We start from the raw sequence: 224,682 nt of genomic DNA, 5'->3' as shown, positions 1-224,682 counted from the left end.
ACCTGTTCAAGCGTGACGGTAAACGAGAATTCATATATTTTCACATTTTCACATGAGATCGCCTGGATGATCTCACGACAGGCCGGGATCCTGTGTCTTTGGTGTAGGAGAGCCGGACGGGAGCATGACAATACACTACTGTAATGAGCCCCTGGTCGAGAAATAATCACCTGAGAATTATATGCCTCTGTGGTCATAGACAGGACTGTTGCTGACTGTTGTGCACTAATGGACAGGGAACTTGACACATAAAGCCTACACATATCCTTTTATTCCCGTCACATTCAATGCACTGAAGTGTGTTTTATTTAGGTTTCATTGTTTCAATAAATATAGGCCACACTTGTTTGCAGCTATCTTGGTGTTTGTGTGACGGGGACAACAAACAAAAAATGTTGTTAGAGTATAAATTGGCATATTAAGATTGTCATCAGTTCAGTCCCATCCCACAGCTTTTCCTACAGATGCCTCACATTTCACACCCTGCATTACATAATGTTGTAATGGAGTCAATTACTAAGAAGCAATTATGAAGGAGATATCAGAGGATACAAGTGTTCAGTCAAGCATATTTAACAGCGTCTCCACCAGTGAAACCCAGAGAGCGACATTAAGGAATGAAAAAGAAAATGCCTTTCTGCGTATGTTTATTAAGAAGACTATGATTGTGTCACAGCATCTTCTTTGACATTTCAACCCATCAAAAGCCCAAAAGGGAATATTCATTTTTTTTCATGTGTATTTTGCAGGATTTGCTTAAACACTGGTCTAGAGGCACTTCCGGTTTCTCTTTTAATCTCACATATATAATTAAACCTTAAAGATAGTCTTTTAACTTTTTGATCCAGTTCTAAATGTTCTGTTGGCTGTGATTTGTTCAAACGTTTGTGTAGTGTTAAAAAACTGAAACAGGAAGTTCTTCTGGACCAGCGTTGTTTTTATGTTTTCCGAAGTGGCCTATCCTATTTTATCCTATGTAACACATTATGATCTACGTTCAACACACACACAGATGTTTACATGTTGTTTTTAGCTCAACTGTTCTTAAAGTGTGCTGAAGATTTTTTTATTTTTGACCAACCAACAAATTTTACCAGTCAAAATAAAACAGACTGTTTGGGGGGGGGGTGAAGGAGCGGGTGACAAACAGTTAAATATACAGAATACAATATAATACATTTGCGGCTGAAATAATGTCGGCAAAATAAGGCCTACATACATAAATGAAAGAAACATAATATTTTTTTTCAAACACAAGTTGCATGAACTTGGAGTTACTTCATAAATACAATTTCAAAAATTGTGAAGCCTTTGTCATGCTTGATTTTTTGTAAATTGATAACAAAATAGTAAAATTTTAATGCTAAAGCAGAAGAGAAATGTGAAGATTGTGAAATCTGAAGTTTTGATTCGCCCCCTGGCACATACAGGTAACATCAGGTGCCGAGATCAAGCCAGACGGTCTGACCTTCTTCCTCCACCGTGTGGTCTTCATCACCTTTGGTACTTTCTTCGTCCACCTTGCCAAAGCCCATTCCAGAGAGCTTTAGCACAACTGATCTGCCTTTTGACCCAAGGAGCCTTAAGCCACATGACATTTTGGAAATGTCTGTTTGTATTTCCCTCTCTGATTCCAAATTTTTTGCATGGTGTTTCGGATGGGGGTGTAGAAATTTCGTCTCGCCTCCATCTCGTAACGACAACACCAGGAGTAGGTGCTGAGATTTCAATCTGACCTTTTTCTCTCTCCTTTATAGCCTGAAGCAACATGTCTGCTGTCCTTAACCATTAAAAATGATGCCCTTTCCAGATTCATCACTCTGGACTTCATTTCTGCTCCTCTGTCCATCACTGTCATCAGATAAGTGCAGGTTACACAGGTCGGTACTTTATGAAATACCCGACCAGTCCAAGTAAAAACTGGCTAACTGAAACCGTATGGAAATTATAGATTTTATAAGTAATAATCCATAATCCAATAATCCAGTAATGCATAAAAGTTATATTTAAGTATCCATTAGACCAGAATCAGACACAATTGTCAGTTAAAGGCCCCGTTTTTAACCAGACCTATTATATTACTAATAACAGAGTTGGATTATAAAATCAAGCAGATTGACAAGGAGACTGCAAGCAGGACTTTGGAGGACGTTTCATAGAAGTTTTTTAGACAGAGGTATGCGCACAAACACAATATCAGTGTATTACAAAGAACAGCTTTCACAGCAGATATTAAAGTCATGGAAGCTGTTATTTGACCGTTGGTTATCTTAGAAAGTGTGTTCCTGAATTCCTATTACCAACTGTAGGACTGTGATGAAAGTGAAACTAGTTCAGTGCGTAGCTCAGTCAAATGTTTACAATCTTTGATAACCAAACACTACTCCAGCGGCTCTTCCTCTTCTCTAAGGTGGGCTCTCCCTCTTCCTCGTGGATATTTGCTGGGTGGCTTTTGGTCGGGGTCACTGAGTGCAGCTTTGACACGTCAGAGGGGATCTGGCCCTCCCGGCTGAGCCTGGTTTCTCCATTAATCAATCATTGGAGTTTGGGTTCCTCGCCACAGCAGGGCACAGCAGTGTTGGCTTGCTCATCGGGAGACTGTATTTATTTATTTATTAGATATTATTTATTAGAATGATCTTGCTTGTTCTATAAACACCATGGTCTGTGCTGTGTTTTACCTTTTCTGTTTTTCCTGTTTGCCCCTGGAAAGCTGCTTTGGAACAATGCACATTGTGAAAAGCGCTATAAATATTTTTTTAAATTGAATTGAATCTAAGGAAGACCTCGCTCCTTTTTTGGCGAATTCCTTTGGGAGGAGGTTGTTAAAAGCACTCGAAATGGTTACATCATGTACTAGGGAAGTATAGGGCTGTATTCCAATCGAGCCGTTCTCTATAGTCCTTGAAAATCGAATTCTGTTAAAGACAATATCTCACTTGGCAGTGAACTTTGAATTTTATCATTTTGGAGTTTATTCTGGATTATTTATGCTCTAACAGCAACATTACACACCAACTGATGGTTGAAAAATGGGATTGTGGGGAACGTGGTCTTTAAATTTTAGTTCAAGCCTCACAAGCAAAACCTAATTATTCATCCCAGAATTCCAAAGCACCTTAACCCTTTTTCTTCGCCCTCTCATGTCGTCTGTCTTGCAGTTATTGTAGGTTTTGAGGTGCTCTCCATCATTGGCGTCAGCGTGTAATGTCAAATGTGTCGTCTCGCATAACCGGGCTGAGCTCTGAGGGGATGCCGTTGCGCTCTGTTGCAGACGGAATAGGTTCTCACTGCTCTCTGGCACTTATCAGTTAGAGTCTTTGTGTCCTGAGGGAGAGAGATTACTGTCATGATGCCGCTACCTTTCTGCACATCACCAACAACAGCCCTCGGGCCTTTTACTGAGGTGCGAGGGATCTTTCTTTACTCGTAGTTGTGAATATATAGTGAACTTCCGAAAATGTCTTCATGTGAAATAAAGTTGAGGCACTTTTTTTATTAACTGTAAGCAAATAAAAACTAAATGGAACTAAATTAAAAATAAAACTTAAATATAAAGAATAGCAGGTAAATAATAAAATGACAAAGCAGGTTTCAAAACAGCTAAAAATAAAATGAAGTGAACATGAAAACTACAAATATAAATATATCGTTGCTGAACCTCGGATGTTCAAATCTCAAATGTTAAATTTTTTTAGGAAATGAAAAAACACTGTATTTTTAAATAATAATAAATACTTTGTTGTCAGAGTTGAAAAGCACTTTTTAATACTTTCCATTGTTTATATTTGCAAAACCCCTGCAGTGACAGCTACGAATGTTGACTTTTAATAATGATTAAAAATTAAAAATCACAAGAAATGGAGATGCAAGACAACAGCAATACTAAAAAAACAACAAAAAACTGAAAACATAACTATACATTTATTTATTTATTTTAGGCATAATAATTTGTACCTTGCTTACAGAGATGGAAAAAATAATTTTTAGTCTCCGGTACACTATCAAGTATCTGTATTTTGTCCTTTTACTTTGGAAAATGTTTACTTTAAAACATATATCATCCCTTCTACTCCACATTTTATAAATACAAGTTCATTTTATGCATTTATTACTTACTGTAAGTACAATACAATTCAAATATTCTTGAATAAAAAAGAAAGTCGATTTTTAACTTAAAGGGACACTTCACCCAAAAATGTTAATTCTGTCATCATTTACTCACCTTCAAGTTGTTCCAAATGTGATGTTTGACAAAGTTATTCTGATGAACACAGTAATAGATATGTGGAATAAAGCTTATAACCAAATAGAGCTCAACACCCATTGACTACCATAGTAGGAAAAAAACAATAGTGGTCAAAAGTGCCCCAGAACTGTTTGCTGTCCTACATTCTTACAAATATCTTCTTTTGTGTTCAACAGAAAAAAAAGATAAAGAAATTTTGAGTAAATGAAGACAGAATAAAACTTTTAGAGAGTATAAATCATTGTCCTGACTAAAAGTATTTTTTTGCCAACATGTATGCTAACAGATGTGCTTTATATTAAATGTCAGTGCAGACAGTCGGTCCCAAAAATCTGATTTTTATGTGAAGTGTGAACAAATGTCTCCTTTCTGCTGCGATATGTCAAATGTCATGCATTAATCTTCACCATTTCTTGTACCCCTCTCTCTGTATGTCCCTCAGCCTTCCGTCCCCACATCCTCATATCGCTCTCGTGGCCAGAATCTCATTAGATTCAGGGCCAGGGCTGACTTTGTTGATCCAAACTGTCAGGGCCTCTCTCTCACTCCATCTCTTCCTCAACCTCTCCTAAGGGAGGTCTCAAACCTTATCAGCCCTCATCTTTTTCATTCCATCCATCTGTACTCTTATATTTGTCACAAAGATCTCTTGACCCCTGAGTTGAGTGACTTGGCCACGACAGCGGACAGCTGTCTGCTAAGCCACCTGCCCTTTGGTGCTCTGTCTGCTTCTGTACGTGTCTGTGCACTGGCCTCTGGTTCATTCGGCCGCTCAGCCATCCATTCTTCTCAGGACTTCTCTATTTACGTAGCCTCTGGCTAGCTGGATGAGCGGGGCGCGGGTTTATGACAGGCGGCTGTCAGTCAGGGGAGGGAGGGGGTGTTGGGGAAGCCATCACGGGCTTTCAGGATCGTATGCTGGGTGTCACCTTCTCTTTGTCTTTGAGCAACACAAAATTTTCAGTCACAGCCCCACAAACACACAAGTAGGTTTGAAAGAGCGGAGCTTTAAAGAGTTCATAACGAGTATTTGACAGTTACAATGTAGCATGCATGCCACATGATAGTCATCACCCAAGTCATATACAGCTTTCGAATAACATGAGGGGGTAAAAGTATGACAGAAAAAGTATGATAAAGTATGACAGAGTTGTAATTTTTGGATGAACTCTTTAATGCCATTAGAATTGTTCATTGTTTGTTCATTCTCTATTACTTATATGAGCTATGTGTAGATTTTAGCGGCATCTAGTGGTGGGGTTGTGAGTTGCAACCAACGGCTTACTCCTCCCCTCCCTTTTGAAGCACTACGGTGGCCACAGGTGTAATTTGTGGGTGGGAAATGTCCCCACCACTTTTTTGAAGAAATTAAGAAATGTTTGCGTGGAAAACGCAGGATGAGCATCTTTCTCACCATCTCGAAAAGCAGAGTAGCCAATAGATGGACCGTCCACTTTATATGATAAATATTCACAAAAAGAGTTATTACAGAAACAATTTATTATAGCATTGTTTTTGCAGTTATTGTCCCCACCAGTTTTCAAAACAAAGTTAAGCCACTGATGGTGTTCGACTGTTTTCACTTCTTTGTCTGTTTATCTTTATCTTCATTTGATGTACTTCACCCAGGCACATTGAATTGAATATAGTACTTTTTAGTCGTCTGGACTAAAACAGCACGCACAAATATTGACTGGGCATGTCTTGCTCTCAATACATTCATTCTGAGCATCTTAGGGGACAGACAACATCCTTGCATGAGATGTCTGGGGACAGAGGGTCACTGCTGAATATCCATCTCACACACCAGCAATCATGGCATCGATTTCTCAGCCACCCTTTGACCTTGAACACCGTCTCATGAGTACCATACCCTATGCTTGCCTCTTGCTGTATACAGGCTGTACAATAAAAGACCGTAATATATAAATGGGCCATACTTGACAAGCATGCCTTACTCTAATCGATCGTCTTGGAGATGCTTGAGGATCATATTTTGAAGTGTGTGAGTGGGTTCAACAGCTGTGAATTCTGGGTCGGATTCCTCAGAGACTGAAGGGAGATGGAGATGCATAGCTGTCCACTCATGTTAGCAGTTGTGAGCTCCTAACTAGATAAATAAGTCAAGAGACGGGAGGCTGACCTCATGTTAAATGTAAAAGGGCTAACAGATCAAGCCGTTGTTTATCCAGTTTATCGGTGAGTCTCTAGTTCAGGTGCACATTTGTTTATGTTGACATTGGTAGAGGCACTGCTTGAAAAACAATGTATGCAGTATAATAATGGATACAATTTTGCAGACTTGCACATGCAGAAAACTTTATAAAGGGCAGAATAATTTTCTTAATGATTTGTCTTGTTTTTCAGAAATATACTGAAAAATGATTTATATTGGCACAGATTTTTTTTTATATATTTTCTGAAAACAATGTTAAGATTTCTTTATATCTAAATATTTATTTATTTTGCACTACATGCATAATTTGAAATGCAAATATAAATTGGATTATACACTTTTGGCCCACATAACTCGGGTATGTGCTAATTGTTAGCTCAGTGGGGTATGGGAGAGTTGTGTTGTATGTGGTGTAGAGAGCTTCCAGTCTAAAGACCCCAGAGAGTGCCCTCCAACCTCCCTGTCAGCTACTGTTAGATCACACATCCATGGTCACAGACTGAGACAGTGAGCACACACTAACCCAAACACTGTCGCAGACATACACATGCACCCACACCCACACACAACATTCACTCAATATTGCAACCAAATGAACAATTCATAATGTTTTAGTGCTATTAAACTGGATAATAATGTCTGAAAGCACAAACTACCACTGCTGTAGCTGCATCCATGTTTAGACTGTACAGCTGTATTTCATAATGAAGAGTTTAACAGTTTAATAGGCTATAATAATTTAATGCTATAATTAAGATTGGATCAAAAAATAAGACGAAGTTACGCTCTTTCTACAATATATACTGTCGTAGAGTTACAGTACAGTACATGTTTAGGTACCAAACCTGTTTTGTCCCTCTACATATTTAAATGACATCGTCAATAATAGACAGCATCTCTCATTGACAGTTCCACATGGACCAGGGAAAACATTTCAAGTATGTCCCAGTACACACCCACTTTACAGGTTGATCTGTGATTTGCATCATACGTTTAAAGACGAATCTCATCAACCCAGTTTGCCTCATTAGCTTCATCAATCGCTTTACATGCTAAGCTAAAGTTTTACACATCTCTTTAAAGGATTAACAATGATTGCACTTATTTCATTAGACTTCTTATTGCTTCTATAAAATAAAAAATATATAAAAAAACACATACATCAGTGCTCTCACTCAGAACTATACACACTGCAATTCTAAGTAAAACTGTGTTCATCCAAATAAACAAATCTGGTCTGTATTTGTGCAAAAAAAATCAATGAGCATTATATGTCATGTTGTTGAATGCTCTTGAAAGAGACATGGCTTTATTAAATGATTTCTTCCAGCTGAACGGCATCTGAGAAATACTCTGAGGAGTGCGAAGGTTTTGTGATGTTCTGTTCCTAGGGGTCACTTTGAAGTCACTTATAATATTATATATTCATTGTATATACACACAATATAGTGTGTGTGTGTGTGTGTGTGTGTGTGTGTGTGTGTGTGTGTGTGTGTGTGTGTGTGTGTGTGTGTGTGTGTGTGTGTGTGTGTCATAGGAACATTGGAAAGTAAACTTCACTCAGAATATGAAACAGTTTTACTATCAACCACTAGATGTCGATATAAGCTTCTCAAATACAAAACCTGCAAGTCTGCACTTGTTTGTTCTTTATTCTTTAAAAAAAACTCGGACTTACTCATATCTATTTGAAAATAAGATACTGTGGTAAAATGCTAACCTTTAAAATGTAGATAATGTAGTTTAACCCATATTGTGATAGTTCAACCCAAATAAATTCCACCATCATTCACTCACCCTCTTGTCATTTCAAATCTGTATGACTGTCTTTCCGCAGAACAGAAAAGAGGATATTTTGAAGAATGTTGGTAACCAGTACACATTCAATTGCATTGGTTTTGTATACAACAGAATGGAATAGGTGCTGGCGCAGTTTAAAGACGAAGTATAAAATGTGGAGTGCTTATCTTAGGCAAATATATAACAAACATCACTTAGACTGAAAGTGCTCATCGTAGTTTAAAATGGAGTTCAAATAGATTCATGAAATCATGAACACAAACACACTGGTCCTCAAAAAAAACCCGATTCTTCTCTGTATTTTATTGACGTGTTGTCCAAATTTTGTTGGAATATATCACATGAACTACATTTCTTATCTGATATGCTTTATGAAAAGAAGGTATTTTCATTTACTGTCTTATAAACAAAACGTTGAGAGTCCCAGTGAAATAAAAAATTACAATTCTTATTTTTTTATGAAATATTTCAGTGTTTATAGTAAATAGCTTATCAATATGGGTCATTTTCTTTCATGTAAATTCATGTACCCTCGTAATCTTTATTTAAAATCTGAAAATACACTACCGCTCTGAAATGATCCATCTCAAATGATAAAAATTAGTTTCATTTCAAACGCAATTCGCAGTGAAAAACAGAAGCCACGCCCACTCATTTCCTCCTTTGAAATTCCTTTTCACTCGGATATCTGTCAGAATATGGAAGTAATATGGAAAACGATCGCAACTTTCGATTCACAGGGATTTAAAAAATGTAAAAAGGCTGCTTTTGCAAATGATCTTTAATAGGGCCTGTGTTTATCAGATTAATGGCCAGCTGACGATACAGCGTATTAAAGGGGTCATATGACACGGCTAAAACGGATAGTATCGTTTGTTTTAGATGTAATGTAATGTGTATACACGATTTAAGGTTTAAAACGCTGTATTTTCCACACACCGTGCATGTTTGTATCTACTCTTTGCCCAGCCTCTTTGAAACGCGCTGATTTTTTCAAAGCTCATCGCTCTGAAAAGCGAGGTGTGCTATGATTGGCCAGTTAACCAGTGCGTAGTGATTGGTCGAATACTGCAAGAGTGTGAGTGTCATTGTGACACAAATGTCATTGTGATTTCCTTATGTCAATTCGAGCCCGAATCTCATACGGAAAATGAAGATGATCAAGCCGATATATCAACTTTGCCAGCTCGACTTCAGCAGGATGTAAAATATGTTAAAAAGTTAAAAACTATAGCTAACTATTTTACCTTTTATATACGACGTTATTAACACTCTAAACGAACAACCATATACATCATACAGAGTTTGTGTGAGATTGAAACAAGCTAGCATTACAGAAGGGAATGGTAACAATAAATAACGCGAGCGCTTTTACCCTTCTTGATCAACCAGTTATACGCCACGTCTCGTCGCGACTCAACAAAGACAATTAACCCCATTATAAACACGACAGTTGTTCCCTGTAGTTGGAACATTATCACTGATTTTTGGGACTTATGTTGTCTTTTTTCACTTTGCGCACGTGTCTGCATTTGCAGATCGCAAACACGACAAACTCAACCTGCGTTAGTCCGTAACAAAGTCTTTTACAATGAAAATATACTTACAGGCTGCGAATCTGAAGCACCAGCGATTTTGTAATGGTTGGAATGGCCTCACTATTAACCAAAGCTTTCGGTCTTAACCTCTCTCCGTATGTTCGTGAAGCAATCGTCGGTGAGATGCGCTGCACAAACTTGAACATTCGGGTTGTACTTTTCTGGAACAGTGTTGTTAATAAAATATAACCGTTCGTTTTTAGTTGTCTCATCTTTTGACATGGCAAACAAAGAGTCTTTCTTTTCGCAACATTTGGGCAGTCTTAGTCAAATGCTACCACGAAGTGACGTAGATTTGTGGGGGAGGTTTCAGGCAGGTCTGGGTTCACATTCAATTTTAGATATAATGCATCTTTTGTTTCGACACTTTAATTTTAGCAATTTTACGTATCTAATACATGCATGGGCAACTTATAACGCACAAAGACACCGAAAAATACATATTTGCGTCATATTTACTATAGTAAATATTAAAGTATACTATATTGTTTATTATAGTTTATAAATTTAGTAGAAGTAATTTTTTTTTCATCTTGTTCAAATTAAGCTGAGTTTTATTTCGGGGGGTCGTTGCGAAGATGCTTCAAAGTGTGTTTGAGGCAGCATCCCTCAAACAGTCGGTGCGTTCCAAACGGGATATATCGCCTTCTGAAGGACACTTCGGGACTATTCTTCTGCTAGCTTGCTGACAATTCTGGAATATTGGTGAAATACATGCTATTCTTTTCGACAACAAAGCACCTGAAAACAACCAGCTTGAATCATGACGTCAGAAGAGGGAATTATCAAGTTTCCAAAAGCACGGGAAGGCTGCATTATTTCCCAACTTTACAGTGGGAAACGCAACATCAGAAGGCGTTTCTGTGCAATTTTTTTATCATAAAATGTATAATTTAAATGTTTAATTTAAACTGAAAGACAAAAAAACATTAAACTGTCAGTTTCAGTAAAACCAAATAAAGTATCATATTAAATTCACATTTTGATTCACATATAAATATTCCTTTACCTTAAGTAACCAATCGCTCTGGAACCGTCTAGCTGTCAATTTTTTTTAACACGCACATGCGGAGTGTTTTTTACTAACCAAATGCTTTATTAACTTATTAAAATAAAGCATGATAAATGTAGTTTACTCAAGAAAGCTAAGCATACAAAAACACATCAATAATAATCTAAATGTGGAGACACAAATATTACATATTTTCATGGGCAAACGAAATACAGTGGATTGCAGTGGTGTTCATTAAAGATGAGACTCATGTGAACACTGTACATTTTTATTACTGTAAGTCATTCCCTGTAAATCATAGTGAGCTTTAATGGTATATTTGTGTATGAAACCATACAGTAGTGAAATAACAATGTTCACATTTGATTTAAAAGTTTATTGTAATAAATATCAAACATCTAAAAAAGATATATTAATGTGTAACTTTAAAGACGGACCCTAAATTCACTACTATAGAACGTCCATACTAAGCCCTTTAAAAGGAAAGTCTGCAGCCATTCAAAAAAAGCGGCTAATCCTGACACCCTGGCTTCGGCTGAACGTATATAAAGAGACTGGATGCTAGTATCTCTGGTCCAACATCAAACTAACTGTATGCCTGTATTGTACTAACTGTCTCAATATACTAACTGTATTGAGAAATAATGAATTTTTAAATCTGTACGTGCATTTGACAAAACTAGATAAGAACGAAGACTTAATAAGAAGGCTTTGAAATAGGACTTCTTGTTCTTTTCCTTCCCATTGTTATAAAAAGTTATTTAAAAACATAGCGTCTTGTTATAGCATTATAGTGTTTTTGATTCAGTAGGCTACTAAAGGGGGCCCCTTGGTGGTGCAGGGGCCCTACGTAACTTCCGTGGGTTGGAATATAAGAAGGATCGGCTCTGTTTACAGCATTAATGCTACTAAAGATTGAATTAAAACATTACAAGTATCTGCTAAAATTAAAAGTGCATAAATTATTTCCGTGTTCAATTGGGAATTGTCGAATTTCCGAGAGCACGTGAAGGCAGCGACGTTCCGTTTTTTTGACTGATGGTTTCAGGCTTTCCTTTTTTAAGAGCTTTGAGACAACAGCAACAGAGGAGTAAGCCCCTCCCATAGCCTATGGTCCCTCCTACCACACCGAACTCGGGCGCGCGGCCGTCGATGGTACTGAGTAGTGCACGTCACCTGTCTCTATCATGTAGCTGGAAACGCTAGCACGACTCAAAATTCTTCAGCGATTCGGCCTTTACGACCAACATTGAGGTCGCACTCAAAGTTTCCTTCAGCCAAGGTGAAACAAATTGTCAAAGATGTTTGCTAAAACTATGGAGCCCAACCGAGAGCCGCTGAGGGCAGAACTGACCGTGTAAATTGAACCGCATTAGCTAGCCAGCTAGCTGGGTTTACCTTCATCTACGCTAGTCGAGTCGAGCTAATATCATTCACGGCCAAAGTCTTTAGATGTTAAGGGAGACTGTTTACGATAAGGCAAACTCGACAGCAGCCTGGAACGTGGCGTCTTCTGGACGGGATATTTCGACCTGAGAAACGTAAGTTACGTCGCGTTTATCGGAATAAGCAGCAAGCTAGCGTTATCTACCGGATTGGACGTGTTTTGTAACTACTGCACTGAGGCCAGTCTCTTACCATAGACTGTGCTGCACTCCTACCTTTCCCAGTGTGACAAAACCTGCTGCCTGTCAAGCAAGACAGCATTTTTGGGCTTCGATTTGATCATCCAGACAGACCTGTAATGCTGTAAAAGCCTGTGTCGGATGGTTATCAAGTAGGGTTTGACACACTACCAGGAATTTTCGCAGTAAACACTCTTGAGCTGCGTTTACCAAAAGCATCATTAGATGCTTTTGGGAAACGCTGCCCTGGCTGGTGGCACACCTCTGTCATTAAGTGACTTGAAAGGAATACTTGTTGTTTTTATGGCTGTTGTGTCATGTAAGTTCCATGTAATTCCACCCACGTAGGAAGCAGTAAATAAAACAAGGTGTGATTAAAGTTACATATTCATGTCACAAATATTCAAAAGAGAGAAATTAAAGGGGTCATATGGCGCGAATGCATGCAAGTAAAATTGCTAAAATTAAAGCGTCGGACTGGGAACAAAAGATGCATTTTATCTAGAAACAAATGCTCACCCAGACCTACCTGATAGCCTCTTGTAACCACACCCCCACAATTCTACGTCAGTTCGTGGTATGATTTGATAAGGCCGCCAAAATGTATATTCATGTAAGGGACCTGTTGCTACATGCCTGCAGTATAAGACCAATCATTACGCACTGGTTAACTGGCCAATCATAGCACACCTTGCTTTTCAGAGCGATGAGCTTTGTAAAAAATCCAGAAAGTTTCATAGAGGCTGGACAAAGATAAGATACAAATATGGATGGTTTGTGGAAAATACAGCGTTTTTAAACCTTAAATTGTGTATACACATTGCATTGCATCTAAAACATAATATTCGTTGTATTCGTGTCATATGACCCATTTAATATGTTCACACAGCTAGTTGTAACTGTAAGCCTTATTTGTCTGCTCTTTTCATCTGGCCATTTAAGATGTTTTGAATTGTTGAGGTTCTAGGCGCTTTTTGGTTTATCTTGTATCCTAAGGTTTGTTTTTATGGGCATTGTTACATGCAGCAAATGGTATAAAGAGTGGAGTTAGTGGTTCTTCTCTAGATTCTACACAGTGATCAACTGCAAACATTTTCACAACAAAGTAGTATTATAGGATACTTGACTTAATTATGTGGTATCTCAGTGTAAGTTAAGCCATCGCATGAGAGTCTGTTGTAGTTAACAAATGTTACAATTTTGGCCTATTACAATAAAAGTGAAAGCTGATAAAATGTATCTGCTGAAAAGACTTTGTACATCGACACATTGTGTAATTATTCAAGTCTCTCAAATAATATGGAAAGATAGTTTGGACCAAAATGATATTACAAAAAAAGCTGAAGATTTGCCGTTTTGCTCATTGTATCCAATTGTTAACTTATTTTTTGAAGGTTGTCTGAATAATTTGTTCAATAATTCTGTTTTCAGTTTGATTTGTCATCCAAAAGTTTCAAACATGTCCGTTTTGCTCTTTGGGATGAAAAGGAGAGATAAAGACATTCAAAATTAGCTGAAAAGGAGGGCATTATCTGTGTCAAGGAGGCATAATTATTATTATTAGAAAGCTGGGCTAACGTGAGGTATAGAACATTCCTTTATGTTAATTAAACATGTATTGTACAAATATGTGCCCCTGCAATTTTTGTTGTACAGTACAAAATGTGTACAACAGCTGTTTCACGTCTAAATAATTGCACAATATTGTCAAGCTTCGAGTCCGAGTTGTAGAATGCACTCAAAATAGAAGTGTGTACACTATTTTATGAGGAATTTGAAATCGTGGTCTCATTTAGGTCATCCTTTACTGAGCTAGAAAAATACCAATTAATTAAAACATCTTAAACATCTAATAGCCTTGTTAATGTTAAATTTCTTTAACTTCAAATTCTGTGGTGTGATTTGCTCCATCATCACAGGCACATTTGTTCTGCTCTTAGAGTGAGATATGGCTACAAGCTTTGCTTGTTCTTTACTGCATTTTTAAATGAGCTGCCTGGGACCATTGTTTGCAGGATCTCTAATGTCTTGAAGCTTTTGGTCAGTAGCTAATCAGGAACTGCATGCATCTCATGAGTGGATTATTAAATTGATAGCCTGTTAACCCCACTATCTTGAATCCCTTGAAAACGTTGATTAACAATAGGAAGATCGCACAAAGTCATGTTTTACACCTTGAATCCATCTCTCTCATGACCCAGTTAAAAAAAAGACACTGGTGGTTTATATTTTGCTGTTTCACTTGCCAAGTGAATGATGACTGAGACTAGGGCTGCACGATATTGAAAAAAACGTACATTGCGATATTTTTTTCTCCTGCGATATATATTGCGATGTGTAGAAATACAGAACTGCTTGGAACCCTTCGCATATGGTGTAACACTGGCAAACGCATCCGAAATAGTTTTTTGCTTTGGACGGCAATCAGATCTGGCTTTGCACTCGTCATACAGAGCTCTGTGGTGCCGACTTAAATGATCAAACAAATTAGTTGTGTTTCCGTGTGTTGTGCACGGCACTCCCGACAAAGTACCTGTTTTTGGTCAACATCATCCTTTCTGTAGCCAAAATATTTCCAAATAATTGACGATGCGCTTCTTTTTGCGACTAAGTCATCCATTTCGGTGCTTTTCTCCCGTTCCTCGCTCATTTCGTCATGCGCACGCATGCAAAGGCTGCGTGTCAAAAACGTGAAGCAACAACATGTGCTTTGTAAAAAAAAAAAAAGTACCCATAAATCAGAATTCATTACTTTATATAAGGCAAATATAGAAAAAAAACTTTCCCTGCATCGCACCTCGTGCGATGTGACTATTGCGCATGCGTACATCGCGATATCGATGCTAAAACGATATATCGTGCAGCCTTAACTGAGACTGACAGTCATTGACATTCTGCATTAGGGATGAGCACGAGGACCCCAAGTACTCGGATGCATCCATCGATGATGAAAACGATGATCGTTTGGGTCTATAAATACATTTTTTTAATAATACAATTATTTTCTTTCCTTCTGATTGATTATGCTGGCATTTCGGGTGGTGCTACCCAGAGATTTGATTGGTTGCGTTGGGAGAGGTAGCTGTCCAAGTGCGGAGCACAGAAGAGCATATTGAAAGCGCACAGCGATGCCTGCTTTCACTTCGATAAATTTGACGAAAGCAAAAAAAACTGAACAAGGTGTTTGTTGCGTCTCTTCGCGCTGCATCTAGTGCGCAAAGATTTTCTGTTTATAATGGGAGCGCCACGTGAATATTTGTGCAAGTTCATAAGAATGGTTTAAAAATGTTCGTCCTGCTCCACACCAGTGTATTTGGATACAAAGTGTTAGGTGAGACCACTACTACCAACGGACAAGTCAGATGAGTAAATGAGCATAGCTTTCTTGTAGCTCAATTGTTAGAGCATGGCTCTAACAACACCAAGGTCATGGGTTCGATCCCAGGCATTGCACATAATTAGAAACAAATATATATTATAATGCAATGTAAATTGTATTATAGGGTAGGGCTGGGCGGAATGACAGAATATACCATTGCCGTATATAATGTCATCCATTAGAGATTGTCTATTCCGTGTATTCTACAGAATGTAAATAAGTAGGCGTGGTTATCGCGGCGCCCTGCAAGTTGGGCGTTATGATGAAAAACACATGAATCCGGCGCTTTCGCTCTCACACGCAGTGCTCATGCATGGGTGCAGGGATCTGCCGTGCATATAATACATTTGTAAAGCGATTAATAGTTTTAATAAAGTTTAGGCGAGCCAAGGTGAAACTGGCTTTGTAAAGTGCAATGATGCTCGCCACGTTAGCGCTGCTACTGGAAGAAACGTGTGGAGTCATGAGAGACTCACAGTGTAAAGACAAGCTCCAGTATAATCAAACCCAAAGACAGAGAGCCGCATGACACTTAAAGTGCGCATCCAATAGAAAGTGATAAAGACGTACAGTACAGGCCCCATGAACTCCAGTTTATAACACCAGTCGTATACTGTACTTCATTTTTTTGTGCATATATATTCATTCTTCATTGATATACTTGTTGTCTATCTTCCTACTGTGTATATATATGGTGTAGCCAGAATATAAATATAAATAACTAATAAATCTGATTATCAGAACTTAATTTGATATCTTCATAAGTTTCCTACATTTGAACTACATGGTAATTATGCAACTGTTATACATAAAGGAGAAGAAAAATGAGGTATAAGATATAGAATTAAAATAGGAGATTGTTACCGTGAAATATACCATTACCGTGAAATAAAACTCTTCATTCCGTGAAATAGATTTTTGGTCATTCCGCCCACCCATACGACAGACCAGAGATGATGCTTCACCTCACCCTGAAATTTCTTTTAAATGTTTACTGTATTTTTAAAAACAATAATAGTAACTTTTTTGTAATCTAACCTTGTTGATTTAATTATTTACTCATTCTTGTCATCAACATACATTTCAAATCAGTGTTGTAAATAAAATCTTCTCACTGTCACCCTGAGGGACACGCTGTGCCCCCAATTAATCGAGTACTCTTTCTTTTTTTTTAGTCTGTCCAGTTCTCGAAATGAAATATGAACAAAAATGCCCATCCCTATTCTGCATCATGATGATTTTAGTGTGATTGTACAGTCTAAACTTCCAAGAAGTGATTCTGTAACCTTCATTTCCCTTCAAGCCACTTTATTTGTAGTCTCTTTGTGTTACTCTTTCTGCTCAAACTGCTTCACGAGATTTCAGACCATTATTAGCATGTAGTCAAATGCTAAAGCCCTATACATCTAAAGTTCAGTCATTGTGTAGTACATTTAACCTGTCCTCATTTGACCTGCACAGGAAAGCAGCTAAGGACAGTTACTTGTTTATGAAATGTAGAACTGCATGGCAGAGGTTGAGCTAGACTTTTTCATTGTCCTTCGTTTCTACAGACGGGCATCTATTTTTACCCATCACTATGGTGGAAGATGATATTCCGTGCCAAAAATTAGCATGTTTGTGATGTCATCGCGACATACAAGCGTTCTTTGGACTTACTGTATTTTAATACCTAATAGAGCCGAAGTCGTTTACATATTTAATGTTTCTGTTGTCAGACATTACACTTACTTTAGTGTAAGAATCAGATCCAGAAACACCACCACAAACAACGTTAGAGATCTCTGTGTTGTTATAAAAAGTGCAAGATTTTCAGTTCGTTTTGAAACAATGGCGAAACAATTTAGACTGTGGTGGGCCGTCATAATCACCTTGTTTATACACACCCCTGGCTTCGCACCACGATTCTCCACTGGTTCCGTGTGGGTTTTGAATTGACGAGGCGTTTTGAGTAATGAATGGGAAACATACGCTTCCTTTTGTGTCCCTATGATCACGTTCTGATGAAAGGAAATTATTGGAATTTACCAACTAGACAAAATGGGGAATTACAAACTGCCTTCATTGTAATCCGTCAAAATTGCAGACAGCTTTCAGATTTTTCTGTCACTGATATAAAAAATCTGTCAATGACGGAGAATTTTCGGTTAACCGACCTCTGCTGCATGGTTTATTAAGAGGTTCTTCCTGCATTTTGTATAGGGTTTGGCATATCACATGAATCTGTGTGGCATGTGTCATGGATCATACTTACATTTTGTCATGGCACTCTTTCAGTGTCAATTTAGGTCTTGTCTGAAGAATTATGGATATTTGACAACGTAGTACATGAAAGGGCCTGTTTAGGACTCGTGTCTCCTGTCTGTAAATCTCGTCTAATACTACAGCTGCTTTTGTATTGACATAATGCTGTTTTTTTCTCATTCGGGTCCAATAGACACGACAACACAACAAGGCCACAACTCCGTGCCAGTTTAGTGGCTCTGACACTTTATACACTTGCATAAATTTTGATATGCATGGTGCACTTGGTGTGCGTGGAAGCTTTTAGCTCATATTTTTGTGTGTTATTTGTTTGACAATTTGTTTAATAATGAACGATATTGTGTAAAACCACTTTTTTTGATAAATGTGCTTTGTAATGCTAGTTTTGTTTGTCAGATATCTTTCTGCACTTGTAAATCCAAGGGGCTGGTCAGAAAAAAAGATGTACTGAAGTGCCCTGTTGAAGCGCTCTTTTACCATAGAAACCACTCTCTTAGCTGCCACTCCAGGCACTGTAGGCATGGAAACGGAACATATGACAGAGGTCCAATGGTTACATCATTGCAGTACCATAGATCTCAGGAGTGTGTTGAACTCCTCTCTTCACTTCATTGGAATGTGGAGATCTTGTATGAGCAACCTGTCGTCTAGATGTGTAACTGTTAAATGCAGGCCAACCTTAGGTCAGGTAAGGATAATTTTATGGTCACAAAATGACTCGCCATGATAGTGAACTGAGCTGGTAATGCAGGTTATTAATAGAATTCCTGGAGTTAGCATAGGAAATATCTTGTCAGGTTTTAGACCGGTGTCTGCTAGATAAGGGAGAGTTGTTATGAAAGTGCACTCCGGGTGATTGCTTGATCTGCAACAGACTTTCACAGGCACACTGCAAGAGAAGTTTCTGGTGAATGCTGACCTTTTAAAATTCATTGGGAGTCTGTCTTTAATGAAGATTTTATGATTCTAATGATGAGGAGTTGTGTGGGTGATCGTGGTTGAAAGTCAGTGTTTGTCACAGGTGGCCTGAAGTGCTGGGTCGATAGGACCAGGCTGAATAAATCCCTAATGTTTTTTCTTTTGATGGGTCCTAGTGTTGAAACGCTCTTCAAAGGTCTAGCCCACTTCCTGCATCTACTGGATGCGTATTATTTGTTTATTTTAGTGCTTTGGCACAGCGTGCCCTCTGGATCCTCGGACATTCATAGGCAATGAGTTATTATCATCAGGCCTTTTTTAGTTTACTGTGATGCTAAACCGAGCGCATGATCAAAGCATGGCAGATCCGGAGTCAAAGCACAGGTGCTGAATGTTGTTTCCAACAAAAATGGGAGATGATAGAAAATTGGTCTCCAAGAAGGTATAATTCACAGCATGGATGAATACATTACTGTATGTATGTATTACACATGCATGTGCTTTGTCGTGTTAAAGATAGCTGTTTGCAGAGGAGGTTTAAGGATATGCTGCTTCCCTTTGATGAAAACAGAGAAGTGAACTCAAAGCTGAAGGTTGAAGGTTTAGATAAATGGATGGGGGTTTGCGTGCAATTCTATCTGGGTTTATTTATAGTTCAATAGACGTGAGGTGTGGCAAGCTCAGACGCCTAGACATGAGGTTCTGTGACATCATGGCATACCACATTGCTGAGCAATAGCAGGGTCTCCATGGTACAAACCAGGATCCCTCTGTGTGTCATTTAAACCTATTTGCAGCTTGTCAAGACCACATGACCATTTAATACGTCCCATGGTTGGACATGGTTAAAATTACATGGGGGTCATTTTGTGTCAACTCACCCAGAGGTCTTCGGCTGTTCGATTTTTACAGAAGCAAGACCAACATCTGGAGTGATGTTAAAAAACAAATATGAAATGCCACGATGAATAGTTATTAAGTAATAAATTAATTTGTAGAGGGAGGTAAAAATGTCAAAGATTCACCAGAAATTTGGAGCATATTAGAGGGGGTAAAAATGAGATGAGAAATATGTAATTAAATATGCTATTTAAAACTAAATGGCGGTCATTCTAAATATAATAACGATGAACGGTTCTGGATATAATAACAATGCAAACAGACAGACAGTCACAGAGATTCCTGCCTTTATTAGAGAGAAGAATATGTTCAGCCCCCTCCCTCCGAAGCTTCGAATATTCATTGGAGCTCCAAAAATGGTATTCGAATTAGCCCTACAGAGTACAGTTCTGTTCACTTAAACAATATGATGTTGATGATGTATTTCATTTAGAAAACACTTCTTTCATTGTGCGGTTAGATGGCAACTTCTGGTTCACGCAGTCTTTAAATCATTAATAATCTGTTGTAAATGTAGCTTGAGCCTATTTTCCAAATATTACATTTATTTTACACATACAAAGCTACAAACTAGGGCTGCAACTAACGATTATTTTAATAGTCGATTAATCTGTCGAACACGTTTTCGATGAATCTGAATAAAAACAAAAACCAAGAAAAGCATTCATTTCCAACCTTTTATTCAAAAACAGAACTTAAATCTTTAGAAACTGCACAAACATGTTGCTCCTTGAACATCCCTGAGCTGTTATAATAATAATAAAATAAAAACGCACTAACACAAAAAACATACACATGTATGCTTTACATCTGCCAAAAATGTAGACTTTTTTTTTAAATAAAGATTTTAAATAATTTATAAAAAATAAAGAACAATACAAATTAGAAAATTGAACTGTATTTGTTTGAATGTCAGGACTTGTTCTCTACACTACAATGCAGACAGACACTCGCAGATGCACACACTCGCATATACACACACTTTTGCAGTTTCACACACTCAAAAACTCTCACACTGACACACACACACTCTCTCTCAAGTTCACTTGAAGCGTATTTATTAAATTATTACCATCATTATAGTAAGTGTTCATTTATACACCACATTTAAACACAGCTTAAGGTGACTAAGTGCTGTAAAATAACTTTAAAATTAAATTAAAAAGTACAACACACACAAATATATTTGTCAATAATAACCTATATGGGACAAAGCACAGAATATACACTGCAAAAATCGCTTTAACTTAGTAGTTTTGTCCTGTTGTCAGTCCAAATATCAAAAAAATCTTAAATCAAGATACATTTACTAGACACATGAAATAGCATAAGAAATTATGTCTTGTTTTCTGAAAAACACCTCAAAATTAAGTGATTGTTTGCTTAAAGCAAGCAAAATTATCTGCCAATAGGTTACGAAAAATAATCTAAATGAGATATAATTTCAAACAGATTTTTCTTGTCTAGTAATCTTGATTTAGATATTTGGACTGGAAACGAGAAATAAGTAAGAAAGGCTTTTTTTGCAGTATAGCTATACATGACAACAGATTGATAAATGAATGGTTCAAAAAAGGCTAGTGAATAAAAACGTGTCTTTATTCTTGCAATGCAAAGTGCAAAGTAACTATACCACCCCTGCTTTACTACTGTTATTAACCAGCTAACGCTAACTTGTCATGCTTGTCAAGCTGGATAACGAGTAAACACCAGCACCGGGGACATTACGTTCTTCACTTCAAAACGGAACAAAAGTAGGATTCTGTAATGACTTAACCTGCTGTTGAACTCGCTTCCTCCTCATCAAAGACTCCAACATGTTTGCGTGGATCATTGCCGTGGTGGTCCGTGCCATGCCATGTCGTTTTTGCATATTTTGAAGTTAACACACTTTTTCTGTTTATTTAGTGTAAAATGCTCCCGCACCTTGGATGAAAATTCGTTGCCAACTCTTTTAGTAATCGATTTGATGTTGCAGCCCTATTACAAACACACAAAAAATAAAATAAAACAGGTAATAATGAGGTTGATTTTATTGTTAAGTAATCATTATTATGCTATATTGCTTTAAGGAAATACGCTGGTCTTGTAAAGTTATTGAATTGACCATCTTAACTTGCTGCTCCTGGTAGATGAGAACTACATCAATGGGACCTTTCTGGCTAAACAAATACTACTAGTTTGTATGTCGGCTCTTCTTGGGTCTGAATCGGCTTTCTTTGTTCTATGAGGCAACATGAGTCCTCTGTAATATATTGATCATCTAATTGATTTAGTGCTGCAACTATTGTTTTATGAGACTAAATTTAGATCTGGTTTGTCATTCTTTCTCGGCAAGCCACTGGCTTTGGTAAAACTACACAAGACTTCTATTCCTGGGTGTTTGTTATGTTCTTACTGGAACATGTTTGCCAAAGCTGCTTATAGCTGCTCTGAGGTCTGTAATCTTTCAATGTTTACTGGGCAGATCTAGTGACCATTACAGAGTCACTGTTTCTTGCACTTATGAGTTATGGGCTTGCACTTGTAGTGTGAACAAATTGAATGTGATTAATGGAACAGTTCTCCCTAAAATGAAAATTCTTATTTATTTACTCACCTTCATGCAGTTTGTCATATTAAAAGTTCTAATAAGATTAGATAAAAATGACCATTAGTAAGTTATATAAAACATTACTTTTATTCAATCAAACAGAGATGTTTTCTTTTAATCAAATAAAACTATTTTATCATTTTCAACTAAGTTTTCAGTCCACAATAGCAAACTGAATTAACCAGTCTTTCTAAATGAGCAGAGCTCATTCAGAAATTTTGCATTCTCTGTGGTTCACTGGAATGATTCAATGATCTCTTGTATTCGCTAGTGACTGAAAAGTTCAATAGTTAAAATGAATCGGTTCAAATGAATCATTCGTGTGCGAGTCGATCTGAACACAATTTGCGTTCATACTGGCAATCTCGTTGTGTATAGTATACGCTGATTCAACGATCCAACTGCACAACTAAAGACATTACAATGATGTATGTCATGTTAATTTAAGAAAATTAAGAAATTAAACGTACTTTGATGCAAAACAAACAGCCTTGGAACACGGCTATCACTAAATCCTTGGTGTTTCGAGTCAGACCAGTGGGCGTGGCTTGTTGGTTTTGACTAAATCTTTGGTGTTTCAAGTCTTATGAATCCTTTACTCTTACCCACACCCTAAACTTACTCTAACTATCTAACCTACCTATGATTGTTAAAATTGAGGAAAAAACATTCGGGTGATGACGTCAGACTCAAAACACCATGGATTTAGTGAGAGCCAATGAACACAGGCTGGCTCTTGTTCTGTAACTCTTTACTTAGCGCCTCAGTGTGCTGTTAACGAAAAAGCGCCTCCATTGTAGCGTGATGACGCAACTGCACTTACAAATTACAGTCTGTTAAATGCATGCAGCATTTCTTGTGAAGACTCCCCCTATCATTTTGGCGAGAGCCTGAGGCGGCACGCCATCTGACGGAGACGGCCGCCTCCAATTTCTCTATGCAGGAAAAACCCTGCCTTCAGGTTGTTCCAATCCTAACCTGTATTACATTTCTTTGTTCTGCTGTACACAAAGTAAAATATTTGGAAGAATGTCAGTAACCAAACAGTCAGATCCCGTCCTCCATTGACTCCCATAGTAGGGAAAATAAATATGCTGTTTTGGTTACTGATATTCCTCTAAATTTCACATTACTCTGTCATGCCCTGCTCACAACATAAGCTTAACGTGTTTGTGTTTTATTACTGATTGACAGCTAAAGACAGCTAAAGATGCAAATAAGAGTTTTTTGTAATAAGTGGCATGAATAAAGATACAATGGTATATTGTCCTGCTTTGCATGTGCGGGGGATACTGGACGAGCAACATCACAGTATTTGTAAGCAAGTCACACCATGGTGACGAAAGCCGTTTCATCTCATCAGCAGACAAGCTTGATGGGAAATACATTTACAATTGTTTTTCCAAATATGATTCACCTAGAAATTAGGAATAGTCTAGACAGGTACATGTCACAGCTTGACTCTAGTTTTAATAGGCATGTTATCTGAGGAGAGCAAATCTAATTTTCCTACTGATAGAGAAGTGTACTCTCTACAATCACATCAATTGTGATTACACTACTGATGGATGGATGAATAAATAAAACACTTACTGAGGAGAGTAGCAGCACAGTGAGAGCAGGATCTTGTGGTTAAAACAATTTTTGAGCAATATGTATTTTTGGGAGATCAACTAGTAAAAATGTATATTCACTTGTTTTAACTAAGATATGGTGCTGCATTGATTCTTGGTTTGTATAGTGAGCACTATGTAACCTGGCTGCTCTAAAAGACACCAAATCAGTAAATCAGGGAATTGGAATATCTATCTGGGCTGCAGTTTGTTGCTTTTTGAGAAGCTACACCCACTCGGAGACTAATGGGCCAAACATCTCAAAATGTTTATTTCACTTAAAGTTTGCTGTTAATAGAAATCCGTCTGTTGAGCAATAAGAATTAACCTTCCAGATTTACATTCACTTTGAAGTGGGCGTTTTTGGACCATATGTGGTAGTTTGTTAAAATGGCTGCCATATTTTCTCTCTATTTTTAACTCGATATGTGAAGGTACAAGATTATTGTGGTGCTAGGTCAATGATGTAGGGTGAAGGATTTTTTTATTTTAACTTCTAGGCTGCAACATGTTTTCAATTCTGCCACAACTCACTTTCCACATTTGATTCCAACTCTTAAAAAACATTTTTGCTTTCTTCATAGACGGAGGCCTGAGCCATGGGGGCATTTTTGGACAAGCCCAAAACGGAGAAGCACAATGCTCACGGAGAAGGAAACGGCCTGCGTTTTGGCCTGAGCAGTATGCAGGGATGGAGAGTTGAGATGGAAGATGCACACACTGCAGCTGTGGGCCTGCCGCACGGTCTGGACGACTGGTCCTTCTTTGCGGTCTACGACGGCCACGCAGGCTCCCGTGTCGCTAATTACTGCTCCAAGCATCTGTTGGAACACATTGTTGCCGTGGGGTCGGCAGATGAACTGCGGAGGGCCGGAGCTCCAGCGCCCGAGACGCCGGCCATAGATGCGGTGAAGAGAGGGATCCATGCCGGCTTCTTGAAGATCGACGAGCACATGCGCAGCTTCACAGACCTGCGGAATGGGATGGACCGAAGCGGCTCAACCACGGTCGGTGTACTGCTCTCTCCAGAACACCTGTATTTCATCAACTGTGGGGATTCGCGTGCCCTTCTCTGTCGCAACGCTCACGTCTGCTTCTCTACACTGGACCATAAACCCTGCGACCCAAGGGAGAAAGAACGCATTCAAAATGCAGGTGGCTCGGTGATGATCCAGAGGGTCAATGGATCGTTGGCTGTTTCTCGTGCACTTGGTGATTATGACTACAAGTGTGTAGAGGGCAAGGGCCCAACGGAGCAGCTTGTGTCGCCAGAGCCAGAAATCTTCGAGATCGCCCGGTCAGATGCGGAGGATGAGTTTGTGGTGCTGGCGTGTGATGGTATCTGGGATGTGATGAGCAACGAGGAGCTGTGTGCTTTTGTGCGTTCGAGGCTGGAGCTGACGAATGACTTGGAGAGAGTTTGCAACCAGGTGGTAGATACCTGTCTACACAAGGTATGGTTCACTGTGTATACCTAAAGGTTGCGTTTAATGCAATGGAGATTTGTTGCCTTCAATTTTAGTTTAAATGATGCTCATGTTTGTTACTGATGTGAATGCTTACCTGGTGTTTATGTGCTAGAGCGTGTAAAGGCTTTACTTATTTGACTTGTGTGACACTTGTTCTAAAATGTATTTTTCTCAGATATTTAGATCTTCTTTCTCTTTTTCACCTTTCAGGGAAGTCGAGATAACATGAGTATTGTATTAGTCTGTTTGCCAAATGCACCCCAGGTGTCAGAGGAGGCGGTGAAGAAAGACGCTGAGTTGGACAAGTACATTGAGTCACGCTTGGAAGGTGAGAACTAGACACACACATTTACATACAGTATTATATGCCTAGATTGTTCACTGCGAGTCTAGGAGCATCCGTACAATATAAATAGTCGATGTTTGGCTCAGTTGATTTAGAGTGGACCACAAAAGCATTTGGATTCCTACAGCACACTTAATGTGTGTATGTCATTGCATTTTGTAACATTGTTAAGGCAAGTGGCCTTTTTGAAAGAAGGAAATTACAGTTTTCAAACAAAATCACAGCACAAAAATAGTTTTGTTAGGATTTAATTAATTTTTTGTAGGTATGTAATTCATAGGTCTTTGGACACTCTCTGGCTGTCAGTGGCTGTCTTGTTGTCATTAGGATAATGTGTCTATAGTGATGTCTATATGATGTCTATATAGTGTTTATGTAAAATTATCATTTTTGTTTAATCCTGCGAACTACTAACACTTTTTTTGACCAAATTTCAAATTAAAATATTGTTTCTATATGCATTTATTTGCAGAAAATGAAAACTAGAGAGACAGCTCAAAACAGAAAAGATGTTGTGTATTTTTTCAGACCTCAAATACTGTAAAAAAATACAAGTTCATATTCACTTTTGAGCAATACAACTGTAATATTTGTACATGTATAAAGTTATAAAAGATACATATGATAAACTTGATTTAATGTCTTAAATTCTGTCAGTCTTTCACATTGCTATTGGATGACTGTAGGTCACTCTTGAGGTTTGATTCTGTTGAAAGTCACACTACTAGAACACCTGTGCTAACAGACTAGCTAAAAATCATCTGTTAGTTATGAGTCGTTCTAAAACTGACTATAAAAAGTCAAATTAATTCTGAGAAAAGGTCTAACATTCTTTTGCAGATGACCCTTGATATTTTATTAATGCAATGCCATTCATTTTCAGTGTCTAAAAGTGTCAGAATACCTTTTGGGGTCGCTGTAAAACACACATTAGTTTCAGAATAAATGCCATGTTCCCTCCCCCACATTTTGTAATTCTCTGCTTATGTTGTTCAATGCACTATCCTATCTCCCTTCCTCTATAATCTCCCTCTCTTCCCAGTTTGATATCTTTCAATAGCCTGACACATTTCACTTTCTTCCCCCTTTCCTCCATTGGCCTTCTTTTTCCGCAATGGACGTGGTGGTACTCTGGCAAGTGCTTGTTAGTTTTGGGGGTTATGTAAACTCTTGGCTCTGGGCATTGGGCAAAGGTTGGGGTAATGTTGTTGTAATGTTTGGCTGGGTGCTAATAGGGCCTTAGTGAGTCGTCGACACTGCTGCTCTGGTGAGGAATGCGCTGGCTGAACATCTAACTGGCAACAGCCCCAGAGCAGACCAATTGGATCACAGGGTTTCCTTCTAAAGTATGCCTCGCGTTTTTCTTGCTTGTCTCTTAATGTCTCTGTTTCTTTATTTCTATCTCTTTACCATCTCTTGGCATTTCTTTTCTCCTCAGAAACTCTTCACTATTTACCCGAATTCTTTCTTTAATAATACCAAATATTGGCAATAGTGCACAAGTATCCACTGATATGAACTAATTTCTCTGTTGGCTCCCCTGAAACAAACCAGGTCACATATTCGATAGTTCTGCTATATTTGTGTTCCATTGGCTGCGTGACTTTGTAAATATTTAGCAACATTTAACCTGTAGTTGATCTTTTGTCCTCGTCAGAGCTCATAGAGAAAGCAGGGGAAGGAGGCGTGCCGGAGCTAGCACATGTCATGAGCAGCCTTTCCCAAGAGAATATCACTAACCTCCCACCAGGGGGCGGACTTGCCAGCAAGTAAGTAAAAATTACCCTTGCAAGCATAGATTGACACCTGCATAAGGACATTCACTGGGTGTGTGGTGTTTGCAGCTTGAAAAGTTTGTAGGTTCACTATCAAGCAAACTTGAACCAGAATCTTGCTTGACCCAGGATTTTTCTAGGTTTCTTAGACGTTGTTCATTGTGATAGTTTACCCCAAAGTTAAAAATTCGGTCATCATTTACTCACCCTCTTGTCATTTCAAACTTGTATGACGTTCTTTCTTCCGCAGAACACAAAAAGAAGATATTTTGAAGAATGTTGTTAAGCATCACACGTTGACTTGCATTGTTTTTGTGTCCATACAATAAAAGTGAAGGGGTTCATTGTTGTTTGGTTACCAACTTTCTTCAAAATATCTTCTTTTGTGATCTGCAGAAGATAGAAAGGTTTGAAATGACAGGAGTGTGAATGAATGATGAGAGAATTTTCATTTTTGGGTGAACTATCCCTTTAAGTTAAGTGTCCATTTTGTATCATACACCTAATATTTTAATAATTTAATAATAATATAAAAGCAAATACTGTTCAAAATCACATCCCTTGTACGTGAATACAGAACACAGACTACTAGAGCAAATAGGCGAATCCCCAATGATATCTGTTTACAAAGCAGAACTCACACAGATGCCAGATGCCCATGTTGTATGTTCTGCACAGTGTCAGCATTTTGCGCACCACCAAAACGAATCAGACGAATGTTAATCATTTCCAAATTGATTTATCTGTACATTCCTTTAGCACGGCGATAGCAATACCTTGACATTCCTTTATATTTTTATACAAGAGCCACAAAGGCGAAAAAATAACTTCTCTTCTGTAAGCATGAGTTAGAAATGTAATCACATTTTCTGTAACAGTGTGTCCGTTTTTTGTCACTGCAGGCACAGTGTTATTGAAGCAGCGTACAAGCGGTTGATCCCCCAAAGAGAAGAGGACAGTGTAAGTATGCACAGCCTAGTTTTTTAGAGGTCTCTAATCTCCCAGTATGGTTGCAGCTTTGCCTCAGGGTTTACCATAAAAGGATAGACATGTCGAGATCCCACCTTCCCCTTTGAACTGTTTGAGTCATCTCATCATGAGACGTTACCTTGAATCCCACGTCACTCAAACTAAGCTCTCAATCACAGGGGTCCCAAACTTTCAGCTTGCGACCCCCAAAATAACAGTGCCACTGACTTGTGTCCCCGTCTACTGTCGGAGGTGCATCTGCGCATATTCACTAATAAGGGCTATCCAAACACGCGCATAATGACAACACAAAAGAACACAGTCTAACATTAAATTATTTTATAGTTATTTACTCATTATTTTACTTGTTGTTATACATAAACCATGATTTCATCAAACTGATTGGAGTGCCGATGGATGTCCTCTTTATGCAAACGCCAGCCACTTTTGGAAGCCGAACTTTCTGACTGCAGCGCTTCTCCACCCTCCTCCTCTGGCTCCCCTGCGTTGTCTTTGGTCGATATTAACCAACGTTTCATTTCGCCAAAGAAAAATAAATCTGAAAAATAAAATGCATGCACATATGGGAATGTTTAACGTGGTGCTGTAAATTGACACTTATTGATTAAATATAAAATATATACAAAAATTTGATCTGTATACTGTGGTAGGCTATATGAGACCAGTTTTTTTTTTATTGCTCTTATGGTTTTTGTTGTAGTCATGTTGTTCGAATTGCTTGCATCTGTAAGTCGCTTTGGATAAAAGCATCTGCAAAATGACTAAATGTAAACATGAAATTCCTAGTAATAAAAAGATGATTTATGGAAATCAACATGCGACCCTACCCTCACGGCCTTGTGACCCCCTGGGGGTCCCGGCCCCTACTTTGGGAACACCTACTCTATCAAACACTGCGCTCAATGCATTAACTTATAGCATTTAGAGTTAAACATCTAGATCAGATCACCGCAGCTGTAATGACCTCAGAAAACGAGCATCTGCCTTAAAGCACAGCGGATGACATCACCACATCAAACAAACACTTCTAACACACCCCATCAAGAGGTGACAAGAGATTTATTGGCATATAAAAAGATTGCGAACAGCAAGTGATTAGTTACAAAGTCTGTTATTTGAATAGCTTGTAAATAGCTGTTTACTTTGTACTCTTTAGCCTTGTCTCATGATGATGATGATGATGATGATGATGATGATGATGATGATGATGATGTGATGATGATGTCACCGCTTAATGTGTGGTTTGAACAAATTACACTGAGTTGCATGCTGGAATGGATACCTGCCCTAAAAATCTGCCCTTAAGTGTCTGTTGGTGTAGAGGAATTTCATTCCTCATCTATATGTTCTTTTCTCTCCTACTGGACATCAAAGAGATGTGTCTGTGTGTGCCCGCATGTTTGAAAGAGAGAGAGAGGTGACGTTGTCTGGACTCTTGGATTGTTCTCATAGTTTAAGATGTTTTGTTGGTTTGTTGTGAGAAGTAGACTAGGTCTGTGTGTTTCTCTGTGATAGCCTGTGGCAAGCTTTATATTCCGCAGCCTCCTCTTTTGTTGGAAGGGATGCCCGATAATTATCAGCCATATCGGCAGATAAATGGTCAATTAAAATAATAAATAATAAAATATAGGCCGATAAATTATAGCCGATAAATCATAAATCTTGTTAAACCACTTTAGCTGCATGCTGTTCAAAGTTAAAATACATTGCAGTACTGTCTTTCTGTCGTGACCATTCACTTACTGCTATTAGCAAAACACTGTTGACGCAGATACAGTATTCATGAATATGTAAATTATAGAAACAAAAGCATTTTTTTGAATCCGACTGCTGTCTGAATGCTTTCTGTCTTGAGACCTATTAGACGTGTTACTCTGGAAGAACATCTTTAATATGTTTATTAAATAAAAAATATACCAAAAAATGTAAAGGTTAAAGAATCGTCAACTATTGTAAAGTAGGCTTGGTACTTGATTTTCAGGGGAAAAAAGAGAACTAATGGTGACCTTGTTTTATGCAGTAAATGTTTTCAAATTAAAGCAGTTACCCACTTTTTACCTTTTGCTTCAGTCTTAGTGAATTTAATATTAATATTTAGATACTGTATATCGGCCAATATCGACTTCCAATACTAAAGAATTATCGGTTATCGGTATCGGGCTAAATTTACATATCGGTTCATCCCTATTTGTTAGTTAATCGGTTTTATACAGGCAGTTTGTATAACCGTGTAGCTGCTGTTATGGCTACAGTATTCTTGATAAACATACGACACAAAGAAAAACCTTTATGAAGTTAAATGCATGAATCATAAAAGGATGATATACTGTAAAACACACAATCCAAGGTTCATTACTATACAATAATAGAATTAATGATGTATGTGTGTTCACCCTTTATGCAGCCCACCTGTTTCATTTGGTAAGTTGATACTAATGTTTTTTTTGTAGCACAGGCCGTTCATTTTTAAAATCACTTCATCTTGCTAGAATGCACCGGTTGTATTAAGGGTTGACGGATTTTGCAATTGTTAGTTCATTGAATCTCAATCATCAGACCAGTTGTCAGTTTGTAGTGCAGTTAAACTGTCCAAAAGTGCAATATTATACTGTACAAGTTAAATATCTTTTAAGTCCAGTGGATTATTCACTACTTTATTTTCAGAGCAAAGGTGTGGCTGTCAATGAATGCAGATGGTCTGTTTAAATTGGATTAGAATTGATGTTTTCCTGAGTGTCAGTGGTTGAGCAGTGTACAGACAAGGCCAATAAATAATTAAAAATCTTATGTAACCTCTTATGTCTTTTAAAGATTTAGATTCACAAACTTTGCAACGTGCAAAAATTCAGCGATTAGATGCACATTGTTATAGTCAGGAATAAAGTATTTGTGACTCATGAATGTTACATGATGGTCCAGCTGTGAGACTAAAAGCATCAGATCCAGGCTGTATGAAGTGCAGGCAGTCTTGCTGATCTGCTCAATGTGTGAGAAAGTAACTCAGCTTGACTGCGCTCATCAAGTAACTGCGCTCATCATTCAGTTAACTACTGCGTGTTTGGTTGTTTACATACTGTTATAATGTTTTATCAGTGTCTGTATTTGTAACTAAAGGTACACGACTGCATTCTCATTCACATGGGTATGACAAAATTGACCAAAAATGATATGTTATGCATGCCAGGCCAGTAGTTGGCAATGTCAGTTTGTATGTCAGCTAGAACTCTCAATAGATTATACTTTTTTATGACAAATAATCGCACCCTTTTCATATGATTAACTCTGATTAATCGCCCACGTATAGTGAAATTAAACATACACTATTTATTTTGTTTAAAACATTATTTAGTGCTGTCAATCGGTTATAAAAATGAACTGACTAATCATACACATCATTTATGATTTTAAATACACTTTTACGTTCTAATAATTTCACATTTTATTTCCAAATGAATCTAGAAACACATTACTTTAACAGTATCATTTTATGAATGAAAGCCAGCATTCGAATATTATTGGTTTTGGAACCGATCTACTGATCAAACGCATTATAATAAGTGTGCCCTTCCAACCTGTCTGAACAGGTGGGAAATATACAGAAAATAAAGTTTTCAAACACTTTACAGTCTTTACTGCTAAATACATGAAATCAGGAAAAACCTCATAAAGCTACAAAATCAATAGACAGGAATCACAGCTGCACGTTCAAGAACGAGACTCCTTTAAGATATGCCGCTCATATCCATAAGTTACCTGCCAACACTGTTGTTTAGGCCGAGAGTCTCCCGTTTGTTTATTTATCATGGTGTCTCTCATAACATCCAATCATATTAGTGGGCATTTACTTCCAAGTCTTCAATGCGGCACTATGCCGATTAAAACTGAGCATTTGTCGAACCGGCCTCAAAACCAGGGTAGAAAATAGCCTATTATTGATTTTGATGTTTTTGAATGTAAAAACCATGTGAACGTCATAAGTAGGCCTCATACAACCTTATTAAATGTGCTTTCTGGCATAATCTTGTATGTTTCTGTTCATTCAAGCACGAAAGAGAAGTCAAAACTGGTGCACTGTCTGACAGATTCTGATGAAGTCTTGAGCCCATGTGTACATTAGGTGGGACCGCTGTCGCGTTGCGTTGAGCCGTGTTCCACAGCCAGAAGCTGTCAATCTATACTGGAAGTGTCAATACAACCATTTTAAATCGCGCCTAAATAGTTTAAAAGCCTTTAAATGAATAGGAATGTGATATATGGTATAATGTAAAGCTAGAAAATGCATGACATAAAATACAGATTGTTGCGTTAATGCCATTACAATTTTAACATTAATCTGTGTTTTCAGGGACCAAAAAGTTTTGTAGTGTATATGAATGGCCAAAACACAGAAAGTTTTCTATTTGTAGTTAAGGGTTTTGGAGTGAGTAATAATGTGACCTGGGACAACAAAACTTATGGGTCAATTTTTCTAAATATTTGGTCCAGATACAACTATTTCAAAAACTGGAATCTAGGGGTGACCCCAAATAGTCGAAGATTAGATGCTTCGATAGGAGGATCCTGATTCGACTAACAATCTCACAGTTGAATCTTGAACTTTATGCTTCATGATACCAAGCAGTCCCAGCAAAAAGTAGGCGGGGACTATGTCTAGTGATGTAGATACGCAGCGGTTAGAGACACATCTCGTTTGCGTGATTCAGAGTCGACTCCCTTTTTAACAAGCCAATAACTTTATTTATTCACCTTCAGGCTTACAACTTGGCAGACTGCTCACTTTCAAACACTGCAACATAACACACTGGATGAAATGAAATTTTCATGATCTAATGCTACTTACTCTTTAAAAAAATTCCAGTTTGGTAAATGTATTTTACCAATATGTTATCTTTATATATATATATATATATGTATATATATACATATATATATATATATATATATATATATATATATATATATATATATATATATATATATATATATATATATATATATATATATATATATATATATATATATATATATATATATATACTGTATATGTGTATGTATAGATATTAATACTGAGATATTGTCCATATCTATATATCATTAAATTTATGATTTTTTGCACAAACATTTTAGAAGGCAGGAAATAGCTCACCTTCTGTAGATGTGTTTTTGAAAAGTGATTCCCTTAGGTTCTGGATATGATGAATTTTCCCCTCCGTCTGAATCAGTTATGGTTTTCTGAATAGTTCTCCTGAATCTTATATGTCATAATGGTGTCATTAGGAAGAACATCAAATCTATATTGCAAGCAAACTTTTAACTTCATATATGTTTTTTTTCACTGTTATTGTGAGTGAGTTATTGGAAATGTTGATTCCTTGAGAATTCTGCCATTGTTTGTTGCTCCTTTTAATCCTTTGTCTTTTTTTAATATGATAATGATTAAATCACTGGTGCTAATAGTACATACAATATTAGACAAAGAAGTGGAAAAATTTTTTTTTTTACAATCTAGCTACAATAAAATACCAAATGTGATTATAAGTGCTTACTGATCTTTTACTCTCTTTGGACTCTTTGCAGAGTGCTGCTGACCTTGAGGACCCCTGTTAGTCGTCCCTGGTAGAACTCTTCTTCTCTACACAGACATCAGTCATGTTCCTTTTTCCCGAAATCAAGAGATTCAACGGACAGTCTTTCAAGAGTCACAACACAATGGAAACCGTTCAACCAAAAGCATTACAAACACTTTTTCTAATAGAAGAGGGAAAGTTCCTGTTTGAAAAATCTCAACTAAATTACAAAATACACATAGAATTAAAACTGTTTTCTTGCTTTATTTGTGGTGGCTGTGGGTGTTCATTTTGAAACTAAGGATGTTTTTGTGGGTTGGACCCATGAACGTGCTGTGGTGCCTTTTTCTGTTGGCTACAAAGATGCCCTGAGCCCAGGATACAATGGAGAAACTCGGCTATGCGATACCACTGCAGCCCCTGGTACGGCTCACTGAGTTGAAGCGAGGATGTATTTGACTGATGAATGTGTGTGGAACATGTTTTCAAGAATCGCTTCATTTACTACATAACCTGTGTGGAAAGGTTTGAAGCTTGTTGGCTTTATGCAGCTTCCTTCCTTCCCCTCTCAACGTGTGCTGATTGACCTTTCGTTTCGCAGGTTATCACTTCATTGGTTGTCGAAAGCTTTTTAATCCTGCTGTTTCAGAGAATATAGAATATAGAGAGAGAAATATATATATAAATTCATATATATTTTTTATTTTTCCGAAGTTTGATGTTCTTTGTGGCTTAACGTTTGAGAAGCAATAGAGCTGTGTTGGTGGAGACTGACGTCATGCAAATTGTGTTTTTTGACAAATTTGAGATTTTAAAGTAATGTACTTGTGTATCCCATGAACTGTGGGTGTTGACGGCTAAAAGGGATTGTTACTGCCTACCAAAGCCACGCAGCTTTTCTCAGCTCCCCTCTGTGTTTATATATCTAGGTCTTCTTTTCCTATCTGGCCTCACTTACACAACGCAGATGTGAACTTGCAGCAACCTGCCTTTGTTTTTCCTTTTTCTGGTTTTCCCAGAATATATTGTAAAGTGGTGTTTTGGTAATCTGAACATGGAAATACTAGCTTTATGATGAATTCACAGATTGTTTTCCGATTCATTATACAAGTGTAATGTTGGTTTTACTCAAGTATATTTTCCTGCAGTCAACGATTGACAGTACTTATTGGCCTCAAAACCTGAAAGGTGACATTGAACAGAACAATAAAGATAAAGGAAAAGGAAGTCTTGGGTCTTTTGTTCAGTTACAGTGGGAATGGGTTATATATGGGAAACAAATTCTGGTCTAGATTACAGCTTACATTCTTAAAAATAAGGGTGCTTTACATTGATCATTTTTCATTCCATAAAGAACTTTTAAAGTGGTACTCTGCCCAACATTTTTTATTCTAACAGAAATTGCTCATCCTCAAGTTATTCCAAATCTGTATAGATTTCTTTTTTTCCTTTTAATTCTGGGGGACCATTGACTACCATAGTAGCTACCTGCTATTTCTCTTTAAGATTGCGTTGACTCCGTTGCAATCCCATATGATATTGAATAATATTTCTGGAAAATTCAGATTTAAGGTCTAAACACAGCACTGAAACTGCACTTTTTAGAGTTGTAAATGATATTCTATTAGAAAAATCTTTGGGGTTCTTGTCGATTACAACCTTGGTTTTGAGAAACAAATACTGTAAGTGCATTGGTCAAATCAAGCTTCGTCCACTTACGCTGTTCATCACAAATTAAATATCTTCTTTCAAACAAACAGTTTGAACAGATCATTCACCTGTTTGTTTTATCTTGTTTAGATAACTGTAATTCAATCTACTAAGGTATAACTCAGTCTTCTAAAATGCGCTATCTGTTTCACCAGAATGCTGCTGCTAGGGTGCTGACAGGCAGACGGAGGTTTGATCATATCTTGCCTACTCTTCCTTCATTAAACTGGTTACAAATCAAATCTAGAAATGTTTTCAGAATTTTAAGTTTGTTTTAAATAGTTGCATAATCAAGCACCATTATATCTCTCTGAAGCAATCTCTTGTCACAGACCAAATAGGCCTCTGAGATCTAGTAATCTTGGTCTCCTCTCTGTTCCTAGATCAAGGTTCCACTGTAGAGGTGATCGAGCCTTCACTGTTGCTGGTACTAGTTTATGGAACAAATTACCAATTTCTGTTAGAGCTGCGCCCGACCTACCAGTTATTACATGCCTGCTTAAAAAACACGTACTGTCTGTTGATTTTAACTAGCCAAGATCATCTGTGTCTATGATTTTTCTATGGTATATTGTGTTTTTAATTGTCTTTATTTTTAGCTGTATTGTACAGCACTTTAGATCAACTGAGTGTTGTGTGAAAATTCTTTACAAATAAAGAAAGAAAGAATAGTAAAATTAGTTATTTTGAGGAATTCTAGGGCACATTTGACCATTATTTTTTTCTACTATTGTAGTCAATGATGCCCAGAACTGTCATTTGCTAACAATCTTACAAATATATTTCCTTGTGTTCATCCGAACAAAGAAATCCATACAGATTTGGAACAAGTAGTAATTCATGACAAATTTTTGTGTGTGATATCCCTTTAACATCTGTTTCACAAAGGGGCTTCTGTTGGAAAAACTGTTCTTTAGAATATAAAATAGTATTAAAAGAATGTTGGACTAAGTCTTTCACAGTTCCTTTTGTAAAATACTTTGGTAGCACCTTTTTAAGAGAGTGTGTTTCAGCCAAGAACTGTGTATATACGTTAAAAAAATGTAGATATGACAAATGTAAGCAAAATATGGATACATTAATACAATTGATACTACTACAGCCAAGTGCTTTGTTTTCCATGTGAACTTTTGTTCCTTTGCTAGCAGAGGTTGTGTTAAGAGCCAATCAGATTACAGCTTGCCAGATCAATCAACTGTTTTGTGTGGAGCCGCTCGTGATATTTATTTATCGTATAAGTAGCACTATGCTATTTTTCTGTACAGATACATCTAGAGTATGAAAAATGTGCTGTATCTATAACAACAAATGAATTGTGTAAAGCAATGAAATTCTCCCGAAGGACCACACAGGGATGTACTGAATTGTAGTCTACAATCTACCAAATAGTTGAATCAAAGAGACGAAGCGTTACCTTAAAAAGATTTTTTTGTTTGTAAAGAAATGTAGTTAATTAATTTTCCTTTTAAAAATGATTGATTTGGTTACATAGACAGAGAAAGATATTCAGACAGGTGTTCAAATCCTGTATTAACCCTTGTTAATTCATTTGGTCACATTGTAGTCGGAGTTATTTACTTTTCAATAATATGTAGCAAAGGTACTGTGTGATTGAGCCTTGTAATCTCTTCTCTCAGAGCTGCCGCATTCCTCTGGGAGGGGTTTTATTGTGTGTGTCAAAGATGGAGAGTGAACGACTTTTGTGTACTATGAACTTGTGAATGCCTCTTAACAGGACTCCTGCTGTTTGCCTCTCACATTTCATCCTGTGCCCTGGGTGACCACCAGCAGTCTATAACTGCAAAATGAGTTTAACCAAAATCACGAACATTGACGCACTGGAGCTAGAAGACGGTGTCCAGAACGCAGCCTTTCAAGAGGATGAAGATAGATCACAGCATGAGCCCGCTGTCGTCTCCGTCACTGGGCAAGAGGAGGTTGCGTACACTCAGATCAAGCCTTATGCTGGAATGCCCAAAGAGGTTCTGATGCTATACTCCAAACAAGCTTGCTACAGAGTTCCTCGAGAGATTCTGTTCTGGCTGATCATCGTATGCACTCTGGTCCTTATCGCTGTGACCATTGCGATCGTGGCGCTGTCACCTCGATGCTTGAGCTGGTGGCAGGTGTCTCCAGTCTATCAGGTCTATCCAAGATCATTCAAAGATTCAAATGCTGATGGTGTTGGAGATCTGAAAGGTAAGATTCGACCTGCTTTGTGAAGAAACTGCAGGTGAAAAATGAGAGGAATTGCAGAATCTTTGCATTGTTCTTTTTTGTATTATGAATTACCGTAAACATGTTAGTGTGCTCACTAATTTATGTTTGCTTATTTTGTATGCAAACATGTTTGATTGTAGACTAACAATATTTAAAAAAAACATTTCATTTTATTAGCATATAAATATTTATAAAAAAATAATATTTATAACATAAATATAAATACATATTAAATATTAAGTAAAAAAATTTGCATTGCTGTCATGTGTAAAATTTGGTGCTAACGCACATGTACCAAACAAGTTATCTGGCACTGTATTAAAGGATAGTTCACCAAAATGAAAATTAATTTAAAACCTGTATGACTTTCTTTCCTCGGCAGGACACAAGAAATGATATTTTGAAGAATGTTGTTAATTCACTTGCATTGGTTTTGTGTCCATACAACAGAAGTGAAAGGGTGCCGCTGCTTTTCGGTTACCGACATTCGACAAAATATTTTTTTTTGCAGAAGAATAAAAGTCATACAGGTTTGAAATGACATGAGGATGAGTAAATGATGACCGAATTTTCATATTTGGGTCAACTAACACTTTAAAGCGGACGTAACATGGGCAGTTTCTGCCAATCTCATATGAATCTTGAGTACCTATAGAGTACTATTCTTTGTATATTCAAAGAGTCTTTAGTTTGATAACATTTACAAAAGACAGATTCAGCTGTACGATTATTTCCGAAACAGGTGAGCCCTGAACGCTTTCAGGGAGTGCGGGACTAAAGCACGAGCACGCAATACATCGTTGCATGATCCCTGCATAACAGTTGATTCACTATAAATTTGTGTTGTTTACATTATGCACGTACACGCCGACTTACCGCGTGCAGTTCATGACTGGCATCTTCTAGCGCTGGGACCGATATCCAAATCCAGCGATATATCCACTGTTTCCACTGTTGCTCATGTTCCTTCTCCCGCTCTCCCTGGTTGACGCGTGGGCATGCTTTTCCGGGAGAATTGTTCAATAAGGGACTGAGAAAGGTTGTTACGTAAGGGAATTTCATGTTTGAAAAAAACCTTTATGAACGCTGGGGGAGTGTATCGAGCACAGCAATAATATGTCACGTCCAACTAGTAAAAGTTGAACATGTCAAGCCAGCAAGTTTAACAGTGTAAAGAAGCCAGAATGCATGAACCACTGTGGCACCCCACCTTTAATCTCTTGGACAGGCACATAAAGACATTTGTCCCTCCTTATGGCTCTATATGGCCCCATTTTCTGTCCATACCAGAGTAAGGAGCTGTTTAACTGCCCTTGTGTAATGCTCACAATTACATCTGCTCATGCCATAAAGTACTAAACAGATGTTACAGCAGTACATTAGAGAGTCATTATCCTGGTGTCTCTTCAAAACATGCTCACAAGAATCATTCACTGGGTGATAAGACACCAGCTTATCTTGCACATGATCCTCTGCATAAAAATCCATTGCATAAAAAAACAAATTTGTGCACATTGAACATGTTTGGATGTCAGTTCTATAATTGAATAAATGCTTAACCTCAGGAATCAAGGAGAAGCTGAGTCATTTCGACTACCTGAACATTAAAGCGGTCTGGATCAGTCCTTTTTACAAATCTCCCATGAGGGACTTTGGGTATGATGTGGAGGACTTCAGGCAAATTGACCCACTCTTTGGAACCATGCAAGACTTTGATGACCTCTTGGCAAGCATGCACGACAAAGGTATATCGGATCATGCAACATCGGTTACGTTGTAGATGAGTGTCAACAAAGTTAAACAGTATCAGGCTCATGTTATGGTCTTCATAAGTAACGCAAGGATTTAACAATTAACTCCCACAAACATGTTTCTTTTGTAAAACTTGGTAACATACAAGGTCAGGTCATCGTGCTCAATCCCGAACGACTTTAACTTTTTTATGTGTTCCAGGTCTTAAGCTGATCATGGACTATATACCAAATCATACCAGTGACAAACACCTCTGGTTCCAACTCAGCCGAAATGCCATTGAGCCCTATAAGGACTACTATATCTGGGTGAACTGCACGGAAGATAAACCTCCTAACAACTGGGTATGAATTATACATCATTAGGTGTTGAACCAGGACTAATGTCAATCGGTTTATTAACTACACATACTTATCATTGATATTGAATAATAATATTTTATATATCACATGGATATTTTTACTCAAACTGAAATACCTGAAATTATAGTAAATGTGCAATAAACCTTAACTGCATGTACTGTGAAGATGTGTTTGACGTTGTTGGATTTGTTAGGTAAGCGTATTTGGGAATTCCTCTTGGGAATATGACGAAATGAGAAAGCAGTGCTATTTCCATCAGTTCCTCAAGGAACAGCCAGATCTCAACTTCCGTAACCCCCTCGTCATACAGGAGATGACGGTAAGAAATGTAAACATTTGCGAGACTGTGAAATTTACAATACAGCATTGATAGAAGCTTTTAGAAATGTAATTTTATGTATCGGCAACATATGACAATAATAATGTTGTGTTTTTAGTCATCTTACAACAGCTTTGAATGCAACGCATCCAATCAGAATCTATTTTTATGTTAAGAATGTTCGAATACTGTTGTGATGGTGGAAATCAACAAAGGATGAGTGGGAAAACGGTGTGGCTAAATGACTCTGATATGTATCCAGGCAGTAAACCACCTGAGCGTGAAGACACCACCCATTAAAACACACTTAGAGACATGGAATAAATAAAAGAGATGTCAACCACTAGTCATATTTACAACTTATAGGGATAGTTCACCCCAAAATTTAGGCTACTCACTCTCTTGTCATGTTTGACTTTCTTCTTCAGAGAAAAATAGAAGATATTTAAAAGAATATTGGCAACCGACAGCGCTGCCCCCCATTTACTACTATTGTTTGGACACAAAACCAATGCAAGTTAATGGGGGCCTGTTAACAACATTCTTCAAAATATCTTCTTTTGTGTTCTGCAGAAAAGACAGTCATACATGTTTGAAATGACAAGAGGATGAGTAGATTTTCATTTCTCTGTGAATTATCACTGATAATTCACTGATAATAATATATACTGATAAAATGTGTTTATTTATTTAAGTATTCATATTATTTTTATAAACAACAAATCAGTTTTAGCCTCTCATTCTGATATTGTTAATAAGATTAACTCTCTAAATAGTTAACAATGTTTACACAAGACATCGTCAAACCAGTGGAATAGTAAAATATCTCTCTTGTTGTGCCATGTTGACTATTGTGTTTGGGTATGTGAAACAATATTGTAGTTGTATTGTACTGTAGCCATCTTTAAGAATCGGCTGAAAACACATCTCTTCTTTCAGCAACTGACCGATCAGTTCTGACTTCTATCTCGGTTCTACTCTTTCTATAAAAAAAGAAAATAAAAACAATTTAGCGCTGTATACTGTAGAAGGCTTTGCGAGACCAGTTTATGCTTTTTGTTGTTCTAATTGGTTCTATTGTTCATCTCATTTGCAAGTCGCTTTGGATAAAAGCGTCTACTAAATGACTAAATGTAAATGAAATGTAAATGTAGTTATTTTGGTCCTATTAATAAGGCAAGAGCTCAAAGATTTTCACCCTCATGTTTGACCTCACAAAGAAATATTAGACGTCAAGCTCTTAAACAAAAAGGCCATTCATCAGACCTTTGAATATATTTGCAATATCATGTTTCACTACAACAAACGTTGACCCTCTTTGATTTCTGTCTCTGTAATAGGACATAATCCATTTCTGGCTACAAAAGGGGGTGGATGGGTTCCGGATGGATGCTGTGAAACACATGCTTGAAGCCAAACATTTAAGAAACGAACCCCAGGTTGATCCTGACCAAGATCCGGTTAGTCAAACAATGTGCTCTGCTTAATCATTGTATTAGCCCAACCTCTGAATATCAAGCAAAAATTTTTACTTTGAATCTCTGCTCACACAATAAATAATGTAGAGGAATTTAAAGTATTACATCTTAATTAAAGAACTTCAGATTTTTAAACAGACAAAAGAATGTGTTCAAAGGCTGCACTATTGTCAAAACTTGTTCTCACAATGTCATTTGAGGATTACTGGTGCATATTTCTCTGGATTTACCGTCATGTCAAGCCAGTTTATACCTTCAGACGATTACAAAGCCACTGAAGAACTACGAGAGGCCTTGGCATGACTTGGCTTTCAATGGCTTTTCTTTCTGTTGTTGTTGAAATTGTTAGCTCCAATTTAGAGGATTTTAAAATAAGTTATTCTTAAAGTAATAGTTCACCCAAATGTGAAAATTCTGTCATCATTTATGCACCCTCTTGTAATTTCAAACCTGTATGACTTTCTTTCTTCCGCAGAACATAAATGAAGATATTTTAAAGATTGTTGTTAACTGGCCCCCATTCACTTGCATTGGTTTTGTGTCCATACAATAGAAGTGAATGAGTGTCACTGCTGTTTGGTTACCAACTTTCTTCAAAATATCTCCTTTTGTATTTTGCAGAAGAAAGAAAGTCATATAGGTTAGAAATGACTAGAGGGTGAGTAAATGATGACAGATTATACATTTTTGGGAGAAATATCACTTTAATGAAACTAAAAACTAAGTACTTTTTAGACCAAGTGTTAGTGGGCTCAACCTTCCAGCTTTGTCCCAGGCCTCATGATTTCTAGCGAAGTGACCATTTTTTGTCTAATGTGACATTATTTCCCCTCCCTCTTTGATGTTCTTCAGTCCACAGTGGACACAGAGTTCGAGTTGTTTCACGACTACACCTACTCACAGCCGGGGCTGCACGAGATCCTGACTAACTGGAGGGTAGAGATGGACATCTACAGCAGAGAGCCGGGTCGCCACAGGTACCCTGAATAAGAGCCTCTACTTCTTCCCAAATATCCCTGCATTGCTTTTTAATAAATTTTAATAAATTTTCTCAGATTTATGGTGATGGAGAGTTATGATTACGAGGAAATCGAAAAAACCATGAGGTACTACGGCACAAGTTATGCCACGGAAAGCGACTTTCCTTTCAATTTCTACTTGCTGTATCTTCCTGACGCCCTGTCGGGAAATAAAGCCAAAGAACTGGTTGACGTTTGGATGAAAAACATGCCAGAGGGAAAATGGCCAAACTGGGTGGTAAGAGGTGTTCTCTGAGTGTTGCATTGCCTACATTTGTATCTGAAGGTTGCAATTTCTGTGCAATAGTCCAAAACCCAAACAAACAAATTGTCGCTGCATATTAAGCTGGAATGTTTTTTGTTCACGCACTTCAGTCATCAGTATAAACCATAAATGAAAAGTTTGTTCCATGCTAAAATGATATCTTGCAATACTGTACAATCCCCTATGGCAAATTGATCCACTTGTCCGTGTACATAGGTGGGAAATCACGACAAGCCACGCATAGGCACAAGTGCAGGTAGGGAATACGTGCCTGCTATAAACATGATGTTGTTAACACTTCCTGGTACTCCTACGACCTACTACGGAGAGGAGATAGGAATGGTGAATGTTAATGTATCCGTCATTCAGGATCCTTTCGGAAAGTTCAATCCAGTAAGTGAAAGTCAATGATGTTTTAACGTGTTAAAAGTAAATGCAACATGCAGGTATTTATACTTATATTTTAACTATTTAGAACAACAGTCGGGACCCACAGCGAACGCCAATGCAGTGGAGCGATAAACTCAACGCTGGCTTTAGCGACAATGAAACCGCCACATGGCTTGATATAGCTCCAGACTATGACACTGTTAACGTGGAGGTATGTATTTTCCAGAATGCTGAGACAAGAAACTACGTGTTGCTTTGTTTTATTCCAAAATCCTCTTTTTATCTCTAGGCTCAGCAATCCGATTCCAATTCCATCATTTCTCAGTATCGAACCCTGAGCCTCCTGAGAGGAGCTGAGCTCGCCCTGAGCCGAGGCTGGTTCTGCTACGTCAGGAGCGATGCTAACGTATTCGCCTATTTGCGCGAAATGGACGGGAAACAGAAAGCCTTCCTGGTGGTACTAAATTTTGGTGAGGATACTGAAACGGATCTGTCTTCAGTTAGTGAGCTTCCAGATGTCCTAACTGTGGATTTGAGTACAACACCAATAAACCAGAGGACTTTCTCTAAATCTAGAATTCCAACATCTAAAGGGCAGGGATTGCTCCTGCAATATTCCACCAATAAGAGATTTCATTCGAATCATGCATCTGAGTGTTATGTTTCAGAGAAAGCCTGCTACTTTCCTGCACTTGATATTTTGTACAAGTGCTGAGGAAACATTCTAGTATGAGGCTTCTAGAAGAAGACAGATTTTTTTATTACTTTCTTTAAATATGTTTAATTTCATTCTATTAAAAAACAAGTGTCTATAACAATATCAATGTTTGGTTTTTTCATGCACACAAAGGCTTTTGGAGTTTATGGGACTTGGTGTTTATTTTAATCTTCTCATTTGTCTCCGTTGAGTTTTTCGCTGACACAAAGACTTTTGGAGTTTATGGGACTTGGTGTTTATTTGTCCTTCTCTTTTGTCTCCGTTGAGTTTTTCGGTAGTCTAGTCCAAGTTCTCTGTACAGGAAAGCCAACTGTCGGGCATTCTGTGAGAATAGTGAAAAAAGAGGGTAACACGTACAATAAGTATTACAGCAAAAATAAACTTTGCATACACAGAAATACACTGCCCGCCAAAAAAAGTTACCACCTGGATTTAACTGACAAATAGGTAAGAGTCCCCCAATGGATTGGAGGTTCAGCAGCGTTATGTGCCCAAAGAATGAGGTCAGCTGACTACCTGAATATACTGAAAGACCAGTTTATTCCTTTAATGAGTTCTTCCCTGATGGCACGGGCATATTCCAAGATGACAATGTCTGGATTCATTGGGCTCAAATTGTGAAAGAGTGGTTCAGGGAGCATGACACATCATTTTCACACATGGATTAGCCACCCCAGCGTCCACACCGTAACCCCATTGAGAATCTTTGGGACGTCCTGGAGAAGGCAGTGGTCCGACTCTCTCATCATCAATACGAAATCTTGGCGAAAAATTAATGCAACTCTGGACGGGAAAAAATTGACATTCTAGACATTGTAGAAGCTTATTGAAAGGATGCCAGAGCGAATGCGCGCCGTGATCAAAGCTTAAGGTGGTCCATTGAAATATTTGATTGTGTGACTTTATTTTGGGAGTGGCAGTGTATATGATTTCTATATAACCCTCTGAAATCCACCATAAAATGGAAAACTTTTTAACTGTTTCCTCTGAACAGCTTTCTAACCAGAGACAACTTCAATAAAAAAAAAAACACAACATTACAAGTTAATATGTAACACCAAACATGATAATAAAAAACTTGATCATATTATCACAAGCTCTACTGTTAATCTAAAGCTTTGTAATATCAAGCAAGTGTTGACTTAAAGTTTAAAAAACACAATCTGATAAAGTGAATATTATGATGCACCTCATTCAAGGACAGGTGAAAATCCTCAGGTCCAAAGTGATCGGCACCTGGTTGAACGTCCAGAATGACAGCTGGGACATGTGCTGGTTGTAAAATAGTACACAAGTTTTTGTTATAAAACAGACCTCTAAAAAAACATGTGTATTTTATGTTTTTATGCTTGAATGAAGAAACAACAAATATTTAAAATCTTTGTGCTGCTTTTTTATTGTCAGAACTGTGATGACAACACAATCTCACTGCAAAAATGTAACTATTTTAAAAAGTGGCTATGAATACGTACAATCTCATTTGTACATTGTAGTAAAATTTGCTGTCAGGACACTGGCGTTAGGTTTAGGGGCGGGACTTCACTATTTCTATATTCACGTAATCGTATGCTTTTTTACGATTTACAAAGTAAGAATTTGTGCAAATTAGCCACCTCGTAAAATAATTACGAATTCCCATGAGATCAGTTGGAAAGTGTCCACAGTTAATGTGTTGGAACAAGACCTGTCATTACTTCAACATAGTGTACACTTTTAAGTTGGTAACTATACTCACGCTCGGGGCGAACAAAGTTAAATAAATATATAAAATACATTTTTTAACAGATTTTTTACTTTTAATAAAAATCTGAATTTCAAAAATGGATCTTGATGACAAATGTGATTTTTGTTGACTTAATCTGGTTCACTGGCTCTCCATCGTAACACTTAAGAATATCCGGCACTCTTGAAACGAACGATGAGAAATTGCCCTGTGCAGTAGGTAGACTTGGCCCACTCTAGTGCCCGACTGGCTTATTTCCCCAAGGTGATGAGATCTCTGAAGTGAAGCGGAGTGCTAAAAAAAAAAAAAAAATCACACGCCTAATCCTTCAAACTCTGTCATATGCTTCTTATCTGCAGCACGGCCGCTGGTGTCTCTGCCTATTCCTCTTCTTCTCCTGTCCGCATGTTTCATAAGCCTGACCTTGGCACAGCCCGGTGTATTGTTCCTTATCTCCCTGCCTGATACACTATGTCATAAACATGTTAATCGTCCGAGCTGGCAGCATGCGTGATCAGCAGTTTATCTCATGGGGAGAAAAGATAGAGATTATAGGCAGTCTTTCTTTTTCATTCTGTTGTATGCGTGTCGTGTGATAGCTGAGGTGTCTCTATGTATGGGTGTATTATAAAGTTATAATTAAGGATGCACAGAAGGAGAGGGATTCTTGACTTAGATGTGCTGACAGCGTATCTCCCAGACAAGCTCGCACACAAGGTGACCTCAGGTTGATATGGAGAGGAATCAAATCACCCGATTCCAGATCAGTGCTTTCCTCTCCTGAGGGGAGAGTATAAGTGCTTCTCTTAATCCAGGGTTTGAGTTGAGAGCTGGGATTTTGACCGGTGACCTTCTAAATTCCTCTCCATTATACTTTAGGCCTACTTCGCACATCTCCCTTCTTAGTTTATTAATAATATTACACAGTTTTATATTTTTGCATTATTGTGTAGTGTGTTACAGTGATTTTGCCAGGGATAAAGTGATAGTTCACCCGAAAAAGAAAATTCTGTCATCATTTACTCACCCTCAAGTGGTAATAAATTTCACAAAAAATATATATTTTAAGGAATGTGGGAAATCAAATGGTTATGGGGCACTATTGACGTCCATGATAGTATTTTGTCCTACTATGGTAGTCAATAGTATCTTATAATAATAGCTTTCCTGTGGCTCAGTGGTTAGAGCATGGCACTAGCAATGCAAAGGTCATGGGTTCGATCCCAGGGGATTACACATAGTCAGAAACAAAACGTATAATACAATGCAATGTAAGTAACTTTGGATAAAAGCGTCTGCCAAATGAATAAATGTAAATGTAAATAGTGTCCCAGAACTGTTTTTTTGCAAACACTCTTCCAAATATCGTTCTCTCTGTTCATCAGAACAAAGAAATGTATACAGTTTTATAACAACTTGAGGGTGAGTAAATGATGGGTGTACTGTTCCTTTTTTGGATGAGGTGTTCCTTTAAATGTATACAAAGAGTAAGGATGCTAAATGAGATACAAATAGACTCACTCTTAGCACAGTTTCCATCATTATACATCTGAATTGCTTTCTTCAATCTTTCCACATAGTTCAGCACCCCCGATAAAGGTACTCTACGGTCTTCCGAGTATGCGGTGATCAGCATGGACGGGTAAAGCTGGAAACAAAACACTATTATTTTACACCCCTTAATTTACAAAACACATAGATTATCTCAATAAAGTCAAAGTGATACCTGAGGTTTAATGTTGTGACAAGGGCAGTAGGAAGCAATGTTGTCCCTGTGTTCGGCGCTCACAAGGGGGTCTCCCCACTCCCCCCTCTCTTCTTTAGTAAGTGGAAGGAATGGGTCTTGCATAGTGCCCAGTACATCTAGAAAAGGCGCCTGCCAAGAATCGCAACTTCATATAATCTCACACACGACGGAGTAGGTTTATGGAGTACTTCATGATGCATTAAAGGTTCACCTGTAGAATAACAGCTCGGAGAAGCTGAGGGTTTTGGTTGCACAGCGCCCCCGTTAGGATGGCTCCAGCACTGCGAGCCGCGATGGCAGTCAGCACAGGCTGAGACACACCCAAGTGATGAAGAGTCTGAATGCAGGAAGCAAGGTCTTCCACTCCTCTCTGTTTCTGCAGCAAAGAACCTGACCTATGCCACGCTAGACCGCGTTCACCGCCGCCCCTAGACAGACAACAAGACTCATCAGGATGCATTCAGAGACTGAAAATGCTGTGTTTTTCCTTCAGCGTAGATAGAAAAGGTGACTGGAGTTGTAGTTTAGCACCTGACGTGGCAGTACGCCAGAGCCCAGCCGTCCTCCAGCAGCAGTCTTTTCTCAGGACTGAAGGCCATGTTGAGATCCATCCCATATGCTCCATATACATGCAAAAGCAATGGAGATTTACTCAGCTGAGGTAATGCAGGCATGTGAAAGAGAGTCAACGGAACCATTGTTCCATCCTGAAAACAGACATTGAGACAATACAGCATATTAAAGAAGTCATAGTAGGACTTTATTATTGATTTACATCACAGAAAGTGTGTTGCATGTTGAAATGTAAAAATATGTTGTTATATGTTATTATGCTCCTGGTAATCTCTGATAAACAAATTTTGCAGTAAATGCCTCACACCTGACTGGCCGCCTGCAGGCGTGTTGTGTGACATTCTGGAAGAGAGTTATACTGGGTGTCTTCTGTTACAGAAAGTTGTCCTGTTCTCAGGGAACAGAGGTGGCGTACTGGTGAGTGCACTGGGGAGGAGAGGAGGAAACCAAATGACCTTCCCTTCTCGCTCCCTACACGCTCTGGTGATAGATCACAAGCCCAGTGGGGTATCTGAAATAAAAATTCCCATTTAGTTTTAGATGTTTCATTATTTTCAAGTTTTAAATGTTATATTTACAGCATATAGTAACGTTCCATTTTACTTCCTTATAAATTATGTAATATATCAAATCCCTAACTTCTAATAATTTCAGTTATAAAAACTGCTATTTTTTTTAAACAACAACATTTAAAATGAGTCACCTGATTTTTTTTGTTTATTTTAATATAAAATAATATTAATATAAAAAGGTGCCACTTGAAACGTTTTTGTAAAATGCACAAGTACATGAATACATAAATGTGAGTTTGGTTTCCTTGACCAAATTCACAATAGTAAGCTTATTATAATAATTTACAATTTGAACTGTTGGGTCAGATTTTGCGGGAAATGTCACGTTTTTTTTTTCCCTTGTAAATGTCACAGTGTCACTACGCAAGAATGAGTAAAAGGAGTAAAAGGAAAATTGATCCAGTTAATTCATTTTAGATGTTTTGAGATCGAATGTGACTGTTGTTCACACCTGCAGTGTTTTTAACTCATAGGGCTCTTTTGAGGTCAGAATCTGAATCTGAAGCCTGCATTGTGAATCCTTCAGTGTAAACACAGAGTGATCCTGAAGCAGCTCCATATCTTTAATGGCTGTTCCTGGAACAGGTGTGAACATTGCGTTCCAGTGTGGAATGGATGGAAAAGCCAAAGGTGTCCATAATAGCTTGGAAAGACAAAATTAGACAGATGGACAGAAATGAACATTCAGTTTGGCTTTGCTGAAGTCACTATATGTACGGAATACTTGACCACTAACATAAAAAGACAGCAAAATGAATGATGTGGTTTTACCTGATACTCCTGGCCTTGTCCAGTGTTGGCAAGAATAAACAGATGGTCCTTCGAGTGCTCCACATGGTACATCAGACCAGGTTGACGGGATTGGATGAGGGTGGGACATGAGAATGGAGCTCTGCTGTCAATAAACCAAACTTCTGAACTGTTCTTACTGTTACAGTTAATTGTGACCAGTCTCTGGTCTTTTGAACGACTGACTTCCACAAAAAACCTGCGGAGAGGACACAATACCACATCAATTTGAGTAAAACACAGCACTTAACCATAATGGTTAGGACCTAAACACACTCTGGTCCTACTCTGGATCTTTTTCTTCGTAAACAAGGTCGGTGTGGACAGCATTATGCCTGAGATGAAGACGGAAAACCCGCAAGCTCTGAAGAGTCTCCTGTGTGCTGTAGAACAGGACATCATCTGTGGCCCATTCTGCAAGAGATGTTTGAACAAAAAATCTGTCAAGACTAGGTTAAGAACCAAACAAGGCATGTCTTTTCCATCTATTACAGTAAAACGAACCAAAGCTGAGGACATTATCTAAAACCAACAGTGCTTTCTGTGAGAGGATGATTCCTTCTAGATGAACCAACACAAATCGGGTCTCCTCATGATGGTCTTTCTTCACAGTGGCTGCCAGCTTGTTCTCTGAGGGAGACAGTCTGACCCTCTGGATAGTTTTATATCCATCTCCTCCCCAATCAGCACAGAACACCTCCACCATCTCCCGTTCATCTGTGTGTATTTACATCACATTACCTTAGAACTCAACCTCTGAAAACTAGCTAAACCATTTTGTGTTTACATGTTTATTCATGTTGTTTTAACGGAGACCATGATGTAAATGTATTCTAAAAACAGCAGTGTTTACCATGTGCCAGGGCTGCTCTGTTGATGCTCTGGCCATCTTCAAGGTATATGTGATTTTGTCCCTGGAACTTGAGACGATGTTAAGAAAATGATTACTCAATATATATGGTTTAAGTGATTTGTAACAGATTTGTATAGACAATTGTATACCAATATATTGGTCTATATAATATATTGTCATATATTTGAAATATTACACTTACAGTTAAATTATCTGGTACATCAGCAAACCTGCTATGAACTGAAAGCAATCTTCTTTTAAAATGCTTCTCTTCACCACTGAATTTACCAAGTTGAGCTTTGGACTGTTCTGTTGTTGTCTTCGAAGTATCCTAAATAATACAATTCCATCAACATGGGTTACCGTGTATTAATCTGGAGGACATGCTGTCTGGTCTAAATTTTTATTTTTAATCTTTGTTATTTATGTGTTGTGTACAATAAACTCCTAAATGTGTGTCACTATTATAACGTTGATCTTACCCCAGTGTAAAGACGAAATGTACACGGAAAACATGGGCTCTTATGGCTCGCTCGATGTATACAGCTTGAGACTGATCGCAGCAGCAGACAAGTGGAGCGGATCAGACTCATTTAATACAGCAGGTATCACTGTCCCACTTATTAATAAAATCTCACTTTGCATTTAGAAATACACATTCACATCATCACTGTGAGTAAATATCCATTTAAATTCACACTTCCAAGCATCCATGTGTTTATTCTAAAAAATATGCGGTGCGTTGTTTACAGTGGCGCAAAAATATGACGTCGCCTCAGGCGAGATCAATCGAGAAAAGACACATCGATCCCAACCGTAGGACGTGAACGTTCGATGACTCTGAAAGCGATTAGATTTCCGTTTCCCTTGAAGAGCAGGAGGAGGTGTACGGAAGTAGCGTGCACTTTTATTAAGCATCATACACCATCTCATACCGGCGAATTGGTAAAACGTCATTAAATTTTATGATCGACTTTGTCCGCGTTCACAAAACAAATGCCAAAACATCCTTAGCGTTGACTCTGCGATTCTTTGTCGTTTATTTATACTGTTATAACTTATCTTTGCATTAAACAGAATCATACCTAACAGGTTGCTGTAGGTATGAATAATTTTAAAGATCCTGCCTCGCCTGCGAACGAAAAGCGGACGAATAATCACCAAGATCACGACTCTCACTGTGGAACCGATGTGGCGCGCGCACGATGGGCTCTTCTACGACATGTGAGGGGTTCCGTATACTGCTTTTCATGTCATCTGGCGCAGACAAACGTTTATACAGTGATAAAACATGCATTGACATATGCATATGGTTTTGTCGTAACAGGTTCTGAAAGAGAAGCAGCTCGACAGCTCTGATGTTCAGCAGGTATCAGTGCGCAGGTTCTCCTCCTTTAACTTGTTCTCCAGGAGCAGGGTCACTACCACAGAGACGGGTGACCCGTCAGATGGCCCGTGGGTGGAATACAGAAGTACAATCTTTCCCCAGTACAGTGCCTTACTCAGGTGGGTTTAGGAAGAGTTATTATTGCTTCACTATTTCTTTTTCTTGAGACCTGTTAGACCTATGGCCATTGTCATACTTTCCTGAGTTGCACTGGAAGAACATCTATAACTTATTTATTGAATAAACATTATACTAGAAAAGTTTAAAAGTTACAGGGGTCATATGACAAAGCTTTGTTTTAGATGTGATGGTATGTGTATACATGATTGAAGGTAAAAAAACCTGTATTTTTCAAATACCATGCATGTTTGTATCTCCTCTTTGCCCCGCCTCTCTGAAACGAGCGGATTCTTTACAAAGCTCATCACTCTTAAAAGCGAGGTGTGCTATAATTGGCCAGTAATCCTGTGCGTAGTGATTGGTCGAAGACCGCAAGCGTGTGACAGAAATGTAACGCCTCTTACCATATTTAGAACATCAGGTTCCAAAGCAACTGTACTGACAGGTACGCCCATCTTACTTGCGTATACATTTGTGCGGTCAAATCATACTCAGAAAATGATGTAGATTTGTGGGAGTGTGGTTACACGAGGCGTTTCAGGCAGGTCTGGATGAGCATTCGCTTTTAGATAGAATGCTTTTTTTTGTTCCTACACTTTAATTGTAGCAATATGAAGTGTCTAATACATGCATGGGCAACACACCAAAGACACAGAAAAACACGTATTCTCGCCACACGACCCCTTTAAACTAAAGCATATTTAACTAGCGTAAAGAATCGGCCTAAGTTTACATATCCGTGCATCCCTAGTTGCACGATAGACAGGTACTAGAAAAGTATCTCGATACACACTGTTAAATCGATACAAATTTCTAATTTATTTGGTACCGGTACTTTCATGACGCGCGTGTTTCAAGGAAAACGCATCCTGAAATGCGTCCATTTGCAGTATCAGTATGTTTGCGCGCATGTGCTCTCAGCGCTCTCTTCGGTCATTGGACGCATACAACTTTCTTTCCACCTATTTGCGATTTATATTTCTGAGTGACGACAAAATGAAAGTCATGGCGGCCAACATAAGTGCCATTTCCGTCTGTTCACGGCTTGTCAGGGAAGTTAATGCGCAAAGGGGCATTATAGCCGAGTTAAAGCGTGCGCAAAGTACAGACGAAGTCCGTTTGTGCAGAATCTGTGGACCAAAAGAGCCAACCTGATCAGCTTGGCCTTGGCAGAGCCTTTCACCAACAGACATCCCGACCGTTTAACGTTAAAGAACTTTAAAAGTGTAACGTATGTGAATGATAACAATAGCCTGAATAATGATTTATTTTGTAACAAGCCAATACTACCAGCATTTACAACTAGGCTCCATTATTATTCTAAACATTAGTTAGCGATCATGAACTAATAAAGGGCATTTATACATCTTAATGGCACAAAACTATTCTAGTTGAGTTAGAGGTTTTCTCTGGATGTGAAAGAGATGTGGATGTTATTAATATTTCCGAACCCATTTTTTACATCGTAACAAAAAGTTGCCTGGACCCCTAGTTGAAGACCCATACTTTAAAAATTAATATGTTAATAATAACTTTCTTTTTTATAAAATAGAGAAACCTGGTACACTGTTAAAAGCGTAATTTACAAAATGTTATAGTTTTGTATAGATATTTATGTAAAATGTGAATGTCCAAAACTGTAATTTTACTGTAAAAAACAGTCAAATTACAGAAAAAGAAATTCATTTATGGTACATTTCTGACCTCCCAACAGCTTGAAATTTTTACCTGATTTTTTAAATCTATTTTTGAAATACGGTAAAAAAAAGACTGCAAATTTTTCAAGAAAAGCAGAGAAAACCTTGTAATTTTACAGGAAAAAAATGTATACTACGGAATATTTCTGGCACCACAGCAACCTGAAAATTTCTGTTTTTATGGGACATTTTACAGTGTATACTTGACATTTGCATGGAATTGGCTTGCCATGTCTTTCATTAGTTTCTTTAAAGTTACTATAACTTGTAGTGAGTTGAAGCGTTGTAGTGATCTAATTGCTTGTTTCGGAAAACATGTTTTAGTCAACATCTTTTCCATGTCTTTGGACTATGTACAGTTCATGTGTAAATCATGCTTATTAATGCATTTCAGAGACAATCTTGGCCCCCTTAGAGTGGATGAGGTGCTCAACAGCTTCGACAACACAGGGAATGTCTGTGAGTACCCTGTCTGTGCATGTTCATGTGTTTATTAACAGCTGATGTCAAATACAAAACACACTTTAAACCCAAGTGCATTCTTTGAGATCATGTAGAGGTCAACATGCTCATTTACTGTCTGATTAGAGATCAACATTGTTTAACTGTCGTCTTAAACAGAACATATCTTCTGTCAGACCAATAAGTGTATAGATCAAGCTGCAGATCCATGAAACACCAGAGGCAGGCACACTTGAGCTTTATAAGCACATCATTGACTTCTGTCTATGAGTTCAAATAAGACTCTGTGAAGAGTATGACAAATTTATCACACAGTGTAGGTTATATATACAATTAATCTAGAATTAACATGGGTCATCACTCTTTCGGCATTGAAATACATTTTTATTCATGGACGTCATTTTTTTCTCTCAGTCCTAATAAGTTTTGCCATTGAGACTTGTGTAAGTCTTGCCAAAGTCACATTTATCCATTTCCTGCCATTTTAAGGAGCCCTGTCATACAGATTTAAAAAAATGTGAGTAAAATAAATACAATTACTTTTAAAAGTTACTTTTCTTTTGTTGCTTTGCATAAAAGAAAAACCCTTTGACTTGAAAACGTTTCTGAAACTTTTGGATACTGTGTACCTGTTTTGTAAATAAAGGAGGCTTTCTCTGTTTCGGATTTTATGTCTTGAAATATTTGCTTCTTTTACTGGATTAGTGAAAGGGGCAGCATGAATGTCCTCTGCAGCGGGGTCATCACTTCTCTTTTCAAAGCTTCCTCTCAACCACTCTTAATTGATCTTACGCATTGGTAAACCCAAACATCTCCCCCATCGTCATTGTCAGCTCAGCCAGGCGGGTTCATTGTCTGAAAAGGGGGGCGCCTCTTGTTTTACCCACCTCATATGCCCAGTTCAAAACCCTCGCCTGAGGATTCACAAGCCGAAAAGTCTCTATGTCCTCTGAGGCGCTGAATGTGGATTAGCTATCCAAATGTATGGATTACGATGATCCAACTTGTCAGGAATGGAAAGGTTGACTGTGCTGTGGGTTTAAGTGCTGTTGTTTCCAGCCGGGATCAAGAGGGACACAAAAAGGTCTTATCTGAACATGCTGGATGAACACGAGGAGGTTTAGAGAGGCTTGTTGACCACCGCTTTGGATTCAAACATCAGCCTTTCTACTGTCATGTGATTGGGTCAGATGTTGATTAAAAACCCCCAAAATATATGGAGACTATCCAACATGATTTGTCAACACATCCTTATACTTATTTTAGAGACTTTAAAGGGATCGTTCACACTAAAATTGTGTTGTCATTTAAAAGCTGTATGACTTTCCTTCTTCTACAAAGCAGAAAAGAAGATGCCATTGACTTCCATTGTATGCACACAAAACCACAGAGACATTTCTCTTTTGTGCTCAACAATGGAGTCATACACATTTCATTTCTAAAAATGATGATGGACAGATTGTGAAGGTTTATGTTCCAAGATGAATTTACCGATGTTGCACATCCTGCATTCGTTTATGTAAAGTTAGACACATGTCTCATCGGGTCACATGACAAATATAGGAACCGATTACCTCGAGACAAATCGAGACAATCATGCTTTCAAACATGCAGCGCTTAGCCTTAGCAGGGTTTCCCAGAATAGCCTACAATCGCTGATCTCATGAATCAAGTGTGATGGTGACTTTTAGAGCATTTTTCAAAGCGTAATGAGCATTATTAGCATGCGTGCCTCTTTCCTTTTTACGCCGTGTGTTTGTTTGTGTCAGTCCAATGCCCTCCACTGGCGTCCCTGGGCTTCCTACCCCCTGCTTGAGCAATTATGCAGATTGAGGGACCCAGTATACTAATTGCTCAGATTGAGGCTGTTCTACGAGACCTGTCAGGGTCAGAGGTCTGCCTCTCCATCTCTGCCTTATTCTCCTCTCCTGTGTCGGTGAGAGTTAATTAACAACTGCTCTCAGACTGTTTACAGAACAGCTCGCTGACCAGACCTGAGCCCTCATTAACGCCCAGCGGCCTGTTGAGCGTGCGCTGGAGGCTTTGTGTCAAAACACAAAAAACCCAACTCATCGGTGAAAGTATCATCAATCAATACCGCTGATGAAAAGGCCAGGAACGGCTTTCGCGACAAAGCAGGCGACAGGAAATATTGCCTGTGTTTGAGCGACCCAAAACCGACCGCGGCTTCGAGCTGAATGACGAAGGTCTGAAACAGTTTAAAGTCATTACGTGAAACAGCGTTACGCGATAACCTACTCGCGAGGTGGCATTATAGAAGGATTTTCTTTTCTATGCAAGCGCGAGTATGAAAGCAAACGTTGTTAATCGCGGCTACAGGGGTCAGCGGTGGGACCAGCTCTATCGGCTGAGGGCTGTGATAAAGAGAAATTACAATGCTAGACTATGCAGGGTCATTGTGCGAGGGGTAATGCCACAGTAATTACCAACATACCTCAGCAACCAGGTAACACTTTTGCTTTTGTTGGAAAGGTCCTTTCTTGAGTGGAGAGTGTGTGAATGAGGAGGACGAAATAACAGTCTGTTAATTCACACTTGTGCATTTATCAGACTTTTGCGTTTCATTGTTTTTGTGTTTTGTAAGGCCGCGACTCCTCATGAAGTGTGCTATTTGCAATCCTTTGTGTGCTAGCTACTATTGCAAAGATTTTTTGGAAATGTGGAGCTGTGCACAAATTATCATTCTATAGACCAAGGTAAAAAGCGCTGGTCCAAGTCTGGTACAGTTTTAGATTGTTAACACTTTACAAACGTTTAAACAGAATACAACCAACAGAACATTTATAACTGAATCAAAATGTTAAACGAATAGCATTACGATTTAATTGTATGTAATAATAAAAAATGAATGTCCTGTTGGAACGGTGTTTACATTTTGCTAAATGGTCTGTATCATTTAACTACTTTAACAAAGTGATTAGCTATGAGTGATTGTGCCATAGTGGTTTCGTCATGAGTAAAAGTGTTGAATGGTTGCATTATTTTATGTATTAATTATTGTGATTATTGTATTAATTTAAACAAAAACATTTTTTTTTATATTTGATAGTTTTATTGTAGATTATTGAATGGGGAAACCGCAGTATCTTTTCAGCCTTTTTATTGTTATGTTGTAAAGAACACCAGTTTGTCTACAGGCCTCTATTTCCCGGTGAAATGGAGTGTATTAGTGTATTTGTGTCTCTGTGTGATACTGTGCTCCCATTGGACGTAAAGTAATTAATGCTGTGTAGTAAATTTGTCTCTCGTTTCCTCGTGTCCATCAGCGCACACTGCTCTGACGTCCCATTGGTGTGTTTGTGGACCCCCCAAAAGGCTTGTATTCACAACCTTGTGTACTGAGCCCCCCTCGTTTGCCTAGCAACCATGCCAGTTCTCCAGCAGCACTAATGTACTTGATGATGTTTTAAAACAAATAGATCATTTATCTGATTAGCGTCTTGGTGGAAAACAAGGCATGTGAATGGCCACCTCTTACTCTGAGCTTGGGCAGTACTCCAAAAACCTGACTCCAGCGAGGGGTGTGTGTATGTGTGTGTCTCTGAATGTATGTTTGTGTGTAAAGCACTTCACGTAATGACTCTCGTACACTTATTTTTGTAAGTGCTGTCTCTCTGGTTTGCATTTATGTCTCCTAATTAACAGAACTAATATGTCTAATCTGTGTGTTTTTAATGGGCTTCAGTTGTATTTATATTATTTTTCATAGATTTTTCTACATGGTAGGATTTTCCTCTCTGTAAATTACATATAAACAGACAAATGATTGATCAAAAAAGGGATTCACAGACTAATTTATATAGCGATAGCAGAGTAATCTTTTTCAGTTTAATTCAATATATTTTTTTCTTAAACTTTAGGCATCCCAGAAGTTTGTTTTGGCAATATGTAATTCTCATAGAAAACATTTTGTCATTTTGATTTATACATTTTGGACTTTTGTTTTATGCCTGTCTTAGACATGACATTTTACTTTTACAGTATATAATTTTTTTTTAAAAAGTGTAAAAATTGTAAAAAAAATTACATATTTACTTATCATAGTATTTTTTGTAATTTCGTTTTTTTTCGTTTTATATATTATTTATTTTTAATGGATAAGGATAGGATAGAATAAATTTAATTTCCACCACAAAAAAATATAAAGCATATATTTTATGTATGTATTTGAAGAGTTCTGAAGTCCTCATGCCCAAAGAAGCCCAAAGTAAAAAAAACACATCCTTCTTGTGTTTTATTAAATAAAACTTGGTTTTGTTACATACATTATGACAACACTGAAGTATTATGATTTCAAATGTGCAGCACTGATAGGATGAATTTCTCAAATCACACAACTTTGTTTAATTGCTGTCAAGGTCAGTTCGGTGAGGTCACAGGCACGGTGAACAGTGTTGAGTTGCTCAGTGTCTGACAGCTGATCGGAGGGTTATGGGTTCCATACCCCCCCCAGCTGGCCACAGTGCAGCCCGCCTTTTGTATTTGACCAGCCAGCCCGAAAGCCGGGGGCCGGTACGCCTCAGAGGGAGAGCCAGTGAGGAGAAAAGGAACGAAGAAAAGGAGAGAAGTAATTACGTCCAGTCATTGAGTTCTGAAGATCCCCCAATGTTCATTACAGGGGCCCTGCGTTGGCGACAAAACGTCGGCCATTTGGAGCGAAAGAAGAAGGAATGTATTGGAGGAATATGACACCTCCAGATCTCAGCGTTGGCAAGAGAAGCAAGATTAAAAAGCTCACACCCCCTGCTTTTGGGTTATGCTATAATTGCCGGGCTTAGTCATTGTCTGCACTTTGTCGTTGTGTCACGAGACAGCGGCCCAACACTTTTGCTTTTTGCCCAGTCCTCGTCTTTCTTTTCTGCATTCTCCTGGTGGTGTTTAACGAAAGTTTATTTCATAAAATGATCAAAGTGTGCACATTAAACGTGTATGCTTGACTTAAATGATGAAGGCCTAGAAAATATCTATGATCTATAGACTCATCACAGCAGAACAGTAAGTTAAAAACAATTGTGCTTCCTCTTAATAATCAAAATCATAATACTTTCATCTTTCTAGCCTAGTTACGAACGAATGCTGTCAATAGATATTTAGAACAGCTTCAGCCGCCGAGTCTTTCTCTAATTTTGACCTTTTTACTCACAGAGCGAGCAGCCCATTTCTTTTCTAGCAGGTTAGTTCCTGTCTCATTGTCTTGGTGGAGCCGTGTGGGGACGTAATCTTCAGCGAAAAGAAGAAGTCATTTATTAGTCCCTGCCCCGGGGTTCATGCTTCACAAAACATATTGAAGTCAGGGGGACCAATCACGAAGCAGAGTTAGGGGAGTGCGGTGGGGGACATCATAGTCCTTCTTTCTCCCAGCTCTCCCTGCCCATCCGGCCCAAAGGATTATGGGGGATTGATGTAGTGCTGGTCCAGGGGCCAGATGATGCCAGGACTTCCAGCTGAGCTTTTTAGGTGTGTGTCTGTAACACACCCACATAACCAAGGCACATCTTATACAGTAAGAAAAGTGTCTAATTGTAAGTACAAAACCTCATGTACATGCAAGTGGGCCGATGAGCGTATCTTCACATATCTGACCATCATTTGAGAGTCACGCAATCGTTTTTCCGTCCACTTGCTTGTAAGTACACCAGTTAAAGAGCTTGCCAACACCCACCCCTTCTCCAGAGCACAATCCCATCACGCTCTGTATAACAGTTTGTACCGCACAAAGATGCACACAATGATACTCATCCACACACACCCACATTCCCTCCAAACAATCCAGTTGATGCTTTTTTGTTGCCTTTCCAAGTGGCTTTTTACAACTGTTCCACAATGGAGTAGCTAATTACTGTAGATTTGGAGAGCTGGTTAATTGATCGTGCTAGCGTCCTAATTGCATCTCTCTTACCTGGGGCCTCTGTGATGGCAGTGAATGCCTCTCATTTGACCTCTGTGTTTTGACACAGTGAGAAAAACACATTGCTGAAACTCTTCACGGGGATACTTGTGGAAAGGAGGCATGTTTATTTAGATGTTTTCAGGATCGGTCGTTTTAAAGCACTCGTGGTGGTCGCTATATTCGAGTCTCTCTCCGCGTCCCGCTGCACTTGTTTGTCATTCTTCGTTTGTGACATGTGTCCAGTTGGGGGCACTCTCATACTTTTTAAAACCCTTGACTCTAATCCGACACAAGTCTCTCATCCCTGTTCTTAATTCTCCCCATAACACTCTAAATGGCGCCCGTGTAAATCCCAGTTTATCAATCTCGCACCCCTCCCCTTAACTGTTCCCATCAAACTGACCGGTGCGGCTAACTTGCTAAATTGATGCTTAATTCCACTTGTGATAAAGATATTAATTGAAAAGTGTCACATTACGCTTCGTGAAGTGGTAATTCAGTCTGTCTGAACTTCGCACCCGTGCTGTCATTCATTCGCTCGCTCACTCTCAATTTAACACACACACGTGCGCACGCACCCTGTTGATGTGATGTTGCCCTCACTGTTAGCGTGAGCCGGGACGCATAGAGCGCTCCAAAGTGGGGCACCGCTGATCAATGAGAATCGTTTAAGTCCATTCTCTCCCAGACCACAAAACCCAGCGTTTTACTAATCAATTCAAAACAAGTGTCATTGGCTTTTCCAGTCCGCCGTGCATGTAACTTCCAAAGCATGTGTAGTAAAAGTGTTTGCATCCCTCCAAGTCTCGGCTCGGCGGGAATGCGTGTGCACATGTCTGGAAGATCTTTCGCATTTTTTGCCCCTCTTCTGTTTAAACGCCCGTACGCGTTTGTGTGTACTCCTGTGTGTACACAAGAGCACTGCATCAGATTAAATTAGCCAGTATTGTCCTGTTCACTAAAAGGGGGCTATGCTATTAGCAACCTTTCTAAGGACCGCCGCATCCCGCACCAGGCAATCAGATCACTCAAGAGCCTCTTTCCCCCGCCGTGACCTGGGCTCCAGGCCGGGCCGTCGCTCCTCTAATGCCCCTCTCCAGCCTCTACTAAGCCCCCACCAGCCAGCGGCAAGCCCCCTGCGTCCTTCACCTCACACAGGGGAAGAAAGACAAGGTCACGCACATGGAGAAATAAAGCCGAAATGATTCCCATTCAATTGAGGTGAAGCATTCCATTTAGCAGCTAGCCCCGGGCTGCCACGGAGAGAGAGCTCTAACCGGTCAGTGCATGCACCATGCACATTGCCCAACTGTGGGTATACGTTATTTAGAGAGAGTGAATGCATGGCTTTGACAGGCTATTACTGTAAATAATGAAGAGATGGGCTGCAGATATGAAGCAATCAGACACAAGCTTGTGGCCATGAGAGAGAAAGTGAGATGCTGTGGGACACTGAGAGTTGTTGTGTTCCATTTACTGCCGATGCTAGATTGATACACTCACGGAAAAAAGGTACAAAAAATGTCACTGGGAACCTTTTAAAAGGTACTTATTTGTACCTAAAGATTGTGGTAACCTTCAGATATGTACACATTTGGTACCAAATTCACTCTTTTGGTGAAAAAGTGTACTTTTTGAAAAGGTAACGCCCCAGTTAGCAGGTTTGTACCCTTTCTCTATGAATGTATAATACACTTTCCAGTGTTTACCTAACTGGTGTGTGTTATAATTGACCTAAAATTCTGAGAGCTCTTTAGGTACACTCTAAAAATGCTGGGTTGTTTTCCACTCGTGGTTGGGGCAGAAAGTGGCGGAACCAAATCATGCGTTCAATTTAGGAAATGTTCATATTTGACCCAACCATGTAATGAAACAACCCAGCATTTCTTTTCAGTGTAATATTATGATATTAAAAGATTGCAAAATCTATATAAGAAATTACTGTGGTATTTCTATGGAACTTCAAAAAATGTTATAGTATAATTGTGGTGCCGTATAAGTCATTTCCCCAATGTATGTCTAAACTTTATATATTTTTTTTACCAATTTATCAATAATATCAAATAATTATATACAAATATTTTTTATTCCATTGCTGTATGATAATGAATTTAAGATATTTCGTAGTAATTTATGCCATTACTTTCTCCATTGTGCCTGATCATTTACATAAAACCACGTGGTTAAAATATGAATTTCACTAATGTCCACTACACTGTAGAAATACTATAATACTTTTTATTTTGAGTGACACATTGTTCACTGTAGTTTGGATTCCAGGGGAATCAGGGGCATATTTCATAAACGTACTAGATCAAAATTGTATTATATTTTATTATATTATATAGTCACTGTAGTAATTTGAGTATTTTATGTTTAGTAATAAACTTAACAGTTCTTAGTGTTAGGGAAAGTTAATCCTAAAATTAAAATTAAAGTTTTGTCACCCTCGAGTTGTTCCAACTCTGCTGAACACAGAAAGATATTTGGAAGAATGCTTGTAACCAAACAGATGTGGGGCACCATATACTTCTATAGTAGGGAAAAATACTACTAGTATATTCTTTTGTGTTCAACAGAACAAAGATATTTGACATATTTGTTTCTTGGGTGAACTTTACCTATAATCCAAAAGTTTCTGTAACATCGCCCCTGATAGACATGTTGAACTGATGGTAATAAAGGTATGCGAGGGGTATATGGGCGAAGTCCTCAGTTCTGTTAATCTGGATACCCACACATTCATTTTATAACAATGATATAGAGATGGTCAGCAAGAGAAAGGACAGTGAGAGGTTGAGAGATTCACTGTATTTGTCTCTCACACACAGACACGGGGTCAGTAATAACAGCGGGAAGGCTCCATTACTCCCACAGTCGGAGTGTTAAGTGCTGTTCTGGTGTCAGTTGAGGATCAATAGCCAGCACTGTGTCACAGTCAACGTAGGCCTGCCAAACAGCCTGGGGGTCAGAGGTCACTCAGCCAGACAGTTCAGAGGGCGTGGCGGCCCTTGGGGGGTTGGCATCACCACAGTGGCCCATCGATACCCAGGCGGGGCAACAGAGTGCTAATGCCCTGCTGATAGAGGACCTCCCTGTCCCCAGAGGACCATTAGATAGAAACACACATACACAACACGTCACAATGCGCACCTCACGGTTTTCTTACAGATACATTCATGTCATTGCACGCGATCTCTTGCACTTTGAAAGCTTCACCTGGGCTGTAGTAGTACATACTCGGCTGAGTCAAGCGTGCGCTGCATTAATCTAGTCTGCAGTTCGTCTTAATGAAAAGTGCATTATAGATACTCACAATTATTGGTCATTCCCTCAACCTCACTGTACGCAGACATTCGGTCAATTATGATGTCCTACGCTTACTTTCTAAAGCAAAGAGGAGCAGTGGGACTTGATTTTAGGCCATTGTACAATATACAGTACGTGTACATACTTTAAATGTGGCCTCAGGTATTTTCGATCCCACTGTGTACTGTACTGTACATCATATCTTATTGTTCCACTGTATAACACAACAAACCTTTATTCAGTGTTTTCTGTGATCTGTGCTGGCGTGGCTTTGAACACGTGCATTTATCTTCCAAGAGGCAAACTGTGTCTTTACATCTTACCAAAAAACCGGCCTACGAGTACAGCACATATGGATCTCATCCCAACCAAAAGAGCGTCCGATTGTCTCCGTGTACGTTTAGATGCTTGAGATGTAACTGGTCAATACAGATCCTCCGGTTGTTCTTTGTGAGGTCATCATTGCTGCTAGAGTTGTAATGGCTCTCTAGTGTTTCCTCTCCACTCTCAGGCTCTATCTGCCCACAATCTAGTCACCCCCACCACTCTAGCTTTTCTCTTTCTATCATCGCTTTCTCTCCATTTCATATTTCGGGTAGCATTTTATTCTTTTACTGCACTTTCCGGCAATGACCTTGGGCTCCGAGCCTTCAAAAGCACTTGGTTTGCTTCCTCTTTACTCTTCACAAACATGGGGACTGTGTGTAACAGGTTATGTACGTGTTTAGGTCTAATGTTGCAGATATTTTGATCGGGTTTGTATGATGTGGTTTTGTATCCGGGTAGATTGTTTGTATGCGTTGTATATTCATGCATTTGATTGATACGGAAATTTGATGTTTTATCCAATCTTTCTGAAACACAAACATCTATTTGCCACAAAAGCTTCATGATGGTAAGAAGAGGTTGTGGGATCAAGTACTGTGATGGTGAAGCGCTGTCTACTGCCAGTTTTGCCTTTTTGTTATTTGATATGTTGTTTTGCCATGAACTGTTTTGTGTGTCCATATTTGAGACCACTGTCTTTTATTGTTATAAGCTTTGGAGAATTGATCACAAGCCTTTGCATCGTTTCTGATTCCTAAACATAAGGCCTCATCATTTTAAATTCCATCAAAATCTCCACTGTATTCTTACCTCGCCAAACATATTCGCAGTTGAGGCTTTTTTTGGTCTGGATCGGTTTTTGGTTTTTCTTTAAGGTGTTGATAAAAGTGTTGTCATGGGGCGATAAACAATGGTGGAGATATGTGGTGCAGCAGTAGCATACGTAGCTTTTAACACATTTATTCTTGTGTAAAGTAGGTTCGAGTCCAGCCTTCAACATACAGTTGCGGAAAAAATTGGACCACAACAAATTTACTATTTATAATATCGTATAGTATAGTACAGAAATATTTACAATTTATATGCAAAATTATCATTTTTGTTTCATATGGTGAACTAGTGACAACGTTCCCAAATTCCAAATGAAAAATTGACATTTATTTTCAGAAAACTGAAATGGGCAAACTGGTCAAAAAAACTAAAATGCGATATTTGCATATCTTGAATACTGCATAGAAAGTTCATAAGAAGTTCAAATTCATGTTTAAACAACACTATACTAATGTTTTTACATGTGTTTTTGCATCAGTTTAAAAATTAAACTTTTTCACAACTTTCTCTCAGTCTTTCACACTTTGTCATTGCTGAGGTTTGTTTCTGTTGAAATTCAACCGACACTAGACTTGAATAGCCACAATAAATGCAGAAATGCTGATTAAAATCTGAACGAAACGGAAATGGTCTCTTATTTATTTCACGGCTGTATATTTAAACGCTTTCCTTTCTCTTTCTATAGTTACTGTACAAGTCAATTGCAGTTTACACTACAATTGTTTTTCTTTGTCACCATGACGAAAAGTCCCAATCTACTATTACTTCCATTGTGAGTATCGATAATAAGCAAAATCTGTGAACATATTTTCTCTACAGCTGTTTGATGGGGACTATTCCTGCTCTTCAGAAACACTTATAGCAAGCTTGCTGATTGTCCTCTTCAGGCCTCCGTACTGAGAGCTCATTCAGTGTAGTACGTAAACAAATCAATCAAAAGATACTCTGTGTGTGTGTGCTTGTTCCTAAATGATTTTGCATATGTTCACACAATCCAAAGCAATAGATTACTTGATATACATGTGCATTTAAAAAATGTATAGACTGTATGCAGCTATTGCATGCGGTATGCACTGTACACTTTACTCAACACTAAATCCCTCAACAAATTTCACAATTTATACACATCTGCTATGAATACTAAGCATCTGTGAATTCCAAGACACAACAAGATATTGAACTTTGTAAACAAGCTCAGTTTTGACCTCTCCTGGAATGTGGGACAAACAGGATGGATTTAGGTTCTCATGAAAGGTTTACGAATTGCATAAGATTTGTTAAATGGGGGCTACTGTGAGACTTTCTTCATGGATCTGCTTGCAGACCCAGTTCGGCTCTTTGTTTTGCCATTTATTTTGAAGTCTGACAGGATTTTGGTGCTGTTGTGAAGCTAAGGTGGGTTTCCTGTGTGAGGTCTGAGTTTAGACAAACAACCTTTTTCCCATCCGGTTCAGCACAAGCCTGATACATCACAAAGCCTCTGTGACCTCTTGTTCTTCATAGCTGCATCTATACACCGACTGGTCCTGCAGACTTATATTACTTATATTAATAGTGTTTAACAGTGTCTATACTTGCATTACATAAGAATGATTACATTTCTTCTGAAACAAATGTCATTGCACCACATCTGAAATGATAACATTTAATGAATTGATACATTTCTATAGTGAAAATAAAAGTGATGGAAATTACAATTTAAACGGAAAAGTAAAATGTAAGACTTGTCTTGCTAAAACTGATTTCATAGCTAACATTTTATCAAGCCACAAAACAGTTTTTACACTTAGGCATAATTTGAGACCAACACTTTTTAACAGTTTAAATAATACATTTTTATTTTGGTTTCTTCGCACAACTTATCTTTTAATAAAAATATTTAATATTACATAAAAACTGTAGTAGTTGCAAAATTGTTGTTGTAAATAAGGCCACACCAGAGGGACATCCGGATTTTGAGTAAATACTAAATATTACTTTGTTTTATGGTTTATTTAATCTTTATTTAGATTGTCACAGTTTTAAAAAGATAACTAATATTTTTAGAATGGTTTTGAATATATATAGATTTTTATTTTAAAACTTTGGCCAATTAAAAATTATAAATTTAATTGAATAATTTAAAGTAAAAAAATATTATAAATACACGATGTTTAAAAGATTGATTGTCACCTTTACAAGAAAAAAGCAGAGTTTCGTCTGTGGTAAAACCTTAATGGCTGTACTTAAAGAAACTCCAAATTTTTTCATAAAAATTTCCATTCCATAAAGTTTCACAGAATAAGGATGGTTTATTATCATTGTTTCCCTCCTCAAATGTTTCTACTTCCGTTATTCTAATATGGTCAGAAAACACCATTTAAAGTCTTTAAAATTCTGATGCTGATTCAAGTTCTCGTTATACAGATATCCTCCACAAAACTGACCGAGTTTCTGTTTCTTCATATAACATTGTTCATGCAGTTCCTCTATTTAACTGTAGGTGGCAGCAGCTGCAACATTTTAATCAAATGAAGAAAAGACCCCAAAATTCATCAGCCTGAGAAAACAGTGTTGCGCCCTTCGCTTGCTTCAGTTTGTCTTTCTTTTTGTGCATTTTTGTGCATTTTTGAGAGACATGATGTCAGAACAGTTAATAAAACCTCTCAGACCAGGGTGAACTTATTTGCTTCTATTCGGAGTGATGGTGTTCTTTATACGAATGAGCATTTTTTTCCCGGAAACCTTCTTAATCGTGCTTTATTTTACAGTTGCCTTCTTATTTAGCCAACCCTAAAATTGACTATTTTTGCTGTTCGTAGTCAGGCTGAGGATTGTTGTGTTTTTGAAGTGAAGCATAGTGATATTTTTCATATCAAATGGAGGAGAAGAGAGGCAGAAATGGAGTGATTGAAGTGAATGGATTACATTAGTCCATTCCAACTAGAATTAACTGGACCGAATGATACACAAGTGGGCCTGTTAACATTACAATCATCAACTGCATTTCTGCATACATGTTGAGTTTATTTGGTGTGTGTGTGGTTGTGTATGTTTGTTTGTGTGTATGTCCGTACAGCCTTAATAGAGCAATTTAACTCATAACAGCCGTTAAGATTCCATTTAGGAATAAACCCTGTAGCCTCTTTCTCTTACACGCACATCACCCTCCTGCTGCTATGTTGTTTTTTCTCCCCTCGTAAATTTCGTGGCAATGTGAGTAAATTATTTTAATTGGAAGTCTGAGTAAGTATTAATCTGGGTAATGAATGGTGGTATTTATTTAGCCCAAACTACCCAGAGCTTTTGTGTCTTGTTGCTCTCTGTTCCTTTTATAATGCAAGTTTTTAATAGAAAATGTATTAATAAGTTAAAGTGTGGGGACAATTTTAGTTAGGAGATTAAATTTATGTAATGTGAGGTGTTTATGTGGAGAGTGTGTTTTTGAATGATCTTTGGAGAGTGTATAATTAGGTTTAATAATTGAAATTGCAATTTCATTTATCATCAAATTAATTACTTTTTTGCGACCAATGACCAAAATGAGGAGAATAGAAAGAAAGGGCAGAAAATATTAAAGGGACGGTTCACCCAAAAATGAAAATTCTGTCATTATTTATTCGCCCTCAGATTGTTTCAAACATGTGTTCTTTTCTTTGCTCTGTTGAACAGAAAGGAAGATATTTGGAAAAATGTCAGTAACCAAACCTCATCCCACATTTACTGCAATAGCAGGAAAAAAATACTATGGGAGTCAAAGCTTCATGTCGAGCTTCAAATAACTCAGGCCAGACAAAAGCTTTTGCCAAATCGGGGGTGCTTTATTTTATTTAAATGTATATAATATGTGTAATAAGAACCACACATGCCGTTATCTGAAAATAGACTTTTGTAAATGATATATATATTTTTTTACATGTGTACATATTAATATTTTGGTTTTAATTTTTTGTACACTGAAACATGCAAGTGCACATAATACCACAAGATTATGCAAATGCATTACGTCATCACTGTTGTAAATTCGCACATGCACGTTTCCGGAGTGACCCTCAGGATAGATGGATAAAAGTAGTGTTATTGTAATTCGATAGATGGCTTGAGCCAAGATAATCCCAAACAGATGATCATTTTGATGGCAAATTTGATTGATAGAGGCAAAGAGAGACAAAGGTGGGCAGGGATTTTCAAAAAGATTTAAAAGCCACATCTGTAGCCGAGAGACAACACACACACCCTCACATCATGTCATCTCTCCGTGGGTTCACTCTCATCTTCTCCACCTCTTTCTTCTTACCTTTGGTACCCCACTTCCTCTCTCTCTCTCTCTCTCTCTCTCTCTCTCTCTCTCTCTCTCTCTCTCTATCTCCCACTCGGCCCTGGTGGCCTTTTAGTTGTTTCATTTTCACTCATTCTCTTGGTTTTTCTCTCTCTCTCTGTCTCTCTCAAGAGTGTTGGCAATATAATCCTCGGCCTCAACCCGTGTTGCCACAGAAACATCAATAATATTCCTGCTCAACAACATCTTAGTGCATTAAAGTGATCATATGGAGTACACCTCTCTTGCCCACCGTCGCTCTCGGTTTTGGACTCCCTGTAATGCATTTCCTGTCCTTTCTAGAGAAAAAATAGCATGGTGTACTTGGAAATGAAGGATTGTTTTATCGTTACGTGGAATATCCTCTGAACCACTGTCCTGTTCACACATGGCTCTGTTTCTGTGTGGGGTTAAGTGTGCGTGTTTCGCACACGCCCAATTGCACTATTTGCACTCTGGAATATATTTGCGGGTCACGCACATTTGTTGCCCTCAACTGCTCGGATCCCAAATCACCGTTCGCACAAACACACACCCACCTCCTGATCATTCAGTGCTCAGAGAGTGAGTGTGTTTGCATACCACTTTTTCTGGAACGCATTCTCACTGTTCCATTCACTGATGATCACACACACACACACACACACTGTTGGGGGTCTGTTCAGGCTGAGGATGTCATCATCACAGCAGACAAATTATTCTGATTGACCGTCTGATTTCCTGATAGAAGGGCTTCAGTCGTTAACGGAGGCAGGGGTCCCGCACTCCTAGTTCAACTTTAATCAAATGATTTGATTTTGCCTTTATTATCTCTCCCGAGTGCAAAAATATCACCGGTGGTGGGCTTTTCAGCCGCTGATGAGTCCAGACTCTGGGTTAGACAGAGGGAAGCAAAGACGAGGGGTTGAGAGCTCACTTCCTGTGACTGCGGCAAGAACTGTACGGAGTCTAAGAACAGTGTTAACCAATTTTGACATCATATGGCAATGAATAATCTTTTTTTGTCTTAACCGGCGTGCGACGACACTTTTGTCACTTTTAATATTGTCACACTGCGCTGGCTGCCTTCGCCGATACCTCAGATACCAGTATATGTTAAGCATGTAATATGTTTTGAATGACTCTGATTTTGTCCCATTGCACAAAACTTTCACTTGCAGTGTGGACAGAAGAAAATACTTGTCTCCGCAAGCAATGTTTTCAATATTTGCTTCTCATTTTAATATTGTATTGTGCACAAAAGAATAATAAATACAGTGAAACGAACACAAACAATTTATGTGAATATTTAAGAAGAGGGAGAAAGAAAATTGCTTTATTAGTGCCGTTTTCATTTGAGTCAAAAGTCAAAAAGAGAATATGACTTTTCATTTAATTTATTTCTGTGTGTATCTTAAAAATATTTGGAAGAATGCTTGTAAACAAACGGTTCTTGGACCCAATTGACTACTATAGTAGGAAAAATGACAATGGTAGTCAAAAGTCCCTGAAATGTTTGCTTTCCTACATTCTTCAACATATATTTTTTTGTGTTCATCTGAACAAAGAAATTTAAATAGGTTTGGAACAACTCGAGGTTGACTAAATGAAGACACAATTTTCATATTTGGGTGAACTGTTCCTTTAAATACATAACACCCTCATCACATAAGACAGCTTTCATTTCTTGCTTGCCAACACTTGAATTGTTTCATTGGCCACATCACTGAGATTTGATTCACAAAATTCCGTGATGATCTGAGATTCACAAGGTTTTCCAGTGTCTCTCCTACTAGCCATTCCTCCTGACATTTCTTTGGTTAAGCACAGAACCAGCTCAGCTTGTAAGAGCTGCCTGCATAACATAACAAAACATGCAGCGAGGAAAGGTTCAATGGACACTCCCACGCTTGCAACAACACACTCGGTCATCTTCTTGCTTTTGTTTTTTGGTGTTGCTGTGTAAAGCAGAGTTCTGCAGCGAGCGTCTTCAAATGCCAAATGCCTTTCCTGCATTCCAATCTTTTCCAGTCCTCTCCAAGCAATTTTCAGTTATTTTCTTGTCTGAGTGCTTTGCGTGAGGGTTGTGTTTGGGACACACACAGATACACAAAAACCTTGCCTTGATGCTCTACCGGCTGCTCTGTGTTTAACTGCCCGGATAGGAAGAACTGCAATGAACTAAACATGCTATGGGTCGTGCAGATGTCACTTCCTATTAACAAGTGCATATTCTTACTCTGTGTCACGCTGGTCGTACATCTCCATGCTCTTGTGTCTGTGCACCTGTGTGAAGCTTCTCTTGCCTTTTGCCTAAAGTAAAATTATGTTTATTGTGGTTTAAGGGATAGTTTACCCCAATATAACAATTCTGTCATCATTTCGTCACCCATGTGTCATCTAAAACATGTGTAACACAAAAGAAGATATTTTGAGAAACTTGTCTGTGGTTTTGTGTCTGTCAATGTGGGATAATGTTGTTTGGCTACCAACATTCTGCAAAATATCTTCTTCTGTGTTCTCTAGAAGGAGGAACGTTGAAAGGTTTGGAATTACATGAAGGTGAATTCATTTTCATTTTTTGGGTGAACTGTCCCTTTAATTGTATAACATGCGCCACTGATGGTGTTTGGTCAAGTGATCATATTATTGTGAATGCGATTATTTGTGTAGAAACACTAAAGTTTGATTAGACAAGGCAACAAATGCTGGCACCCACACCAGCACACCCACACACATTTAAATGTGGAAATACTTTTCTCTCTTTGTGGGCCCACTGTGGCATCAGCACCAGGGATTCATAGATGACCACACAGGGTCTGAGCACTCTTCGGAATCCTAAAATGACTAATCTGATACGCTATGGTCTTAGAGTATAGCTTAAAACAAAGATCCACAGGAAGTGCGTCACTAGAAGCATTTTGTTCAGTCGCGTAGTTCGAAGGTAACATATTTGGTTAGGATCATCCCTTAGGTCCTATCGACTGCTGACTCTGTAGGCAGTAGACAGCAGGGCAGCCAGCTAGGTTTCAGAACAGCCTGTTTCCCCTCTCTTTTTGAAAAACAGATCTCTGATAGCAATAGCAGGGGAGAGCTTTGAATTAGTCATGACTGCGGACTTTTAAAGTGCTACCTGTTTTGGGAATCTGTGTGTGTGGCCTTCACGGTTATCCCTTCTCTCTCTGCTCCCTCTCTCTTTCTGTCCTCCTCGTGGATCATTGTAGCTCGCTCGCTGAACAATTGCAGTGAGGGGACTTTTCAATGCATTCGTGATTGGCTCTCTGGGCGATGTGCGCTTGCACACAGTAGGTTGGTGTAAAAGCATGTTCTCCGCTCGCTGTCCCCGAAGCCAGACTCCTGCAGACATCAACACATGAATGTGGACAGAGCTGCTCGGCTACCCCACGAGCATCTTATGCCAGACTGAAATTCATCTATTCTTGATATTTGATGTTCTTGCACCGATGTGAGAATGGAAAGAGAGATATTAGATGATGTAGCTGGGGTGGTGTGGCTTAGGGGTGGAACGTCTAGAATGGTGACTGAGAATTTGTAAGTCAGAACTGCAGAAGGGGTTGACTTTATTTTTTGTTTAGTAAAGGTTTTGTGACTGTTTTGTTGATGCTGTGCCTTTTATACTGTACTTTTATGTAAACATCTTCCTCACGTGTTTATTGAGTAGCTTAATTTATAGTGGCCTAATGTTATGATGTTTGCTTAAAGGGATCGTTCACCAAAAAAGAAATTCTTTCATCATTTACTCACCGTCAGGTTATTCTACATTGTTTGACTTTCTTTCTTCTTCAGAACACAAAAGAAGATATTTTGAAGAATGTAGGTAACCAAACGGTATTGGGCCCCATTGACTTCCATTGTATGGACACAAAACCATTTCTCTAAATATCTTCTTTCGTGTCACATGAAACAAAGAGTCATATACAGGTTTGAATGACATGAGGGTGGACAAATTGTGAGAGAATTTTCATTTTGGGGTAAAAAACAATGTGGATCAGTTTAGAGACCCACCTGGCTCCAGGGAATTCTTTCTGAATGGTATTGACGTCTGCCACAGTTGGTTACATTTCCTACTCTTTTTCACTGGCTTTGACCCTCAATGAGTCTAAATGAGGTCTTTGACCAGTGATGGCATAAAGTAAGCTGCTTTCCAATGCTTAGCTGATCTGTGTACAAGCCCTCTCTCTCCAGCGGCGCATTATCAGAGTGTTGTGACATAAACACTGATGGGCCTACTTTTAATCAAGTGGGAGGAATCGGTAACATTTTTAAACTGTACCAGATCCTACACATCATTAAAAACACACACTTACATCCATCCACTCACCAGCAACTCACACACTTCAGCCTCCCACAGGGCCACTATGCAAATGTGACCTCATGCAACAAACGTGTTATATTCATATAGTTGTTATATTCATAAGTCGACGGCTCCATCTTAGTACACGACGATCAACATGCTATACAAACATCAGATTCACCTTGTTTGAGTTGTGGTTTGTGATAGCTGTTGAGTTTAGTTTCTAACACAGAAATTGTAGGTTTGTCAAACTGCCAGATTTAGTGACCGTCCCAAAGGTATGTCATTAATCCAACGCCCCACCTTGCCCGGCATCCCGCTAATGTGTGTGAGTGAACCTGAGGGTGTTAGACACCTGCCCAGTGCACCAGCCCACACCAGCTGGTGTCTTTGTTAGTAGTAAGTACAGTCAATTAGATAACAACTGAATGAACACAAATGTGTTTGTGTGTGTTAATAAAGTGAAAGGACGCCATGTTCAATAGAAATCAGCGAAACCAGAATGTCTTTTACAAGCGGCTATGTTTGAAATGTATGCATTTGCCTTAATATGCATAGTGCTTGTGCCTTTCATAAACCGTATTTATGCTTGAGCGGAAAAACTACTCTGTTTTTAATGAAGAAATGTTAAAAGAGATCCAAAAATGAAAATTCTATCATGATTTACTATACTGTTTATCTCATGTCTTTCCAAACCTGTATGATTTTGTTTGAAAACAATGTGAAAGAAATATAATAGAAGTTAATATAACTGCAACGATAACACTATTATGTATCAAAAGATACATTATGTTGATTTTAAGTTTGCACGCAGCAGTTTTAAAGTCATTAAAGTGATGGTTCTAACAAAAATGAAAATACTGTCATCGTTCACTCAGCCTCATGTCATTTCATACCTGTATAAATTATAGATATTTGGAAGAAATGTTAGCATTTTAAATTCTGTGACATCATTGACTGCCATAGTAGGAAAAATTGAATGGTAGTCAAAGGTGCACCAGAAATGATTGTTTTCATTAATTCTTAAAAAAATATCTCACTTTGTGAGAAAAGATACAATATGTCATAGAACATTTTTGTGTTTAACAGAACGAAGAAATGTATATAGGTTTGAAACAACCTGAGGGTGAGTAAATGATGACAGAATTTTCATTTTTGAGTGAACTAGCCCTTTGGATATGGATGCATGAGACTTTTAAGTTCAAATGGATTTTACTTTATTAACCGATTTGAGAATTTATCATTCATGATCTAAAAATCCCCCTCTGATATCCGTAATATCTCTGGTGTTATAGTCAGTGCTTGAATTTAGGGGGGCTAACACCGTGTCTACACCGGATGCAACCGACGCGACACGACAAAATATATTAGAAATGCATTAGAACCCATTATAATTTTAAATCTTGTCCACACTGGATCCGGCACGGTTTGGATGGAACCGTGGATGGGACTCAAAAATATAAACTTTTGAGCTAATTTTTGTGAGTCATTTTCTTTCTCTATCACCCTCTCTCTCTGTACAAGGTGCACATTTTCCACTCAGTTTAGACATTCCAACAATGTATTATCAATGTCCTTACAAAACCTACAGAAGAATGTCCAAATTCATTTTTTTCAAGAAATGGAAAAAACACTACTCTTTAAATTATAGAAAAATTTGACATTAAAGGATTTTCTATTAAAAACTAAAAAAAAAAAAAAAGATTTTTGGTTCCTCAAAATGGTTTGGACCCCATCAGACATGATTCATTTCGAACAGGTTATAGTTTGCTCTCCTTTTTCTTGTAAAACTACTTTAAAAATTGTGTCTCCATTATTATTGTTGTGAACACGCCTTTAGACGTATTACAAGTTTATTAGTCATTCCTTTGCTTTTTGGGACCGGAACAAACCTAAAACAGACAGGTATACAGCCCAAATAGTTAAAAAAGTTATTCACACATGATCTTCCACTGCCATGAGCTGTATACTGATTTGAACCAAGACAACCGGAATAGTTTGATTTGAATCATTCATGATTTGAGACATGAGAGTACATTAACAGAATTTTAGTAAAACGATAAGAATAGCCCCCCCCCCCACTCACAGAAACCTCATACTCTTCTTCTGGATTAAGGTTAGTCTGTAGCTGGCTGGTGTTAGGTGTGTCCAGACAGACTTTCCTCAGTAGGGGGTTAATATCTGACCAGACGCTGCCTCTCTTGGTAGCCCCATTATCTGGGTTACCCAGCATTCAGAAGACAGGTGCTTCCCCTCCCTGTATGCTGTTAGCAGGGAGAACCCACTTCTGTGGAGTAGGACTTCAATAGGTGGGATGCTGGGACAGCAGCAGGCTAAGGAAGTCAGGAGGTTCACTAATAACAGGGATGTGTGTTCGTGTGCTTGAGTGTGTGTGTGTGCAGCACTGACCAGTGCACCAGTGCTATATTGCAGTGTAAACACAGTGAATTATGAGAAATGTTTATATTTCTCAATCATGCAGGGTTTAGTTATTTTTGAACAAACTGCGCCGTTGCCCTTTCAAACCAACATTAAATTAAAGAGGTAGAATGCAGTATGTACCTTTTCAGGGCCATTATTTTTGCAATTAAAGCTATCAGTTGAGTAATGTGTAAATGGTCATGGTCATGCTTCTCGCTTGTGTTTTTTCATTTTCCCTTCAAAGTCATGTCTTTGTATCTGCTTTTCATTTTTTTTTGTCTCACATCAGGGGATGCTAGCATAAAGTTGCAGAAAAATTGAAGAGACCACAATATTTTCTGTTTTTCTGAATTAACTATTTATAAGTATGGGTAAAACGAACATTTTTATTTAATTCTGTGAATTTCAAACAATATTTTTCATGTAGCGTCTATATGCATTTATTTGCAGAACATGAAAACCGCAGAAACCGTTCAAATGCTACAGATGCTGAAACAGATGCTCTGTATTTTTCCAGACCTCAAATACTGCAAATAAAACGAGTTCATATTCACGTTTAAGCAAAACAACAGTAATGTTTGTTCATGTATTAAGGAAACGTTAAAAAATGTTTTTCAATGTAATAACCTGGATTTTTATCACAGATTCATGTGTCTTGTCATGCTGTCAGTCTTTCACTTTACTGTTGTATGATTTTATGTCACTCCTGAGGTTTGATTTTGTTGAAAATTAAAAGACACTGGACTGGAACGGCCACAATATATCTAGAAATACTGATTTAATGAACATTTGGAATGTTCTCGTAAAGTTTTCCGCAGCAGTTAATTTTACTCTGCCAACAATTCGTGCAGTGCATTATGAATGGAGTTGGTTTTTATTCATTCAGGAAGGACAGATAAGTATTTTATTGACAAAGACGATTCACATTTTTAGGCTCAAGTATTTCAATCGTGTGAATTTAAGCATATAATGCATTGTACTGTTTATTACTAACATAATGACGATTGATTTATAAATTCTAAACATATAATTTTCATAGTCAGAAAATTTCAATGCTGATACAAATGTTTCACAGTAGAGACTTTTAATCGTCGCTTAAGGACGCATGCTTTGAGCGTTTGTGTAAAGAACTACAATAAATTCTTCCCTTCTTATCTCCTGATTGGATAATTCAGTTGTTTCATTGGCGTGGTGGTGGGGTGGTAGAGTAAATCCTTGTGCATTAGAGAAGACAAATGAATAAAATAATGTAACTGTGAAGAAATATGAAAATATGATTTGCTTATTCAAAGGCCTCCACAGGTAACTTCTCCCTAAACGTCCCTGACAGAGCTGTAACAATAGCTGGCAGTCACTGGAGACAAAGCATTTCATCAGTGGGTTACATCAGACAAGGCCCATGGGTACAACCACAATAAGCAGCTAATCTCCTAATCCACCCAAATTACGTCCAACACCTTTCAAAGATGATTGCACGGGAGGGGGGGGTGTGGTGTATAATCTCCTGATGAGTTTTGACCGCGGATACAATATATTAACATTTGAGTGCTTTGTACAAGTCAGTTTAAAAAAAAGTTAAATGTGTTTTTAAGAGAAATGCGCATATTCATCTTTTAAAGCACAAAATGCAAAGTACACAGTGTAAAAAATGACCCTTGTAAATTTGTCCGGTACTCTTTCTTTCAGGCAGAATGTGTATTTTACAGTTTTCTCTCAGCATTGAATACAATTGTCGAGGACACTTCCTGCATGTCCACTGAGCACATCCTGTGTCACACACCCTTATTGTTACACAGACATGTTGACAAGGCTCTTCACATGACCTTCCACTGTCTGGATGTGTTTGCTAGCTCAAAGAAGCACATTGTCTCCTCTTCCAATGCCAGACAATAGATACCGTAGGACAAAAGCCCCCCAAAAGACTGATCTGAGCATCCTAACATGAATAAGTGACACAGGCCTGAGAGTCATGGTACAGCTGTGTTTCGGCCATTGTACTTTCCCTCTTCATTTGAAATAGAGTAACAAATAATGTATAGCAACCCGTTCACAAATACATCTAAAGTGTTTGCACAGTTGCCGGTGCCCGAATTCTATTTTATTAACCAGATGATTTTTTCGCTGAAAATTTCTATCTTGAGATCTCATGTTTTTTTAATACAGCATATATAAAACACAGCCCATACTGGCCCCTCATAGCACACATACATCTGGGTGACGTCTGTTTGATGTCTGCATTTACGCATTATTTTATTGTTTACTCATCTCCAATATGTTTCTGCGACCACCATTCAGATGTCCAATAGACATCTAGAAGATGTCAGTAAGATGTTCAAGTTGTAAAACTGCTTTTTTAAGAGGTCAGATGTTTTAACACAGTAGATGTTTGCTAGATCTTTAGCAGACATCTGACAGACATGCATGTGTTTTCTAGTTAGTTTTTTGTAGTCAGTGACTTTGTAAGGATGGAAGAAGACATTTGGGATATTTCGGAGGAGATGTTAGACTGGCAAATGTAGTTTCATAAGATCTTGTGGCTCATGTTTGGGACTGCATCTCTTTGAGGAAGAACCATTAATGTGTGATTGAACTTCATGCCACATTGATCTAAGAATCGGGGTTGAAGTGTGTATAACTGGGGTCTGTCAAAAGTAAGTGCTTGAGCTGAAAGAAGGTTGAAAATGGTACAATTCAGGAGCACATTGTACAGAATAAGATCAAACTCAGCAAATAACTGAGAGAGTTCACAGTGATGTTAATTTGTGGTGTGTGTGTGTCCATAGGAGAAATATGCGTGTCCAGCGCTATTGCTGCCTGCTGTCAGCCTATTTCAGCGCGTACAATAGAGGTCTGAAATGTTTTCAGCGTGTTCTATGTGTGAGCATGACCCAGACCATCCTCGCATCTCAACCTCCATCTCCACTTCTGATTGGACTGCTTTGACAGCCGAATGCTCCTGCATTTGTATGGACTTCTCTCTTTTGGGAGCCTCCGTACGAAGCTTTCTCTGTGCAAAATGAGCAGGGGCAAAGCGAGGGACCCCATCCATTCTGCTGATGCCCTCTGACAGAGCCTGACTTGCCCCCTTGGACCCGCACCTATTTGAAACAACTATGCTTCTATTCATTTGGTCATAATTGACCGATGCTTGTTAGTCTTCATGTGGCACGAGAACAAAAAGGGTTACAAAGGAGTCCAAGGGCCAAATATATTTTTGCTCCACTACGGTCGTTCTTTTTGTCTGACCAGGCACACGCATACACATACTAAATTGTACTTTTTTAGTGGTCTCTCTGTGCCACGCTAGTTACTCTGACCACACTTTGCTATTTTGAAGTCGACGATGTTATGAACTCCTGCGCCCACTAGGGGCATTGAATGATAATATAGTACCGAGGAGGACAGCATCTGTTTGTGTGTGTGAAGTTACTCCCACTTGCTGTAGGGCTCTGTTGCGCCACACTCATAGTTACACACTGTAACTGCGGTAAATGGTGAGGTGCAAAACCCCCAAACTATCTCTTTACCCTCTAGAGGGCCCCTTGCCCTCCTGCCCATCTACTCCGATTCTCGGCCTCCCTCCCCGCGTACTTCCACTGAAACTCACTCCTCTCATTATTGTGTTAATGATGTGTTTACATCCCTGTGTGTTATTAAAGGCTAACCTCAGAGCACTAATAATTGGGCCTCCCCTTCACACGTACTCATCAGGACTTCTGTTTTATGCACACACACACAAATAAACATACCCCTGGTGCTCCCATGGGAGGACGTATTTGTTGAAAATTTAGTTGCATTCAAAAAGTTGCATATGAGATGTATTTATGTTGTAAATGTGTGGAATATCAAAGACAGGGTGGGGAAACAAACCGCTGATTGAAAAAAGAGAAATGGCAACGTTTCAATTATCGTAGTGGCTGTATGGGAAAGGAAGTCCCACCTTTTTAATAAAAGAGCCTTTTGGTTTATAGTATCACATGTCTGTTATTGAAACATAACCTAGAGCTGTTCTGTTTAATACTTGTAAAGTATTTCATTATTTACGTAATTGTTGCACAGTGAGATCGAAAGGTTTAAGAACTATAGTAGTGAACAATTTCTAATTTGCATTTTTGTATCTTAAATGAAAAGTTCACCCAAAAATGAAAATTGTGAATTTTACTCAACCTCAAGTTGTTCCAAATTTGAATAAATGTCTTTGTTCTGATAAACACAGAGAAAGATGTTTGGAAGAATTCATGTAACCAAACAGTTCTTGGCCACCATTGACTACCTCAGTAGGAACACAAACACAAAAGCAGATATTTTGAAGAATGTAATGAAGCGATCAGTTCTGGGGCACTTTTGCCTGCCATTGTTATATATGGTTTTCTACTGTTTGTTTATAAAATTATTCAAAGTATCTTTGTATTCATCAAAACTAAGACATTTATACATTTATACGAAGGTGAGAAAATTATCGCAGAATTTAAATTTTTGGATGAACTGTCCCTTTAATGCCGTTATTCCATTATCTTTTGCCAATATAAATCATATTATCAACAAAAAACGGTTGTTTATTTGTCTGTGTATGGAAAAATTAAATCTTTGAAATGAAGTCACCCATTTCTACCGTAAATGTGTTGTGATGGATCTGGCAGTGTTGTAATACAGTATCAATTATATATGTAGGTTGATATTAAACAACTGAGTGAACTTCCTACAGTCAATTTCTATTCACAATGTTTTCATCTTCCATCAGCATAACTGTAAGCGCTTCATAATGAATCATAAATGGACCACATTGCTTATGAATTACATTTAAAATACATCATTGATCCGTCTATTCATAGTCAGTAAGTGGGTCTTATGAGACAAACACTGAGACCAGTATGACCTAAGCAAATGGACTCTTTTCACACACATCCACACAGAGTGTTTGAGCTTAGATGCTTTATTTGTCTTCAATCCTCGAGACACTGAGAGCTCTGCTTTGTTTACAGTGAGCCTTCGAAAGGTTTTTGCAAGCATATTTTTGGATACTCTCATGGTTTGTATGGAAGGGACCGAATGTGTGTGTGTATGTTTGATTTGTTCCTTGATGGACACGTCTCATTCGCTCTCCTAAACCCCAGATGACTGTACCTTACTGCTATCTCACTCAGTGTATAAAAGCTTTTCAACCATGACTGCTATAAAACCAACCCATCACCCAAGAGCAGTTCAACAAGGGGGTGAATGATTAGCGAGAGAGAGAGAGAGAAATAGAGAGAGAAAGAGAGAGAGGTAGATGCTGGTTGAGTGGGAGAAACATTGCTCTCAGGGTAGAAAGGATGTGTTTGTTTTGGTATATCTCTATTGCTGCATTACACACTTTTTGGTTCTACTCCCTTTACCATTAACAGGTTTTTTTTGCAGTATTTTAGAATTGTAACCAGTGCTAGAAATGGCAGAGGGGACTTTAGTTGAGGACGTAGATGCAGAAAATGCCACCATTTGAAACGTGTAGTGTTTCTGGAGGTCTTTTCATAGATACAATTTCGAAATCCTTTACACTTTTTGAGGTAGACCACCTTGAAATTCACTCCCTCGATTCCACGTATTTCCAGGCGTGGTTGTAACCAATTACAGTCATATCACATAAATGAAGTGCTCTATCAGATCCTTTCAAATTAGCCTTTACAGTGGGTCACAATTGACTACCCTAGTAGTTTTTTCCTACTATGTTAGATTTTTGAGTGAAGTGTCCCTTATTGATTTGAGGTATATGATGTATCTGTGTGAGGAATGAAGAAAGTACTGTGTATGTGAGTTATGGGTATGGCCCGATTCACATTTCGCCTATTTTCCCCTTGCATTTTCGTTACTTTAAATGACTGTGTGCATGTGCTTATTTTGATCTATTGCGGATAGTAGATGTATATGCAAGAGGAAACAAAGTAATTCTGTTTTTGTGTTATTGAATGTCTGGAAGAACGTATTTGAGGTGAATAAGTCAAGGTGTTGGGAAGCTGGTGTCATATATTGTGATAGTCAGGCTGTCTTTAAAGTTAAAGGGCTTTTCTGGGTTTAAAATGCCAAACGACACTCTCTCTTCCTGACCCTTCACCTCCACTCCAGCTCTGGACTGACAGACGCAGCTGCGTAAGGAGAGGAAATCTCGATTAATTTAGCCCAATTAAACATCCATTTTTGTCTCTGTCAGCTCTTCTACTGATAGAGGAATTAGACGATTTAATACGATGACAGCTGTAATTGTCACTTTTTTTCATATGTATGTTGATGAAATGATTTTATGCATATTGTTTTGTCACAATCATGACTATGGCTCAAAAAGGGACACTTTAATTTAACATTTTTGAATAAGACCTTGTGACCTAACTTGACCTTAAGGCCAATTTGAAGAACAGTGCCTGAAATTCCCTTGTTTTTTTCTTTTTAGTTGTCTAATGGCATTACTAGCTATTTAAGTTCTGACCTTGTGCATCCACAGAAAAGAGATGTTCTGTATCTTAAAGGTGCTGTGTATAATTTTTGGGAGGATCTATTGACAGAAATGAAATATAATATACATAACTGTCTTCAGATGTGCAGGGTTTTCCTGAATAAAACAATTGGAGGCTGCCGCCTCTGTAAAATGTCATGCCGCCTCCGCTCTCATCAAAATTATGTTGGTTGTCTTTCTTCACAAAAACACTTCGTTCACTCAATGGACTGTCATTTGTAACTGCAGTTGCGGCATTACGCCACATTGATGGTGCTGTTTCGTTATACGCGCAGTGAGGCGCTGGAGAGTTGTTGTTCATTTTCCTTAGCTATATTAGGAGTTCTATTAGCTGTATTTCGTGGCTGTTCGGGTGAATATTTTTATTTTTGTATATTCAATTTCTTGAAAATGTTTCTTAGATGAGCGAGGTGTTCTTCAGTGTTAAGTTTTAAGTGCAGCTAAATCCGTTTAAACAACGTACACTGGACACATCAGCTGTGTCTGAACTCCCCCATGATCTCCTATATACTGCACTACATCGGGTGTCCACCATTTTGTTGTCTGAATTGTCTGAGTTAACCACTCGTTCTCTACATTTGTTTGCTACTTTTTACCCACAATGCATTCTGATTTTGAGTGTACATCCGACACTCTTGAGTGTACTCATATTTCCCATGATACAAGGCGAATCAACCGTCTGATTAGAATCAGCTGGAGGATAGTGACCGTTAATACCACGAATGTACGTTTATACATGGGTGTTTGTTCTTGTTGACAGATATTTTCTACTTTTTGAGAATAAACAGATTAAAAGAACGTTATATATATCAGTATTTATTTAAGTAATGTTATTAAACGTAGTAACTGTATTAGTAAATAAACGTGGCAAACATTTGTTTTGTTCTCAGAACTAATACAATAAACGTGACAAATAATGTAAAAATGAACTATACCATTTTACAAAACAATCCATTAAGCCACACAGGTGTAATATAAGCGTTATGACGAATGTCCATGAAGTACTGTCAGATGCAGGATATATTACGTCAGTGTCCGAAATTGTTCACTCATTTTCATTCACTTCTTCCCCATATAGTGGACTATTTAGCATTCGCTTTATAGGGAATTTCGAATGAGTAACCAAGTGAGCGAATTCAGACGCAGTCATCCAGTTCGCCTATATACAGTCTACGGTAAGAACCATAGACTGTATAAAATATGGACGTAGTGTCCGTGACGTAGGTTTGTGAGAGTAAAAATGAAGCCTAAAGTAGGCGGAGCCAGTCATCGCCATCTTGGCATCACAGAAAATAGGCAAAGAGGCAGGACGTGAGTGGAGCTTTACATCTTATTCTTGTGGTAAATTACCTGAAACTACACACATGCACAAAAAATGTGCATGTGACAGCTAAATGGACAACTGTCACTCAAGTGGCCACACCCTTAATTATGCAGAATTTTAAGGCTTAAGATAATCTAAACGGATGAGTTATAAAAGATTCACCCACCTTAGAGTTGTCATGAAGGGCAAAATTAACTATATAGACCAAAATAATTTTTTGTACCAGGCTGTTAACATGTTTTTGTGTGCTGTAAAGATTCTGCTATGTTTTGGAGCAAGCCTCTAGCAGCCAGTTGAGGAATTGCAGTTTGAGTCACTTCCTTGTTGGTTTCACGAGAGAGACTGAGAGGGCTCTAGCTGCAGAGTGGAGCTCCATTCTCGAACAGGAAATACGTCACCTCCACTCAATAATAAAGAAGGGGGGAGAAAATGGCGTCGCTGTGCTATCCAAAGTTCAAACTTTAACTCGGGTACTTTTATCTCAGCATCCCTACTCCACTTGCAGACTGAAGCTGATTTAATGGGCAATGCAAGCACAACGCATATGACTTCTGTGAAATTACGCAAACAGGATCATTTAAACACAATGGATTTATAGGTTTTTGGCGATGAATATTGATGTCTCACCAAAGTTAGTTGATGTCGCATCCATTTCTTTAAAATACAGGTTTAGAAAATCAGATTTTTTTATATATTCCACCGAAGTACTGAAAATCCTTATGTAACACACCCAGTACCGTAGGTGCGATATACACCTAAATATGTTGGTTGCGACCCGCCATTAAAAGAAAAGAAGGATATTTGAATTGTTTTTTACTCAAAACAATTCAAACTCAATTTGTGGAAATTATTCAACATTTTACTGTGATGTGTTTTTTGCTTTAAATATAAAATTCCAAATTTATTTGTGTCCACATTTGTAATTTTTATAAAAAATAATTTATTTGATGTTTCATTTATTGTTGTATTATAATGTTTACATTCTAAATACAAACCTGGAAACAATATCTTGATTTAGTAGCATTAAAGGTATCTAATAACATTTAAAAAATAATGTTGTAGCATTAAAACATTAAAAGTATTTATTGACATTATAACAGCAACGTTTCATAAATTACTTCCGGTTGAGGTCAGAATTAGGTGACGTACATCCGCTCGGGCTTTGAGTGGAGGCGACGTATTTCCGCTTTTGAGTGGAGCTCCACTTGCCCCATCGGCTGCAGCAAGACACTATTGGAGAGACTGGTGTCATGGGGTCTCGAGACACCCCTGAAATTCAATCCCCTTTAGGACCCCAATTGGTACAATTTTTTTTTTATTAAAATGTTAGGTAAGTGCTAGGGCTAGGTTTTTTTCGCAACCGCTAGCTAACCACGTAGTTCTAAGCTATGCTATTGAGCACTAAAAGAGTAAGAACAAGATTTGTTTGATTTCACTACCTACAGCCTACTTAATGTAAAAGACGTAAATGGTAATTTTAGCAAGGTAATAATGACATGTAACAGTTATGGTAATGTAATTTTGTAAGAATTAGATAAAGAATACCCAAATAGATGTTCTCCCAGCAAATAGAATCAATCGGGGTCCTAAAGAGGACAGAATTCAAGGGGGGGACACGATTCCTCATGACACCTGAAGATTGTCCCTTGGTAAGAACACACACTGTGATCAGAACGACTCGCAAACGATGACTCTTTTTGACCGATTCGTTTAAACTATTGAAACGAATCATTCAAAGCTCAATGAACCACAAACAAAATGTGTGAATGAGCTTTTATCATTTAGTAAGACTGATAAATTCAGTTGGCTCTTGTGGGCTAAAAATTATAAAAGCTTAAATTTGATTTGAACCAACTTTCCTGTTTGGTTGAATTCATTTAATATTTTCTAAAAAATGTTTTATATAACTTAATAATGGTAATTTTAGATAATAACTATTAGTCAAATTTTAGAACTCTGCCACTTAAAGGTACAGTAGGCCTACATGTGTGTGTGTGTGTGTGTGTGTGTGTGTGTGTGTGTGTGCAAAAGATCAGGATGGCACCACCTCAACCTCATTTTGAGCCTGGAAAAACCCTGACATCTATAAAGACATTTCATAATGAAGCATTATTTCTTTAAAGTAAAAACTATGAACGTGAGCAATGAAAGCACAGTAAATGTCATTGTTACAATACACTGTTTGTCTACTGCACCACAATAGCCAAGTGACTTGGTGGGTCATGACTTGCCAAGCTTACAAACAACATTTGTTTTATGTAACTCATTACTTCTTAACCTATTTTTAAAACCAAAGCACACCCACATGTCAGCTCTGAGAGCTTGAAGCGTTCTTATATTTTCGGCATGCTTGCGTCCACTAACATTTGGCATATGTATATGACATGATTTATTTCTTTTTTTAATAGTAGAGGTATCCCAATCGATACACTATCGAAAAGAAATATTGTGATGGTTACGTGTATCAATATTTATGCACGACCCTTATTTATATCTACATACACTGCGGTCCCGTTTTATGGCATTCGCCATGCTGTTTCCGCTGTAGCCCTAAAGGGACAAACTGCTCTAGAGAGCGCGTTTCTTAAATATGTCATCTCCTTTGGCAAAGAAGTGAAAAAGTGACAACATCTTTGTTCTGTGTCAGCCGCAACGTAGTGCAGTGTACTAGGGTCACAGAGCAGTTTTAGGCTGTCAACTCATGACCCAGGTCTAGCACAGTATAGCTTTCTTATGTCACTGTCATGTTTCTGAGGCCATGCAGAAGGTGGTAATCATGTCAGGAGGGAAGTGAGGAGTTTCGTGTGAGCGGTTGGGATGTCGTTGATTGGTACATGACAGACAAGGTTAAGGGTCAGATATAATCAGGTAGACAGTAATTGAGGCGGAGGTGAATTGTTCTTGGTTGTTTGCTTTTAATATTCCACTATGTCTGAGTAATTCCCCATGAGATTAAAGGACAGAATTTCTATCTTTGTATGTGTGTTTTTGTGTGTGTGTGTGTGTTTTTGTTTGTGTTTACAGTTGTTGTGTATCCTCATTTATACCTTTTTTGACTCATATTTGGTAATTGGCATTTTGTGTGTTTGTATATAAGCTACAAAAGTCTTGAACAGAAATGTCAATGGCTAACTGGCTATTTGTGTACTTATATTTACATGCTATTTTCTATTTGATCTGTCTTCACTCTAGGCCATTTTAGGTCAAAATGTTGTGTTCCCAGATGGAATAGTCTATTCTATAATCATTCTTTATTGTCATTTATGGGCGGAAAGGATGTCTTATTCAACTGTATGTTTCTCTTATTCTCTTACACTCAATCTCTCTCCTTCAGCTCTGACAGACTATAGGAAGGCAGAGCGGACGTTAGGTAAATTACTTTCTTGATAACAGAGCTGAGTTTAATGAAATGCATCGCTGTGTCAGCAGACGTTCCGTTCTGAAGCAGTGGAGCCTGCTGTCAATCATTCATTTCATAGAGAGTGGGCGGCGGCTTCCACAGAGCAGGGATATTCTCCGCCTGTTTCCTTATTATATAAGACATGCCCACATGGATATTTTGCAGAGATGCACCGATATATTGGCCAATATTCGATATCAGCCGATAAAAGCATTTTCACACTATTTGCTGATATAAATTATTAACATTCAGAAAATCATGAAATGTTAACTTAATCTTGAGAATCGGCATCAGCAATCACTTTGAATAATCGTATCGGTGGATAAATTTAGTATATGTGCATCTCACTACATATATATGCTTTGTTGCCTAACATTTTTGCTCAACAAATTTGGGAAATGGTAGCCTTGCCAATACCAAAGCATTGTTTTACTGAACTCAACAGTTTGTGAATGAATTGATGCATGCACCAGTTGTAGTTTTCCGAGACTAGATGTGTCCATATCATATGATCCCTTTTAAGTAGACCGTGACACAGTCCGCAAAGGCTATACGCAATAAAAATAATGAACAAGTTCTTCTATAATGATAATGGCTGGATTTAGCAGATTATCCGATTACCTGTAGTGATCCTAAAGGGCTTGAAATCGTGATACCACAAAAAATAATGCTAACAGCCCTCATCATGTAGACATGGCTCTGAAACCTCTGTATTTTCATTTATATAAGTAATACCATTTACATAGAGGCAAAGAACAGACCAGATGGTTTAGAGTATGATGAATTGTATTTGTGGAGCTACGATAGCTCTCTATGCTAATGTGCTAAAAAATAAAATTCGATAGCTATTGTCATTACAGAAAAAGCAGAAATGGTTAAAATTCTATAACTGGATATCTCCAAATGAAAAGGCGGTGGATGTTGATCCCCTGCTGTCCCCCCAAGACCTCGTCCCATGTGCGATGAGATGTTTGAGCTCTGAGCATCCAATGCAAGTAACTGCCCAGGACTGTTCAGTCCCCCGAATGACCTCAATTTGTACCTCTTTAGCACCGCAGAACTGTGTATGCAAGAAGACTCCGCCACATCACATCGCCTGACAGCGACAGCGAGGGTGGCGGACGTCCGCAGGGAAGAAGATGAGGTACTGGAGATGTTGTCACAATGCAGCATGGTTTGATAATTGGTCACGTCTTCCTTCTGTCCCCACCGAAGATCTATAAAAATGTAAATGAGCATGGAGTCTGTCGGTGATAGCAGATGAATCTGAAGCAGCAATGAGGGCCGTTTAACAGGCAAGTGCAAGAACTTGTGGAAATGTTGAGGACACCGTTTTGTAAGAGCTGTTCACATAGTGTTCTTGCAATTGCAAATCCACTTGACACCAAACTGACATTACCATCAAAGTCTCTAAATCATATTTCAGAGCAAAAATCGATCCTTCGTTGATGTACCAACATAAGAAGAAATCAACCGAAACTGTCCAATCGAACCAGCCTGGCTAAAATCACAACCAGTTCATTCCTCCGCGCAATCTTCTTCACAACCCAGGATACCCCATCGAGAAAACTTCACCCATTTCCTGTCCAAAACCCAGCCTGGAAACCCATCTATTTTCACTCACGCAGTCAATATTCTCCTCCCTTTATGCCTCTCCCTATACCTTAGGCACAATACCCTGTAATAACAGCGCTGTCTTTAAAAGTGGTAGAGATACGGCAGTGTGTCGACGGCAGGAAAAGGCCTCAATCAGTATCCATAGAGCACCTCCAATTGTGTGATCTATGGGGCAACGGAAAAGGTAATTTGAGCAAAGGAAAATGACACCGGCACAAAAAAACATGGTGATTTACACAAAGTCAAATCACACCATTCTATCGACACCTGGCTGTGTTATTATGTCAGGAGTTGGACCGCCGTTGGGTATCGTGGGGAGATGAGAGAAAGGCGAGGGAAAGCATTTGTACAAAAAAGATCGGGAAAAAAAAGCCAAGATGCTAAACAAACAAAAAAGCTTTCTCTTCTCATCTATGGCTATCAATTCTCCCTCCTCTGGTTTTGAAAGCATAGCTCCTGGCTCGATTGTTCAGGCATTGTTCTCGTGAGGGCAGGCGGAGTCAGAGAAGAGGGTATCAGAAGAAAAGGGACAATTTGTTGTTGTTTGTTGATATCTAGACCACTATAGCTTGATTGCCTAGCATTAAACTGGCAATAACAGCCCCAATCATCACACTTACACCACAAGATGCAGAACAACTGAATTGGATCAAACTAGTCTCTCCAGCTGGCCCGACGATCCTTCGCTCTCTTTCTTTCTCTCTGCCGTGAAATGCTTATTAGCCTGTATCGATCCAACCTGGACAATTGTCAGCTCCTCTCATCCGCAGAGTATCGACGGCATAATCAGTGGACGGAGGCGGTAGACGGATGAAATATGATGTTGGTGGGTAAATTATTGGCTGCTAGCCTGTTGACCTGGGGTGGAGGACTCGCACCTTCACACGTATACACACAGACACAAAAGCCAGCATTTTTCTCGAATGCATTTACACCTACAGCTTCGCTATCAAGTGGATTCTAACCCTGCAAAGTTATTTATAGAAAGCAAACGCTCGTGTATTCATTAGCTTTGAGAGTATTAATTCGCTTTAAATGGTTCTGAATAAGAAACCTAAAACATGTCCCTTTACGCACTTACTTCATACTTCTCATGCTTGTCTTTAGTTTTCACTGAGTGTAAATTAAAAGATGCTTATTTTTCTCTCCCAGCTCAGGAGTCAAGTGTCCATGCATCTCCTCCTGCAGACAAAGGAGATGGCAGTCTATTGAACGCATACTGTTTACATGCACCTAGGGCTCTGTTGATTTGTATCTACTGCAAGGCCAACCTTGAGCTTCTGGCCTCGAGATGAGTCCTGTTCTCCTAGAGATCTGCAAACCACTACAGTCCTCAGAAATGGAATCTGCGTGTAGAGAATAGAAAAGTGTGTAGATAAAGAGAAACGGCAAAAACATTTTTGATTAGACCATATCAATGCACTCGCTGAACATCTAGACACAATAATAGGGCTGAGAATGCTCTAGGTGTAAGAACTTAGCTACGTTGTATGAAATTTACAGGTCTGTTCACAAGAGTACAGACACACTTCGCTTAATGCCGTGTCCCCTGCTGAGCGGACCAGCTCTGGAGACGGTTTGCTGGGTGGAAGACCAGCTGGCAGAGCAAGGGTCTTGATGAAGGATGGGTTGCGTTTTCGTGTGATGATTAACTTTTCATCAGGCACTTAGCCGGGCATCTGTTTCAGTCACTTATCATCGCAAATTGTGAAGTCATGTGTCTTTGCGAATTTCAAAAGAACAGAACCATGATTAAATCACCACACTATTCCATGCATCGCACTTCTCTTTAATATTCTTACTGCGAAATGCTTGTTACATATTTTAAACACGTTTAAATCCTACTTGCAAATGAGTAAGACTCGGCATGAATCCTCCATATTTTTATTGGAGCATTAATCTGCTGTAAAATTGTTTTTTACAAACAATCAGTTCATTTGACTAAATATAACAAATATCTTCCCCTCACTCTGCACCGCCAACACTTTCACATCTGTCACCTTGAAAAATAAGAGGTGCATATTGTAGCATAACTGTGAGCTCTGCAAGACTGAAGTGGAGGCTTTAAAATGATACCAATTCAGAGTGAAATTGTGCAGCTGATTCAAGGATATAAACTCAAAGAGGTGTAACTATAGCCAGTGATCTGACAGTGGGTGGGAGCTAGAGAAACTTGTTCGTAGTTTATTGAGACCATGAGTGTGTGTTGCTCACGTCTGGGCTATTTCCTGCGAAGAAAGAACGGATTGACTATATAAAATGGTGAGAATGATTGTGGAAGATGGTATAATTGATACTGATAGCAGAGGCTTAGTTGTTTATGGATTAGTCCTCAACACAAGACGAAACAAAGAGTTTGTTTATTCTGATTTGGAAGTTGCTTCCATTTGATTTTTGAAGGAATATTGACTGAAAGAGTTGTTGCTGTACTTCTTCACTTTTGGATCTACACAAGGACATCCTGTCAGGAAGATGATGCTCGGGTGCAGACTGCGGAAGAGCAGAGTTTGGTTTGCATGCCATTTTTGCCAATTGTGGCACCAATCAGACCACAAATACTATTGTTCACTGCAAATGCCATGGCAGGGATGCAAAGTATTCTTCTGTTCTGTATTATGTCACATGGTTACTGTAGTGAGACAGTGGAAAATTTGTGTCATCTGTGATTTTATTACAAATACTCCTTAGGAAAATAACCAAAGTTTTATTTAAGTAAACGTGTAGTAAACACGGTTTTGGGACAGATTGGTTATAATTTATTACCACAGTTTTACTACACAATCTGTACACATACTGCCAAAAAAACTATGGTTATTATAGTTAAACCATGGTTAATTTTTTATTAAGTACCATATTACTGCAGTAAAACCATTGTTAATTTTCATAAGTGATGTAATAAAAATGTTAAAGTTAATATTTTAGCAAAAAGAATACTTTATTTTTGGTGACACCACTAGTCGTAAGCAATCATACATCTATACTTTATTATTGTATGGTAGATACGATTGGTCTTTACCATATCGCTGCTGTCCTTCTGAAACCTTGTATCTCCATATTTTGTGATAATTTGTCACCTGTTATGTTTGCCACTGGGTTTGGCAAATATGTAATCAATAAAAAGTATTCAGAAGTGCTTGCCAACTTAGCCAACACAGTATTTCATCATTTTATAAGAACAATGTTTTTTCCATTTCCTGAAAACCAGTGAATTTGGACATCCAAAGTTTGGGATGATATCGAACTTAAACATTCCTGTTGACCAGTTAAACCTCACCTTCTCCTCTCTGCCCCGCGGGGTCTCGTAAAACATTGAACTCTCGTTCTTTTCTTTCTTTCTCTTTCATGAAGACAAGTTAAATTAGCAGTCTGCCGGCAATGCCCCACCGTCTGCCGACTTCCCTGTGTTGCCACAGCGCACAGTGACTGTCAGCGAGAGGCTGACGGCTTAATAGTCTCTCCTGAGTGGATTTGGGCACTTTGCCTGCCTCTGTTTACATGCGCATGTCAGCCCTAAAATATTCAGATGGAGATGTGAAATATTCATATGAGGTCTCAACCAGGCCTGGCAGGATTCCCTCCACCCCTCCGCACACATGCACACACACACCACCAATGTGCTGTCAGTCACCAAGACCCAAAAGAATGCAGGTGAAAGTGTAACGCTTTTTTAAAGGTAGTGAACAGGATGTGACCAGAGTGTGGGAATTTAAAATTGGTTCTTGCTCAGAATATAAAAAAAAGATTTGTTATATTAATGGATTCAAAGTTTGCATATAATATGAAACACTGTACCATTATGTTTCAACAGTGTTTTTAGTATTGCAGAAACTGTACGGCTGTGGCAAAATAAATTAAATTTCAGCTGAGTTCTGAGCTTTCAGTCTGAAATGAATGTGATGAGAGAGAAAGATTAGCCACCTTTATAAATAAGCTGTTTGGATGCAACAAAAACACACAATGATCTTATTTCAGCTCACTCACTGAATTGGCTGCCAGAGATTTAGCATTTAACTCTGTGAACCATACGTCATTAGTTTTGATACTGGGAACCAGTTCTGTGTTGTATAAGGCTTATGAATCTAACTTGTTTGATTTTTTTTATATGATGTGTGTGGATACGTGTGTCTAGTGATACTTCAAAAATATCTTATCAAAAATATTCTATTATATTTTTTTGTCCAATCAATATTTACTGTGTATGTGTTTACAAAGAATCATTACTGTATAAGTATCGTTCGCTACAAATTATTCAATTCCCATTTTTAAGTTTACGAGTTTCATCTTGAAAAACAAAAATGGCAGAGTGAAATGATTTAATTAGATTTATGGCAAATCTGCTTTCCTGGTATTTATCTAATGCCTTAATGTTACAATAGGCCCGAATTGAAATGCGCAAAGCTCAGCTACATTTATCCACCAGATACAGCACTGCTAAGTGGGTGAAAAAACATCTGCTAATCAATTTTTCCCTGCGAATGCAATATTTACAGTTGTTTTTGATTATTTATAATCCGTCCCAATTGATGCCAGTGGTTTTTGCACGTCACAGACGTCAGGCTTGTCTTTCAAAACAGGGCAGTACAAATTGCCTCTGCTACTATACTATATATGAGTCCATTCAATGTGCACCAGTGCAGATGAGAAACTAACATTGTGTGTATGAGAGAGAGAGAGAGAGAGAGAGAGAGCGAGTGAGCGAAAGACAGTGAAAGGGAGGGAGAAGTGGGTACATTAGAGAAAGAAAGAAAAGCGTGTGACATTGGGGATTGTTGGCAGCCCTGGTTTCATTGGGGCTTCCTTGAATGGGTGCCATATGTCCTCGCTTATCTTGACATTCTAATCTCAGTGCTGGCCTAGAGATGGTGGGGGATTTATTTAGTCTGCTCTTCTGTATGAATGCAAACAGTGGAATTGCTAGGCCTGCCGCAGCCCTTACCCGGGTTCAATCACACTGGTTAAAATGACTATGTGATACGGCTCTCTCCCTTTCGCTGTGTCTCTCTCTCATTTTCTCTGTCTTTTTTTTCTCTTACCATCACTTGCAATGCGGCTGCTTATCTCCCGGCTCTTCCCTTTGTGCAATATCAAACCGGTGGAATGCCTCTCCATTATATTCCAGTCTATGGTCTTTTAATTCTCCACTGTGCAGTCAATATAAGTTTGTGTGGGTGCTTGTGAGGCTTGTTGTGGTATTTTTGTGTGTGTGTGTGTGTGTGTTGGAAAGGGTAGATGCAGAAGGGCTACTTCGAAAAGCGTGTGTATATGGATTGCAAAGAATAAAAGTGTGTGTGTGTGTAAAAGGTTTGGGGAAAGTGTCTGGCTGAGTAGACTGTTCTATATATAAATGCCTTGCTAGTTCATAAGTGACGTTAATGATAGAGTCAGGCAGACAATGGCAAGCTGTCAGGGTCAGTAATTGAGTAGGAGGGATGAGCTCTCTTCATTTTAGTCCATCGGTGTCACGGCGACAAGAGCGCCACGGCAACTCATCACCCAGAGATACCAGCCTGCCTGAACAATAGCTCCTGTCCGTCACAGCGCGTGGCCGTCTAGTGCTGGCGGGGTTAGTGAGATGATGCTCTCGCCAGAGAAGAGAGAGCACTCATTACTGCCGTACTTCTCCGTACTGCCACGCACACACATTTGCATACAATAGATCGGCATCGGCCGTGGCGAGAGTTGGGTTGATATGGATAAGTTTGATTACCATTGTGGAGCGGTTTGCCGCCGCTTTTAAAGGTTAAGTTTTCTCCTATAGGGTTTGAATGCGTGTCGAAATTAACTCTCAGGCCTTCCACAAATCCAACCTGCCACTTATCTGAAGCCATTGTTTGCGCCTGTGCCGGGAAAGGCTGTTTTACTTGGCAAGAACATGGCCCTATTACTTAGCCTAATTAAAGCAAGGTACATAATTATGGTTAATTACACACTGACAGCAGCATCCCCCCTCCCCATTTTAATTTTCAATGTGTGCTTTTGTATCATTGCATATCAAATTGGTTTACAGTTGTACTTATATTTACTGTTATAGATATGGAAGTGTGTGTTTGTGTGTATAGATTAGTTAGAGGCATGGAGTGAGATCATAACAGTGCTTTGAGTTTTTTAATTGCATTTAAACCAGCTGGGTCTTCAAAAAGAGATGACAGAAAAGAGGGAGATGGAGGTATGCCTTTGGGGATACATTTGGAAACATGGCTTTTCTAGACATTAATTATTAAAACAAATCAGGATCTCCAATTAGACTGTGTGTGTCTCTTGGTAACTCTGATTAATATCTTATCTGCGTAGAGATTTTATCCGCCTCTTGACAACTGAAAGGGCTGTCTTAGTTTGGAAGTCTTAGGCCGTGTTCAGACTTGACTTATTTTTTGACAAGAAGCAGTTGACAAAGGCCCTGTTTTAGTAAAAAACAAACGCTGCCAGCGTTTGGTTACAAATTCCTAACCAAAATTTGTATGCAGCGTGTGTGCACGAAGGCAGCCCAGAAAAACAGATAGGCAGGATACTGAAGTCTATTTGAATTATAAACAGAGAGCGTCTTTGCAATATGTTTCATGCTTGAAATGCAATCAGAAGTTGTTGAAAGTGAAAATTAAACTTACATTTACACAAAATTATACTCCAACGGGCGTTTCGGTCAACATTTTATTTTTCCGAGCTTGAGCCTCTTCGACCAATCACGTTCCTCACATGTTGTCACGTAAACGACAGGTCTCTGTCATTGGTTAGCTGTGAAAAAGGAGCTTGGGGTAGGGAATTTTATGCAGAAAAGTTTAACTTTTTTCTACCTTTAGAGACGCTCTTAGCTGCAGAAAAAGACGCCGGCGCTGGCGTTTAAAAAACACAGTTTAATCCATAGGATTACAATGTAAAACGGAAGCTAGAAGCTTAAAAAAGGGGTCAAGTCTGAACACGGCCTTAGGCCGTTTCTCAATGTGTGTTTTCAGAGGTCATCTGCCCTCGTGGTCTCGCTCTATGTCATCAATAACTGTCAAAGTCCAGTTCAAATACTCAAGAATGCAAGCACAGAGATTGCATAAAAGTACCCGGACTTGTTCATGAAATTAAGGATGCATCGAATGTAGCCTTGAACGTCCCTAACCCGCCTGAAGTCCCAGCAGTCATTGCGGCGTGTCTTATCTGAGTTTATTCTTCCGATTTATTATTCATATTCTTCCTTCTGTCAAGTTTTTTTGTTTTATCAAAATTTTCATGAACGATAAATGTCCATTAAAAATGGCTGAAAGAAACTGTAAAAAATACCCATAAAATGTTTTTAATTTTGACAGCTGAAGAACAAGAAAATATTTTTCCCTTTAAGTTTCCTTTTATTTTTGCAATTTAACATTTTGTTCATCAAATTTCAAAATGTTTGTGTGCTGTGCATTTTGAGCTTGTTTGAGTCACAGCGTTGGCTTAGAAACATGCTTATGTTAAACTGTAGTTTCCTGCATGCAGTTTTCTAGCCGTTTCTAAATATGTGTTGTTCAACGGTCTTGTGTCCTTGTGTTCTTGCTTCAAAGTCCGGTTCCAGTACTCAAGGACAGAATATGTATGAAAGTACCCAGATGTGTTCTCAATATCAAGCCTTGCGCGTGTACGGAACCTGCTTAAAGTCCCAGAAGTCACTGCGGCACATCCATCCAAGTTCGTTCTTCCGAGGCTGCGTTCTTGGATTTGAGAAACGGCCTGTGATTTTAAAGGTCACCATTGTCTTGAACAAATGACCTAGTCAGATAAACTTGAATTTACCTTAATGTGGGAACTGTCTTCTTTATTGCTGTGGGGTATCGCTAGACACTTGCCTCCCCCATCCTCCTCATTCCTCTAGAAGTGTCTGAACAAGAAACCTCATCGCAGTAACAAGGATGTGTAGTTGGGTTTAGGGCTAATCCAGTGATATGTTCAGGCATATCACTGGTCACCTCTTCTTAAGGTCTCTATTTTCGTCCATGGCTGGCAGCGCAAGGCCTCTCACAACAATACTCCTCAATAGGCCTTGGTTCCTTAAATTGCTTTAATGAACAAGCATAATATCACCTATTAATAAAATTACGCAGCGAGAGAGTTATTTGCTTTCCAGGGTTTACCGGTATGTGGGTACTTACACAAAGGTTAGCTGTTGGATGCCTGCATATTAATTTCCTTTTACCTTCCTTTTTCTATTATTTTTTCATGTTCTTTCTTTTCTGCCATTTTATTGCAATGCTGTATAGTTGCGAGCCTATTATTGCACACAGAGAGGTGGAAATATGGCGGTTTACAAAAGACCACAGAGATCCTTCAATTGTACTCTGCTATGTTCGGAGATTAGTCCTTTCGCAGTGCATGGTAACAGTATGACTTTCAGTGGAAGAAAGTTACATTTCTAGTGTTCATGTGTGTCTCTCTTTTCACATCTATAGTGCTCTCGGTATGCAGCTGTTACATTCTAAGTGTGCCTGTGTCCTTAAGTGTTTGTGAAAATGACTTTGGCAACACACAGGTCCATGCAGGGATGCTGTTAGTTTTATGAAATTCCCTCTTTACCTGGTTGAAATAGCTCATCCACAGTGGCAGGGTCTTTGAAACCTGTGGTTTTATCTGGCCTGTGGCTTTTGTTGCCCAGGGGGAGCTGCAGAAGCCACAGACTAGTGTTTTTCGGGGACAGTCACATGACTGTACCTGTAGAACCCTATTTGACCTCCTTCCATCCTAATATTAAACCCATTACTGTTTGTTTCTTGGTTATACAAGCCTCATCATAATAAAATAGTGTGAGGTAACAAGAGCTCAAACATGACAAGGGTGTCTGATGCATTTATTCAGTCAACTTATAAGATAAAATTGAATCTCACTGTAGGTGTAACTTGCATGATGACATTCGGACAGTCACACCCTCAACAACACGTATCGCAGAAGCTCCCTGACGGCATAATATCGGCCTGCTCTTGGTTCATCTGGAGAGACGTAGATTAAGTGTGTATCTTTGCCCTCAGGCTAGATCTTTAGAACAATAACCCACATTTGCCAGGTGCCTGAAGTGCTTTGATGACGGAGACACACAGAGAAAATGGCGTATTCAATCTCTTCGTTGTAATCGGAATGCTGCGTGTTGTCTAAAGATGGAAAAGCATTTCAACTTGTCTCGATTTACTGTGATGTAACATGAAGTGTTTACTCGCTTAATGTGTTATCGTCTTGGGTGTTTTTTCTGGCGCTATTAGCGTCTGTCTGTAGGAATACTCTGAGCTGTCACACTTTGGTAGTGTTTTTGGCAAAGCCGAAGACTTTTGACTGTGCACCTAACCTAAAACTTTGCCCGTCATTTCCCTCAAACTTCTCTCCCTAAATTGCACATATATCAGAGACATCTATTTGATGTCTGTGTTTACATCTTTAAAGAGTATATACATTTATGAGCTATAACATATGAAAAGAAATCGGGTCAAGTCTACCTAATAAATTACATAACTCATCACTTAATACATTTGGGTAATGTTTACCATTGACAGCACTTAACATTCATCTACTTAGTTATTATTAATAATCAATAAGATTAATTCAACTTTATATATTACTTATTTGGGGAAGGTGGAATTTACCTAAAGATGACCAGACACAGAAGATTGAATCATTTACTTTTTATTAAACAAGTCAAACACATTTCCTTCCATAAATCAAATAATGCTCAGTGTTCTGAAGGTATTTTATCTTGGTCAAAACTGCTAATGTTACGCCAATATTCCTTGTGATGTGTCATATGTGCAGATCTGTTAAAGAAAAGGTCAGAAACACAGACATTAAATTAATAAAGCACTGGAAAACACACATATAACTAAAGTAAATAAGAACAAAAACCAAAAAACTCTACAGACCCTTCCCTTCTAACACTGTGGTCTAACCAGACAATATGAGAAGCCAGAGATTTGAAAAAAGCACTTTTAAAAGTGGTTTCGCCGAAGCATCTATTAATGGCAAATAATAATATTTTGCAGGATATTACCAGTAAATGAGTAAACACTTACATTAATAATGATTTTAGCATGTCAAACAAAATGTACCTGTAGTTCGACACTTTTACGTCCCGACAGTACAACGGACGCCAATAATTTAAATCTTGATTCCCGTCTTGAATGTGCGCACTGATCCAGGGCTAATATTTTAGCGTAAACTTTAATTAATATTTTAATGTTGTCATTACTAATGTTAACAAATAAATCTAAAATACAAATTTTTATAGATATTTGTATAATTAATACCTTTAAGTAAAATCAAACTGCGTGTTTCATGGGTTGTCATATTGGTGTATATTTTACTTTTTTTTTTAAGTTGCCGTTATGACTCTTAATAAATATGTAGTGTGGGTAAAATGTACCCATTCTTATTTATTAAACTAATATAGTTGAGCAAAATATTACCGATTTTATTGCGTTGTGTATACCCCCAGAATAATTTTTCACAGTGTAGAAGATGTCTGTTAGATTTGGAATGTATGTAAAAACAGCTTTTTCTAAGAGGTTTTTACACCGCAGATGTTTTCCAGATCTACTTACTACTTGTGCAATCTGGGCTTATACATAGAAACTTATTATAAACAAAAAAAAATATATTTTTAAACAGTATGCTGGTTGCTTACTTTAGACGTTTAAGTGTACTGAACTATAGATTTGCATGATTGTCGTAAAAGTATTTTGGTCCTCACTTTTGGTCATTTCATGTCTTTCCTAAGACTGTGTTGAAGTCGTGGCTTCACCTTACTTCAAATTTCTTTAGCTCAGAGGTTAGAGCAGTGTGTTAACAACATGAAGGTTGTGGGTTCGATTCCAGGGGATTACATATACTTGGAATCAAATGTAAAGGATAATGCAATGTAAGTCGCTTTGGATAAAAGTGTCTGCCAAATGCATAAATGTAAATACTTTTTTGTGGTTTCTACCAATATTAATCAATTATTATTCAGCATTAACTTATTTGAAATCGATGATTTAAGACCAACCTTTTCTGATACAGAAAGTAGAGAAAAATTTCACGGTCAAGTCTCTAATGAATGCTTAGGCTCTCTCTTCCTTCTGGGTGAGTGGTACTGTGTAAAGGGACTTCATATCATCATGTTCGAAAAATCTTCTGTTAGCACACACTCTACCCTTGAGGAATTTGTGGATGTGTGATTGAATTGTTTCTGGAATATGAGAAAGATTGGAAAATCACAAAGTGGACATAACCTTCCAGTCAACTTTGATAATCTCTAGGACTAAATGTCCCGTCTCATGACTCCAGAAGTGTTTGAGAGCTTTGTGTTCTTGTTTAAGTGATTATCTATTGATAGATCATGATAACTGTCTACGGGTCTTTTACTGTCAATCTCCTACAGTGTAAGCCAGGAATGCCATAAATAAATAGGTGCATGACAGCTGGTGTCAGTTTTGACACTGTACGTATCTATGTAATCTATGGCTTTGCTACAAGAGAGGGAGGGTATTTAGAATAAGTAATGTGAGCCTACACATGCAGGGTGCGTACCGAAGAAGCCGAGAAAATGGAACGACAGTGTATGTTGTGTATGTGCGTGGCCGGCAAGGTGGCTCTAAATGGCTTTGCTCTCCCTTGGTGGGCCGGGGTTTTGCTGTGTCCGAGGCTTTGCTTTGTCCAGGGCTTTCTGTCTGATTAGACCCCGGTGAGGTCTCACTTAAAGGCCGAGCGAGAGCAGCGTTCTACCTGCACTGCCATGCTGTTCCTATCACAGCCACTTCCCCCATAATGCCACTTAATTCCCAGAGAAGTGGCACGTTGCAGCAGTGGCCAGGCGGAGGAAGGGTGTCGTAATGCATCTGGACCCGACATCGCCCCACAGGGATAATAGCCCTGATTGCTCCTGATTCCCCATCTCCACAAAGTACCTCATGTAAAATAAGTGACATTTAAAAGGCATCAAGATGTGAAAGGGAGCCAGGGTGTGCACTGGAGAAAACGAGAGAGAGAGAGAGCAGGGGAAGTAGTAAGCTTTTCACCTGAATGAGATGAAGAAAAAAGGTCCCTTCTACTGCCGGCGGGGCACGACAGAAAAGCGATAAGCCCTCGTGTCGCGAGCTGACCCTCGCTGCTAAGCTTTTTAACTTCCCCCTGTCTCCACTGCTTTTCTCTCCCCACAGGCATCCGCACACACACGGAAAGAGAGAGAAAGAGGCAGGAAAAGAGAGACTGTGGCAGTGGGTTGACATTGCTTCTGGGAAGTGCTCGAGTTGGCGTGCTAAAAATCATTTTAGGTTACATAGAGGCCCCCTGAGCTGGCCCGGGGATATCGCCACGCTCATCTCCGTTTAGAGTGAAAAGCGGCAGCGTGGTGCACAGCCTGGAGGCGCCCTGCTTGTCCGTTCTACGGGAATGAGAGAGACAGAGAGAGAGAGAGTGGAAGCCAGCGAGCGATGTGAAGGGAATGCCAGGGCTCTTGCTGCATGTTACAGTGAGGGTACCGGCAGCATATGTGCCTTATGGAATGCTCTGTGAACTTGACCCAACACAGAGCGTCAAAGTCCGATTATTTGACTTCTTAACACACATTTGTCTATTATCTCAACATTGTTACTTATTTTTGATCAAGTGAATCTATATAATGTAGTGATAATACTACTTGTCTGCTTTGTCTTTTTGTCTAATGGCCGAACATTTCTTCAATGTCATTTTCCACCCTGACATTGCTGGACAGATTGGTCACACTTTATTTAAAGGTCCAATTCTCGCTATTAACAAACCATTACCTAGGACTTTTGCCTCAATAAACTCCTAATTGTTTCCTTATTAGTTGTTAGTGCGGTAGTTGAAGGTATTGGGTAGGATTTGGGATGTAGAATAAGGTCTTGCACAGTATCTGCTTAATAAGTACTAATAAACAGCCAATATGCTTATAATAAACATGCTATAAGAAAGAAGTTATTAAAAGAGCCAGTCTTTGTTGTGTTTGAGGCTTTGATTATGTTTTTTGGGTGTTTAACAATGGATGTTTATGTTTCTAATGTTAAAAAAAACACTTTGTATTTCACATATTTCAAGTCTATGTTCATTGCTGTCCCTCTTTTAACAAAACGACTGGATTTCTTCCGGTCTATATAAGGTCCCTCCTTAAGAAACACCCTGATTGGTAAAGCTGACTCTGTCGTGATTGGTTCCCCACTTAGAGTGTGTTTAGATCAACGAGCTTCCGCTTCTCAGGCTGTAGTGATTGGTCGGTGACCATCTCAGTGCACGTGTATTCATAAACTTTGGCTTTGAGCAATAAACAGTAACAATGGCGTCAACTTCACTTCATCAGTTAAAAACATTTGGATCGATCAAAGTGTAACGGAGGTCTGCTAGGGTATGTGCAAACATCAATCTTTGTTAGAGATAGAATTTTTTTCCCTCCTATGGCGAAGGAAATGACACCGGCCTTTTTGCTTTTTTATATTGGACCCATGTTGGATAATAAAACAAGGAGATTGACCAGGAGACATTTGCAAGCAGGACTTCAAAGCATGTTTCATAGAAGAGTTTAAGTGGTAAGCACACACAGACACAATATCAGTGTATTACACAGAACAGCTTTCACAGCCGATGTTGAAGTCATGGAAGCTAATATTTGACCGTTGGTTATCTTAGAATGTGTGTAGCTGAATTCTTATGACCAGCTGTAGGACTATGATGAAAGTTAAAGTAGCTCAGTTAAATGTTTACAATCTCTGTAAATACAATCTCAATAACCAAACACTACTTCAGCGGCTCTTCCTCTTCTCTAAGGAAGACTTCGCCAATTTTTTGCGTATTCCTTTGGCGGAGGTTATTAAAAACACTCAGAATAGTGACATCATGTACCCGGGAATTAGAGGGCTGTAGTCCTATTCCAGCTCTTCTCTGTAATCCTTGAAAAGCAAATTCTGTTAAAGACAATATCTCGCTTGGCACTGAACTTTGAGATTTATCATTTTGCAGGTATTATTTATGCTCTAACAGCAACATTACACACTAACTTAAGGTTGCGATCACAGGGATCGTGGCCTTTAATGAGAATTGGTCCCTTAACTAAAGTGTTACCGACAGAATGAGACTTAATGTACTTAGAAAGCTAGAGAGAAAGTTTGTGAACAGGTTGTGGTGTTCTTTTCTAGGACCATGGCTATAGTACAAAGTAGCAGAACAAACAAGAAAATAAATGAGCAGTTCACCTTAAAATGCAAATTCTGCCATTATTAAGACAACCAACCGCATGTTGTTCCAAACCCATCATTGAAACGCACTTTATTCATTTTTTGTGCAAAGTGCATTACAGGTAATATCAGTCCAATTGCAGTTACATTAATAAGTTATAACTCAAAAAACACAATAAAGTAGAGATGCACCAATTTCTACAAAATTTCTCCTCCGACACTGCCAATGCAAATATCGATTCTGATGATTAAATATTTCTTCGCTTTCTGAATGTTATTAATTCGATTATTAATAGTCTATTTCAACTGGTAATGTTTGTTAACATTTTCTGTAAACTTACAGCAAATTCATTGCATGTTCCTGATTTTTCCTGAAATTGCTGTTATCGATCGATGCGGCTTTGTATTTGCATCTCAACAATAAGGATTTTTGATTTTATTTTAGTTATCCGTTTTTGCAAATTAACTCTTCAGATATTCATAGAATTTCAAAATGACTGATATTTCACTTTTGAGGTAAACTGTTCCTTTAGGGGTCAGAGTAAGGTTCATGTTGTTTATATGAGTCGAATCTCAATAATAGAGTTTCATATTCAACAGTTCAAACTAGTTTCAGTACCTGTCAAGCAGATGACACCCCGATGGCACGTTGTCATGGTTACAGTTCAAATATGAGTTTGGCCTTTATGATAGACAGTGTCGCCCTTTAGATGCATTTGTGTATTTGTGTGAGTGCGTGTGTCAAGATCTGGCCTGTCCTTTGTTAAAGCTGTTAACACATTCTCACCTGTACATATTAAATCTCACACACACCTGCAGCACTGGATAACTGTTCACACATTATCACCCACTGAGCACACACATTTTCTCACAGCGCTGTTTCATAGCCTACATTACTGCATGGCCCTGTAGGGGATAAGATAGCAGCCAACTCGAGTGCTGTGATGCTATATAAAGAGACAAATGGGCAGCACTGGCACTATCTTTCTGTCGTCTTAACAGGTGTATAGTAGGAACTCATGGTAAAAAATCTCAAGCAATTCAAATTTCACAAAGAAAACGAGGGAGTTTTTGTCAGCGAATGCACTTGTAATATCTCATCACCCGTCTCATCGAATTCTTCCCCTTTTCTCTCTCTCTTTCTCTCTCATGTCATCCCTATCATTTCTTTCTCTCCCTCTCGCTTTAATTGTTTATATGCATTAACATTCCCCAAATAGACGTTGTTCAGGTGACAGGGCTGTAATTTGCCAGGCCCCTGTTCCACGGTGCGGTGGAGAGAGGTAAGCAATTTAGGTTTGCGTGGCGGCTGTAATCTGGGGTTGTCAACGGCCCGCGCCATTCCAGCCTATGCTAATCAATCAGCTGCGGCCTGCACCCGCTCATCTGAACGGCTTAGCCCCGCACCCGCGCGTTGATATATCTATTAGCGTGCCGTCGGCCCCGCGCCGCAGCGAAGATGAGATTCCGCCAGCTTTGGCATTTTCTCTCACAGATAAGTAAGCTATCAGGCCACCGGATAAATAGCAGAGCAAAGAGTCGCCTTGGCCCCCGTGTGCGCCTGTGACAATGCGGCGATGGCTCTCCTCCCCTCATTATACGCCGCCACCCCTAATCCAAAAAAGTTGTTTACCAAGAGAGGAGGCCAGCCTTATCTACCCGAGGCACAGTGTTGCGGCTTTGAAAACACACTTGTGTGCGCAGCTGGGCAAGACGGAGGGGCTTTTTCCTCTCTTTTCTGTGTGGTTGGAGGCTGTATTTTTTGTCAGTCGGTGTGTGCACCGAGCATTACTGAGGGGTGTGAGTGTCCATATGAACGCATGTGGGTTGTAAATGATTAAGCGCCTTGAATGTGAACCGAGTGTTCATCCAATTTCAGAGAAAAATCAGAGGCTGTCTCTGACAGGGCTCTGATTGGTGTTTATATCTGATGCAAAGACTGTGGGGTAGAGTGGGGGTAAGCTGTGCCACTTTTTATTAAGGAGATTTTAAGAAAATGTCTATTACATGTACGTTACATTTACGTTACATCAACATGTATAAAAAAACTGAAACTATTTTATGTTTTACAGTCATTTACAGTCAAATAAAGTCTTTTAGATTTTATTAACCAGGAAAAGGTTTAATATTCAGATTATTCAATGGAGTTCAATATATTTGTAATAGTATTTCTTGCATTGGGGCTACACTCTTAAAAAATTAAGGTGCTTAAAAGGTTTTTGGTTCCACAAAGAACCATTCAGTCAAAGGTTCTTCTTACATTTTATAATATGAAGAACCTTTCTTCGCCACAAAGAACCTTTTGTGAAACAGAAAGCTTTAGCTGACATGTGAAAATCTGCCTTGACATGCAAAAAAAGTAATCGCTTTTTATCATATTATTTTTATCATATCTGTGGATGTTCGTTTGTGCTCCGTAAACCTGAGTGGGAGTAAAGTAGCAGTGTGAGGGAACAGATTGCACTTGATCATGCTGAAATGTGCTCTTATCCAGTATTGGATCTGAAATAGAGGAGGCTTAGGAATTATCTCAGGCCGGGGGTAATGTGGAGATCATCTTGAGAAAGCTGGAGGCCGGCTGGCGTTCCGAACGGGATAGTGAACACCCTGTGTCGCAACTTTCTTTATTTTGTTTCTTATAGGCTCCCTGAGTCCGAGTTGCCTGTCATAGTGTTTACTGAATTTGCTGAACTTGATAAAGTATGTTGTTGAGGAATGTATATATTTCTTAAATGGTATTGCCCTTTAACCTCACAGCATCTAAGCCTATGTAAGCACATACAGTAGTGGTGTTATAAGTTGCATGAAATGAGTGCCCGGCTGCATCTGCACATCTCATCCCAGCTCATATGATTATCATCCGGACTTTACACTGGGATAGGTCAGGCGCTACACTTTTACAAAGTTCAAAAGATCAGTAGTTCATCCACAAGGACTGCTTGTACTGAGGTGCTGTGTACCAAAGTTCTTGTTTAACAGAACTTATACCTTTTGCATTGCGCTTTAGGGAAAGCAGAGAAAGAGAGAGAGTAGCAGACCAGCTCTGCGTCTCATTTTGTAATTGATGGTGAGAAGTGATTGGATTACTCGAGGAAGAGCTTTAATCTGCTATCACCTGATGGCTTCTTCATTTCCTCAAGTGCATCTTGACCCCTGGCATTAGAAAAACACACCTAACATGCACATGTATGTTTTTGGGGAAGAATATGAAACTGGTCGTTTAGATTTAAATTTGGTTGTCTCTCTTAGTGTAATTTTTTTTTACATTTAAACAAAATACTGACGCTGTCAGCTACTAAAAATCCACGTTTTCTTTCAAAATCAAAATTTTACGTTTTTATTTTATTCATTATAAGTTCGATACATTACAAATTTTTAATTCTATGTTAATGTGTCATGTGAATAGGCTGTGCAAAAATGAAGCCTTGTATCAAACTCCCAGGCAAACATTTGACAATCTATGCTACATAATTTGAATGAATGAACAAATGAATTAATGTTTATTTATAGAGCACATTTAAACACAACCTAGGTTGACCAAAGTTGAGAGGGAGCAATAGATCAGTTAAGTATCGGGCAGCCAGGTTATACAGTGCCTTGTCGATAAATGATAAATTGAAAATCAGTCATAACAGACATCCAGTGTAGAGATGTAATTATATTCACTGCATATGAATGCTAATATTGCTTCAAATACATTCAACAAATATTTAATACAAATGAGGAATCATTTTAAAGAAAGCATGAATTTCTTTATGGTCTTCTTCTGCCATGATTTTATCTCACCATATTATTATTGAAAAGACCTCTAAAAGCAGAAAAACTCCTGCCCTTATTAGGCCGCTCCTATGTTATCTCACCATTTTATGCAATTGCTGAATCAATCCATTTCAAATGTCATTTTAAAAACGTCTGACTTATGAGAATGTCATTAGTACGCAAGCAGCGTATTTAAGTACACCGGCACTTTCTCCAGAAATGTTCTTTGATGCATTTTTTCTGTAATACAACAGTGCTGATTTTTTTAAGGAAATACTTGAGGGAGCCGAACTCAAAGCTAAAAAACACGAATCACCAATCTCATAAAACCACAAGCCTGAGTGTTTTATTTCTGCAAAATGCAAGGTGGTGATAATTCAACCTCATAGATATTGAGTTTTTCAATTCTCAGCGTTCTGTCGTAGAGGAGACTAGAACTTTAGAGAATCAAATGAAATAGCCATAAAGCCATAAAGTTGTTGTTATGATGACCGCCAAGTGTCATAAGTTTGTTTTTCTGTCAAACTAAAATCCTTATGTGATAAATCGTCGTCTGGCCTCTGGAAATGTCATGTGGTTCATCAGCAAGTGGAATACCAAGCAGGTGCTGTCTGTTTTTAATGGCAGAGGCATATGTTGACGTTTTATCAATAGACATTATTAAATCTTGCTTGGGTGAGTTAATCTCAAGCTGATGGTGCAGAGAGGTTGAGAGAGACAGGCTTTAACAGGCCTTCCTGAAAGGCAGGTCATAAGCTGCTTATTATATCGACTGTGTCTTACACACGCACACACATTTTTCACTCCCTCTCTCTCTCTAACCCGTATTTCTGTAGTTGTTTATGCAGGCCGATTGAAAACATTAGTGTCTGTGCACCAAAACACGTTTCTTTGTTCTCAGTTCTGAAACAGTAGAATAACACTTCACAAATCTTTAAACATGAAGATGCGTCGACGAACAAGTAAAGTTACAAATCCCAACACGAAGGAGCTCCCATCAAAGGACAGCTCATGGGCCTAAGTTTATTGAAATTACTATTTTCCTCAGCAGTGTGTGTGTGTGTTTATGTACATGTGTGTCTGAGAGACAATAGCAGCTTTATGGCTCTTGCTGGAGCTAGCAGAAGGAGCAGAGGCTGACAGTGGGTGATAAGACCACCAGCCTGCTTCTTGTGATAATCGTTCGCTGGACCCCCACTCACTCTGTGCACGGCTTACAAGTCTAAGTAGCCAGAATCTTGTGTGTGTGTGTTGGAAGCAAGCGAGCAGACGCTGTTCTTTCTGTGAACGGAGGGAAACCACCAGTGTGAATGAGAGCGAGACATTGTCTTTGTTGCATCACATGAAGGTAGCATCCTTGTGCAAGTATGCAGAGTGTAATAAAGCAAACTGTGCTTATTTGGTTTTTAGGACACAGTTTCATTTAACTATTATGTTCTCCATCATGAGTATCCATCAAGATGTCCACTTGATTCATGCAAGGAAATCTGAGATTAAATGGATTCTCCACCCAGAAATGAAAATTCTGTTGTGAATTTCTCAACTTCAAGTTGTTCCAAACCTTTTTACATTCGGTTGTTCTGTTGAACACAAAGAAAGATATTTGGAAGAATGTTAGGTATTGAGATTTCTGGGGCACCATTGACTGCCATTAAAACAGTTATCAGATGTTAACCTCTAACCTCTTCTCTCTTCTCTTTCAGGTGTTTGGCCCTCTGAAGAGGTTATGGCCTACTATTGCCTAAAGAAATGTCACATGTTTACGTGAGCCAACCTTCTCTCTTTCTCTTGCTTTCTCTTTTAGCTCCATATTTCTTCCTCTGCTTTAGCTCCCTCTCTGTCACTTTGGCCATATGACAGAGAAGCAAGGGGCACTTTTTGATTTGCACTCAAGGCGGTACACAATCCTTTGATTTCCTGTTTTTACATTCAAGAGGCAGAGGAGGGAAGAGAAGCTTATCGATCACACAGCAGCAAGCTGAAGGTCAACTGGGCATATAGAGACAGAGCAGGGTTTTGCGCCCTTGGGCCAATGGTTGTGCAGAAGTGTGTGTGAATGTTTAACAATAAGCTGGCAGGTAGTTTTTTTTTATATATATATAAAATCAGTTTCTAAAACGAGCTGTGGAAAAATTTAAGAGACCCTTCCAAATGTTTATTTAATTAGCATTTCTAGATGTCTTGTGGCCATTCCAGTCCACTGTCTGTTGAATACCAATAAAATCAAACCTCAGGAATGACATTAAGTGTCAAATATGTACAAATATTACTGTTGTATTGCTTTAAAATGAAAATAAACTTGTTTACTTAGCAGTATTTGAGGTCTTAAAAACCTTGGAGTTTTCATTTTCTTCAAATAAGTGCAAATAGAAGCAATATTTTTATTTGAAATTCAGGAAAATAATTTGTAGTTCACAGAATAAAACAACAATTATAATTTAACCTAAACACAAACTAAACTAAAAATGGTCTTTGAAATGGAAACTTTTTTCTGTGACTTTTTTATTATTGGTATAGTATACAAATATTTTTTATATTAATTATAATGGAATTTTAGCATTTTAGTCAGGGCAAGCAGTGGTTATATTAATTTGAAACTCTCTCACACTGGCGCCCGGGCCCTTATTTTTGATCTCTGGTGTTGATATATAGTCTGTGTATTACTTGTACACATTTTCAAACCCCTTAATCAAAGGCCAAAATTTCATTTGCATGTGCACAAGCAGCGTGTTTGTGCGCGTGTGTGTGTCTTGGCAACGCATGCTTGCTCCTGTCATCAAGTGCTGTGCACCCACTTGCTATCTTCTAGACCTGTTATCAGCCACTCACAAAAAAAAAGAGAAAAAGAGTAGGATAACAGAGAACAAAAAAAGTCAATTTACGGAGAGCGCCCATCTCTTCTCTTCATCCCTCTGGTTTTCGCTTTTCTTTCCACTAGCCCAATGTACAGCCAAATAGCTACCTGTCACTGAGCCTTTGTCCCCGCTGCAGCTCATACTAGCAGTTTTGTGCGCATTAATTTTTAATTGCACTCCCTCATTCAACAATCGCTCTCACTTCATCCTCCGTTCCGTCTCTATGTCAATGGAAGGTGTCGGATCACGGGCTGAGAGCCGACAAACACATGGAGACATAGAAATGACTGGCGAAATGATGAAGTCTTGCTACCAGTGTGTGTGTGTGTGTCTGTGTGTGATTAAGAGAAAGAGATCGCAGGTGGTTCTGATGAGGGTTTGAGTTGCTTTTGATATGTGTGGACTGTATATTCTGTGTATGACATACACAGACACATTTTATGTAGATTATAGTGTTGCATTTTTATCTCATTCCATTTATTCCAATGTAAATTTTATGAATTGACTTTAGTATGAATTATTTGTGCAGGTCTCTATGTAAAGTATGTGTGTGGTTTTCTACACTTTGGGGTTGTTATATTTTGGGAAGAAATTCATAAATAATGTTTCATGTATTTAAAGAAAATGCTTAGTAAACATACTTATAATATATAACATGGGTAGCATTATAGAAAAAACAAATGTGTGTGTGTGGTTGTAAATGTGTCGTATGGTGTGAAGGCAAAAATTTAGGCAAAAAAAGAATGAAAATAAATCTGTCCTATGGTATTTTATATTATAGGCTTAATATAAACTTTAGGATGATAAAGAATATTACATTATTAGCAGCTTGTTTTCTTATTTGATATCATGGTACATTATATTATACGTTATATTTGTCAACTACCAATGTGTGTATCTGTAAAGGCAGAAATACTAGCTATATATACCACTTCGCAAGATGGAAACACTGATCCTAAATATCCACTGATCCACATCCAGTTCATTTTTTTTTTATTTTTATCTTATAAATATGATAAAATCTTTAAAGGTATTTTTTCAACATTTTGTTTTGATTCAGTCATAAATGTTCTATGGTTTTATTCTGTTCAAACATTTGTGAAGGGTTAAAAAACTGAAACCGAAAGTTCTTCTGGACCAGCATTTTGTACATCTTCCAAAGTGGTCTATAAAGAAAGGATCATAACCATTTTTTTATTGATATCAATGTCATTTGAAGTACCATCCAAATGGTAATCATTCAACACATTATATATCAAAAACATATACAATATATTAACATTTGATGCCGTCACAGTGCCACTGTCACATTCTTTTTGTACAGGAGTGCAGTACAGAAACAAAGTGATCCCCATAAGTTTAATTAAATGCTCCTGCTGCCCACAAATCCACATTTCCAGCAGGAAAAAGGACAATTGTTCTTTTGTGAATGTACATACACCCACATTCTCCCACATGCAGAGAGAAAGAGGGAGAAGGAAGGTTGAGATCAATGAGCCCAGTGGAATTGCATTCCAATCAATGGTATCCCCCTACACAGGCAAGTTAATTAGCGTTATTGTTAAGACACAACAGCCGTCCCTCTCTCTCTCTGCATCTTCCTTTATCTCTCTCTTGTTTTTTCTTAATCTCATTTGTTGTTGTTTTTTCAGCTAGCATGCTTCCTCCATGATGTAATACTGATATTTCACTTAAATGCTAAACGCATCGCTCTCCCTCTGTCTCACAGGGGCTCCTCGGTGTGCGAGTTGGGTGGAGGGATGACATGTCTTGCTGGGCTCATGGTAAGTCAAAAGTGAACAAAAACGATACACTATGCTCGCAAGGACTGACAGTCACAGGCAAATGGGCAATTTCCATCAGCATGGGTAATCTAACATGGGCCGAAAAAATCGGCCAGCACACGTTGACATTTCTACCTCAGTGACCATAAACACATGCAGCCCAGTGGGCTTACTTCATCAAAAACACACGGGCATGCAAATGCAAGCACTTTCTCACTCTTTACTCTCGGTCAAACACAGAAACACACACACCAGTGGCTTAGGCTCTGACTGTGTGTAGTGTATAGTAGTTTGTAGTAGCCTCTCCAGATGGACAGGCTTAACATGTTATCGATTTCGCCTTCACAAGACCAGCTTTCCCGTATCTCCTCACTCAATACCCCCGTGTTGTGACATTACGGACCTCCAGTGGATCGCCCTCTTCGTCCCCCACTCAATCTCTCGCTCTTTTTTCCTCTTGCATTCCTTTCTCTCGTCCTCACTACTGACTTGTTCATGGCAGCTTTGTTACAGGCATCATTCATGCGGGAAACATGCATTTTTTGCATTTCTTATGCGTTCCCCTTCACTCCTCTCTGCTCTTCCCTCCCTTTCTCTTCCACGTCAGGTGCCCTGCAGGGTTTTGGCAGGGCTGCTTAGATTTTTTTGGGATGACTGGTTGGTTTCCTGCAGGTCTTAATGCCCATATGGCTAGCTGGTGCTGTGGCCCCGTGACTTGACACTTGCCCATAGGACAAAAAACAGTGCATGACTCTGGAGAAAAATTACTGCTGTATTGTCTCGGTTTGTCTGTGTCTCCTTCTTGTTTTATTATCTCTGTTCTCACATTTTACCAGGGTGCTAAAATAACATTTGCCAAGTGCCAAATGTGAGCAAATAGAATAGAGTTACTCAGTGTCACATGATGATCAAATCATAAAAGCCATCTACTGAAGACATCATTTCTTAAAGCTTGTGCCTCTTATAAACGTCTTCTTTAATATTAGACAAATATTTTATACGTTTATAAAAGTTTATAATTTGATAACTATTTTGGGGTTACACACAATCAAAATGTGTCGACTTGATAGCAGAACAACCCAATGTCTTGCATTGTTTGCCATTAACATGGTAAGAAAATGCAGCTTTTACCAAGGGTTTCAACATACTGTCAGATGTCATCGTTTGTCTTAGACAAATATGTGAATTGTCACATCCACGATGGTCCATTTTCCTCATAAGTGGGCACACGAATATATAAAAAAAAAATGTGGTCTATGAAGAGCATCCCTTCTCTATTTGGGTATTATTGCTTCTGGTTTGTCTCTCAAAAACGTGTGTCATGTTTTTTCACATCCATAACGCATAAATGTGTCCCTCTTTTATAACAGAAAATTTGTGCATAGACTGATATTTTTCTGATGTCAGGACTCTATCATCAGGGATTTAGTAAAATATAAACAAACATTATGAAATCTGAGAATTTATTTTTCAAGCATTTCCACAATGCTAGAATTGTCCATCAAAATAATCCTACATGACGACAAATTTAAATATTTAATATGCAATAATATACAATGTAATATACAGTTTCATTGTTGGGAAGATTCATAAAAAGTAAAAAAAATCTCGGCCCAAAATGTAAAATCGTATCATTCACAAGCGCAACCTGAAACCTCCGACCACCTTTACGAACGCACACGTGATCCTCCCGTCCCCGCGTGTGCCCACTGCGCCCCTCCAAACAACTGTTACACCGGCTCTGATAAAGACGACTACTTGAATGAAAAGACTGTATATAAAAGAGCAAAGAAAGAGCTGACAGCGGAGCAGCACAAAGGCGGCGGCTTCGCAATGCAAAGTTATATGAAGGGCATCAGGCAGGCCTGACGAGCTGAGTAAGGAGTGACAGCGGAGCGCGATGGCCCCGCCTGATAAACGCCACACTGCAAATGAAAGGCTCTGCGCTCGCCATCATCCCCTGTCACAATGCAATTACCCAACAGAGTGATAGCAAGATAGAGGGCTCCCAGCCACCGGGAATGATAAAAGTATTGACTGATTTGATTGAATGATTAAAATAATGCAGACGTAAAATGGAAAAACGGCCGAGAGACGGAGATGGATGGAAGGGAGCAGAAACGACAGAGAAAGTGAGACAGGGTGGTTGTTTTGGAGTGGGGTATTAAAAAATATCCGATATGACGTGATTGCGTGCGGTGTTGTGAGGATGTCTGGCTTCTGTTTCGTTTATTTTCATTCTATTCTTTTTCCACAGATTGCAGTTTGTGCTGATGTGAAGGAAGTTCTGCTATCTGATGGAAACGAGAAGGCGATTCAAAGTATCCTTGTAGTACGGACCATTGCAGGTGTGCGAGTTCCACACCCGGGCATTTGGAAGGAAACATGCGTTAGTGAAACTCATCTCCACAGACGTAGTGTAGAATGGAAAACCTTGACGTCTATTTAACCCCTATTTACCATATTCCACGTTCCACCTCACACATCCAGCTTTTTTAAAGAATACCCTTACACCCCACCCCCCACACATCTGAATGGGAGTCAAATCATCCAGCTGACACCTGAAACCTGCATTTAGCATGTTTAATACATATTCATACCATTGAAGGCTACCGCTGTGTGTGTTGACTTACCTGCTCCTTGTCTCACCCTCTCCCCCCCGTTTTCTATTCCTCTATTGACTTTCCCTTTTGCCAGTAGCACAGATAAAGCTTAAACAGGTGACAGGGCACAAATCAAACCTTCCTTTCCCTTTTCCTTTCTCCCTTTTTTTATATTCCTCACTTTTTCCACCACAGTTGTTCCAACTAGAAAGTTGTTCGATCTCACAAAGGCGGGAAAACGCGGGAAATTACGGTGCCGCCGTTCATTAGTACAACAGCCGCCGCTGCCACTACAGTGAGCTTTTATTGAACACAGAGACTCAGAACAATAGATGTAGCATAAAAATTGACACAATTCCATATTGAGAGCAGATTGTTTAAAAGAATATTGAGGGAAGGGAAACCGAGCAAGACATATTCACAACATTCAGCGTCTGTCTCTGAAATGTTTCCTGTAATGGGTTGTGAATAGACTGGCAGTAGGCTGATTGGGACTTAATTGGCAGTGCTTTGTTTGAGAGATGTTTCTGCCATAATAGAACACGGAGAGATCTGATGATCGGGCAGGAACAACACATTCTCGTGAAAATCTTGTAGCGTATAGAACCATGTAGTATTTTCTTTTTTTGGTTTGTGTTCAGTCTATAAAGCGACTGAATTTAGGATTTTAGTGAGAGGATTGCCCGAGACCAGTGGTTCTCAACTCTGGCCCGCGAGATCCATCCAACTCTGATAAAACACCTTAAGAGGCTAATCAGTGACTTCGCTTTCAACCTAATGTTGGGCTGCGCAGATTGTTTGTCATATCGCATTAAAGTAACACGAGAGCGATTCAAATGCGTACCGCGCAATCTGCACTTGAATCTCTTTTGCGGTACTTAAATGTCATATGATGACAGATTTGCGCAGCTCCGCATTAAGTTGAACGCATTTATTGTAAAGACGCTGATTAGCTTGTTCAGGTGTTTTATATCAGAGTTGGGGATAAACTCTGCAGGAAAATGGTTCTCGCGGGCCAGAGTTGAGAACCACTGCCCTAGACTCTAGTTTTTTTTTTTTTTTTTTCTACAAAAGACATCAAAAGTTGTAGATATTTACTCATATTATTGCAGTTTAATTTCTACAAACAATAAATTGTTGGGGTGTGACGGGATCTCGTAGCCAGTATTATTTTGGGTTACCATTACAATAAATGTTAGTTGGCTTAACTTAAATGCGACAAAGTTACACGACCCATTTAACAAAACATTTATTTAATAAAATTAATAGTTTAGGGCTGTCAGTGTCAATAGATTTAATCACACCGTTTTCGTGTGATTAACTGTGATTAATCGCACACGTATAGTGAAATTAAACGTACACTATTTATTTTGTTTAACCTGTTTATTTTAGTGCTGTCAATCGATTCAAAATTTTACTAACTAATCACACATCATTTAGGTTTTTCATTTTAAAAATGATTTCACATATTATCTCCAAATGAATCTAGAAATAAGAAAAAAATTTAACAGCATCATTTAGTGAATGAAACCCAACATTCTAATATTGTTGGCTTTGCATCTGATGTCTTTATTATATTTTTCTTTCTTTCTTTATTATATAATATTTTTTTCTACAAATCAAACCCATTATAATAATAGTGTTCCCTTCCTACCTGTCGTATCCATCTTTAATGGCGTTAAATATTTTTTATGCGTTTACACGTTAACGTTGACACCCCAAATTAATATACAATCAAATTCAAGAAATTGTTTATTTAATACATATATTAATATAAATTAAATTATATATATAAATTGTTACATTATTAGCCACTAGCCAGACCGATCAACAAACACAGACCAGAAGTTAACTTCATGCCACTCTAAGTAGCAATATACTACTGTATTTCTGTGTATACTGTATGCTGCCTTATTAAGCAACCGTGTAATTCAATTTGGAAACCTTTAAATACACGCCAACTTTTTGAATTTTACAAAAATTGTATCATTTTTTACACACAAATTAGTAACACACACATCAAAGTAATAATTCATTTCTTGTCACAATGCATTACAGAAATGCTTTGTTTCTAAGGACACATCCCTTTCAAGGATGCTGCAATACAATCTTGCTTAGAAACTATTTTTAGAGGCAAAGTATAATTAAAAAGGTCCTTTATAACATCTTCACGTCAGTAGCACAACCAGTGCCTCCTTCATACAATAAATTGTCAGCCAGGTTTAGAGCACAGGTAGTGATACTGCATGTGGGAATGTTGTATATCTTTAGCTTAAGGCACTTTTAAAATGAGAAAGATACAGCAGGCATTACTGACCTCTCCCCCAGTGGTATTTTTCTGATTGGATTACACTGTAAGCTTCCCACTTTCTCTCTCCTTAGCAGCTGATCGCACCAGTGTAACACGCACACTCTGCTTCCTCCCCTCCTGCCCTCTTTCATCGAGGGATTTACCCTCCATCCCAGCGCTATAGATTGGATTTGCTACGCTTGTTTTCCGTGGAGCGCGAGAGAAAGCGTGAAAAAAGCAGGAAATCGTAATTGAATTAGTTTAAAACTGTCAAGGGGTCCATTCATAGATGTGCTGACATCAATCCCGCAGTAAAACCACAATGGGCAGAGGCACATCTGAGGAGATGGCCGCAGGTTAAAAGCCTCCCTATTGATTATCTATGGCCATTCTTTGCATGATTTGGTTTCCAGCTCTGTTGTAATCTGAGGATGAGGTGTGGAGAGAGAGGCCTGAAGGAGACAGACTATGTAGAATGACTTCATTACATGACAGACTTTATGAAATTAATTAAACTTTAACAGTCTTGCTTTAACTTCTTTGCTGAAGGAGATAACCAATTTATGAAACGCACTCTGGAGAGCAGTTTGTCCATTTAGGGATACTGTAGAAACAACATTGTGAATTCCCACGGTGAATGTAGATAGAAATAGCTCTTCTAAAAACATTACGCTTCATTATAAGGTCCTTATACACCTCTGAACACATATGGGGGTTTCCCGGATAGGCACTTTCTTAAACCATGGCTAGGCCTTAGTTAAATTAGGAAATTTTAATCGTTTTTAAAAAAAAATGCCTTACAAAAAATTATTTATTGTGTGCATTTTGAGACAAAATAGTTCTGTTTTCAGTTTAGATCGGTCTGAAATTTATTTTAGTCTAGGACTTGTCTTAATCCCTGTCTAGGAAACCGCCCCATAGTTATGTATATACTGTATATTATATTGGATTTCTGTAAATAGATCCTCTAATAGATAACACACTGGATAACACACTGTTTTTTTGCAGACATAAAAATGTTTAGTTGTTTTTTGGTAAACGAGTTGGTTAAAAATATTAATATCACCCACCAAATTCTCCGCATACATTTAGCATTTTTGAAAAACTTCTTGGAAGTCTTTTTTTTAAGAGATGATTTTTTTATTGTTTAACCTGAATTGATTTTGGTCACTATATACCCAACCCGATCTTTCAGGAATTCATGACTATTTTACGAGATGGCTAATTCATATGAATTCATACAATATATAAAATCTATTAAAATAAATGATTATTTAAAAAGCTAAACTAACCTCACCTCTAAACTAAACGTTACCGGCGAGAAAGCACCTTAATTAGCCACCTAATTTTCACCTCGTAAAATACCTACGAATTCCTTTGAGATTGTGTTGTAATACCGTTTATGCTACTTCAGACATTTCATGACTTCTTGAATAAATTATTCAAGAATGTGAAAAATAAACAGATATAAAGAAACATGTAACTTTGTTTTAAGACTAAAATTTTAAATCCTTACAAGTGTATCAGTCTTTATATGGGTAGTGTTTTGTTTTTTGCATTTCTTTTCGTTTTTAAGCAATAGTTGGTCTTAACCCATGTGCCAGATGTGCGCAGTGTTATAGAGCGTAACAGGCGAGATGGGCTCCTCCTGTCTTCCAATGTGTCCACCAGGTAAGAACCCTCACACACACACTCCCAAACATCTAATGATAAAATAACTGGTATTGCATTACAGCCATACTAAAAGTCTATCTCTTAAAACAAATACTATCAGAGTATACATAAAGTTTTGTATTATAGAGCGCTCCATGAAGTGTAGGAAAGTGTGTTTGGGTAAAGTGGCATTTACGGCACTTATGTTCAGGACATAATAGTGTCATTAAGTAGGCAAAAATGAGGTCGCATGGCTTCACGTCACTCTCTGAACCCAGTTGGCCTGCTAGCGGTGTATCCGAGGCTGCCGGGCGAGCGCTAGAACCCCTGCATGCCGAGACGTATCCATGCAGAGCGGTGATGAGCCACTCTCCATGATTGAATGCCCTCATCTAGAAAACTCAAACACACACACTAACACCCCTCTCTCACATTTGCCAAAACACAGCTCATCCACTGTGCACACCATCACGCAAATGCATTATCACCTAAAAAGTAATTTTGGCACTCAGTGATCTAACCACCCCCCCACACACTTCTCTCCTCTCGCTTGCTCGGCACATTTCCCCCTCCCTGTGTATTTACACTGGGCTGATGAAGTGAAAGAGTAAACGTATAATTAGCCTGCATTACTTTGATTGTTTTCTTTAGAGATTAGGCTTCCTGTCAGAGCGCGCGGTTTGAGTGGGGTGAAGGTCGCGCGTGATTGGTTGAGGGAGGGGTGGGGGGTGTCTAGATTCGCTTTCTCAAGTCATTGAATAAGCATCGCGGACCCCCGCTGAGAGAGGAGATTGTATTTCCACAAGACATAATTTTTGTTTACTGACTGTTAATAATGGCTAATTAATAATCCGATTTGCTTGGCTGTGAACCGGCCCTAGCATTTATAGAAAAGAGAGAAGACAATTGTCAGCAGACAACGCATCAAATAAAATAGTGTCAGGTGTGTGAAACCCTCACTGGACACTTCATTGAAAGTGTGGGATTATGGGTAAATTGAGTTGGGTTTTTGAATTGGGTTTTTGAGTTCTGTCATTGGTTCTTCATAAGCTCTTGCGGACTCTCTTACCGTGTTGTCCACTTTCAGGGTCGTGAGATGGGACAATGAGGATGATGTGTCTTCTCTGGAGGGTCGCTTTGACGTGGTGATGTGCGCTGACTGGTAGGTTGACTCTTTTGTTGAACTGCCAGCTCTTCAGAGATCCACTGTCAGCTGGTATACAGTCACCCTAAATATGACGCTCTATACAATCTTTGTTACCTTCAAAACCAATCTTTCAGGCCAGACTGCTTTTTCTTTGTGGACAACTTTAATGACACAATTTCTGATGTTGGAGATGCTGTATGTGACAGTCTGTTTTCTGTAAGTCAGGAGCTTCTCTTTAAAGCACCCATTCTTACTGCTATTACAGAATAAATATCATAGCTCGCATATTTCCAGCATCTTCAGCCACAATATGTCTACACCTTCAATAAGAGCATGCACCTTGCTGTCCCAGTGATGTGGCATTAATATTCCTGCGCTGGTTACGCTTATCAGATGGCAGCCATCAGCCCGAGGATGGCACTGCATTATTTCCCCTCGGCTGGCTCCGCCAGGCATCTCCATTTTTCTGAAATTGCCTCTTTTTCATGCTTGGCGTCCCAGCAAATGGATGTCTTAGGCAAATTGCAAATAATTATGCCTGTGCAAGGAGAAAAAGAGTGAGAGAGAGATAGAGAGAGAGAGAGAGAGAGAGATTGTAGAGCAATACAAACATTTCAATTAGCCAGGTCCTGAACATGCGGAACTATTGTTCTTTTTCCTATTGTGTGTCAGTGTGAATGAATTGTTGTGTGTGCATAACACGCGTCTTTTACACTCATTTGGAAGTAAATTTAGCTGCTGGTACATTTAGACTTCATTATGTAATGCAAGAGAATTAGATTTTACTCTGAAAGGCGTCTTGGATTGTTTGGGAAAACCAGAATGCAGAAGAACACTGTGATCAAAGAACACTGAATTTACATTTACATATAGTCATTTAGGAGACGCTTTTATCCAGTGCGACTTGGAGAGAGTTCAGGGAGCAATAAGCGATATGTCATACAGGAGTAATAATACAATAGGTGCTAATACAAAGTTACTAGTGTCAACAAAAGCTAGACCACTACCTGTAGTTTTTTTTCTTCATTTAAATGTTTTAATTTTTATATAATGTGTGTTAAATTGAAGTTTTTAAATAATATGTCTTTACAGTGAATCTCCTTCATTTTCATTCAAAAAAATTGTGCGAGATCTTATCGGTTTGCTTATACTGTACATGCCGGAGAATTAACTGATTCTTTGTAATGAACTCGGCTCTCTATACAGAAGTTATATTACTTTAATTATATACATTCACTAATCACATACATTCTGCGAGTCAAACTTTTCCTAAAATCTATTATAATTTATTACGCTGTTGTTACATTGTTATAAACACAACCAAAGCACAGGATGTTCTTAGGCATTGTCTCTATCCAGCACAAAGTGGTGAGGCTGACGGAGGCGGGGTATAATGATACCTGTGTGTTCTCTGGCGATGATCACTAAAGCCTGGCACAGCCTACTATTATTCTAATGTCAGACAAATGGCAGCTAATGCGCAGGTAAAATGTGAAGCCGAGGGCCAGCATGAGATTGATTCGTGTGTAATAAGGAGATACTTTGTGTGTGCGTGTGACAGAGAGAGAGTGGAGGAACATACGTTAGGATGAATCACGCCGCGTCGGCCATCCCCCCGTTGCTCGAGCTGGCAACTCATCTGTAATTGCCGCGGTGAGGAGAGTGATCGCTTGGCGATTAACAGACATAACTGTGCTGCCGATCACCTGCGAAAAGGTCAACAGCCACACTTCTGCTCCGATTAATTATAGTCTTTCAGACAATTGTAAAGAAAGACAAGACATAATGCAGCAATGTTCACGCTAGGAGAAAGGAGAGAGATAGAGACTCGGCTATGATAGCCAAAGGTTGTTCCGAAAGACGGCCCATTTTTCACCTTGTCTGAAGATTGCAAACTATGTTTTGTAGCTATGCTGAGAAGTTCGAAAAAGCACTCAAGGCTCATAGATTTTCACAGTGCTTGTCTGAATCAATACTTAAATTCATAAATCACAAAAAACAAAGTCTAGTTCTGTTTTGAAATCTCTTAAATATGATTCACATGCAAAGGAAAACATAAAGTCTTACTTTTAAATAATAAATACTGTATATAAGTAAAACCTTTTATAGCATTGTAGCCATTCATTTTTTTGGCTTTATCCAATATGGGTCACAATGAGCTAAAGCAAGAGTTTTCATATGCATTAATACCTAAATGTACATGATCTATTAATGACTTAATAATGGAAGATGTTGCCCGCTTCTGTTTCTAAGCGCATCTGTAGTCACTGCATGTAAACATGCACACAGAGAGGTGGTTTTAAAGTGCTGTCCAATGGCACTCTGTAAAAACATGCCGCATCCCATCACTTAGATCTTTACTTTGAATGGTAACATCACCAGACTGGGATCAAGCATCTGAAGAAGCAGTCAGCCGTGTTCACGATAAGTGAATCATTCATCAGTATCCCCCACTTGATCCCTCTGGCAGTTCCCATGGCAATGGGTGCCTGTGAGATGCAGGTGAATCTCCATATGCGAGTAAGATTCCCTTTGGTCCATGCATGGCTGACTTCGAGTACTTTGGAAGATGCGTTTGCTAGTCTTCAGCATGTACTGTAGCCGACCCTGACCTGGGAACTCTGAACATCACATGGACTTACAACCTGTAAAGTATTGTTACCAAACACAGGTATATACTAAGATGTTTTCATAGAATGCTGTTTGCTGTTGCGTGAGGGCTTTTTGCTTTGTTCTGTAGTGTTGTTCATTACACCGCAATATTGATAAGCTTCAGCAATATAGTTTTGGTTGATTAATATATAATTAATGAATAAATATTCCACTTCTAAGTGTATATATGAAAACAGCATATCACTGCTATCCTTCTGCAACATCGTATCTGCATATTTTAAGATTATTTTTTTTTGCCATATGTGACGACAAAACCAGTCTTAATGGTCAATTTTTGGAAATTGAGATTTTTACATCATATGAAAGCTAAAGAAATAAGCTTTCTATTGATATATCGTTTGTTTGGATAGGACACTATCTGGAACAAGAACAACTGTTTACAAAGCTGGATTTTGAGGGCGCAAAAAAGCTAAATATTGAGAAAATCGCCTATGAAGTTGTTAATCTGAGGCACAGTAGCAGGCCATCCAATCACAAAATGAACGTTTTTATACATTTACGGTACGAAATTTATAAAATATCTTCATGGAACATGATCTTTACTTAATATCCTAATGATTTTGGGCAAAAAGAAATGTATACAATGTGTGTTTACATTTTTGTATTCTTATTCATTTTGTCAGAACAATTTCAATCTTTTTCAAAGTAAATATGATGGTTTATATCAATTCCTTGTCTACATGTAGTTTTTAGCCCTATTAACTATAATGACAGTAAGCAGAAAAAGTAAATATATAAAGGCACATACAGTATAGAAGGTAAAAATGGCACTACTCAGAGACTGGTCACTTGTTTTCACAATGGTTTTGAAAAATGGGATTATTGGCCTTGTCATTCAGTGCATTTCAATTTGGATCCCTGTGCTCCTGCGTGTTTTCATGGTGTGAAACGTTACAAAATGTCTTCACTTGTAAATGTTTTTGTGTAACAAGTAGGGATTTTTGTACTCAAAATCCCTTCCATACCCCAGAAAGCCTCACATGACTGGTAGGCCAACTGAATTCGCATTAAAACAAAAAACAAAAGCAATGTGAATAGCTATATGAATATTTATGCACGCATAAGGAGTATGTATTATGTAGGCTTTCAACGTTTCAGCGTAAGCGTCTTTTTTTGAGTAATTTATCAAATGCCTTCACTGAATCCTTAAGGTTGAAGGATGAAGTTAATGCACACTGGATTACGTCACAAAAGCGGGTCAGAGCCGCTCATATTTTAATCTGAATATGACCACCTTCAGATTAACTCAATTTGAATTATTTCGAAAAATGATCCTTCTCTCAAATTTCTCCAGATTGTGTCTCAACCAATGTTATTTTAAGTTTAGACTGACTGCATATGTTTTTGTTTACAGTTATGTATTTCTGTAATACTACCCCACTTCTATTTAAAGAACTGAAAATGCACTTTTCACACAGACCAGGAAACAGAGAGATCTGAATGTCAGATAATTTATGTCAACCTTCAACGTTAAGAAATGCAAGATATAAATGATAACCTATAAATGTTCTCTTATGTATACTGTATGTTTCCAGAGGCACAAGGTCATTTGCTTGTTAATACAAGATATATATTTCTTATAAAAAACAAAGTAAAAGCATTACATCACTCAGCTTGTTATAAGGAAGTAAAAGAGGAAGGAGCACTAGTATAAAGGAACCAGGATTTTGTTTGACATGCCCTGTCAAGGTCAACATAGCCAGTCGAGCTTTCCTCCACTCTTACCCTAAACTCACCCTCTATTGTCGAGACTGACCTTCTCCACCCAAAACACAGGGTGAAAAGTTGAACTGCTAATGAAACTCTTCAAGCTGTCAAACTTGTGACCGCAAGACGTGCTCAGTGGGATCATACAAATCCCGCTGGTTTTAATCAACATAATTCTGCCCTTTGACCCCCGGGAAAGGAGAGCAGTGTGTACAGCCGGGTCAGAGGTGATAGGAAAAGAGTTTAAGAATTGTGGTCTGAAGACTAAACAGGTGAATCTCATTGGCACGCAGCTTAAATGTTTTTAAAGTTTAAATTCTGAATAAATCATAAGATCAGGTATTATATTTAGAAAGAGTGATTTTACTCTGTATACATTTGCATAAGATAATAAAAGCAATTAAATGTAAAAAAATATATCAATGAATTGTTTTTTAGTAAATGTTTCATTGCATATTATGGACATGTCTCTATGTTCATTTTATATTTACAATCTGTTTATGACAACAAACATTGGTTTTACTCAATCCTGTAAAATTGTGGGTGTGGAGATACTTTTTTGTTGTTTGAGTTTGCATCGTGTGCACATCACCTGACGCTACTTGATTTTTCATCTCTGTCAGCATATGTGTTTTTACCTTTGATGCTTAAACAAGGAAAGATTTGTTCGTTTCTAAGGGGAAATGCATCTACACATCTACATCTACAAATAGTTTTTCGCTGTGCCGCTGAATTTATTCGTAAACAAAGAAAATAAATAGCCTGCTGCTTTATCTTGAACTATTATCGTTGCAATGCATTCTAATCTTTCTGGCTTTCTCTCCCGCTCTCTTATTCTCTCAGCCTGTTTCTTGACCAGTACAGAGGCAGTCTGGTTGATGCACTAAGAAGATTACTGCGACCTGATGTAAGTGACTTTGTGTTTGGACTCTCAGTAATTAGTTGGCATGCAGTGATTGAGAAAGTAATGGAATGGCAGGATTAATATCACGTAATACTTTAATACTTATTATGTGCAACTTAGATTGGGTCATCTCATCTATTTTATGCCCCGCACTAATCATAAGACCCGCGAGTCTTTCGTGGCCTCTTGATAAGACCCTGTAGAGCAAATGAAAAACACTTCAAAGATCACAAAGGATTTGTATTAATCTGTAAGGTTTTTAATGTGTTGACTTTGATATTTGAGGTCTTTATGTGTGCGTGTGGGAAAGAGATGGGTCATTTAATAACACGAGTGCCTTTTGCACTTTGATAATATTAATAAATGTAAATTTAGTGTTCAATTTGACATAATAAGCTTTGTAGTTTTGCGAAGCATTGGTGCGTAAAACTACAAGGTGCGTGTAATAAAGACAGTGTAATGCTGATATTCATACAAATATCCATTTTCAATTGTAAAATCATGTGACAAAAGGCATTCCTGCATCCTTATTGTTTTCTAAATTTTATTCTCTCAGTGTCATTTTATTAACAAACAGCCTTTAAAATTCAGCGTTACGGACCATTTTATTATCAGAAAATTACGCATTGTAGTCTGGACCTAATTGATTGTTAATAGTGAAAACTATTAATAATATGCAGATGCTTTTAGACCTTTAATACCAGAAGTCAAAACAATCACTCATTCAGTTAATGAAAATGTCTGGTTCTGTCCCTCGTGGCTAAGGCGAAAACAGTAAACCCAAATTTATGTCGGTGACTTTCCCCATAGCAGTACTGATCAAATGTTTGAGCAGATTTATCAAAATTAAAAAAATCAATTAATTTTCCACCTAATGATTCTAATTTGTTATTGCAAAATGAAAGTGGATCATCCGAGCAGCATACACAGCTGATTAACACATCTGCAGATGTTTGTGTGCGCTTTTAATGTACCTTATGGCCCTATGTAGAGCTTATGAAAAAAACTAAAACATCTGTTGTACTGAGATGATCCTGTTTTTCTCATATTATTTTGTTTGTGTCGGGTGGCCGTTTAATCAAAGCAGTAATTTGAACGTAACGTATGAAATAATATTTAAAACCAAAGATTTCAAAGAAATTTGGAACCTTTGGGTAATCCTCTTAGTTTGTCTAGTTGGTCTGGGCTTGTTGATCTATAAAGAGAGGGGATGCGCATTCAGCCATTGATTGGATTAGGTGAGCTTTAATCTTTTTGTTTATTATCTAATATAATACCTGGGAGAAATCAAATGGAATGTAATGATGCAAACCACCACATGCGGCAAGTGAGCTTTAATTTTTTGGGGAGGATCTATTGACAGAAATGCAATTTAATATACATAACTACTGCATGTCTATAGAGGTCTTGAATACGCTTTTTATTATAAAGCGTTATGTTTTTTTTTATCTGTCTACATACACTGCGGGTCCCCTTACATGGAATTCATTATGTTGTTTCTACAGTAGCCCTAAAAGGACAAACTGCTTTACAGAGCACGTTTCGTAATTGAGTTAAAAATGTGATGACATCTTAGTCCTGTGTCAGCCTCCGTAGGTAGAGTGAGCCGTTGGTTGCAGTTCGCAACCTCACCACTAGATGCCGCTAAATTTCATACACTGGACATTTAAAGTATGAGGCTGTTTTGACATAAACATTCTTGCAATTCAGTTTAAATGGTGAGATGTGTAGTTTCTGTGCAACCTGTTACTCTTTGGTTTATCATTTAGTATATTACCAGACAAACAACAACCGGTGATGCTAAAAGGAAATGTTTGTAAACTGTGTGTTTGCGATTTTTCTCTTTAGGGGACGGCTCTTGTATTTGCCCCTACCAGAGGGGACACACTTGCAGAATTTTGCAGACTGGCAGAGAGCGCGGGCCTGTGTGTATGTCGCTATGACAACTACGACTCAAACGTGTGGGACCTTCACCTAAAGGTGGGTACTATATTTAAAGACCTATGTCTAAAATGTCAAAGTTGAGAAACTAAGTATTTAGTGCTTTTGCTTTCTCCTTTAAGTGATTCATTGACATACAGCATGCCAAGTCAGCAGGCACAAGAAAAGTATGCACTTTCTGAAAACCAGACTATAAAAAAGTGGAACAGTGTGCAACATCTGTTCCTCTGCATGAAGGCACTAACACTGTGTCCAGGTTCAGGGCAGCAGTGATGTCCAGCTGGTTAACTGGCACCAATAGGACCGCTACGGCTGCCATTTTTGGTTACTGAAGAAGCTGTGAGGACCCATTATGCCCCACAGCCTTGACAGTGCCGGCCCTGCCTATTCCTAAGGAAAATGGGTCTACCAGCAGGGCTCTAGAGCTGAGTGATTGGAACTTTATTTCTCAAGTGATGGACAGTAAAATACCAAGTGGTCATTGTGGTAACCGAGGAAAGAGTGTGCGAATTTAAAGTCATCAATCGAGAAGGGAGAAGGAGTGCGGGTGTTTTTACATTTCTTTTAAATAAAGGTGAACAAATGCAGCAACTAAAGTGAAAAGTTTTTAAGCCCTTAGTTTATAAAAAAGAAAAACACACTGTAGCAAGCCCCTTCATGACAAAGAGAAAGTTCTGCCTTATTAAAATGATCTTTTTTGACAACCATGCATAAAATGTTATATATAAATGTAACAATCCCGATAGATTTGACTAAAATAGGATTCAGTCAATTCAAGTTTATATTGTATTTATATAACACTTCATAATCTATATGTTGCAGAGCAGCTTTACAAAAAAAGCACATGTTTTTTGACATAGCATAAAAATCACGCAAGTAGGTTTCCTGTGATTTCTCAGCCCTTCATAAACGGCGTCTGCCTGTGAGACATTTTGCTAGTTTGCTTACATTGAACTGGTTGTTACGTCTTAACTGGGCAAGTTTTGAGAACGTAAGTTCGTTTTTTACGCCAAATTCATTTCCAGCAGCAGTATTTTCCAGGTGATTTTTATTAGACAAAAGTGTGCCATGCATGCCCATTAAGACCCACACAAGTACCTAATGCTCTCACCCCGTCATTGTGTGCCCTGATGCACCTGAATTCTAGCAGGGTCTTTTTGAGCCGGACCACCTACTGTGTTTCTGTGTGGATAATGACACGAGCAGCGAGGGGCCGAGATAGCTGAGTCAAGAGTCCTACTGTTCGAACGTCTTAACTCCCGGTTTGTCGTCGGGTCATGCAGTCGTGTGTGTGATATGAGGAGCAACCTGAAGTGGCCTCATCATATCTCAAAGTAATTAATTCCTCTTTCTTATCTTCTAATGAACACCATGCATGTGCGTGTTGGGCGTAAAGCTTGTGAGAACGTACAAAGAAACACACACCAGACAATAGATCACATGCCCCACCTCCCAAAACCAAGTCGCTGTCTTCTTTATAATACAGTCTACGGGCCCCTCCCAAACACCCGTGTACGCACTTACGCGTACACCCGTCCGACACTCCTCACCTCCAGCCGGCGTCTGATGTCTTGGAGATTGAAGTGTTTTCTTTAAGACTCTAGATCTCCTCCCTCCTGTGTGTGCAGTCGGCTTGGCGCAGGGGATGAGGCTGGCCTCTCAGTGGTGCGGGGATGTGGTGCGGGGGCCGCGTGTTATCCTCTTATCCCCACTGTTCTGGAATAGAGCACCAGCAGCTGGAGGAGCTGCAAGCCGCCTGATAATGCAGCTATTTCCTGCTCGCCCATCTTAATCTTGTTACTCAAATGGTTGTGAAGAGAGTCATGAATTTTAATTCGGACATCCCCCGTCCGCACCAGCACCCTCATGTGCCCACATATACAAACACATATTAACTTAATCTCTCCGCATCCTCCCAACTTCCAGCTGCCTATCTGCCCGCTTCCCTCTCCATATCGGCTCTCCTCTCGTTTAACACCTGAATCTATCCATTTCTGGGGCCTGTTGTGTCCAGACGTCCAGTTCATTTTGCTATTTGACGTTCTCTCTTTTTCTCTCTCTCTCCTTGGAAAGGGTGATAGAGGTAGGGAAAAGCAGCAATAAAATGAATGACTTGCATCTTGGCAGCCTTGCGATTAAAAGGTAGGAGACGATTTATCCAGCCACCCATGAAGCTGATTAGCAGACTGTGATCAGGAGGAACAGCTTTGCTTGTTAAACTTTTCACCTTTGCAAGCTCACCGCCTTCTCTCCTTCTCTCTCTTGCTCTCTTTATTTAAGCTATTTTGCAATATCACCCTCTAACACTTTTATTGCTCCACCTCTCTCTTTCAAATCGTAAAGTACTTTATTGACATGATTGTTTTACCTACAATATTGGCCAAGCATAATACACAATGTAAGTAAGCAGTATATTTAAAACTGAAATCTGTGATATCTTTTTGATAAAACTAAACAAAAATCAGTTATTGTCTTCAACGGTGATCTTATTATAATTATGTATAATTTGTGGACAATGTTGTTTTTCAGCATGTACATAAGTACATAAAGTAACCTCCAATTTTAATTTTCTGACAGAGATGGCGACAGAGAGGCACATTTTACAGATTGCAGCTTTAAAGGGCTAGTTCCCAAAAATGATATTTCAAACTTGTTTCAAGCCTGTCTTACTTTTTGTTTATGTTTGAACGATGATCTAGAAATCCAAGTAATCAAAGTTTTGATTTTACATTGTTGAGTCTATGCAATACAAGAAATCTCTTTTACTATCACTGTACTCAAATTCAGAGATAATAGTGCACTGCTGCAAATTTGACTATTGTCCAATCACAGGTAAAATATAAATGTCCAAGGTCTTTTTATATCTTTTGTAGTATCGATTCGAGATCACTTTTTTTGTCAAACCACAAGAACATTATTTCAGACAGAATAATGGGGAATATTCCTTATTGTGTTGTACAGTTTCTGCATCTGGGAAATTCTAGTGTATGGATAATGACATTTTTGCTCAAAACTTGAAATATAAATGCTCAGAGAATGTATTTATTGCAGATACATTGAAATATATATTTATATATTCAAAACCCCTGGTGATATAGTCCAGACATCAGAAAAATATGCACAAGTCTTGTATTTCAAAGGAACAAAAATTATCACAGTATGGATGTGTCTTTTGTTTTATTCACATGATTGTGAACTAAAATGCACAAACCAGAAGCAATAATACCAAACAAATGGAGAAGGGATGGATCTTAATAAAACATCAATTAAAATGGTAATTTAAATTTAATGTGCCCATTTTGAGCAATATGGATGTGACAATTCACTTACCTGACAATGGAAAACCGGGTTTAGAAAAATGCTTTGAAACATCTCCCACTTAAAACCATGAGAGACTGACCCTGTTAGTATAGGGAATAACTTTGGTTAAAACCTTTATTTTTCAACTGAAGATTGACATTTACATTTATTTGCCCATCTGATTGTTTAACAATTGATTCCCTATACTATATCCTATATTTGATATAGACAATATGTTTGTTTTTAGCTTAAGATTGATTGCTTTTCAGAGTCAAATATCTCAAATAATCAAATATTCTGGCCTTCTCTATGGCTCAAACTTTCTCTTCAATGTACACACACTCTGTCTCGCTCTTGCACTTTCCGTCTTGTCTGGGTCGGTGCGAGATTTAAATGAGAATGTGTCGATTCTCACAATGGGCTTAGCGTTGGTCGGCTGGCCGCCCCGATTACAGAGGGGTCGCGGGTTCAAACATCGGCTTCTGTGTCGAGGGGTGGAGAGAGAGATAACGCACATCAAGGGCAATAGAGCAGCCTTTTATCTTTTATGTTATCGCAAACCACAGAAAAGATGAGGTGAAGATGAGGTGAATATTAGAGAAAAACACAAGGAGAGAGGAAAAGTGTGCATTTGGGAATATCTTAATAATGGTTATACAGATTTCATATGGATCAGTAATAGGTCATTCTGGGTTTTTAGATAATGTAGAAACATCAGGACTAAAAGATGCGTCATTTCTCTGCTTTTGAGTTCTGTCTGGAAAAGTTTTTCAACTGCACATCGAGGGGATATGACATTTTTAACAAAGACGAGAATGCCCAACAAATTGAGAAGCAATATTTTGTTTATTAAAAATATTTAAAAAAAGAATTTTCCCTATTTTAAATATGACTGCTCAAAACATGTCCACATAAAAATCATTCAAATAAATTGGTGTGAAATTAGTTTATTTGATACAAGTAAGATGAAGTTCATTCATGTTATTTCAATGACAAGCAGGAAAGCTACAAGGCAAAGGAATTCTTCAACATACCTCATGACATCATAAAGATGACTTTGCTAAAGAGGTGCAAACTCAGTGTTGTTTTGACCGTCGATGGCAGCAGTTTCGTTTTTCTCGGAGATCTGACTACACCTTTGAGCACAGAAGATGGCATCCTTTAATATCTGGTGTCCAGTTCCGGTACAGTTGCCTGACGAAGAAACCAATGGAGGTGGATGAGCTGATCGAGGGTGATTTTATGGACGGTAGTCCATCTGCACCTGCTGGACTCCTTCCATCAACACCTTTCTCATCCAGACCCATTCTACAAATGCCTATTCATGCCTGCTGATGAGCCAGAGCCCATGGAAGTAGACGAGCCTGAGAAGGAAGATGACTTCATTGAGTGGATTCCATCGATACCCACTGCCAATGTCTGGGAATCTCCAGCCAGACTACTTTTGAGGCAACCACAATTTGCATATAAGAGCCTGAGCTTCCCTGTGAGCACAACTTACAGATGATTTAGATGGCACCAGAGCTGCACTTCGGAGCAACGGAAACAGATTCCCTGAGCACTAGAAAAAGATCCTCGAGCATTCCTTTTCCTATGTGAAAGAATGTATTAGCTTACATGAGCAGTATAGTTTATCAGCATGTATTAATCTTTATTAATATTAGTTAATGCCAATACAATTATTCATGTTAGTTCATGATGCATTTACTAATGTTAACAGAGACAACGTTTGATATTTCAAATACATCATTAAAACTGAAATGAACACGAGCTAAGATTAATGAATACTGCAGTTTTGATTATTCTTAGTTCATGTTAGGTATGAACTAATTGTAAACAAATACAACCTCATTTTAAAGTATAAAAAATGATGAAAAAGTGTAGTGTGGTCCTCTGAAAACTATGCACATGTCAGCACACACACACATTAGTAGAGAGCTTATTTTCATAAGCGAACGCACGTTTCTCCCTTAGCTTGCTATTTCTGAGTCCTGGCGGAGCGTGTGGGACTTTGAGCGAGCTGATTGGTTAGGACAGGCCTGAGCTCCAGGGCAGAACATGCTGGCAGTGCACTGAGTGTACCGCCGCAACTCAAGAGCTCAGAGAGTGGCAGAAAAGCAGACCCACGTGGCATATTGTACAGCATGCCTGTGTGACATACTCTCTGCAGGCACCTCTAAGTGAGCCATTATGAAGTTGTTAGTGCGGTTCTTGTCGCCTGTCCTTGTTTGTTAGACTTCTTGCACTGGTTTCCTGAAGTGAGGGGCAAGTTTTTTTTTAAACTGGAGAGCAGTAAAACATTTTCTACTTCCTGTGTCTCAGTGCTAAACATAAATGGTCCAAAAGGCGCTAATTCTTGATTATATTCTTTGTTTTTTTTTCAGATGCAGAGAGAATCCAAGGAGGTGTATGACGAGAACATTCACTATCCTCTCCTGCTGACTCTGACTCACGGCTCCACTCCAGCTCTGATCTGAGCTGGGCAAAGCCATCTCATGCCAGGCTGCCTTTCTGCACGGCCCACCCCGGCTTTGCCACTGTGTCCCCAGCCCGGTGTGTGTGTGCGCCAGACCTCAAGCGGGCCGTTCACTCTCCTCAGTTCTGCTAACTTTTTATATCCTCCGAGTGTGTGTGCTTTGAAAATATAGTGTGTTGGTGTTGATCTGATATGGCGAGTGTGCGTGTGCTTGACCCTTTTACTGTGTGATGAATTGCGCTAAATAGGGATGAGATCACATCCCGCCCTCTCATACTACTAAAACCGCAAATGTGTGGCTCAGATGTGTAAGTGTGTGACTTCAGAGATGGTGATTCAGGGGAAAACAATATGAGATTATTTAAATTCAAGATTTAAATGTTGAGGTTGATACACATAATCAGGTTTGCAGGTTGTTTCGATCATCAGGTCAGTTTTATACTAGCATTGGTTCTGTATCTAAAGTTTTATTTTGACACCAAAGGTTGAGGGGTTGACTTGGATTTTGCTGTGCTGAATGTTATTTGCTTCACTGTGAAATGCTTTCACTTGTCATTGCTTAGCCAAAAAACTGACAAGATATGATAAATGAGGTCAGACTAAGACTGAATTGATGTCCTCACAGCATCACATGACCAACGGTATGACCAGCAGCACTGTTCTACACCGTCCTGAGGCCTGCACATTCAGAGAGATGAACCTGAAATTTTATCGTCATTTACTCACCCTTTTTCAACTACTTTTGTTGAATGGTTACGCATTCTTTGTGGGTAAGGGTGAGTAAACTTTTTTGAGTAAACTTCTTTTGTACTGTACAAAATAAAGTAAAAAGGCATATCAGTATACATTTTTGTGTTACCTACTTTGTTCTGATTATTAAAACAGGATAGTTCACCCAAATATAAAATTTATGTCATCATTTACTCACCTGTATGACTTTCTTTCTTTTGCTAAAAGCAAAAGAAGATATTTTGAAGAATGTTGGTAGCCGAACAGTGCTGGTACACTTTTATTTGGTTTTGTGTTCGCACCATTGAAGTCAACGGGTACCACCGGTGTTCGGTTGCCAACCATAAATGATGACAGAATTTTCATTTTTGGGCAACAATTTTTTATTAGTTATAGGAACTTTAAAGGGTAAGTTGAAATTGAATTCGTATTACTAATACAACACAATATTACTAGTATACTGCATGTAACATGATATGTTTGGCGAACTCATGTTCAAGTTCTTCTGGATAGGATGTCAAACATATAAAAGATCCGGTCTCCCGCCATTTAATCTGTAATGCAAATATGGATCAGGTCAGATACCGCGAACACATCGAACAGAGCCGAAAATAACATTTATTTTTGCTGCCGTTTTACTAAAGTAAAAAAAAATTCAGTACTTTCAGATTTAAAATATATTTTATCAAGTGCCCATTTATTAAACTTTCATATGACAGTGTTTTTGTGCCACATTTAAATAAAAAAAATTGAAGTCAGGTTATGTCTTGAGCATAAAGTCAAATTGAGAATAAAGTTTTAGTGTTATAAGATCAAAGTTCAAAATGAAATGATGTGTAAACAAAGTAGATACACTGCCCGTCTCAAAAACAGTCACACACATTAATATTTCCTTGGACCGCATTTAGCTTTGATTACGGCATGCCGTGGCATCGTTTCGATAAGCTTCTGCAATGTCACAACATTTTTTCCCGTCCAGAGTTGCATCAATTTTTCACAAGATCTTATGTTGATGATGATTGAGTCGGACCACTGCGCAAAATCTTCTCCACCACATCCCAAAGCTTCTCAATGGGGTTACGGTTTGGGCTCTGGTGGCCAATCCATGTGTGAAAATGATGTGTCATGCTCCCTGAACCACTCTTTCCAACTTGAGCCCGATGAATCTTGACATGGTCATCTTGGAATATGCCCGTGCCATCAGGGAAGAGAAACCTCATAAATGGAATAACCTGGTCATTCAGTATATTCAGGTAGTCGGCCGACCTCATTCTTTGGGCACATAACGCTGCTGAACCTGACCAACTCCAGCAACCCCTGATCATGCCCAGGTGGTGACTTTTTTCGGGACAGGCAATGTATAAGTAATATGAGATTATCACAGGTTTTAAATCCTAGCCAAATTTGGTACGCAGAACCAAATTATACACTTCACCAAGTTAGGCTATGACTCTAGTCTCATCATTTTGTAACATTAATACTTTAATCTTATATTCGTGTGATTTAGAATTTTGACATTTTAATGTCACTAAAATGCTGTTGTAATTTTTTTGACCCAGTGCTGAACTAAATGATGAACACACTTTCCACTGTTGTTATGTGCTGGCGCTGCCTCATTCAGAGATCTATGGTTTTGTTGTGAATTGTTCAGGGCTGTGCGCTTCTGCACTGTGATTACGTTTGTACAAAACACAGATGAGTCCAAAGTGATTGTTTTACACTGACACTGCAGGTGCTTGTAACGACTGTGATTAAATCATTGTTTTTCAATCCTTCTGTGTCCTGGTCATCTGTTCTTCCTCCATGTGTCACTTTATACCATATGTTATTGATTTGGGACAGCTGGTCCTGATAAATAGCACATACAGCCACAGAAAAATGAAGAGATTTCTAGATGTGTTGTGGTCATTCCAGTCCAGTGTCTGTTGAATTTGAACAAAATCAAACCTCAGGAGCAACAAAGTAATCCAACAGCAATGTGAAAGACCACCAGCATGACAAGAAACGTGAAAACTTTGATAAAAATCGAGGTTATCGCATAAAAAATATTTTTTTAACTTTCCTTAAAAAGAAGTATAAAAATTATTGTTGTATTGAAAGTGCACATGAACTTGTTTTCTTTGCAGTTTTTGAGGTCTGAACAAATACAGCGCATCTTTTCTGTTATTTTGACCTGTTTCTCCAATTTTGCATTTTCTACAAATAAATACAAATACACAGAAACTATATTTTTATTAGAAATTTGGTAAAAAATATTGTAGTAGATCACAGAATGAAACAAGAACGATCATTTTAAGTAAACATCTGCCTATAAATAGTAATATCATTCATTATATGTGATGCATTATTCCTTTTTCAGATACAGCTGGGTCCAAATGTCTGAAGCAATTTTTTTTATTTAAATAAAAAAAAATCTGAAACTTCATTGAAATGTTGACGTTAATAATAAAACTGTAATACAAATGAAGCATGCCCTATGAAAAACTACAACACTTGACTGGTTTTATTCCTAGATTTTAGGACCCCTCTCTATGTTCACTGGCGGATGGCCTCACATGTGCCTCAATTCACAGTTTGACCGTGTCCATGTAGGCCTCTTCATTTCCCATGCTCTGATAGCCAACTTGAAGCTCAGCTGTAGAGAGTCGCTACCCAGCTAATCCTGTCAGTCAGTCAATGGAAAAGAGAGGGGGGTGGGGAGTGGTGTAAAAAGGCACCCAACTCTGTCTTTTGAGATTTGAAAGAGGCCCGTTTTCCCCTCCCTCTGTCCCAGTAGAGGGAGAGAGCTCCCTGTTCACTACAAGGGCTCCATTAACTTGACCACTTGCCCTTTGCACACAAAGCCTGGGCCGGCCCACTGTCCCACCCACCCAATTATGTGCGATTAAGCTCAGTGTGCTGTGTCAAGATGCAGAGAGACAGAGGGAGAGTGTTTAAAAGGAGAGAGAGAGTTATTGAATAGAAGGAATAGAAGAAGAGAACAGTTATTAAAAGACACTGCATGTCTGTTACCTCTACGTTTGTTTATTGTCTACAACTACAGTCAGATTGTGATACCACGGATTGTATGAAGTTGTTTTATTTGTGGTTCAGAGATAAATCTCAGATGTGATTTTTAGGGTATAAGATGCTACTTTGTTTTTTTCGGTTAATTTTCTGAATCTGTGAAAAAATTCTCATTTCTAATTTGCAATGTTGGGGATCAGGTATTTAAAGGGACAGTTCACCCAAAAATCTAAATTCTGTCATCATTTGCTCACCCTCTTGTCATTTCAAATCTGATGAACACAGAGAAAGATATTTGGAAGAATGCTTGTAAACAAACAGTTCTTTGACCCCATTGACTACCATAGTTACTTTTAAATATTTTGTTCTGTTGAACACAAAAGAAGATATTTTGAAGAATGTGGTACAGCAACAGTTCTGGGGCGCTTTTGACTACCCTTGTTATCTTCCTACTATAGTAGTCAATGGTTTCCAAGAACTGTTTTGTTACAAGCATTTGTCCAAATATATTTCTCTGTGTTCAACCAAACATAGAAATGCATATAGGTTTGGAACAAGTGAGTAAATGATTTTTGGGTGAACTATGACAACATGTTTTTCTAAAATGTATTCCACACAAACAAACACAAGATGCCATACTGTTATTATAACAGAGCATGTTGATATGGATCTCTCTTGAGGCAGGTTGGCAGTGTTGGGGTTAAATTTGGTGAACCATCAATGATGGTATGTGCTGAGTTGATTAAGGTGTGCATGTTTCTCCTCTGAACAAGAATGGATTGTTGTCCGGATAATGGTCTACGAGCAAATAGTGCCGGTGCCCTATAAGTGTGTGTCTGAGTTTACTGTTGTCGATGTCAGTGTGCACAATGTCTGAAGGTATACACCACATGTATAAGGATTTCATTTTATAAATTTGCATAACTTAATTTTACAATTATGAGCTGGAATTGTGCAAAATCAAAATATAATGAAGTTACTAAAATGATGGGTAACACTTTACAATAAGGTGCTATTTCTTAACAATTATTTAATGCATTAGCTAACATGAACCAACAATGAACAATACTTCTACAGCATTTATTCTAATTCATGTAAAGTAATTTGAAAAGTTAAAATACATGAATGGCACACTAGGGTCTCACAGGACCCAATCGGTTCTTGTCTGGTATTTGCTGCATCTAGACTTGTGTGCTTCGGCCTTTCCAGGTAGACTCTGCTAACAACAAAATGTCAAATGTACTGGTTGGAATTTGTATTTTGGACATTATATGCTGCTTTCACATCCCAAATTGTGACCAGCATGCACACTTCCGCACTTGACCTTGATATTAAAGCCAATAAAAGCTCCTCTCCTAAACTCCTCTCCTTCAGAAAGATTTCGAAAATGTTGCTTTTACGGAGGAAGTGAGCCTCCGTCCTTAATTTTGCTGTTGGGTTTTAAAAAGGTTTTCCTCTAACGGGCAGAGTAAATCAAGGGAAGTGAGTGCACGGTTCCTGAAAGCATTTTCTCCACTGAGAGCCATTGAGTGTGTTAGCAGCAGGAGCTGGAATACTTTCCCTTCCAACACCTGCTACCGGCCCTGTGGGGCCTGGATTACCTTTTCATTTCCACCCTTTCTACAGAGAGAGAGAGAGAGAGAGAGAGAGAGCTGTAATGCTAAGTGAAGTCAAGATAAACGTGGCCCTTTGGACTGTTTCAGAGCACAGGCATCTCTGCTGTGCGGTGCCACTTTTAAATATTACATCTCTGTGAATATTCATGGGTCATTTTGAGGGGTGCTTGAAACAGTTCAATTTTAGCTTTGTTCTCCTGTGAAAACCTAAATAGATTTTCAGATTAATTTACAGACATGCAGCCTTATATAAATAAAAGGAATCAGTCAGTTATACCTCCTCCACCAGCCCATTGAAGATGAAATTGTGCTGTGCAGAACGACCGGATACTTGTGATTATTTGAAATTATGACTCAGGGAGTTTTGAAAAAAGAAATCAATGAAGGTCCTAGGATTCTACATAAACGAAGCAAATAACTTGGATGCGTCGGGTAATTGTCCACAGACTGCAGTGAACTATAATGTTCAGCTAAATCTGAGCCGGACCTGTGTGGCACAATGAGAGACACGGCTTGGCTGGCTTTATTGGGAAAGTGGCCGTTCGAAAGAGTAGCTGCAGAAACCCAGCTCTCCATCAAACTGACTTATCCAATCCTCCACCTGGATTTGACATTAAGCTTTTTGGAAATGGTCCAAACAGCTCGAGAGGGAGAGACATTGTGAACGTGAATGCGCTCATGGAGTTGATTGGTGGCACATGATGTTGATTAACTATGCAGTTTATGTGAAGAAAAGGATCAAAAATTGCTTTTGTCTTTCGTGGATTGCTGTGTTTGTCTTAAATGGACAATTTTCTTAATTCTGAACTGACTCTGGTGCCAAGAAGTTCTCTGGGCTTCTCTTGGTCGCCAAGGCAACCGTGTGAATGCATCCGAAGATCTCGCATCTCTTTCGACCTCTGTGATTGGTCAACAAGCCTCTTCCTCTCACAAGTACTAAGACGGTCAGTTTTCTTTCTGAAGGTCAAGAATGGGGCACGCACCACTTTACACACAAACATGTAAAATCTGTGCTTTAAAAACAATACGTACAGTTAAAACACTAAAGTCTCATAGAGAGAATACAACACTTTTTGCACTGAGGTCGTATGCAGGCAATATTTGCACTGTGGGTAGCTTTCATTGCATTTTCTTGAGAACAACTGAAGGTAATTCGACATAAGCTTTTGTTCAGGATGGATATTATACTGAAACCCACTCACACTAATGCATTTGTTTCCAGAAACTTGAATTTTTTTAACTGGGCTTTACTAGGATTTGAAGTTATTACTTAATTTAAGTAAATATTCTTTACAGAGCCCTCTTAGTGTAGGCTTAGTTTGCTATGTGAGCTCTTGCCTGTGGCGATGACTTCATGTAATTGTCTGTATAGTTTTTGGGACTGTTTTTTTGGTTGTATATTTTGCCAATAACTACTGTGCTACAAGATATTTTTTGTTTTTTAAATGTTTGTATTTGAATAACATATACATAAAAAAATATTGAATATTATTTATACAAAATCTTCCCAGTTGTGTTCAAGATATTGTCCTGTTTGAATATATTGCAGCCATAATTGCCTACAGAATTCAGAATGCATTAATGTCTCTCTAAATCGAAGCTCTTTGTCTTGCACATGAATTCCTGCCTGGGAATTTTTTTAAGCAGATTATGCCACACTTCGAAGCTTGGATTACAGAAAATGTATCCAGATTTAACTCATAAAATACTGCTAGGTCTCATTGCAGTTTAACTCACACAGCTAATGCTAATTAGATGTTTGATCCTGTTAATTGGGTTCCCACCGCTTTTTAAATTGTTAACGTCAACCCACTCTTAACAAGACTGGAGGTGAATGTTTTTTAGCAAGAAAGCTTCAATCTGCAGAGTTTGAATAACGATTAATATTATTCACAAGCTTATTTTTTTAAGTTTTGTTATCGCATAGTCATTTATTAGATAATTGTATTATTAGCTATATATTATATTATATTATTATAATATATTAATAATATAATATAATATAATATAATATAATATAATATAATATAATATAATATAATATAATATAATATAATATAATATAATATAATATAATATAATGTAATGTAATGTAATGTAATGTAATGTAATGTAATAATGTAATGATATGATATGATATGATATGATATGATATAATATGGAATAATATAATATAATAATATATTATATTACATATTGTATATTATATATTAATAATAAAATACAGCACAACACAACACAATATAATTAATATAATATAATGTATTATTATATTATAATTTATTATTATAATTTATTATATTAAATTAAAATATCAAAGACAAATGTCATCTTGCCCTCTGCATTACAGCCCATACTATTGAAAAGCCATGTATTAATATTTTCTTTGAGAAAAAAGGGGAGATGGAAGTTTAAAAATAATTGATTCTAAGATTCAACTGGTTCATTTTCATTTTTTTAAATATATTATGAAATTGTTAATAAATTGAATGTGTTGCAAAACCAACAGTAATTAATCAATACAATTTTAGAAATAAAAGTTAGTAAATGAATAAATGTATTTTAGTCTTCATCTCACCACAAACAAAAGAGGATTTTTTAGAAATAGCTCTCTCTACTCTATGTCATGCATGATACTCTTTGTAAAGAATATAATACTATACATTTGTATTGTCCCAGGAATAACTTTTGAAAGTGTATTACAGGTTTCGATAACAAAACATTTCAAATATTTGTGATAGGGTTTATCTATTATTATTTCCTATACATTTCCTATACATTTATTAATGGAGTCATTTCTAAATATAAAAGTATATGAAAAAACAACTTTGTGATTTGTGTATTTTTTTCAATGATAATAATCAATAGCATGGTTTGATGCTGTGTATGCCATTATGCAATGCATTCCTTGAATAAGGTCACGATAAAAACAATTCTTCCAAAACAACAAATATATATTCAAAGTCTATATGTGCTTTAGCCACTGTAGTTGCATTTGAATGCACAAGACAGAGATTTTCCACTTTGACCAATCTGTCAACTCCAACCTGCCCTCATACATCAAACATTGCTCATAAGGAAATGTCCAACAACCGGGAAAAACAATCGAGTGGCCTTTGATGACAGACTAGTGTATACATAAAGAACGGGACTGTGGATCGCAGCCAGAAATAGTGCTGGTATTTTTTGATCTCTCAGTCTGTTGCCTGGTTAACTTCCTGCCTGAAGGAGCTTGTGTTTCCTGGGTTGGCTGGCAAAGAGAGTGCAGGTCTATGGATGTGGATATGACCCGACCACTGGGCCACTCTTGCACCTTCCATGTCCTGTGCTAGAAATGTTGTTTGTTGCATGCTTTTATTTAGAGTCGTGTCATCAGTTATGGCTATGCTGCATTAATGGTGACTACCTTAATGTAAAATGTAGATTACGAAGTTCAATGACATACATCTGAGCAAAGAAGTTTGATACATTTGAACATATTGTTAGGTAATGTCTATCTCTGATAATACCAGGATTATTAATCTACATAAATGTATTATATAACACAATTCTACCCATTACAATCAACATCCAAGTAAATCACACTTACACTGAAGACCCACTGAAGTGTATTTCAAGCTTACAAAGATAACCAGTATATTTTGGATTTCAAAATGTTTTTAATGTCTTAAAAACAGCATTGAGCACAACAGTTTTTTGTTGTAACTGAACAGGTAATGAATTATTCTTTCATCCTTCGTGCCACTTAAACCAGCTCTTCAACCTCCAGTCACATCTTAACTTCAGAAACATGTCAGTTTTCAGCCGACTGAAGCCTGCAAATGTCGAAGTCTTTTGTGAGAATCAAGTGAGAAAAGTGAACTCGGGGGAAAGCCGGCTGTCATGGACCTCAATGGTCGCATTATGTAAATCTCTGACGTCCCTTGATGTAAACTTGAATAGAAACACATTAACGTCTCGTATATACTTAAAAGGAGCCCAGACTTTGCCGAGCTGAAACGGCAGATCCAGTAATCATGTTGACAAATTAATGGCAGAGAATTAGTTGTCCATTAAAAGTGTATTATGTGCCACGCTGGCACATAAAATTACTCCCAAATAAGTGTGGGAGCGAGGGAAAGAGCGTGAAGGAAGGAGAGAGCGAGGAGAAGCGCGAGGTGCCTGGCGAGGGGGTGGTCGACTGTCACTTTGAGACCCAGAGCCATCAAAGCACGCTAAGTGTATGCTTTGGGGCACTAACCTCTGTTGAAAGGTTGTAATGAGGTTATATGAGGGTGAGGTGTCAGGCGTAAGGTCTTTCTGTTTTCCTCTGGCATTCGGAGTATGCATGCGCATGTGTGTGTTTAAAAGTATGACTGTCAGCATAGCAGACTCATAACCCCTATTCATTTAGTGGATAATTTGGCCCTGCTGTGCTGTGATACGGTGTCACCAAACCTGCCATTTTATTCAGGGTGGCTCACACTTCCTCATACACACACGTATGAAGAACGTGCACATGGTGAGATATTATCATCATTAAAGAAATATTATTCTTAAACTGTTTTCTGATGAAAAGATGAACAGAAATGGATTCAACAGCCAAAGAAAGCAGTTGTAAAGATGATCAAACTTAAAACGACAGTCCACGAAAGTTCTGTCATCATTTACTTATCCTCAAGTTGTTCTAAAGTTTACTTTTCTTTGTTCTGTTGAACACAAAGAGAGATATTTAGAGCAATGTTAGGAACTGAGATGGGACATCATTGACTACCATAGTAAAAAAATATTTTATATGTTTTGATATTTTGAATAAAAGAATTTGGGAAAACAAACATACCGGGGCACTTTCGACTACCAGTTTTACTCCCCCAGAAATGTCAGTTGCTAACATTCTTCTAAATATCTTCTTGTGTGTTCATCATAACAAATAATTGTGTACAGGTTTGGAACATCTTGAGGGTGAATACTTCATGGCAGAATTTTCATTTTTGGGTGGACTATACCTGTAAGGGTAAAATGTTATTCAAATCTAAAATTTATTTTACTTCCACGCTGCTATTAGAAATGTTAAATAGACAATTTTGTATGGACCATTTTGCAAAACATACCAGTAAACATCACTTCCATAGAAAAACTTGATTTGTAGTCTTTTAACACCACACAAATATTAGAACAAAATACAACACAGAGAAAATTTTAATTTAATTGAAATGTTAAACAAACATCCTGACTACTTAATATGTGAAATTAAAAACTCAAACAAGAAGTGCTTATGGGCCGGTGTTGTTTACGTCTTGCAAAATGGTCTACAGTATATAACACATTTTGGTGGACCAAGAAACAGTGTTACACATTTTGTTTCAAAATAATATCTTTATCTCTGTGGAATGTTTTGGTATGTGTCTCAAATTAGTAATATCTAATAAATTCTAATTTCAAATGTACTACTCCCTAAATGTGTAAATTAGTTTTTACAGCTAAAATGTAATAATTTATTAAATCATACTATTTTTATTTGCTCATTCGTGAAGTAAATCGTTTACTCAGGGACTACAATCTACTATCACTTCAAGAGCGCTGTGTATAATAATACTGTTAATTCTTCAATATTTCACCCAAAAAATTGAATCTCCAAAGTATGAATAAAAATGACTACGGGTCAAGTCAATGGGAGAACTATTTCTTTAAGAGTTTTAAAGATCACTCTGGTTAACAATATTTCCCAGTGAATAATGTTTAATAGAATCAGGGGTATGTGTGGCTTTTTTGGTCTAGTATCACCAGGAGACCTTATATTACGACAGCTTTTACATGGCATTAAAGATAACGGATCTATCCAGATGTACCATCGATACATGAAACATATCCAGTCATATAAAAAGTTAAATATTTGACACCTCGCCATCTAACGAAAAATGACTTGTGTCATGCAAAGATACTGCCTTACATACTGAGAGGAGCAATAGGGTAAAATGTCAGCGAAGTTAAATGATATAAATGTCAGCTGTGCCACTTTTGCATCCAAACCTGCAATATGTACAGATAGTCTGTCAGTTATCAGTGAGCCGGTGAATGTATACATGCCTATTCCAGCCGCGGCTCTGAGCATTGAGTGACAAGACAAAGCCAGAGTTAAATAAACATTTGAGACATGGTTATTTCTCCCTTTCTCTCTCTCTCCACATGTCTAAAATGTAATTCAGATGTCAACGCAGATTGTCTGTCTATAATACAGTATGCTCTCTCTCTTTCTCTCCTCCCTCCCTCTCTCACTCTTCTTATTGTTCCTTTTGTACTGCTTCTTTATTGAGGAAGATGTTGCAAGGCAGAAGAAAAGATGACACACATTCACAGTTGAACGTGTTCTCTTTTGGAGCGCTTGTCATTTCTGTAACGGCGCGGTGACAGTGGTTTGCAGAACAGAACATATCGGCGGTTCACTGTGAAGTAACTCTAATGGAACCGTGACACTGTCCGTCATTCTGTGTGTTGGTCTGTCTCTCACAGCGTAAAATTACAATCATCATATTCTAGTGCTGAACAGAATCATACAGTCATACCAGCCATTTCTAGGATCGACACAATTATTACCATAACATCTCTAACACTTTGTAACCTGTGTCTGTCAAAAAATACAGTTATTATATTTGATTTCACATTGCGTCTCGCATGTAAACACGCAGAAAAGCTTTCAGCTCAACTTTCACAGACATTCATGGATAAGCATTATGGTTCAATTCCTTAAAAGGTACAATAATATGTTTTCAAATGCTCTTCTTTATCAACGGTAGATTCATCTAAATATGGCCCAAATATGATTATTGCTATTTTATTTTGTAACTCCATCTTTACTCAAACTTGCATTTCATATGACAACCAACAGGGAAATTTACATTTAAATTTATAACCAGCATCATTATCAGCTTTCTATACAAACCTAGGAGCTTCTTGTTCCAGAGGTTCTGGCTTTTGTAATCTAAGCAGTCCAATCAGAGCTCTGTTTTCGATGGTATGAAAAAGCATCCAGGACATAATGCTGCCAAGAACCAAAGGCCACCAAGCTCCACAATACAGCTCACATTCGTTTGGGGCCGGGCCACCGAGACACAAAAGCACGACGGAAGAAGGGCTAACTTTTAGGAATGTCTAATGTGCTATAGGCCAGTAGACTGACTCAGGGCAAAGGGGTAGGGGGCTATTGTTTGGCAGAGAGAGAGACAGGGGTAGTTTAAGGCGGTTAAAGAAACAGAAAAGAGACAGAACTCCCTCTCTTAAAGGGATAGGTCACCCGAAAATAAACATTCTGCCGTCATTTATTTACCCTCATGTGGTTCAGTATTTGTATACTATGTGACTTTTTTTCTGTGGAACATATAAGAAGATATTTTGAGAAGTGCTTTTGTGTCCATTCAATGGATGTCAGTGGATGTCAATAAAAGATATAGTATTTAGAAATTTCAAATATCTTCTTTTGTGTTCAGAAAGTTCTTTTGAAGAAAGAAAGTCATGCAAGTTTGCAATGAGATGAGGCACGGCTTTAATTTTTGGGTGAACCTTAACTACTTCGTTCCCTTTCATGAGACAGGAGATATTTGGCCATCGCAACTTCTACAGTTTATTCAATAGCCAATCACAAGCAATCGTCGAGACACAAACGTGTCCTGCATTAAGACTGAAGAGACATTTAGCTCTGTTTCCGCTTGATCTGTCATAGAGTTGGTCAACACGTCTTGTCTCAGACAATGCGAAAGGCCACTGTGGTATTGTAACCTTGCATATGGGATTTAGTACATGAAATCCATAATGGTAAACATTGACAGATGGCGTCAGTTTGTTTCCATTGGGGACTGAGATTGGTACACTTGTCCTAAGTGGCTCATTGGTGCTGAAGACTAAGCACAGTTGAAGAATACCCTTAATAACGTCCTTAAACAAGACCTTTTGTGGCCCCAGCCTTTCTCAGGCCACAGAATTAGGCTTCCTTTTCTGTGGCCTTCCTCTCCTTCTTTTCTCCGCCTGTAAACTACTACGTGAAGTGGTTCATTACGGAGACTCTCCTCCACTCAGGTAGTGGCCCCGGCCATTCCCAGCTCTTCAATCCTGTAACTCCCCGAGGAAGGGAAAAAGGAAAACATATCGGACAAAGGTCCTGTTAGCACTTCCTATGGAAAATTAGCAGCTTTCGCAAAGGTAGAAATCCCAATTACCTCACATTGTGAGGATGCGCCTAAAGGCTCGCTAGCGACTCGTCGCAGTGCCAAAGTGAGTCCTCCCCCCGAACCCCAATTAGAGCGAAGATGCTCTTCTCCCTTCTGAGTGCATCTATTTACCTTGTCCAAAGCTTGCCACTCCTAGAGCCCTCAAAAATCCCCAAAATGTACCTTTGAGATGCAGAAGTGCTCTCTTGCTTCAAGCAGGGTGGTGATGGGCCTTTTGCATCCCGACCGTTACGACCTTCAGGTCCAGTGGGCCTGTTTGGGGTGCATTGTAGCCCCCTGAGAATTCTCTCAGGACAGGAACAACAGTACTGAGACGAATAAGCTGAACTATAGGGAAGGGCAGGAGTGCACACTTGTAAGAAAAATAATGCCAGAGATAAGGATTCTTTGACGTCGCTATGGAGAAATATATAAAGGCTGGTTTCGGATGTCACTGCCTGTGGAATGCTCTTGGCCCTTTAAAGCGAAAGCCAAGAATGTTAGTGTAGTATGCTGTCAAAAGCTCAACGAGGAACCCAAAGCTTCCAGATGACTGGCTGAATTAAACCTCCTCCTCCTCGGCTAAACAAATGCTTGTTTTGGCATACAGTGACTGCAAGCAAAATCCCAACAAGGCAGCCGCGAACGAAAAGAAGGTCTATGTACAGAAAGGAATGTATCTACGATTGCCAATATTTCACAATATCGTGTGCAAAAAATGATTCCAAGACAAAGGTCCTTTCACTGTTTGAGTCACATATTTTCGCATATAAAGAATTTGTGAAAATGGAAGCACATCATGAATGCACAGAGCCTGGTGTCATCTGACAATTATCTGCTCATTCTTAGAAGCAAAATCAATTTCCTTATTTTTTTTAAACATTACAGTAAGGCCAAGTCTTAAATTCCTGCAGTGTTCAAACGATATATTACATGCAGTGTTTATCTGGAACAGGTCATGAGAACAATTGTGGGAGACAGACTACAGACTTGCTTTATTCTCAGGCATTGTAGTTCTTTTCCTCTTGCAAGTCATTCCAGATTTTAACTGCTTGTAGAGAACTCCAACGCAGTATTTTAATCAAAAATTAATTCATGCTAAGTTTAACATATTGCTTGATATGACATATTTTTGCATTTAATTTGGCATAATATAAAATTTTATTATTGTTCTGACTGAAGAAGATTAGTGGATGAAAGGAGAAATTGAACAGATGTTTAATTGTTAGCAGAGGTACATTTTTAAGAAATACATAATTTAATTTAAAATTAAATTAATAAAAACAAAAAGACCTAAAAATAAACTAAACAGGCAGTGAATGTATAGGATGCAAAGTAAAAAACCTCAAACATAAATATCTTTTTAATGGTATTACGCAAAGACGATTTAAACAAATATATATAATAATTTATGTTACTTTTTTTCCCTAAAATTTCATGAAATTATTCATAAAATATAAATCTTTAATGTTATATATTTTTTAAAAATAATTATCAATAACATATTACTGCTATAGCTACTATTGTGTGTCAAAATGATCTACTGAGGTGAACTTTATATTTCAGGTTATAATATACAGTATTTACATGCATATTAAAAGCCAGATTTTTTAATAAGTGAATATGTTTTACAAATATGAGACCCTCATATAAATTTGCATGAATTTCAGATCTTTTTCATAAAAGTGCATGTCTTATAGTCAGTATAAGAAATAAGTGTTATGTCCTCAAAATATTTATAAGACATGGCACATAAAAAAAAACATCTTCTTTGATTGCTTTCAGAAAAATGTATGGGAGAAATGTAACGCATGCTGTTCAGAGTGAACTTGCAAGACAAGAGATTTAGGTTCCTTGGCACATCCATATTCAGTCAAATAAACATTCCAGGTTTCATTGTAGCGTTCTGCTGCCATTCATCAAAAAATCAAATACATACTACATATTCCTTCTTAAGAGAAATAAAAAGAAATAAAATATAATGTTAAGAATTTTAATACATAGTCCATCTGGTTCAAATTTTTGTTTAATCAAAAGATAATAAGAGAAATTATCATCTGGTAACAGTAGAAATTTTACACACATGGACACAAAACACTGAATTGGGGCAGCATTGTGATGTCTATACAATCAGACACAACAACATTATGTTTTACACTACCTACTTTATAAAACCAAACGAGAACACACAAAGAAAAACACACAAAGACAAGTTAATTTTCAAGCCTATTTTTAGTTTAACATCCCTTAACTTTATAACCGATCAAATCAAGAGATAGAGGTCAGAGAGATATCAAAACCTCTGTGACTTTCTCTTAATAACAGACAACCGCTCAGTGCAATGTACTGCCCACAGAAGCTACTTAGTATCCATGTGATCTCTCTTGCTGTCCTATCTACGTTCTACCCTTTGTTTTCAGCTTCTGGCTCTAAGAAAAGGTTTTTCATTAGTGAACACTGTCCACTCTTTTTTCATATCTGTCCATTGTTTATTATTCATTGTCGAATAAATGTAGCTGCATATAGATACTTCAACCCCTGTATTTGCTCTTGTTAAATTGGCTCTGGCCTGCGGCAAACAGCCCTAGCATCTGGAATAGAGAAATAACACCCGGTGACAGTCGCTTAGCACCTCGGCAGTAAATTAAGTCCTCAATGCCACACGCCGCTTAAGTGCACGACGCACGATACCAATCTGCAAGTTTATTATTGCCCGTCCCCATTTGCCATTATCGGAAAACACAGTCATTAAAAAGCATTTGACCTTTTTCAACAAGGATCCAGAAATTACTTTTCTTTTTTTCCCGCCTGCTCTCTCCGTCTCTCGTTCTCCAATCATACTCCTCAGGAAATTGTAATACGACCCCCTTCACAAAGTGAACCAAAGCCAGACAGCCCTGAGGAGATACTGTATTTAGTTAAATGTTATATCTGCCAATTTCAAGACAATGAGGAGAGGAAAAATAGGATGGAGACATGAGGGGTAGAGATAGAGAGAGGAAGAGGATATGGGTCCCTTCTTTCAATGTACAGAGGACACCTTTGGCTCTTGGATGGGACTGCTGACGTTTGCTCAAACATTGACTGTCAGTGCTTTTAGAGCGCGGGGGAGAAAGGCGAGGGTGAGCAGAAACCCCTGCATTCTCTTTGAAATCCCTCCTCATCGCTATCAAGGCCCGTCACATGTACTGGATTCCATGCATTTGTTTTCAGCAGGGTTTGAACCTGAGCCTGGCTCCTGGAACTGTTGTAGGAGAAATGTTTCCAAGGGTCAGTGTTGTGCTGGATGGATGCAGATATGACTTCTTTATAAAGGCCAGTTTCGGATAAGCCAGTTTTATGTGAAGTCACCAAAAAATTATAAGGGGCTGCCCTGTTCCTGAAGGGTAAAAAGCTATTATTCGTCTCCGTATTAAATCGATCTCATATCTGTCACACATAAATGCCACGATGAATGAAAGCTTAGATTAAAAACCAGTGTTATTCCATTATTATTTTTCTTATCCTCTTAAATACAGAGGCTTTCGAAATTATTCAAATCCCTTCATTTTATTCACATTTTGTATAAATATTAACCAAAAAAAACAAAAAATCAAAACAAAACACGTGTTTTGTTTGATTTAGTTTTTTTGTTGTCACAATTGTTTTTTATCAGTATAATGTATTAAATCAGTATATTTTAAATTAACACATTTATTTTACAATAGTTTAACATAAGCTCATAAATTCAACTTCAACAAAATGTGTATAAAAGAAGGGTTTTGAATACTTTTGCAAGCCTCCATACATGCAAGACATTGGTATGCTTTTGTTTAAAAATGAATATGAACTTGTTTTCCTGGCAGATCTAAGTTTTCATTTTCTGCAAATAAATACAATTTTGGAGCACCTTTGCGAACAGTCTTTCAGTGATGATCTATTTGACCTGCTCTGTCAAACTGTGTGTGTCCCTGCAGGGGGTGCTGTGAGCAGTTCTGTGTCGGGAAGGGCTCATCTGTTAATAAAATCAAAATTTTCAAGACTCCACTCTCACAACAAAAATATCTTCACCTTCTAAGTCCCCTGAACAGTATCATACCTCACAAATTTCATTTAAGTTAGCAGTGAATTACGTCCTTGCTCGTGAGTAATTATCAGAAGTAGTCGGTGGTCATAAATAAGGCCTACAGACCAAGTGAAGATATCCGTTGTGAAAAAAATCGAAAGAGCGTGTCTTCAGGCGATATTAACTCCCAGAACCACACCGTAGCGGATGAAGAACAGGATAGGAGGTGTAAAAAGGGGTTTATTCAGCAGGGGTGATGCAAAATTTCCATATGGGCAGAAAATCGGATTTAACGGCGCATCACCACAACAATGGCTGAGTACATTGCTTAACCAACACAAAAGGCACAATGTCACAAACAGACTCATCTTTATAGAGTATGAAATTGATCTGACTTTTATAAGGCACGGTCCTTAATTAATTGATGTAAGACCTCATGTCCAACAATTCTAGCTGGGAGCCTTCTTTAACCATGTTTTGGATGCTGTGTCATGGGCTCACCACTGCTGGAGACCACAGATTTGCTATAGGCAGGAAAAATGATTTGTTTATAACCACTTACATTGTCCTCCTATATTTAGTTTAATTTTTTTTTTAAGATTTTATCCGACTGTTGTGAATGCTGCGTTCAATTTATATTTTGCTGGCATGCTTAAAAATAATTGATTTCAATGAAGGTCACCACTTAAAACAGACATCAGGAAAAATCTTTAATCTAAATGGATAACAATACAAATTTCTCAGCGTTAAAATGCTGGCATAAAGTTTTAATTAAGAGGAGAGGAATTTAATTTTAAAGGGAAAAAAACATTAATTTTGCAGTTCATTTAGATTTTTTTTTAAAGTTTTGAAATATGGTCAAAAACTAGAAAATTACCGAAAAGGACAACAAATTTACAAAAAAAACAGGATTTTTTATATACATCCTGTAATTTTACAGGGGAAAAACTTTTTACAGTTGTGGGTTCGATCCCAGGAGATTGCATAACCTATGTCTAAATGTATATGATATTGCAATGTAAGTTGCTTTGGATAAAAGCGTCTGACAAATGCATAAATGTAAATGTAAATATTTCTGTTATTCCAGTTTACAGATAAGTACAGAATTGTTTTTACAGTGTGGTGCAGAAGCACTTCCTGTCTTAGTTTAGTCACACACATTAAAACCAAATGCAATCAACCAAACATTTCAAACTGAATCACAATTTTAAACGAACAGATTTAATGTACAATTAGAAAACAAACAAACAGAAAGCTATTCTGTATCAGTGTTGTTTACGTTTAGCAAAATGTATACATGTTACAGCAACTTACTTAAAACAGTGAGTTAAGCCATCAAAAAATGGTCAAAATTTTAAATATCAGAAAAACATGTTTGCAAATTTGATTTGAGCAAATTTCAAACACAATGATTCTTCAGATACAATTGAATCCACACACAGTAGCGCACCTGACATCCTTTTTTTAAGCTTAGATATAAAATGTTCCTCCCAAACACCCCCCTCCTCTTTGTAAATGTGTGTTGTCTGTATGAATTTCCCCCCTGCTGTTGAAACTACAGGCGTAAGAATTTAATATACTAATGATAAAATGCAGACACCGGTGTGTATTTAGACAATTCTTCTTTACCTATCTTTTGTTTTTGAGGATGCATTACTTAAACTCATGCATGATGAATCTTTCCTCCCTAAAAACACATGGAAACACACTGGCACACACACAAGGTTCTGAGGCGATACTACTCTCACCTAAAAAATACATAAACAATCAGACTAACATTGAGCCAATTTCCCCTTCACAGCTCTACTAATTTACACATATAGTCAGACACATACACACATGCAGAGCTCTTCTAATTTTCCTTGGGCCTCCACAGGGAGTGTGTTGTAGCGCAAACAGAGATGTGTTTTGGGTAATTGCTCGTGCTGTGTTTGTATGGAAATCTCAGAGTGTGTGACGAGGCCAGATAGCCGTCCAATGTTGTCCTGATCCAAGCTTTAGGCGACCGGGCAAAGTATTTTATCTCTTAATGTATTAGAGTGATCTTCCAATTAGCCCATGCTTATAATACCCCAGGATCTGGTCGGTGTGTGAGCATTTGTGTGTGTGTGTGCGCGTATCTTGCTGATGGTGGGGGGGGCTCTGCGATAGTTCTGCTTGAGAGGTAAACGGATGTGATTATTGTGTGGCGCGAGGGTTGTACGCTTTCCGGGGCTCCTGTTGTAAAGTTTGCTGATAAGGGAACCCGGCCCTTGAGCATCCATTCTGTCTGGTACATTAACACTCCTTATCGGCAGCCCAGATAACAAGCGCATGCCATTTGCCTTCCGAGGAATTAGCCCGTCTTCCTTGGCTAACCAGGCAGTGGTGATTAACCTTTACACTGTCCAATATTCTCTGAAGACTCCCTCTCTCAGATTAGACACTATTAGTTATGACTAACTAAATGAACAGCTCTCGCCTCTCCAGAGAAAGAGATAGAGTGAGAGAGAGTGAGAGAGAGAGAGAGAGAGAGAGAGAGAAGGACATGCATAGAGATGTGTGTGTTGGATTTAGGAGTTGTTTTAGATGGGAAGGCATTATTTGTATTATTTTACATTACATATAGATTTGTTAATACAGACTTATATTTTGATTTGCATATGTCTATATAGATAAACTTAATTTCCTGCCTAGCAACTATAGTCACCATTACAAATCTTAATTTAATCATCATTTTTAGATGTGTTGTGGTCATTCCAGTCCAGTGTCTTTTGAATTTCAACAAAATCAAACCTCAGGAGTGACATAAAGTCATCCAACAGCAATGTGAAAGAGTGACAGCGTGACAAGACACAAGAAAAATCGAGGTTATCACATAAAAATGATCTTTGAACTTTTCCTAAATGCATGTACAAATATTACTGTTGTTTTACTTAAAAGTGGATATGAACTTGTTTTCTTTGCAGTTATTGAGGTCTGAAAAAATATAGATCACCTTTTCTGTCATTGACCCGTTTCTCCAGTTTTCATTTCCTGCAAATAAATGCAGATAGAAACAACAATTGTATTTGAAATTTCGTAGAAATATTGTTAGTTGTTCACAAAATGATGCAAAAATGATAATTTTACCTAAACACATACCTATAAATAGTAAATTCATTTTTTTATTATTATTTTGAAACGGTCTCTTAATTTTCTTCTGCGGCTGTATATTATATGTTTCCATATATAAGAGTAAATTACCCAGAAGATTCACACAACATGTCAGTATTTATAAAAACATCACATAAGTGTTTTCAGCCAACGAACAAAGAGATGAGTTAAATAAAAATAGCTTAATTCATTTAATTTATTCAGTACTACAATAAAATGATTTTGGGGGTTTTGCATAATAATTGGAATATTGCTAAATTGTTAGTAAAGGAAAATATTTTATTAAGAATTGACAAGAAAACATTTCAAGAAATATGACTTACAGACTGATTTTCTTTCAATTCAAATTATCTCTGTGTTATTCATCATTATAAAAATTGACAAATTTGAGTGGCAAAAAATGAGCACGTAAGACAAAATATATTTGTATTGTTAACATAATTGTTAACATAATAACTGTTAACATATAATTGTTAATTGTTAACATAATTCCTGAAGTATACCTTTAGGAATAAAATGTGTAAGAATGATGCAAGTAGATTTGCCAGCAGAGGTTAAATTTACCTGCAGTCTGATCTCCCTGCTCTTGACAGAGGTCAAAGCAATAATGTGATAGAGACAATATGTTGAGCAGGTCCCAGACAGAAAGAGAGCTCAGTGTGTGTGTGTGTGTGTGTGTGTGTGTGTTTGCTTCAGGATGAGATAACGGTGCTCTGGCTGGGGGGTAAAGTGCTGCAGTCCACTGTCTCTCTATCTGAATGCTTCTCCCCAGCATACACACATACACTGTCACCAGAGCTCAACATATTAAGCCATCACATCAGAAACACACTGACATAAGATGTGCTGAGTTGATGATTACAAACCTAAATCTGACTGCACGCTGTGCCTCAGGCTTTTCTCCACTTCCATTCTTCCTCTCCAGTGTTTCTCCTAGTTGATATGATATCAAGATATCCAGACTCGATATATTTGTCTCGAATGCAGCATGTGAAAATTTGCCGTTTTCAATCACACGTTGCATGAGCTGAGACGTTGTCATATCAGTAAATCGAGACAGTAGAGCACGAGATTTCAACCGCAGGCTTTTTTGCTGGACCATTAGTCATGACGACATGTGCCAATGCACATACTTTCAAAGTACTCCAGGCAATCTTCATACACACCGTGGACTAAATAAACATCCGCACTGCCATCAGTTTGAAACCTATCACCCGTAGTCTGCCACTGAGTGCTGTGTTTTAGAAAGATAACTTCACGGACGTGACACGGGATGACACTTGTGCACACACCAGTATTTGGAGCTATCCAAGCTAGTCACATTTTCAACCAGATTAAGTCTTCTTGTTGAAAGTGACGGTGGAATTGGATTACCCCATTGGAAACAAGCCCCTGGATTTCTCGCAATGAGCAAGTGTCTTTGAAAGAACGCCATACTTACACACATACACGTTGATGCGCACACACGGCCAACATTTCCCCAGAACACATTTATCTGCGGACACAATTAAGAGCATGAGATTTGAACATGCTGTGTTAAGTAAGAAAGCGCTTTTGTTCCAAAGGAAACAAAAGCTTGGGGAAAAAAATTAGTTTTTCAACCTTGAGAGAGCAGCGCCAAGGCTCACTGATACCCAGAATAATCACATTCTGTCTGAAATCCCTGTAGCTGGCACAGGTAGAGCTTATTTAAGACCGTCCACCGGCTACTCTGAAAAGGAGGCGCGGAACGTGTTCTTCAACGTCCACCCTCAGAGCATGGAGTCCATCGGCGCTCACTGCACAAAGGGGTGCCAAAGCTAAAGCGAGCAGCTTCTTGAGTGTCCCTATCCTTACCAAAAGCAGAATACCATCATCCTCCGCTCTTCCAAAACAGCTGAATCTCGTCTCCACCTTAAGAAAGTGACTAATCAAACAGCCTGGGCTCCATTTGCAAGCTGTCAATCAAACAGCTTTGCTATCTTCCCACCACGGCTTCTTCCTCTAATACCAATTTAAATCGTTCACAGGCCTTCCGCTGCCATTATTCAAAAGATCATAATAGTTTTCCTCGTGCCCAAAGCACAAAAAATCAATTATTTCCCCACAAAGACTTGAAAGTACTTAGCGTGGGGCTGCGGCGAGTGGAGCTGTGGGTTATATCAAATTGAAACTGCACTCATTACACGCCACACAATTAGTTACCTCTGGTCTGTGCAGCCTTTCATTCCAAATGGCATATCTGTATTATTACAGAAACAAGCATGCAAATGCCATTGTCTAGGATTTAAAGAAATCAATAGGACAGTGGCACTAGCGTTTGGTGGCCCGTCACTCAAATCTGCTGCGGGCCAGAGATAAAGGTCTGAATTTAAATTAGTGCCGGCAGCCTGTGACATCACATGTGACACCCCAAATAAAAGCCTGGCACCATGATATGTGTAATTATTCCCCACGACTTCTCCTCCTTTCTTCGCCCCTCATTGTGCGGACTTGTGTAACTATGTTTTGTATAAAAGGATTAAGAGTATTTTAATGAAAAATTGTAATTGTTTCTTTGTGTGTGCGCGCTCCGTGGACACGCACGTGTGTGTGCGAGTCGTTCTGAATAGCGCGTCTCTAATTTGTTTCCATCTCTCTTTCCCACCTTCGCTCCATTGATTATAAGACATTTCTGCTCAGACCAATTTCACAATCTCCAGTTCACTTAAACAGTCACTTCACCACCTACACGGATATAAGTGCAAGACATTAATTAGTTTTTAGGCTCAAATAGCGTGATCGCGTAAAGGGTGTTTTGCAAACGACTTCAATGAGTGACCTCTCCTGTAGACCTGACCTCAGGCCAGGTGAGGTCAAAGGTCACGATCTTTAAGGCCAGAGGTGGGCTGAAGACCATGGGAGACAGGGGTTAAGCATCTGCAACGGAAGTGCCCACAGTGGCCTGTCACCCAGATGATCCTTTAACAGCTATGAGAGCGATTGAGTGTCCAAAAGAGGAACAACAATTACCAATTACCAGCCTCGTCTCCACCCCCAAAACAAAAGCCAAGAAGGAATGCAACTGCTTAAAAGAAGCAAAGAAGAATTGAAGGGAGGGGTTTCCAGCATTCCTCCCAGCCAAACACCCCTGAGCCACATCTAGACGCTATTTGAACTCACATCTGCTATATCAGTGCGGTGTGTTTATTATCTACATCGCTGCATTCATATTCCCGACAGTGCTGCTCATTTCGAAAATAGAAGACATCCAAAACGTCTCTCATTCAATAGCAAACAAAGACTTGCCCTTCGTACGGCAGGGACGAGTGTCGAGGAAATGGGAGGGAGGACGTGCCCTTTCTGGCCTCTCTTTCTCTCTCCCCGTGTCCTACCCCCTTCCCCTTTAACACGGGGGTTCCTCATTCAACGACGGTTAAACGTTTTCACAGCCTCACAATGCCAGAGCAACGTGGCAGGTGCGAGCGAGACCGAGAGAGGGAGTGAGAAAAGGAGAAGGACAGAAAGAGCAAGCAACAGAGACGAGGTCAGCCCATTTGGCACAGTAATCGCTGTGAGCATATTAACGGAGACCCAGGTGTCTACGCTTGACCCCCGCATGACGGTTCCATTAACCTTCCAGGCTGGCAGGGAGTGTCCGGTAAAAGGGCGTTACATGCGTAGAGTTGGGCTGGGCCTTGCTCGCCGTTATGGCTATCACGAAACAAAAAGAACGATGAACCCGATCATTCATGTAAAAAGCCCCCACTGGACACATGCGCATGTTACGTTGGCCACAGGCCACTCTCGAGATCTGCACGCAAAGGGACGCAATATAATACGCATGCACTAATACGCGCACACATGCTGCTTTTTTCGGTACAAAAACCAAGTGAGATAAAGACTGGCAGGCTAGCCGAGAGGAGGAGGGTGTGGAGGGGAGGGGCAGGCGGGGGCTTTGGAGTTGTCATTCAGCTCCTGCCAAAGCACACAGTGCACAACGCCACATTGTGCAGGGATTGTTAGCTGCGCTGGGTGCATCTGCTAGATGATTTACATTTCGTACACAAGCGTGTTGCATCAAACGTTTGTTTGTACACATTGTTGGATATTATGTTTCCAAGTGATGCACACACTCTCATTGTGAATATGTTAGATGGGTGTGCCAAAACAAAGTTTGATGTTTCAATTATGTTAAACCGGATTTTCCTCGCCCAAGTCATAATTTGTTCTCACGTCTGACAGTATTTAAGGTGTCCTAACATGCCTGCACAAATGTGCACACTCATCATCTGTGAGATTGTGGTCAGACGGACCATTGTTGTATCAATTAGACAACCCTAAGTCAAATAAAGTCTGAACTTGCCCTTGGGGAGCCAATGATATGTCACCTCCTATTTGCATCTATATCACTTGTTTGTAACCTGAGAATCTAATGTTTCCATTGTCTACATAAAATATGTACATGACTTTCCCATGTAGATTTTTAACTTTTGATGAATTCATAAACATTTAAAAACATATTGAAACGAAAAAGCAATGAATAAAAATGATTTACTGAAAGACTGCTTACAAGATTCTCTCCGAGCACTGCTGAACATTTTTCTCAATTAAGTTCGCCCAAGATAACTTCCTCTTTCACAGCCAAATCAAGACACAGCATGACTGGGTTTACTTCTGGATATGCCATACCAACATTTTTGTGGTAAAACTGGGACAGAGATCTGTACAATGAAGCCTGAAGGGAGAACTTGTCTCTATTGACATGGAGACTGTGATGGAGAACGTATTCACAATCCATGAGAGCGGCGCAACACCTTACCTGAATTGCCAGTCAAGTGTCAAAGCACTGTGAATGTCACTCAAAACAGCACCACCCAGACCAAACATACAGCTCGGATGGAGAGAGAACTTGGATCCTTGGTCTCAGGTGTCTCCAGCCAGCCGCTTCAGGCAACATCTGCTCAACTAGTAGCATTCGTCCAATTCAGTGTAATTGGCATGCTTATGTAAGGGCTGCGTCCTTTTTTTACATTTTACACTACTGCATGGGTATTAACTTAAAAGACAAGCAGCTCAATGAAGGAATATGAACTGAATGCTTTGGTAATCACTGTGGGAATTATACCACTCTGTAAAAATTAAACAGAAGTTGAATATTATACACTATAAGAGATCAGATTAAATGAATATGGCTATAGTTTAGTCAAATTTTTTAAGTGTTAAAACAGCCCTAATATTTTTTATGTGCAGCAAAAAGATAAAATGTGGGAAGAGCATGTTCCTCCTGTCAATAACAACACAAACATAAACAACTTATTACATCACTCTTGTGGTGTGTTTTTTAACCTATCTACACAATTTCTACTCCACTTCTACTTCTATTCACTTCTATTATGAATTAAGGAGCGAAGAATTAAGTCATCAATTTTATCACTTGCTTTGGTTATATAAGAGGGAATCGTATTCAAGAGAATATCCTGTAAGCAGCGGACTGAAAACGCCCTTTTTACTGAAATTACAACTGTAATTGACTCCAGGCCCAGCGAACATAGGCCGAACACAGCCTCCACAGAAGAATATCAACGACTACTTCTCCTGCCTCGCACACATGATAGTACTGAAGTAACACAGGTTGCGCGATCGGGCAAGCAATAAACATACTGTTAAAGATCACAAAATATTGTGCTGTCAGTGCCTGGTTGTGGAAGAACATAGACGATGCATAACCTTCCTTCGGATTCTGACATTAGTAATGCGTGGTCGAAGTTTATTTTTAAAGATGTTCCAGCTCATGTGGGAAAAACACTTCCACGGTTACCTTTGTGATCAAGGCTAAGGTCGTTGGTAGATTTGCGAAGAGTTTAAAATTAAAATGCAGTGCTGTACCGTCCATATTCGATCCGACAGGAATGGCACAACAATCTTATGCAGTACAACTTTTTTGTACTATGCGTCACAATTTATTTGTTAGAGATTGCTTGATGTGCCCTGAGCCCTATTTGCATGGGATTACTATAACCAGGGGACCTCTAGTCATTTGTTATTATTGCAGAGGTTGTCTGTGATCTTAATCCCATGCAAATTGGCCATGTCTGTAATTTAAAAAAAGTAAAAATTCCACCACAAATTACTTACCATATTTTGATGAACGTTGAGGTCCTGTGATAATATTAGTCCCGTGCAAATCGGCATCTCTGTGATTTGACAGGCTCATATATCATTTTTCAAGATTTTACCCACTGTTTGCGAATAAAGGAGGGTGTTTTGAAGTGTCTTGCTGGTTCATCACAGACTTCATTTATCCCGTGCGAATGCGGCACATGAAATACAGATGTGGAGAGGTCATTTATAAGTCATACAAGGTCCCCAGATAATACTAATTCCGGACAAATAGGGCGAATGTTTAATCTAACGTTACGTCTCCAACAAAATTCACAGAAGGCTCCAACTAAATTATACGCAAACTGCTATCCAATCATAGCAGTGGGCGTGTACTTCCAAGTCTTTGAGGTGGGACACGCCCATTAAAGCCATGCGTTTTTTTGAACCGGCCTCAAAACAGGGGTAGAAAATAGCCTATTACTTATTGATTTTGATGTTTTTTGATGTAAAAAATACGCAGACGCCATAAGTAGACAATATACAACAGTATAAAACAATAAACAAGTCCAGTCCATGACAACTTTAAATATTCAACTATATTAATTATGAAGTCCAAGGGGAAGAAGTGCTGCTAGAAAACACTGAAAAGACTAAAAACTAAAATGTATTTCCTGAAATAATGTAAAACAAAACATGTTTATATATTTACTGTGAACAAATTCTATGTATGAAAAGCAGAAATTCATTATGTACAGTATTATCCTATAAATTGTAATATATTAACAATATATGTAAAAATAGATGTTATACCGTTTATTTTCAAATATATTTCAAATGTTTGATTCATTTTACATTTCTAGATGTATTATGGGCATTCCAGTTCGAAGACTGTTGAATTTCAACAAAATCAAACCTCAGGAGTGACATAAAGTCATCAACAGTAATGTGAAAGACAGTAAGCATTACAAGACACATGAAAACTCACATAAAAGTCCATCTTATCACATAAAAAGTTTTTGAACTTTTCCTAAATACACATTATTGTTGTATTGCTTAAAAGTGAATATGAAATTGTTTTTTTTTGCAAGTCTGAAAAAATACAGAGCATTTGTACACAGCATCCGTTTCTCCAGTTTTCATTTTCTGCAAATAAATGAAATTAGAAACAATATTTTTATTTGAAATTTGATAACAATATTGTAGTTCACAGATTGGAACAAAGATGATCATTTGACCTAGACACAGACCTTTAAATAGTAAATTCAGAAAAACAAAAAATACTTTTAAAATGGTATCTTAATTTTTTCCATAGTTGTACATATTGCTGAAGGGTCTACATACCAGTGTTATTTACATCTTGCAAAATGGTCTATAAATACTTCAGATCCATCCATATATGAAATCCCCTCACCTTTCCCACCACTTCCTCTGGTCTCTGATCCACTCATTCAATGTCTCTTCCATGTCAGTCCACTGGGTACTTTTATCAGTGTCTCTCTGTACATGAAACTTCCATTAGGACTCGGGTAGAAGGGGAAATCAGTGGGATTGTTCGCTCCGTCTCTGCCTTCTCCCACATGGACACAGGCAAATAAATATTGCAGAGATTTTGCATATTGAGCAGAATATTGGTGTAGCATGTAATGCAATCTGATAAACGGTATCCTGCAGAGGCCCAAATACATTTTCATCTGTGTTGTTATTCAAGTTTCTTAGCCCTATGGGAATCATTGTGAAAGTGACAGTCAGGTTCACCTGGACATCTGGCTATTATTATTCACTTAATAAATGTCATATTACTCCATCATTCCTGCAAATGCATTGAGCAGTTTCATCCAATAAGCAGCTAGATTTTGCCTAAGGGAATTTGCTTTCAATATTTGATGCCAGCAGTCAGGGCACTTAAATGCCGACATCCTCCGTAAAAACCTGAAGGCCAATTTAAGGCTCACATTCAGCGCAAGCTGTCTCTGATTTAGAGCGAGCTGTCTCTGTTAAAGTCACGTGGATGCATGAGTGATGCAGAGATTCAGTAGTCTATCATTAAAAACTCAATTCAGGCCTTTTAAAAAGTAGATCTTGCTTGGTGCTGAATTGTTCTAATCTTTGTCTGATCAGAGGATCTCTGTGCGTGTCTGAGCAGCCGTATGACATTTTGACACTGCATCTACAAGAAGTTCAAATGGTGGTTTGTTGATCAGGGAAAGTACCTCACATACCATCTCAAACTGATCCTGTTCAGGGCAGCTGGGTAATTTTGGGGTTGGCAATAGGGGATTAACAAAACAGGCCAAAACATTCCAGAGTAATTAGCAATGCCATTCATTTCAGTGTCAAAGGTGTCCCAATAAACCTGACCCTATTACTGTTCATTACAACACAATCTCACTGGAATTTGTAATTATTTTATCAATTCAAATGACTTTGTACGATCTTCTTCATACATTTTGTACGATTTGCTTCAGTGCCATAGATGTTTAATTAAGGGGTGTGTTAGGGAGGGGCTTCCGGATAGCTTTTTTAAACAAACGGTCAAATTCATGCAAATTTGGTTACGTTACAATGCACAACTTGAAAGGTAAAAATGTATACAGTCACTTAACATGAATACACAGCCTTGTACTCAATGCACTGATAAACCTTACTGGAAATTAACAGGCAATTTTTTATAATAAAGAAATAAAGTAATCGTTAATTCAAATTAACCCTGTGCCAAAAAAACTCTAATTTGGAATGAACCTAACCTTATGTTGTGAACACAAATGCCTATACACACACTCACACCGTGTCGTGTTGATGTAAATAATGTGGGTCAAAAACGAAGGATGTACTCCCAAAGAAAAATCTGTAGCTTATGTCTCTTGCCGTTTTTCTGTATTTTTGGTGCCAGTAATTAATTGCTTTTTTCATTTAACCAATAACCTAGAAACCATGAAGGAAGTTTCTTAATAATGAAAAACGAACAAAGATTTTTCTCATCTGTTTTACCTTGAGATTTTGAAAACGCTCGCTCACGGGGTCACTCACTGGGAGACCATCAAGCTAAGTCTAAATAATAGCTGTGGAGAAACTCTTTCACAACCTTCATCTCTATCCCTCCTCTCTCTCTCTCAAAAACACAAAAACTCATCTGCTTGGTATCTGTCCACAGTTTTCAAAGAGCAGTTGGAGTGGGCACAATATGCTTCAGTCCTGTGAATGCGTAGTGTGTTTTATTGTTGGAATAAATTAGCATTACTTGCTGTGGTTCAAGGTGATTTGCCTTCTTCAGTCATTAAGACACCCGTATAGATGTTTAAATGTATTTTATCCCTCTTGAAAGACACTTGCTGTATGGAATAAACTCTTTTTGTGTGTGCTTCTACCTTCAATTAAGTGCACTAATTTATTTACCTGCTACCTGAGTAAAGTTGTTTGTATTTGACACCATTCATATAGTCTTTGGTCATCTGATGGAGAACAGGTATTCAAGCCATCTTAAAAAGCCCCACATTCCGATTGATCTCATACATATGCAGCAAACACAAATCAAACGCAAACACAGACATGATTACATAAACCAGCAGAACAGTAGACAGACTGGCAAACATTGGTAAAAAAAAATTGGCATTTGCTAGTACTGCCACAGCTGGATTGACACTCAGTTTTTCTAATATATCTCCTGCAATATGCACACATTTCTTACAGTTACCAAAGAAGTTGGATGTTGTTTGTTTCTGGGCAGGTGGTCTTCAGTCCAACCAAAAGCACTTACAGTAAACTCACACGCATACACACAAATGCTCTGAGATGTGCAAAATGTCTAATACTTGTCATTTGAAAGCACAAATAGGAGTGCTTGGGGTTTTCACATATTGAAAATCACTCAATTTCTGAAAAGGTCAGATGATTCTACTGGTTGCTCACATAAGGCAGAAAGTGTTAATAAACTACATGTATACTCTCTCTCTCTCTCTCTCTCTCTCTCTCTCTCTCTCTCTCTCCCTCTCTCAAATGCAGGTAAATAAATTAATTTGCTTCAAACACTATTCTACCTCGATAATCTAGATTATTTAGAAAATGTAGGCTATTTTTTGTCCACACTCAATCTTTTAGAAAATTTCAACATTTCAATAATATGTTAGGAGCCACAGTGTCAGTGCCATCAGGTGTATTTACAAATTATTGTATTTTGACATATTCATCAGCCATGTCTTATGATTAAACAGCACTATCAAAGGGGATGTGAAATGGTCTTTCATGCATTCTGACTTCTTTACAATGTTAAACGTGCTGGCAGTGTTTGTATAGGTTTCGGAAAGTTTTTTTCAGACATTGAAGGATGCGATATTCTGTAGGTACTCTAGATTAACATGAGATATGCAGAAACTGTCAAAGTTTGATTTCAACTCTTAATTTCACTATGATTTGTATTGTTGACACAGACAATTTTCAAAGGATTTTCATTACGCTATGTAGGATACTGTAACGTAGAGAAAGTGAATCACAAAAAAATGACGTTAGTTTTCACTAAACTATATTTATTGTTTGTGTGAGAGCCTCACTGAATTGTCATCGTGGCAAGGGCTGGGCTCCTGCCAAAGCTAATTAGCATGTACAACTTCATATGGCGCCTGTGGCAGGGGCCCCGATAAGAGGGTCCCGCACACAGCTCCGTACAAATCCTCTTTCTTATCTCCATCTCCTCAGAACAACCAGTTTCAGCCCAATTCTATTCTAATCTTCAGCATAAACAATACTGATATTTCAGCAACACAGAAGACAGAAGAAAACAGTGGGGGAGCGAAAATAAAGGACAAGACATGGGCATGATAAGATCTCTGCATTACAAAATGCTCACCTGCTTTCACACTCACGTTAAAAGATTTTGTATTATGCATGTATGTTTGTGTCTCCTTTTGAGTCAAGCAATTTCACACATTCTGTATTGTTATAATCAAATGAGTTTCAAATGGGCTCGTAAACCTAGCATCAAGATCCTGTCAACTTAAGCGAAATTTGAAGAGATTCCTATTGCATCTCGCCACCAACACCATCTGTGTATTTCTTCACTTCTATATAATATATTCTTTGATTATTATTCAATTAGGCCTAAGTATAGTTACAGTATACAGTATATTTATCTTAAACTCATTATCAGGAAATGAAAACTTTTAAAGCCATTTATTAATCACTTAATTTTGATTATAAAGTATGTGATCAAAAAACGTTCAATCTTTTATGCACATGATACTACAGTACATCTGAGTAAAACTCGTAGGTCTTATTTTCACAAAAATGTCCTGTATGCCTCCTTCATCATGTACTCAGCCTCACTGGTGGCTGAGGATAACCTATGGCTCTTCACTGAATGAGAAATGAAGTTGATTTAATCATTGGTGCTAAGCTGAAGTGCACACACACAAACACCTGAACTCCACTCATCCTGTTAACTCCTTCCATAACCCTGCTTCACTTTTCTGTCGTCCCCTGTAGAGAACACATATAAACTGTATATCATCAGAATTTATAGCTTTATTAACAAGACCTGGTGAATGACGCCTCCGGTACACATACAGCAGTAGACACATATAGTAAGATTGCAGACACAATAAGGCTAAAAATACAATGTACTGCAGTATATGTACATTTAGCTTGACCAGAAACAAAAAAATAGACTGTTATGAATTTATGACAGCATTGCTTCTGGGGATTGAATGAGACTCTGAATTATTTTGATCAATCTACAAGATCAATCTAAACAAGATTACAAAGAAAGGATCATGTTTGATTGTCTTAACATAATCACCACGGTGAAACCAATCTCCACAGCCAGACATCATACAATATGCAGGAGAAAGAAAGAAATCAGGCCAATGCATAATCTCTTCACTCTGAGAATTCAAGTCCCATTTGCTTTTCATATTATGCAATAACATTTTCTACATAGCAATTATTGCGAAAACAACATATCTTTGTCACAAAATATTCAACTTTGTATTTTTGTGTTTGGACTCCTTGAGGTTATTATCTGATTTTTTCACTGTAATTGAACTTCTGTGTAACCACTACCACTCTATATAATACACCTAAATTAAATGACATTGTAAGAATTCATGTAAGAATAGTAGAAAAGTAGGTAAAAGTGGGACACTTCTTGACATAAAGATAACTCGACTGTCCCAATTTACTTCTACTAAACTTTTCTTCGTTTTTTCCCATGTTGCATATAGCTTAGCGACAAAGTAATTTGTTACTTAAACTGTAAAACTTCCACATTAAAAATAATTAAACAATATTATACATTGTATGAAAAGTATTTGTTTGAATCTTCATTTGTTATGAAATGCAAAACAAAGTCTGTCAGCGGTTAAGCAATGTGATCAATTTAAAGTAGTGGTAAGTAGGGGTGACTTTATTACATTCTTATATGGTAAAAAACAGTAATTGTTTTGATGTGACAGGCAAGTTTTACTTATCTGTATGTGTGTGTCAGGTGTGGTGTTCAAAAGTATGCGTGAGTGCTCAAGATAAAGAAAGGGGGTCAGCAAAGTGTATTATCCCAGGACACAGCCAGATGAGCCAGCGATCTGACTTCATGAAAGCGAGATGAAACTCTTACCTGTCCCTCTGTATCACATCAGAGAAAGTTCTACACACACCACTGCCAGTAAAGGTAGAATATCACGTTTTGATACTGAGGCCACAGCGGAAAGCAATGGAGCAAACAGTTCACAAAACACATCAGTGTGAGTCAGGTTCAGAAAAGAGCCAAAGAGCATGTTTTAAACTGGAGATAAACTAAAAACATATATGAATCATTTTTAATCAATTATTAATTTATTTATTATAAATCTAAGAATTTGTTTAAGAGAAAAAGCAGTACAGTTGTAGTAGTGGATAAGAATATGACCTTCTTTACATAAGAAGATATTTTTCCTTCAAAATATATAGTGTAAAATAGGATTACTCTGGAATTCTGGGAAAAATAAATACATAAATATATATGTATTAATGTATAACATTGCTCTTTAAACATTTCTGCTTTTATTTCACCTGTAATTAAAATTATAATGTTAAAATAGTTTTATGCAGTTCAGAGAGTAAAAAGAAAAGCCGCTGTGTGATACCTCCCCCGTCTCCTTTCTGCACTAGCTGAAGAAAATTACAACCTGGCTGCACATTAATATTTCATCCTTAAGCAAGTACGACAAGCTCTTTTTGTGTCACTCTTCCCCCTCCAGCCTCCCCTCCTCTCTCTCGTCTCACTTGCTTAGCATTAGCAAGCGCGCCGTGCTTTGTCATTTGACGATGAATGAACAATCAGAAAAATAAATCCAAACCAAATACTAGGGTGAAAAGATGACATCTTCTAATGAAGAGAATCAGTGTGCTCTCAGTCCTGATGACCTTCCCTCGCATACAGGGAGCAAGAGACGAATCATTAATCCTCAGAGGAAAGGATGGAGGTATCGCCAGAGAGCACCGCACACACTTCAGACAGAGTTGCATCAACGGGTTTGTTATGGCAAATTCTGGGTCCCTAACATGTCATCTCAGATAAATAAACATACTCCTGTGTATCTAACCGTGGGCGAGAGAAATAAACACATATCATTTTAAATCAGCCAAAAGCCCAACACTATCATACAGCATTTCTCAAGTTTGTTCACGCTTAATTTTTACAGTTAAAATGGTCAGACTTGTTGATGTTTTTCTGGGTTAAGGAAGCCAGTAATGGAAAAAAATGAAAACATCACATTGGGGATTCATGTGTAAAACAAATTCTATATATCAGTCTGATCCAACACTTTGAAATGACTTTCATTTGTATAATGTATTCAGGTTGATTCAGGAATATTAAATTATATAGACAGTTTCAAAGCAACAACATAAACAAACGTTATTGCGTATGCACGCTTTTGGCCCAAACTTGACTTCTGGTATACATCCACAAAGAATAGATTCCCTGTAGATTATTTTTAATAACAAGCTAAAAATGACAAATAAATTACATTGTCTAGCAAGTTAAAAGTATGTATAGCCAGTATTATTTTGGGTTACCAGTAGAAGGACCGTTTTACACGACACAAAGTTGGATTCAACAAATTGTTTATTTAATAAAAAATGTATACAATAATTTCCAACAAATTATTTATTTAGTGCAATTAAATATGAATATAAATAAAATAAAATATAAATAGTTTTAAAATCAGCCACAAACACAGACCTGAAGTTAACTTCAGACCAGGTGTGTGCACCCAATAAAACCATCTATATTTGACCACAGTAGGCCTATACATGACCAAATGTTTATCACAGTAAAATCTGTCAAAACGTTTGTATACAAATAGTCTACACACAGCTATACTTTCTAAAGTCTTGAAAAGACCAAAAAGGGATTCCACTGAAAGCCTCATGGATTCCCAAAGAACCTTTTAATGACTGGATATAGAAAGAACCATTTGCCCAGTACCACAAAGAACTCTCCAAAAAAGGTTCTTAAAAGATAAATATCTATCACTGTACAGCACACACAGTTCAGCAGAATTGATCATATAATTTACTCTTCTCTATTAGCCAGCAATGATATTGATCAAATAATTCCTTCTGCAGAATCTGGACGCTGGCAAATTGCTAAAACGTTTCTGCCACATTTAAGCATATCCTGTAATGGCCCGGCCATCGATTGACGCTTCCATTCTCTTTTTGTATGTAAACAGCTCCCTTTCAGGAGCGCCGAGCGCACATAGTGCATAGCATGTCCGTGTGTTCGTCAAATTCAGAAATTAAGTAATTCAAGTGGCCTTCTCATCCCACTACTCAGAATAGAAACAAATTGCCAGCGCTCACTCCTAAGGTAATTTCCCAACGATTTGAAGATTACTTGGCTGAAAGGCAATTTGACCCTATTTTCCTTCTGCTCTGCTTTTTGATTTTTCGCGAGCCCCTAGCCTCCGTCTGACTGAGAGAACACGATACTTAATCTTGGATTACTGTACAGAGGATGTGCAATGGACATTGGAGTGTCAACACTGTACACACTTGCTGTGCACTTTAATGTGTTGTATGGTGGCTATTTGCAATCGCATGTGCAGGATCTAATGTTACAGATCAATAGATACATCAGATGCCTTCTACTGTTATGTTTATGTTTTAGTTTTGAGTGAGTCATGTGACACCTATATACATTAATGCAATAAAAAGCTTTTACGCACACCATTTTAAAGCCCACTGCGCACACGTTATGCGCACAGCTCCAGTCGTGTCTCTGAAAAGTGTGCTCGAGACTGCAGCTGGTGGCACAAAAGGCGGCGATGCAGGGAAGTGACACCTCCTGTCGCCACGGTGACTCCGCTTGACTCACGGCTGACAACCCCATCAACCAGACTTGCTGATAAAGCGCTCTGCGTCTCTCTCTTTTTCTCTCAGCGCCCCCTTCACGCCTGCGACCTGATCCTGTGTGAAGGGCTTAGGGCGAGCGAGGGCAGGAATGAATAGTGTGAGAGACAGAGATATAGCAGGGGGGTTTGGACCGGACTGTGATAGGGAGGAAACAGTTGCAGTGGGAGCGAGCGAAAGAGAGAGACCGCACGCTCGGGTCAGATCTAAATGCGAGTGACATTGCATCAACTCACTTTCGCATCCCTTCCACGCTGGTGTCCATCAGCTGTCCACCCTGCTAACGTCCTTGACACACAAGCACTCCGCAGGCCTGTTACATACATACACATATACACGGCACTGTTTGAAGCTCATGCCTGGCCTGTCATCCATCCTGCAAAAGAGGTGACAAAAAAGGATGTCATCGAAATGTGCAGCGGATTCTTATGCTTGGTCAGTCTGATGATGCAAAGATAATGTTTGGAGAAATTCCCCCCTCCCTACACCCTCGGTAGAAACAAACACCGACACTCACACACATCAATATGTATAGAAAATGAGAGCGCACCTCTAAGAGTGCTTTGATTTGCATGTAATAAATAAATGAAAAGAGATGGTGAGGTTATGCCACCACAATCTACCGAAGATTAGATGTAGGCGCTGAGGTGGGTAAAATCGCATAATAGTCAAAGAGGTCAACAGACCTTGAAAATGAGAATGCATATTGTTTAGGGTGCACAATAGTCACAGAAATGTAAAATAAATATGGAATTCTTCAGAGGTGTATAAAGACCTTACATAATGAAGCGTTATGTTTTTATTATGAGCTATTTCTATCTAGATACTACCGTGGCCGCTAGGTGTCCCTGCGCTGCAACAGAAGAAAACACATACAAACACAAAAGAACACAAGCAAATTCAGAAAGCATCTCCATTAGTTTGGGCGACACATGCCCTGCAAATACTCGAAACACAAACAAACACAGAAACGCGCTGCAAATACTCGCAACACAAGCAAATACTCGCAACACAAAGAAACAAACACAGAAACGCGCTCCAAGCTGCATGGACGACAACGGAAGTGTTTACGGGGACCCCAAAAACTGATGCACCTGAATGGGAAGCGCTTCATTTTGACTGTTCAAATTCGTTAGTGGAGTTGTCAGCCACACTGACTATGTCGACTAGAATAAGTTTTTAATCATTTTTTTAAACCTTTAAACTTTTTTATAGTGACACTTGTTTAAGTAACTCGAGCAGTTACTACGTCTCATCGTTTATGTTAAACTGTTCAAATCGACAGGCTAATAATATCCTACGGACGTACGTTAAGAAAGTTAAAATAAAGTTATAAAGCAACTACCTTCAATGTGGCTGATATCTCCACTAACGAATTTGAACAGTCAAAGTGAAGCCCATCCCAATCAGGTGCATCAGTTTTTGCGGTCCCCCGGAAACACTTCCGTTGTCGTCGGTGCAGTTTGCAGCGCGTTTCTGTGTTTGTTTGTGTTGCGAGTATATGCAGCGCGTTTCTGTGTTTGTTCGTGTTTCGAGTATTTGCAGGGCATGTGTCGTCAAACTAAAGAAGATGCTTTCTGAATTTGCTTGTGTTTTTTGTGTTTGCATGTGTTTTCTTCTGTTCCAGCGCAGTGACACATAGCGGCCACCGTAAGATACAACTCGGGTAACCTTGCATGGAATTGGCAATGTTGTTCTACTGTAGGCCTAGCCATTAAGGACAAACTGCTCTACAGAACACGTTTCAGTAAAGAAGCAAAAACGTGACGACATCTTGTGTCAGCCACCGCAGTGCTTGGGAAGGAGTGAGCCATTGGTTGCAATTCGCGACCTCACCGCTAGGTGTCGCTAAATAAAAAAACTGGACCTTTATATCTCACTATTAAAGGCCCAAAACACACTATAAAGAAATATTTTAATGGTTTCAATGCTAAACAGCTGATTATTAATAATAGTATTTGTCATGAAAACCAATAGAATTTCTCTGTTTTGCAGCGAGGTAGAAGTGAACTGAAAGCATGAAAATAAACAAAAAACAAATTCTTGAGGCTTACGTTCCTCCATGCCGTAATGAATTTCAAATCAGTTATTCACTTCAAGAATAAGTGGCTGGCACGCGGTCCTTACAGCTGGTTTGTTGAGATAATTGATTTTCAAATAGTCTGAAGACGCGCTGACAGCCGCCGCAGAGACAAACACGCCAGTTCCGCAAGTTGTATCGGTTTAATTAGAACAGCAACTGGCCTTCGACACGGCCTCTTTCCTACCTAAATTAAAACAGCCCCGTGATTTACCAGCCTGGGACGATACATTTTTCATATCCCCTCTCTGGAGTACTCAAGGCACCGTTGCTATGTCGCGTTTTCCTTCAGCGGGTCATCGACGTGTCTTTAACAGATAACTATAGAGGGACTGTGCGCCGATGCCATGGATTGGCTGTATTACCTACTTAAATTTGAATTGACAATGTAATTTGTACATTTTCTGTTTCGTTTACGCAATCAGCCCGCGGACATCAATGCATACTCAAGCTACACAACCATCGTTGGGGAGAAAACAATAGCAATGTCGTTGTGTGGCAGTTATACATCAACAGAAATGTTTATCTTGTTACTTGCCAGTAACGTGGAATACAATCTAAACCTTAAACCTTGATCTTAACTATTAGAAGTGTCAAGTGTCAACTCTTTTCTTTTCTTATCCCTAATGTTTTCTTGTGAAGGATTATGACTGTGTGGCTCCAGGCAGGCCCTCAGGCGTTGCTCTAACAGGCCGGGGGTTATGAGGTAGGCTAATCGCAATGACTAATTTCAAGCCCGCTCATTAGTGTCTGTGTAGACTGGGGACAGATGAAACTCAATCTTTAGCCTTTGTGTGTTTAGAGATGCTAAAAGCAAAATTCCTTTGCCCGGGCTTGGTGGCTTCTCATGCAGGGACATTCTCTTGCTGGCAATCACTCTCCTCTAATTTCCTTAAATAAGTCCACCTGTGCAAGTATTAGTGAAACCCTTACTATGACTGGCGCAGGTAAAGGTTTGTACACATGTACAACCTTGCCTTAACTTTGGTTTGTGATTAAGATTGACGTCTCTAACAGGAAATGGTGAGGTCAAGATGCCTTAAGAACTTCACAGCCTGATACAATTTGCATTCCAACTCGGATTAAGTACAACTTGTTTTTCTCTGTCATAAGTTTTCACATGCTGTTTATGATTATAATTCACATGTAGTTTGCATACTACTGCCAACGAGCTGTTGTCAGGGCTGATATTCAAGTAGCCTACTAAAGAAACTCAAGTTATCTATACACAATGACGGTGTACTTTTTTACTCACCTGCCTGCTTCATCTTCGTCGACATCATCATTATCTTTCCAGGCAATAATGAAGAACTCTACTGACTAATGTCATGACAGTGCTTTGATCTTGGTATTGTGTTACATTTGACTGCGTTCCTTTATGTGTCACTGTCTCTACACTATAATTTAACAGCCTACCAGCGGTGCGTGAGAAAGACAGGATCCCAGAAAGGGACTTTCTAACATTTGCCACGTTCTGACATAATCCCACCCATTTTCTTATTTTTCATGCCCAGGTCAATGGATTTCAGAGCAGTTTTTTATGCAAAATTCCACTGATGTTAGGGAAAACATTAATCCTGCAATACTGTTTTATTGCACTCTGAGTAAAAAGTGGGAAAACACATTATCTATTAAATGATTGTGACTAAAGAGTGTTGGACCTCAGCGGAAGATTTCACATTATCTTCCCTGGCTCTTCATGAACTACGTCTTACCTCCAAGTTCAAGATGAGGAATTAATTATGTGCTTCTTGAAGTAAAATGAAAGAGCAATGATTACTGCATGTCCTCTCGCTTAAAACAAGACAGCATTGATGGCCATGAAGTGCTTCAGACACTGACACTATTAGCGCAAATTATTAGCACATAGAAATCTTATCTCATTGCTGTTCTCGCTTCCCGTTGCATGCTTGGTGCCTTTGTGTGTTATTTAATGAATTAATTATGATAAAAAATTATTTTAAACATTTGGAGTTTACTGTGATGATGAAGCAGGATCATTACACTGTTCAGTAGTGATAATAATGTGTTTTTATCAGAGATGTGAACTCAAAAGCAGTGACTGGATGCAGTTTATTTTCATAGCATGATATCATAACTAGGAGAGATTTCTAGGAAAAATCAACACGGAAAAGCTCTTTTCAGAAGGCCTGCATGTGTGGACATACACTGCTGAGAGTAGCTTACACATCCAAATAGCCAGTCCACTCTCTGTGTTACACAGCCTCTGTGACATTGACAACAACCTCTTCATGACTTTGATCCCTCAGTTTGTGTGTCTCTGTTGTGTTGTGTGTCGCTGACAGCCAATCATTACAAAAATCTCTCCAACAATACCTTACATGTGTGTCTGAACTCTCCCTGTCTCAAATCAAGCTCAAACGTTTTGTGTGTATTTACAGTATTCACTTATAGCAGGACCACCGTGCTCCCCACCAGCACCACCTTGAGGTTAAAAATAAAAGACACAAATCCAAGATGTACCCTACAGCCAGACACACAGCCTTGAGGAGAAACTTAATCTGCCATCTTGTACCTGAATGTGCAGGAAATCAAGTTATTACCGTGAAAAGCTTTGAGACACAAAAGGTCAGCTCCATTCAGAAGCTTGTTTTCAATCTACATTCTAATAAAAGCATGGTCTGATTCTTAGTGGAGAGGCTTTTCTCTTTATGAGGCCTAGAAACTTAAACATGCACAAAATAGCTTTTTTATAGCACGCTCAAATTGACGACCTTAAAGGAATATTGAGTTTTCAACGGGTAGGAATACAATGTTCAAAGGAGATAAACACATATTTTATATTGTCAACCAAAATTGCACTTGCAGCCTAAAATATTTCTACATTTTAATCATAATAAATGAATGGTGGTCTGGTGGACAAGCATGCCACTTCCTTCCAGTTCTTCCGACAATGACTTCTCATGTATGTTCAGCGCCTGCCTTGACCTGGCTTTTGTGTGGCACAAAGGAGTCTGAGGACTAGTGGCTCCTCCCGCATTAGCATTTTATTCACCCTCCTACAACAGTAGCGTTTATGCTAATATCATGCTAATGCTAGGCTAGCATTGAAGTGAAGGTATTTTAGAAGAAAAAAAAAGATATAATTGAATTATTTAGATGCTTTAACACTGAAAAACATTAAATTTGCAATAACACTACACTCTAAAAAAAAGGAGCTTCATAAGGTTCTTTGATGCCATAGAAGAACCTTTTGGTTCCATAAAAAAATCTCTGACATCCGAAGATCTTCTCTGTTTCAAAAAAGTATGTTACAATCTAGATGGCATGTCACACAATCATATTTTTGGGGGGTTTCGCAAAAAAAAATCTGATAAAATTCACACAACAACGTTTATTTTTTATTAAAATGTATTTATTATAAATGTATGTGGCAGAAGAATGCATCACAATATAAACGGAAAGATTTTTACAACCTTTTCACATAAAGCCTATTAAAACAGACAATTAAAGAAAAATAATTTGTAAATAAATCAGAAAATTTAAGCGTTTGATAGAGCATAGGGAACAGCTTCAGCGTTAATGTTACTTTAAGGAAGTGTTAACTTAGCACAGTGACGGAAATGTGTACCTATGAGTCATGTGTGGGTCTTCAAGAGTTCCAGTACATTTTCTGAAACAAGTGATGAATACGACAAGCTTCACTGTAGATAATAAATGCATAACCAAGTAGAGATTCATCCTCCAGTGTCTTGACTTTTAAGGCAGTCTATCTGTTTCACTGCGGTGGAGTTTCAAACAGAATAACGTGTAATTAATGTTGGGATGTGGCCCTGTGGAGCTTGGCAATGTGGGAAGAGGAGAGAGGAGGGAAAGGAGTCACAGAGATTTCTGATTACCTGGCAAGTTGGGGCCGGAAAGGCTACACTTAGCCCATTAAAGATTTTCCAGCGTGACATTTGAGAGCAGCTGCCGCACCGTGCACCACCTCGCCATTTCCCCATTCGCTGGGCATCAATTTAGAGAGAGAAAGAGAGAAATAACGGTAGAGAAAGAAAGAGCAAACGAGAGAAAGAGAGGCCACCAGACAGACACTGGCACAAATGGATTTCATTCACCAAGGTGAACTCTACTTGGCTGATAAATGCACTTCCTTGAATGTCAGCAAATGTCACTTGTGAAACCTTTTACGGTTGCTTTAATAGCTTCCCTAAACTTAAAAAGAAATGAAAATAGAATGACAAAGAGAGAGAGAGAGAGAGAGAGAGAGAGAGAGAGAGAGAGAGAGGGTTTGGCTGTTGTCACTTCCACATGATTAAGCAATAAGACATTTGAGAAGTCCCAACAAGAAAGTGGTTAAACTTGCTGGATAATGTCTACCAGATTTAGTGGTATACTGAATTTCTTGCTTCGAGTTCGAGCTTCTAGGAACCATTATAAACATGTTAAATTTAATGTTAGTTAAGTCAATTATAGATCAGCTCTGTAAAAAAAGATGCAGCAGTGTATTTTATGTAAGTTGCTGTCATTTTAGAAGCAGAAAACAGCCCAGAAAGGAATAGATCAGAATACATTTACTCAGATGCAAAAATAAAGGTGCTTCAAAATCCCATAGAATAACCTTTTTTGTCTACATGGTTCCATAAAGAACCTTTAATATCTGAAGATTATAAAAAGGTAAGAAAGAGATGGTTCTTTTAAGAACTGTTCTTTGTGGAACCAAAATTGGTTCTTCTGCGGAATCGCTGTGGAAAACCTTTTAAACACAATTTATGTGTCTATTGTTACTAAAATGTAATTACATTTCCAAAAAAATTTTTTTATAAAATGGTTTGGTAGTACCATCTTAAATTATTATACCTTCATGTATATTTGTGGCTCTTTATGATGATTTCAGGACTCTTGGTTGTAGCCTGGGCAACCTCCCTTTGGCCCAATCCACAAAGACAGCCCACATGGCTGTGATAATCCCCATTTCCAGTAGTTGCTAAGGTTACAAATTACCTTCGGTACTCTTAACCGGCTTCTCTGTGACACTCTAGTAATCCTTTTATGGAATTTCATTTAGGATTAATACCTCAGATACAGGATTACACACCACTACATTTTGTTTTTTCCACATTTGTCCAATGGCACATACCAGCCTCATTTATTTACATGTCAGGTACTGAGAACAAAATGTCAGTGTCAATGGCTGGAATGTTAACATTTTGCTCTCTTTATGCATAGAGACATATCCCCTTCAAGACAACTGTGGGATTTTTCAAAACATAACATTCCACTGCGCTTTACACAAAATATCTACTGGCTATCGTCATAAGCTTATAAACCACATTGCACATAAGGACATGCATGAAAGTAGACTGATTAGATGCAATAGCTCATTTATTTGTCACTGTTTAAAAATACATCACCTGCAACATTAAAAAACAAAGACTGTGTATGACCTAAACGTATATAATGTAAAATTGCAGCCACCCCAATGCAAAGGTTTGATTGTAGATCGATGTATTGACCTTAGAAAAGAGAGTGCTATGTAGTCTTGATGATACAACAAAACAAAAATACACATGATATAATTTTTATTGGTTTAATTAGAGCCTGCATACACATAAGAGAATTTTGAAATAATAAAATGTAATTAAAAAAAGATTTGTACCGGCTACACAATAAAATAAGGATACAAACAGTTGGATAGTATTTAAGTTACTATGGTGTCATCTGTTAAACCATTTGATACATATTAGACAACTCTAATATGGGAAAAAATAGTGAGACAATAGGAAAGAAGCAGAGAGATTGAGAGAGAGAGAGGGAGAGAGAGAGAGAGAGAGAGAGAGAGATATGTGAGCTGTAATGATATTCAGTTTGTTTGTGATGCTTTGCAACTAAACGGATCTAATGAGGCTAATGGAGGCAATATCAACACATGGAAAGACACACAAACACGACTGTAAAGAGCCTCGAGTCATGTTCTGGAATACAGAGGACACAAGTTTTTCAGCCTCTCTTTTTCTACTTTTTCTCTCCATCTCATACTCTCACACATTTACAGTAACACACAGCTAGCAGCTCAGCCATCCGAGTAGTGACAGGCTGACAAACAGTGTTATTGTTCTGATGGGTAAAATACTGTAAGCTATGTAAGTAATGTGAACCACAGCTTTCAAAGTCAACACCAATAACTCAGTGAAGTGTACAGAACATATACCGAGCAAAGAATACATGAAACATCATATGCAGGTATCAGGCACCACTTCATGAGAGACACATAAGATGTTTCTTCTTCTAAATAGTACATTTTAACAACCGATAATTAAATTAAGCTTGTTTATGATTTTTCTCAGAATATGCATCATTATTGTACAATAATAACAAAATGAATTTAGAAGTATTTTAGTCAATTAAACATGCCATTGTACATCTGAATAGATTGTACTTGATCAACAATGTCGTAGGTGGCATGGTGTTTATGAGTGGTTATGTGCAATTGTTTGCTCTCTTGTTTAATTTTATCCCTGCTCAAACAAAATGCGCATGTAATTTTCATGTCATCATGAACACCTTTATTATTTGCATTTGATACATTTTGGAGCTGCCTTCTAGTGAGGTATTCCTGCAGGAAAATGACAGGTTACCCCTCATTTAGATGTTACCACATACATGGAAACAGACAGCTGTGCAGTCGTGGATTTTCTGGCTTACTGAAGACAAAAATAGCCAAAGACAAAAGAATTCCCTTTGAGTCGAGGATGGGTGTTTGCTTTCACAAAGACATGACCATATCGTGCAGTTTGTGACGTTGCAATATTATTTGTGTTCCTGTTTTGGTCAATGTTGTAAACCTATAAAAACAAACATGGGTGCGAGCCGGTGAGCGCAGCGCTGCTGGGCAGGACACATCCTCCTTTAGGAAGGAAAAGGATTTGGCGGAGAGAGCAAACAAAGATATTAACAGTTTCTTTAACCCCGCAGTGAACCACGGGCCTGCGGGACAATCTGGTAGGACAGCCTCCCAATAACTTCCCTTTACCTCCGCGTGACATTTCGCCTTCAGATGCACCTTGTCAGGGTGCAAATGCATAGAACGTGCGGCCTAAACAAGAATTGCACTCATGCAAGCAAATGGATGTTTGCTAAAATTTTATCAAACCAAAACAAGTGCCTTGCAGGTCACAAAATTAGAAAACTAATTTGGTTAATTTTGTGTTTCGTTTACGTTTCAACTGGAGCATTTCACAATCCATATCAACGAATTACAGATCATGAATCAATATAGTAGGCTATTAAAAACAGTGGCCGAGGTCCCCATCAGCCATTGAAAGAGCGGTCTACAGGTTACAGCTGCCAGTCATGAATTTTTCATTTAGGTGTGGGACAATGCGTCGCGCAAATAAACCTTTTAAAGATGTTTTGACATCTGCTATCTCCTTGTAATTCAGTTAAGTGAACTTATTAAAAATACATAATCGTCTGCAAAAAAGAATCAATTAAACCAGCGATATAAATAAAAGCAACAGAAGTGTAGGCCTACGTGTTTCAATTGTTTGCGTTTATTTCGCACAAACAGCAAAATAGTCAAGTGGCGATTTCCTAGTCAACTCATATCGACCAACTGCAAGTTGGTTGCAAGTGGCTGTCCACTAAACACAAAATAAACATTAGCATTTGGATACTATGTACAGCTTTCTAAAGAAAATAATTAATTGTGAATCAAAAACGATAGTCAAGTAGCAGTGTTGGGTAAGTTACTCTGAAAAAATTATTAATTACTAGTTACTAATTGCATATTTAATAGTGTAATTAGTAGAGTTGGGCATAGATTATTTTTTTTAATCTAGATTAATTCCAAGATTAATCTAGATTAATCTAGATTAAAATGGCTCATTTGAATTCTGCCGATGGCATTCAGAATATGTGTGCTACCCAAATAATGACTAAAAGTAAGTCTTTGAGAACGGGTTTCTCAAGCCAGGTGGCGCATTAGACCAGGGGCTCATCTCCTGTTTCCAAAATGCATCACAAACTGCTTGAGAAAGCTGTTCTACTATGATAATTGGTGATGAAAATTAAATTATGTTCAATAAAATGAACTTGTGTTTACTTCCGCATTAGCTAAGGGATGATTTCCGTTTAGGTGGTACTTGAGACTGGAAGAGCTCCTACAGTACATTTACATTTAGTCATTTAGCAGACGCTTTTATCCAAAGCGATTTACAAAGAGTGAGGGAGCAACAAGCGATATGTCATACAGGAACCATAATACATTAGATCTCAATACAAAGTTACTGGTTTCAACTAAAGCTAGACCACTACCTGTTGAGAGAAAGTGTTTTTTTTAAACCAATTCCGCATTGCACAATGTGCAAACAACCTTAGTCTTGTCGATGTTTCTATTGGGAATCTTCTTAAAAATGTATATTCCCTGAAGCAAACCCGGCAGCTTCATAGCATGTTAGCACGTCACGTTTGATGCGGTAATTTCACAGTAACGTTATGTTGTGATCATACCAAACGCGATTGGCGTGTCAAGCGCGAGTGATTTATATGTTAATGCAAAGAGCCAATAGACCTACTTGCTGCGTTAATCGCGCGAATGAAGCCCTGATTATGAGATGATGAGGCTGCTTCTGCTTCCGCGAATGACGCGAATCACGCGAGTTGAAAAATCTCGTTCTCGCCCCGTACAGTGCAGTTAAGCTGGTATACATCCGCGCTAAACTATCAAGGTGAAAGTCATCATAGCTTGCGTAGTATAGACCCAGCTCCCAACCCAACTTTGAGAATAGATTAACGGCGACATTTTTTTTAACGCGCGATAATAGTCTCACTGCGTTAACGGCCCAGCACTAGTAATTAGATTACTATCCAAATTACTCAGTCCAAAAAGTATTTAGTTACTCATTACTAATTACGTTCTATATCCTACATCAAATTTTATTAGTTAAGTGATTCAAGGATAGAGATGAAAGGGCTTATTTAATTCAAATAAATAATATTATTAACTGACCAAAGTATTACAAATGTGAGAATTATACATTAAAGCACAGATTTTAAAGTAAGACTCTGAATTTTGATGTCAATTACACTATTGCACATCCATATATTTCACAAAGTATTTAGTTTAATTACATTAAAAGTAACTGTAATTAAATTACAGAAAACATATGAGTAATCCCTTACTTTACTTTTTCAAGGGAAAAGTAATTAAATTACAGTAACTAATTACTTAGTAACTAGATACACCCAACACTGTCAAGTAGTATGCAGACACTTTTACAGCAGGAACTCCTGACCAAAGTCTTAATTTACAATCTTCATTTAATTAAAATGTGAATCATACATGTTCATGATATCTTCAATTAGCCCAATCAATCATCTATTTAAAGAAATGTTTTAAAAACGTCTATACATTTTTAACAGACAATTATTTGAGAGAGAGAGAGAGAGAGAGAGAGAGAGAGAAAGAGAGAGAGAGAGAGAGAGAGAGGGAGAGAGAGTAAAATAAAACAGTATTAAAACTGTCAAGAGAGTAAAAAAAGCTTTCTTGAGCAGGAGACCTACACCTTAAGGCTAAAATACACTTAAAGACTTTTGCTCAGATTTTGCCCAGATTTTCAGTCTGGACTTGTTGCAGAAAGTCTGTGCCAGTCTCTAGATTTGATCAGTTAGTGTGTTAGTGTGTTAGTTAGTGTATAATGTCTAGTTTTAAAAAAATTGTTCAGATTTTAAAAGTTTTGTAGTGTATTCCAGCCATTAGATAGTCTGGCTTTATTTGTGACTTCCTGTGAATGATCCTTAGTTTGGTTCTGTAAAAAAGTATTCTTAACTGAGATTTAGCTTACCATTTCTAAAATATAACATCAAGTTGAAGTTAAATTATATTTAAAATGATAGTTATAGGCCTATTATATTTTTAAATTGTAGTTACATAGTATCTAGAACTGTGTCACAATATAATCTAATTGGCTTTGTTGTTGTTATTGCATGTGTTTTTATTTTATTTTAATAGTTGTTAATTCGATGGTAATTTTCCATGTTTTCTGCTTGTACTTGTACTTGAGTTTTGCAGCACTAACTTAAGTGAAGTCTTTGTTTCGTGGGAAAAAATATATTTAGCAGCGGCCTGTCTGTGGTGTGGGGTTTTATTCTTTTTGTAAGGTACCTGTTGATGGCTTGTACCCGTCACAGCGATGCAGAGCATCACATCTCCTGCAGCAGTCCAGACGTCCTCTATTGATCTATGTGGTCAAACTCTTCTTTAGACAGAAATCCTAATCGACAGATGCTGTTCAACCATGAATAACAAGTTCTCGATTCTGTGCTTTCACTGTCTTGTAAGCTAAAACCAAGTATGCATAGGCCTAAGTGTATGTCTCGTTAAAAAAGGAAGATGAAGATTTGTTTCAAACCAGCAGCACAGGAACAACAGTATAAATCTACGCAAAATCACTTTTTTGCATCTGTTGTTTTTCTATTTTAACAGTATCTCCACGCTTTGCGTCGTAACTTGTTTAATCGTTTATTGAATTGCATTATACAGAAAGTTGATATCAGAGATATAGAGACTTATAATATGACTTACATAAGGACTTTATGGTAACCTTTATAATAAGATCCTATGTAGGTCAGCACAGGTCACGCAGAAGCACTAAGCCAAAACGTTTTTAATTTAATGCTTAACTATGCTGTGATAGTATAAAATTTTACATTGGAAAAAATGCATTGGATAAAAACTGAAGTTTTAAGACCCCATCAGTAACATACTCATAATTGCATACCCAATAAATAGGCTTAAGGTACAACTTTCAAACGCTCTAGTAAATAAAAAAACTTGATGTAGGGCACATTTTTTATTATTTTTACATTCTCGAACAATATTCACTGTCATACTGTCGATAACAGAAACAAAAACACGCCAAGTCACAATAGCAGGGCTCGTCTCATTTAAATAGGCTATGCTGATGGTTTCACTCATATAATTTCAGTCACTTGACTTCTTGTCAAATTAAGGACGACGAAAAGACTTATGTTAAACACGGCACGTTAGACAGGCAACATTTTGCAACATTACTGTCAACTGAACGCTTGCAAGCAAGTGAGCCAAAACAACTATTGTAATTCATATAAGAGTAAATGGTATCTCTGGATGTATTTCTTATTTCACTAAAAAAATCATCGTTCGTTTTAGGCAAGCTCGAATCCCTTAAATGTTCATGAAGTCTGAAGTGTATTTAAAGACTTGGCGATGGCACATACAGTTTAGTGATAAAGTTCTTAATTAAAAAAGAAGTTACTCTGAAGACTGAGACTCAGACTGAAACAAAAGATCATAACGCATGTATTTAATTTGTCGTTAGGTAAAAATAATTGAAGAAAAACATACCACCAAGATCAGGCTACACCTGAATGAATTTTACTCGAATAAAATAATTATAAATCATGAATGAATGAGGTAAAATGGACTAGTATATTCATGAATGGGCCTGCCCTTTCAACTGTAGCTCAACTGAAGCGCTAATAATTTGCCCTTGTTGACGATTTGCTCCAGATTGGCTTGTTTTACTAAAGGCACAGACTCGTGTCTGCCAATTTAAAAAATCTCCAAAGAGAACTGTATGTAAATTAAATGATTCGAAGACTCACAGATTACAAGAGTTGGAAATATTGTCTGAGTAAAACAACGGGATTTATGTCTAAACACGTCTTATTCATGTAGGCTACTTCTTAAACCAGTTAACATAAGGTCATCATTCGTCTAATTTTTAACCAATTATTTCTAAAATTCTATGAAAAAAGATTAAATATATATTAAATATGTAAAACCAATGTTTATGAACAAACTAATTTAATTGGTAAAGTTAGAGATGCGTATATAATATTGTTGTAATAATCATTATCACCTACAGAAATGTAAAAGAACAGTGTAGTTCTGACTTTTAAAATCATAATTTAACGTAGTATTTTATTGTTCAAAAGTTTACGAATAGTTATATTAACATACTATAGGAGTATATTTAACGGATTTTCATTAGCCTACATTCAATGGTAACTAAAAAACTTTTATAAAGTAAAACTGTTGAATTGGCTATTAATGTAGATCTTTTTTGTCGAGGTCGATTGTAACAATATTTAATTCAACAGTAATTGTTTTCTTTTTAATAATACATTCTTGCAAATTATTATGATAGAACTATATGTTTTACATATAAGTATCAAACAATAAAATACACCAATAATAATCACTATTGTTAAAATAATATTCGTTTATTATAGATTATGTATCATTTTCAGACAGACACAATTGACATACAATTTACGTGCTTAAGTTTGTTGTACAATAAGTTGGACAAATAAAGCAGCAATCAAACAATAGTAATATGTAAATGTTATCGATACGTCCTGGAGATTTGTGGATTTGTTTGTGTAGATCCATGTCGAAGTTGGAAACGTTAGGATATGTTGTTTTCTCACGTCGCAGGTCCTGAAATTAACATTTCAATTAAAGCAAAATAAAATGGATGAAGGTAGCCATCTTTTGCCATACGCATATCTTGGTAACTCCCCCGAGCTGCCCAAATACCATGCACATCCTCCACAAACCACACAGACTATGGTTTTGGGTCAAATCATAGCTGTAAGACAAACCGGAAGAAAGAGGGCCTGCAGTTCCAGGCGTCCGCATCCATTCACAAGCAAAACCTCCAATGGCTTCATTAGAAGTAACGAGTTGACACAAGGTAAATCTAACATTGAAGCTCCATTCACTTGGTTCGCAGAGTACCCTCATTAAATGTCGCTAACAAGCCGTGCAAATGCAGTGATTGGACAGCTCCCGTATAACTCTGCAGACCTAGCAGGATGCCCACTTAATGAGACCACACAAATAAAAGAGGAGGGGGGATCTCTACATTTCTCCTATTGCTCCTTCCCAAATTAAGGAAAAAACTGACTAAATTGTATCTGGGGTGCTGGAACTTAATAACTGGAGCGTCATTTAAAGTACTGAATACAATTTTATTGGTTTATTTTGTTAGCTTTCCTATTATAAATTGTCGCTAATAGCATATAAATAATTCTGTATTATAATTTATCCAAATGATATCTGGCTATACCCAAGTATGTTTGACATAATATTGAAGTAAAATAATAAAGCGCCTTCATTAAGGTACCTTCATTTAACAAGACCAGTCGTATCAAAATACAGCCGAGGTTAAGACCCTGAGCTGGGAGAATAGAAAGGGGCATTTGTGCCCCCGTTACGACGGCCCCACAGCGCTGCAAGCTGCACTTGTCTCGCATGATTCACGGAGAGAAGAAGCATGAAAACTTCACAAGCGAAAAGATGGGAATACGCGTGGTACTGAACGATGCTTGTTTAATCTACGGTCCTTATTGCCTATCGGTGTATTTCACGAAGCTCTAACACGCTTAAGAACCTGCAAAACTCTCTGGTGAGTCTCTCAGAACCATTAGCTATCTTTAAGACAAGTAATGTGATTCAAACTTACAGGATGCCGAGACGTCCGCTTTCGCGCAAGCCAAACATGCCTCATCATCAATTCCGTTTTGGATCCATAACTGTTGAAGTAGAACCAGAACCAGCAATATAATTTCTTAAACAGACCAAGGAAAACTGAATACGACAAGACATATAAAAGTGCTGCGAAAGAGAAAAAGTAAAAAGTGAGCAATGTGTCATAGTCAAAGGAACCAAATAAAGTTTTACTAAGTGACGTAGTTCATTGAAATAAAAGGGAGAATAGGAAAAAAAGACGCAAACCACAGTTCTCCGGCGAGAAGAGGTCTCTTGAAATGAACTAAATTCCGCAGCCGTCACTGGAGACAGTTTTCCGGATCGACAACGTTAAATAGCAAAGTGAATGTGCATCAAATAAAATAAAACATTTCAGCGGAGAAGAGACCGTCCCCTGCCCTTTCCTCCTCGAACACACAATGCCAATGCACGAAATTATTCATGCATGCTGTAAGGTTACTTGCCAGTGTTGGTGAGAGGATGGGAGGACACATTTTCGTGTGATGATAACGAGCAAGTTTGAATAGAGAGCTAAGAAATGGTACACTTGCCTTCCACGGTCGAGCTCTTCCAGTGCTCTCGCGCATGCTGTGACGACTCTTAGGTTTATTTAAGCTATAAGGCAAAGAGCGTAGAAATGACTTGAAGTTTGAAATCCCTGATCACTCCGCTCAAAAGCACTGAAGCAATTATATAAACACACGTTTAAATAATGTATGTGCAATTTAACATGTAATCCTAATGCGTTACTTCAGGGTCTTTCTAAGTAAAAACAAAACAAAGAGGGAGATAAACGTTCATCGGTACTGAGGAGCTTGCTCCCCGCTGTTTTTACATGGAATAGAAAAATGAAAGCTTAGAGATAAACAGGCGATTAGACCAGGTGAATAAACTTGCTTTAGGATGCTAATGACATGCTTAACAAAAACAAAGGCTATGTTAAATAAAGTGATTTTGAGGCACCTTGCACATTTTACTGTTTTTTATTGCATTTCCACTAGTATGTGCGTATTTTGCAAATAATCTCAGAATCCTATTTTATGCCTCCAGAATATAGTTATTTTAAACACGCCGCAAAACAAACCCAGTATATCATTCCGTCATCAAATGCTTTCCAAGCAAACCAGCGTGATTTTTAAAATGAAATAACCTAAGTTGCAGTCCAAAAAGCTTTCAAAGGGACAATTTCAAGTGCCACTTGAAATTACTTTGCAATAGTTTCCTGTGACAGAAGATCAAACAGATTTGATCATGGAGACACAACCTGGCCCAATACATCTATTAGGGTATTTTTCCCGCACCTCATTCTATTAACAACACGAGCATATTAATCAACTGTGAAGGTGGCTAGTGGTAAACCAGCGAAAAGTAAATAACGAAAATAACCTTAAAATATATTCACACAGATTGTTTAATCATATTAACATGCACGTCTTTGAGAGCACTCCTAAAAATATCTGAATAATGGAGTTCATGACCATTTTCATGCATAACCATTGGCAGAGATGAGAACTGGATGGTGTGTGGCTCTCATCACACCTCATATGTGTTTCCACAATATGGTCATTGTTCTTTACCGAGTGGACAAGTCATTTTGAAGCATCTAATACAGCGTAAATCCTTTGATGCAAGTCATGAAACCCATACCAAAAGGCCCTTAAAGCCGAATCTCGTGACATATAGATTACGCCTTTCGTTCTGTTGAAACAGCCAATAGGCATTCAAATTTAAACGACCTCAAGTGGCTCAAAATAATCGGTATTATATAACAAAGCAACATAGCAAAATTAACTTTAAAAGTATTTCAACAATTATGTTCGTTTATGCGGCACTTAGTCTGTGAGCAAAGCGCCACCACAGCCAGGGATGCGCATCCACTATTTACCCCGTGTTGTCACTGTCCGCGTGCGAATAGCGGTTATTTCGTAGCCAAATCGTACCAAAATGCATCAAAAGTGATCCTTCGGGGTTCAGCTTGCGAACAAATATAAGTCAATCTCTTAATGACAAATATAACTGCAACGCTTAAGGGGCTACTGTCGCTTCAGAGAGCAACCGCAGCATCGTCTCTTCTCCACAAAATTCTCTTCATACGAGGCGCAAAAGAATGCAGTAGCGTATCTGCGCATCCTGTGGTAGATTCCGTTTTAACATTTAAATGTGCATTCCCGTTTCCGCGACTGTCTCGGAGACCCCACCCCTGCCTTCTCTCCCTACATATCTTCTTAACTTTAACGAGCCTCGTTAAGATCACAATAATATTCCACCCACTAATTGCTCATTCCATTCAACAAATAGGCGAGCCTCTGCTTCGACTTCACACGAGTCACGGGAGGGAGGGTGCTGTTGAGATTGGAGTTCCTGATAACCCCCCGTGCGCGCAGCAGAAGTGGTGAAAGCCTCTACGTACTGGCTAATGATTGGCACGCTTGACAGTGATTGGCAGGGCTGCCATGACAACCCTACAACGACACCGAGAAGACCAATAGAAAAGCGAAACAAAATATTTCAATGCTACACTCACGGTGGATTTAGGGGGAGATATTATGAGGCTGGTGTCATTAGGCGATAGCTATTGAATCATTCAATCTGAATTCGTCGTTCTTTTTTCCTTGGCAAATTTCATCCTCTCTCAGGTCATTTCCATGGTTTTCAGATCGCCTTTAGAGCTTTATCCCTCTCATTTCTTCCTGCCAAACTTTGCTGATCGCCCTCTGCTCTTGGCGAGCAGCGCGCCCAGCACCAGGTCTCCTGAAGACTTGTCAATGTTTCAGCTACCGACCTTAAACTTCTCTCCAGAGCAAGTGGCGAGCGTCTGCGAGACGCTCGAGGAGACCGGGGACATCGAGCGCTTGGGTCGCTTCCTATGGTCGCTTCCAGTGGCGCCGGGCGCTTGCGAAGCGATCAACAAGCATGAATCCATCCTACGTGCCCGAGCCGTGGTTGCCTTCCACACGGGCAATTTTCGCGATCTCTACCACATTTTGGAGAACCACAAGTTTACCAAGGACTCGCATTGCAAACTACAGGCAATGTGGCTAGAGGCTCACTATCAGGAGGCCGAGAAATTACGCGGACGTCCCCTAGGACCGGTTGATAAGTATAGGGTGCGAAAGAAGTTTCCCCTGCCTAGAACCATCTGGGACGGTGAGCAGAAGACGCACTGTTTCAAAGAGCGGACGCGGAGTCTGTTACGGGAGTGGTACCTTCAAGACCCCTACCCAAACCCCAGCAAGAAAAGGGAACTGGCGCAAGCCACTGGACTCACTCCTACACAGGTCGGAAATTGGTTTAAAAACCGGAGGCAACGAGACAGGGCAGCGGCAGCAAAAAACAGGTAGGCCACGTTGTTTCGTATAAACAAAGTAACATACACAGAAATAAATATAAACGTAGATATACAGAGATAATTTTGAAATGCTAAAATAGATTTTGGAGACATAAACACAAAGGGAAAAGAACGACGACAGTGTTGTAACGTGTATATCATGTAGAAAGTCTCAGCTAGAACATTAATACATGTACGTAGATGAAAATACGTTTATAATATTAACACACTGAAATTAATGAGAACATTAATTTGTCTGAAATATTATATACAGGGAAATACTTTGTCAGAAATATTATATATAGTGAAATATTTTGTCAGAAATATTTATCGATAAGTTTTAAAAAGCTTAAAAGCAACAAAAGCCTTCCATTATTTTCGTCATTCTCAACACAGCATGCTTGATAATTTTACTACTAATAAATGTGTACCTTTTTAGATTAAACCGAAAACAATGCAGTACAAATAATATCTAACTGAAAGATAAACACGGTACGAGTGACATTTCTCGGTCGCAATTAGAAATCCTCAAGTTCAGAATTGTTTTATCACAACGTGCTTAAACGCAGACAAGTTTTACAACATAAGATTGAACATGCAAATTGTTTTAAATTTCTTCTGAAAACCTTGTAGGGAAAATCTCTTTTAAAACATTCAGAAAACTTTGGGGTGTATTTCTTATTCTTGGCCGATTATTAATGGTTTGCCCCATTCGGGAAATTCTAAATTACATAAAATATTTTTTACAAATGAGATGCAACACGGAAGTGTTTTTTCAGATGCTATTAACTTTCTCTTCAAACACTGGGTATTATTGGGTTTCTTGGAAATAGGAAAAGGTACACACTTTCATGACTGATTCATGTTTATGTAATTTAGTTATATTAAGCCTAAACTTAAGTTACGTGACTGAATGATTTTGCTGTATAAAAGATCATGATATTTTGATCATGCAGTATAACCATTATAACCATTCACTGACGTCACACAATTTGATCACATAAATAAGTAAAACACATATTTAGCATAACAAAATAAATATCCCCAGAAGTAAACTAGATCTTGATGATGGGCCAGTGTTTTGGTGTGTAGACTTAATCATTCAAGATCCAGGGCTTTGTGATATTTTGCAATAATAGGTCCTATAATAGTACACTTTACATTATTTCTTTAATTATTTTAGAGCACTGGTGAGCAGAGGTGCTCTGATAATGTTCAAAGAAACTGGGGAATGTTTTACAATGATAAATACTGTTCGTAAAATATTCTAAAAGTGCACCATTTTCTTACTTTGCTAGGCTCCAGCACCAAGGGCAGAATGGCATGCGGTCCCTTTCAGAATCCGGCTGCACCCCACGTAGTTCGGCGGAATCACCATCAACTGCGGCCAGTCCAACCACCAGTGTCTCCAGTATGACAGAACGAGTCGACACGGGCACGTCAATTCTTTCAGTAACATCAAGTGACTCGGAATGCGACGTATGATACGCAAAAAGAGAAATATATACAGGAAATATGGACCTGAATAAACTTTATGAATTATCGGGAAAAAGGACCAATTGATATTACTATTAAAAAAGGAAAAAACAGACTAAACAAAACATAAAAGCACGTCTTTTCAAGCGCTTTCAATGGACCCCACACCTTTCCCCCACCCCATCACTTGCATGATATATATATATCTATATATATTTTTAATTTTTTGTATATGGGGGAAATGCCCCACGTTTGTTGTGTCTGCCAGGACCACCGCAAAGAGGGAATTACAAGAACCCGGTGTCCATCGCCTTTTTTCTGTTTTAGTCCGAGTGACGACGAGCAGCCAGGATGCAATCCTCTTTTCCTTTATGTTCATCAGACAATCATTTAAGTCGTAAGCACCTTTTTACTACACTTCTGTCACTGCCTGTGTGGGGTACTGGTCAATTGTGGAACTGAATCGTTATGACTGTATCAGATTTTTATTTTTATTTCGAGATTTTATATTGAATTATGTATATCTTAAATAATGCGATCATTCTCCCAGTCTGTAATATATGTGTAGAAATACGCCTGTAAATAATACTGCTCTACCGCCTTCATTCTCTTTTCTATCCATGTTCACTTTTCTTGACTTGGTGCCCCTACATAAACTGTTCGTCTAAACGTAACTATTAAGTGCTCCAGGCGTGGTTTCTTTGTTTTTATACCATGAAAGAACGCTGGTGACCATGAATTATCAGTCGGGATTAATGCAAAAGACAAAAACTGGATATCATTATTTAATGACCAAGTCTATTTCATGTTTCTAGTTCAGCGCTTACTATTCAATGTTACTTTCTTGCGTGGTTCTGTTAATGTATACGTTTCTAAATTGAAAATACAGTATTCAATTTTGGTATAAAACTGCATTAAGTGTGTCATTTCCACAAATTTCAGTGAAATATCGTTCAAAAATTTACGATTTGTGTTTTTTCTTGACTTTTTCTATAACTATGTACAATTTGAAAATATTCACGTTGAGGCGAGACCCCTCCCCTAGCCCAGCGCCCCATTGTAACCAGCGAAAAAGCTTTTCATTCAAAACTGCAAGAAAGCTCCCTTTGGGCGAGTCACGCCAGCTCACAGTACAATGGACTTAACTAGGGGTTTAGCTAGTTTGCTATATATTTTAAAAGCTCACCTGAACAGACGTTAATACGTTATAAAATTTAAAAAAAATCATACCAAGTACAAGTTTAACCCATATTCACAGTTTTTGAAATATTTACATATATGTTTTATTTCCATAAATTGGGCTTTTGACAAGGGTAACTGGTCATTTAGTTGCCAAAAAATGAAAGATAACTTGATGTTGTAAAATTCGAATTTGTTATTGATTCGTTATAATGGCAAAACTTACCAATTGAATAGGATATTACAAAACATCCTCGATAATACCGTATAGGTTACCTATACGTCAAAGACGACAAAGTAAAAATATATTCAATATTTAGTTTGTTCGGTAGATTACTTGAAGATTTGGAAGAGGGATATAATTTTTTGCTCCCACACCCAGGATTCATCAATGCTTAAAAGGCTTTGTTTATTATTTCACCTATACGTTCGTAATTATTTAGTACCGTTGTGTTTGCCTTGTTTAGGTCCTTTGAAATATAAATATGTACGATGCGAATACCAATCTATCTTAAAGATACTCAAGTACACTAAAATAAAGATTTACAATACCTCTATAACTCTATAAAATAATAATTTTCACTTTGAGGTCTATCTGCAGTGGGCAAATGGGCTAACACTGGGCGATGGAGCTGTCTAGTAACTTACCAGTGTTGTTTATGATTACACTCTCTCAGACTACATACGCCAATATATGTCATAAACATGTTAAATTGGAAAATTCGAATAAAAAAAGCATTCTACTATATATGACTACGATTATGTGTATTGAATGTAAACAATGGCATCGTATGGTGTGGTAGCCTAGCATTGTATTGACTTTTTGGACCAGAGCTCAGTAATCAATATTTTGACTGTAACACATTTTGATGGCCTGACTTAAAATATTGCGAGTAAAACGTATGCATTTAGGAGACACATGTATCATCACTTCATAATAATTAAAATGCCCTTTAGTGTGAGCTCAAATGTAATTACGTCGTTATTTTTTAATGAAAGTACGCAATGTTTAGACTGAAATAAGTGAGTATCTTGTCAGAGGTGCAACAACGCTTTTCATGCATTTCCAGTTCTGAATCCTGCGTGTAATATCAGTTGCGAGTGTCAAAAAGGCAGAATAGATTTTTGTCCTGTTCCCATAACTTTAACAAATGAATGCAATTGGACCGCAGACGGCACTAAGAAAAGATTGTTCGTCCCTGTTTTTCTCTGATTTCATCGGTTAGCTGAACACAACTTTTCTATTCGTGTTTATTCATGCAGTTCTCAATGAGCGTCAGTTCCCTCTGACCCGGATTGAACGCGTGGAGCTTTAGCATAGCCTGTCAGTGCAACCACTCTTGGCAAGGCTGCCTATTTTCCTACCGAAACAGTGACTTTCTCACAAACAGACACAGAGCAAGGTGCGTGGCCCTAAAATCAGTACTGCAAATTTTAAAACTGCGATTGTGTCAAGCTGTGCAGTGTGCAAGAGTGTGTGGAGGGGAACGCATGGACTCATTAAATCACTGAAAGAAATGCAACGTTTGTGTTGTAAATCCCTGGGTCGACATCAAATGTTTTATACACTTTAAAATAGCCAACTGTTATTTTTAAAAATACATTCACCTTTCGAACATAGTTGATTTAGTTAAAATATTTTAATATTTAACAGATTTTACCCCAGGAATCACATGGTTGTCTGACAAAACATTTTCCACAGTATACATATCTTGACGGTGTCTTGTACTTGATTACAATTTATTTGATGTTTTATGATATCCCACTCATGGATAAGTAATCCAAAAGAAACGGGGTTCCGCAGTTTCGAATGTGTAACAGAAGTCAGTTAATGTCATCCCAAATGCTCAATGCTGAGCTGCGCATTTTAAACATTTTGTTTTCTAGTAAAGTTCTAAATGGCACGATGTAAAAAGCCCGGTGGACATATTTTAAACCTTACTAGCTCATAAATAGCCTATGTTTTACGTAACTAAACAATTGTCCTTTAATAAAAATTCGCAGATAAATTATGCAAGGCAAAGTAAATCATCGCTTATGGCAAGTCAGTTGAGCTCACTGTAGAAAAAAGCGGTTTACAACAGGCTTCTGTTGGGTCTTAAAGCCTTCATATTATGCGGTAAAGTTGTCAAACAATCTATCGTTTATGTCCGAAAAAGTATGGTTGTAAATTTTGACATTTCTAAATTAGTTACATGGTTGTTACGCCCCTTTGAAGGACCAAAAGTCCTCGGGGGGTTTTACATCACTTAATTATGATTTTTTACGCTGGATCATATTTTTTCAACATTCTAATTTGATTTACTTTGACGTATATGTTCAGTTCTGATCAATGCTTTATTTTCTTAATCGTTTTTCGTTACGCCGCTGTAGGAGGAATGACAATGAAAATACTTGATCTGGAAAAAAACTAGGTTTAACAAAGACATGCACAATATTTGTGACAGGCACTAGATATATGTAAAAGCCTTGGCTAATAATTAATATCAATAATTGAAAAATCACTAACATTTTCATTTCATCAACATGTGCTATTCTCGACCCAGTCTGCGATGAGGCGTTCTGGAAAGTGGGATTAAAAACTGTAATTCTATTAAAGAGTAATTTAGGGGTCACAAGAGGCTATGATACAGGATCAGCAGAGTGTAAGCGCATGTAGGAACTTAAATTCGGGTGAGATTCTGTGATTTTAAGAAGGGAGAGTTAACCTGCACACTCACGCTGGTGGATGAGCATATAACAATCATGATCTCATTTTCGCACATGGCAGAATTTAGTATTTCAGATACACTGAAATAGTATATTTACTAAATGACATATTAATTACGTTATAGTTAAAAAAACCTAAGATATTTAGACTCAGTTAGACATATTCAATAAACATTAGGCTATTTATAGCAAGGACAAGTGTAGTGAACGAAAATCATTAGCAGGCTCATAATTCACAACAATAATACCGTGGATAACCTGTTTATTCAATAAGCTATATTTGCAAGCCATGTATAGGCTTTCTATGAACATAAATATAAAATAAGATCAAAATAGATAGATATCCAAAGCAACAGCAGAAAGTGTAGAATAGAATGGCTTTGTAAAATATACATTTCTAAGAAAACGAGAGAGAGGTGTTGGTCTCATATCTTATACATCTAAACAATACGCTCAGTTCGAGGAACCGTGCCCTGCCCCAGCTCTTCGCGCTCCCTTGCTCTTCTGGCCCGCCTCGGCTCGGCCTCCTCAATTAGCGCCGCTCCTACTGGAGCCCCGCTGCGCGCCAGAGCTCGACCTCACAGCCTCCAATAGTCCTAACCGCCTCCTACGGCGATTCCGCTCAACAATCATGAAACCATTTAGCAATTGACTCATTCTGTAAATAATCTTTGACGCACTAACAAAGACGCCATTCGAGAGGAGTATATTAGCATGAAAGCATTTAAACAGATGTCATGTTAGCTGCTGGTGTCTTAGTGGCACATCATTTAGATGAACTACAACTGGCGTTTTTGCCTACAGTCATGCTCCAGTGGATGAAAAACAAAAACACGCACACATTTCTCATTGGCATAAAAAGCTGGAGAGCTTGCATCGTCTCGTGTAGGATGCAAAAATCTTTTGCAGACACTTTTGTCTACTACCTAGTACCCTTAACAACTGGAAAGCTATCCATAAAAATGTAATGGGAGCCAATACGTTGTATAGTTTTAGCAAAGCACACTTTGATCACATATTTGATGGCGCTGTTGTTTACATTTTAGATTTATTACATAATATTCTTGATAAGCAATTTATAATATTGTGTGGTTTTCAATCATTTAATTCATTATTTTATTGATTTGTTGTACTGAAAATGCAGGCCTAACTGTTTATTTGATCAAAATCAGTTTAACATAAAAATCTGTAATTTGACAGAATGTGTTAGCCATAGTCGTACAGCCGGTATCATGGAATCAAAAACGGGAGATCAAGTTTTGCTTGTCTTTATCTATTTAACCCCCGCTAAAAGTACAGTAGCAGAACGTGGTACCAGTAAAAGCTGTGTATGCAGACTCAATAGCGTCACACATCCACTGCGTTCGAGTAGACGGAGGCACTTTTGCTGAAATAATATGCGCGTTTCGCCATCTTGTGGCGTAAATAGGATACATTTCAGGAGTTCAGTGCCAGTGGTTAACTTGACAAAGCAATAAATCAGATCAGAACTATTTTGTAATGTTAAAGTTGGCTCTATATTCTAAAATGGTCTAGAAGCACTTTTTTTCTATCTATCCAGTTAAATGTTCAGTCTTTGCAAACGCTGAACAAGTGCATCAATCTTTCATTTTACACAAATCAAACGTTTGAACACTGCATTACCATTTGTGCTTGAACAAAGTGCCTGACAGCCTTGGCTGTAATAAAATTCCGGTTCTCTTGTTTATTTTTCACCACTTAAACTTCATGATAACTGAAAGCAAAATATACGTCAAGTTCACTTAAACTACAGAAAAAGAAAGATCCAGAGTTGGTTTCGGGGTTGTAAAATTATTTCATAGAAAGAAGATCAGAAGTTTATGATCAATAAGGTCTTTAGGCCTACTGATAGGACTTTATCAACCTGCCACTCTAAGTGGTGATATTGTAAGTAATAAAACGAAGCAAGATTTAAAAGCAATTGTAACAATGCGACACTTTGATCTTCTATTTAGCTAGACTGACACATACAAAATAACATTTTTCAGAGTATCAAATGTCTTTGTGATGTATTGGACTACCTGAAATAGTCTTTCTCATGCGAGAAGCTGCTGAACTCAACGTAAATGCTATCGGTTAGGTAAGTATGACACCTACTGGTGAAACACGTGTAACACACACAACCGCTCACATATTTCGGTAATCAACATCAACCCAATGCAGCCTAACAAATTAAGTTGTTAATAAACAAGCAAATAAATAAATAGTGACCTTTTATTTCCTTATTTATTAGATTATCTCTTATTGTCATCCTTTTGTATTGACCTCTCATAGTTGCATAGTAAATACAACACAATGACGTGGGTTCGCCGCCGCAGACACATTATAGTGTAGCTACTAAACTTTGTCTCCTTTTAGAGAAAATTGGTGCATTCATCGACCATCTGCTTTGAGTTTAATAGTGACGTTTGTAACGTTTTAGATGTTGTATCATACAGGCAGAGTGATGGGAATTTAACAAACGAGGTTTAATTTCCTCATGCTGTTCTGAATTTAAAAAGTCTTCTTCTTGTTTTACTGCGGTTATCATCAAGCGTCTTGGTGCATCACCGCCTCCTTCTGTTCCGGAGTGTGGATCAGAGAATAGGTTCCCAGACTAAATGATCCACATCTCTCACGACACACACACTGCCTACATGTCCTGTTAAATAATAACAATTCATAAACATTAGCAAACCACTAACTATACTATCTTCAGTCCTTAATTCATATCCCTATATAAACCCATGTTTCCCTTCAAAAATCCAGAAGAATTTGAATCTGATTCCTATGTTCTATCCTCAATAACCCTTTTAATGTGAGGACCTGAACCCCTTTCCTCTCTCATCCTGTTCCTCATCACCTCTCTTTGTGCCACATACTTTTTACATCTTAAGATAATATGTTCTACTGATTCCTGTGTTGACATTCCTAACATAGAACAGTATCATGCTTCCCTATCAATCATGTTTTTTATTTAATAAATAGTCTCCCAATCTTAACCAAGTTATCACCCTTTCCTCTCTCCTATTTCCCCATTCAACCATTTTGTGCTGGAAATCCTTTTGAATTTGATAAAAGTGCCTTCCTTTCTCCTCTCTATCCCATATCTCTTGCCACATTTGGTTCATTCTCTCCCATATCACACTCTGTTTTACTTATACTTCCTTGTTATTTTATGTTTCTTTTTGTTAATGCCTTTTTGCTTATTTGTCCGCCATTTAATTTCCTTGCAATCCCCTCAAGACCTGGTACCAATATAAATGTAACCTGACTTTCTTTATTTACTATTCTTGTCACTGATTAGAGAACTTCATGCAATATATCTTGAGTGCTTTTAGAATTAGACTTGCTTAAAACGATGGGGAATCCGAACATATCAAAACTTTATCAGGTCCTGTGTGTTCCACCCAATGCAATGCAATGAACACTGAAAACATTTCCACTGTACAGTCAACTTATTAGATGTTCCTCTACTGATTCCTGATCCCTTATCTGACACCACCACCCCCAATCCTGTTACCTCTGTCTCCGGGTTCTTAGCATTGTCTGTATCGACTGTATTGTTTGTTGTCATCGGCCCTCCTCCATTTCTGTCGACAGAGGGGGTTGGGGTGGTTGTATGTAACGTGTCAATGCGTTACATGCATACGTGTCCGACTCTCTAATTCCTTCGCGTTGCGTGCATTTGCGTTTATAATAAGTCCCCATACGTTAGCGGCCCACCGGGAAAGGTAACGGTACTCCAGATGACCAGCCGCCCCTGGTCACTGCCGTGGACTTAGACAGAATGTCCTACCGGTCAGCCCGCCCCTGGGTGTGAATTATTGTGCCCTTTTAGGCCCTCCCAGAAATTTTTTCATCAACTGCTTCCTTCTTAGTTCTAATGGTAATTCTACCATTTGTACCAGTAAAGCTGACACAGGTGTTGTTTAAAAAGCTCCACAGCATACTCTTAGGGCCCGTGCCTGCACTACCTCTAACTTTAGAGACTTAGCTGCTGATCCATATATAACACTTCCATTATGTAGGCTTGATCGATCTAACGCAACGCATATAGTTTTCAGTGATGATCTACAGTACTTGCACCCCATTCTTTCCCTCTTTACATTTATCACATTATAACTGATAATCTAAACCCCAATCATATCACCACTACACCACTTTCTATACAGCTTCCTGTATTTTCCTCATTGCATATTACATACACCTCCCTCTCTTCCACAGTGCTCCATTGTCTGCAAACAATGATCTACCTATTTCTTCTGGAACATCCCAAATATCATTAATCATAATAATGAATTTAGTTGATGAGTTATGGGCTTATCACACAGCCCTGAGGTGTACCATTACCAACCTCATATTGATTTGAAATATCTATCCCAATCCTAACTTGCATTTTCCTTCCTTATAGAAAATCCTATACCCATAAATATTATCCCTCCAATGCCCATTTTATTCAACTTAATTAGTAATCCATCTTTCCAAATCATATCATTTGCTTTCACTATATCGAAAAACACAGCCAACAGTCTCTCACTTGTGCTTTTCTTATTTCTGTTCCTAATCTTACCACTGACTCAGTTGTACTTCTTCCGTTCCTAAAACCACTCTGACATTTAGCCAGTAGCTACTCCTCTTTTTCCAAACTCATATATCAATCTATCTGTTATCATCCTTTCCATAATTTTACATAAATTAGACGTAAGAGAAATTGGTTTTAATTAAATTATTAGCATTCACTGTTTTAATAGTTTAACGCAGATTTGTTAGTTAAAGTCACATGTTAGCAAACTGTCCCAGTAATGGTCAGAATGTTCATGGTTTGGCAAACAGCGGAATTTCCGAATTTGACGTCAACAGCTTCATTGACTTCCCGTGACATTGTTGTCAATTTCAATACTTTTCTATTAGAAACATCTTTATACAGCAGCAAAAAGATTTATTCTCCAAAAATCCACCAGGTATGTTCATGTTTTTCAACATTTATATCAAAGCTTGAATTGCTACAAAACAACTATGCGAGTGCGACCTGCGAGCACTCTCCCTAAAGCATGTTTGGAAACAAATGTTGCAGGCTTTAGATTGGTAGCTAGGAAATTATTTGTTAATTAATGTTCATATTCTGCAACTTTTGATCTGTGTATTTCAGGATGTTGCAGTTTGCTTTAAAAAATACATCACAGTCCAGTGCATTTTATCTCCAGCGTTCTATATATTGCAATTACACAGTGGTGACCAGCAGATGTCGTCGGCGCTTCGAAAGAGTGCATCCCATAGCTCCTGTAAAAATAGTGCACTGTCTGTACGTGAGGCACAAATGCCTTACAGTGTGTAGTACAATTGATGCTTATTAAGGTAAGCATCTGACATAAAGTTATTCCTGGGTCAAATACAAAAAAGTCTTCATGTCTGTTTTAATGAAATGGCCAGAAGTATTTAAAAAGGCACAAAATATAAGTTGGATTTCTACCACAATAGAACTGCACAGATTCACTATGAGGTGGATTTTACAGAATGTTACTAAGTTCGTTTGAGTGAATGGGCCTTGCAAAGACTGCAGCTCCAGCAGCTTCATATCCCTTAAGTTCTCTTCCTTTTTAACCAATTTGAGTCATCATTTGAAGTGTGTATGCAGGATTCTTTACATTGAAAGGGCCCAATTTTACTTGAGAATGTTTGTTATTATTTTAAGATTTTAGATTGAATTAATTAAATAATAAAATACAAAATATTATACAATATGATAAAATCATACATATTTGTAAATTTAAATAATGTAAATCTTAAAGAGTTAATTGCTCAAGAGAGCTAATGGCCCCAGTCACTGAAGTTAAAACTGTCTACCACTTGGGGGCGCGAGACATCAAATGGTACATAGCAATAAAGCCTAAATGTACGCACAGGCCTATAGGTAATTTTCAGATTCTATGTTTAACTAGTAATTTTAGTAATTAAGTAGCCTACTCACTTCATTCGTTGAGTATATTTTACAGGTGTCCAAAAGATGCAGTAGATGGCCTACACCACTGTATAGTAAATGTCTTCTAACCTGCAATGCACCATAGGCCTTTGAAAATAGTGAATATCAGCTCTTGGTTAATAGTTTTCAACGGATTGTTTGAATGATAGACTGTATCATTATATAGTCCTGATTTTCTCTTGTTTATTCTCCCCATTGTCATATTATGTCCCTTCCTCTTGTTTGGATCCATTGTATCTGTCCACCATCTCTATGCCTCCAAACTCAGCCAGCATAAATAAGTAAATAATTTTTGAAGATTCTTACCTTTGCTCATGCTTTTTTATCTTGAGGTGTGTGAACAATTTTTCTTCTTGCATATGAAAAATGGTTGTTAACCAAGGTTAAATGTGTAGGTCTACTCTCAAAAGGAATCATGATAGACTTGTGGCAACACTGTAAAATTACTTTTTTTCTAATGTCACATCAAGCCTTTTATATATAAAAATATTTTATACACTCATGTATCAGCTACTTATAAGAATGACCAGTAAAAACTTCCAACGATTTCAACCCAAACATTAAGTGGTACTGATGCTGAGAGATTGGCAGAAAAAAAATAAGCCCAGTGTATGAACTAAATAACAAAGAGAAGTTTCTATTGATATGGAAAAACACATATTGTGTAAGTTTTTTTCCACTACAAACTATTTGAATTTGTGGTTCCTTAATTGCCACACTTGCATTTGCCTGTTCATTGGCGGTCTAAATAATATATAATGTTATTTCAAATGCAGTTGTTAATTGAGGATCTTATATAGTAACTCAAAAGAGTTTGTAATTCAAAATGTATGTCCTTTGACTCTACAATAACGCTGTATTTACATAATTTTTATTTTGGTTTATAAATCACTGCTCATTGATGACCTTACAAAAATGTACTGATAAGTATTTATTTCAGATCCATTTCAAATGGTAACGCCTTTCAGAGATATCATATGCAACATAAAGGCCATATCAAATTACCCTTAAGAACAGGACAATCACTTTTTCTGTATATGTCTTGAATTTGAACACTTTAATCTGGACTTTATGGTCTGACAGCTCAACCAGTTTGCCTATCTGCTCGTTTTATACTACAAGTAGCATAACATTTCATTTAGACTCTGATACTTAACTATAAATAGTTAGATGTCAAATACGAACGAATTTAATAAAATTTATAAAAAATTATATTTAGATTAGACATTGTCATTCATCATCTATTTCTGTGTTACACTGCCTTATTTACTAGTATTTAGCAGTTGACAAACAGCCTTTCTGCAACCAATCATTTAGTCACTAGAGGGTGACAATGACTATTACAATCACGTTAAAAGTGTGTCCGCGTTTTGCCTTTTTGATCAACGACTTTGTGCTGCCCGTAACCCAGTGCAGCGCAAAGCCACCTTGGTGCTTGAGTTTCTTTAATTTTCCTAATAATAAGGAAAACCACTACCTCCGCTTTTAAACAGTCATTCATGTTATATGTTATATTCACGTTAAATTATTTTGTATCATTTTATAAGACGTAGTGTGTAAGCGTTTATATTAAATACATGGGCCTGTTTTTAGATTATTTATTTTAAATTTTGTTTTGGTCTTTTCACAACAAACATGGCGCCATTAGACTATTCACGACTGCAGTTTTAGCGTTTTGATGAAGTTTTAACGAGGGACGGATCTCTCACTTCTAGTTCAGTTCTATTTTTCCTTTTTTTATGAGGATGACACATAGTTTAAATAGAATAGCTCTTTTCTTAATTACAGGTAAAAATAGGCCTACTCAATTATAATAAAAAAATCGCAATCAAAGCTTTTTACATTTTATAAATTTATATTTGTTTTTTTACAGATTATTTTTTTTCTCATAGTCGTGACACCTTAGTTGCAGTTGTTCAGTCTTGTCGAAAAAAGGACAAAGCTAAGTGGAGTCTAATATCTAATTTCCCCGGAATACAGAATGATTTTCGAATGGTTAAATGAACACAATTTGTAAATTTCTTGTGACTGAATCTGGACATATAATACATCGAAACATTGATATATATATATATATATATATATATATATATATATATATATATATATATATTATATATGAAAACGAAAAAATAATCTCAATAACAGACATTTAATTAGTATAATATATAGGGTGCATTCTGGTCATATATCGTCTAACGTCTAAGCATATGAAAGTTGGGATAAAATAAATTATGCGAATATACAAACTAAACATGTACTTTTATACACACATTCTTAACTGCATAAAGTTAAATACATAAATTAAACATAAATTAAAATTGCTGTAATTTTAATGTTTATCTACATTTTATCCATGACAATATATTACTTATTTATTTATATCTGTAATTATTCACTGATTAATATATTCATTCGTTTAGCGCCCATTATAAATGTAAACAGTGAAGTGTTTGATTTTGCCTACCTAGGCCTAGTGGTTTAATAAACACACATAAACTGAAAAGGACCATAATGTAAAATGTTTTACGCCGCTTTACACATATTAAGGATATGAACAAATGTTTGAAACAGCTATAAAACATCCATTGCATCTAAAGCAGCCTATATTTGTAAAAATATTTCAACTATCGGAATTTTAAGTCGCCACTCTGAACATTTTGTAATCAAAAGATATTTATAATTTAGGCCTAGAACAGAAGTTGTATGATCTTATAACATATGCTATTTTTAAAGTATGAGCGCGAAAAGTCACAATTCAAAATGTGAGACTGCGGAAAATGCAATTAATGCAGAATCGCAAGATTGTTATCCATCGGTTTTGATGTGTTGAGTCATCTCCCCATAAACATGTTTTCCAGCATTAACTCAAGGTGTTAGATTGCATTCATAACAGGAGAAAGTTTGCCCTCAATCGCAAGAGCTTTTCTTTACACCTTATGCCTGATTCTTTACGACCTCTCCGCCTCTTTTCAAGCAAAAACAAACCCAGTAACACATGACGGCGTTACTTGTTGCTTCTAGTTTTAGAAAATTAGTTTACACGTTTTTTGAGGACATAAGTCATTATGCTCTAGTCTAGTGCATCGACCTGCATCTGGCGTTGTAGGCCTTTAGGATGGTCTGAATTTAATCATAATCATAATGATAATAAGCTTTTGAATTCAGAACTGTTTAAATATAATAATATTACTCTGGCTACACTAAGGTGATTTATTATATCGGTTCCAGATGCAATATTTTACCATCTACAAATGTATTAGAAAATACAAAGCGCCCATAAAACAATGAAAATAGTGTTAGAATTCACGTCAGATGCTTTATATGAAGTTTAACTTATAACTGATTATATTATCTATTACCGACTGGCATGTGAACCTTAAAATATGTAGTTTTATTAATTTACTGTACATAAGTGTTTTGATCATCACTTCTATTTAATTAAAATTTGCTTTTTATTTGAGGTATGGTGATAAAGCATGTTAAAATTACTGAATAACTGGCAATAATAAGAGTTTACCTTCATATTTGCGGCGAAGTACTTTTTCTAAACTCAATTCCAAGAGATAATATGGGCCGCATCAAAGCAGTGGTGAAAGGCGGACTAATTGATATAAATGAATAAAATGTTTGTTAATAATTACTATTTTAAATGAATCAATTACACGCCTGTATGACGTGGCGTATGATAAAACGGAGGATTTTTGGCCTTATAGTTTGGCCTATGTTGTGCTGGACAGAGCATGTTGCTCAATTTAAACTTGCTTAAGAAAAAATTGACCTACATAAAATTAAACTGAGTACCAGAGGTAAAAGCGGAACGTATAAGTTTAACACTTGTTACTCACACATGCAATGTCAGGCTTATTAACTCCAAAAAGATAAACAAAATTAATCATACATCCCTTTTGTTTCCTGCATCCAAATCCGCGAAAAAGAAAGAATCTGGATAGAATGTCATATTTCAAGTTTCTAGGTTTAGTGTCACTGCCGAAATCAAATACATTGCGACTAGTCACATGACCTCCAATAAATTGAACCACACATCCACGCATCTGCCGTTTTGACTGAATTACCAACATCTTGTTTTGAATCTCTAATCGATATCACAATCTGAAATTGTTGTAAACATTTCAAGATATATTTGCAAAAAGCTACCCATACGATCAAATCAAGACACCAGAACAAAAACCATTGCACAACAATTTACTGCTCAGTAAATGCATCTTATTTTTATTGTAAAGGGTAAATGAAACTATGATGGGTTGGAGTTTATAGTTTATTATTGATCCCAAAGTTTACATGCAGTCGCTTTCCAAAAGTAAAATACAAATGAAAATAAGGACATGTGCTTTATAATTAATCGAAAGATCATTGTCTGTATTAAAAACATTTCATAAAACGAAATCCCATTAAAAGTAAAACTATTTATGGCCTTTTTAAAGAAAATGTAAACAAATGGAATATGCGACTGGGGAGTCTTGGATCAGTTGCAAATTAATCTAAAATAACGATATCAAAAAAGTTGATATCAAGAATTAAGACGTTTATTCGCATGTTTATTATCAATAAACCATCTCATTACATTCTAGAAAAATACCTCTCTCAAGGCCCTCCACATCAGCTTTGCAAGTGGGTCAGCCGATAAACATCCACAACTCTTTGTGTGCATTCCTTATCTTTTCATCGCGCAATTATTGTCTGGAGATGTTTTACGCTAATCGTCCATGTACAAGCGTCCTTTTATAGGGTCCATATGATTAAGAGCCAAGGTCGACCAAGTTTGAAGACATAGGGTTCAGTATAGTGTCGTGTAATGAGTGGTGGTGGTGGTGGTGGTGATGCACGGAATCTGCACTAGGCACTGGGATAGCGCTGGGTCCTGGCGGAGGTGCGAGGCCGTGAAGGGACTGCAGACCGGGGTTTGACGTGAGGAGCAAGGCCGGACTTGACGAGTTGTGATCCGGTGTGCCAGACGGCGTTTTGTCGTCGTCCGAGCTTGCTAAAATAGTCTTACTTCCGTTCATGGAAGACGTCAATGGGTTGTGACTGTTTGTGTTCGAGTTTTCGTTATTCTCCCTGTGAAAACAACAATGATAATTTAGAGTACAGCAACATTTGGCAAAATTAAAATCCACTGTTCTCAAATTTCTACATACACTATCTATCAATAAAAGTTGGTGTGTAAACACATCTTTCAACAAAATAATAATAGGAGAAACTATTATTTGTAGGCCTACCTGCAACTGAGGTCAAGCTATAGACTGAAGCTATAGGCTAGTAAAATAAAAAGTATAAATTAAGGCAAATTTAGGCTTATAATTTTGGCCTGGTGCAAATTGTTAATGTGTTCAGAATTTTGAATAATTATCCATTGTTACTGTGTTTGTGGCCTATGTAAAATATTCTTAATTTATACCAACGCTTTGATTCGGAATTGTGCTAGTTATTACAAAAAAGTAGCAACAGTGAATTAAACAGGATATTAAACATAGACAATTCTAGATTTTTCCAAAAAATCAAGGTAATGGTTTTACCTTGTGTGAATACACATTTTCATCTATCAATCGTTAGTCTCATTTTTTAACTGGTGTCCATAATATTCAATACATTTTTAAGCATAGAAGGACGTTAATAACATGTTACCCATGTGCATTAGTATGGTTTCGAAATAGCCTTAAGTACAATAACTGTGAACTCTGAGGATTCAGGTAAAGTCAATAACAATCACAACATGTCAAGTAACTGTTCTTACATGAAGTATTAATTAAGCTTTACGTTATGAAAAGAGTATGGTGTTATAGCTTACACTGTGGTTTAGACTGACTATTACGCCTGCGGGTAGACAACATCTAAATGCACACACTTAAATATATAGGTTGTGTGTACAGATAACTCTTAAAAGTCGCAAAACTTTTAAGTTAAATTACAAGCGGCATTGTTATGGCTTTAAAACTAGGCTTGGAGAACTACGGCTTTGTAACATTCATATAAAATGATATAATGACCAAACAGCACACTTGTTTGTAGTTTGCAAACGTAGTCCTTTACGTAGACATTAGAAATTATGTAGACTATAACAAAACTTGTAAAAAGTGACACAGAAAAACATTTGTCTATAATTTTTCTGTGCCAATGGCCCCCTTATGGCTCGACACTCAATACATGATCACATTTAATGTAGGCATTTCAAATTATTTTTAAAAGATAATCCGTCCACAGATATTACAAATGAAACACTCTTTCTTACCTTTCCTTAGCCTCCGCTGCTCGGTCTCGTTGGCGTCTGTTTTTAAACCAGTTACTGACTTGTGTTGTTGTTAGCCCAGTTGCCTCTGCCAGTTCCCTCTTCTCCCGCGGGGAAGGGTACGGGTTATGAGTGTACCATTCCCGCAGCACACTTCTGCTCTTTTCCTTAAAGCAGTAACTTGTCTCCTCGCCGTCCCAAATGGACCGGGGTAGTGGAAACTTTCTTCGGACGCGGTACTTCCCAACAGCCCCAAGAGGGCGGCCCCGGAGCTTTTCTGCTTCGACATAATGCGCTTTGAGCCACAGCTGCTGGAGTTTCGGGTGGTTGTGCGGAGAGAACTGGTGGCTCTCGAGAATCTTATAAAGCTCTCTGAAATTTCCCCTATGAAAAGCGACAACGGCTTTTGCTTTCAGCACACTTTCATTCTTGTGGAGATGTTCGCAGGCCGGCAGAGACCACAAAAAGCGCCCGAGACGTTCAATGTTACCACCCTGCTGTAGGACCTCACAGACGCACGCCACTTGCTCTTGCGTAAAGCCGAATGTTGGAAGCATAGACATGGTTTCTCGCGAATAAACGTCCACTTTTTGTATCTATGTCTAAGTTCAAGGTAAGAGTTCTGCGGTGAATTTAAATTAAACTCTTGAGAGGTAAACTTTAAGAAACGATTATATAAAGTTGATAAAATCAAAATCCACTCCTGGCAAAGATAGGCACAACACTTTAGATCCTGTCAAGCACGCATAATACACCGTATATCCATTTAAAGCAGACGAGAGAAAGTTGTTCCTCCTGCGTGAGTCGCTCACCTCCTCTTCTATGTCGTTTCAGCATAACGCACTCCCGAAGAAGGACCTCGCTCGCTTGTTTTAATAATATTATTCTAAGCTGGCAAGAAAAGCGATTATGTGAACTGTGATTGGTTGGTTATCTGACCCGGGGATGGTGTGGATAAGACAATAGTTTTAGTCAAATTATTTGCCATGGTTACGCTGTCATTCAAAGTAACCTGATATGCTTTGAGGTGGCTCCTCGGGCCGACTGACTGATTATTCCCATCATTTAGGGCCCGCCCACCGACACCGAAATACAGCCCCGATTTTCCCTGTATTTTACATTTTTACTCCGAGTTTGACAGACACTTCTAGCAGCCAAAGAGCTCAGATCTGCGAGGTAGCAGCAGCAGAGACGAGCGCGCTAGAGCAGACGGCGCACCAGACGCTATCCAAACCCGTACAGGACCCGTACTGTGAGTGGCCATAAGCAAAATCCACCCTTCGTATGCAAACTTTTACCGTAGAACGGTTCACAAAAATATTTGAATGCTTTGGAATCTCTTAGAAATCATACCCAATGTTTCTCTGTGTTTTCCGCAGTAAATTGTCAAGTATAATTTCTGCAATCACAAGTAAAAATACATATTAGTATGCTTGTTTTACAATCATGTTTTTCTTAAACATCTTTTTTGTCTTTTATTTGGTTTACAAGCTTATTGAAATAGTGAACATTTAATCGGTTCAGTTCTCCTGTGTCATGCATTATTGAGCAGTTGTTGGGGATAAACCATGCGCACACGCATGGAATTCATGCATAAGAGACTGGAATAAAACAGGGTTGGAGGTCGTTTTTAAGTACCATGGAGGTTTTACAGGATACACATTAGAATAGTTATTGGGCATTATACCACGAATAGACAAAGAGGCACTCAACACTACGAGGGACGTTTGATGCTGGTAAGACAACTCATGTAATTGCAGTTACTGTCGACATAAGTTTTAAACGGTTTATAAAGTTTTGGCATTAATGTTATCTGAGGGCCGTAACGTCGTAACCTCGTTCTGCACGTTTATTAAGATTTATTGAGAAATCGTTGAGAATCAACTTGAACAGCCACACAGAAACCAGCTTCACCAGTGTGATTTTATATCAATTGTACTTGAAACCACAATAGAAAGTCACATCTTAAAGTATGTTAAAAAATATATGACGCCATGCCAGCTTTGTTGTTAGGGCAAGACAAAGTTGCTTATGAATATAATTAGATACGAGGGCCTGACGTGGTTTGCTGCTGATAGTGTAAAATACACTTCAAAACTTACACTTTGCTTACACTGCAGATCTGGTAAACTTCTGTGAGGTTCGGAAGATAAAAAGATTAAAAAGATCAAATTATCTTCCACCTCTTTTAAATAATTTAAATTATGATTTAACATAAAAGAACATCCGTATACTTATATCAAACGTCAGCACGTTGCTGCTTATTTGGTCTGAAGTAGTCAATTTTTGGCAACAAATCAAGTCAACAAAATCAAGTAAAAGGAAAAACAGTTTCAAATACTTATTTAATGAAAATTATTTATGTAAAAAAAATAGTAAAAATAGAAATAATTATGATTATTACTGCATACAAAATACATTAAATTGAGTAAAATATTAAAATATCTTTAACCACAAAGTCCGTCCTATGATTCTATAATTACGCAAACATTGCAAACATTACTTTTGTGATTAATGACTCAAAAATTAGCAATTAATGCCAACCTCGTAGACAAACGCTGCCTTCAGATATGGTATTGTATGTCGCTTAAATTGCATTTTGCTGTAAGTAAACATTTCACGGATTACTTTAATCTCTTTAATTGATTATGTGGAGAATTCCCATGTGTGATTTTAAACTATCAACCAGCATCTGATTTGCAGGATTGCTGATATCACAAACGTGGGTAGCTATACAGCCTCAACTGATTCTGATTTACAATGTGATAAACCATAAAACACAATTACTAAAGCAGCCAAAAGCTATATAGTGAGCCAATACTTTATTAGTCATACATGTATCTTATAAACATGTATGCATAAAATAAAAACATATACTTTTTTTCGTTATGTCAGTGACAAGCCAAATCAAGGTTCTCGTTCCGCCTTGACACTGTTTGTAAACGGCTTGTTTCCGCGGATCATTTTGATCAGAGCATCGGAGGACCTGCGCTGTTGGTCTGCATGGTGATTATTACAATGCTGATGAATGGGGATCGCGTTTCGTCTAATAGCCGCCCCCTGTTTTGACAACCTCCCACAGCTAACCGGAGAGCGCGCAGCCGCGACCTCCACTAATTGGACTGATTATTGCAAGATGTTTTTTCCTCCGCCGAAAGCGCAGGGGGGCGGCAGTACGCGGCTGCTCCGTGTCCTGCCCCAGAAGACCTGATGAGTTACATTCTTTCAGGCATGTCATGTTAAGAGGAAAAGAATAAAACCAAGACGCATGGTGTCAATGTGCGGATCAGTGGAAGACAAACAAGTCATTCGTCGTGATTAAATATTGAGGTAAACGTGAACAGATAATCCTACAATGCATTTACATAAACAGACTCCTGGTCGAATTGGTAATTCAAATGATAACACATATGTGGATTGTGGTATTTCAAACAAAATTAGTTTTAGTCTCCAAATAATTTGTATCGTGAACCAGTGAATCTTTTTGTAGAAAGCAATGGTGACACTTATGCAACAAGTGCATTTCTAGAAATGTGCTTGGTGACGTGCGTCACCGCGTATCCGTGGTGTTCAACAAATGACAACCTTTAAATTGTACAGCACACGTATAGTTTCTGGAACTACCGTAGTTTCTTTACTTCCTTTAGCTGTTAGATAAGGGTCTGTTTATTTGATACCTTATGACATGAATTTTGCTCTCCCGGGAGATGATGGTCGCGCGTGACATGTAGCTTGTCTGATTTATTTCTGCTATAACACTGTCTAACTGCACAATTTCTTAAGCAATTGTAGGCTACAAAGCGCCGAGTGCGCCAGCACGTTCAACTGTAGACATCAGAGAAGCTTGACTCTGGATATCTCACCTTAATTTGTATTCAGTGTCTTTGGTATACTGATCATTACATTTTCTTATAATAAGGAAAAAGAAAACATTTTCATTCTCTAAATAAAATACATTTGCAAACATTTAAATTTATATAGATCTGTAGATGAAACAGGAAAATACTACTAACATTACTCGTATTTAAAATAATAACGAATCTTTCAGTCTGTTGTCAATATCAAACATTTAATCAACCTTGATGAAAATAATTTAGCATTTGCACTATTATATATTTAAAAGTATACATTCCTTTTAATGTTTAAAAATACAATTAGGATATGGCCTACACGACTTTGGTATTAATACACCCTATACTAATGATTCTTAAAGGAATTCAATATATAATTATTGTTACATTATTAATTACATAATAAAATAACTTTCAACACAGTTCATTTGCAGCAAATTTACTCATGGGGTCAAAACATCAACCTTTTACAGATTGCACTAAAAAGCTCAGTGATTTGAAGTGTTCAAATAGCCTGGTTTTCTTAGCTGGTAGATATAAACCCTATGCTCTTTATAAAGGTTTATCATTATTCTTAAATTTTTGTTAATCAAAAATTGATATAATTATGTCAAGACATGGAGGCTCAGCTTGTGCAACCAGATGTTGTGTCCCAAAAGCAATAATATATCACAATTGGCTTTGACAATAGAGCCGTTCCTTCTTGGAATATACACTGCTCCATTTGTCTAATTAATATATGAAGGTAATATGAAACTATATGTGAGAGATTGTGTGAACGGTTTGCATTTTAGATGCAAAAGTGTATAAATGTTTAGATATTGTTGGCTCTCTCAATACTTGACGATGATTTGATATAGATTCTCAGGTTAAAGGAACAACTGTAAAATGAAAACCTCTGTTTGGGATCCAGTATTTAAAATTGTGTGATTCATGTTACCTTGCCTCACAATCACATTGAACTAAACAAGTGTATAGTCAGATTTAGATAACACATTCACTTCTTTAGAATGCAGGTTGATTAGTTTTGTTGGGAGAAGAGGGTTTTTCCACCGAGAGCTTTTTTCGAATTTGAACATAACTCGTTTTGAAAAGTAGGAACATATGTTCAGATTATTTGCCTCAGATTTTTTCTTGTTTCGCACTTCTCCAGGTCAGCATTAGTTTCCATCAACACCAAGGTGAACGAGAGCGCAACATTTTTGATGGTGGGTCTGTTTTGCACTTGTAGAATTTAGAAGTGATCAGAATAGTGATAGTATGTATTATGTGTGTGTTATGGCATCCAACATGTACTTTTATAGTTTTCATCTATTCACACTGGTTGTTTCTCATGTCAATAGGTGACAAAGAAATTGTAAAAAGCATTACACAGTATGTACAGTATAAGAGCACATCTCATTAACCATATAATGTAATATAATATAATGTCCTTTCATTTTAAATTAAGAAAAGAATCTTGAAAATATATCCACATGTAGAGCAAATGGTATTTTTTTTACAACGTGGAGGCTATCATGTCAATAACTGATTGTGCAGTTTTCTGTAAGGAAATACAAATAGTTTTTAATTTTTAGTAGTTAGCTACTTTCTACTAAAAAAACTAAAATCTTTAAATTTGTACACTAACCTGTGTTGAAATAAACATTTTGTCTTTGTCTGTCATATAGTATATAGAACAATATTATATTATTACAAACAATATAATACAACATTCACATTTTTGCATTTGGCTGATGGTTTTATACAAAGCTACCTACAGAGCATTCATAATTTAATTTCTAGTCATATTTTTTGAATATCTAAATACAAGCATGAATAACATAAAATAATGAAATGTCTGATAATAATGATAAGAATCTAGAATAATACAGCATGTCTGAATATTTAACATGCAGGACTGAAGATGTTGGCTGAATTTAGTTCAAACACTTTTTACAAGCGCGTTTTGGAAGTAGGATAAGCGGCGCATTGTGTAAATAATTTTGTATTTTTTTGTGTGTTTCTTTATAAGGACAGTGGAATTACTGTCAATTCAAAACAAGTTGCAATGATACCATCAGTCCAGGCCACCCACACTCACACACACAAAGCTGATGGATGGCTACATGTGTCCATTCCAAAACAGAAAGGCAACCCACGATGTTTCAGTCACTAACACTTATCAGTTTACCTCAAACTGGATCTAACTGGAACTTTCCCTTTTCATTAATAAAATGATTCTTTTACGTAAGCAAGTTTTCTTCTGATTTTCTTTTAATTTGTTTTGTGTTGTGTGTTTTGTGCACTTATGGTGAACTTAACACTTTAAATAGAGGAGATCAGGCCTAGCTGTCACACCTTACTTTTACTCCAGGGAATTTTGTAGGGGCATTTTCTGGCTACAAAAAGCTATTACATTTGTATAATTATATTTATATTTATAAAAAACACAGTTACTCTTTAACTTTTCTTTTTCCCACTAAAAAAGAGGCTGGTTGCAAAACTGTAACCTGCCCTTAAACAGTGAAACACTTATGAAACCTAAATTAGAAAAGAGCAAATGTGTAAAAAGTAATGTACAAAAATATAATATAACAACGTAATAAACAATAATTAAACAATTTCTAAAATTGTTTAAAATTTAGTAAAATTCTCTAAAAAAAAAAAACATACAGTTCTCTAATATTTGAAACTTGTGACAACCTCTCCCCATCTTTTAGTTAAACAGTTTAATATATTTAATAGTTTATAGTATATGAGAAGTTTTAGTTATATGTTAATGTGGCTTCATTGTGTTCACTGTTTATCAGACAGCTTTAAAAATGAAAAAAAAAAGGAAAAAATTTAACTTTTACTTGTTACCAACACTTAAAACCCTGCTAGAGAAAACAAAAGCCTTTTGTAATAAAACATATGTCTTTAACTATATAGTCCTTGACAGCTTTTCATTGTGCCAACTAGCCCCAGTGTAACCTATTTGGGGTGCCCTGGTGTTTCACAGTTCTTAACAGGATTTAAAATCTTCCTAATAAACCTACAGAGGAACACATATATGTCCCATTATATGATTATTTTGTTAATGTGATAAATGTAAACTTGGCCTCATGTTATCAGCGATGCTAATCATAACAATAAGACAAGACATCTGCTGGTGTGTGTTACTGCGGCACACAGCTTGCCTAACTACACTACCCTCTCTGTTATTTATTTTCCCAAGCACAGTCTATCTTACCATCACTCGTGTAAGTACTGATTTTCATCTTGTTTCCATGTGTATTAAGGATCCAAATAAGTGGGAGAATGTTTTTCTTCAGTTGTGATCAGATGGCTGATCTAAACAAATGAAACGACTGCAGTAATGCATTTCTATTGATGCCGTGGAGATTGCAACAACTAGGACAACACACACAAGCCTGTGTGTGTGTAACAATTTCTGTGGCAGCTGGTGCAGAAGTCGGATAGTAGAGCTGTCCTCAGTAGTCATGCATTAAAGAGGACTTTACACCTACAGGTCAGGGCAGATAAAAGGCTTGATGGGTGTGCAAAGTAGAAATGTGTCTGTATATGTTACAGATGGCCATGGGGAGAGGAAACAGTGGGTTCTACAGTTACAACATATACTTAATTACTCCTTCAGAATCCATATAAACGGTGTAATTTGGGAATCGTCCACAAAACGGGGGCATTTATGAAAAGAGAAATACGTTTATTGTGAATAAGTCGCATCTATTAAATGTGTCCACATTGAGGCCACATTTTTTATTTTATTTTACTTTTAAATTGTATTCAATGTAAGATTTAATACACGGACATGTCTCCATTCATGACCAATAATAACGTTTTTCTACATATATTTGATCACATTTGTGTAACATGCAGCACCGTATATAGGTGCTGCATAATTTCTAAACATTTTTACAAAAAGCAAACCCAAGTTATTTATGCTCCTGCATGAAGCTATGACCGGCATTAACGGGGAGTATATAAAAATATGAAAGGATAGCATTTAGATATTTACTGTTGCCTAGCCTGCTTATGGCTTCCTGCAGACCCCTGCCAGAGCCTCACCTGAGGGAGAGTGGAATGGGGGTCATAGTTTGGTTTGCCGGCCAGCAGTGGCCCATGCTGAGAGAAAGCCATTATGCCTAAGCCATATTTACATCAACTATAGTAATATTATCAATAAAAGCAGAGGGAAAGGCACCTTGCAGTAACTCAGTCCAGACAAGTGCCTCAGCAGCTGTTCGGAGTCTTCCTGGAGTCCTGTGAATGCAGGGGGAGATGTACAGTTCTTCAGCCCAGTCTAAGCTCTGATTAAGTTAGGATACGGTTTACAACATTAACATCAGTGACAGCTGAAACTGTGTAAAAAGAGTTGTTGGGATTTAGTGATTCACAGTTGGAAGAATAGTAACATTTATATTGTTCTCTACATGGACTTTGGTTTTGATTCTGGTGTTTGTATTGAGCAACAGAGTTGTTACGTTTTAAAGGGATTGCTAACCCAAAAATGAAAATTCTGTCATAATTCTCTTCTGTCTTGACATTTAAAACCTGTAAGTCAGGGCTATTCAACTGGCGGCCCGAGGGCCAAATGCCGCCAGCAAATCATCTTTACCTGGCCTGCCTTAATATTTCAAATAAGTGGAGAGACTTTAAGAATGGTGTGCTTTAAGAAGTGCACGTCCTGACTGAGATGCCACATCTTTTAAAGTCCAAACCGCTGCTACATTCAATACAAAAGCAATTCCACCGGCTCATGATAAAGAGATTTGTTTGGTTTGTTATATAAACCTAGAAGATACAATAATATCGCCCTGTTTCTTGCACAGATCAATTAATTCGCTTTATAAAACAGCAGTATAAAGTCACAAGGGGCAGGGATTATTTTTGTGCTGAATGTAGTTTTAGTTTTACTTTCGTTGATTTGACTTTCATCAATTCCTCTTAATATCTTCATAAATATCTTCTTGAAAAAACAATTCCAGGCAAATCTAGGATGTACAGGGGCACTGTGTGCGAGTAAATTAACAGCAATTAAATTTTGGGATAAACTAATGCACTGAAGAATATAAAATACAATAAAAAAGACAATATCCATTACAAAAAAACACGATAAGGCAAGATTACAAATGCAATATGTGTATGCATGTTTTAATATATGATCTATAAGAAACAGCAACAAAAACAGCATTCAAGGAAAAAAATGCAATAAATATCAGAAATACAAAATAACAGAACTAATGGTAAAAACTGGCCCGCATCCTGTTTATACTTTTGGCCCTCAAAGAAAAGTAGTTGAAGACCCCTCCGGCTTTCTTTCTTCTGCACAACACAAAAGAAGAGTTTTTTTAAGAATGTTGGTAACCAAAAATAATTGATCCCCATTGACTTGCATTGGCATTGGCTTTGTTTTCATTCATTGCAAGTCAATGGGGACCAACAGTTTTTGGTTACCAATATTCTTCAAAATATCTTCTTTTATGTTCTGCAGAAGAAAGTCGTACAGGTTTGAAATTTCAAGAGCGTGACCTATCCCATTAAGGTATCCAATACTGGGGCATGATCTGGACTTTGTTGCGATAAATATGGCCTCTAATATGATCCAGACGATCAAATAGATGAAAACATGCCAAAAAAAGGTCATGGGTATGATTCCCATAGAAAATGCTGGGTTATTTTTAAACCAGCTTTGAGTCAAAAAGGGGCAAACCCAAATTGGGTTCAAATTAACCTAGAAATGTCTATCACATCCTTTTGGCATCAGTTAATTTGTAACTCAACGGTTAGATTTGTCCCTTTTTGACTGACCCAACTCTGGGTTTAGTGTACACACCAACATGACTGTACGTCACTTCGGATAAAGCTGTTTGCCAAATGTGTAAATAAAAATGAAAAGAACTTGAGAATTGACTAAACCTGGCTAGACAAAGCATTGCATCTAAATTTTAGGGTCTCTAATGGCCAATAAAGCTGGATGTTCCAGTGCAGTAAAACACAAAGGTGAAGTTATTGAGAGCAAGTACATTCTTGTGGGGCACCAGCTAATGAGAGCTTATTCCACTATCTTGCAGAGGGTCACAAAGGTTAAGAGGCAACTTGCCAAAAGAACACAACTTCAGCCGAACCCTTGACAAAAAGTCATTCTGAAAACAAAAAAGAATGAACAAAAAGTGCAGGCCTTCACGTTAAAATAAAAATACAGCCGGAGACTGTATTGGGGCTGTGGTGTTTCCCAGTTGACCTCTCCATTACAGTCCAGGTGCGTTCTACATCCTTTCTGCTCAACAGTCCCATTCAGACATTTCCCCTTATTTTGTGTTTAAATAGTAGTTCTGAAACAAGAGAAAATTACCATCCACCTTACATCAAATTACTTCCACAGTTCCCTTTTAAAAACTGCACAGATTACAAGCTCTCTAACTTCAGCAACATTTAACATTATTGGGGGGTGTTGGGTTCATTAACACTCCTCTGCGCGAGTAGCGTCCTTCTAATAGTTTCTTTGGACACCATATGTCCTTCATGTTAGCTAAGATTCTACAGTTACAGTTCAGGTTAGTGTGAAAGACGAACAAGTTGTATAATAAGAGGCCTTGGGGTGTTTTCAGCAGATCTCACCATCTTGCATTACCATCAATAAAATCAACCCTGCAAAAGTGCTGACATATATTAGGGGCCCTGCTATCCTGTAACTGTACTTCCAAAGGTGTCATTGTTCAGAGACGGATTAGCAAGCCTGCAGTTCCGCAATTAAACGGCCACTTCTTCAACAAATGCCTCCCCTCCTCGGGTCACTGATAGCAAAAGGCTCTTAAACTTTATGTTCCCTGATGGAGCGGAAAAGCAAGCACAACACTGGAGTTTGATGTTTTGGCAAACTTTCCAGTGCCCTGATGTTTGGGAGCTTAAGGTGTTTATTGCAGTTGTGGGCATCTGTAACATCCAGGGTATTTATTCCTGTTTTGCAAGCTTGTAAACATGTGTAAATACCAGGGGAGAGTTGGCAAGATAAAGCAGTACTGGATTTTTTATATTAAAACTCTGATTAACACAAATGACGCATACACACATTTACACTTGGTAAATAATTAATCTAATCAAAAAAATATACATTCGGTCATCATTAAGCAAACAGTTCTTGGCCACCAATGACTACCATAGTGCCTCAGAATTGTTTTCTTTCCTACATTGTTTAAAATGTTTTCTTTCATGTTCAACAGAACAAAGAAATTTACAAAGAAAATTTGCCACAATGGTTCCACTCTTTGTCCACTTCCTACACTTGTAGAATTAGTGTTATTCATTGGCAGGAAAACGAGAAAACACCAAATAAACAAAAACAGAGATGTGTTTAGTCAATAGTATTATTTGTCAGTGAATAAATCTGTAGATATCACCATCATTTTGATATCATAACCCCCCCCCACAATAACTTGACAGCCGTAAACCGGGTTTGCAATTGGGGTTTAGAAAAGAGAGAGATGAAAGATTGTGTAAATTTAAGCTCTTTATCTGTATTAAAGATTATTATGTTCTATATCTGGTGGTTTGTTTGTAAATTATGCAATGTTTCTCGCTTAACGGTTTAAATCTTCTCATGTCTCAAAATGATCCTTTGTATTGTCTTTCTAAAATGTTTAAAATGTAAAAAGCTAACAGTTACACTCAGTATCTTTGAATACACCATATGTTATAGTTTACAAAGACAATCTATTGACAAATGATTACATTGCCAATTTTATTCAAAAAATATTTAAAAATAGATATTGTTTTATAAATAACAAACAACAAAAAATATAAATAATTTATATGACCACCCTTGAAAATAAAGGTGCTTAAAATGGTCTTCACAGCGATGCCACAGAAGAGCCATTTTTGGTTCCACAGCGAATCTTCCACAGAGGATCTTTAAACAAAACATATCTTTCTTACCTTTTCATAATCTGAAGATTCTTTTTTCACCACAAAGAACCTTTTATGAAACCGAAAGGTTCTTCGGATGTTAAAGGTTCTTTATGGAACCATTAAGACAAAAAAGGTTCTATGGCATCGTGAAAAACTAAATAAACAAACTAAATCTAAACAATTTATCTAACTATTCTAAAATTGAATGTTTTTAAAATAAAAAAATGGTTACTTTGAACTGTTTTTTCTGGTAAGTAAGCACTTAAAGCAGCTCATGCATAAGTAGATTTGTAGTTTTTGTCAAGCCTGATCTATTCACTTAATTCAATCATTCAGAACTGCTTGAAATGGGAAAGGAAGACATCGACTTATATAAGAAAAAGCGTAAATGGAAGGTTATGAAAGTCAATGCTGATTTAATAAAAGACAGGCCCTCACAGGTTTTTACAAATTTGCCACAGCCTTCAATGCTGCATTTATTAAAGACAGAATCCATTTCTTCCCCTTGATTAGTACTCTTTAAAAGACAACATTTTGCAAGGTTCTGCATACAGAGAGGCTTGTTCTGTCGGGGCTTGTTCTATGAACTGGGAGACAGAGTGACAGAGTGAGAACTGGCCTTTGAGCGAGGCCTTCAAGAGAAATAAAAAACACCCACTTCTCATGTTTTTGGTCAAACTCGGGTTCAGCTGTAGAGTAGATTTACCCGTCAGGGCGCATGCACCCCGCTCTGACAGGCTATCAGACACGACCGCCACACCGAACGGATGAGCACAGGAAGGGCCAGATGGCGGAGGGTGGGAAAGCGAGAAACTCAGCACTGATCTCAGGAAAGGTCATATGAGATCGGAGGAACAGAAAATGACAGCATCTTCTTTTCGAGGATCTGTATTTTTTTTCAGTGGCTGCAATTGAAGCTTTGAGGCCTTGCTGTTGAGTGACGGGCAGGCAGAGGAGAGCTGACATTGTTGAAGTATGAATTTCACCGTCTGTGTTTTTTGCAAAACACTAAGTCGGATCAGTCCCTCTTGATTGGCAAGAGGGGCTTGTCCTGCAGTCGACCCGCCGGCAGACGAGGGGGGTTTTATTGGCGAGTCAAGTTCAATTTATGAAAGTTGTTCAAAGTTGTTCAACTTAATTCATGGGACCTTGTTCCAAAAACATGCATTGTGATGAAGTTATTATGCTTTATGGCACACACTTCACACCTTAAGTGATTTGATTTTTACATGTGAGCATATGTACAAAATATAACACTTGTTATATACAGTGGAGAGGGGTTTACTTTGTTTGCTAAACAAAGCATCTATGTGTATGGAAACAGATTCGATAAATACTGTAATGGCAGGTACATTTCACATTAGTTGGGAACAGGGCAAAAAAGAAACACTGCGAAAGAGATCTTCTGTGTCTGGTCTTGATCCTGGCCTTAAGGAGTTCCTCTTGCCCTTTCTGCGAGCTGAAGAGCTCAGAGCTGTTGTGACATTGCAGTGATTGATGGGTAAAATGAGACCATCCTGTAATAAAAGCACACTGCATGCAACAAAAGCCAAGATTTTAAAATCCTCAGTCAATACGGAACATTGATCCCACTAGAAGGTAACCAAAGCAAAAAGGGATAAAACTGAAGAAAACGAATTGCCCATAAAAGAAAGAATGAGGTATTGTGTGAATATTCGGTTTATGTGAGTTGGTCATCTGGATAATAGACGGGGCACAGTTGAATCGTGCTGACCAGATATTCTGTAACCCTAGGACTATAAAATCCTGGTCTGGAATCAATCTGTGATTTTATAGCTGCCCTGTTTCTGCTCTGAGATGTTTTATCAGTGAAGGGATGATACATTTTTGTGCTCTACCTGCTCACAGGCACTTTAGCAGAGTGCCGAAATAATACAGCGGCAATAAATATTGGTCATAGCTTCTGTCATCCTTCACTGGAAGTTCACTGGTTCAAAACTACTTTTGACCACTCTTAAGACATGTCATAAAACAAGTTTGATTTTTATCCATCCACCCGTACATATCCACACAGCAGACTTGCACAGGGAACCATTGCATTCTTTCACAGACTGTTTCAGCATATGAATTGTGAATCACGTCTCCATCCCTCGGGTAAAGTGATCATGCACTCGCTCCAAACCTCTATGACTTACATTCTTCTGCAGAACACAAAAGAAGATATTTTGAAGTGCGTTACTAATTAGACATCGGCCCCCATTGACTTCCATTGTATGGACACAAAACTACATGACATTTTTCAAAATATTTTATTTTGTGTTCCACAGATGAACTTGTCATATACAGGCTTTTAAAGGTTGAATAAATGATGACAGAATTTTTATCTTTAGGAAAGCTATCAACACCTACGTCGGTTGAAAGTCTATGCATCAGCAGCATCCGATCACTGAAGCAGACCTGCTCCTGGCTGGACTCTGCAACCACAGACTCACAAAGGCACACATGCAAGCCCACATGCACGCACCCACACAGATGTCTCATTGTTCCTCAGTGGCTTACTTAGCGTGCTTAATTAAAGCTAAACTACGGGAATGTCCCTTCGACTGCAGCCACAGCGCTTCCAACCTCTGCTCTCCTGGTCTCTGTCTTATATCAACTTCAACAGAAAAAAAATCAAGCCTCGGCCGCCGCAAACCCCTCTGTGCTTCAATAGCACGCATCAAATAAATTTTAGACGAAGACCAGCACATAATCACTATTATTCATATACACGTACAGCTGCATTTCATGTTGCACATTTCCTAAATTGTTTATGGCTTTTGGCAGTGCACTGCAAACTGTAGCGTAAAAGATGACCGCAGCCAATTCCATACAAATTATGGAAAATAGAGTCAATCGACCTGGATGCTTAAGCAAATTAGATTGGTTTTAAAAAGGCCATTTTAATTACAATTTAAATGCAGCTACTCTCTGTGCTTTTCTTTCTCAGAATCGTAATCTCCCACAGTCTCTGTGTAACCGTCTCCTTTTACCGTTCTGGTTCACTCAACACCCGGGTCAACCTGCAGCTTGTCTGGTGGTAAAGGTTATCTTATCGGCTCATGTTCATTTCGAGTGACCACCTGAGTGGGTGGACTGAAGTATTTGTAAAGTGATCACAGCAGAAGAGTTCTAGTTCACCGAGATAACAGACCATCTGCTGCTGATCCAGCGCGCCACATGAGTCAGCAAAAGCTATGACTACCCATCTCATCCTCCAGGAAAAAAGATTAACATATCAAACTGTGGCCTGGCTCAGACAGGTGTTTTCACTTCACGTGTAGCATGCTTTGGTAAATATTAAAGCAGGGATTAACAACATTCAACATATAGGCCCGGTTTCACAGACAATGCTAAAGACAAGTCGCAGACTAAAATGAATGTGTGACCTGTCTTAACTGAATGTGACTTGCCAAGAAATATCTTTAAATATATCAGTCCCATTGTTTTGTGTCAAGATGCACACCAGTAATGTTTTCTTCTAAAGTAAATATCTTAATCTAACTAAAGCATAGTCCTGGTTAAAGATAAGCCGTGTCTATGAAACCGGGCCTTAGTCTACAAAACCTTAGACATTTAAAACTGAAAACCAAGGGTTTTATAAAACGAAACTTTAATTTAATATAAATGTTGCTTCGTATGGCTCATAATAAAGCTCATTATTATGACATTGTGCTCTTGCTATAATGCAACCCAAAGACAACTTCGCAAGATGTACAGTTGTGCTCACCCCTTGTTTACACACCCCTTGTATAATCTGGAAAAAGGTGAAACTTTTGGAAAAATAATAGGATTTTTGAAGATTTTCAGACCAAAATGTTTTTTTCACCAAAACCATTTTCAGAGGTTTAAACCCACCTGACTTTCATATGAATCGTGTTGACTTTGTGGGAAGCACTAAATATTTCTATATATTGTAATAGTTGTGTATGAGTCTCTTGATTGTCCTCAATGTAAAAAGAACCTGTAAAAAGAATCTTACCATCATACAGTTACTGCTGGCCATGAGTCAAATATCCAGAAATGCTGAAAAACAAAGATTGTGGAGGACCTGGGGGATTGTTTTGAAGATCAGTGGACAGTCTTATGAATCATAACAAAGAAGAAACCCTTAAACAACTATGACTAAACATAAAAACTCTCATTGATTGTTTAGGTAACATCATACAGTATTAAGAATCAGGACCGTCTAAACTTTTGCCCTGGGCTATTTCGAGTAATTCTTTATGTTAAAATTTCTTTATTAAAATAACTTGCTCAGGGCAGGACTAAATAAAAAATAAACCTTCATTATTTTTCCAAAAGTTTCAGCATTTTCCAGATTCTGCAAGGGGTGTGTAAACTTTTGAGTACAACTGTAAACAATAGTCCAGAAGCACTCACGGTTTCAGTTTTTATTGAATTATTATCATTATATTATTATTCTAAATATTACATATCAAGTTTTTTCAATATATACTTTTAAATGTGCTGAATATTGTTATTGGGCACTTCTTAAAATTCTGAAAATGTAGTCCAATCAATATAAAGAATTCGATGTTCACATTTATTTGATTTTGCTTCTGGATTCAGCCACAGAATCTATAAATGTTTGACATTTCGCTTGTTGCTCCCTAACTCTTTGTAGGTTGTTTGGATAAAAGTAAAAGTTCACATTCAAAATTAAAATTCTGTCATCATTTACTCACCTTGTTGTCATTTTATACCCCTATGATTTTCTTCTGCAAAACTTAAATGAGGATATTCTGAAAAATTTTGATAACCAAAAATTATTGGTCCCCGATAACATTGGTCCCCGTTGACTTGCAATGTTGACTTGCAAAGGTTTTCTCTTACCGACATATTTCAAAATATCTTCTTTTGTGTTCTGCAAGGGATACTGGTTTGAAATGACAAAGCGAGCGTATAAATATTAACAGTAATTTAATTATGAAAGTGAACTATTCCTTTAAGGTAATGTTAATTTTCAATATCTGGTAGAAGAATGTTCCCCTGCTTTATGAAATTCAGGCAGAACTCCAATGTAATGTTCTTACAAGCAACCTACAACATTTCATCTCATATGGATGTACAGTACGTCATTTGCCTGCCACTTCCACAGAAAAAGACGAAGTTCATATTGGCCTTCTTTACCGTTGTATATGTCCTTATACTTTGCTCAAGTTGTGATGCGATTATAAAGACTTGAATTCTTCTAACATCAGCACGTGGTGTCATACGCTACATTTCTGCGGATTGAGACTCAAGACCAGGAACATTCTTGCTGTGAGACAACAGTGGTACCTGCTGAGCCGCACTACTGGACATAAATCTAAAAAGTGAAATATGCTTACAATAATCCCAGGGCATGGACAGAGTTCTCATCATCGGACCTTTGTCTCTTTATAATGGCCCAGCATCTGTTCAGGCCTTGCGAGACTGGTGCTGCTAAACCGTTTATTAAACTGGACATTAACAAGGGCGGCGTACCAGCCAAATGCCTTGTAACTTAGACGAGCAAGGTGTCCAGATCATTAATTTTAACAAGAAGAGCCGATAATAATCTCATTGGACCTCTTATTATCCTGACATTGCTCTCTTGGGTTAGTCCATTGACAAGAAAAAGTCTCAATTTATCAAAGCAACACAGCTTGTTCTCATTACATACAGTATCTGTATTAGTTTAAGATCTATTACAGTGTGCAGAAGGTGGATTCCCAAACTCAACGTGTCAGTCACAGGAATTTTAACTATCCAAGACAAAGGAGGTTTTAATTTATCCCCAACCCATCTATCTTTTCCTCTAACCATCCTCAAAGTGTCCCCATCTGCTTCGTTGGTACATAAAACTCGTCTAGGTTTAAGTTATGGTAGGTTTTTGAAGTGCTAGAGGGGCCCCGTAAATTTGGCGGGCACCTTTGGGATCCGCTGCAGCACAACTGGCCGTGCCACTATTTCTCAGCCTGTATGATTTGTGTCTTTCTGTGTCCTTCTCACAGAGGCCATGTAAATCTAAACTTATGCTCCCGTCATTAGGGAGCGGGGGGCCACATCACATGGACTAACGCTTTTGGTCATTTCGATGCTCGTCACATTTCATCTGGGTGATCCCATCGCAGCCAGACAGACTTTGCGGAACGAGGTGGACCGCGACCCTAGAGCCTTCACACCGGCTTCGCCCACTCGCACGTCTGGCCTCAGCTTTACAAATCCAGCTGTCCTACACGCTCATAAAAATCATATTCCTATTAAGTTATAAAAAGGTTTTGCAACAAATGCACCATTTCATGAGCTTGAAAGGAAAGGAAATGTCGGTGGGAGAGTAAATCCGAGTTATTGCTTCCAGTTTGAAAAAGAGCAACAAGTGACCGATTGAATATAAGAGAGGCAGCAGTATGATAAGATGAAAGTAAGAGGAGGATAAGAGCCGAAAGCCGACGAGGGGTGTGCATGGTCTTTGTCCATTTTTTACACAAGCTCCTGGGCTCCTTGTTGTAGACACCTGTGCACGTATAATGTTTCAGCCGCTCTCTGAAAAACAAACGCAAAGCTCCGATCTCTTAATCCGCGTGGCTCCTTGGAGCGTTGTCACATGATACGGCTGGGTCGACGACGATGATGATGGTGGTGGGCCATGGTGGTAGGGGTATATGGGGGGGCAAGCTTAATCTTTTTTAATTCAAATCAAGGAGGTCCCTGGTGGGACACAGGGATGATACCCTATCCGCTGCAATCAGGCTGACCTCCACTTCGGGCGCGCCTTTAAATGATTAATGGAGCTGCCTTCCCACTGGTTTCCACAGCAACGGGTAACCCGATAGCCCACAGGAATTCGGCTGCCCGCCCAAGTGAGCGCCAAGGGAGGAGGCAGAGAGTGAGAGAAGGAGCGAGAGGGAAAAGAGAAATGAAGCAGTGGTACAGTATGTAAAAGGAAGCTGATGAGAAGGATGGGGGTTAGTCCCTGTTCCAGAACATTTCCAAGGAGAAAATGAAAAAAGAGAAGCGTAAATTGCGTGAGACAGAATGATAAAGAGGCAACTGTTCATTATTCTAATAAGGTGTTTAAAGGTTTAATGTGTCATTTTTTGGAGGATCTATTGCTAGAAATGCATAATGAAGCGCTGTGTTTTCATTCCCCTTACATGGAATTTGTCATTTAGTTTCTACAGTAGCCCTAAACGGACAAACTGTTCTGCAGAGAGCGTTTCATAAATACCAAAAATAGATATAAATATATATAGCCAAATATCTCCTTTGGCAAAGAAGTGAACATGTGACGACATCTTAGTCATGTGTCAGCCAGCGCAGTGCTTCGAAAGGGAAGGGTGAAGTAAGCCGTTGGTTACCTCTTTGTCTCGCCATGCAGTACATGGGTTTTTCAAAGTTTTGATTGACTGCCAGGTCCATTGTCCATCTGCCCAGAGTGCGATTGATAAGGGCGTCCATGTTAACTAGATGGGACCTCTTGTTCTTAAGTGGCTTTTTTGGGTAAGAGGCTACATGGGGATTGATATCGATAGAAACTCAAGGTTTAAATTGATCTGCTCATCAGGTTCACAGCCAGATTGTGTCTTTGGACAGAGCAAAAGAATGACTGAACTTCAGCAGTCATGATAACATGAATTCCTCAATATGTTATAAATAATTTAAAGTAGTAGTTTACTTAAAAATGAAAATGAGTTTATCATTTATTCACCCTCATGTCATCCCAAACCTGTATGAAAAGAACATATTCTGAAGAACGTTGGTAAAAACGCAAAGAACACTGGCCTCCATTTACTTCCACTGTATGGGCACAAAACCACAGAGACATTTCTCAAAATATCTTCTTTTGTGTTCCACATAAGAGCAAGTAATTATTTCAAAACCTGAATATGAATGTGCATAAAGTAAGATAGATTTTAAATGTATGGGTGAACTATGCCATTCAAGTCTTTAAAGTGGCCATCCACATCTATTGCTATAGATAAGCCTCATTACTCATTTAAATATATCACAGAACCATGTGTTAAGGTTTGTGTTGCCAAACACCCTGGCAGGGACTGCATTAGTAACACAACATACATCCACACACTCTCTCTCTCTCTCTCTCTCTCTCTCTCTATCTCAGTTTGTGTGTGTGTATATTGGAGAGTATCTAGTGTCAGGCGTATTGTTGTGGTTGAAGGTAAAATCAGCTGCTTAGCTTTCACAGGAAACCACACAGACAGAAAATGCATACTGCCCAGTCTGTATATTGAAATCCCATCCCAGGGAGTGTGTTGTGGGGGTGTGTATATAAGCGTGTACATTGGAACACTTTCAGTGTGACCAAAAGTATCTGTGTACATGCTGTTGCGTCTCCCACAACATCCTGTCACTCATTAATATGGCCACAGTTTAGGATCGAATTTCTCCAAAATGTTTG

At 38.1% G+C, this 224,682-nt stretch overlaps 6 protein-coding genes across 11 annotated transcripts; 4 read left to right on the top strand and 2 right to left on the bottom strand.

The window, feature by feature from the left end:
- The first annotated feature begins 11,971 nt into the window (after positions 1-11,971).
- ppm1ba (protein phosphatase, Mg2+/Mn2+ dependent, 1Ba) lies at positions 11,972-35,502 on the top strand. Its single transcript, XM_056760698.1, has 6 exons — positions 11,972-12,376; positions 24,713-25,582; positions 25,808-25,925; positions 27,601-27,712; positions 28,621-28,678; positions 34,286-35,502. The coding sequence occupies exons 2-6, from the start codon at positions 24,728-24,730 to the stop codon at positions 34,313-34,315; spliced, it is 1,173 nt and encodes a 390-aa protein (XP_056616676.1). The 5' UTR covers positions 11,972-12,376; positions 24,713-24,727; the 3' UTR covers positions 34,316-35,502.
- Positions 35,503-37,668: 2,166 nt separating this feature from the next.
- Positions 37,669-44,610, top strand: slc3a1 (solute carrier family 3 member 1). The gene is made up of 10 exons (XM_056761234.1): positions 37,669-38,184; positions 39,771-39,950; positions 40,159-40,301; positions 40,513-40,638; positions 41,979-42,098; positions 42,969-43,093; positions 43,172-43,373; positions 43,617-43,793; positions 43,876-44,001; positions 44,080-44,610. The coding sequence occupies exons 1-10, from the start codon at positions 37,791-37,793 to the stop codon at positions 44,503-44,505; spliced, it is 2,019 nt and encodes a 672-aa protein (XP_056617212.1). The 5' UTR covers positions 37,669-37,790; the 3' UTR covers positions 44,506-44,610.
- On the bottom strand, positions 44,611-51,504 carry prepl (prolyl endopeptidase like). Of its 4 annotated transcripts, none has more exons than XM_056761231.1 (14): positions 51,248-51,504; positions 50,968-51,096; positions 50,766-50,832; positions 50,417-50,629; positions 50,200-50,326; positions 49,895-50,111; positions 49,575-49,766; positions 48,859-49,062; positions 48,510-48,685; positions 48,190-48,406; positions 47,958-48,107; positions 47,753-47,879; positions 45,698-45,780; positions 44,611-44,830 (listed from the first exon to the last, which is right to left on the bottom strand). In XM_056761231.1, exons 1-14 carry the CDS (start codon positions 51,356-51,358, stop codon positions 44,729-44,731), a joined length of 2,115 nt encoding a protein of 704 aa, XP_056617209.1. In that variant the 5' UTR covers positions 51,359-51,504; the 3' UTR covers positions 44,611-44,728. The 4 variants fall into 4 exon arrangements, with proteins under 4 accessions (XP_056617209.1, XP_056617208.1, XP_056617210.1 ...); XM_056761230.1 differs by having other exon boundaries at positions 44,718-45,291; XM_056761232.1 differs by lacking the exons at positions 44,611-44,830; positions 45,698-45,780 and adding an exon at positions 45,791-46,525.
- Positions 51,505-51,652: 148 nt separating this feature from the next.
- On the top strand, positions 51,653-132,745 carry camkmt (calmodulin-lysine N-methyltransferase). Of its 3 annotated transcripts, XM_056761245.1 has the most exons (12): positions 51,653-51,989; positions 52,093-52,271; positions 54,364-54,428; positions 108,271-108,331; positions 111,152-111,206; positions 113,464-113,527; positions 117,704-117,770; positions 118,840-118,914; positions 124,123-124,186; positions 126,032-126,163; positions 126,247-126,291; positions 131,809-132,745. In XM_056761245.1, the coding sequence occupies exons 1-11, from the start codon at positions 51,870-51,872 to the stop codon at positions 126,247-126,249; spliced, it is 885 nt and encodes a 294-aa protein (XP_056617223.1). In that variant the 5' UTR covers positions 51,653-51,869; the 3' UTR covers positions 126,250-126,291; positions 131,809-132,745. The 3 variants fall into 3 exon arrangements, with proteins under 3 accessions (XP_056617223.1, XP_056617221.1, XP_056617224.1); XM_056761243.1 differs by lacking the exon at positions 126,247-126,291; XM_056761246.1 differs by lacking the exons at positions 124,123-124,186; positions 126,247-126,291.
- A 53,439-nt stretch (positions 132,746-186,184) lies between these two features.
- six3a (SIX homeobox 3a) lies at positions 186,185-189,075 on the top strand. The gene is made up of 2 exons (XM_056761066.1): positions 186,185-186,970; positions 188,260-189,075. Exons 1-2 carry the CDS (start codon positions 186,279-186,281, stop codon positions 188,444-188,446), a joined length of 879 nt encoding a protein of 292 aa, XP_056617044.1. The 5' UTR covers positions 186,185-186,278; the 3' UTR covers positions 188,447-189,075.
- A 13,498-nt stretch (positions 189,076-202,573) lies between these two features.
- Positions 202,574-205,688, bottom strand: six2a (SIX homeobox 2a). Its single transcript, XM_056760937.1, has 2 exons — positions 204,559-205,688; positions 202,574-203,387 (listed from the first exon to the last, which is right to left on the bottom strand). The coding sequence occupies exons 1-2, from the start codon at positions 205,116-205,118 to the stop codon at positions 203,069-203,071; spliced, it is 879 nt and encodes a 292-aa protein (XP_056616915.1). The 5' UTR covers positions 205,119-205,688; the 3' UTR covers positions 202,574-203,068.
- Positions 205,689-224,682: the final 18,994 nt, after the last annotated feature.

Source organism: Triplophysa dalaica, chromosome 11 (assembly GCF_015846415.1).
Source record: "Triplophysa dalaica isolate WHDGS20190420 chromosome 11, ASM1584641v1, whole genome shotgun sequence".
Lineage (NCBI taxonomy): Eukaryota > Metazoa > Chordata > Actinopteri > Cypriniformes > Nemacheilidae > Triplophysa > Triplophysa dalaica.
Note: the sequence above shows the minus strand (reverse complement) of the source record. Positions and strands in the feature narration are given on the sequence as shown.

Coding starts and splice junctions, on each gene's coding strand:
- ppm1ba (XM_056760698.1), top strand. CDS start 24,728: ATGGGGGCATTTTTGGACAAGCCCAAAACGGAGAAGCACAATGCTCAC. Junction 25,583..25,807: donor TAGATACCTGTCTACACAAG/GTATGGTTCACT, acceptor TTCACCTTTCAG/GGAAGTCGAGATAACATGAG. Junction 25,926..27,600: donor CATTGAGTCACGCTTGGAAG/GTGAGAACTAGA, acceptor TGTCCTCGTCAG/AGCTCATAGAGAAAGCAGGG.
- slc3a1 (XM_056761234.1), top strand. CDS start 37,791: ATGAGTTTAACCAAAATCACGAACATTGACGCACTGGAGCTAGAAGAC. Junction 39,951..40,158: donor GGCAAGCATGCACGACAAAG/GTATATCGGATC, acceptor TATGTGTTCCAG/GTCTTAAGCTGATCATGGAC. Junction 43,094..43,171: donor AGAGAGCCGGGTCGCCACAG/GTACCCTGAATA, acceptor AAATTTTCTCAG/ATTTATGGTGATGGAGAGTT.
- prepl (XM_056761230.1), bottom strand. CDS start 51,358: ATGAGTCTGATCCGCTCCACTTGTCTGCTGCTGCGATCAGTCTCAAGC. Junction 48,407..48,509: donor CTGGCGTACTGCCACGTCAG/GTGCTAAACTAC, acceptor TTGTCTGTCTAG/GGGCGGCGGTGAACGCGGTC. Junction 47,880..47,957: donor GTCACAACATTAAACCTCAG/GTATCACTTTGA, acceptor TTTTGTTTCCAG/CTTTACCCGTCCATGCTGAT.
- camkmt (XM_056761243.1), top strand. CDS start 51,870: ATGAATAATTTTAAAGATCCTGCCTCGCCTGCGAACGAAAAGCGGACG. Junction 117,771..118,839: donor TCTTCCAATGTGTCCACCAG/GTAAGAACCCTC, acceptor GTCCACTTTCAG/GGTCGTGAGATGGGACAATG. Junction 118,915..124,122: donor GTGGTGATGTGCGCTGACTG/GTAGGTTGACTC, acceptor TTATTCTCTCAG/CCTGTTTCTTGACCAGTACA.
- six3a (XM_056761066.1), top strand. CDS start 186,279: ATGGTTTTCAGATCGCCTTTAGAGCTTTATCCCTCTCATTTCTTCCTG. Junction 186,971..188,259: donor GCAGCGGCAGCAAAAAACAG/GTAGGCCACGTT, acceptor TTACTTTGCTAG/GCTCCAGCACCAAGGGCAGA.
- six2a (XM_056760937.1), bottom strand. CDS start 205,118: ATGTCTATGCTTCCAACATTCGGCTTTACGCAAGAGCAAGTGGCGTGC. Junction 203,388..204,558: donor GCAGCGGAGGCTAAGGAAAG/GTAAGAAAGAGT, acceptor TTGTTTTCACAG/GGAGAATAACGAAAACTCGA.